The 208,399-nt window shown below is 39.4% G+C and overlaps 4 protein-coding genes and 1 long non-coding RNA gene across 8 annotated transcripts; 3 read left to right on the top strand and 2 right to left on the bottom strand.

Moving 5' to 3' along the window:
• Nucleotides 1-29,809: 29,809 nt before the first annotated feature.
• CNRIP1 (cannabinoid receptor interacting protein 1) lies at nucleotides 29,810-49,702 on the bottom strand. Its single transcript, XM_010979910.3, has 3 exons — nucleotides 49,426-49,702; nucleotides 47,176-47,326; nucleotides 29,810-30,855 (listed from the first exon to the last, which is right to left on the bottom strand). The coding sequence occupies exons 1-3, from the start codon at nucleotides 49,602-49,604 to the stop codon at nucleotides 30,691-30,693; spliced, it is 495 nt and encodes a 164-aa protein (XP_010978212.1). The 5' UTR covers nucleotides 49,605-49,702; the 3' UTR covers nucleotides 29,810-30,690.
• Nucleotides 32,023-35,387, top strand: LOC105088926 (uncharacterized). Its single transcript, XR_837128.3, has 2 exons — nucleotides 32,023-32,086; nucleotides 35,266-35,387. It is a non-coding gene; the product is annotated as an uncharacterized LOC105088926 (long non-coding RNA).
• A 29,661-nt stretch (nucleotides 49,703-79,363) lies between the features above and the next one.
• On the top strand, nucleotides 79,364-106,147 carry PLEK (pleckstrin). Its single transcript, XM_010979908.3, has 9 exons — nucleotides 79,364-79,522; nucleotides 88,981-89,136; nucleotides 89,359-89,540; nucleotides 90,874-90,965; nucleotides 94,665-94,849; nucleotides 96,209-96,313; nucleotides 101,653-101,736; nucleotides 102,974-103,043; nucleotides 104,458-106,147. The coding sequence occupies exons 1-9, from the start codon at nucleotides 79,481-79,483 to the stop codon at nucleotides 104,592-104,594; spliced, it is 1,053 nt and encodes a 350-aa protein (XP_010978210.2). The 5' UTR covers nucleotides 79,364-79,480; the 3' UTR covers nucleotides 104,595-106,147.
• A 17,744-nt stretch (nucleotides 106,148-123,891) lies between these two features.
• Nucleotides 123,892-134,643, bottom strand: FBXO48 (F-box protein 48). 2 transcript variants are annotated; one of them, XM_010979906.3, is made up of 5 exons: nucleotides 134,564-134,643; nucleotides 134,196-134,402; nucleotides 133,709-133,832; nucleotides 132,836-133,177; nucleotides 123,892-132,376 (listed from the first exon to the last, which is right to left on the bottom strand). In XM_010979906.3, exons 4-5 carry the CDS (start codon nucleotides 133,139-133,141, stop codon nucleotides 132,215-132,217), a joined length of 468 nt encoding a protein of 155 aa, XP_010978208.1. In that variant the 5' UTR covers nucleotides 133,142-133,177; nucleotides 133,709-133,832; nucleotides 134,196-134,402; nucleotides 134,564-134,643; the 3' UTR covers nucleotides 123,892-132,214. The 2 variants fall into 2 exon arrangements, with proteins under 2 accessions (XP_010978208.1, XP_010978209.1); XM_010979907.3 differs by lacking the exon at nucleotides 134,196-134,402 and having other exon boundaries at nucleotides 134,564-134,634.
• Nucleotides 134,644-134,889: 246 nt separating this feature from the next.
• APLF (aprataxin and PNKP like factor) lies at nucleotides 134,890-203,309 on the top strand. Of its 3 annotated transcripts, none has more exons than XR_010384166.1 (11): nucleotides 134,890-135,186; nucleotides 148,165-148,236; nucleotides 154,555-154,727; nucleotides 158,904-159,048; nucleotides 159,378-159,510; nucleotides 166,940-167,124; nucleotides 174,467-174,828; nucleotides 180,258-180,383; nucleotides 186,751-189,152; nucleotides 191,303-191,349; nucleotides 200,163-200,250. XR_010384166.1 is itself a non-coding variant. In XM_010979904.3 (11 exons), exons 1-11 carry the CDS (start codon nucleotides 135,091-135,093, stop codon nucleotides 200,363-200,365), a joined length of 1,584 nt encoding a protein of 527 aa, XP_010978206.3. In that variant the 5' UTR covers nucleotides 134,902-135,090; the 3' UTR covers nucleotides 200,366-203,309. The 3 variants fall into 3 exon arrangements, 2 of the variants coding, with proteins under 2 accessions (XP_031323036.2, XP_010978206.3); XM_010979904.3 differs by lacking the exon at nucleotides 186,751-189,152 and adding an exon at nucleotides 194,493-194,534 and having other exon boundaries at nucleotides 134,902-135,186; nucleotides 200,163-203,309; XM_031467176.2 differs by lacking the exon at nucleotides 186,751-189,152 and having other exon boundaries at nucleotides 134,892-135,186; nucleotides 200,163-203,309.
• The last annotated feature ends 5,090 nt before the right edge of the window (nucleotides 203,310-208,399 follow it).

Raw genomic sequence — 208,399 nt, 5'->3', positions numbered from 1 at the left:
AAAAATAGAGAAGTCGGGAGAAGTTTGACTGTTGAGTGAAAAGAGATGAGATTGGATTTTAAAATGCTCAATTTGTGTTGCTGGTGAGATATCCCTGTGGAAGCACCCAAGCAGCAGCTGGAGGTGCGGGGTGGCAAGGAATAGCGATGTGGGGGTCAACTTAAAAAGAGAGATGGAAATTGAAATCTTCAAGTTCCCCCTTACATCATGATAAGAAAAAGAAAGGACCCAGAGATGGTAATAAAGCTACTAAGTGGAAAAGAAAAGAAGGAGAGAAAAGTTTTAAGAAAGATAGAGTAATGTTTCCAGTCCTTTGTAACCATAGGCAGCCTTAGGCTTCGATGTCTCTGCAATTATCTTTAAGAAGTTAGAAGTGTCACAGGAAGTTTTATCATGTGTAGACCTTCAAGATCATTGTGATATCCAGAGATCTGCCTTATTCTTAAAGGCCTGATTACTGGCATTTACTTACACTTAATCTTTAAGAGTGGCAGAAGAAATAAATGACTGTTCCTGTAATTGTTTAAAACATTCCAGTGCAGTATTACCCCCAAAATACCCACTCTTACTCATGATTGTATTGACTAACGTCAATGAGAAATCATGTTTAATTTTATACTCATACGTGGGAAGAAAATACCAATTAAAAAGGAGAAACCATTTAAACCACTGTCAGTAATGTCTGTTCCTTTTTAGTACATGTTTAGGGGAAACATCTACCTCTCCTAGGTAAAACGTGTATGTCCAAGTTCTGGAATCCAGATTTAAGAATATTTTGGAAGAAAGGGTATATATAGCTCAGGGGTAGAGTGTGTGCCTAGCATGCGCAAGGTCCTGGTTCAATCCCCAGTACCTCCATCACAAACAAACAAACAAACAAACCTAATTACCTCCCTCCTTAAAAAACAGAAAAGACTATTTTGTACCTTTTTGCCATTGCAGTAGGCACTAAGGTTGCTCACCATCCTTCCCAGAGTCCTTTTTTGTAGTGAGAAGAAAGCAAGGATGCGGGCTGGCCCCCTGCTCCAGGGTGTGGTGGAGGGAAGGTTCCTTGGCACCTGAGACAGCAGGGAAGTGGCTAGTTCCCGTCTTGCTAAGCAGTGGAGGTATGAGCCAAGGATTCTAAGTTCCATCTTGGAAACTCATTTCTCCATAGAAACCATTTTACAAAGAGTTCTGTAAACAATGGCCTTCCTTACAAAAGCCTACCTAAATTATAATGTAGTTGGAACTCTGCATATTTGCTATTAAAAACATGATAGAAAACAATGCTCTTAAAAATATATGACTTTATGAATTAATGAGTTTGGGGAAAATGTATACCAAGTACTGGATGGAATTTTTTTTAAATTTTGAGCGTAACTACTTTTTAAGTATGAGTTGCATGCAACTTTCCTAATTCCCATAAGGGGATTAATAACATTGAATCTGTTCAAAATAAAATTCTCTATCATTTGCTTTTCAGATGCAACACAGATTAGAAATACTTCTTAATTAGAAAAAGTTCCCCAAAACTATGTGATAAGTTAATTATGTAAGTTATTTCTATATTATATACCGGGCCAAAAAGAAAAGGAGTAACGAGACTTCCTGAGATTTTTCTGGAACCTCGAAAATCCATATCTAATTCCATGTGTTGAAGGAAAAACCCAGTGTTTTTAAAGGCAATGTATTTACGCTCTTTACATGATGAACTTTCTATTTCTGTGCTGGTTATTTTTCCATATGATAAGTACATTAAATTGGGTCACTTGGATGATTATCTGCATGAAGATAACAATTGAAACCATGAGATAGAGGGCAGAAATCAGAAAGCATAGAAGCAATAGGGCCAGACTAAGGGCAGAAACAAAGGTAACACCTACACTCAAGTGGCCAAAAGAGAAAGAAGTCACAGAGAAGATAATGGACTGAGCAGAAGGGCAGGAGACCTAGCAAGGATGCTCAGGGAGCTGAAGGAGACGGGTCCAAGATGAAAGGAGTGGTCCAGCGGTGTGGTCAAGGGGACCAAGACAGGTGGAGTCGTGCAGGCAGTTGGTTTACGTTCATGTATATCCACTGAGATGTCCTAGAGTGTGTCTTGAAATAGTGGTTCTGAATTAGAATTCTTGCTTATTTCTTTGACTCTTGTACATACAAGTGAGAACGAAGAAAAAGCCATTTATTTGAACTTTGATAGTATTTCCATTTTACTAATTCACTGAATGTTTACCTTATAGCATCTGTGTAAACAATACTCACCCAAACATAAGAGAAAATACGATTTAAATGTAAAGCAGATATATTATTGTACTTGAGAAGACCTGTTTGTCATACTTGTTAACTCTTTTATATACTTACACGCTCACAGCATCTGCATATGCTCCATAAGAGTGAGGTCCTAGTTCTGACTCCACCTCTGGCTCCAGTCTTTTTCTGTATGAATTTTGGATACTCATTTAAGACTAAATCTATGCTGTGTAATATGGTAGCCATGAGCCACGGTAGCTGTTTACATTTCAATTAAAATTTAATAAAATTAAAAGTCAGTTTTTCTGTCTCAGTAGCTACATTTCAAGTGCTTGATAGTTGTATACTTCGTGGCTGCCATACTGGCCATCACAAAAAGTTCCATGGGACATCACTCATCTAGGTCCTTTACCTGAAAATATCCCTCACCAACCACTAATACACTGTTTGTTTATTAGGAGGGTGAGCGAATTTCAGACATAACAAGTTAAGTGAAACTAGCTTAGGAGCCCTTGGCGTTTGAACAAACGTGTAATAGACACTCAAAAAAAAAAAAAAAAGACCCAGGAAAGCATATTTGAACAAACAAAACTGTGCTAATGTCAGAAAAAATGCGTTGTGAACATATTAGAGAGAGACTGAAAAGCGAAAAACTTTAAGAATATTGTCAGTACTTTTATCAACAAAAATGCATATATTCTATATTAAAATGTTTAATGTGGCTTTTTCAACATAATAGACGATTTGAAATTTATAAAAATGTTTGGCAACTGCATAGAATTAGTAGTTAATTTACTTTGCTTTCACTAAAGATTTTTATTTTTTACTATAATCTGATTTCTATATTTTACCCACAGCGTTAATACAGATTTCAAGTAGCAATCAGGACACTATAGAGAAGTTTTAAAATACTAAGAGAGTGTGTAAAGGATAAAGTACTAAATCTGTCCTCTCACAAAGATTCCTAGGAGAGCTTTAATAAATAAGGGATCAGGGTTTCAGTTTTATATTCCATCTAAAAATAACATTCCTTACTGCTGAATCAGGACTTTGAGCATGCAACAGACTGAATCCTCTTCTTTGAATCATCGAGTTTTTTTTTATCGGGGAATTTTCAAGGTAGACCTGGGCTTCCAAAGGAAAGGAAATGAGTAAACTGGCAAGAGAAGATTGGTTTGGCATAGAATATCCATTCTTTGACTTACCCCATCTGCTATATGAAAAGGTATCCAAACCAGGACAGGCTGATCCCTAGAAAAAAGAACAATGTTTTGCAGATTATTACCCACAGCTACTAGGAATTAATTGTTTTTGGATGGCAGATCTCCGAGGTCCCCCCTGATTTTTCTTGGGCATAGGGAGGCAATGCAATGTCATTATAGTGCCGTTAAGGCTAATCCACACCCTTGTGGCACAGGAAACCGTAACTGGGGCGTATTGTAGTATGGCGTTTTCTAGATGGGTGTGTGGAGAGTGAGGAGCACTGAGTCTCAATATTACGCATTAGTAACCTGTCCTTTACCTCCATTGTTTCCACTAGAGGGAACTACTCTGAACGGTCCACTTCTGAGCAAGTCTGCTCTCTCTTTTGCCTGACTCTGGACACTGGGTGATGTTTTTAGTGGCATAAATGGAAAAACTTAATTGTAAAGGGCCCGTTGGGGGAGAACTGTTGCATCAGTAATGTGGTTATTATGGAAAATGTTTTACATACAGAAAATTACGGAGAAAGGCAAATCATCTGTAATCGTATCAGCAAGAGATAATCATTATTTATATTTGGATGTGTATCCAAATATTGTATCCAATCTTTCCTCTATGTATATATACCAAAAAAAAATTTATATATATGTAGTATATTTAAATATATATCATATATATATAATTGGGACCTACTGTCTTTAACATACTTTCTACTTAATATTTTGGAACAATTTCCCACATCTGTACATATTCTTCAAGAATTTTTAATTTTTATAAATTCATTAATGCTAATGTATGCCATAATTGATTTAAAGAATCTCCTATCACTTAATTTTGATTTTGGTTGTTTTCAGCTTTTTCTATTACAGACAACAGTGTGTTAAACATCTTAGTAAATCTTTGTGCATATCTCTGTTTTTGTAGGATACATTCATAGTAGTGGAATTATAGAAACAAAAGGTATAAATGTTTTAAAGATTTTCTATAATATATAATTTTACTCTCAAGATAACTCTCAAGGAAGTTTGTATCATTGTAGACTCCGACCAGCGGTGCCCATTTGCCAATAGCTGTACAGACGATGTATTGACATTTTGTTTAAATGTAGGTTTTTTAAAAACTGGTACCTCATCATAATTTGTATTTCTTGGTTTATTGGCACTATTGAACATTTTTCTTAAGTTTTGATCTTTTAACTCAACTGCCAAGAATATATCCCTGTGACGTACCTGTCCATTGCCTGCTTTTCTTAGGGAAATGTGTCATTTTTAGGGATTTATAAAAATATTTTGTATATGAAGAGTATAATCCCCTTAACCTATATTAGGACGCTGTCTCGCAAGCTTGTAGTTTGACTTTTGATTCTGTTTGTGGCATTTTTAAAGATTATTTTCCCATTCTGCACATGGGGGAAAAATAACATATGGATATTTAACCTCTAATGGAAAGGAATATGAAAACAAATAGATATATACGTATGTATAACAGAATCACTTTGCTGTCCACCTGAAACTAACACAACATTGTAAATCAACTATACTTCAGTAAAAAAAAAAAATTCGTACCTTTCATATATAAATCTCCTTCTAGTTAAGTAAGAACTTTTTTCATATTATTAATCTATCTCTCCTATACTGAACATTATAAAATACGTATTCAGTGGTTAGATTGGAAGTTTGCATATCGAGTGAATTACCAACCACTCTTTACTTACAGAATATGGGTTAATTAAGGCTGACTGGACAGTGGCTCCTTACTTACTCTGTTTTCTGTTGAATAGCGAATCCGATTCATTCAAAACTTCATTTGACTTTAAAGATAAGCAAAGCCGATCTGTCAGTCATCCTCAATGAAGAAGAATGGAACGTATGAAAATGTTGCACCAAAGCCACATAGTGAGCTACGCATGCACCTGAATATGAAATCTTCAGAAACTGAAAACAGCTGAAGATATCTCCTGAAAATGTCACATGCTCTAAGGTCAACTGTGTGTGCTATTTTGTTATAATATCTACCAGTTGCACTCATAGCCTGTCCAATGTATATGATAATAAAATGGTTTGTGTGATACACATTGCTTTATGTTTTTTCTCTATCAAGTACGTACACTACTGGAAAATTACATGAAAAGTTGTATCATATTTTTCTTTCTCTCTGTGGTATCCTAAGTAAGTGGCAGAAAATTAAACCAGCCTATTATTTATACATAAAGGTAATTGCAAGGTAGTTTCTCTATGTTTACATTCTATGGACATATGAAAACAATTTGCTTCAACAAAAGTAGCGTTGTAACTAAATATATTGACAAGCCTGAGATCCATACTGGGTGGTTAATTCTCATTCTGATTTTCTGCTGGAATGAGTTCTTCCTTGTGCAATATTCTAAATTAGAAATATCTTAATGAAAAAATAATAATTGACTGGTTATATCAGTTTTCCTTGTAATGATTAAATTTATTATAGAAATTTATTTTTTTCAGGGCAAACTCGTTGGAACCACATTTAAAATTTTCACTAGCGTATTCTCTATAATGCATTTCTTCCAGAAAATGTAAGAATAACCAAAAAGGCATATTTTCTTTCAATGGAATTACTGGGGATTGAACCCAGGACCTCTTCCATGCCACTCACGTGCTCTACCTCTGAGCTATTTCCCTCCCCCTAGGGAGGGACTATTTTAAAGAAATATACTTGTGGACATAAAAGTGTACAACATAATACAAAAGTATTTATGTTGTAAATTAAGAATACTCAATAAATGAAGCATACCTGCATGTTCAGAATTATATCACTAAGATTAATGAATATGCTTTTAAAAATATACAACTTTCTCTTTTGAAAAGAAATTATAAAAATATATGAGATACACAAAATTTAATAACAGGTAGAACTTGTTCTGGAAAATTGGCAAATTGTACTAGTGCTAAAATTCTCAAGGTCACAGCTAGAAATTGCAGTGTAGATACATTTTCTGCATTTTGTCAGAATGGGGAAGTTGTATTTCTAAGAAAATGTTTTAATTAAAAATTGTGTATTTTTGAGTAAGGATGAAATGTTTGGTAACTTTGGTTAGACTTTGGTAAGTTTTCTTCATTGAATTCTATGTGTTCTGTGATTTTTAAAGAAGATTTTCAGGGTATCATAAAAGTTGACTGCATTCTCTTAATCATTCTGAGTGACAAATCTAAGGGAAGAGGTATGTTAACATACAAGCAGATCACCTTTGCCCAGTAGCCGTTGTGTTCCAGGGCCCATCCCACCTTAGACGTGGATTTTGTCAGTGATGATTTCACTTAGTTAGTCTCAATTAGCTTTTTCCACTGTTTTTTCCAAAATAGCTGCTCATACTAGTTCCAAGACACCAGTATAGTCATTAACTACTTCTAAGCAGAGAAGACTCTCTCTTTCAAACTGTCAAAGCATTTTCTACTAGCAGGACCTGTGTCCTTTTTCAGTGTAGTAGCAGTAGCCTTAGAAGCATAGTTTGCCAAGAAACAAAAAGATTTTTGCAAAAAGCAATGGGGGTCAGTGACAGAATGAGGAAACAGTAGAGCCTCTGGTCCAGCATTAACAACTGCATTCAGGTCCAGCCAGAGATGTAATTGTACTCTTTCTGACCATCACTTCTCCTCTCTTGCCCCTACGCTAATCTCAAGTCCTGAGCTTTGAAATCCTCACCCTACTCTCTCTTCCAACCCACACTCAGTCCCTGGGTCCCCTTGTTCCCTTGCTTCCTTTTATGGGATTCTATAAAACACTAAAATTAGCAATCAGAATGGACACACCCAAGAGCCAAAGGATGGTTTTATTTGCAGAAAGCAAGTTACAGAAAGTACTTTAAAATTGATTGCAATGTCTACAATCCTGGGTAAATACTGGGCCATGACCGAACGGAACCTCCTGTCTGTCGTGCAGTTGAATAAATTGCAAAATAAGAGCACAACCCACCACAATATATTTTAATCTGCTATTCATTCCAAAACAATCTTGATGCTATAGGAGAAAGACTTTCTTCTAATTGAGAAGTCCGGAACCCTATAGTTCGTTTTAACCGTGACTGTATCTCTTATTTTTACCTTTTCTGTTATGCAGCAATTCAAGAAAACTCTTCTTATGATATCAGATAGAGAGATTTTACAAAATGAAAACTTTTTGTAGAATAGTTGTCATTTGAAGTTAACTAAATAAGTACACATTGAAGGTCTAATTAGCAATGGATATTTTCAGTGTAGGATAAAGCTTCGTTAACCTGAACACCAGAGAGATGTTGAAATTTGATCATTTGCCTTTAGCAGATGCTTTGAGACAAAGACTGGTGTTTGGAGACCCAGGACAAAGTGATCCTTGTGCTCAGAGGGTGTGTGTTTAAGAATAAGGACTTAATGGAGTTGAGTTCAGGAGAGAAGTTTTAGCAGACTCAGATCAACCCGGGGTTGAAATGTGCATGTTCTTGTGACAGAGTAAATAGGAATCGGACAGGCAGGGGCTATAGGATGTTTAGATAGTAGTGGGTGGAAGGATTAGACACTATAAACACTGAGTTTAAGAACTTTGAACTCCAATAAAGCACGCCAGTACCCAGCGTTGGTGAAGCACTGAGGGATCTGAGCCTGGCTGGCTAGCAGGGCATAAAGAATCATTGGTATTGCTGGAAGAGCATGGGAATGAGTATGAGTAATTTATAAAGACACAATTTTAAATACTTTGAAACTTGTACCATATTTTAAAGTCTTTTCAGTTGACTGAAAATAATCTTGTGGGTCTGAGACAAGTGGAGATTAATTGCTGGGGCTGGAAGTAAAACTCAGGTCTGCATGATTCCAAAACTCAAGATTTTCATCACTTTATTATACTGCTGCTGTTTGAAATACATAATTGTGGTGTGTGTGTGTGTATCCACACTGTATCATTTTTTATGTATTTGATTTTCTTTTTAAGATAAAAATCAGATCATGCTGTTTTGTAGCTGTTTCCCTCATCAGCTCTTGTGTTCATGTAACACACTAGGCTTCTGAGGGCTCTGATAACAATGGTTCCAGCTGCCCAACCATAAGTCTAAGAACTGAATTTAAATAAAAGTCAATCCCCTCCGTGAAGAATGGTCCCAGGAGGCCATACTAAAGCCACCAATGATGTGGGCCTTTAGTCCGTCAGATAGCAAGCCTGGAAGTTGAAATGAGGGGAAAGATTAGCAGTCCAATTTCTCTGACTTTGTGAAAACAGTCAAATCATGGAGACATTTGGGAACACTCATAACCACAGACTCACCAACTTTTTCTCATTTGGAATGTTTTGGGCTATTGTGTAAAAATAACAAAAATATAATCTCCACCATTTTCTCAACTAGTGTTTCTACTCATTACGTAGAAATATGTAACAGTGAATGTCAAAAAAAATTACAACTTGGTTTATACAATAAATAAGTATGTTTCCAAGATACACAGGAAGCAGATAATGTGAAGAAAGTGAATTTTTAAACTCCCTTTTTTCTTTTTAAACCCGACTATGGTTCCAAACATGAAGTGTTCCATATTGCTGTCTTGTTATTATATTTCATGCTTGGAGTCTGTGATTATATAAAGTAAATCAGATCGTGTGTTTTACTAATTTGGAGGTTGGTAAATCAGATCCAGGTCCCTTAAGTTTTGTCCAGTGTTTAGCTCTGCATTTTCCCCAGTTTTTTTCTTTTCCTTTTTGTTTGTTTGTTTGTTTTTTGTTTGTTTTTTAATGAAGGTACTAGGGATTGAACCCAGAACCTTCTGCATGCTCTGCATAGCATTCTTTACCACTGAGCTATATCCCCTCCCCCTCTTCAGAGCTTTTTTTCCTTCCCTCCATGTCCTCCACCATGTGGGCAGAGTAATCACAACAAATGTTGAGGTCCCTGTGCATTAGTAGAGTATAAATATTATTAAAGTGAACTTGAATTTTTTAAACAACTTAAAAAATAAGAAATAGAAAACATGCCTCTCAAGATCACAATCCCTGTTTGGGATGCATTTCCGCATCTCTAACGTGAGGGATTTAGAGCAGATGAAGATTTAAGCATCATTCCTTCCAGCCCTCGGGGTCTGTGCTTCCATTGTTTCTAACAGACCTTGTGGACCTGCCAGAGCAACACCCGGCAAGTTCCAACGGCAGCCTTTGAGAAAAACAAAGAGGCTCCTCTTCATTTCTTGGGCTCAGTGACTATTGCACGTCAGGATTTCATTTCAGTCTGCTGGCTACAGAACTGGGGCCCGTCACTTTCGTTTTATCCAGGATCACGTGGACCAAGGTCAGAAAGAATCGGGCACTCTTATTCAAAATATACACATGAAAATAAATCTACAAGCCAAAGTTAGGGAATATATGAAAAAGTTCTCATGACAAAATGATTATTAAAAGAGGGTGAGGTAAATTTCTTTTTTTTTGATTTTATTTTTTAATTGAAGTGTAGTTGATTTACAGTGTTAGTTTCAGGTGAAATGCAAAGAGGTTCAGTTATACATATACATACATACGTGTTTTTCTAAGATTCTTTTTCATTATAGCTTATTACAAAAAATTGAATACAGTTCCCTGTGCTATACAGTAGGTCCTTGTTGTTTATCTATTTTATATGTAGTAGTGTGTATCTGTTAATCCCAAACTCCTCATTTATCCCTCCTGCCCCACTTTTTGGGAGGGATACATTTCTTATAATAAAGAGATCACCAGTGAAACGTAATCTTTAAAAATTGCATAAAATTTTTAAAACCTTTAAATAAAGAGATCACCAAGTATCCCTTAATCACAAATTTCTTATTAGATTCATGAAAATAAGATGAAACCTCCAAAGACAGCATTCAAAGAAGTCTTTTGCAATTTTCAAAAGATCTGTGTTTCTGTCCTGGTGCAGCTAATAAACTACTTCCAGGGGCTCCTTTAAAGAAGAAAGTCTACTAGTAAATTAGATTCTAATGTTCCAGAAGATTCTTTGGCATAGAATTAATTTACAGTGCCCAAACTGCTAGAAGAATAGGTGATAAATGGGAGAGAAAACGATTTGAAAATGTTTTGAAATAAAGGTCTCCTGAAATAGCATACACAAAAGGAGAATTAGTTAAAGTTTTATGTAATCACTTAAGGCATTTAAAACTTCTGTTGTTTTCCTTCACTCGAGCCTACATAAATTTCTAGGTTTTTTAAAATCTCAGATAATTTATTCTGTATTTATTTTTAACTGTGTTACATTATTATGCAATGAAAAGTCTTCCTGAAGCTTCCATCAGCGACACAAGATGCCGGCACATGCGTGGCACAACACACCATGGTATTGAACTTTATCTACACCATGGAAAATAAATCAAATCCACAACCTAAAAACCAGTCTGGAATCTAACTTCTCTATGGTGGCATTAGGTGTGTTTCCATTCCAGGTAATTGATTAGGTCTAATTACCAAAATAGAAAGCTTCTAACTTGCCAGCAGTCAGTTTTATAACTAGGGCACATCACTGAAAGGTAGCACTGGCATTAAAGCACAGACTCGAGCGTTAATTCACCCACCTTCTGCCTACTAGCCTCATTCTCCTCCTGAACTACACCCCCATGTATTTTTTGCACACAGAGCTCGCTTTGAAGCTGTGAGAGCTTCATGCGTGGGAAATTACGGGAAATCAAAGCTGCCTTATACAAGAGCATATGGTTAGGAGTCTGGGGGATGCTGGAAAAAAAATAATAAACTGCTACATATTAGTAGTCTCCTTCTGGGGAGCTCGTCTGGGTAGGAGACCCTCATATTTTGCATTTCTTGTGCCTAGAGTGTTTAGACTGGTGGCCTCAATCCTGTAGCACCAGGGTTTGTTTTCACACTTACTTCTCCAGGATTTTTTTTTTTAACCTACTTTGACAAGAAAAAAAAAAAAAAAGGAAGCAAAATAAGAAAAAAGGCAGGGGTGGGGAAAAAATAAATCATTACGCAGCTTTGAACCTCCACAGGGAAACAGCAGTACAAACCCACAGATCCAGAATTGTCAAGCAATAGGGCTGTTTGTTTACAAGTCACAGAATCGGTTATGTAACTACCTAAGTTAAGGAAATCAAGTGAGTATTGGAAGGGGAGGGAAGACCAGTATTTTCTGAATTAGTCAAGAGCCTTTGTCTCTGGAATAGAGTCATACAGACTTTGTTTACTTATTTTTAGTGGCTTTATGAATTTCATTTTTGAGTTAATTGTACCAAAAGTACAGTGTTTCTATGTAGATAATGACCCCTCATTCTTTATCATTAATTTTGGGTATCTGAAAGCACTTTCTCACCATAGGAGTTGTTAAAGTATCAGCAAGCATTTATAAGTGAAATTAGAATAGCTTTTTATCTCTGCCCTAGAATTTCTCTGTCTGATTTAGCAGGAGAACATATTATATGACTAATAGATCAGGTCTAATTCCTTTCCACCCCTTGCCCCATAACTTCTTTTTAAAATTTGGTATTTGTTTCTTTTTTTTTTAATTTAAGCTCTAGGACCATATATAGAGTTTATAAAATGAAAACCTTTAAACATATTTCTATGTAAATAATTTTGGGGCAGGATCTGAAAGAGTGTAAAGATTTCAATGCTAAAGAAAAGAAGTTAGAAAATCAAATGATTTAAGTAAGTCATTATATTGGACTCTAAATTTCATAAATACATTACTCTCAACAAAGCTCTTAGATAAAAAAGTTTTATGATCTTTTAAATATCTGTTTATATGTAATACTCTCTAAAACTATGACTTTTTCCCCCTGAAACCTTACAGCCAGAATTTAGTGCTATGAATATAATTAATCAACCTCTGATAGCACGTTGAACTCAAACTACCAAGGTTTCCATCAGCAAGTTTGTGGAACATTGTTTTCTTTCTCATCTAGCTCACTTGTTCTTCAAAGTGGGTAGGTTTAGTGTTACATGTTACTCCCTGGGCAGAATCCTAGGGGAATTGTTGGAGGAGAATTATGTTTTTCACTAGGCAGACAAAAGCTGAATTCAGACCCTCAGGGGACCTTCCCAGAGTGTTTTCTGCTAATGGTGCCAGAGTCCCTGACCCAGAGGGAGCGGCAGAACTGAGATGTGGTACCCAGAGGGCTTCTCAGCTCCTGCACCTGCCACAGTAGACAGTGAGAATAGGGGTTCAGTCCCAGCCAACCTTTCAAGGCAAATGGAGAATGGCTACTATGTTTTTCTTTCATCTGAGTCTTGGCATAGGACAGGATATTTGCTGACTTACATTCTCCCACCTGTTAAAGGTAGGGAGGGTGGGTAGAGCTCAATTGGTAGAGCGCATGATTAGCATGGACAAGGTCATGGCTTCAACCCCCCGTACCTCCTCTAAAAATAAGTAACTGAATAGACCTAATTACCTCCCCCCCCAAAAAATAAATTAAATAAGTTAAAGGTAGTGCTGAATTGATTCATTGCCTAAAGATAAGAGCAGTGCATCTAACTACAATTAAAGACCTATGCTCACTGGTAACATTTCAATAAATATGTGTTCTCAGCCCAGGAGCCTCACTGAGCCTCCATAGCTGGGGGTCTGACACTCACCAGCTTAGAACAGTGATGTGAGTTTGATGAGCGTTCTCCATCCATTGAATTGTCAGTGAATGTTAAACAGGGGAATATGAGTCAAAATGAAAGGTCAAAGATGAACATTTACTTAAGACTGACTTCTCGCAATTGCTATTCAAATTTTTGGGTACTTTGGGACTTTAAGGCCATATCATTCCAATAATAGGCAATGAGGATGATATGCAATTTATGTGGTGGTACATTTTATACATATTGTACATATTGGTTATTAATCACTGTTGAAAGATAGTGATAGTGTGCAGAGTGCCTGTAATTTTTTTTATTATTTTTAACTTGTCTTGCCTGTTGTCCAAAGACATAGGAAAATATATTATTATCATTTAAGTGATAATCGTAATTATAATAATACTTTACCAATAATGCTTTCATTTAAATAATGAGCTTAACCTTTCAAAGCAATCTTAGGTATATGAGCTAATTTATACATCAGGAGAGCTAATTATTCCTTAGATACGTTTCTCTGAGATGTGAAATGGCATCTTGTCTTATTACAAGATGAAGATGGGATGGATTTTAGCCATTTCAAAAATTAAGGATACTTCATTTCTATATGTATATTATACTCCAGTACAAAGTTTAAGGGCTTTGATAATCTAATATGCATTTTGATTTGGTATAAGAAATTGCTAAAACAGAGTAGATTAAGTCAATTCTTAAGAAAGGGTATATGCAGCTTTTTTCCCCTTTAATAAAAATGGGTAAAAAGTGTCTTTTTAAAGTGATTTCAAACTGCCTATTCTTTGAAATAACTTTTAACAGATGATTTGGGAGTGCTCTTGGGCTCTCTGGGGATGGGACTGGAGTTCAGCAGAATATCTTGGTTTAATTTTCAAGTTCAGAGAGAGGGTGGGGACAAAGAAGAGAAGAAATGCATGTCTGTATAGAGCAGGAGAGCTTTAGGCATAACTTCTTGGAGGTGGCTGTTTGAGGTGGTGGAAAGAGAATGGACTGTGGGGTCCAATGGTGAGGGTTTCAATCTCTGCTCTTTTATTTAAGCTCTCAGAGCCTCGGTTTCCTCATCTGTAATACGAGAATGTTGCTTTGTAGATTAGGTACTCAGTACTGTTATCTCAGGCAGGAGACAGCAACCAAATCACCCCTCGGGTTTCCTTTAAGTGCTAGAATTAAATCATCGTAAAATAGATTAACCAATTTCCCTTCAACAGTGAGCAGTTGCAAACATCACCAAAGATGGCAGAATAAGCTATTAAAGTGGCTTTTATTGAAAAAAAAACCTTCTTCCTTTGGCTTTTATCAACTATAAATGAAAGCGGCTCTATTCATAGTCTAAAGCTGGGGAAATAAGCTTTTGTAACATGCTCGTATTTTCACCTCAGGAAAATAATTGTTCCTGGGAAAGCCAAATGTTCCTACGCTTAATCCTACTGTTTGAAGTATAAAGATTTGTTATATTTTTTTTGCCTGAGGTGAAAAACCAAGGACTGTTTTAAAGACTTTAAGTAACCAGCAAGTGCCATGTAAATTCTAAGTGAAGAATCACCTTAGGAAGTTAATGGAGCACATAATAGTAATTAATTTTTACCAACACCCCTGTGGTAAAAGCGTTATTAGCCCTCCTCCCCTTTTAACAGGCAGGGAGAGGAAGATCCCATGAGACCAGGCAACTTACCCTGGGGACGTGTGGAAGAAGTTGCCCAGCCCAGAAACGGAGCCCAGGAGGTTGGACTCAGAGCCCTATGTGTTTACAGCTTGAGAAGAGACTCATTCCTCACATATAAAAACATTCCTGCTTCTCTTTAGATTAATAGAGTTGAGGGAGAGTGGTTTGAGTATCCAATTGAGACTCTCAAAAATGTGAGCAATTTGTTTCCAGGACCTGCAGTCACAAATCACTTGCTGGCACTACTAACACTTCAGACTTCGAGATATAAATTTACTTAGTAAGCTTCAAATAGTTCCTATGCATGGATTAAAAAAAAATGGAACTTAATAAATACAATGACGATCAAAAGCAACAAGGAAAGTAAAAGATTTTCTCCTTAAGCCGGTAAGTGATTGACTTGCTTATTGTGGTTGACATTTACATTTTTGCCTCAACATTGTAACTTGTAAGGTAATCCACAGATTGTTTCACAGTCTCCTTTTCTGTTCCAACCCCTTAGTGTATACTGGGCACGCGATAAAGACTTATTGGCTGAAACACAAATATGCCTCCCAGTTACAGATCGACCGGAGACTAGTACCGAATGTTGTATAACTGGCAACACAATGTATACACAACCACTCACTCAAACATTCAGTTAATAAAGCACATTTACTGGTTTAGCCAAGTAATTTGTGATGAGAAGAATACCAGGAATGAGCCAGAATTAGCCATGGTGACTTCAACTCGGTTAACTTTGGTGAATAAACACTTAGTGCTATTCCTTCTTCAAAAGCTAAAACGCTGACAACCAGGGTCTGATTTATGGTTTTTAAAAACCAGAAAGAGATTGAATGTGTCAAGAGTCAGCATAACATACACTTGTCCAAGTTTCATTTTCCAAAAAATCACTTATTCTAGCCAAGAGTAAATACTTGAGGGTGCTTGGCCATCAAAGTTGGGTAGTATAAAAAATGGAAGTCACCATTACTAGGTAGTTCTTTTTTTTTTTTCCATAATAAACTGCAATGTTGGTTTGTGCAGCATCCATATAACTCTTTTCTGTCGTGTTTCTGCAGTTGCCATGTTTAAAATGACACCTAGACATTGTTGACCATAATATAGAAAAATAGAATCGAATTTAGTCTTATGAGATAGATGTCAACTTCGGGGTACTGCAGTGTGCTTCTGAAAATGAGCCTTGCAAATGTTTTCCACTAGAATATTTATGGCTACAGTAATTTAGGCAGCCATTCCCTCGAGTAGATTATGACATGCCAGTAACTGAAAGATGAGAATAAAGCCTAGTGTCCAGTTGCAACTCGAGAAAGCAATTACAAAAACCACATTACAAATATTTTTTAAAGACACTTTTTTTTTTAGATTGGTACTACATTAAACTGGTCCCCACATTTGGAAAATTGTCTTTGTGACTTTCTCTGACAGACTGCTTTCTTTCCTGTTTGTGGGTTAAAATAAATAACTCCTGAGATTTTGATTTTAGTTTCTCAAACAAGACAAAGCCAGTTAAACTGTTTTCTATTATCTCCTGAGCCAAGAATTGAGGCCAACAGTCATGAAAAAAAACAAAAAACAAAAAACAAAAACCACAAGTTGACATTTTGTGTTTGGTAGGCAAAGAAGGGGGTGAGTTGTTTACAACCTTAAACATAGTTTCAAAAGACATGCAAGTCTTCACCTTCTTATTAGTCAGATCAATTCGCACTCTTTTTTTCTGGCAAAGAATTGACAAATGCCTGTGAAGGCCTTCCTATGCAGAAATAACTGAGTTTAAACACACATTAAATGCCATTCCTGCTATAGATAGCTTTATAGGCAACAAGATCAAAGCTGTTAACACGCATTTTAAGAGCCTCGGCAGACTGATGCTCTTAGACCCATCGCATTTTCGAGACCTTTCTAAATCACAAGTTACATGAAATAGAGTAAAGAACCTAAGGAAAAAAAATTTAGGCAAGATTGTCTCATTGAGCTGTCCCCTTTCCCTCTGGGGCCTATTAAGAACTGCACAAACAAGGCTGCCTCTTATTTCGGCTTCTTTGGTGTTGGTACACACCTCGAGGCAGTGGAGTCAGCCCTCTGGAACTGGCCGTCTCCTGTTGAACGGTTTGTTATTCATATTTCAGTCACTCTTGTTTTCACTTCATGATAGCAGAATATCTGATACCGATCGAGCCAAGGATGATAGATTAGGATGCAAGCGTTTCAGAATAGGATGTTAATTCGGTACCGATATATCTCACTCCCTGGCACAAGCTGTTGGATATCTGGGCAGAAAAAAAAAACTGTTCAGAAACATCTCCTTGCCTCTCTCGCAGGGTTACAATGACTTGCCAGGACAAGAATTAAACAGAGAAGAAAGGAATCCATTTTTAAAGGCACGTCCTTTAGATGACAGATGCAGAAGCCACATGTGTTGGCATTTCATCACTTAGAGTCTTATTCAAGTATCAACATTTATCTGAACACAGAGGAGGATGGAGCCAGTGAGCCGAACTGTGTTTAACTTGGCCTCGCGAAATTCATGCTTGGGAAAATCTTAGGGACACGGAGACTTCTGCGTGCTCACTCATAACACCCATTACCGTTAACAGGGATAACTCCATCTGTTGAAAAGAAAACATGCCCTTTAGAACTGAACTTGGACCTTGGGGATGGAACGCTCTCCCCAGCTAATAGCTGATGGGAATCGCACAGTCTCAAATTTGCTCCCTGCTGACCTGACATCATTGAATTTGGAAAAGCAATCAGGTTCATCCAAGGGTAGCGGAGAAGAAAACTGTTTTGAAAAAAAAAAAAAAGAGATAGGTGATTATAATTCAGACTTTTAAAATTAAGTCACTGAAGTCCCTGCCAATTACACCATGAAAACAAGCTACAGCGCCAAGTTCCTAAGAAGGAGAAGGTGATTGTGGATTTATTCTCGTTTACTATTTTCAACCAACCACAGTTGATTAGTGTTTCTTACAATAATACAATTAGACTCATCTAAAAAAATTCGATGAAGTATTTCAACTTGGGAAACAATAGATATTCCATTTCCAAGGATTCGTGGTAAGGGGAAGCAGATGGTAAAAATTATCCAGACCCACAGAAAATCGCCAACCTTGGGTTAAATTCCATCACTAACTTTCTCGATCCCAGATGTGAACAAGAGGCCAGCTGGTCACGGAAGCCACACAGTACTGAGAAACTGTCGTGGGTGGAACATCTTGGGAGCTGCTGAGGGGAGACAAGAAGTAACCAAAGAGCATAGGTCTTGCCTTTAAAAAGTGTATGACTGAGTCGAAAGGTCAGGACAAAGTATGTGGGTGTTTTCATGCACTTTCTTGCCTTGATTTTTTTCTCTCCTTCGTCAAGGATGGTGAACTATGGGGCTAAGGAGGAAGGAATCGAGGGTCCTCATAACCTACCAAATGGGGTGTAAACAGATCTCTGAACAATCAGAACCCTCAACTATTTTCAGAACAGGATAAGTATTAAGAAGACAAGCTTTGACTCAGCCATAAAAAAGAATGAATAAGGCCATTTACAGCAACATGGATGGACCGAGAGATTATCAAGCTAAGTGAAGTAAGTCAGACAAAGACAAATATCATTTATATGTGGAATCTGAAAAAAAAAATGACACAGATGAACTTATTTACAAAACAGAAAGAGACTCCCAGACACAGAAAACAGATTTATGGTTACCAAAGGGGAAAGTCGGGAGGGATAAATTGGCAGTTTGGGATCAGCAGATACAAACTACTGTATATAAAATAGATGAACGACAAGGTCCTACCATACAGCACAGGAACTGTATTCAATATCTTGTAATAACCTATAATGAAAAAGAACATGAAAAAGAAAAAAAATATAACTGAATCACTATGCTGTACTCCGGAAACTAACATGACATTGTAAATCAACTACACTTCAATTAAGAAAAAGACAAGCTTTGAAAACATATAAACTTGAGCCTGTCACTTGAAACTTTCCAAGTCTCTGTATCCATGTCTGTAAAATGGAACAATAATGCCATCTTACAGGGTAATTGAGGAAATCAAGTGAGATGAACTAGATAACATACTTAGCACAGGGCTTGGCAAATAGCAAGAGCTCAGAGAAATAGTAGTCTTTGTCATTATGAACGTTGGACGGTGGCTAATATTCATTTACTATCTAGCATCGTTTGCAGGGGATGTTCCTGACTTTCCCCTCTGGTATTTATCGGCGGCTCAACTGGCCATGCAGGGAGTGTCAATTACAACTCTGTAACCTTGCTGCTCTTCTTCTTGGGTTTTTCCCAGAGGCCAGCTCAGCACAATGGCCCTGCTGGAGGGATGGGGTGGAGGGTGGCGGTAAGAAGGGAATAAATCACGCCAGGTCTGTTGGGGATTATGACCAGGTACATGGCTTAGCCAAGCCAGAGCCACTGCAGACACCTCTTGGCATGGCACCCTTTGGGACTGAGTAGCTTCTGTGCACCAGGCTGGCCTCCTTGGCGTCCCAAATAGAACACACAAGTATTTCCCCTGCATCCTGCTAGGCTATGCTAGTTCAGGGACTGGGAATCTCAGGCACCAGGTTTTGGAATGAAATATTGTTTTAGCACAAAGAACAACACATGAGTGAGTTCAGACTCTAGGATATGAGAAGAGATTAGCCCTGGCTGAAAAGCGGGAAAGCCTGCCAGCTGTGAAATCACAAATGCTGCGTTATCATGGGATGGAGAGACAGGACAGGTGTAACATCTCTGTCTCCTGCCTACATCAATTGAGGTGATGGAAGGAATGACTCTCCAAGAGAATTAAGGGTAAGCAGGTGGAAAGGAGGGTATGGTCTTGGAATTAGGGAGCCTCAGGTGGAGGGCACCATTACAGAGAAATGTACAATTATTTTTATGCATCTGATTAAAATTTGTCTTGGGAATATCATTGTGAAATGGAGATCTTGAGATGAACAGAATGCATGTGAACCAAACTGTGTACAACTTAGATTGATACAGAGAGATCTTATTTTTACTTGAAAATGGAAATAGAAAATTAAATTAAATAGAAAATCTTATGTCTCACATCCAAAAGGGAATAAATGGGAAGTCTTGGCATCTGGAGCCCTGAGCTGTAATAGTTGGTCAATTCATTTGCTTCACTCTTTGTCATTAGGGAGTTAGACCCACAGGCAGGTGTCACGGACGAACCCAGTCTGTCCTGCCGCTAGTACCATCTAGTGGCAGCCAAGAAGATGTGTAAGCGTCTTTGTAAAAGTTGCTGTAAGAAGTTACAAAAGCATATACATCCATAGAGCTTGTTCTTAAGAATGACTTAAATAAAATGTTTGCTACTTTAGTAAAATGTGCAAGGATTCAGAGTAAATTGTCAAGAGTCCTTCCATTTCCTCTCCTGGCGCCACTCATCTTCTTTTTAATAGTAACCTGCCTTTGCTCTGTATTTCCTCAAATCCCAGCCTCTCTCTGTCTCTCTCCCAATCTATCTCCCTGCACTTAGTTTTTAAAAACATAAAAGGAATCAAACTACATATTATGTGGTGACTTTTTTTCCCACTTACCAGATAGCTTTAAACCTATTGCCTAGCTCAGCAGAAGCTGTCACCTATAGGCAATTTGCTAACAAGCTCAAATGTCAGGTCGGCTTTCAAATTCTGAGCTGGGAGGCTCACATGGGTGTCGAAAGTGTCTTCCCCTGGATGAGGCTCTGGATGCGGACTGGCTGTTTCTCACATCCCCTGCTGAATCTGGACCTACCTCATTTCCTGTCCTGGGCAATGGCCTCTCTACCTCTCCATCCTGTGGCCTAAGCTCCCTCTAGGCCTCCCCCTCCCCAGGATTCTCACAGCCCCTGAACTCCACCCCCAAGCCCTCTCTGCCCCCCGCGTGCCCTTGTCTGGGTTTAGCCTCCTGCCCTCTCATCATTGCAGATGCTTCTCTCCTCCTCTCTCTGCTCCAAACAATGAGGCAGGACACACCTAGCATCCTGTCATTTGATGCTTCAAATATTCCTCCGGCTCCCGTTTTCCATAGAGCAAAGCCTACACCGCTCAGCTTCTATGCCAAGCTGCTCATAGTCAGGTCTACGCCTCTTTCCTCCTCCACTACTCCCTGGGCTCCAGGTGCGCAGAATCCCACCTTCCAGAGTGGACCACACGCCCTCACGGGCCGACTCCCTGTGATACCTTCCCTATGGGTTCAGTGTGCTTTCTCCCAAGCCTCCTGAAGAGATGCTACTTATTTGTCAAGATATCGTCTACAAAACTGCCTTCAACTCCTGCAGCCGCCTCCTCTCTCCTTTCATGGATTTTATATCCCCTTCTGGCACAGCGTTTACCACCTTGAACTGTAACTAACTGGTGAGGAGCCACTTAAATGTTTATCAGAGCGCCCTCACCGTTTCCGCTCCCACAGAGTAGCTGGCACGTGAACGTTTGTTGAAAGAGTCAACGATCGTTAAACGGAAGGACCAGAGTGAATAGCCCTTAGGGCAGTGGTTTCCCAACTTTCCCGCCATAAGGATCACGAAGGTGCTTGTTAAAATGCAGATGCTTTCGATTTCCTCCCAGAGACTCCACCTAATTTGGCAGGTGTGACAAGGTGAAGCTCAGGAATCTACATTTAATAAAAATAATAATTTTTAAATAGTTTTTTTTTGGGGGGGGGAGAATATAATTAGGTCTATTTATTTATTTTTAGAGGAGGGACTGGGGATTGAACCCAGGACCTCCTGCGTGCTAAATATGCACTCTACCACTTGAGCTATACCCTCCCCCCACAAATAATAATTTTAATAAGCATCTCAGATCATTCCAATGGCCCATGAGAGGCCCTCCCCTAGAATGCAAAGCAAATAATCTGGAGAAAAAAAAAAAAGCAAAGAACCTTTGTTCCTCCAGCTGGCATACATTAGAGAATGTGCTTATGCCCATAAGAGGTCCCTTGAGGTGGTTGTTGGTGTTCCTGAGAATAAATAGATACCAGCCTACATTGGAGAAAACCGCAGCGTGGAGAATTCTGGGAAGACATTGAGGAAGCATCAGGCTCCGTGTACCAGGGCTGGACTGTTTCTTTTTCAGAACGATTGTCGTCAACTCCCATCTGTTTGTTTTGTTCGAATAGTCACTATTTAGCCAGGCCCAAGCTGTTTTCATTAATACGTTGCGTTTGCAACAAGCTTTTCCTTGGATGTTCTCCAAACATTTTAACACCTTTAAGCCTGTCTCTCCTCACTCCCAGAGGGAGGGACCAGTACAGGCTCATGCCAGCATTGCTAAGAGCAGCTCCTGGGGCACCAGATGCCGGCAGGAGGGGGAGCGTGGGCTAACTCCCAGCTCCCCATGCTCTGTTCTGCCTCATTTCCCCACCCACCCTGCCAAATGCTCCCTGGTGTCTTCAGCAGGTGGCTCCTACCCCTGCCTTCTAGTCTGCTCAGAGTTTCCCTCCCAAGATAAATGAGCTCCGTGAAGATTCACAGGTTCTAGACAATGCATGACAGCCCAGGACGGCACTGGCCAAATTGAAGACTCTGACAAATAACGGGTGGGCTCTTGCAGAGACTGAGGTGGACACGGGTTAGGCTCTGGTGCAGGGTCAGGGTTTCCAGGCAGCAGATGTCCCCCAGGGGCTCTCCAACCCACGTCCAGGCTCTCCAACCACAGCCAGGTGGATCTGCCTGGAAATGCCCTGACTCCTCAATCGTGTGAATTTCCTTTGAGTGAACCCTGTCTCAACTCCACGGACTGATTTCCTCAGACCCACTGAGGTCAACCCAGTTGAATGAACCCAGATTCTGTTTTAGGTACTTCCCACACCCACATTGGCTAGGTTCTGCCTTATCGGTAACTGCCACCTTGGCACCGTCAGCCTTCAGCCTCAGAACTCCAGCCTCAATGCAGACACACAGAGGATCAGCGGACCATCTGAGGGAAACATTGAACTCTTTGATGGTTTATGAAGAACATTTGACCTGGCAGTTTTCTGGAAGGATTTATATATCTGAAGGAAAGAGGAGAGGGTGGTACTTGGCAATGAGCCCTTGGAAATCTGTTTAGGGGTCCACCCTCTGGAATTTTATCCCCTGATGCCTTGTGGGGATGGACTGGCCGTGACAGCTTGAGTCCTAGCCTCATGGGCCCCTTCGCATTAGTATCTTTAGGTTTTTAGAAGAGTAAACATACCGTAAAATTAACTCTGTGTGTGTGTGTGTGTGTGTGTGTGTGTGGTGCACAGGTCTATGAGTTTTAACACCTGTACAGATTCATGCCAGAACCACCACTATCAGGACACAAAAGAGTTCCATCACTCAGGAAACTCCCTCATGCTGTCCCTTTAAGTATCCACATTTTATTTTAAGGCCTTAATCTCCTGAGCCTTGGTTACCCAACCTCCCTTACTCTAGGAAAAGGTTAAGCTCTATAGAAATGTTAAGAAAGATAACCTGTGTTCCAGTATTTGAAGGAAATTTTCACTCAGGATTGGCTTACTATTACAGGATGAGGACAAATTCTCATGATCCCAAGTTCTCAGTGGGTTCTCAGTGGGTTCTTAGGCTGTCTTCCCAGGCAAGCTGGCTGAGTTATTCCCTCCTGCTCAGACAAGGAAGAGCTGCTTAGCTCAGGAAAAACATCCTTGTCCCCAGCAGGAATCTGATGATTTAAGGTCACATCCAACATATCCATTCTCCTGAGCATAACTCACATCAATTGGAAATCATTAGGCTATAGCCTTGAGAGTTCTGAAAATGAACTGTCAGCGTGGTCATAGTCATTAAATTTCAAGGTGTAATCCTCTAGATTTGGGGAAATAAGACACACACACACACACACACACACACACACACACACACTCCACAACAAAATACAAGCATAAAGAATGAACTGTGAGTAAATCAACATTCCAACTGGGCTTTCAACTGAAAAAAATGAAAAAAAATTGTATTTTAGTTTTTTTTTTTTTTTTTTTTGGTCAGAGAAAGTGACTAATAAAGCCAAAAGAAAAACCAGCTGTTTCAGCTTTGAGAAATTCACAATGCCTGTGTTTCATGGGTTTGTTGAGCTTTTCTGAACATTCAAAAAATATTCTTGTCAAATAACTTCAAAATTTGAAATTCTGCTTCAAGCCATGAGAGAGGTTGCCACTAACACCATTGTTACCTCATGGGCAATGCCTCTCTGAGGACAAAATTTTCAGTGGGAGGAAAATGTTAGCTTCCAAGGCTGTCAGAAATCAAAAGAAATGTGTTGAATTCATTTGGATTTTCATTCTGCCTCTTCCACTTACACTAGCTGTGTGACCCTGAGCAGGCAGCTTAACTAACCTCTCTGAGCTTAATCTCACGTTACAAGGGGAAATCATATATATTTAATGATTTGAATGATGTACGAAGCTTGTGTACCTAGAATATCTGCCAAGTAACAAGCACTAAGTGAATGTGATTTTTGCTTTGCTTTTCCCTATTTAATCCACCCCTCTGCCTCTAAACAGAACCCTATCTAAATTAGCTCACTCAGAGTTTATCTTTTTTTTTTTTTTAAGCCCATGAGAGAAAAAAAGGTGGTTTACTCTTTCTCCTAATTCACCCCAGGGCTTTTAACTTTTCTTGGCAGAAAATGATTTCTTAGAACTTAAAACAATGAATACCAACATAGAACAATTTTTCTTTTTGGAGTAGTTCCATTATAGGGTCCTCCACCGAAACAGAGTAGTTGGCTGGGGTTCCCCAGATGTTGCAAGGGAAGTCTGGATTATGTCGGGGTGATGAACAACCCCCAAATCTCAGTAGTGTTTTACAATAGTCTCTCACTCCCCACCCTTGACCCCCCCCCCCCAAAAGGTGGACTGATGCAGGATGGATGGATGGATAAATAAGTGATAAAGCCATTATAGCAAAATGTTCATTATGAAATCCAGGTGATGGGTATGTGGGGTTTTGCTGTACAGTTCTTTCTCCTGTTCTGTATTTCAACATTTTTCACAATAAACAGTTAGGGGGGAACGTTTATTTCTTACTAATGCTACAGATCCAATGAAGCTAAGGTTCAGCTCCATGCCTTCTCACTCCAGGATGCAGGATGATGGATCATCTTGAAGGTGGCTGGTTGCCATGGCAAAGGGAAAGCAAGCTCCGCTGGGTCTTCCACTGACGGTTGGCTAGTTCAGCCTGGAAGTGACACACATCACCTCTGCTCACATCTCATTGGTCTGAGCTACTCTCACATTGCCCTACCCCCATCCTGAATGTGCAGTCTGGGCACGTGGCTAGACAGGGAAGGGCTGGAAACATCTGGTGAACAGCACAAAATGATTACCTGACATAAATAAACTCCTTTAAAAGGACTTCACACCTTAGTGCCGCCATCATTCATAGCACTGACATGAAAAGACATATTCATTTCAAGCAATGTCAGAAAAGAGACCTCAGATACTTTTTCTTTCTCAGCCACTTTTTTTCTTTCAATATCCTTTAAAAGGAGCAGAGCTAACCCAATAAAAGCTCATATCTTCCAAACTTCTTGCTGGCTGTTTTTTTTTTTTTTTTTTTTTTTTTTTTTCCAGCCAGTCAGCCAACCAGCTAGCTCTTTCTAGAATCTCATCCTTTTTTTATTGAGTCAGCTCATTTTCATGGAGTCAGTCAGAATACATGGAAGCCATCCAGGGGACTTAAGAAAAGCAGAAGTTAGAGGGAGGTTGGTGACACTTTTCAGAAATGGGGTAATAAGAGAAAAGATTTGAATAAACATGACTGCAAAATTATTCTTGACTCAACATTTTTGAGGAGTCAGGAAAGACTTCTCAGCGGAGGTGACATTTAAGTTGGCACTTGGAGGCATTTGCTAGGTAGAAATGGAGCAGGGCATTCCAAGCAGAGGGAACAGGCTGTGCAAGGAAACTGTCCTGGCTCTGAATATCTGAAGGAGAATCAGAAATCCACTGCAGCCTGAGGCGAGAGTGCCTCCCAGGGTTACCGTTCAAGCACGAGATTGGGGCCAAAAATACTGTCCTGTTTTTCTTTTCCTTTTAAAAAATTATTTTGATTTGTGTGTGTATGTGGGGGGGAAGGTAATTAGGTTTATTTAGTTAGTTATTTTAATGGAGGTACTGGGGATTGAACCCAGGACCTCGTGCATGCTAAGCATGTCAACTAACCACTGAGCTACACCCTCCCCTCATCACATTTTTCATTTGTCAGCAGATGGGGAATGGCATACCATCCTTATTAAGAAAAAGAATTGCATTAGTCTTATCTAGTGCTCTAACAGTAGTTTGCACGACTTCAGAGAGAAATTGTCATCTTCAAGTAATTTGCTGTGTAGAGAGTTAGAGGTTTCTAATTGAACACTGAGTTTCTAGAAATTTCACACTTCTATTTACTGACAATAATTTTAAGTTATATATATATATAACACATTCACAGCAATTTTCAAGCATTTGATATACTAGACTGCAAACAAATGAAGGCAAAAGCAGCAGGTTGAAAACACAAACACTGTCAGAGTGTGGGCACATGATGATGTCATTTTAAAGCATATATTTTTTTGTTTTGTTTTTTGTTTGCTTTTTTGGGGGGGAGATAATTAAGTTTATTTATTTATTTATCAGAAGTACTGGGGATTGAACCCAGGACCTTGTGCATGCTAAGCACAGGCTCTACCACTGAGCTATACCCTCCTGTCCTTAAAACATATTTTGTATTTAATTTATTTTATTGAAGTATAGTTGATTTACAATGTTGTGTTAGTTTTTGGTGTACAGCATGCTGATTCAGTTATCCATACATATATTCTTTGTCATTATAGGTTATTATAAGCTATTGAATATAGCTCCCTGTGCTATACAGTAGGACCTTGTTGTTTATCTATTTTATATATAGTAGTTTGTGTCTGTGAATTCCAAACTCCTAATTTATCCATTCCTCTCCCCTCTCCCCCTTGGTAACCATGAGTTTCTTTTCTATGTCTGTGAGTCTCTGTTTTGTAAATAAGTTCATTTGGGTCATTTTTTAAAGATTCCACATAGAAGTCATATCATATGATATTTGTCTTTGTCTGTGAAGTCATTTTAAATAAAATGTGTCAGGGAGAATGTGATGAGAACAGAAGGAAGGGGCTTTGCACGTGACATATTATTTAACCCTAACACACTTTGTGAAGTGGACAGTATTGTCACCATTTCATAAATGAGGAAATGAGGATCACATAGTTTCTTGTAAAATCAGCTGTTTAAACCTGAGCCTTACTTTTCAACATCTGAGACTTAATTTCTCTTCTGGACAGTGGAGATATGACACGCGCTGCCCACCTCACAGAGTTGGGGGGATTAAAAGAAATAACAACTAGAACTTTCGACATTACTCTTGACTTTTACCGGCTTTTAAGTTCTCTGATTTTGTCCTGATGTTTGCATATTATTCAGAACTGGTTCTCCATAAAAGAGACTTGATAAAAGCCTGTTTCTCTTTGCAAAACATTTATTTCTGGTGTATCTACCTCTACAAATTGCCCTCTCTCCCCTAATTATTCTGATTCCAATTTCCTAAGGGCCAGAAACCAACTCACCCTATTAGAACTGTCTCTAAAATACAAGTCATGAGGCCTTGAGAGAAGACCCAAGCCTTGAGTGACTGGACTCTGTGACATCTGCTAGAGAGATCTTCCCTTTTTGGCATGTTTACTGTTCTCAGCTGTGATCCAGATAGTCTAGAGGGCTGGACGAGTGACTTCCCAGTGAGCAAGGTGTCACAAAATCTGAATTCAAGGCATTTCTACTCTTCCACCTGTTCCAAAGTTCTTCAGTCATCATCATAATTAGAAGGGTGGCCTGGTTCCTCAAGCTTCTGGGTAGCCATCCGATGCTTAGAAGTAGAGAGACATGGCTGCAACTTGTATAAAAATAGCCCTTCCAGATGGCTGAGGGGCAAAGTTACAACTCAGCAGCTCGATATAGCTGAGTACTTGAATTTGGGAGTAGGAGGAGAGCTATGTGAGAAGTGGCCAGAGAGACTGGGCTTGGGTCCAATCATAAGTAGAACAGTCGATGCCAGGAGAGATCACTTAACGCAGCAGATTAGCTGTTAAGATTTCCTGTTTATTTCATCTCCATCACCCCTCCTCCCTCCCTTGATCCAACCTTACCTCTTAGCCCTAAGGGACACACACACACACACACACACACACACACACACACACATTAAAAAAAAAAAAGGAATATAGTTTAGGTACAAACTATAAATCTTAACGTGCTTTAGAACCCCACTAGCTGAAGTCCTTGTTTTAGACACAAGCAAACTGAGACACTGAATGATGGTAACCACTTAGACTGACGCAGCGTGTCTCCGGGACTCACCTTCCTGCTCTTCTGTGGGAGAGTGGGTCCAGTTACATGAGCCATATTTCCCCTAGCCTGGTCTTGAGTCATTCTGAACTCAAAAATTAATGCCTCTAGTTAAAACAAGCAAGAAAGCAAACAACAACAATCAATCAATCAATCAAACAAACAAACAAACAAAAACCACAAACCAACCCATGGAAAAATGGCAAAAGCCATGATCTTGCTTCTACTCCTCAGAACAAATACTACAGCTCTGATGGATGAGTCACTAGCTCAAAAGCCCTTCTTTCCCAGATGAAAATATTTACTCATCAGAAGTTTCAAATATATAGGCTAAACTGTGTAGTTCTCGCCTTTTCCGGCCTTCTAATACCTCTGCGTGTCTACTGGATATTCTGGAAGGAAACTTAAGCCTCTGTAGTACATCCATGGCTTTAAATATCTCAGTGTTTAAATAATCAGTCGAGTGTTGGTTTTTAAAACACAATAATTAGGAAGGGATTCACGCTTATGTTTAGCAGCAGTGTGGTAGACACTTATCGTTTTTGAAAAACGAGCAAGTCACGAAGCATACGCCTCTCTTCTGACATCGCTCACGATTAGCCCAAATCCAAGGCATTGCTGTGCCCTGCTGGCTGCACAGCCCCATTGCAGGTAAGTGACTCAGAGGTGCCGAGGGTTTGGTGCCAGCCTTCTAAGTTCATTTCTATAACAAACTGACTCTTTGCAATAGTCCCATTAACCTTGCGCATTCTTACATGGAAGGTTCACAGGCAGCAAATCACAAATCCCTGGGTCACTTTTCCAGCGCAATAGGACTTGTGCTTTCCAAGTGAACATGATGATACTGTTGCAAAGTGGTAAGTTATTTTTCGAGAGAATGTTTCCTTCCCTCTTAGGGAATTCATCTTCAAACTGCCCCGGAATTGGGGCTTTGTGCCAGGTACCTTGCAATAACTGGGAGCAGGCAAGGAGGTTTCCAGCCTGGTGGCTACGCGCTGTTACAGCACCACATCCTCAAGCTTCTCAGCTGCATAGTCAGCTGATAAGGGAGTGGTCAGCCCAGAGGAGGACTGGAGAGAGGTCAGGAACAAGCATTTTTTGATTGCCCACCAAGAGCCTCAGCCTGTGCTTAGCTCTGTTGGAGCTGGATAGAGTACTCCCTGTTTAATTGTCAGAACTGATCTAGGAGTAAGTGTGCTAATTCTACTCCAGGTATATGCCCGTCACCCTGCAGTGCAGACGGAGATCTTGTAACAGAAGAAAAGACCTGACTCTGTATTGGGTCTATCCCTTTAACTCCAACCCTGTGCTCTTTTGTCTGTTCTTAGTCACACTGGTTCTGCACCCTTCATAAAAGAAGGCTGCCCGTAGCCTGAAATAGCCAGGATAGCCCATTCTCGAGGCTCTGGCCTTTAAAGGTCTAAAATTTCCCCTTTCATATAGAGATAAAAAGTTGCAGAACAAAGAGTAACATTTGTCTCATTGGTGGGTTTATAGGAACATTGTGACCAGAGCTAGATGGACAGCTGCAAGAACAAAGGATTCGGGCACCAAAAATTTGCAACAAACAGCCACACACCCTCCCCTTTTAGTATAAAAGAAGCCTGAATTCTAACTCAGGGGATAGGATTCTTTGGGACACAAATCCACCATTCTCTCGGTCTGCTGACTTTCCGAATAAAGTCGCTATTTCTTGCCCCAACACCTCCTCTCGATTTACTGGCCTGTCGTGCGGCACGCGGTAGGAGACTGGATTCAGTCAGAGTCTTAGTGGAGCTGGTCTGGAGCAGAGGTCCACCTGCTAGCCAGATGTTGCCCAAATTAAAGAAGGCAAGTCATGATGATTTTCAATCCCTTTATTAAGAAATATCAAAAGTTGATTACAGTCCCATACACAGTTTTACAAAGTTCACGTGAAGGGGATGTAAGGAGCCATCAGTATGCACATTTGGACACTACAGTCGCTTGCCAGAGAGGTAACCCTGTCGCTTTGGTCACCTTGTTTAACAGTGGTCCACACGGGGCTCTTTCCCACTTCCAGGTCACTGTGCAATACCTTTCGTTACTTCAAAGAGTTTTCATAGTTTATAAATACTTCTTAAATATTTGCCCTTTTATTCTGTCATTATCTTTCCCTGAAAAAGCCGAGCTGTTTATAGAAAGCACACCACTTGAGTCCCACTGACTGCTGTTTACACTTGAGTCCCTTTGACTGCTGTCTGCATCCCATTTTCACAAAGCCTGCTTTGAGAGCTGGAAAGCATCACCAGTTACGTGTTACTGTAGCACACTTGGGATGAAACCCATGCACACTGTTATTATTATTTTTTTTTATTTAACATTTAACAAAAAAGAAGGAATCACTCAACTTGGAAACAGAACACCATGGTCATTCAGTGGCAATGTGAAGTGCCAGACACAGCCTGCCGATTCCACGGAGCTCCTGGCAGGCAGTCACCGGCAGGACCGAGAACAATTGGAGGCAGGAACACCAACGCGGAATACAGAAAGGGAGCCTCTTGGGCAGGGAACATCACGATCTTTTATGTCAGGGACATTGCATCAGAGGAGAATTACACTTGCAAAATAATCGGGGCTAGTAGGTCATTGGCACCCGAGGGGAGATAGCAACGGTGTGGTATGCCTTGGTGAAGGCTTGTGCTGGGTTATCTGAAGGTGGATTTTTGGAGAGATTGTCCAACAGCATCAGGAAGAACCATCTTCAGAGGAAGGACTCCTTGTTCACCCACATGAGGCTGCGGGTCTCATTGGGTTTGCATTCGTACTCAATGACAGAGAAGGGGCTTCCCCACTGGCAGTGATCTCGCTTGTGGTAATTGTAGAACTTGACCTGCCACACGGTCTCGAAGGTCCCTATGTCAGTGAACTGAGGGAAGAGAAAGAAACACGCCACATCAAACCCTCATTCTGCCACGAGCAATAGACAAGAGCTACTGTCCGGGAAAGGGGTGTGTAACGAGATGTGATCACCCCAGGCTTGTGTGGTCTGAAAGCTGGGACCTTGATTTTAATGAACGATCTTCCTTTATTACAAGAAATTTTCCTGAAAAGCTGTCTGTAAACTACATTTTTCTCTATAACATATTATTCCCATCATACACATGGCATTTGCTATCATATTGCCTCGTATAAAAATAACTCCCCCAATTGATCTGTTTCCCAGATTTGATTTCTGGAAGCTGCGCTTGCAGCCTCAGAGGTTCAGAGCCGGCCACAGAAAGGAGACTGGGAAGAGTAGACAGGGAATGGTGTGGAATGATTGTCTGCTGGTGTCTATTTCAAAAACCAGCTGTACAAAATAACGCATGTGCAACATAACTAAACAGGAGATACAACTGCCCACCATCATTCATTTCAATTCCGGAGAAAACTATTGTACTGGACGCATTTGACTGTGAAAGACCTTACTTTAACTTTCAAGCAGTATCGAGTACTTGTAAAGCCAGGAATGCATGCCCATGTCTCAGGCTCCAATTACACATTATCCAAAACCATATTTGAGTGCCTACTCTGTGCCTTTTCCATAGAAAAGTTTGTATAAGGCATGATCTTGCTCTCAAGAAGTATGCATTCTACTTCCAGCAGGTAGGCCCTGCAAACACTGCACAGAATTCTCCAGAGCCATGAGCATGCAGTTCTCATGTAGCCGAGAAGAGGGCACAGAATACCCTAGAGGCCACTGGGCAGGGGCTCAAGCGGCCGGCGGGGTAGCCTGACCCTGCTCCCGCCTCCGGGAGCTATTTAGGGGATCTGGCATCAAACAGCATGATGCCTGTCATTATTTTTCTCCTCTGACCCTCCCCTGTCATGGGAGGGGCCAGGGACTGACTTAGCAGGGTTCTTAGACTTGTCAGGCGCCAGAAGACGTGGCGGCAGGGGAAGGGCAGTGAGCAATAGGAGCCTTATGCTTGTGGCGGCTGCAGAAGGGCAATCAGGTGCTTCCCAGAGAGCTTTCCAAGATGCTCTCAAAATTATATCCTGCACCATTGCCTCATCCTGCTAATCTGATCCCCAGACAAGGTCTGGCTTTCCTTTGGGAAATCTGCTTGACTTGAAACACTGGGTGACATACCTGGAGTCCACAAATCTTCTCCCAGGTAAGAAAACGAAGCATCTCTTTTTAGAGTCATGGCTTAAAGACATGTACATGTACACACAGCTTTATTCACAAAAGCCCCAGACTGGAATCAACCCAAAATTTCATCTTCCACCTGGGGGTAGACACATTTTTGTCTATCTATAGGATAGCTTTTTACTCAACAATAAAGCAGAGCATACTGATTCGGGCAGCAAAAGGATGGATCTCAAAAACATGTTGAGCAGAAGAATCCAGACCCCAGATGACTCCATTTACACAAAAGTCATATATATATATATAATTATGTATATGTATAATTTATAGTGATAGAATATAATCTATGTTGACAGGAGACATCTGTGGTTACCTAGAGCCTGGGGTGGGAGGAGGGCATTGATGATTGATGAAAATGTGCAAAAGGGAGCTTTTTAGGGTGAAACATTGTACATCTTGATTGGGGTTGTGGTTACAAGAGTGTATGTATATGTTTGTCAAAACTCATTGATCAGTGTGCTTAAATGGGTCATTTATTATAACACAAAGTTGATTAAAAAATAGAAATATTGATATTTTTTTTGGCAGGGAAAGGTATGATTAAGTTTATTTGTTTATTTTTAGAGGAGGTACTGGGGAAATATTGATTTTTAATGAGTTACAAGGAAACAGATATTCTAAACACTGCCAGTGGACACTGAATTATACAGCCTTTTGGAAGGAGGATTTGTATCAAGTTAAAGGTATAAATATAATTGTGTCAAGCCATTTCACTTAAAGTTTATTTTAAGAACTACATAGTGTTTGAAGTAGTGAAAAATTGAACACTAAATTTCCACCTTTATGACATTAATTAATTATGGCATATCTACACAATAAAATAGTATGTAGCAATTCTAAATGTAAATATTTAATAAACATTTTCTACTGTTCTATATTGTTACCTGAACTGAGCAGAGTACCAACAAGAATATCTAGTATTAATTCCATTAAAATTATACATGTTAATGCTGATGGAATAAGTTTTTATTTTCTTCTGTGTACTTACTTGTATTTTCAAAATTTAATAATCTAATTTTACTTTTATAGCCAGAAAAAAATGTTAAGCCAAACTGTTAAGTATTTACAAGTATGACCAAATGGTTAATATCCTTAGCATAAAATGTTATATGAATTAATTAATAAGAACTACTAAGGATATTTGGATAAAACTGGAACACAATTCATTAAAAAAAATGGCTAACATCTGGAAAAATATTCAAATGTAATATTATTAGTAATTAAAGAAATAAAAATTTATAGAGATATTATTTACTTATCAACTTAGCAAACATTTCTAAATACTGGAAACAATGTTAGCATCCAACTTGATGAAATTATTATGCAAATGGCGGCTTATCTGTATAATGAATTTATATAACCATTCAACAGGAATTTAGGGTTTATATAACCATTAAACAGGAGTTTCAGGAATTTTGATGAGAGAAAATGATTAGGACAATGTTAACAAGAAAAAGATGGATTAAAATATTTATATACATTATGTGCTCAAATATACAAAATAAGATGTATAGAGAAAAGAAAATGAAAAAAATTAACAATAGATCTCTAAGTAAAGAAATGGAACGCTCTCTTATCTTTTCTACTTAGATTTTCTGCAATAAACATTTACTTTTATCATCAGAAAGAATATTTCGATGGTGAAATGGATTTGTCATCCCTGAAATCTTAACATATATACCCCTCAAATCCTAGGGATTTTATAAATTCTATTAAGGATACACATATGCTAATGAAAATATTACAACTTTGTTTACAGTAGGGTAAGGGTGGTAAGAATAAACTGAAATCTCATTTTACAAATCACCAAGATGACTTCTTATTATTTTTGATTAGCACAAGACATTGTACATTTTAAGTGCAACTGAATTAAATAAAGTTATAGAAATATTCTACAAACACCGGCTAATCTTTGGAGGGAGTAGCTTGAAACCAGGCTGGGTAAGTGGGAGAAACAATGCTGAGGCCTTTTTTGAAATAGATATAAATCAAGTTGGTCATCAAAACAAACAAACAAACAAACAAACATACAAAGATGATTTTGACCACAGGCAAGGAAAAAAAAAACAAAACAAAAAAACCCCAAACCCTGAACCCTTAAGGCACTGCACTTACATTTGAATAACCTTAAAACTAAGGAAGCTTCAATCTGAGAGTTCTCAGGAACACAGGAGAGCAAAATCAGGTCTGTGACGGCAAGTCACAGTTAAGACATGGGACATCTAAGTGCTTTTACTTTGTTTCTCTTTTATTAATGTTGGACCCAAGGTCATGCTATAGTTAATTAACTGCTGCGAGTTAGGCATATATTTTCCTCTCTCCCACACTTTAGTTGTTTCAGCTTCCTATTAGCCTTCTTCCGATTCTTTCTTCTGGAGCTCTATTTCCTGGGCATCTCACTACCTAGCTCAGGAATTCTTCTGCTCTGGCTGAGAACAGATGGGGTCTCCAAAGCTGGCATTTCCTTTGAAGAACAGAAGCAACACACAGCTCTCTCCTCCCTCCCAACCCATCTGTGCCTTCGAAGGGAAATTTACCCAGGCAGGCTCCTTGGGTGATGCAATTATACATAGTATAATTCTGTGCATTTAAAACTCTCTTTTTTTAAAAAATACAATTACTTCCACACGTGTCATTCCATATTGGTCTTGTGACTGGTTTTAACATCTCCATTTTATGGATGTGAGAACTGAGATTCAGAGAGGTTAAGTGACTCACTCTAGGTCTGGACTGTGTGTCCAGCTAATAATAGGGGCAGGGCAGGAACCCAGGTTTCCTAATTCCTATCTAGAAACTAGAATCAATGTACTAAACTGTTTTTTTAAGCAAATGAGCTAAGAGTTGCTGAATGGTTCTTCCTTTTTCTCCCAGAGTGAGAACATATATGGACTGTCATGCGTAGAATGTTTTCGTATAGTACTATGGACTGAATATTTGTATCTCCCCCAAATTCATATGTTGAAGCCTAAAGCCCCAATGTGATGGCATTTGGAAGTGGGGCCTTCCAGAAGTAATTAAAGCATGAGGGTGGAACCCACAGGAATGGGATTAGTGCCCTTGTGAAAATAGTCACAGGAGAACGATGATCGCTCTCTTTCTGTCTCTATCTCTCTGTCTCTCTCTTTCCTTCATGTTGGAACACAGCAAGAAAGCAGCTGTCTGTGAATTAGGAAGAATGCTCGCACCAGACACCAGGTCTGCTGGCACCTTGAACTTGGACATCCAGCGTCCAGAACTGGGAGAAATAAATATCTGTGTGTAAGCCACCTCGTCTATTGAATTCTGAAACTGACACTCTACTAGACAGCTGGACATTTCATTTGTCTTAGTGTTCTTCCAAGTTGCAAGCCTTGGGACATCTTTTACTTCACAGCCAATGTGAAAGAGAACCTCTCAGATTGCAAGGATAGGAGACTCATCTGTTGTCCTCAGCAACAAATGAGGAGTCAGAAGAGCTGGTTTTAAACAATTTCTGTGGTGGTCTTACAATCAGAGGGTTTAGAATCCCCAGAGCCCTTCTGTCCACTCCCCCTGCCACCTAACACCACTGGAGACATGAAATTCACCGAGAATAAGAAATCCATCAACTTAGGAGCACAGAACAAGCTTATTATATTGATAGAAACATGATGTTACTTCATTAGTAAACGAATTTGCAGTGTAAATAGGCATCTGTGACTTTTAGTGTGGTGTGACTTACCAGTTCCTGTTGGGTTCCAAGCCCCTCTATTCCTGTACTGCTTGAAGCTTTACTAGTAAATATATGTTTTCCATTTCTCTTAGCTGAATAGATAGGACTAAAAGTTCTGGGTCTTACAAAGTATGCTTAACTTTATAAGAAACTCAAATTTTTCCCAAATGATTGCACCATTTTACACTCATACCAGCAATATGAGAGTCTCAGTTGTCCTACACCCTTTCCAAAAGTTGGCGTTCCCAGTCCTTTTCATTCTAGCCAGCCTAGTTGTAAGAAGAAGAAAGGCAATAAAGAGCAGAAATCAAGGAAATAGAAGAAAGAAAAACCATAAAGAAGAATCGATGAAACTAAACTCTGTTCTTTTTTAAAAAGTCTTTATAATTGATAAATCCCGGCAAAACTGTGCAGGAAAAAGAAAACAAATGACCAGTATCAGGAATGAGAGAGATGCCATCACTATAGATTCTATATTAGGAACAATGTGGGATTCTCAGGTTAAGAACAACCAATACATTTAAAGAAATGGACACATTCTTTAAAAGACACAAGCTATCACTAGACCTCTGACTACCAAAGACATCAAATTTGTAGTTAAAAAATCTTCCCAGAAAGGAAAATTTCAGGCCCTAGTGGCTTCACTGATAAATTCATATATTTAAGGGAAAAAATACCAATTCTATGTAACAGAGGAGGGAACACTTCTCAATTCATTTTGTGAAGCCATTGTTACCTTAATACCAAAACCTGACAAAGATACTATGAGTAAAGGAAAATTACAGACAAAAATTCCTCACGGATTTATGCATAAAATTTGCTTTTAATTTTATTTGCTTGATATATTAGTTAAGTCAAATCCAGCAATACATAATAAGGATATTACATTGGGACCAAGAGAGGTTTATCCTTAGAACTCAAGGATGGTTTAATATTTGAAAATCCATGTAATTCGCCATATTAACAAAATAAAGTTAAAACACCATACAGTTATATCCATAGATGCAGAAAGCATTTGGCAATTCAATTTCCATCCACAATAAAAACTCTTAGCAAACTAGGAATAGAGGGAAGGTTCTTCAAATTGATTAAGGGGCACCAATAACGGACCTATTGCTAACATCACCATCAATGGTAAGAGACTGAGTCCTTCCTCTATAAGGTTGAAATAACACAAGGATAGAAGCTCTTACTATTTTTGTTCAGCATCGTATTAGAGGTCCCCACCAGTACCTTAAGGCAAGAGGGGAAAAAAGGGAATAAAAACTTTCTATTCACAGGTGAACAACTGTTGGCAGAAAATACTAAGCAATCTAACAAAAAGCTACTAGGATTAACGAGTGAATTTAACAAGTTTGCAGGATCCAAAATCAATGTATAAAAATCACCATGTTTCATAAAGAAATATACTAGCACTGAATGATTAAAACTATTTTTTATTATTTCACCAATTTCGTAGGTGAAATTGGCATTTCATTATCTGTGTATATATTTTTTACTAATAGTGAAATTAAACCATTTTATATACTTATTGATCATTTACATTTCTTCTGTGAATTGCTTCTATGTTTTTTGCTTATTTTTCTATTTCCCACACCCTATAGTTATCTTTTTCTTACCAGTTTCTAAGAATTCTTTTGTTTTTTCATTGGAAAAGGATTTTATTTCGCCACAAGAATGCAAACTGGGATAAACACCATCTCTCCTGACGCAGACGTTACAGCTATTTTTAAGGATTTCTGAGCTTTTCTTGGAGAAGCTGATCATGAAATTTAGCAAGTTTGCAGCCTTAAGTTAAAGATCTTCCCAAGTGACTAGAAAGAAATGACATGAGGGAAGCCTTTTATATTTGGGAGTCATGTGTAAGTCTACCTCTCTCCGCACACACAGTCACACAACAAGCTTATGCACCTCCCTGCCTTATTGCTCCAAACTCCCACCCTCTCTCACAGAAGAGGATCAACAATGGGAATGTCAGGATAAATACCATGATTCAGACAGAATCTCTACCCGGGCTCTCTCCTTGGAGGGACAGAGTGGAGACTTAGTCACATTAAAATACAAGTCAGCACTGCTCTTTGAAGTGGGAGTGGAGAGCTTTTAGAGCTGGGTATCGCTTATTAACTCCCTGTACCAGGGGCTCTGGGAGTATCTGAATAAAGAAATTACTTCCATTAATCTAAATCAGATGGCATTTGACTATTTCCTGAGTTTGGCTTCAGTGGGCGGTAAAGGGCTGGGGACAGGTACTAAGGCACCAGCAGGGTCTGTAGGGGCAGTGGCAAATCGAGGCAACATAGCGTAACAATCTACGTTGCAAATTAGTTTTTCATCCATTGTCATTTGCCTTTTAATTTAAAGTGGCTTTTAAGGGAAATTTAACTTTGTTTGCAGTGTTTAACAGGAATTTTACATTGTATGTAATCAAAGTTTTTCATTTTTACCTCTGGGTTATTTCCATTTCTTTTAGGTTTAGATTAATTCTTTTCATTTTTAATTTTTTTTAAAGTTGACTTTTTATGGATAATCCCATGAGCCATCTGGAATATTTTTTGAAGTATGGTATCAGGAAAGAACAACAGTGATGTTTTCCCCCAAACAGCCAATTATCTCAGCATGATTTATCCAATGATCTAAAAAATCTGAAAAGCTACTTTGAGGCAACTTTACATGCATAAGAAGGTGCTTTGGTATATCTTTAATTCAGCTTCCCTCGCTGGATTCGACTACTTGATTAATCGGATATACTTGGACATTGCCAGCCTTCCTTACGACCGACCGGTGAAAGTGGTTATGCCTGTAATTTATGATACTTAAGCCTGACAAAAGTCATAAAATAGTCTTAAATCATATGTCAGACTTTCATCACTGGCATGAAACTTTCACTTAAAATTCGAGCTGCTGACTTGATCAGGAAACCTTTTCTAATTTCACTGAATAATAATTCTAACTTCAATTGTCATAGAGTCAGCCTATTGCAGATAAAACACAAATGCATGGCCAATGTACAAACCAAAAACTGTGTAATCACTGCTGAAACACTCAACTCTCAATCACCTGCTTCTTCTAGAGTGAAAATTACATTTAAGAACCCGGGCTCTACTGCTGGGACTCATAAAATGCTAAATGCCATCTTAAATCTTTTGTAAAGTGATGTACAGTGTAAACATACAAATCAAGTTTGAATCAGAGGAAAGTTAAGTCACATAAAATCCGAAATTACAGGAAAATCAAAACAGACTGTCAACTCTATGGAAAAATTACCGTTTTCATTATAAAAGAAGAAATCATAGCAGAAAATGAAAAATTTAAATGTAATTATGTTCCTACACAATGGAAAATAAAATAGCTGTAGTGGGAGAAATATGACAGATATGACAGATTTTTTTTTTAATCTTTGTGAGGAGTCTGATTTTTAAAAAAATAACAATTTCCAATAGAAGTACTGACAAAACAAAATTAACATGTGAAAATGTTCATTCTTGTGATAGTGAAAAATAAACTAAAAAGTATTATCTTTAGGGTAATTCTGAATGAAGTCATAATTATAACAAAGCCAGTAAATTTCTTTATTACTAGTAACAGTAAAATGGTATGTACAACTTAAAAAAAAAAAAAAAGACCCTAGTGGGAATAGCCATAAAGATTCAGTTCTTTTGAGCAAATATTTTTATGCAGATTGAGGTAGATATATGCACAAAATTATTCATTACAGCACTTTTTTTTTGATGGGACAACCAGCATATCTAATATCTGGAGAGTAGTCTTATCATTGTGATATATTTGATAGTGATACATCATTACGATATGATAGAGTTTTATGTTACCATTAAAATTATAACAATGAATATGTAGAAACTTGGACAAAATATGTATTAAAACTGATTGCAATTGTAAAATGTATATATATGTGGAGGGTAATCTGAAAATGAACCAAATCAAAATATAGGGGTTACTGGTGCTTTAAAAGTCTGCTCACAATTCTGAACTTGGTTATTTCACAGTTAAAAAAAAAGTTATGCAAATCTCTTGAGATGCTGGGGTGCATTCCCACCCTCCTCGCTGTGTCTGCGACCAACCAAAAAAGATTCCTACATGGATTTGTTGGCCTTCAGTCTTATTTGGTGTGATCCTAAATGACAGTATTTGACAATGTGACTTTCTTCAGCAAATAAGTAGTATCCTGACCCTAAAGGTAAGTTTATAATCTTCATATCATGCTAGAGCTGGAAGTGGTCTTGGTGATCAGATAGTGAAAGTCACTTATGCTGCTTTGAAGAAACAGGCGCTTTGAGTTAAGGTTTGCCTGGGATCTCAGTTAATTACACAGGTCGGAGGCGTCCCGATCTCTTCCTAGCTTCCAGTTCTGATTCTGACATTCTTGGTGCTTTCTCAGGCACCCACACACCACTGATGTTTCCCTTTACGGGGTATGTGAACTCAATAATCCAGGAACTTGCTGCTTAATTGATTGCATTTACCTGGATGTGTCAAGGTTTCCACGTTGTCTGTGAGAGTATGGCACACCTATCCTTTAAAAACTTAAGTTTGGAATACTGGTAACTTAAAAGGGGCACAGGGCAACGATGAAGGCTGGCTGAAAGCATCACCATTCACCACTAGGATGAACATCTGAATTTGCATCAGAGCTGCTGACTTGATCAAAAAAGCTTCTCTGATTTTAACTGTTTTCCTTAGAATCAGCTATTACAGATAAGATACAAACAATACTCAAACAAAAAGTTGTGATCACTGTTGGAACAATCAACTCTCAGTCGTCTGCTTCTTCTAGAGTGGAAATTATACGTAAGAATCTGGGCTGTCCTGCTGAGACTTAGGATTCGTGAGTTATAGTCTAGAGAATCTTTTCCCTACTATATAATCCCAAAGCATCTAGCAACTTAAAGGCTCTCCAACCTTTCAGCAGGTGCCTGGCTGCTAGCAATCTAGACTTAGGGTGAATAATAAAATCTTTCTTTACATGACTAAGTCTAAATCATTCTCACATTAAAAAACAAAAGGAAACCGAACCTATGCTTCAACCCCATTCAAAATAATGTAGAAGTTCTCACGCTACAGATCCAAGTAAGAAGTCTTTAATCAAGCCCTTTCTAAATTGTTTGAGTTAACCTCCCTCCCTAGTGTTCTGTTTATACCTCTAGCAAAAGAAGTATGACTCCACCCTTCTAAGACCAGAAGAAGTTATGGCTCTGGTCCCCTCAAGGCCATGCTGGCTCCAGGCAGAAGGTGAGGAGGTCTCGTCTCCTGCTCTGTGAGCACTCAGAAGAGAGGGTGCATTCATTTATGGTGGCCATCTCTGCACCTGACCCAGTGCTCTGCACAAGTTCAGTGAAAGAATGAACAACTTGAATGAGTTAGCTCATTGGCTCTCTGGGCACTCATTAAAATTCTCATAACTTTAGTACTTGCAGTTCTGCGTTAATATTTCCTTTCAACTCTAATTACATATGCTATTCTTGATACACTAGAATGGAAGGGCACTTTGATATAAAAGAGATTTATTTTTATTCACCAGCCCTTTGTTGGATATGTGATTTGCAGATATTTTCCTAGAAGTCTGAAAATACATTTTAAAATGTGTTTCTGTAGCCATGGATGGTTTCCTCAGAAAAACAACTGAAATGGACTCAGTAAAATCTTCAAAGACCCCCAAAGGCGAAAGTTATGGGCGAAGTTGAAAATTGGAGATACTCCCTCCAAATATCTTTATTTTGGATCCTGACTTTTATGGGGAAATTCTGTCCGACTTTTGAGTTAACAGCTAAGTCCTATGCTAGGTAAATTGTTTCAGAGCACAAACTATGAAAATGTGCCCAATTCATTTCTTAAAGTTATTAACCTTAACAACAAATCTTAAATTGTGAAGACTTCTAATTTGTCCTTTGCCCATCTCTCCTTCCAATCTGCACAATGTTAATAGACTGATTTTAACAACATGCAAATCTTATCACAGTACCAGAAACCAGAAGTCCTACATTGAAATGTCTCTAAAAGGGAGGGTGGGGTGGGTAATGGTGGAGTGGAGTCACTGGGTGAAACTTACGCAGAAAATTATAATATCTGACAAAATAGAAACAAAAACTATTTGAAGCCTTTAAAAAGCAACTAAAAGCAAGGCAGAAACCAGACTGTTACCCTTGAAAGGCCTCAACTACAAAAGATAAGAATTATCTTTGTGGCTTTTTTGCCTCAAGGTACTCCCCAGTTGCTGGAAGTTCAGACAGAAGAAAACAGCAGCTTTATCTGCTAAAAGTGGCAGAAGATAGTGTTCAGGGCCAGCAGAGTAGCTGGCAATTTAGGGGAAAAATCCTGGAAGCAAGAGAGCTGCAAAAAAAGAGGTGAGATCCCAAATCTGACTATAACTCTGCCATAATTCTTGGCTAAATGCATGTATGGGCTGGTGGGAGAAGGCTTTTTCAAGCAGAGAAATCAGTGAAAAGTCTATTCTTGAAAGAGAAAATTATGCTGAATAAGATTTGTAAGTTCACTGTCTTTTTCCTTTTCTTTTCTTTCCTTCTTTTTTTGTCTTGAATACATTCCCAAATCCAAGAAGTTGGAGCCTTACTGGCTTGAATTGTCAAAGCAAAGGGCTCAGGACTGGCAAAGCAGCTGGAAATACAGAGGGACCTCAGGGTGGGTGGATCACAGAATCTCAGTATAAATTGTCCAATTTCTTGGCTGACTCCTAAACTCCACTGGCATAAGGGGACCAGGCTAAAAAGCAGAAATTGGAAGTTGAAAAAAAATTAGCAAAGGTATCAGCTGTTGGAAAGACAGGATTTGTAGTTTGAGTCCAGGAATGTTACTGAATGCTAGAATTTAAAAAGAATAATCCTCATAAGACTAAAAGAAACTAGAATCAATACTATGTTATCTACAATGTTGAGTTTCTAATCAAATATTATCAAACATGTAATAAAACAGGAAAGTGTGACCCACATTCAGGAAAAAAGTCATTCTGTGGTAACTTACTCTAAATAGGGCTAGATGCTGAAATTTATCAGACAACTATTTCAAACCAGACTTTACAAATATGCTTGAAGAAGTAAAGGACACACGGTCTCAGTGAGTGAGCATTGAGGAAGGACATCTCGAGGAAGCTATAAAAAATACAAATAAAAATCCTGGAGCTGAAAAATACAATGATAGAAAAAAATTCAAAAAATAAGCACAAGAGTAGACTGGAAATGGTGAAGAAAAAATTAGTGAGCTTGAGTATATCTCAATAGAAATTATCTAATTTGAAGAACCATAAAAGAAAATCGAACAGGACCATAAAGACCTGTGGGATAATACCAAGCTGTCCAATGTGCGTGATGTTGCAGTACTACAAGAGAAGGAGAGAATAAAGTTGAAAAGAAATTTGAAACAAAATAATGTTAAAAACAACCCAAATTCAGTAAGAACATTAAGTTATAGATTCAAGAAATTCAATGGGCCCCAAGCAGAAACGATTCAAAGAAATGCACACTTGGGTGCATAAAGTCAAACTATTGAAAACCAGAACTGTGCCATATACAAAGGGGACATTTTACTCGTGCTCGCGTGCGCGCGCGCGCGTGTGTGTGTGTAACCTCAATTAAAATATCTTAAGAAAATAAAGAATTAAGATAGGACCAGAAATCAATGAAACAGAAAAATGGGTCAGTGAAGCATATGAAAACAAAGCTAGGTTTTTGAAAAGTCAATAAAATTGATAAATCTCTAGCTAGATCAGTTGGGGGGAAAAGAAAAATAATGAATATCAAGAATGAAAGAGTGACAAGTTTCTACTGATGGCACAGGGAACTATGTTCAATATCTTGTAATAACCTTTAATGAAAAAGTACATGAAAATGAATATATATATATGTATATGCATGGCTGGGACATTGTGCTGTACACCAGAAATTGACACATTCTAACTGACTGTACTTCAATAAAAAGAAAGAAAGAAATAAAAAAGAAGATAATCACCCAGAGAGAATATACAACCTTAGGTTAAGAGCTAATTTAGGAAATGTTGATTCCTATAAAAGATTTAACTTCTTAGGTACTTTTTCCTTACATTGTGTGGCACAGTATATTTAAAAAATACAACTATTACAATTTCCTTCTTCTTTTTTTTAATATTTATTTTTAATTTTTCTTGGTGGGGAGGTAATTAGGTTTATTTATTTATTTATTTATTTATTTTAAATAGAGATATTGGGAATTGAACTCAGGACCTCGTGCATGCTAGACACACACTCTATCACTGAGCTAACCTTCCATCTCCTACAATTTCCTTCTGTATAATGTATATCATCATTTAAACCTTTAGTAAAATACTATACATTGAAAAAAAAAAAAGAATGAAAGAGTGGACACCATTAGAGATCCTAAGACAGCAAAGGATGGTGGAGGATTATTGCCAACAATTTTGTACCAACAAATTTGACGGTTTAATTGAAATAAATAAATGATATCAAAGACAAATTACAAAAATTAACTCAAGAAATAAAACCTGAATAGCCCAATATCAATCAAGGAAGTTGAATTTGTAACTAAAAACTTTTATACAAAGTAAAATGCATACCTTTATTGGTGAATTCTATCCAATATTAAAGAAGAATAATGTTAATTCTATACAAACTCTTCCAGAAGACAGAAGAGTGAACAACTTTGCAAATCACTTTATGCAGCTAGCATTATTATTCAGATACCAAAACTAGACAAAGACATTACAAGAAAAGAAAACCACAGACCATTATTCCTAGGAAAACAGATGTAAAATCCTCAATGAAATGTTTATCAATCAAATCCAGTCATATATACAGAGAATATACCATGACCAAGTGGCATTTATCCCAGTAATTCAAAGCTGTTTTAACACAAAAGAACAATATAATCTACTACAGAATGAAGAAGACATCATATGATCTTCTCAATAGATAAATAAAAAATATTTGAAAACATTTTATGATACATTCATGTTTTTTCTTAAAAACTCTCAGTAAACTCTCAGTAAATTAGGGATAGAAGGGAACTTCCTTAATGTGATAAAAGGCATTTATGAAAAAAACCTACAGCCAGTTAGTGTTGAAAAACTGAATGCTTTCTCCCTAAGACTGAGGGACAAGGATGTCCATTCTTATCATTTCTATTTAGCATCAAACTGGAGGTCCTAGCCATTGCCATGGGGACAGAAATAAAAGGAATATGGATTGGAAAGGAAGAAGAAAAAATTTTTATTTGCAGATGACATTATATTATACGTAGGAAATCTTAGGGATTCTATATATAAAAAAAAAAAACCCAAAACCTATTAGGACTAATGAGTGGGATTACCAAGGCCTCAGGCTTCAAGATGAATATAGGACAAAAAAATCAATTTTATTTCTATGTACTAGTGATAAAAACCACCATTTATAGTAGCATTCAAATATGAAATACTTTGTGATAAATTTAACAAAATATGTATAAAACCTATACAGGGCACACTATAATACATTATAGAGAGAAATTGAAGAAGACCTAAATAGGGAGATGTACCATATTCATGTATCAAAAGACTTAATATTAAAGTGTCAAATCTCTCCAAATTGACCTATACATTTAACACAAAACCATTTAATATTCCAATTTTTGGAGAAATCCACAAGCTCATTCTAAAATCTACATAACAGTGCAAAGAACAGCCAAAATCACTTTGAATAAACACAACTGGAAGATTTAGGCTATCTGACTGAAAGACCACAATATAGATCATGAAATAATATTGGCTCTTCCAATTAAAATTAAATTAAATTAAAAAATTAATTAAAATTAAAAATTAAAAAATTAATTTTTTTCCAAATTAAAAAAAAATTGATATATTAGTAAGTATTGAAAGCAACTAGAATTCTCATACATTGCTGGTAGAAATATGCAATAGTACAACGGTCTGGATATTTCTTACGTGGTGAAACACATGCTTACCATGTGACTTGTCAAATCTCCTCTCAGGTATTTACTCAAGAGACCCGAAAACATACTCACATTAAGACTCTTATTCAAATATTCATAGCAACTTTATTCATAACACCAAAAGCTGAAAACCTCCCAGATGTTCATTTATTGTTGAAGGGATAATTAAACTCTAGTATATCCATACAATGGTATATACTACTCAGTGATCAAAAGACTTAGCTACTTATACAGGTAACAACATGGACAAGTCTCAAGGACATTACGCTAAGTGAAGGAACTCTAGAATAGTTAAAACTAAGTCACTGAGACAAAAAGCTCAGAGTGGGCTAGAATTTGGGGCATCCGTTACAAACAGTAATTTTTCTGGGTGACATAAATGTTCTATGTTTTTATTGGGGTAGTGATTATGCAGTAGTCAAAAGCTATGTAACTGTACACTTTAAATTGGTGCGTTTATGTATTTACATGCAGTTTGTATGTAAATTGCATATCAAGGTTGACTTACAAACCTTCAATGAATTCCTAGAGGCAATAGGATAAATCCAATAAGGGAGGAAGGTACTGTAACATCTAACTTCTACTTACCTCTCCAGCTTAATCTTGAGCCAGTCTCTGCCTCACTCTCTACTCCAGCCATATTGGGCTTCTCTAATTCATTGGAACATGTGATGCTCTCCCCCATCTCTTGACCTTTGTAGCTCCTCTTTCCTCTAGTGGTCCCTCTTCCCTCAACGTATTCTTTAGTTCTTTCTTAAGAAAGCAATCCCCAAAATCTTGGACTAGGATAAGACTTCTGGTATATGCTCCACTCACCACTACTTTTTCAGTATATTTTATATAATAATAATTATTTACTTTATTATTGACACTCATGTATACAGTATGTTTTCCTCCTTTAGAAGCCTCATGAAGCCAAGGATATTTATTTTGTTTACCACTCTTCTCCCAGTACCTGATATATAGGAAATCCTTATATATTTGCAGACAAATCAAGCAAATAAAAAATCAATAAAATGAAAATTTAAAAACCCTTAATGAAATATTAGCATATTGCATGTAGCAATATATTAAAAATGATTAATGACATTAAGTAGGATTTATTTTACATAATAAATGAAGTTTAGTATTTCAAAGTATGTCATATAATTATTCCATTAATATACCAAAAGAGATAAATTATCTCCAGAGATGGGAAAAGGAATTAGATGAAATTCAATCTCCCAGTTAATTGATTGTGCTGGGATATTATGAACAAACATATTCTAATACAAAACCATGAATTAAAATAATGTTTCATAATTTCACAATATTTCATTTTAGAACTTTTCTTAAGGGGAGATAGTGATTATCTTCTTTTCCATGGTTTCCATTCGCCTTGGTACCACATCCCAGCACCCCCAAGCAGTCCTTACCGGCATGGTGATCTGGATGGGTTGCCGTTCTCCACTCTTGGTTGGGGCCACACCTTCTGTGTCGTATGTGCCTGTATATACAATTCTGTCCCCATCAGGTTCTTTAGACTTCAGCTCCAGTGGGACAACCACACCACCAATGGAAATATTCCTGCAATGGACTCGAGTTGATCATATATGGTAGGAATTAGCTTAGGCACCCTGTCCTGGGCTGGACCACAACCCTAGGCAGAAACTCTATAGGGTGTGACTGAAGGAAACACTGTGGTATGGTAGAAAGTTCTGAAAGTTTAGGAGGCTTGAGTTCCCAACTAAGCAGTCATGTGACCCTAGACCAACTATTCAATTTCTCTGGACTGGCATCAGTTTTCTCATCCAGAATACTTGTACAAGGGTGAGTCGGACTCTGTCAGTGGTCTTCCTCTTCAGTTTCTCATCTGTGGCGCTGTTAAAAACTTACTACACCCAGCCTATCTCAAACCCCAGAGATTAGGATTCAGTTGATCTGGGGTGTGGTTTGGGCACTGGTAAATATATTTTAAGATTGCCTAGGAGATTCCAATGTGCAGGTAGGGTTTAGAAACACTAAACTAGTTCTCTAATGATTTTTTTTCTGTTCCAACAATCAGGGGTCCCATGATTCAAGATACTCTTCCTCAAGCCAGCCACACGCCCAAAATTCTCACTAGCATCACTTCTTTGTGTTAGAGTAGTGGTTCTTAAAGTGTCATCCTTGGACCCGCAGAATCAGTATCACCTACCAACCTGCTAGAAAGCAAATTCTTACACTTCACTCTAGAAACTAGCAGTAACTTCACTGTAGTAAACCAGGAACTCTAGGATGAGTCTCAGCCATCTGTGTTTTACTAAAGCCCTCTAGGTGATTCTGACATACATTCAAGTTGGAGAACCACTGGGTTAAGGCATTGAAAAACCTTGATAAAATTAAAGCATAACAAGAAAAAAAAAAAGTCATATCATGAACACAAATTTGTTTTTAGATTAGCCTGAAAAATAGAGAACTGCCCTAAAGAAAATAGAACAGATGACTTGGGAGAAGGGGTTGCCAGGAAAGAAGCCTAGATCATAGCCAGTTGCACAGAACACTAGGAAATATGTGGGTAATAGGTGCATGGAGCTGTCAGAGATGCTGACAAGTAAATGGACCAGGAGAACCAGCAACAGCCCAGGTTTGGTTCTAGGTCCTTGAACTTGGGCCTGGAACCTAGAAGGCCAGCACAAATTCATTGGATTAATGCTTACTGGTGGGCAGAAGCTATAAAAGGTGTCTGGTGGATTCAAAGCCTTCTCCATTGCAACTCCCAAGCTCAGCAAATGGTAGATACAATACATGGTGGTTTATTTCCTCTTTCCACACTAGACCTCACACCACGCTTAGGTGGAAGCTGGGAGGTAAAGGACTCCACCTCTGGAAACTTCCCCATAAGCTACTGCACGCTTCCACACTGACTTTCCAGCCAGAGGGCTGCTGGGTGCATCAAACCGTGGTAGCAGAGAAGAGATAATCCTTGCCACCAATAAATAAATTAAAAAAAAATCCTTTTGTTGTAAAGATGTTGCTAATCGCGGGCACCATCACCAGGCTGAACAGGAGAAAAAGAAAAACACCAGGCAAGGGAAACCGTGAAACTAGGCCCAAGCAGAGGAGGCTGCCTTCTGTCTTGTGGCTGCTCTTCCAGCCGAGGGGTCCCAGCCACTTTAGGGGCAGATGGAGAAGGGGGGAGCATCCCTCAGGGAGCCCCAGTAACCACCCCACTCCACCTTTACACCTCATCCCTCAGCCTTTCTCCCTCCTTCACCCTCGTGGGCAGAACAGGGCGAAAGGCCGGGACTTGGGAGAGGAGGACGGGGACTGCGGTAGGTGAAGCCCGCGGCGAGCTTCTCCCCTTCGCCCTACCCCGGCCTCCCGGGGTCCATGCTGATGGCTGAACAGAAAGGATGAAAAATTTACAATTAAAGCAAAAGCCCCCCGACTCCCTGGTTTCCTGTCGCTGATTTAAACATCCCACCCCGCGATGGGTGGAGGGAAGAGAGAAAAGAGGAAAGAGAAGCGTAAGGCTGAATGGGGTCCAAGGGAGCAAGGAGCTGACCTCATCCCCCTACCCCGCCCAGGACTGCTGAGCGCGAGGCAAGGGGCGCCCGAGAGAGGCTCCGGCTGTCCCGGGGGCCTCGACCCACCCCGCGTGCCCCAAGCGGGGCCGGTCTGCGGCGGCGCGCGCCCGCACTCACTCGACCTGCAGCGTGGTGGGCTTAATCTTCACCTCCACCTTGTAGGAGGACCCCGTGAGCAGCTTGATGGTGCGGTTCTGGCCGAAGCGCTGCCCGTCCACCTTGTAGAAGACCGGGCCGTCGTTGGGCTGGATGCGCAGCGCGATGGAGAGGCGCACGAGGCCCGGCAGGTCCCCCATGACTGAGCGCGGGCGGGCGCGGCGGCTCCGGGGGGTGAGGACGGCGCGGGCTGCGATCGAGCGGCTGGAGCGCGGTGGGCGGAGAGGAAGAGCGGGGAGGGAGAGGGAGGTGGCGGAGCGGAGGCTGCCGCTAGGAGCCCGCGCTGTCGCCGCGGCCAGCCCCGGCTTCCGAGGAGCAGCTCCCAGGGCCGCAGGCCCCCGCCCCCCTCAGCGAGGAAGTGCGCTCCAGAGACAGCTCCGAGGTCCCGAGCGGCCCCATCCCCCTGTTTCCGTGCCGCTCCCTCCGCGAACCAGGGGGCTCGCTCCGGCCCTCAGGCCGCGGGCAGATCAGCGCTGCTGGGGGCGAGAGAGTTAATCCTGTTTACGCAGCGCAATCCCCTTCAGCGGGGGAAGAGGACATTTAGGCTCCTCCTAGAGCGGCGCGGGGCGGGCGGAGGAGAGGATTGGGGGGGAGAGGGTAGGTCCTGGAGTTAAGCCGCACACGCCAACCAGCGAGACCTCGGAATCTGGACACCACCCCGATCGAGCCCCAGCCAGGCGGGAGGAGACCGAGAGGCGAACAGGAGACGGGAAGCAGGGCAGGAAACCGCTAGCCAGTGTTTTTAATTTCAGGAAATACATCTTTCCAAAGCTTAGGGGAAATGGCTGAGGGAAGGCGCAATTCCATCTAATGTGGACTGCGAGCCATACTGGATTAGGAATGTGCATGAGAAAAAGGAAAGTAACCAATATGTATTTAAGGAGCTACACCTTCTTGTGAGTGTGTATTTCCATTATACATAAGCTTGTTTCAAGAATGACACGGTGTAAAGTATCACGTATGTTTACACAGATCTTGTAGGATGAAATATTAACCCTGTAAAAGGCAACTGGCATGGGTCTAAGGCGTAGCTGCTTATCGTGGCCAAGAGGAGGGATCGGTCGAAAGATTATTGGCGGGGCACCCGGAGCGATACGGCAGGGTTTAGATTTGCATATTAAGAGTGATTAGAAAGTCTTTAACGCAGAAGTCGATTGACAGCTCGTGATTTTGGAGGCCGGGGGAGACCAAGGGTGCTGTGGCTCCGCTGGTATGGCTTCAGATAGCAGAGAGTGAGCACCTGCTTCAGCACCACCTAGGTGGATAGTACCAGGGCCAGTGAGCACACCTGCGACACGCAGAAGCGGGTTAGTGGGGATAAACGGGGAGGGTTGGGTCTGTTTGATAGTTTTTGTTCATTCAAGTTAGAACTGCTTTTCTTTAGAAATAGCATCATCTCGAACGTGATTTGTTTTCTACAGTATTCTACAAAAATAAATCAGTTTTAACCCTCATTTCAGAGTTGTTTGCAATACTCCCTACACTATTCCTTGAAGGGTATTCGGTTCTGTAGGGCTCCAGAATTGTGTGTAGTCATTTGTTTCTCAGTCTATTTGACGTTGGATAGATTTGCTGATCACACCACAGTTACTGACGTTAAATCGTATTCCTTCTAAAGACACTGATGTATATTCCTTACATATGGTGTATTTTGGTTCCCCAAGAAGATTCAGATCACCCACCCAATGATGTCTACCATAGTGTCTTCTGCAAAGGGAGCCTTCAAGCATTTGCTAATTTAGCTAAGTTGTTCAGACTTCTCTAGAAGGTAAAGAGTAAGACCGGAGGGAATGGCTTGAAAATGTTCCTGGCAGCAGAAGTAATTTGTGCAGTGATTAAGCCCAGAAGCACTACAATCAAACTTGTTAAAATCCCCACCCTACCACTTTGCCAGGTGTGTGACCTTGGGTAAATTTCATAATCTCTTGGAAATGGTTTTCTCATCTGTAAAATGGGTGGAGGGAAGCAGGTGCTATCTCTTTGGTAGAGTTGTTGTGAGGATCAAATGAGATAATGCATATTCCAGTTCCCGATTCTAATATTAGCAATTATTCTTAAGTGGAAATGCAAATGGTCAGTAAGCATATATAAGGACGTTCACCATCTCTAGCAGAAGAGCCAGAGGATGCAAATTAAATCAGTAACATCGAACTATTTGGCCTATCAGCTTGGCAAAATTTTAAGAGACTTAAAATTCAGTGTTGGTAAAGATGTAGGGAAATCAGTGCTCTTAGAAGTAATCAGATGAATCTATTAAATTAAAATCAAAATCAAATTAAACTACATATATATCTCATCAGAAATCCTACTTTTAAATATGTATCCTTCAGAAGAAGTAAAAGCATAATTACACTGTATATAATTGTAATACAGGTGTTTATTGTAGTGTTGATTGTAAAGATCAAAACCAACCATAAATTGAAGGTTAACCAATAAATGGCTGAAAAAAATTTCTCATATACCCATACTATAGAATTTATGCCACTGTTAAAATAATAAATTATACGTTGTATTGGCAAACATGTATGCTTAAAACTGTTAATGATAAAAGTGGGGTGGTTCCATAGTGGCAAGTTGTGGAAACCCAAGGCCAGGTATTTTTGCTTGTGTTGTTCATTGTTGTACCCCCAGAGTGCACAGAACAGTGTGTGCCACACAGGAGGCACTCCATAAATATTTGTTGAATTGAATTTCTGTCCTTGCTTTAAACATGTCTTTATGTGGTTTTTCTGCATATCTTGAAAAGTAATTGGATCCAAATGATTTATCTGGAACAATGTTAAGAGGAAAAAAATCTAATTGTAAATAATATCTATGGTATGATATTATTTAAAACACATACATTTGTATATGTTTTTATTAGCACTTTTAAAAGAATCAGAGGGTATATAGCACACTTAATGTTGGTTACGCTGGTGGATGGGGACTAGAAAGAAAGTGATACCCTTTTGGAATTGTTTTAAAGTCTTTTTGAAAATGTCATTTTTTCTCAACTTTTTGAACAATCCCACAGTCTAGTCAACTTCCAACTGTGTATTGAAGACAGTGTTGGACATCGAGGAAGATGACTTCACTTTGAGTCCTGGCTCAGCCACTAATTGGTTTTTTATGCAATGCACTTACATCTTTGCATTTCAATTTTCATTATTTGTAAAATGGGAATGAAAATACTCCTTTCTCAGTGTTGTAAGAATTAAATGAGAAAATGGAAAGCATTTGAAAAAATATATTACTTTTCAAATATGAGGTGTTACAAATGCTGGGCAACTTGCATTAGGACTGACCTTTTCAGAACAAGAAAATGCAGCTTCTTAGAATGGAATAAGTAGATGTCAAAGTAACGGGACAATTTCTCATTATTGATACAAATGTGCAAAGGATACAGGTATAGTGTCTAATGGATGTGTTTGTGTCCCAGTTCTGTTGATTACAAGCTGGGTGACCTTGAACCAACCAAGCTACTTAGCCTCTCAGAGCCCTGGTTTTTCTGTTTTTTCAATGGTAATGGTAATATATACAATGCTCATAGAACCAAATGGGATTATATAAAACACACAAGTATCAGTCATATATAGACACTCAGTAAATTGTAGCTATTATTGCTTATGTGACAATATATTTCTACAGTTTTAAGGTGTCTAGCATTATTACCTCAAATTGGTGACCTTAAGTGGCAACCATTATTACCATTCTTTTGGAAACTGGTAAATTAAGCCCAAGTAAATGGTGGGCTTGGCAGAGGAACTGGGCTAACATTTCATGTTCACTGTCCCAGTCTCAGCGCTGAATTCATGTCATAGACTTCAAGAACAATCAGAATTATGACCCGGGGCATAGCAATGTGTGTGTGTGTGTGTGTGTGTGTGTGTGTGTGTGTGTGTGTGTGTGTGTGTAAGGCAATCCTAGCAGACACTTTATTGTGTTTATCATTCAATCTATATTCACGTGCAGTTTAACAACTGCTGGAGCTATTTCATTCTTCTTTTCTTTTCTTTTTTAAATGGGTTTCAATGTGCCAGATTCCTTCCCTTCTCTAGCCTCAGGATGCCTTGGCATCAGAGATTTTTAACTAGATCACTGTACGTTTATGTTAAGACTTCCTCTCCTAGCTTCACTTGCTCGACTTGAAGACAAAGCCATCCTCCTGGACCAGTTCTGAAGAATCTAGGTCCTACCTTAGGCCCAGAGGATCTTGTGGCCATGGCAATGAGCAGCACACCTCCTGTTTGCCTGCTAGATTCTTGAGGGAATATGGTTACCTCCTCCTACAGTCACAGGGCAGACTCTGTCTCAGCGGTGTTGAGCTTAATACTTGCATTTGTTCTGGACCAATTTAGCATAGAAACTGACATCCAAATAAAACTCCTGCTGTTTTTTGCCACAGATGTTATCTGAACAACCAGGACAACAGGACGCACTTTTTCTCCACAGATGTAAATAAATATTCCATTAAAACTAGGTTCCTTGAAGGTGGCTTTCTATTTCTTCTGATATTTTTAAAAATAACATCTTGTTTTAAAATTGTAGTTAAAATATGCATAACAGAAAATTGACTATTTTAATCATTTTGAAGTGTACAGCTCTGCGGCATTAAGTACATTATTGTTGTGCGATCTTTACCAACATCCATCTCCAGAATGTTTTCATCTTCCCTAATTCAAGGTTTTTAACTCAATGAACGCACAGAACAACGGCAGAATGTCTGGTTGTAACACAGCATTATAGGTTGTATCTCATTAGTGAGGGGTTTGTTTAATGCTAAGCATATGATCATAACTAATAGGTGTTGTGACAATTTTTAATGATTTTTTTCACAAATGCAATATTGTTTTTATTTATTTATTTTTATTTTATTTTTTATGTTTGCAATATTGTTCTTTAAATGTACTTTAGCTGAAAACCACCTAATACACCACCAGATAATCGATTATTATAATAATTATTATAATTACTATATTACTACAATATAATTATATATTATATATGTAGTGTATATATCATAATACAATATATGCATTTTTTATAATACATAATACATATATGTATATTTAATGCAGTACATATATTGGTATAATTATTATATTATATGTAGTTTTACATATAATTATTATATTATATTTACATATAATTATTATGTACAATATATACTACATAATAATTACCTATATTCACTTTCTGACATAATTCTCTACTTTTTTTCTTTTTCATATACCTTGTATTTCTTATTCTTTTATTTACACCACAACACCTAGCACAGTTGAATTAGTTGGGATTCATTTGCAACTGGTTGCACATAAAATAACTCAGTTCTAACCAGTTTAGGGAAAGACTATCTGTGCATATAATGTAACAAAAGGAAGAATGGATGAGGCAGTGTACAGTGGAGGGAAAGGCTCAGCTGGACCTCAGGGATAACTGGAACTAGAAATTTTAGAACCAGATACTTGGAGAGAATCATTTCCCCAAATAAGGGGGTGCTGGTTCCCAAAGAAGGACCAGGGAAGGTTCTGGGCAGGCAAAAGGAAAAATAAGAACAAAAATAAGTGACAGAAGGGGATGTGAGCTGAAATGGTCCAAGTCCGGCACCTGAGCTCTGAGCGCAGTGCCTGGCAACCCTGTCATCACTGAAAGCCCGTCTGAAGTTAGTCAAATTTGGCTCCCATGATTCTGTTCAACTTCATAGAAGACATAGTTATGCGGTTTGAAGACCAGATGGGAATTTTTAATGAGCTCTTGTAGTTTATTCTACATTTAGAGGTCCCTGATTAATTAAGAAACAAGTTGAATAAAGGAAGTTAGAACACTGGGTATTTTCCAGTTCCCACCCTTTGGCTCTCTTCCTCATGCACATGTGTGCCCACAGGCTCAGGTGCCTGAAACCCCTTCACATTGAGACAGAATGCAGAGATCCAGTCATTTTCTAAGTGTATAGAAGGTATTTGTGGACAAGAAGAAATTTAAATACCCTGACATCACAAAATACAAGATGTTTTCGTGCTAGTGATGATTGGCCCGGCTCCAAGCTTCTCTCAGGAGCATGTGACTGGCTTAGCAGAGTGATCATTATTTTCTTGCTTTTCCTGCCTAATGTTTTACAAAATGTGATCTCGAACATTCACAAGACCTTTAATACTGATGAGAAAGAAGCAATAAACAGTGGAATAGATTGTTCATTACAAAGGAAAATCAGGGGACTAACTGAAAAACAGAACACAATTCTTAAAAACAAAATTGTCACTCAAAGCACCACATACTGTCTGGAAAGACACTGGAAAGTTAATTGAGAAGAGATAAGGTGTTACTGGGCAGGTTAGGAAGCAGTGAATAAACATTTTTTTTTTCCTTTAGAGGGAAAGATGCAATTAAACCACAAGTTTCAGAAAATCTGACCAGTGTTTTATGGAAAATAATGTGCAGGAAAATACCCCCCTTCTTTTACTAGTTCCACATGTGACACACAGACATTCCAACGGCTGGAGTTAAGTCTCCGTTTCAGGGAGTGTCTTAGCACAGCAGGGTTCATAGACGGGGCACCCAGACAAGGGGTTGGGTTTTGAGTCAGAACAGCAGTATGTGAGGGGTTAGTGTTTGGAGTCCAACAGATCTGGTCTAACACAGGTGCTGTATTAATGATCTATGTCTGTGTAAAAAATTACCCCCGAAACTTAGCAGCTAAAAACAACACACATTGATTATTCTACAGTTCCTGTGGGGTTGGGAGCCTAGGAGGGTAGAGGGTGACTTTGTTGCAGTCTCCCAGCAGGTTGCGTGTGAGCTGTTAGCCGAGGCTGCAGTCATCCGAAGGCTCGATTGGGAGAGGAAGGTCTGCTTCCAAGCTCACTCACATGGGTGTGGTCTGGAGTCCTCGGTTCCTCTCTGACTGTTGGCTGGAGCCTTCAGTTCCTTGCTGCGTGGACCTCACCACACAGCATGGCAGAGATCCGAGAGCGAGTGAGCATGCATCCAAGACAGAAACTGCAGTCTTTACGACCTCATCTTAGGAAGGACATCCCATCACTTCTCCCATATGCTACTGTGATGTGGGAGGGGACTACACATGGCCCTTGAACTGAAAATGATTTTACATTTTGAAATGGTTAGAGAGAAAAAAAGAGTAATTATACTTAATGACTTGAGAAGTACATGATTCAAATTTTAGTGTCCAAAATAAACTTTAACTGGAACACAGCTATACTCATTTATTTAGGTATTGTCTAGAGCTGCTCTCATACTAAAACAGCAGAGTTGAATAATTGCAACCAAGACTGTATGGCCTGCAAATTCTAAAAGATTTACTATTTAGCTTTTTACGTAAAAAGTTGTTATTTGTAATGGTAAAAGAATATAAGGAAATTTTAAAATTGATAATGTCTTAGGGATTAATATTTGTGTAATGACACAGGGATATTATGTTAACTCTTATAGACACCCTGATATTGCTGTGTTCATATATCCAATTCAGATATTTACTGAATAACGTGGTGTACTTTAAAGATAATGGGAGACATTATCAAACACTTCTGTTGTTTGATGAGAGCAAATTCTCCTTATTTCTTGTATTTAACAGATATTTAATCTTTAAATTGTCATCTATTTCATATAGATTTTTAACTTTTTAAATATATAAGTTACAGAAAAATCAGAATATAGTATCAAAATCAGAATATGATATCAAGGGTGGTCAGAATATAATGACAAACAAAACAAAACAAAATGTCTACAGTTCCACTTACCCCATGGAATATAATCATTGGATATTTTAGTGTATGTATTTACACATTAAAGAGACAGCGTGAGCAAAGGAATTGCAGAATTTCCTAGAGCCTTTAGTTTGATACAGTGTATTTTGCATATCCAAAAATATAACGTAGTATGCAATGTTTCCCAAATGTATTTTGGCTGCCAAAACTCTTTCCTCAAAATTAACAGTAATATCACTGAGTGTACTAGCGTTCTATAAATGAGTGTTCCTATAAGTACTAAGAAACACTGCCTTAGATACACATCTGAGGATGTTGCCTTTATGTCTCATTTGCTGAGGGCATAGCAGACTCACATCATCTACCAGTGATTTTTAAAATAAATACAGCCAGCCTTTATTTTGCTTTAATTACATGTAATGCACTTAGGGGGGATTATGGCCTCCTGTCCAGTGTGGACTCCCTCTTCTCTCTCCTCCGGGCCCCCCAGCAACCTTTGGTGGGACAAGGGGCAGGAAGGGCACAGAGGCAGTGGAAAGCCAGTCCTCAGCGATGGGCATCTGGTCAGGAAATCCACCAGAATGAGAGTCAGCCTGGGGCTTCCTTTTCATAGCAGCATAAATTCCTGAACAGTTGGATGTGACCACAAAGACAGGAGAAAAAGCAGATGGCTCCGTGGTCTGAAACACTCCACCATTTTTATCTACACCATTTTTATGGTAACAGAATCACCCCACACTCATTTGCACTGGCTCCCTGGCCCTGCCCCATTCCACACAGTCTTAGTGGGATCGCGGAATGCGGTGTTTCATCCTGGCAGGAAGAAAAGCAGTTTGGAGATGAGTCCTTGAGAGGTTGTCTGTGATTTTCATCGCTGGAGGCTGAAAGCTACCAAGGTTCCTGTGCATCCTGAGACCAGGGCGTTTTACTTGAATCATGGGAGCTTACGAGTATCCTTCTAATAAATACTTTTTATTGTTTAAGTAGCTGAAGGGTAGTAGAATTTGCCACCCCCCATATACGCCACGTTGGCATAACGGTTAACTTGAGCTGAAGGCAACTGAGAAGAGCAGATACAAGAGAAGCTCTCTGCCCTCCCCTATTCGCCTACAAGCAGGACAGATGTAAATTTGTAAAGATGTCCCCCACTCCTCTTTCTATCAGGAAGGTCAGAAGTTAATCACCAAGACTGTGCTAGACCCTTATCAACCCAGAGAAGGCACCAGAGGGATCCACATAACGAACCTTGCTGAAATTAGCCCTTATCTACCATTCATGTCCCCGGACGTTGGTCTTCCCATAATTTGCTGCCCCTAGAAACTCAGTCTTTTTCTTTTGTCCTATTAATTCTCCACAAAATTATTGTTCTCTGCTAACATGCTATATAAGTTTACTGGAGTCTCCCAAGTGTAAATGTGATGCACCTGTTAATAAACCTCTGTTTGTTTTCCCTCGTTAACCTATCTGTTGTCAGTCTAATTTTCAGGGCCCCACTCAAGGCACCTAAGATGTGTAGAAGAAAAAGAAAAATTCCCTGCCCTGCGTAAGTCAGAGTCAGTTTTCCTTTCTGGCAGCCAAATATTAATAACAAAGCTGGGGTGGGGGTGGGGCTGGTATAACCAGGGAAATGTGCATTAAGGTTTCAGAAGTAACAGTTGATTTTTTCTATATTTTTGTGTCTATATATCCTACAATGAATAATGAGTATGTATTACTTTTATAACACAATATGGCAGGATGATCAAACTACTTTTACAAACAGAATCAGAGACAGAGGTGAGACCAGAGGATGCACTGGTTACCACAAGTGAGCTTAGTTTAGATCTGACTTTTTTGGGGGGTTAATGAAAAAAGTTGAGACAGGAAACATATGGGTTATTTAGTCTGATAAAAAGAAGCAAACATATTTTTCTAAAAAGGCAATGTTTTTCCTGGCATTGAATTTAAGGAAAAATTTGGTATGTGTGGGTTCTTGTTTAAGGTATGCTGAGGAATTTAATACATATCTTAAAATGTGTTTTTGCAAAAGACAGAATGTTCTTCAGTTGAGTTTCTTATATTAGTATTCTATAAAACTATGAAACTTACATGACATCTTAATATAGTAAAGACATTTCTGCAAGAGACCAAAATAATAAGATCGAGGTAAGTTTCAGTCTCCAGATATTACCTAATGTAGGTAATACACCCTGTCTCTCTCACCTGCCTCCGAGCCAAACACAGACATTCATTACTCTTCCAAAACAGATCCAAATTCACATTATTTTTTTTTAAAAATGGTCATATTTGTAGTTAGTTTGTGAGTCACATTCCTCACCAAACAGCAAAAACTTAATCAAACTCACCCAGTAGAATTGGTTCCTCTTTCCAGGTACCCCTTTTTCATCTTCCTTTTCCCCGAATTACTACAAGTCCTCTCTGTGGTCTAGATTTAGCTTTTGTCCTCAGCCGAGGACAGTCCAGCTCTTGTCTACTGTATTCAGTAAAACCAAAGCCTGGTTTGGTTAGTGGAATAACTTTTATTGTTCTCAAGCAAGACTGTAATGCCTTACCAACCTACCAAAAAATGTCATCTGAAGGTCTTCTGCTGTTGTCGTGATGGTGGACCAGAGAGTCTCCACTTACAAACCACCTAGAACTTACATAAAACACAATTTTTATTATATTGCTTGTATCACAGCAAAGAGGGAATTTTCCAAAGGAAAAAACAAAATCCCAATGAATCTCATGCCTCTGAGAAGGTAGACTTGAACAGGAGGTGAATGAAAGTACAGTATCCAGCCAGTAATCCAGAAACGAAGCTGTTAGATCAGGGGCGAGATGGAGGTGGGGGGAGGCGGGAAGGGGTGCTCCTGGGACTCCTGATGCTCCAAATACAGGTTAAAAGTGGTTCCAGGTTTGCAGCAGTCCCAGGCTCCTTGTAGATGTGAATAGAAATTGTATCTGGAGGAAGCAGCCTCAATTTGGACCAGAGATTTTTTAAACAGGTGAATTTCAACCAAATGTCAGCTTACAGTCAAAGATCACCAAACCCATGTAGAGAAGAGAAAAGAATGAGATTCCACACAAACAATAAACAACAAATTTAGGCCACCAAGAACTTCAGAAATTAGAGTATCAGACAGGCACTATAAAATAGCCATGAATAAAATGCTTAAAGAAACAAAAGATGAAATCACAATGATGTAGTAGGTCACAAGCGACTGTAAAATAGACCCATGTGGCTATGAAAAAGGATTTAAAACTCAATGAGACCAAGTAGCAGCAATCCATTTCCAAAAAATAATTGGAGAAAGAATCAAATATTCACCAGGAGTAGAATGGATACACTTTGGACAATAGAATATTATACTTCAATAAAAACCAGACTCTGTACAACAATATAAATGTATCTCTCGGTGCTAAACAAAGAAACAAGATCCTCAAGAATACAAATAGGATTGTAATAAAAGTTCTAGTTCTAAACTAGTTCTAAAACAAGCACAATTAAGCTACAATAATCAAAACCGTGTGGTACTGGCATAAAGACAGACGTATAGACAGATGGGATGGAATAGAGAGCCCAGAAATAAACCCTTGCATATATACTCAGATGCTTTTCAGTGGGGCAAAGAACAGTCTTCAACAAATGGTGTTAGGAAAACTGGATATCCACATGCAAAAGAATGAAGTTGGACTCTTAACTGACACAATAAAATATTAACTAAAAATGAGTCAAAGATCTAAATGTAAGATCTAAACTATAGAATCCTTAGAACAAAACCTAGGGGAAAAGCTCTATGGCATTGGATTTGGCAATGACTTCTTGAACATAATACCAAAAGCAGAGGCAGTAAAAGTAAAAATAGGTTAATTGGACTACACCAAAATTAACAGCTTCTCTGTGTGAAAGGGCACGATCAACAGAGTGAAAAGGCAACTCAAGAAATGGGAGAAAATATTTGTAAATCATATACGTGATAAAGGTTCATATTCAAGATATATAAAGAACTTGTACAACTCAACAACAAAAACTCAAATAACTATTAAAAAATGGGCAAATGACTTGAATAAACATTTCTTTAAAGAAGATACAAAAATGACCAAAAAAATATGAAAAGATGCTCAACATCACTTATCATTAGAGAAATGCAAATCAGAAACACAATATCATCTGACACCCAGTATGGTGTTTTAAAAAGAAGGACAGGAAATAACAAGTGTTGGCGAGGATGTGGAGAGATTGGAACCCTGTGGGAATATAAAATGGTTCAGCTGCTTTGGGAAACTGTATGGTGTCTCTTCAAGAAATTAAAATAGAATTAAATTACCATGTGGCCCAGTAATGCTGCTAATGGGTATATACCCAAAAGAACTGAAAGCAGGGACTTGAAGAGATAATTGTACAACCATGTTTGTAGCAGCATTAGTCACCAGAGCCAAAAGGTAAAAAGCAACCCAAATGCCTGTTGATAGATAATTAGACAAGCAAGATGTGATTTATATATACTGTGGAATAACATTTAGCCTTAAAAAGGAAAATTCGGACACATTCCACAACACAGATGACCTTTGAAGGCATTACGGTATGTGAAATACACTAGTCACACAAAAGACAAATATTGTATCACTTCGCTTACTGAGTTATTTAAAGTAGTCAAAATCATATAAACAAAGCATGGAGGTTAGCAAGGGTTGGGGGAAGGAGGGGATGGGAGTTGCTTAATGGGGGTAAAGCTTCAGTTTTGCAAGATGACAAATTCTGGAGCTCTGTTGCACAACGTGTGAATGAAATAGTTAAGATGGACGGTTTTATGTTACTTGTATGTTACCACAATTAAAAATTTCAGAAGACAAAGTTACTATACTGGCTAGAAACACACTTCTACACGTGCATTACAAATGACAAAGGAAAACAAGAAAGTGATGTATCGTGCAGTCAAGGTCACGGTGATTTCTGGGAGAAGGGAGAAGGATATGACCTGGAGGGGCATATGGGGTGTCTAGGCTGCTGGAGATATTTTATTTCTTGACTTGGATGGTGGTTACACAGTATCCACTTTGTAATTTTTCTTTAAACTGTTTATATGCTTTATGTATATATATAAAAATTTTAACTTTTTCTTTAAGATGTGTGTATACATATATACATATATGTGTGTATATATATATACACACAGAGTAGTGCATAAAATATATAAACAGTTCAAAGAAAAATTACAAAATGAATATGTGTGCATATATGTATATGCAGGTACATATGTATATGCATATTATATATACATATATCCATGTATATATATAAGTGTGTTTTTTTTTTCTTTTTCCTGTTGTAACAAATTATAACAAAGTTAGTGGCTTCAAACAATACAAACTTATAATCTTACAGTTTGGAGGTCAAAGTCTAAAATAAGGTGTTGGCAGGACTGCCTTTCTTTCGATGGCTCTGGGAGGGACCCTTCCTTGCCTCATCAAGCTTCTAGAGGCTGCCTGTACTCTTGGCTTGTGTCTGCAACATTCTTCTTCAAAACCATCAGCATAGCATCTTCCCATCTCTCTGCTTCTGTCATTACATTGCCTTTTCCTGATTCTGACCCTCCTGCCTCCCTTTTATAAAGACCCTTGTGATTACATCGGGCATAACTGAATAATTCAGGATACCCTCCCATCCCAAGATCCTTAGTCACATTTACAAAGTTTCTTCTGCCAGGTAAGGTAAGGGTACCAGTCACAGATACCTGGGACTAGGATGTGGGCATCTTTGGGAGGTCATGCTCATCCTACCACAAAGTGGTGAATTTTTCCCCCAGCTTCTGTATTGGCTTTATTTATTACTAAATTCTGAGAGTTCTTCATATATTAAAGATATAATACAGAAGTGTTGTCTGCAAATATTTTCTCCCCATGTATGCCTTGTTTTGTCATTTCCTTAGTGGTGCCTTTTGAGGAGAAGAGTTGTTAATTTTGAAGAGCTCCAATTTATTTTTCTTATGGGTCATGATTTGCTGTCATATCTAAGAAATATTTGCCTAATCTAAGGTCTCACAAATTTTTTCCCTGTTTTTCTTCTGCAAGTTTCCTAGTTTTAGGCTTTACATTTAGAGCTATTGTCCATTTTGAGTTAATTTTTACATAAGGTGTGAGGCATAGGTCTTTTTACATCATTTAAACATTTTTCAGGATTTAAATCTTGAGTGAATGAGACAAAGACTGAAATACAGTGAGAATTCATCAGCTGCAGTGGTGGTCAGTGCTGGGTGTTCTGTGCTGGTAGTAGCCTCTCGGTCATAGCGCTCCTTCCAGAATACCCTTAATTTCTATCTTCAAGCATGACAAGGCAACTAGACTGAAGATAAAAATTGCATTTGTGTTCAACAAAACATAAAAAAGCCCCTAAACACACAAAGCCCCCCAAATAACATCAACAACAAACAAAAACTCCTTCCTTAGAAACCAGTTTGTGATGATAAATATCCTTTTCTCCGCCACATTTTAAAATGTTTTGATAAAAGAGTTTTTTTATTATAGATACTGACCCAGACTAATTTACATTGTACTCTTTGTTCGAGGAGTTATATGAGGAGGCCTGAATGAAACGGTGTAATTTTTATTTAGCCCGATGATATTTAAATAAATAGATTGATGTCTTAGAATATTGCTTGCTTGGTCCGTCTCTTAATGCGGCTCTTTGTTTATGTGTCTATTCTCAGGTTTCTATGATGGAAAGAGATTTCCCCCTTGTTATTATATTCCAATGTTATGCTCTTATTTGGTTGAAATTTGGGAGAGGAGGGAAATGAAATACGAGTTCTTGAAACACCCTGGATCTTTAAATTGAACAATTACTTTTATGTGTACCTTTGCCTTTTTGATATGGTCCATTGTGTTCATTTTATAAGTGATGACTGACCGGTTTACACGGATAATTTCTAGATGAGCGCTCTCAAATGCTGAATGCTACAGGATCGGAGATGGGAGAGCACGGGCCCTGGCACTAGGCAGACGGGGGCTTCAGTCTCCGCTTTGGCTCTGATTAGACTTTAGAGACTTTCTTCCTCTCTCTGAGCCTCAGTTTTCCCTTCTGTAAAATGGAGATAATGATACTTTCCTTGAATGCAAAGACTAGCTGCTTTATAAATGTAGTTATATAGAGGAGGCCGTGGTATAATAGGGAAGAACAAATCTGACTCCATGTTAGATCTGTTCCTCCAGCTCTAACCCTGTGCTCTGTCCCCTGTGCTCTGTCACGCTGGTTCTGCAGCTTTTGCAAAGAATGTTGCCTACAGCCTGAAATAGACAGGATGGCCCATCCTCAACGCTCTGATCTTTAAAGGTGTAACATTATTCTATTCTTATGGAGATAAAAAGTTGCAGAACAGAGAATACCGTTTGTCTTGCTGGAGGTTTTTACAGGAACATCATGACCTGACCTACGTGGACAGCTGCGAGAACAAAGGATCCAGACACCAAGAAGTTTGCAGCAACCAACCACATTCCTTCCCCTTGTAGTATAGAAGGAGCCTGAATTCTGACTCGAGGAAGATGGCTCTCCAGGACATTAGTCTGCCATCCATCTTCTTGGTCTGCTGGCTTTCCGAATAAAGTCATTATTCCTTGCCCCAACACCTCGTCTCCCGATTTATTGATCTGTCCTGAGGCGAGCAGAATGTGTCTGGACTCGATGGCAATGAGGGTTGAGCGGAGACAGAAATCTGGGCTGAATCTGGAGGAATGCATGGGCTGCTTTCTCTGACTTCTGCTTTTCACCAGCTTTTTTGTCTCTGACAACGTAGCAACCGTCCTGCACTGCCTGCCTTGGCTGTTGCCATGGTGATCCAGGTTCTATTTCGCCAGAGTTTGTGATAGGACAGATTGGTTTTGCGATTTGTGAAATCGCACCCTCTAAAATAAGGACCAGGCAGTCATGGCAGCAGGAACAACATGGTGTTGGGTGGAGCTCCTGCCACCTCTCAGTCACACGTGTAAGTGCAGAAACTATTGTCGGCGTGGCTTGGTGCCAGGTCCTGGATACCTGGGTTGATCAGGAGGGGCTGTCGTCTGAACTGATAAGATACAGCAGTTGAAGATGGCCATTAGCTTTTCAGTCTCCCTCTCCTTCAGTTTCTTTTTCACATCGCGTGCCTTCACGTTCTGCCCTTTCTACCATCCAAGGCCTGCCCTCAGATTATTTGTTCTCGCCAAGCTGACATAGTAGAAGTCGTGTTGTGGGCATTAAACATAGAGGGTCTTACCACTGATTTCAGAAAACTTTTTATTATGGAAAATTTCAAACATTACAAAGCAGACAGCACTCATCACCCAACCTCAATGTTATCAGTTCATGACCAATGGTTATCCTGTTGCAAGTCAACCTCACCCATATTTTTGAAGCAAATATCAGCAATCATATCACTTAGTCCTGAAATACTTCAACAGAATCCCTGAAAGATAAGAATTGGAGTGTGTGTGTTGTTATCTATGATCGGAAAGCTTAATACAAACTCCTTAAAACTTGTTATTTTTCAACCAGCATCCCTTCCCTCAAAACCTATGGATGGATATTCAACAACTTCACAGGGAAGAGCAGTATGATTAATTACTTTTGGCTATGTTACTTTGTTTTGCGATTTGTGAAATCTCACTCTCCAACCTTCTGTCCCGGGGGGATCAGTATGATCCTATGTTGCTTCATATCTGCCTGTCTCCTGTCTACCACTCCCAGCTTTGCCCAGGGCCTTTTTTTTTTTTCTCAGTGTGGCACATCCATGTCCCTCAGAGCGTCTAGAACACTATGCTTCTGAAAGCAGACAATGGAGCTATTTCAGTAACGTCTGTTTGATACTTTTCTAGTTCAAAATCGTTGCCTATGATTTACAACATTGATGAATCGTTTACGTGTTTATAAATATGGCAGTGCAGACCAACACCTGTTATCCAAGAAGAATCTCCATCCTCGTGTAAAAAAATCTTGTAACCATCAAATGCAGAAGTGGGATATTCATCTATTGAGGTGTGAATTATCTGTGCATTTGATCAGGGTTAGCCTGTGCAGATGCAAGCAATATTATCTCTTTACACAAGTGATAACGTGCAGTGTCACCCTTGTGTACCCTGCTGTGTTCCACTTAACAATATATTCATTCACCCATTCATTCATCATTTAAATACAATTGATAGCGTTCTCAACGTGTGCCAGGTATCGTTGCACATGCTGGGCGTGCAGCCTGCCTTTTGGTGCTTTGTCCTGTCCCCAGCAGTAGCTCCAGGTTCAGACGGGCAATCCAACCGGCAGGACTCAGTGGGACTGAGTCTGGTGATTAGTTTGCTCTGTATACGGAAACGGGTCATGGAAAGCAGCACGCAAAGCATCTTTGGGCTCATCAGCGATCCAGCAACTCCATGCAGGGAGTGCAAACATAGCTTCCACAAACAAGGTCAGGGTATGTGTGATTCAGCTTGAAACAGAGAATGTGATCCCCTAGTCCCCTGCCTGTCTCCAGTACGTCCCCCCAGGGCTTGAGCGCCCATTCACTGCTTTCTCAGTAAACAAGACAGATGGCAAAAACGTAGTATGTGATAGTGCACATTTATACAAGGAAGAGGGGCTTTGAGAAAGCAAACCCAGGGTCATGTTTTCAAGCAAGCCTGCTGCTTACCTCGTACTCACATGCACACTCTCGAGGGGGGAGACAGACAAAACAAACAGAATGTTGTAAGGACAGTATTGGTAAGTGATGAGCAGTGAGAAGGAAGAAATGGAGAGTGATGGAAGGTACTACTTTATACTTTGATGGGGGAAGTCCTTGTACATTTGTTTTATGCACACAGGTAAGTACATTCATAGGATTTCTGCTCAGGAGCACCCAAAGGATATGTGATTTTTATAATTTTTGATAAATATTGCCAAATTTCCTTCTGTAGAGTTTACTATATGTTGCTTCCAGCCACATACCTATTTCCCCACATCTTCTTCAACACAGGGTGCAATCTAGGTTTTGATCGGAGCCATCTGATGCATAAAGAATAGTGTCTCATTTGCTTTTTTGTGACTCCTTTTATCACAAATGGGTTCATACATTTTCCCGTAAGTTTAAGAATCATTTCAACTCCCTTTCCTGTGAACTGCTCAAGTTCTCTGACCATTTCCTATTGTCTTTATCTTTGTGTGAGTTTTTAGTACATCAAGGGAAAAAGTCTTTTGTCTAGAATATGTAACACATTTATTTTTCAATTTGACTCTTGTCTTTTTGCTTCGTGGTGCTTTTCTCATAGTTTTATTTTTGTTTTTGTTTTTAAACTTTCCTGTAATTTATCAGTGTCTTCCGGCATCACCACTCTGGGATTATAAAACTAATTTTACTCACATTTTCTGATAGAACTTTCCTGATATAATTTTTAATATTTACATTTTCAATCCATCTGGAATTTATTTTGATATAAGGTGTGAGATGCAGAATCTAAATACATCTGTTTTTTTCTATATGGTTATCATCACTTTGATATATTGAATAACAACTTGATATTATTTCAGAGCATATGTATCTGCTCTTAATTGGCCACCTAGAATATACACACTTTAAGCCTTTGCCAAAGACTGACCTCAAATTTTTACTACTCAACTTTTATCTTAAGCACTGAGATGAAAGATAATTTACATGGAAGATTGTTTAAAGGATATTCATCTGCCATTTTATGTGTGTGTGTGTGTTTTCAAGTTTTCTTTCTGGACTAAGACAGAGTTTTATCTGTAACTCCTATTGTTTTAACACCTTTTGGAAGGTGAACACTCACTTCCTTCCGTCAGATTTGTTGAGAGATTTTAACAAATTTCTTTACAAAATCCAAGATTGCATTTATTTCAGGGATATTTTATTCAGTGACTTCTATATAAAAATACACAGTAACTTTTCATGTGCGTATTGGCCACCTATATGTCTTCATTGGAGAAATGTCTGTTTAGCTGTTCTGCCCATTTTTTGATTGGGTTGTTTGTTTTTCTTTGTTATTGAGTTGTCTGAGCTGTTTGTGTATTCTGGAAGTGAAGCCCTTGTCAGTCTCACCATTTGCAAATATTTTCTCCCATTCCGTACGTTGTCTTTTCATTTTGTTTATGGTTTCCTATGCTGTGCAAAAGCTTATAAGTTTAATTAGATCCCATTAATTTGGCTTTTATTTCTGTTGCCTTGGTAGAGTGACCTAGGAAAACATTGCTAGGATTTATGTCAGAGGATGTTTTGCCTATGTTCTCCTCTAGGAGATTTATGGTGCCCTGTCTTATGTTTACATCTTTAAACTATTTTGAGTTTATTTTTGTGTATGGTGTGAGGGAGTGTTCTAACTTCATTGATTTACACGCAGCTGTCTAGCTTTTCCCAGCATCACTTGCCAAAGAGACAGTCTTTTCTCCATTGTATATTAAAGCCTCCTCTGTCAAAGATTAATTGACTGTACCAGCAATCCCACTCTTGGGCATATGTCTGGAGAAAACTCCAATTTGAAAAGATACATGCACCTCAGTGTTCATAGCAGCACTATTTACAATAGCCAAGCCATGGAAGCAACCTAAATATCCATCGACAGATGAATGGATAAAGAAGATGTGGTATATGTATACAATGGAATACTACACAGCCATAAAAAGGAATGAAATAATGCCATTTTCAGCAATGTGGATGAACCTAGAGATTACTATACTAAGTGAAGTAAGTTAGACAGAGAAAGACGAATATCATATGATATCATTTATATGGTGAACCTAAAAAGATGACACAAGTGAACTTATTTACAAAACAGAAACAGATTCACAGACATAGAAAACAAACTTATGTTTACCAAAGGGGAAAAGGTTGGAGGAGGGATAAATTAGGAGTTTGGGATTAGCAGATACAAACGACTATATACAAAATAGAGAAACAACAAGGATCTACTGTACAGCACATGGAACTATATTCAATACCTCATAATGGCCTATAATGAAAAAGAATATGAAGAGGAATATATATATAATTGAATCATTATGCTGCACACTAGAAACTAACACAACATTATAAATCAACTATACGTCAATAAAAAAATACACAGCAAATTTTTTTAAAAATGAAGAGTTGGTGTAGCTTTTTTTCTTATGTTGAAATGGTGGCTCTTTTGGGGGGGTTGATTTGAATTTAATGATGGATTTCTCCTGGCTGCCAAGCGCTAGAGCTTAGAGGGGACTGTATGCCAGGTGTTGTGCGGAGCATGCAGGCTCTGGAATGAGACAGACCTGGATCAGATCTCAGCCCATTGTCCTTACGACCTGAGCTGCCTTGGGCAAGTCATTTAACTTCTCTGTGTTTGCTGCCTCAACTGTACATCAAGGGTAATAATAATAGTTCATTAGATTGGGAGGATTAGATAAGATTAAAATAAATGAAGGATGTAGCACAATGCAAAAACATAGTAAGCATTCAATAAATCTTAGCTCTTCTTCTTATGGATTCATGTTGAACAAAGTGTTAAGGACCATTGCCGTTTTAAAAATGGTTGATGGCATTTGCAAGATAAACACAAGCCTTAGCTGCACTGCAATCTGTCTTTCCCATGAAGATGTGAATTATTTCTCTTTTTTTTAATTGTTGTTAACATCCTAGAAACTGAGGGCCTGAAAAAGATCAAACTATCAACAAACAAACACAAGGCAAATGTGACTGAATCTTATTCATTTCACAGAATTACAAAATCTAGGTGTTGGAAAGGAACTTAGATGTTACCTGGTTTTCCTTCCCAGAGTTATTTGCTAAATAGTTAAACAAATCCAAATTTTAACTTTTTTTCCCTATAAGTGAGACTAAGGTGTCTTCTAAAGAAAAGGGAAGTCGGTCTGAATCAGAATGAAATACATTCATATTATTTCTTAATTGTCAAGTATTTTCAGAATCAAATGATCATCTGATACTTCATTTGCTTTAAATTCTCTTGGGACACAGTTTCCTCCATCTTTTATGGGAGGTTAGCTGCTAGAGGGTGCGAGATCTCACCTTGCCCTTGGCACCCACTCAGGTCTGGTACCCACCACTGTTCTGCGCAGTCAGGCAGTAACATCACTCTGCACCACGGCCACTGCCGCAGAGACGACGTTGTGCTGACCTGGGAATAACAGCTCTGAGCTGATGATGTCAGTAACTTTTAAAATAGCTCATTTAAAAATCTCTTCAGTGACCTCAGCTACACTCAATGCCACTTAGCTCATCTGGACACAGGCAGGAAATATAAGAAGGATGGATGACAACTGGAACTTCAAGCAGCTGTATCTCCAGAAGCCTGTTTTGGGAAAGAACTTGTCTGAACAAGCTGAAGATTGAAGATACCCTTGGCATCCAGTGACCGCGATGCAGATATAGAACTTGTGTATCCCCAGCCGAGCAAGTCTGGGGAAAATCTAGCTACACAAAGACAGTTGCACGTGGTATTTCTTGAGCTCAGCACATACCTTCTGTGATGGGAGCTCTGGCTCCCTTCCCTGGTCCCCTGTGTATTTTGGAAATTCTGCAGGAGATGATTCACGTGGACCCATGGGCAGCCCTATCAGTTACCGTGGGTTTCCCCTGTTGCTGCCACCACAGCAGGTGATGCCTGCCCACGTCTGCTGCATCCCTGCTGCGGATGCATGACGCTGAGGATGCTAATGTCTGGACTGAGAGCATGTCCCCTCTTTGCAGAGCCCAGGTGAGGGGGCTGCTGCCAGCAGAAGTGTGGGTCTGATCCCCTGAAAAAACTGTGCTTAGTCTTCTGGAGCCTTCAGTGTAGCTGAAGCTACACCAACAGCAGAGGGTATTTTGGCATTTGTTAATGCTATTTATCTGTTCATTGGACCCCGAAGCTATACACTAAAATCTCCAGCACTCTATGCCTGTTACTACCGAAATCTTTAGACCTTTATCAAACATGCTCTTTTAAAAATTCGACAATTGACACAACATCGTAAACTGACTATTCTTCAATTTAAAAAAAATTTGACAGTTTATTCCACAGCACCTAGATCATCAGAGAACTCAACACCTTTTCAGACTCATAAAAAAGTTCCAAGTTTGTTGTGCAAAAATTAGCACATAAACGTTCGAACTGGTTCATGTCCTAATTTTTCCACTTATTTCTATCTAATGCCTTTATTTCAGTCTATACATGTTTTATAATTTATTTAACCAACTTTTTATTCTTGCACATTTAGATTTCCTTCTAACTTCTCATTACAGTTGTTCCTTGGTACCCACAGGGGACTGGTTCCAGGACCCTCTCAGATACCAAAATTAGCAGATGGCCAAGTCCCTTATATAAAATGTCATGTCATGTCATGTCATGTCATTTGCATATAACCTATGCATATCTTCCTGTATACTTTAGATCATCTCTAGATTACTTATAACACCTAATACAATATAAATGCTGCTGGTGGGAATGCAGTTTGGTGCAGCCACTGTGGAAAACAGTACGGAGATTCCTCAAAAGACTAGGAATAGACTTACCACATGATCCAGGAATCTCGCTCCTGGGCATATATCCAGAAGGAACCCTACTTCAAAATGACACCTGCATCCCAATGTTCATAGCAGCACTATGTACAATAGCCAAGACATGGAAACAGCCTAAATGTCCATCAACAGATGACTGGATAAAGAAGATGTGGTATATTTATACAATGGAATATTATTCAGCCATAAAAACAGACAACATAACACCATTTGCAGCAATATGGATACTCCTGGAGAATGTCATTCTAAGTGAAGTAAGCCAGAAAGAGAAAGGAAAACACCATATGAGATCACTCATGTTCAGAATCTAAAAAAAAAAACCCCCCAAACCAAAAAACACATAAATACAAAACAGAAACAGACTCATAGCCATAGAATACAAACTTGTGGTTGCCAAGGGGCTGGGGGTGGGAAGTGACACACTGGGATTTCAAAATGTAGAATAGATACACAAGATTGTACTGTGTAGCACAGGGAAATATATACAGGATCTTGTGGTGGCTCACAGCGAAAGAGAATGTGACAATGAATGTATGTATGTTCATGTACAACTGAAAAATTGTGCTCGACACTGGAATTTGACACAACATTGTAAAATGACTATAACTCAATAAAAATGTTAAAAAAGACAATATAAATGCTATGTAAGTGCTCAGCAAAGCGAATTTTACTTTTTGGAAATTTCTGGAAGTTTTTTTTCTGAATATTTTCTTTCTGTGCTTGGTTGAATCCTCAGATTTGGAACCCATAGATTTGGAGGGCCAACTGTACTATATATAAACCATGCAGCAAAGAACATCCTCATGGTTATATTTCCTCCCCACAACTATAGTTCTTCTCAAGGTGTGGGGGATCCTGACTGCTGAGTCAAAGGAGTTGTATATTTTCTTTTGTGGGGGGTAGGGTGGTAATTAGGTTTGTTTGTTTAATTATTAATTAATTAATTAATTATTAATAAAAATACCATATGATATCTCACATGTGTAATCTGAAAAAAAGTGAACTTATTTACAAAACAGAAGCAGACATACAGACATGGAAAACAAACATGATAACCAGTGGGGAAAGGGGAGGGAAGGGGTAAGTTGCGACCATGAGGTTTGCAGATACTAACTACTATATATGAAATAGGAAAACAAGTTTCTTCTGTGTAGTGCAGGGAACTGTATTCAATATCTTGTAGGAACCTATAATGAAAAAGAATATGAAAACATATATATGTATGTATATGTATATGACTGAAACATTATGCTGTATACCAGAAATTGACATAACATTGTCAACTGATTATATATCTCAATAAAAAAAAAAAATAGAAGTCACTTTAGTTTCTGAAAAAAAAAAAAAATGCTACTTTATGTATTTTGTTGCCCAACTTCTCCCAGCTTTGGCCACTGGGACTTCTTTCAGCTGGCGTCTGTGTTCCTTCAACATAACCCATCATGCGGTTTTATTTATTTATTTAGCACTTCCTTAATTTCTGACACTACAAGACACTCCAGGCTCATCCCGTCTATTTCCCGCCCCAATCCTAGAATCATCTCACTCTCCAAAGAGCCCTAGTTCCTTTCACTGGAGATGGCGTAACAAGATCTGGGGCACTGGGTGTATGTCTCAGTCAGTTTAAGCTGCTGTAACAAGCTACTGCAGACTGAGTGATAAACGACAGAAATTTGTTTCTCACAGCTCTGGGGGCTACAGGTCTGATTGGGGTGGAGCATAGTTCGGTTCTGATGAGGGCCTTCTTCCGGGCTGCCGACTGCCATCTCCTCATTGTGTCTCCATGTGTCAGGAGAGCAGAGAGAGAGGAAGCAAGATTTCTGGTGTCTTTTCATTGGGCACTAACCCCATTCATGAGGGCTCCACCCTCATGGCCTCATTACCCCTCAAAGGCCCCATCTCCTAACACCGTCACATAGGGAATTAGAATTGCAACCTAGGAATTTTGGAGCCACGTACGTCTACAGCCTTGTGCCTGTTGCTATTAGAGAGTTGTTGCTCCTGGGCCTTCTCAGCTGACGAAGGAAGGAAATAGACGTGTGGAAATGTTTTCATTGAAGCAACTGGGCGTATGCATGTGCACACTTTTATATTTCTATTATCATTTCCACATGAATTTTGTGTCACGTGTCTGTTGGGAGGAGTTTCTTAGTATGTGTGCTTAGTTACCTATTTTGAGCCGGAGGCCCGTTGGGCAGCAACCAGGTATTCTCTAATGGATTTAAATAAATGAACAACTTAAGGCTTTCCTCTGGTCAGGAGATAATTCTCCGTGGATCTCTTGTGTTTCTCTACAACTTGCAAGTGGAAGCACTATCTTTTCATGGATGTTTGTATAGTGAACAACAGCCTTGGAGGGTAGAGATAGTGTCTCTCTTCAGAGCAAGGGCAAATTTGTATATTGGCCAGTATAGTTGTTACTGAAGTCAACTTGGGGCCGTGCACCCACGTGCAGTAAAGGCAATCTACCACCACTGGGTTGTGGTGAAGGAAAGTGCAGCATTTACTGTAGCGTCAAGCAAGGAGTACGGGCGGGTGGCTAATACTCAAAAGGCCATGATGGCTTTCGGGGAAAGGTTTTAAAAGACAGGGTGAGGGAGAGGGTTGTGGGGTGCGTGATCAGCTCATGGACATTCTTCTGATGGGCTGGTGGTGAGGTTATCAGGAGCGAACATCATCAACCTTCTGGTTCCAACCAGTCTGAGGTCTACATGCTTGTGGTCAGAATGCAGTTAGCTTCTTCCACGTGGTGAGGGTTTCAGTATTGGCAAAACAGCTCAAAGGACATGGTTCAGAATGTTATCTATAGCCCTTGAGGAGGAACTAAATGTCCTTGACTTTGTTTAATGGCTAGACTATGATTATTTTGTCTTGCTTGACTGCCTCCCTGTTTCTGCATTTTCTCACCTCTCTGATTAAATTTTTTCTTTGGAACTCAGGGAACACTGAGGAGGCTAAATTTCTTCTGCAAACAAGAGGCAGGCAGAGGACATGGGGTCCCCCATGGGGTCCTGCTTGGTTACATCATAAGGATAGTATCTCCCAATGAGGCAAAGTTTAAGCAGGTTTGCTTGCAGCGCATGACCAAAAATTTGGATTGCCTAATCTCGGGGATCCTCAGCTGTGGTGCGAACATTCTGCACTTGCAGCATCCTTCTGGACTACTTCATCTTGCCTCACAGCAGTTGAGGCAGGAGGAACAACACAAACGTGAAGCTTATCTCCCCTATTGTGTTGTAACAAAGCCCTTCGTCCCATTGTAAGTTCCGGAAGTCTGGTGTCTTCTGGTAAGTTCCACGAAACTGTGCAGACTGCTTGTTAGTTTGCATGTAGGTAGACCTCAGACTCTTCCCTGGTTTGGACCTGCATTTAGGTTGAGCACGAACAGTATTCTGATATTTCTCAGCCAGACATAAGACCTTTTTGGAGTTACCAATGCTAAAGTATACATTTAAAAAAATTTAAAAAACAAATTAAAACTTGTTTAAAAATAAAATCATGACTCACATATAATATAATGAAAATTTTACTTAGCTCATGATTTGAAGAGGGAACTTGTTAGTGATCACAACTGGTTCAAAGGAGAAGTCAAAGACAAATTAAAGTGGAGTAGAGGAACATTAAAATCAATTTCCAAATGGACAAACAATTTGGCTTTTTCCATGGGGGGTGGGGTAGGGTAGTGGAGTAGCATGGAGTCTATTGAAACTTCATCAGACAGAATTTATTTGCATGTTCATAGACAAGGATTATTTGCATTGGAATCAGTTAGCCACAATTTATAGGGTTGTAAAATAATTCAAATGCAAGGAAAATCATAAAACTACATAGAATAGGATAACCTGGAAAGGTGTGTAAATGATGCATAGTCTTCTACTGGAGATGCACGTAATCCTTTTTTTTTTTTTTTTTTTTAACTAGTTCCAAAGTCTTAAATTTTCCTTACACCAATAAAATGTACTATAGGAATGTTTTCAAGGTATTGACCCGATGTGGGAGAATTAAAAGTAGGAAAGTAGGACAGAAATGGATTTTTAAAAGTAAGCCTACACACATGCACATAAAAAAAGATATTGGAAGAGATCTAATGATTTGATCTGGGAATGGGAGCTGCCAGAGCGGAAGAGCAGTTTTTGCTCAAGACTCTTGTAAGAGAAGGGGGAAGTCCTAATACGTCATTGATTCAGACAGGTCCCTCTACTGACCAGTAGGGGTCGCTAAGCAGGCGCGAGACCCCCCGGCAGGAGGAGGAGGAGCGGAAGTGGCAGCGTCTAACCCACCCATGGTAAGTTGTTTTGGGAAGCTCCTGAGTGGCAAGGCATTTTTACACTGTAAGCATTCAATACATATTTCTTGAAATGAATTCTTCAGAACGCGGGGGATGCTTTTACACTGTCGGCATCCAAGAGTTAAGGTATTTTGGAGTTAGGATTTGTTAAGACCTCTGGTCATATGAAGATAAAGGGAGAAAACATAAATTCGAAGTCACTAGGTTAATTAAACAAAAAGAGATACATTTAGCCGTGAAATTAGACTTGGAAAATCTGTGAACGGTTTCCATTGCCTGTCCAAACACAAACATAGCAAGATACTTGTTTCAATGCGGACATGACAAGTTACCCTTTATTTGATTCTCTTCTGCCCAGTTGCCATCAAATGTTGACTCTTCCACTCTTATCCTCCACAAGTTTCTAATAATTTCTTATTAATTTTGGTGCAGTGAGAAACTGATGGAAAGCCATCTATAATTTTTACACCATCGATTAGCATAAAATACAAAGTGGAGAATAAAGGGCAGTGACTGCTGGTTAGATCCACAGCTGGGAGGAAGGAGGAGCGTGAATCAGGAAGCTCTTAGGAAACCCCAAGAACAGAGTTTCTTCCTGCCCTTGACTTTCCTGGTTCCTTTCATGCCGTCTTTGTACATCTGTTGGTTTTGCCTGCATAGGAACATTTCATTCTTCTACTGTTAATAGCATCTTGGTGGGGAGGGGAGGGTAGAGCTCAGTGGCAGAGCACATGCTTAGCATGCATGAGGTCCTGGGTCCAATCCCCAGTACCTCAGTTAAAAGCAATAAATACATGAATCTAATTATCTCCCCGGCTAAAAAAAAATTTAAAGTTAATTTTAAAAAATAGCACCTTGATTTTTCCCCTTGGGGATGAACGCTTCCCTCGTTGGGCACTACCCTGATGGGGCTGTCAGTTCACATGCTCCCCCTTCGGATGGCTGAGGGGGTAAGCACTAAGCCAAGTGAGGCCAACCAAGAGCCCAGTCCCTGGAAACTCTTGGGAAGCCTGAAAACCACTGGGATTCTTTCAGCTTGGTGTCTCAAAGAGACGGGCCATTAGTTCTTGTTTCCTGGAACCCCACAACTGTCCTAGTTCCTGTTCTTTCAAAGATCTGGGTCTTTCCTTTTTCCTTCAAGTCTGTGAGCCACCCCACACTCTTCTAGTAAATTCCTATTTGCCTAGACAAGCCAGAGTTGGTGTCTATTGGCTGCAGCCAAAGGATACTGACTGATGTAATGCGGGAGCTGAACTAATCAAAAATCTAGTCCTACGTTATGTCTTTAATCTCTGCTGGGCTTATTGAAAAGGACTAGGCATAAAGAAATGGAGATTCCTTGAAAATGAGGCATTGCTAACATATATGGACACGTACTAGGTTCCAGACACTTTTCTAAGCATTTACCTGTATTCTTATTTAATCTTCCGAATGACCCCATTGAATAGATGTCATTACTCCCATTTTACAGGTGAGAAAACTGAGGCACAGATGATTAAATAGCCTGCCCATTTTCACATGACAAGATTAACACTCTCAAAGTCTGTTCTCTAGAACACTAGGTTTTCCAAAGTGTAGCAGTGTCCTGGGGCTGCTCTGGAAAAATACCATAAACTGGGTGACTTAGAACAACAGACATTTATTGTCTCACAGATCTAGAGGGTAGAAGTCAGAAATCAAGGCATTGGCCAGGCCACGCTCTCTATGACTGCTTTAGAAGAGAATTCTAGCCTGCTTCTTCTAGCTGCTGGTATTTGCTGGCAATCCTTGGCATTTTTTGGCATGTAGAGAATTGCTCCAATCTCTGCCTCTGCTGTTACATGGCTGTCTTCTCTCTCTGTGTCTCACTCCTCTTCTTTTTTTAAAAACATAACACAACAGAATCATTGTTCTTTATTCTCTCTAAACCACAATGGAAACAAAAATCAAACAGTAAGATTTTTTTTCTACTATAAACATTTTAATCAAAGTAATACATAAAGAAAATGGCACAGCTATAAAGATACAGCTGGATAAATGATCAGAGTGAACACACATGTGTAATCACCACACAGTTCAGGACCTAGAATGTTTCCAGTATCTCTCCATCACTACCCTCTCCCATCACATCTGATTTTTAATCACTATTCATTTTTTCCTCTCCAAAGGAAAGAGTTTTCCTGACTTACAACCCCATGGGTGATTTTTACTTATTTTTGAATGAAAATAAGTGAGTGATACTGCATATTTTTGTTTCTGTGTATCTTGCTTCTTTCCCTCAGCTGTATATGGAGATTCAGACATATTTTACAAGGGACCATGCTTTTCACTGGTGTATAATATTCCACGGTATGATCATACCCTTCCCTCCTCTTCTTCTAAGGACACTAGTCATATTGGATATTTAAGGACCCACCTACTTCAGTGTAACCTCATCTTAACTGATTACATCTGCAATAACACTATTGCCAAATGAAGTCACATTCTAAGGTACAGAGGGTTAGGACTCTTGTAGGGGGTGGGGGAGGAAACACAATTCAACTCATAACAAGAATGTTCATAGAAACTGCTCAAAAAAGAATTCTGTGGTCAAATAAATTTAGAAAGCACAGGATTAAACACCATTACAATAGGATTCTCAGCTGTAGTATCTTGGGAGGGTCTTTAATTTGTTAATCTGAGAGGGGGGCCACCAAATTGGGGCTGTAGCATACAGTTTGTCGAACATGTTTGAGTGTGGACTTCTTTTCACAGGCCTGCTGTGGGGTTAGCGTTCTGTGTGACATGGATCTCAGGCGCGATGGGAGGCAGTGCCACCCTGGTGGGGACCCTCCCTGCGCTTCTGTTCTATCTCTTACCTGCAATTTCACCTTAAGACAACTGCTTTCTTCTCTGACCATGAGATTCCTTATGTCTAAGATACAGACAACAGTGTACCTTCCCCTGGGGGCTTCTTGTAAGAACTATGTTAAATGAGGTCGGCTGAGAAACACCAAGCAGAATACCTGAGATAGAAGCAGGTGTTCACTTACTAGCTTTTGCCTTTGTTATGCTAACCAGACGGTTCTGAATTTCTTGGCCTTTTCATTAAGTGTTTCTGGGATCTCAGGACTAATTCCTCAGCCAGGGCAATTTCCACCAGTAACGTTTCCTCTTCCTTTTATCATATATTTTTTATTTTTTAATTTTTTAAAGTATAGTTGATTTACAAGATTGCGTTTTATTTTTTGTTTTTATTTTTCATTTTTTCTTCTCTTCAGGAGAATGATTTTTTTTTTAATGGCCATAAAAATTTACCTTGGATAAATATTCAACCCGGTTGTACTTTTAATGTTTCCATCATTAGCAAAGAGTGGGTTGTTTTGCTCTGCAGTTCCTTTTTCTGATCTTCCACCCGGGTGAGGGGAAGAGGGTGTGATCACGCGATCAACAGCCTACGGGAAATTGTGAAAGGGCTGTGGCTCTAGAAAAGCCACCGACATCGGCCCCAGCTCTCAGAGGAGGGCGAGCTTCTGGGACGCCGTGTCTGAGACGGGACCCGGCCGTCTGTTTGTCCATCCGACATGGAGCCGAAGCGGATCAGGGAGGGCTACCTTGTGAAGAAGGTAAGCGAGGTGCCACCTACAGGGGCGTCCCTGGAGGGAGGGTTGGGGACGATTGGGGTCCAGCTTGGCGCTCACTGCCCGCTGAACCTGTTGGGCTGAAACAGGAGCGCATCGCAGCACGTAGAGTGTGAGGTTGGCTGGGAGAAGCCAGCACGTGTTCCACTGCTTTTTGGTTCTTAAAGGTGAACTAATCCAGCTCAGGTGCCAGTACAGCTTGATTTTGTGCGGCTGAGAATTCCAGGCGGCAGGGTCTGGAAGGTGAGGTCCTAGGCAACGTCCCCCATGACTTAGAGCATCCTTTGTAAGAGTCACGCAGGTATGTTATGCTCCAAGACTCAGACTGGTCTGCTAGAGCGGTTACTCCGCGAGACCATTCATTCGCGATTTAAATTCCCCTCCGCCTCTTTTTATTTTATGGAGAGGAGGAAGAAGAAAATGATAAAAGATGAGCTAACATAGTGATACAGTAATTGTATCTTCTTTATCTTTTCTTTATTGGACTGAAATCTCTTCATTCACAGTTCGTAGTCAATTTGTACTGTGTGCCGTTGAGATGGCAGGTAGAGGTACCCTGTTGAAGATTAGAAAACAGACATGCGTTTACTCGTAATCGCTGAGTCTCACTGGCGTGGCATCAGGAAATTGAATTTTGGTAGCACTGCTGGTTTTTCTCCTGACGCCCAGTGAATGTGGTGTCGCTGTGAGACTCACACCAGGGTAGGTTCACATGCCGCTTGTTGGCATCCTGTGGACAACACCTATGTGAACACGTACCCTCACACTGACCCACGTGATGAGCTCAGGGTGTCAGAACTGAGCTAAATTCAGTCCGTTCCTGCAGAGGTTCAGCTTTTTAATTAACTAAGAGTGTCATGGGGCTCTGTTTCAGGCCATTCATGGTTTAACATTTTAGCCTGAATGTCCTACATATGAGGGGGTGAAACAGCACGTATGGCTGCTTGAGTCTGTGTTGATTTACATCTGGAAGGGACCATGGACCGTCTGACCTCATTCCCTCATTTCCAGTAGAGTTAGCTGAGACCCAGAAGCTGGGGGACTGCTCGAGGTCACAAGGCTGTGACCGAGTTGGAACGAGAAACGGACTCCTCAACTCCTGGCACTGAGTCCTGTTGGTACACTGGGATTTCCTTAAAGTAAATTCAGTCTAGGTCAGGGTTTGTAATGTGTCTATGGCTGTGAGAGTTACAGGCAGATGCCGGAGAATAAGTGAGCCCTCAGCTGGTGTTCTCTCTAACTGGCTATATTTTGAAACATTCTTTGGAAAAGACACATGTATACACAGAGATGTATGCAGATTCTTTGCAATAGACATTCATACTTTCTTTGAAAACCAGTAATAATAAATTTTGACATTTCTTCCCTGATCGCTTAGGCTAGTATCCTGAGAAGAGTAGGTGGATGGAAATATTTTCTGCAAAGGTTGCAAAGGTTTTTTTTTCCCCTCAAAAAAAAAAAAAATCCCCAAACAACTTAAGCATCTTATAATGCAAATTGTTGTTGCTAAGTTTGTATACTCATATTTTAAACTCTATAAATTACAAAGAAATTGGAGTCTAAATCTCTAGTAAGTGAGTCTGCCCACTAGAACATGAGGATGGAAGAGTTAGGGTTGTCAAGTGTATGGACTTAAATTAAGAAACAGTTTTTAATTAGTGAGAGTAATTCTCTCAGCTTATGTCCTGTGAATGTCAGTTTAGAAAATGCACCTAGGGAAAAACATATCGAAATTTCATACTGATTTTTCCACAATTTACATTTCCCATAATTTGCATGTCTACAATTTACATCTTTCATAGTTTCTGCATTTCTCTCTGGGACTTTTTGAACACTGGTTGCTATCATATATTAAGGTCCACTAATTTGTTATTTTAAAGAAATGTTTGCTGTAGAAATATTTCCTCTGTCCAAAAAAAAAAAAAAAAAAAAAAAAGAGAAATATTTCCTCTGTCAGCTCCAGAACTACACCTGAAGCCAGAATTTCCCAGTAAGATGTTAAAGTTTTTAACTTATTTAGATGTCGCACTTATTTCAGCTTCTTCCAGGTTAAAAAGTATATGTCAGGACCCTAGCACACAGTAGGTGCCACATAAGTGACAATGATTATTGGTATCAGGGGTGCTGTACACGTCAGTAGGTTGGGAGTCCCCTTCTAGATGCTGATGGGCATATGTCCTGCTTCCTGGGTTGTTTGCCAAGCTAATAGTGAAGAAGGAGCTTGGAGATCTTTCTAACGAGGCTGTGAGATGCCTGGACTGTGGGAATTGATGCTAAACCATAATGGACAATGATATATAAATCTGCCTCCCGGTCACCTTTTCTTCTTAAGCAGTTTAAGATACCTCGAGGGTAATAAAGAATATCTTTCTCCTTATTTTTGTTTTATGAAATATTCTTTTTATTGAAGATAAAGCTATTTGAGGTGGAAAAATACATTAGAATACACTGGTGCAAGCGTTTTGTCAAGTCAGAAATCTTGGGGTCAGCGGTCAATGGCACGGACTATAAAATGTTTCTGCTTTTCTTCTGTGCAAGATAACCATCCACAGTTCACAGTTCAGGTTTCCTTCTTTGCCTCCTGCCTAAGATCTTTAAATAAAGATGATGGTTAAGAGCAGGAGGGGAAAATACATGATTTGGTCATTTTATAGCTTTTTCATTTTAAACAAGATCCAGATTTCCTTGCCTCAAAGTCTTGCCATTTTGACAAAAAAAAAAAAAAAAAAAAAAAAAAAAAAAGTACATAGAGCTTAACATGTAGCAGTTAGCCATTGTATTAACTTCACTTCGTTCAATCTTAACCACCCTGTGCCATTGTATCTTTATTCCCATCTTACAGATGGGAAAACTGAGGCTCAGAGAGAATATGTGACTTGCCCACAGTTCAACAGCTGTAACAGGATGACCTGGGATTCAAACCCAGTCATTCTGAAAGGTGAGCTCCCCAAGCCAGCAGAAGGGCGGTTGGATGAAGTTTGCAGAGCCAGAGTGGGGCCTGGACAAACTGCACTGTGGGCAAGGCTGAGGGTTGTGACCTTGTCAACTTTCCTTTCTCTCTGATAAGGGGATTACTTCCAGCCAGTCAACATAAACATACATTGGAGGTTCTTGAAAACATACTACTGATTTGGATATGTTGATACTCAGAGCTTAAAAACAGAGAGAGGGGCAGGTTCCATGCAAGCAGTCACCTAGACTCTACCAAGTCACATCCCAAACCAGCCTCATTCCGAGAGGTTTACGGGGCCAACCGGCATTTCTGCCACAACCAATCCAGCAAGCACGTTGAGTGGCAGGGCTGCTCCAAGGAGTGTATTAGGGATCTCGGTGGCCGGTGAGGCTGGGAGAAAGCACAGGGATTGGGGTGGTGAGAAAGCGAAGGACAGGGATCTTGGCCAACAAATAAAAAGGCTGCAAAAAGCTGATGCAGAAGATGGAAAGCCTGGGGGGAAACAGAGAGCAGGACTCAGGGGTCCCGGCCCAGCAATTCTGCCACATGGCACCTGTCTTCTGGACACAATGAAATAATAATGCGCCTCGATTTACACCCACTGTTCACTGTCATCACTGATTCACCATCAATGTACGTGGTTCTTGCCCCGCAGCAGGGGCAAATCTGAGCATTTAATGCGTCAGTGCATTTAAAAACTCATGACAACCCTATAAAGTGGGTACAACAATTATCCTCACTTTACAGATAATGAAGTGAGGTACAGAGACGCAAAGGGCCTTGCCTGAGGTCACACAGCTATTAAGTGGCAGAGCTGGACTGGAACCCGCCAGCGTGGCCCCAGTTTCACAAAGAGCCGTGCCTAATCACATTGCACGTGGCCTTCATGGGCTCTCATTGAGGGGACTGTCTTTTCCAAAGCACTGTTGTTGTGATGGGTGGTACCCAGGAGAACCGAACACCAGGATGACTTCACAGCATCGCCTGCAAAACTGTGTCATTCTGTCTGTGTGTGTGGGTACCGTATTTTGAGCACCGACTGCAAGCTGGGCATAGAGATAGGCCCTCTAAGTGTATTATCTCATTTAGTCTTTATGACTATGGGAACTGTATTAGTTTTATTTTACAAATGAAAAGACTAAGGTTTGGAAAAACTAAGGAACTTGCCTAAGGCCACACAGGCCCGAAGAGGCAAAGTTGAGATTTGAACCCAAATCCCTAAAACTCCAGACATCATGCTGGTAAGCACTCTGTGCCATTTCTCCATTGCTTACCTAATATGTTTTTATTGAGGAATTGTCCAAACCGGAAGAGTTTATAGTGAACAGATTCATTTCCTCGTCTTCCAAGTATTTAAACAGGCCCCCGATGGCCATTTCTTGAGGCTGTTACACAGGTGGCGTCATGGATCACGTGGGAAACGTGGATGATGCAATTTACAATGCAGCAGAAATAAGGATCTCATTTCATGCAGCACCAACTTAAAATAACACGTCCCACGAGTGTGGGAGGATGGATGATCATAACTCACGGTTCTGCTTTGCTTTTATATGTAGTTCTAACCATATGTGCGTTCCTTAGAATTCTAGCTGGGAACGTGTGAAAAGGGAAGTTTGGGGCAAAAGAGAAGTGAAGGAAGGTGTCTTCACTTGGTGGGAGGATCCTGGGGGGGTTCGGCACCCCACAACCTAGCTGCCCCTCCCTCAGAGATGAGTCATGGCTTCTTTCTGCGAAGCTGCACACACAAAGGAAGGCTTGTCCCAGTTTGTGTGTTTGTCACACTGGTCTGGAGTCGCTGGTCAAGGGCACTCTCCCCCGGTGGCTTGTGAACCTTTTGACAGCAGAGATGGCTTCTTGTTCATTTTCCTACCCCCTCCCCCAGGCCAGGGTCTGCATGTTGGAGCTGATCTATCATTATTTGTTGTATGAACATATCTCAAAGAAAGAGACTGGCCCAAAAGAGGCTCAGAGAAACCAAAGAATCAGAGCTTCGTATCATAGTAACTTAAAAAAAAAAATTCTAATGGGGTCATTTTTAGCTATTCATGCTAAATGTCCTTGAGGGTTTTTAGGTTTTATTTTGTTTTGTTTTTTTTGCTTGCAGATGAGGCCCAAGGTTTCATATGAGGACAGGGGCGCCTGGAATTAGGAGACTAAAGGAATAATATGGACAGTGGGTGTTTGTAACTGATATGCAGAATCTGAGGAGTGAAAGGAATGTTAGGTATTCTGATAAGTATTGAATCGAACTTCTCCAATGTGGCCTGCATTTCTTTCGCTGACCCATTCCCCAGCATGCTTGGAGACCTCTGGGGTCAGAGAAACTCACTAATTCAACTTTCTTCCTGAAATGATGCAGCAAATTGTTTGAGTTTTTTTTTTCCCCTGAAACTTTCACCTCCTGGGACTTCAAAACAAGCCATGGCAACGTTTCACACCTCTGAACACAGCAGTCATCTGCTCTGCCTGTCCCTTTTTGGGCTAAAACTTACCAGTTCCTTCAATAATTCCCCACCAGAGATGCCATCCTGTCACTCTCTGTTGAACAGGCTCCACTTTATCTGCAGCATCGAGATTCTAGAACATTCTTTAGGTGCACAGAATGACAGGGAAGAGGAAGTATTTATTGAGGGCTTCCTAGGTTCTAGATACTGCCCTAAGCAGCTTTTACATGGATTATTTTATTTAATCTCCCAGTAATCCTAAGAAATAGATAGTAGCATTATTCCCATTTGCCAGGTATAGAAAATGAGGTTTAAAACCTTCCTCAAGGTCACATTGCTGGAATGTGGTAGAGCTGGGGTTTGGGCCATCCAGCTCCAGGGCCCATGGTCACCCACTGGTTATGCTCCGTTTAGAGTCAGAGCATTACTTTCTTCCATTTAGAGTCCATGTTCCTATTTATATAGCCCATGAGTGACGTTAGTTTTTTGACAGCCCACTTTAAACTGCTGACTCATAGAGCTTCTTATTTTCTCCCCCTCCCATACCCATTTCCCCAAATCTTCGCCTAAATATTTTATAAATCTTTTTTATAAAACTTATGAAAGAGTATGACCTTACCTTATTTAATTTGCATTTCTTTGAATGCTATTGAAGATGACTATTGTTCTGTTTGTTAAACCCAGCTATTTCTTCTTTTGAGAATTGCCTCTTTCTATTGTTTGCCCACCTAAAAAAAATTGAGAGGGTTTGTATATTTCTTACAAATATATTTAATCTATAAATATATTTTTAAACTTGTGATTCTCAAGAGTTTGAAAAGTATATTAAGAATATTAACCTTTAATTATACGATAATATATTGTGAATATCCACACATTTTCATTTACTTTTCAGTTGTTCAGGTTTATTTTGTTGTTTTTTGTTTTTTACTGTACAGAAATTCAGTTTTTTAATATGGTCAAACAGCTTGTCCTTTAAGATTTCTTCTTTTGGTGTCAGGCAATGTTCACGCACTAAACTATACCCTTTCCATGAGTATGTACAGTGACTCATTTGGAAACTTTAAATCTGACTCAACATCTAAAACCTGCCCCTTCTGACTGTAATTGTATAGGTTTTGACTTATAATGAAAGAAAGAAGACATATGCTATATATATATATATATATATATATATAAAACCTTTTGAATATGTATGTATATATGTATAATATAAAATGTATCTATTATATATAATCATATTATGATGTGATTTATGACTTAGATATGTTTTATGATTATATATATACACACACATACATATATGAGATTATATATATATATATATAAAATACATAATTATAGCTATGTAGATAGATAGACATGCAGCTAAGTGGCCTAAAAATTGATTTAGATTCCAGAATTACTCACAGTTACATGAGAATCAAAAGGAAGATGGCATCTAAGGGGAAGTGGAAAGAACACACAATTGGGAAGACCTGGATTTTAATCCCAGTTCCACATCACCTGGCCTGGTGTACTAGCCTCAGTCACTTAACTGGTCCCCAGCTTTCTTACTGGTATGATGAGGGTGTTGGTGGTTGCCTGTCAATGCCTTTCTAGCACGGGCACTCGGTGATCGCACTTCCGGGTTGCTCTCGGGTGAACATCAAGAGGGTTAAGGATGGAGATGGGTAGATATAGGGGCAGCAGAGGGGAGATGCTGTCGGGTTACTCTAGTGGGAAGCTAGCGGGTGCAGTGATGGTTGAGAGGAGAGAGATGACCCATCATTCCATCACCAAAACCTAACTAACCACTGCCAAGAAAGTTCCCCTTTATGAGCTACTCAATTTCTCTTGTACTGAGAATCAGCCTCCTCAATGTGCATAATGGCCCTGAATCCCAAATGACACATCCTTCTCCGACTGAGCCAGACCCTGAGGCTACATTTGAATTAGGAAAGCACAGACTCACTTTGAACTGTTGGCTCCGTAGAAGGTTTATTTTAATTGTCCTCAGAAGGAGGGCACTGCTGGCTAACCTCTTCCAATTTATCCCAATTCCAAGGTCAAAATCCCTGAGTGACTATGGCAATTATAAATCTTTGATAGGTCTGAGGTGGAATATAGAATTTTAAATTTGAAAGGCATTTTAACAGTCATTTAGTCCAACTTTTTACACCTAAATATATCTGCGAATATATCTTTTATTACTTTCCAGTATTTAAATTTTTATTAGACTTACCTACATATTACCCTAAAAGCGCATCCCAAATTTTAATATGTAGTAGTTTCATGTGTTGTTCATGTATTTATTAATTTTTCTCAATTATTTTGAAAAATTTCAAACCCACAGAGAAATGGAAAAAAATAGTAAGACTACTTATATACATTTTCCCTGTATTTATCAACTGTTAACACATGGATACATTTGCCTTATCTCTCCCTATCTCTATATTTTTCTTTCTTTTTTTTTTTGGAGTTTGAGGCAGAGTATTTTAAAATAAATATATGTACATATTTTTATGCTGAGATATCTGAGAATAAGGTTCACCCCTCATGCCTAAATTCATCAAGATATATCTTCTAAGAATTAGAACATTCTCTACTGTTTTCCAAATTGGATGTACCCGTTTGCATTCCTGCCAGTCACGTATGGAAGTTCCAGTTACCATCCTTGCCAAGTCTTGCTTTCCTCAATCTTTTAAGTTTTTAGATTCTCTAGTGAGTGGGGAAAGGTATTTCATTGTGGTTTTAATCTGCATTTCCCCAATGAATAATGATGTTGAACACCTTTTCAGAGCCTTTTTGGATATCCTCTTTAATGAAATGCCTCTTCCAGTCTTTCGCTGTTTTAAAGAACAGATTGTATTTTTTCTTATTGATTTGCGGGAGCTCTTTATTTTCTGAATTTCTCTCAGATAGACATTTGATTGAAATTATTTCATGTGTTGGCATAATGTCTGACCTTGCCCATTTTTCTAAAAATGGAAATAACCCACTGTTGGCATGGATAGTTATTCCATTTGTATAGAAAAGAGATAGTGTGTTTTAATTTAAAAAAAATTTTTTTTAGTAGCTAAGAGAAAGGAAACGCTTGGACAAGCAAAATGACAGTCCCACGAGTATTTATCTTCTTTGTGTAAATAGTCTTCCTTTTGGGCAACTGGACCTTTATATAGAGGCTCTTTGTATTTTCAGATAAGCTTCAGGATCTTCTGGGAACTGGCTGATAATTCTATTTTGTAGTAGTCATGACAGTGTGACATCGTGGATTCAAAGAGGAGAAGGAAAGAACCCTATTCTCTTCCTCTTCCAAAGCCCTCTCAAAGTATAGACAAGAAAGAGACTTGTCTACTCCTTCCTTGATGTGGTCAGAATGGTTATCTGTTGCTAAAGGAGGAGTTGGCATTAACCCAAACTGAAAATTAATTAAGTAAGGATTTTCCTAAAGGCCACGTTGACACGATGACATCACTCCAGCATTCTGCAAGTGTTTTTCATACCTCTTACACAAGGCTGTATTCTCAGTTTCTTCCTGACATTTGTATTCAGATAAAATCTGATTAGAGCAAAGGATGGAAGTAACTGCAGCTAGCCACGTGTGGCCTCCACACCCATGGTGGACATTATTGATGGTGGACATTGTTGATGGTGGACACTAGCTACTGATGGTGGCCCTTTTCCAGAAAGTCCAACTTCAGGCATTAGCTACTATTCAGTCTGAGTTGGCACTTGAGGGAGAACCTATTTGAACTGAAGGCAATGGGTAGGGTTGGGGACAGAAAATAAGCTACAGAATGTCAGCCTGAAATGCACAAGGAGAGTTCCCTTGGTAACGGCCCATGAGATGTGTATACATTGCATCCTAAATCTATTTGTTTTAAGTTCCAACAGAATGTCATTCCCTTCATCCCTTGAAGGCTTCTCTTCTAGCAGCCTGGTCACACAAATGTGGGTCACCTGCGTCCACGCTGGCCAAAGCTCGGCTATTCACCAAGTCCTGTGCCATCCATAGAAGAGCTTTAGAAAACATTGTTACTCAGCTCTTTTCATTTTCATGACAGGGGAGCGTGTTCAACACCTGGAAAGCCATGTGGGTTGTGTTGTTAGAAGATGGAATTGAATTCTATAAGAAGAAAAGTGACAACAGCCCCAAAGGAATGATTCCCCTGAAAGGAAGCACTCTGACGAGCCCTTGCCAGGACTTTGGCAAAAGGATGGTGAGTTGATGTCCCAACGAACACCTTGAGCCCATGCAGAGCCTACACAAGAGTGATGCTCCCTGGGCCGGTCCCTCTCCCCACCACTTACCTCCACCCTGGCCATTTGGGTCTCTCTTGGCCGAGCATGTCCAGAATGTGGTTGACTCAACTGCCGTGCTTCCTAAGGCAGCTCGGCGCCTTGAAAGGAGTCAGTCCTAATGGGATGTCTTTTGATTTCAGTTTGTGTTTAAGATCACTACGACCAAACAGCAGGACCACTTCTTCCAGGCAGCCTTCCTGGAGGAGAGAGATGCCTGGGTTCGGGACATCAAGAAGGCCATTAAATGCATTGAAGGAGGCCAGAAGTTTGCTAGGAGATCCACCAGGAGGTCCATTCGACTGCCAGAAACCATTGACTTAGGGTGAATTTCTGTGTTTGCTTCCCTTCACCCCCTCTCCTCCCATCCGCTTGAGGAAATGTCACAACATATCCCACTCTAAACCTTGCCTTAGTCACCTCGGAAGGCTGTATCCACCCTTCCCCATCCTTAGTGCTGTTGCTTGATGTACTAAGATGTTTATCTGAGTATGGAGGAGAGATCATGTCTTCTCCAAGTCCCAGCAGCTGAGGATTGGAGGCTAATGGAGATTAAATACCCTCATTTTGAATAATCTTGGCAGAGATAAAGGGGAGGGGGGGCGGAGAGAGAGACAGAGAGAGGTGAGAGAGGGAGAGAGAGACAGAAACAGAGACAGTAAGAGAAAATGCATCATTCCATTTATGAAGTAGCCATAATAAGTTCATCTTAAAAGACAGCTTCAGGATCTATAGGTAGGAAAAGTCAGGAGCTATGTGTCCAGGTAGGGAAGGTTTCAAGTTCAAGTTCATGTATTCAGCAAGGGTGAACACCCATCCTGGGCAGAAGCCATTTGTGCCCTGACCTAGTTTAATGGCCTCTGATGATAACTGGCCTGGAATTGCAGGTGATAAGTTGTTGCCTCAAAGTTGTTATCACATGAGCCCCTTTCCCTAGGAGTCTCTTTACTTTTTGCTAGTTTTTGCTTTTATGGGGAACATACCCTGAAACAGGAGCCATGCCAGGAGGAATTCCATGTTGGCTACTTAAAGTGTCCAACCAGAACTCTGTTTACATAATGTGGGAGGCGGGGAGTCCCTAGAAGGGGACTGAAGAAAGCTCTCTGCAAGCTTAACACAGGACTGGGCAGGTCACAGGAGTTTGATGAAGTTTGTGCATCGAGCTTGGCGAGAATGAGCACTTTCTCTCATCAAGGATGCTTTTTGGTAAAGACCCAAGAGGAGGCACCTACTCTGGGTGGGGTGGTCAAGTGACCACATTCTGTTTTGTTGCTTGAAGTGTCCTCTTGAAGGACACTTAAGGAACTGGCACATGAGGACTGAGGGACCTTAAAGATCAAGAATATGTATAGAAAATCGGCTGGAGAACCTTTAATGCTTGGCGCCTAACTGGGACAACTCCCCATCTCAGGCACTAGGCGTTAAATCAACAGAGTTGAATGAATTTGAGACATTAAGTAGCTTCCTAGTACATTTTGCTGAATGCTGTGCAGGCCACAGATGTGTGCAGGTATGAACTCTACCCTTTAACTACTTATGATCTAGTGGAGAGATTAGGCTCAGGGGTCACCTGGGGAGGGGAAACCTTGTGCTCACACCTGGAGCGGACTGGCCGTTCTGGAATGTTCCTGCTTATCCATCTGTTTTTGTCTGTGCAGTGCCTTGTATTTGTCCATGAAAGACACCGAGAAAGGGGTGAAAGAATTGAACCTGGAGAAAGACAAGAAGATTTTTAATCACTGCTTCACGGGTAAACGGCCCTGCGGCGTGAACGGGGGCGGCTGGGGCAGGCAGTGTGGGGTTCTTGCTTGGCCTCAGGGGTGGGTGGGGGACGTGGAGTGTGGTCGGAGGGTGGGGTCATGGAACACAGACAGGTGAACATGATAATTGAACTTCCTTAGCATGGAAAGAGAAAGAAAGGTAGGGAAAAAAAAAAAGAAAAAACTTGGTTGTTCAAGATAAAATTTCTGAAGTTCCAGCTGCATCAGTCAAAGAGTCATTCCCCCTCCCGCCCCAATAAATGACGGTACATTGAAATAGACACAGGGTTGAATAAGATGATAACGCAGGCATCAAGATACACACTGTAAGGTCTAAGTGACAATGTTAGGGATGTCTGAGGCTGCACAGGGTCAGGCATGATGTGCTGTGAGTTTAGGTAGGTGATGTAGGGTTTACAGACATGTTCTTTGGAGCCAGACTGCCTTGGTTCAAATCCCATCTCTGCAACTTACTAGCTGTAAAACCACAGGCCAATAACTTAGGCTTTCTGTGCTTCACTCTCCTTGTCTATCAAATGGGGACAATCATAGTGCACCTACTTTAAAGCTTGCTGTAACTGTAATGTGCTTAGAACAGTGCCTGGCACAAGCTACGTACTATGTGGTGCAAGTTCTCAGTATGGTTATTATGATTAAGAAGTCACATGTCTGCACAGACGATCAATTCTGTGAGGTCAGGAAAGAGAGAGAACTCAGGGGTAGTCGAGATGCGTAAAGGTGGTGCCTAAATTTTACCTTGAAAGATGGGTAGAATTTCACTTAGTATTTGTGGGAAGGAATTCTGATCAGGAGGCTGAGCAGAGGATGGTGAGGACAAAGTTATGGGGCTGGGATTTCTACAATATTCATTATGGAAAGAAAATGACCAGCCTGGTAGGGTTGAAAGTTCAGTAGGGGTGAAAATGGGACATACAGTTCGGGACCAGGTTGTCAGACGTCAGACATGGCTGACCTATGGTGATAGGAGAGGTCAAGGGAGGAATACTCTGAGAAGATGCAACAGACACAGAACCCGAAGGGATGCCCAATCAACAGGTAATTCACCAAAATGGTAGAAGTCAAGCTCAGGAAAGTGGCGGGATACAGGGTGTGACCTGGACAGAGCAGGGTGGTATCCCAGGGGAATTCACCCTCAGCCAAGGCAGCAGCCCATTAACATCGGAGAACTCAGGGCTGAGATTTGGGATCAGGATACCATGCTGTGGACCGTGCAAGGGAAACCAACAAGAGCACACAGGGCCCAAACTCTAGCAGGACTGAGGCCACCAAGACAGAGCCTCTGGAAAAGGAAACAAGGGGGAGGCTCTGCTGTCGATCTGGGCACAAGGTCCAGGTGAGTCTTACTTCCCATGAAACCTGTTACTGAGTCCTGAGTGTTGGACTTGAACTTCTTAAGTCCTTTCCATTGAAGGTCAGAGTGGGCTCTAGAAATTCAGGTGGAGTTGAGCTTTGGTGTAGGAGTCAGGCCATCTCAGCAGAGAGACAAATTTGTGGCAGAGACTGGGACTCAGGCATGTGAAGGAGGACCTTGAGTGTCAGGTGACAGGGAGACTAGACTGAACTTGTCTTTCAAGCTGCCAGCACGCCCAGCTGAACAAATATGGAATGTAGGGTTAGAACACTTAAGTGACGGTCCATTGCAGGTGTAACTCAGGCCAAAGATCACAAACCCTCTGAGTCTTGATTTTCTCATTCTTGACGGAGACATATAATTCCTGCCCTACGTCCTTTACAGGGCCACCACAAGGATTTAAAGCTGAACTGCAGTATAATTAGTTTATCCTTCTAGAGAAAGGACAGTGGGCAAAGCCTTTCATATATGAAATTCATGGAAGGTGCACTCGTCAGCCCCTTTCATCCTTGTTTCAAGGATGGCTTACCCTACTGCTCTTGCTTTGAAGACCTGGGACCTGTTATGTTGTCTCCCTGGTTGGCTACATTTGTGCAGAATATTTGTAATACAAAGCTTCATTGTAGCCTGCTAACAATCCAGTTGATGGGTCAATGTCCTTTTATTCTCCTTGCACTCCTCTCTGATTGAATGACTTCTCAAGGCTCCTGCTAGCCCCTGCAAAGATGTGACATTTAGTGCAAGGGATGTCACCCATTTTTAACTTAGGACATAAACACGTACGAGCATGTTGTTTTCTGCTTAAAAACTTGCAATGGCTCCCCACTGCCAAATTTCTCAATGTGCCATCAAAGCTCTCCCCCCTCACCCTGTGTCTTCCTCTCTCTCTGGCCTTCTTTTGCCTTCTCTCCACCAACTCCTCCCTCCACCTCCCAGTGGGATGACTTCATTCCTGCGTGTAACTGTTCATGCTGCTGTTGCCTCAGCTCCTGCTGGTTCCTGTCAGCCCCGGCCTGAGTAGGTGCTTGGCAAACATCTACTCAGTGTCACTTCCTCTGTGAATCTTTTCCTGATGAGTTATGCATAGTACCCTTCCCCCTGCCCACCGCCTCCACCCCTTCCTGCAGATTTGACCCAGCAGCCCCACTGCACTGACCCACAACAAAACACCCGTGAACAACACTTAACTTATCCCCCAGATCTACTTTTAGCTTCTCGGGGGGGGGAGCCCCCTCACACTCATGGCAGTACTTAGCACTTAGCAGATGCTCAATAGTTAATGGGATAAATGAGGGGGCTAGTAAAAACGATTTCTTTTTTAAATATATTTTTATTGAAGTATAGTCAGTTTACAGTGTTGTGCCAATTTCTGGTGTACAGCACAGTGCTTCAGTCATATAGGAACATACACATACTCGTTTTCATATTCTTTTTCACCATAAGTTACTACAAGATATTGAATATAGTTCCCTGTGCTATATAGTATGAACTTGTTATTTATCTATTTTATATATGGTAGTCAGTATCTGCAAATCTCAAACTCCCAATTTATCCCTTCCCAGCCCGTTTCCCCTCCCCGGTAACCATGAGTTTGTTTACTATATCTGTCAGTCTATTTCTGTTTTGTAAATAAGTTTGTTTGTCTTTTTTTTTTTTTTTTAAGATTCCACATATAATCTATATCTTGTGGCATTTTTGTTTCTCTTTTTGGCTTTCTTCACTTAGAATGACATTCTTCAGGTCCATCCATGTTGCTGCAAATGGCATTATTTTGTTATTTTTTATGGTACTGCTAACAACTATTTCTTTATGCATGCCTTACTCCTTAAGGAGCATGTAGATGGTTTGTTTGTTTGTTTGTTTGTTTGTTTGTTTGTTTCTTTCTTTCTTTCTCTCTCTCTCTCCCTTTCTTTCTCTCGCTCTTCCTTCTTTCCTTCCTTTGTCTTTCTTTCTTTCTTTCTTTCTTTTTCTTTCTTTCTTTCTTTCTTTCTTTCTTTCTTTCTTTCTTTCTTTCTTTCTTTCTTTCTTTCTTTCTTTCTTCCTTCCTTCCTTCCTTCCTTCCTTCCTTCCTTCCTTCCTTCCTTCCTTTCTTCCTTCCTTTCTTCCTTCCTTCCTTTCTTCCTTCCTTTCTTTCTTCCACATGGTTCCTTTTCTTTCCAGGTATCTATCTCACTGATTCCATTTTTCCTTCTTGGAATAGCAGGGAAGATGAGACAAATCAGATACTTGGGTGCTGTGAAGCTGTCTCCAAGGGTGACTGTCAGTGACTTGTCCTTTGGTTCAGAGAGTTAACCTTCCCTCTGACGGTCCTTTCCAGGTAACTGTGTCATTGACTGGCTACTTTCCAACAAGTCTGTTCGGAATCGCCAAGAAGGCCTCATGATCGCCTCCTCCCTGCTCAACGAAGGGTACCTGCAGCCCGCTGGGGACCTCTCCAAGAACGCTGTGGACGGAATTGCTGAGAACCCTTTCCTCGACAACCCCGACGCCTTCTACTACTTTGTAAGTGAGGGAGCCACCTGTCCACTCCTCCTGGGATGGGGGCTGCCTCGGGCAGGTTCTAGGTTGATTTCAGTTCATATCTGCATTGCAAAAAAAAAAAAAAAAAAAAATAGAGCTTAGCCCTACAGAGTTGTTCCATGTCCTTGACCTGACAGTTGTCCCCTTCTACAATGCCTGTCACATCCATTGAGTCCATTCAGAGGAAAATATTATTTACTTGAACGGTTTTCTTTATTTACTTAAAAGATGCCATATCTATTCTTATTCTAAGCAATAATTCATTTATAAAAATGTATTAGGCCCTAGTGCATGGCAGGCACTCACCAAGACAAAGGGGATACAGTAGTGGAAAAAAAAATAACAGGCAAAAATGAAGGCCCTCTGAGAGCTTCCTTTCTGGAGGGAGGTGTGCAAAATCACAATGTGCTAGCTGTGTGTTTCCACATAGACATTAAAGCACGTGACTCCATACAAAACGTGTCCCTCTGCGCTCCCTCCTCCAGCCCTCTTGCGTCCCGCTGGTGGCACGCTTTACGCAGACTGGGAAACGCGATTTTATAGAATATGCACCTAATCTTGGGTTAACATGAGAAATCCGGCCACAGTGGATCTCTAGGGGAATTTTTGGCAGTTCTGATTCTATTTGAGGTCAGAGCACAAAAGTAAGGAAGCTACTTACAAAACTGAAGTGAATGTCCCTAAGAGAGTTTCACTTCACTTTGGGGGAAGTTCCCCGGTCAGAATTTCTTTTTTTCAGAATTTTGATCTGGTTATTTCTGACTATTTAAATGTGGGATTCTAAAAACACCCAGCACAGCGACTCCTCTTCCTCTGTGCAGTTCATTGCTCTCTTCGAGTTGAGCAAGTCCCAGTCCCCTCCTGCCCTCAGAAGAGGCGGCCAGGCACATGATCTTGGTCGTGTCAGAGTGAAGGAGCTGAGGGGCCGAGGTCGTCCCAGAGACTGGGCTGTGCAGTGTCGTACAAGCTAGCCAGCTTCTGCTCTCACAGTTGTGGCCATGAGGTCCCAAGAGAAGGAAGGCTTTGAAGGAAGATAAGTGCTGAGCTGGACTTTAAGTAAGGCTCGGAGACCAAGAAAATGAAAGGATATTGACAAGATTGCGCTGGAATGGAGACAAGAGAGCCTCTAACAGCAAGAAACAAGCCTCTAGAAATATGAAAAGAGGGGAGGGGAAGCGAACTACCCAAAGACAACTGTCAAATTGTGGTTGGGGTATGAACCACAGAGGGAAGGAGAAGGCACCTGCCCCAGTGCCTGGAGGGGAGGGAGAGGTGCAGCTTGTTTAAAGAGCCATGTGTCTAAGACTGGGAAAGTAAACTTGCTGTTTGGTTTCCCAATAGCCAGACAGTGGGTTCTTCTGTGAAGAGAATTCCAGTGATGATGATGTGATTCTAAAAGAAGAATTCAGAGGGGTCATTATCAAGCAGGGATGTTTACTCAAACAGGTGAGTGACACCATTGTTTCCTTCTAGCCTTTCTCCTTTCCCAGGTCCCTTTTGTTTCTAAATTACCAGACGGTATTTTGTTTGGCCAATAGTCAACCAGAAAATGAAACTCACTGAGTGAAAACGAGACACATAGCTAAGGAGGTGATCACCACGGCATCAGGTCAGGAGAACAGAGGCAGGCAAGGCGGGGAGCACCTCTCGATACAGGGAAACACCTCTTTTATCAATTCATGGGAAAATACATGTTTCAGTGAAAATGCTGACCTTTTCACGAGCTGGAGGATATCAACTGGTGAAGAGATGCCATCCAAAAGATGGAGATGTTTCATAGTAAAAGTGTTTCCACCAGCCTAGCCCTACTTCACAAAGTAACCAGGAAACAAGCCACATCCAAAAGAGGAACACCATAAACCGCTGACAGCCAGGAAGTACCATTCCAGACTGTGGGAAGGTCATGGTGAGACCAAATTCAGGCCAACTATGCAAGAGCAGCAGCCGACAAAGGTCAAATCCAGCCAGAAGGCATGGATTCAGTCCTGGGGGGGAGTCATCACTAGGTATCCACGGGTACCAGCCACTGTTGGTCTGGCAGGCAGGGGCTGGGGTGAGCTGAAGAGCTCTGTAAGTTACCAGGCACCAACGCACAGGATGCCAAGAGACAAGACAACACAAGGGCTGGGGCTGAGTGAGGAAGCTGGGGCCAGCTCCTTGCAGAGGAAGAAGTAACAGGGGAACACGGGGATTTTCAGGGTGAAACAGCTGCTGCTTGCATATGTTGTCATAGAAGCCAAAGCTGCTTTCTAAGGCCAAGGTCTTGCTTCGTGGCTGTGCTGTGCGTGGTCATAAAGGCACTGCTCAGTATACAACAGAGAGAGTCTGGTTGCTGTTAGGAGATTTCTGTGCATTGTCTAAAGGTCCCATGGGACTGAGAGATTTGACTTGTCATACGACTCTGAACTTCCAGGGTGAAGAGGGAAGACCCAAGGTTGAGCATGTACTTGCATTTAAAAAGGAGGACTTGGGGTTAATTGAGATTAAGTATAGATACGGGGCGGTGGGGCATTAGGGCGGAAAACTTACCGTAATATCAGGTATTTTGAGAGAACAGTGTCCTAAGAAACAATCCTGCAAGGGTTTAGAAGAATTCACAGACTATTCTAATAACTCTTATGACAAGGTGCCCACCGACTAAATTAAAGGCCAAGCAACTATGATGAGTTTGCCCATCACGTGCTTCCTCTTCGGCTCTGGCAGACGTTCCAATGTTCCTAGCTCTTTGACTACAGGTGCTGAAAGGTGGCTGTTAAGGCAGAAGTAACTTGGGAGGGCATTGCATCTTTTCCTTATTTTGTTGATTCCATCTATAATTCTAGATTGGTATCTGCTATTAGTGACTTTGCTTGATGCTCTGACAAGGCTTAGGTTAGGGTAGAACCCTGAGAAAACTGAACATGAAGGTTGAAAAGGGGGTAGACAAAGTCCAGGCTGGACTGGAGTCACGTCTGGGCAAAGGACCTAATGGAGATGCTGATGGTCAAAAGTCGGATGAGGTAATGGGTGTGAGTGTGGGTTGAGGATAATGGGGGCTAGAAGCAGGCGTACTTCCTTTTTATCCTTTGCCTTCCCTTGCGTGGCCTTTGACGGGCACAGTTTAGCCTTACCTAGCCCATTGGTGCATATTTTAATCCAAGCAGGGTCTGTTAAAATTGCATCCCAGGCCAGTTAAATCGGTCTCTGGATTTTACGGATCCCGAAGAGATTCTGATGTCTGGTCAAGGCTAAGAACCACAGAGTTAACCTTTTTCTTAAATGTTAATTTATCCTGTTATCAAAATACCACTCTGTAAATTGTCATGTTTATAAGCCTCCTTTTAACACGAGGAAAACGGAAATCTTTGTGTATTGAGGAATTTTGTTCTTTTTCAATTTTCTCCCCCCTGATTTTGCAGGGAGGGAAAGGGAACAAAAACCTCTTTGACTTGAATTGACAGCCCCCTTTAATGTTTCCCATCTCTTATCTCAGTGGTTTATAACTCTGGTTCATATCAGAATCACCCAAGAAATTTTCAAAAATCTCCTTTTTAAGTACCACAAAACTAAAGCACCTCGTGTCTACTGCTGGGAGTCAGCCAGGGTTAACCCGTGTAGAAAGCTCATCTCAAAAAAGGACACCTGTGCTCCATGCCTCACAGGTGGGAAGCAGCTGCATCCAACTGGAGGTCAGTCCCCGCTCTCTCCACTAGTTCTCCCCACTCCTCCCATCCCAGAGGAAATAATTCTATTTGGGGCTGTAGCAAGTTTGAGGATGAATGATATTGGGTTATAGTCAATATAATTATTTTTTTCTGTAATTCATTCTGCTATGATGCTGAATGAAATATCTAGTTCCTCTACCACGTGTACTTTCTCTGATGAGGAGGGACACTGTGTTATGTGTGTTTTTCTTGTATCTGCTGCAGAGTTCGGCATCCTTGGTGGGTCTGTAATAGGCAGTAAACATTTGTCGAGTGAATTGAATTGAATATATGTACAGTTGTTTCTCAGTATCTGCAGGGCATTGGTTCCAGGACCTGCCACGGATACTGAAATCTGTGGATGCTCAAGTCCCTTACAGAAAATGGCGTCGTGCATAGATGACTTGACAATTCTGGAAAACCCCAAGCATGTGTGCATTCCTTAAAATGCCTCAGGAAATACTCAATGAAAGATAGCTCTTCAGTGCATCACTTTGTGATGCCAGTGAGGGCTTAAAGGTGATATGGCGGTTGGCCAGGGTCGGCTGATTTCACATCCACCAGTCCTTTCCTCTTCCATTGACACATGAGAACTTGATATTCACCTAGTGATTGCATAAAAGAACACAATTTGTGTGTCAGTAGATCAGGAGGAAATGGGGTGGGGCAGAAACCTTAGTGTCCTCATCCTATGGGCGACATCAGCTAAGGCAAAGAGCAGAAACTCATAATAAGAATTTTAGAAGTTGATGCTTTACAGAAGCCATTCTGGATATGATATTGCAGCTAGAAATATTCTCTGTTCTCCCATATGACTCTGTAGGGTTCCTGGTTCTACCCTTCAGGCAAGTAAAAGGTTCTTTGGAGATGAGCTCCTTGACCAAATGCTCTGCCAAATAACTTAGATCCATTCTTTTTTTTTAATTTTTAAAATTTTTATTGAAGTTTAGTTACTCTACAATGTTTTATTAGTTTCAGGTATACAACACAGTGATTCTTTAATGTACACACGCATATATATATTCTTTTTCATATTCTTTTTTCCTATAGGTTATTACCATTGAATATAGCTCCCTGTGCTATACAGTAGGATCTTGTTGTTTATCATTTTATATATAGTAGTTTCTACTGCTAATCCCAAACTCTAAATTTATCTCTCCCCACCCACCTTCCCCTTTGGTAACTGTGGGTTATGTGGTAACTCTGTCTGTGAGTCTTTTTCTGTTTGGTAAAAGTTCATTTGTCTTTGTCTGATTTATTTCACTTGGTATAATCTCTAGGTCCATCCATGTTGCTGCAAATGGCATTATTTTATTCTTTTTTATGGCTGAGTAGTATTCTATTGTGTGTGTGTGTGTGTGTGTGTGTGTGTGTGTATCATTTGTCTGTCAATAGACATTGAGGTTGCTTCCATGTCTTGACGATTGTAAATAGTGCTGCTATGAACATGGGGTGCATGCATCTTTTCGAATTAGAATTTTCTTCTTTTCTGGATATATGCTGAGGAGTGGGATTGCTGGATCATAGAGTAAATCTATTTTTAGTTTTTTAAGGAGCTTCCGTATTGTTTTCCATAGTGGTTGCACCAAGTTACATTCCTACCAAGAGTGACGGAGAACTTACACCCATTCTTTTTTTAAGATTAATTAATTTTGTTTTTAATTGAAGTACAGTCAATTACAGTGTGTCAATTTCTGATTAGATCTATTCTTGAAAGCTCTTTTTAAGTTCCTCTGACCTGGCATTAGGAAGGAGAGAGTTTGCTAAAATCACAAACATTTCATTGCTTTCTCTACAAGCACAATGAAGACTTTTGGAAAATTTGTGTATGTGTGTCTCTCAATGAGTGTTGCTTCAGACTTAACAAATAATCTTCAGATTGGCAAGATAGAAATTACATATTTTCTAATCTAATTTTGGGGGCTTCTGGGTTATTTAAGCCTTTTGAATTTACTGTGGGAAATCATAGAATCAGGTTTAACATAACATTTTTAAAAAACTGCTATAAGCTAGTTAAAATAACTGGGCAATTCAAAGCAATTACAAACAGATGTGAGGTGGCTCCCTTGTGCTGGGCACAGTGCTGGGTATCGGAGGAACAAAGATACATAAGACACAGATCTTGCCTGAAGACCCACAGTATAGACAATGTCGTGTTTCATTCTACGGGGAAGGGCCACGTCCTGTTCTCTTTCATTATGTCTGTCACAACCACTGTGGCTTCCCATTTCCATTGTTGCATTCTATTGTTAGTCCCGAATAATTTTATGCTGAGATTGTTGCAATCATTTCTTAACAACCTCCTTTCTATCTTCTTATCTTTCCCCCTGGCTTATCTTTAACTTAGCCAGCTGGTCCATCCTGTAGGTTGTCCCCCATGTTAATCTTCGTAAAAATGTCCTTGTAACCTTTTCGCTTCCAACTCAAAAGCCATCAGTGACAACAGCCCCCATGTTTTGTTTCTCCTAAGTCTCTTCCCACTTTTCCAGCCTTGCCTCTGCTGTTCCTCATGAACCTTGCCTTCTAGCCTGACTGGTCTGACTCGTCAGCATCTGAATGTCCTTGTTTATTCCCACTGCTGCTTTTTTCTTGTCGATGGTCTGTCTCCCCACTCACCTCTTTCTCTCCCATCCTGTGTGTCCCATGTGGGTAGGTGGGGCTCTTCTTGACATCCCAAACCCACCCACTTCATTTAAATCCTTTGAAACCCATTATCTGCACACATGATTTGATTTGGACTTTTGCTATTTTATATTTCCACACAGCTTATAAACTCTTTGAAGATCAGAGCCATGTCTTAAATCTCTTTATAGCCCCCACATTATCTAACATAGTAAATTGTACAGGTGACTAGCTTCTATCAGGCTCAAGCCGTGAGACGATCTTAGAAATCATTTAATCCGTAATTTAACAACATTCAAATTGTTCACTGGCTCCAGTGCTGTCTCTGACAAAGACCTGGGCTGTGGTCTGGTTTCTCCTGAAGTTAGTATTTCATTCTTTTTCTTTTTTCAATTCAACGAAACTTATTTGTAGGTACTCTGAGTACAGAGTAATGCTGAAAACTCATCATTCCTTTTTCTGTGTTGATCCTGGACACAGGGGCATAGGAGGAAGAACTGGAAAGTGAGGAAGTTCGTTCTGAGAGAAGACCCTGCGTACCTACACTACTACGACCCTGCTGGGGTGAGATGCTGTGGGCGATAACTCTGTTCCCCCAGAAGCTTCCGCTGCATCTGTTCACTGGGCTCCCCAGCCCTCTTTCTGCTCTGTTGACAGTCCTTCCCTCTTCACCCACTCCCTTCTTTTCCTCCCACCCTCCTCTACCTTTTCTTACCCCCTCTTATTTCAGAGATCTGAGATCTTTGGCTTGGAGGCCAGCAGAACCTCAGGGAGGGAAGAAGATGTCACTCTATAATCATTTATTTGGTCAACTCAACATAATTTTTAACATACATATATATTTTTTCAGATTCTTTTCCATTATACATTATTAAAAGAAACTGAATATAATTCTCTGTGCTAAACAATAAGTCTTATTGCTTATCTATTTTATGTGCAATAATGTGTGTCTTTAATCTCAAACTCCTTATTTATCCCTCCCCTGCCTTTTCCCTCCGTGGTAACCATAGTTTGTTTTCTGTGTCTGTGGTCTGTTTTTGGTTTGTAGATAAGATTTGTATCATTTTTTTTTAGATTCCACATATAAGCAATATCATATGATATTCATCTTTCTCTGACTTACTTCACTCAGTATGATAATCTCTAGGCCCATCCATGTTGCTGCAAATGGCAATATTTCATTCTTTTTTAACATAATTTTTTTTGTTTGCTCCATTTGGATATTTTCAGAGGAACTCAACCAGTCCAACACTTGGATTTGGTTTAAGACACAAAAAAGTGGTAATTCCTCTTCTAGGCCAACTTGGATGAGACCATTGCTTGAGTCCAGCCTTTTGGGCTGTTGATTATTCAGAAGAGGGCTTTTCCCAGTAAAATGAAGCCCGTGGGTCTGAGCTGGGTCCTCAGCCTCTGCTTGCAGTGCAGGCTCTTTGATTCCCTCCCGTGATGTTTTACTGTGACGTCAGTTGCGTGGGGCCAAGGGGCTCTGGAAACACACGGCTCTCCTCTCACAGGACGTGGTGATTCAGCCTTACCACCTCCCCTGCCCCTTTTCTCCAGATCTGAAGCATAGACTGACTTGTGTCTCCTTATCCAGCTTCCACCCCGCCTGCCCTGTCCCCCAGGGGAAGTGGCTAGTGGAGAATCCGGAAGGGATTTCCTTTTGTCTCCTTCTGCTCTTATCTATTTGAGAGCCCTCGGTCTATCCCAGAGTGAGTCTGTGTGGCTTTGCACCAGCAGGACAAGGTATACCCATTCATTGTACTTTGGAACCATGCTGAAGGACTCCTCTCTCCTCCAGGGGGAAGATCCCTTGGGAGCGATTCACTTGAGAGGCTGTGTGGTGACCTCCGTGGAGAGCAACCCAGATGGTAAGAATGACTTTTTGTGGGAGGGAGGTGTGTCTACGCAGGCTCCCTCCCCACACCTGGTCGTTCTGAGCCGACAGCACTCCCTCCCTCCCTTGCTGACTCAGGCATGAATGAATTTACTGTCTGAAAACTTTGGAGAGACCCAGACTCCTTGTCTCCCAACTGCTGCCCTGGATCTCTGGGCCCCAGGGAGCTGGAGTGGTTGTGCGGGCACCTCTGGATGAATCCTTGAGCAATGCTGAGTCCATCATCTCAGAGCCAGCTTAGATGGAGAGACTTGTTACCTGTGGACGCCTGTGACTGAGCCCTGGCAGTCCTTCAAAGGGCCTTTATGTATCCAGACCAGGACCCCCCCCCCCCAACAAAAGGGACGTTTGTGCAGTTAGGCAGCGTAGGGGGTGGGAAGTACTCCTGGGTTCTAGTTAGAGCTATGCTAGTTAGTTAGTGGTATGACCTTGGGTGAGTTCCTTAACTCCTCTGGGTTTTAGTTCCTCCTCTGAGAGTGATGGAGTCTTACCAGATGACCTCTGGGTCCTGATCATAAGTCTGTGATTCAGTGATGGAGTAACCATGTCAGTGTAGACTTGACTTCTCAGGTGCAGGGATGAGTGTGTCAGTGGGAGGAGGTGGTTCAGACATCTGGACCCTGGCTTTGCCTTGTCATTTGGGGTTTGTGATGTTATAGAGGTTGACAGGGAAACACCACAGCTGCAAACCCCAAGAGTTTTACTATGCCCTGATCCGCCCACCCCCTTCTCCCTGAAGAGTTATCTTTGGTGTCAGGGTGGGTAGAGTGCTGTTTTTTGATCTGGGATGGGTGTTTTAAGTCTTGTCACAATATTGGCCAGTTTGCTGCCTTCTGATCTTTCAGCAGAGACTCTCACTTAGCCCTCGATAAACAAACAAACAAACAAACAAACAACAACCAGTTCAGGTTATACTGGTGGGACTGGTAGTGTACCTGTTTTTTTGATTGTTTGTTTCTTGTTTCACTTTTTTTTAAAAACTCTGTAAAGGTAAGCCCTTGGTTTATATTATGAGCAGAGGAAAGGTATTCACTACACACTGTTGTAAGATACTCATTAAACAGCATTTGTACACAAAAGTGAGAATTTTAGTTTGCTTATAAACTATAAAAGAAAACGCTTCTCCTTGAGTGTTTTACTTATTTCTTAAACACACACACACACACACACATACACAATCATGCTTTGTACCTGTCTATATAAATACTATATATAAAATCATGCAATGAACATATATGATCGCACAATGATGGTAAGTTTGAAAGGCACGTATTTAATTTTCTTAGAACACTCAAAAAAATGGGGATTTCATTACTTGCAGAAGGGGGGTGGGCTAGGTGGCCTTTTGGGTACCCATGTGCACGGTCATTCACTTTCTGTCTCGCCAGGCAAGAAGAATGAAGAAGAGAACCTCTTTGAGATCATCACGGCTGATGAAATTCACTATCTCTTGCAAGCGGCCACCCCCAAGGAGCGTACCGAGTGGATCAAAGCCATCCAGGTGGCCTCCCGGACCAGGAAGTGAGGATGCATCTGCAGCTCGACACCCCCATCCCAAGGGGACCACACGGATAAGCTTGGTCCAGGACCTGCGGCCACTTCTAGGATAGATCAATGAGAAAGGGCCCAGGGGTGGGACATTGTCATCCCTGGGGGTCCTGAATGTTACTAACCACATGCCACGTGATGTTCACCTGCACCAACCACATTGCTCACTGAAGGCTCTCGGCCACTCTCCACGTCGCCCAAGCAGATGTGACAAGCTGTGCGGCCTGGGGACATCGCTTACTCTGCCCAGGTCTCAGGTTCCTCCTCTGGAAAACAAAGGAGATGGACTAGGAGAGCCCTGAGGTCCTCCCTAGCACCAGAACCCAAAGCCCTGTGCTTCTAATACCCATGGCAGTGCAGCCGGAGTCCCTCCGTGACCCAGTCTTGGTCTTCAGAACCTGAAACAACTCCTCCCTTTAAGCTGTTTGCCCATCTATCCTAAGAGCATGAGGTACAAACCTCTTTGGTTCCCTTTGGCTGCCTTTCCTTGCTCTTGGCCACAAGATCATGTTTCAGCTCAGTGAAGAAGAACTCTCTTCTTCCTTCTTTGCCCTACCCAGAAACTCCCTGAAAGCCAGTCCCTCAGGGGTGGCTTCTAGCTTGAAGCCTTGTGACTATAGCCTGGAAAGTTTTGTCTTCTGAGACGGGGACTGGTGGAAACCAGAAGTAGCCAAGGGTGCCAGTCAGGAACGTTCCATGCCTACTGGAGGCTGGTCTGACAAGCGGCTGTCTTTGTCCCTTTCCAGAGCATTGCTCTGTCATGTATTCTGATTAGGAGTGGGAACCCCAAGTCTGCAAGACTCTGTTTCATTCTAGCGTTTACAGAAAAAAGCAGTCAGGTGGGTTTTCCCTACGGAGTCTCTCCATGGGTGAGGGGGCTGGGCCGACGTGTCCCCCCAGCTCCAGCAGGTGGGAGGGGCTGGATCACAGGCCAGCTGATTGGATGATGGGTTTATACAAAGACAGCACTGAAAGGACTTAATGCGTGGAGGTGGCCGTCACACTGTGCCGTGCCTTCAGTTCTCCAGTTAACGATATTGTGGGCGTGCCTGAGCTTTAAACCCAAACTGTCCCAGCTCCTGCTTGGCCTCCGAGGGGCCTCACGAGCCCATTATCAACCAGAGGGATCTGATCTACACTCAAACTGTGTACCTGTTTCCAATTTTTGACCCTGTCCACTAGTGATTCGAATCCAGACTTGAGAAAGAAACCAGGTATGAGCGTGAAGGTGTATTTTCCAACTTCAGATTTTTAATTCGACGGACCTAGTGAGGAAAAGAAAGTAGAAACCTCTCCCTGACTTTGTTGGCTCCTGCCTTTCCCTCCCCCAATCACATACAGCGTCCTTGAGGCTGTTCCTACTCCCAGGTTGTTTTCTCAGTGGCTGAGAGGTAAAAGACTACCTTTTCCCTGATTCTTTAGTGACCTGTCTTAGAACGTGCACAGTAGTTTGCCTACATACAAGGTTAAAAGTATTTATTAACATAGAGCCCACTTTATGTTTTGAAATAAATCTTACCGTGTATGGTGTCTTCTTCGTGTGATGACTCTGATGTTTTTCCTGCTGTTAGTGACTTTCCTTTTCTACAACCTACTTCCACTTGCTGAGGATAAAACCATCTCTCATCTCGCGAGTCATGTCAACGACTTTATGACTTTTTTAAAAAACGATGTGTATTCTGTTGTAACAATTCTACCTAATAAAACTGAAAACTGAAAAACCAAACCAAACCAACACCAAATTGTATTCTAGGGAACAAGAATATGAGGAAAATAAAGATGAGGCTTAGGGAATAGGAAGCTATATGCGCAGCATATCTTCCTACTCCCTAACCTTTTATCACTAACTTTTAATTTATGAGACCTTGATTATAATGTTTAGGCAAGCAAAAGAATCCATAAATGGCTGTTATTTGTTAAGACTGCAGAAAACGATTTACATTAGGGGAAAATAAGTTTCTAACTGAAAGGCCGCTAAGTATGGTTGAGCAGGGTGTGCACTGTTCATCTCCAGGGGGCACTATTCTCACTGTAGTCCAGGTGATTGTCACTCTTTGGGATTTGTATTACTTACACAGTCTTCACCACAGTGTACACAACTTGTACACAGTTCCAAGCATCATTATGGCTTCGTAACCGGGGCAATCAATTCTTCCCAGTGGAACGAAGGTGTCACTTACCAAAGCGGATGTTTAGAATCTAGGGATAGACATTACATCTGAACCTCTCTGGCTTAGAAATCATGCTCAGGCCCTTTCAGCATAGTAATAAGCAAAGTCACAAGGGGCTGAGCCCCAGAGTGACAGACACTGTCCTCAGTGGTGTGGATGACGGAATGTAGAACTGTCAGTCCCATTTGAAGGACATGAGAAGCTGGAAAAAAAGACTGCTTGGAATTTACCCAGGATTCCAATTTAGAGTGGGGAGAAAAACAAAAACTGTAAAAGAATCATTTGTGGGAGAATGAGGAGAGTATATATAAAGGGGGGAAATGGCTTCTTGCATCATGTGACCGACAGCAAGTCAGGAAAATAAAGCATTAAATCTGAAAAATCTAACACCCTTTTGGTTAAAAAAAAAAAAAATAGAAGGAGGACGAGAAAGGTGAGAACCTTACACTCAGGTGGAGACCACAGTACTAATTTAAGGAAAGTTGCTAAGTGTCTCTTGTAGACACACACAGACACAGACCCACATACAGTGGCTAAAATCCTACCAATGGGAGATGGCTTTCAAAAACAGAATGGGGAACTTGCTTAGATTAAAATAACAACCAGTTTCCCAGTGCTAGTTGGTGGACATTAGAGAAAGCTAAATAAAGCATCCACGTAAGTTCCAGTGGATTTTAGGTGAGGCCTACTATGGACACGCCCTCCTCCACCCCTAACGGCCACCCCATGTCACCCTTAGGGCAAAAAGAAAACCACAAAAGGACTTATTTAAAATTTCAGGTTCCACTTCATGTTCTACTCTGAATAAGGAGTTTCAGACCTGCTTAGGGTGCTGCTTCCATGTTCATTGCAGCATTATTTACAATAACCAAGATATGGAAGCAACGTAAGTGTCCATCAATGGATGAATGGATAAAGAAGATGGGACACACACACACACACACACACCTGAAATACTACTCAGTCATAAAAAAGAATGAAATCTTGGCATTTGTGACAACATGGATAGACATTGAAGGTATTAGGCTGATTGAAATAAGTCAGAGATAGACCAATATAGTATGATTTCACTTATATGTGGGATCTAAAAAACAAATGAAAAAAACGAACAAGCAAAATAAAACAAAAAACAAACTCTTACATACAGAGATCAGATTCATGGTTACCAGAGGGGAAGAGGGTAGGGGGAAGGGGGAAACGGGGGAAGGGGGAAACGGGGGAAGGGGGTCAGCTGTGTGGTCATGGATGGTAACTAGTCTTGTGGTGACGGTCACTCTGTAAAGCAGAGAGAGGCTGACCTATAAGCTGCATGCCTGAAACTTAGAAAAACAAAACAAAATAAAACTCCATAGCGTGAATTAGGAGACGGCACAGAGGAAAAGGTGGAGGGAAAAGGAAGTGAGAAGAAGCTTGGTAACAAAAATAAACTCCACTTCCAATGATGGCCCTCAGTGATTTTGGCTCAGCTTCAGGGCAAAAGGAAGGTAAATTAAGATTTTACTGGAGGAGAGAAATCAGGGTGGGAGGAGAGTGTTTATGATGCCACATTTGCTACTGGACTTGGTTAGAGTCGCATTAAGTTTCGGAGGAAAGATGCACAAGAGTGTTTCTGGGGAGGCTGGGTGATACGGCCCATCTGTCACTTACTATGTTTGCAACACATCTGAGTATTGGCTTCTTTGTCCCTAAAATGAGAATCAGAATGTCCATCTCTTAGGATTGTTGTAGCACTCGAAAAATACCTGTCAGTCCCCTGGCCCGTGTGGGCACTCAACAGATCCTAGTTTCCTTTCTTCTGACCCCTAAAATTAGCCTTGCCGATTAGAAGTCCCGATCACGCACTGACACCACAACACTTCGGATCCAGACTAACTAAGGACAAAAATCCCTCCTCCCCTCAAGAAGGTGGAGCTGGGATGAAAATCAGGGACTATGATCCCTAACCCTGCCCTCCACAATGATTATTTCTCCCATTCATTTTTACACCCTGTATAACCAACTTGCCAGAGTTATTCAGCACAGCTGATCGCCTGAGTCTGCCCTCTCTCCCTTTGAGAGCGTACTACCTATAGCTTGATAAATCCTCACTTTACTTTCTTGACCTCCGTGTCTCTGAATTCTTTCTGTGATGAGACAAGAACCTAACCACCGGCTGCGAAGGCTCTGTAGCAATGGCTTTGAACTTTTGGTCTGTGTCAGAACAGCCTTTGGAATCCCTTCCCTGAACATAAGCTTGAGCCTCAAAGTCAGGGATTCTGACTTCATCACTGGGCAGAGGGGCCTGTAGATTTGCACTTCTACATTTTGTTTTTAATCAGATGGGTAATTTTAATCAACAGTAAAGTTAAAAACTAAAAACTAAAAACTACCAATAAACTGTGTGAATCCCCACCGCCTCTAGTGTAGACATTGAATTAATAGCCATGCTTAAAGGCCTTTCAAGAACTGGCCCCCACTTGCCTTCCTAACTGATTTGTCCCTTGCCCCCTGACCACTCCAGACATCTGCCCTCTCCCTGGTCCTTGGGAGACCGGGACACTTCTGAAGCCTCCTCCTGCTCATGCATCCCCAAGTTCTAGAACCCTCTCGATTCCCTGTCTCTTTGGCTCCCTCATTCTTATTCCTCCTTGGCCCAGCTTAATGCCTTGGCTCCCCGTTTCTCTTGTACGTCGCTCCACGTCCGTGGCAGACCTTATCCCTCTGAACTTCTCCATCATCAATCTGCAGCAAGCATTTATGAATAATCATATACCGTGTTGGTTGAAGCTGTCCACCATGATTCCTGTTTTAGGGTTTGTGTTCTTTGGGGTCAGAAAAATATCTGTATATACAATTCTTTCAATCCTTCTTAACACCTAGCTCAGCGGTTGTGTGTAGCAGGTGCCCTAGAAATAGCTGTTGGTGGGGTAATGTGAATGAGGTAATTATTAGTCACGGTCAGGAGGCTCCTTCCACACCGACTGGAGCTTTGGGGGACCACCGTGGCTGTCATAGCAAACACTTCCTGTCTGCTCCCACCATGCTAAGTACTTTGCAGACGTGAACTCAGTTAATGTTCATAACAACCCAAGGAGATTTATAGCATATTATTCTCATTTTGTGGATGAGGAAATTGTGGCACAGAGAAGGAAAGGGACTTGTCCAAGGACACACAGCTAGGAATTTTCAGCGCTGAAGGTCTAGCTGGGTCTGGCTGGCTCCAGAGTTCATGCTTTTAACTACTACTTTTAACTTTCCCTTCATAATAAGAGCCGGAGTTTAATGAGCTCAGACTTTAAGTGCCAGGAACTTTGCTACGTACCACACAAGATTTTCACCTAATTTGTACAACAGTTAATGCAAGGCTTCTGCATCCACACTTGACAATGAAGAATATGAGGTTAATCAAAATAACCTAAGAGCCCCAAGCCCACTACTTAAGGACATTCAAACCCAGGTCAGCCTGGCTTCTAAATCCAAGTGCTTAAGCGCCCTGCTCTGTCGTAGATACCGCTGGTTCTAGCCACCTTTTGGCTGGCTCTCTTGTTGCCATGGGAACACCCCCGCTTGCTACACCCACCGCGCATGCTTATCAGCTTCCGCAGCACTTCCGGCTAGGCCACGGCCAACTCCCAGGCCCTTCTTTACCTAAAAGGAAACCTCTGTTGTCAGATATAGCTTTGCAAATAACTCTGCCCTGCCGTGCTCATATTGGTTTTGAGGCTTCTGAATATATATATATATATATATATATATATACACTTGTGCCTTTGTGTGTGTATTTAAACTTTTTTAACCTAACTGTACTGATATCACTGGGTGCATGCAAAGGAAAAAAAACAACAACAACACTATGTGGTCAAAAGTCGTGTTTTGTTAATAATAAGAAAACAAAACCTAATGAAAAGGTGGGCCATTTTACCGAAGAAGAGGTATGGGTGGCTGATTAAGCACGTGAAAAGATGCTCAATATCATAAGTCATCAGGGAAACGCAAATTAAAACTGTGATGAGATGCGAGTGCTTGCCTAGTAGAATGGCCAAAATTACAAAGACTGACCACCCCAAGTGTCAAAAAAGTGCGAAGGAAGTGAAACTCTCCTACGCTGCTGATGGGAAAGCAAAATAGTTACAACCACTCTGGAGAACAATTTGACAGTTTCTAAAAAAAGTTTAATGTGTACCAGCCAGCCCACTCGTGGACAGATACTTAAGAGAAATGAAAACATATGTCTATACAAAACGCATACCTGAATGTTCATAGAAGCTTTGCCTGTAACAGCCATAAAATGGAAACAACCCAAATACACAATAAAAGGTTAATAGAGAGACAAATTGTGTATATTCATACAAAGGATTATTATAAAAATAAATGAACTACTGATACATGCAACACAGATGAATCTCAAAATAAGTATGCTGAGTGGAAAAAGTCAGACAAACAAGAATACATACTGTATTATTATGAAATTCTAGAAAATGTAAACGAATCTATAGTGACAGAAAACAGATCAGGGGTTGCCTGGGGCTGGAGAGGAGGCAGGATTTGGGGGAGCAGGTAGGAATTTCAAAGGACTGGACATTTTTGAGAGTGATGGATGTGTCCATTTACCTTGATTGTGGTGATGGTTTTGCAGGCATATACTTACGTCAAAGCTCATCAAGTTGTATGCTTTAAACATATGCAGCCTTTTGTATGTCAGTTATATCTCAATAAAGCCATGCTTTGCACATAGGAGGCTTTGTATTTGGGGTCTGGCAGACACAAGTGCCCTGTAGCATGGGTAGCTGCTCATGACTTTCTTGGCTGGGACTCCCTGCTCTCAGCACTCCCGAGGGGCTAGTCCAGAAGTCACCAGGATTTAAAGCACTGTCCCTTGTCTCCTTCCATAGTGGGCCGAGGAGCACCTGAGAGTAAAATGTGGATACCCAGAGTGCTTTGGGAATGTTCAGGATAACCCAGAGTTCTTGCTCTTTGAATATTAAACAGGCAGCTTCTTAATATCAAATCTTTAGCTTGACAACCTTCTTAAAGTTGCAAGGCCAGGCCCCTGTCTTCCTAAGGAGTGTGATGAAGCTATGTGAGATTCTCTTTGCTGAGTGAGGAGTCTGCATTACTGGAGGCAATGATAGCCTTCTGGTCTTCAGCTATCATTGCCCAAGGCAGGAGAAGGAAATGGGGAAGCTCTTCTCTCTCTCTATTTTTTTTTTTTTTTTTTGGTGGATCTCACAGGTATGTTTACTCATACATGAGGGCAGTGGCATGTCTACAAGTCAACAAGACGCCCCACGTTCCCATCCAACACAGCCAGACCGACGTTCCATCCACGTAAAGCTAGCTAATGGTGAACATGAGCAGGCGCAGGACTGGAAGCTTTCAAGATTTTACTTCTTTTATCAGCACTCCTGATTTTTTAAACAATGGAGCCCATCAACCCCATCCCCACCCAACTCTCCTGGTAACATTCTTAATAAGGTTTCAAAGCATCTCGACGCAGGATCAGCAGCTCAGGTGGCCCCAACCCACAACCAACAGGAAGCTCTTCTCTTAAACACTCCATCCCTCTTCCTCCCCCATCTCTCACATTGATCTCCTGCCTTGTGACTTGCCTCTTTATCTTTAAACTGGAATATAGAAGAAAGTTCCTGTTATTTGGGAGTTTTGATCAGTGGGGTTTTGTTCAGCCAAATGCTTCCTGTAATTCTGATAATCAAATTTCCCTCTGAATGGCGGCTCAGAGGAAATAGATTGTCTGATGTACGCGAATCAGTGAAGCTGAACAAGCTTCCCAAGAAAGGCCACGATGACAGAAAAGTAGTGCGTTTGCTGGTGAGCTCGCATGAAGATTTAAGCGTTGTCGGCTTCACGTTCAGACAAGGAAGACTGTCATTCTTCCTCACAGGGCACTTCTGATGCGAGATCAACCCACTGAAGTCAAACAATTTTAAATGATTCTGAATTCTTCCACCCCCACTGCAGAAGGGGGTTTTGTCTCATAGTCAGGAGGGAGATCAAATGCCACACCTACTTCATCAGTTCCTAACTGACCCCTCTGAGCCTTGAATCTGCATCAGAATATGGAGAGACTGGCACCTATGTTGCAGCACTGAGGTAAGGATAAAATAAAATCACAGAAGTGAAATGACTGACGCTGGCATGGAGGTCAATATACAGTAGTTTAACAAGGTGGTAAAATGAGATTCTTTCTGTCTCTGTTCAGCTAATGTCCTTAAAAGGTCCAGAACAAATAGTAGATGACAGGTACTCTCATATCAAAACTTGCTAAAGGAGAACAAAAGCCAGATGTGTGAACCTTGGCTCTTCTCCTGTCTGGGGGAATCTAAGAAAGAAGAACTTGGAGAGATCAGTTGGAAATTAAGGAGGTTGTTTCGTTGGGGAAAAGACTTGTAATGCAGTGGAATTTTCCTTTCCACTCCGTGGGGGTGGGGGGAGGGTACTTCCCTTCACCCCAAGCAGACCTTCAAGGGCTTCAAGAAGACTCTGACCTTGACCTGTATCCAGTGGACCTGGAAGATGATCACTTGATTGGTGATCAAAAGAACAGCCTGGTTAGTGGAAAAGATGATACATCTAGATAGGAAAATACTAAACCTAAAGTCCTGGGTAGGAGTCACTGCCCAGTAGCAGTTGGGGATGTACAGGAGTGGAGCGAAGAAGAAGGGTCAAAGTGGAGTTTGAGGTTTTGGAGTCACGAGCTTGTCTGTGGGTATTTGAAGCTGTGGTAATGAGAGAGGATGCCCAGGGAGAACAAGAGCCCACGTATTCATCCACTCATGTGTTCACTATTTACTGTGCACCCATGATGTGGGAACTGAAGAAACGTGAGCTCAACCTGGGTAAGTGTATACATTAAAGACAAACAAGAGTGTAAACTCTTCTTTTAAGACACTTGATTGCACAGGGAAATAGATACATAGCTGATAGAGATGGGATAGAAAACCAAGAGAACACTTTTCAATGGTGAGAGAGACTTTATGGAGCTGGAAATGTAGTTGAATTTCACCTACACTTGAAAAAGAAAGTTTCCTTGTCAATGAAAGAAATATAACAAAAATTTCAGTTGATTACATAACAATGTTAAAATTTGCAGAGATTTTGATAATCTTTATTAATGATTATAATGGACAGTTCATTCACTTTTACTATCTGATTCTTCTGCTCTGTGAATAATGGACTTAGAAGATTTCTGCTTCAAAAGAAATGTTGAGGAAAGTCTAGAAGACTGGCTAAAGACTCTGTACTGAATGAATAACTAAAGAATCTGGGGTTTTCCTTTTTCCTCGGAGGCAATGGGGAGCCATTCGTTCAAGGGATGGAGGTAGCTTGGAGGAAGGTGACTCATGGGCTAGGAAATCAGTTAGTGGACTCTGGTGGCTCACCTGCATGGGATGTATCAGAGGGTAGGTAGTAAAAATAATGATAAACACAATCATGTCAAAGCAAGAATCCACAGATGGCACTGTCTGAATAAGATGGTGAGAGTTAAGAGGTACTCAGAGAGGACTGTAGTAATTTCATCCTCTGAGAAGAACAGTTCCTTAATCGAGAAAAGAAAATCGTAGCATGAGGGCGTGTTCGGGACATGAGTTTGTTGTAAGGAGAGAGAGTGGAGATTGAGGATCTGCAGTCCTAGGAGACAGATGTGATCACCAGAGGAGGATGCGTAGAATTAAGAAATTAACACAACTCTATGTTGACAAGCAGGACGACCCGTGGATGGAGATCAGGAGCCGGAAGAGGGGCCAGCAAAGGGGTTGGCAAGACACGGTCTACAGAAGCTTAGAAACAAGTGTGATTCCGCAAGAAAAGGGAAGTGGGCAGCGGTGTCACAGGCATGGTGGGTGAGAAGGCTGAGGCTTCATGTAGGCTGCTGGGTTTGGTCATGAGAGCTAGCAGTGACCTTCAAGGGAGAATTTTCAGAAGGACGGTGAGGTGAAAAGTCACAGCACAGAGAAAACGGTGAGGGTAAGTAAGTAAAAAGAACAAGCAGTGGTTGCGGACGATTCACTCTAAAAGCATGTCATGGTGAATTACAGAGAACTGCTTTGTAGCTTCCAGGAGTAATAGGACCTCAGATGGTAACTCAGAGTAACTCACTCATTTATTTGCTCAACGGGCCCATGTTAGTTCATTAGTGCTTGTTCTTTCCTAGGTGATTAAGGCAGCACGATCCCCACTGCCAGGGAGCTTGCGATCTAGTGTGCAGGGACGGTCCGTAAACAATCGAGACAACTTCAGACACTGAATGTGCTACTGATGAAAGTAAACAGGCACGAAATAAGCACCTTCTGGCCTGTGGAAAGAGAAAGTGCATAGATCCCAGGGCAGGACTGAACGCCGCGTCATCAAGGAACACAAAGAAGGCCAGTGTGTCCGGGGCTTGATAAACTAGGGGGAAAGTGATAGGAGACATCAGAGAGACAGGGAAGGAGCTTGGGTTTCATTCTAAGGGTGAGAGGACATCATTGATGGATTTTAGAGAAGTGACGTGATTCACCATTTGTGGATTTTAGAGAAGTGACAACTTTCAAATTCTCTTTGGCTGCTTCATGAAGAATGGACCACAGGAGGCATGTATTAACGCTCGGAAACATGGGAAGTTGCTGAATCATTCAGGCCAAGAGTAAGACTTGCAAGGACCAGACTAGTAGCACTGAAGATGGAGAGAAAGGGTCGGATTTGGGACGTGTTTTGGCGGTAGAACGATCAATCAAGACCTGCTGAATGATGCTGGGTTACGGGAGAAAGACAAAGGAAGGCTGACTGCGAGGTGTTTGACCTGACTGACTGGACAAACGGTGGAAACGTTTACTGATGTGGGAAGACCGGGGGAGGCACAGATGTGGGATGTGGTAGGTCAGTAGCGTCAGGGGTTGATTTTGCTCATATGTTTCATGTTCTGAGTCATCCACGTAGAGGTGGGGTTTGGAGGACTGGTCAGAACAAAGTGAGAGATTTTTCTCTTAGTGGGGAACTCAGTGTTTGTGGACTGAGAGTAGGAATACGCTGGAGAGGAGAAGAAAGGAGGAAGTGAGGAGAGTTTTGGAGGAGGCGGTGAAAGATTGGATCACTGGCCCAGACAGAGCATGTCATGGAAAGCAGGAGGGGTACTACTGATGTGAAAAAGGAAATTGAGACAGTTGTAGAAACAGAGTTCTTTAGAGGTTGAGAGGAAGAAAGAGGGTGGAGTTTATGCTGCCTGCCCTCTGACATCTCTCTAAAGCAAGAGAGGAAGGCACCTGCCAAGGATTTAAGTGAGAGGCAGATCTAGAACACCCAAGAAAGAGGGTCCCCTGGGGGCTGAGATTCAGACCTAGTTGGGGAGGCTGTTGCCCTGGTTCACTGGATGGTGGAGAAGTCATTCAGGTGCCCTACTGGTGGAACTTACTGGAAATCTACTCTCCAGGGTGCTGGGGAAAGCTATCGACAGGGAAATCTCAGAGGAGGGATTCTGCTGGAAAATGGGTGGTACTAGAGGAAGACACTGGCCAACAGGTACCGCTGATCACCATGCACTTAGGAGCCTGGTGCTGGAGAGAGGGTGCACGTTGCAGACCCTGCAGAGAGAGCACACTGGGACCTTAAGCTTGAAATACTCAAGATTCAAATTCAAGGCTGTTTTCCTGCCTCCTCCTTAAGGTGATACCTGCTTGTGTGAGGGGAGTGCGGTGTTTATAGCACCAAGGCAGTTGGGAAAAGATATTTGGTTGGAATGAATTTTTTAAAAAGCTTTTCCTGTATTTCAGAAAATGTCTTTCTAAATCTTACCCTTATATTTCCCTACTGTCTTGTTAACTTTGATGTGAACTCCATCTAGTCCCGCAGCTTTGATTTAACTGAACATAAAATTTCTTTCCTCTCCTAGTAAAACTGAGCACTCGCTAATGAAAACGTTGTCTTTCATAACTGTTATCTCTAAAATGGGTATCAAATGCCTAGTTTGGGACTAAACACTGAACACGGTTTCCTTTTTTTTGTAGCTGGGTTCTGCTCCCCGCTCTGGAGAGGCTAAGGGAGTAATAAAAATGGCCCAGAATAAAAAGTGCTTCTGTTAATATTTCAAATGATTATCCTGCATAAGTTACTCTCATAGACACTACGTTGCATGATAGAAACCAGCCTGCAAAGAATATATATTGCATGATTATATTTATGTAAAGTTTAAGAAGATCAGGCAAAATTGATGCTCGTATAAGTAAGAGTATTGATTACTTTTAGAGTTGTAGTGTATAATCTGAGAAATTGCAGGAGAGAATCTTATAGAATGCTGGAATGTTCCATAACTGGGTGTATTAATATGGGGAAGACAAATTTATGATCTGTACACTTAAGATTAATGTGCTTTTTGAATTTAATTGTGTTGTCTTTCAATAAAAATTTATTGTAGTAGTTTCCTTTTACTGTTGTAATAAATTACCACAAATTTAGTGGCTTAAAATAGCACAGATTTATTATCTAATCATTCTGGAGGTTAGAAGTCCAAAATGGGCCTCTCTGGGCTCGAATCGGGGCGTCTACAGAGCAGTCACTGTTCCTTCCTGGAGGCTCTGGGGGTGGGGGACAACCATGTTTTGTTTTGTTTTGCCTTTTGGAGCTCCGGAAGCTTCCCACATTCTTTGGCTCAGAAACCCTTTGCGTTTTCAAAGCCAGCAATGGCTCGGTTGATGCCATCTCTCTGGTTCCGACTCTTCTGCCTCGCTCATCCCTGTTTAGCACCCCTGTGAATGTATCCAGCCCACCTGAATAATCCGGTACAATCTCTCTATTTTAAAGTCAGTGGATTAACACCTTCATTTCCTCTCACTACATAGCCTAATATACAGGTTCCAGGGAATAGAATCTGCACGTCTTTGAGGGGGCCGTTATCCTGTCTACCACAATTATTATTCTATTATAGTTTCTTACCTTGTAGTGAAAGTTTTCAAGATAAAGTCCCAATCAAAAAATTTTTTTATATTATTCACCATAAAAATTTGATCCCACTGAGACAGGACTGAAGGGGGCAGGGCACAACCATTGAAGGAATGACACAGCCATTGAGGAAGGACAAACTGGTTAGAACCAAGATGGCAGGAGATTCGACTTCCAGCGGACCTTAAGCCTCACGGGACACCCTCAGGCGCCATGACAGTTCCTAGGCTGACCATAAAAGGTCAAAAAGTAGGTGCGGCCCAGTTCCTGGTAATTCCCAACCATTCCCCAAAATGGTTGGAAAAATCCTGCTGCTTGAAGCATAGGAAATTACTGAGCGCATGAGAACTAACAGCCCCCAGCCTCATGGTTGTCCTGTCTCTTGCCTTCGGAGGTGGCCTGCACTCTGTCTACTGAGTGTGTATCTCTCTAAATAAACTTGCTTTCACTCTGCTATGCCTCGCTCTTGAATTCTATCCCGTGCAAGGCAAGAACCGATTCTCCAGCAACATCATTTTCCAGGGGTGCTCTTTGAGGGCTCAGGTGCTCATAATGCACCTCGTGACGAGCCAGTCTCCTGTCCTGGCCATTCTTTGAAATCAAATAGAGAAAATTCAGCTGTAAAAGGATAAAAAAAACCCAGGTTTCTGTGGGGAAAAAAACAGCAAAATGCACTTGAGAAAGAAAAAAATTAATCAGCTGTGACTTCCATCTCGAGAAAACCAAGGTCAATACATCCTTCAAACAGTTTTATTTTCCTTTTGATGGAGAAGGACCTTTCCAGGAGCAACACAAACAGGCAGCCTCCTTGACCTTGACCAACCTGGAAGGCTGGCTGTGTCGTTAGAGTGGAGGGGGGGGGGGCCTTTGCTTTCCGGGAGTTCTGCCCTTCGGCTGTGACGCCATTCCCCTGGTCAGACAGCCCAACAAATACCCTCAGGGGCAATGATCCAGTCTACCCTGCGCATTTTTCAAATTTTTAGGCAATACTTATAAAAGAGCATATTTTCTAGGCAAGACAAGGCACACAATTAACGTGGCTTATACTGCTTTTAATTTTAAACAAGGTCGATGGTAAGTCCTCACTCTCTTAACTGCCACATAGATTCTCTGAAGTCCCGACGGGGAAGCACTGCCGACTACGATGCTGGAGGTGATGGCACTAAACAACCTGGTAGTTTTGTAATCCTGTATAATTTGTAGGTTAGAAAACCAACTGGAAGTTTGACCGCAAATAAGGCAGTAGGCTGAAGGCTGAAAAAATCCCAAGCTTGGATTTGACTGGGAAAAAAAAAAAGCTTAGGGTATAAAGATGGAAACTTTAGAATAGAGAGTCTAGTACTGATTTTTCAAAGCATGTCACTGTGAAATTTAAGAACATCAGAGAAGAAAAGAAATAAAAATAGGGCACATGTAAGGAACTAGGAGTAAGGATGCTATTAGTCTCCTCAACAGCAATATTGAAACTGGGTACCAGAGACTAGGAAAGACTACAGTATAGTTCTTACCAGAACGCTCTGAGATGGATATTTACATCTTGTTAGATAAAAGGGTGGGTGTGGGGATGTTTGCAAGACATTTGCCTTGTTGATTCTAAAAATATGTTCTGTAGTCAAAGTTGAGGTTTTCATCCTTCTTGGCAGATTAATAATTATGCTGTATCTAGTTACTGTGAAAATACCCTGGCCAGTTGCTTTTCTTTCATTTCATTTATTTAATTAATACCCATTCAAAATATTTATTGAATAACCACTAAGTGCCGGGGACTGTTTCAGCTGCTGATCTCATTGAGTTTATATTCTCGTTAAATAGATAAAATTATAATATAGTGATAGTTCTTACATACAAAGTTAGCTACCAGGAAAGAAGAGTTGGGGGTGAGAGGCTAAGGGTGCTCTTTTAGTGAAAGGAGTTGGGGAAATTCTCTCTGATAAGATAGCATTGGAGCAGAGACCTAAAGGAAGAGATTGAGCCATGCTGATATCTGGGGGAAAAGCATTCTAGACAGATAACAGCAAGTGCAAAGGCCCTGAGGTGGGAGTATGCTTGAGGAACATCAAGGATGCCTGTAGGGCAAAGCAGGAGTGGGAGGTGGGAGAGAAAAAGATCCTGAAGATAAGATCAAAGCAGCAGTGGAGTCCTGGTCATATAGGATCATTTTTGGAAATACTACAAATAAATACAAATTTTCATGCAATGTGTCCTCTAAGTGCGCAGGCATTTTTTCAACTCTTGAGCAATAATATTTCCAATTAGATTTATACATGCAATAAATCATACCTGTCAATTTCTTAGACACAAAAATGACCCCTACATTATTAAACCAATGGTCCCTGTCATCCTATTATTTGACCTAGTGGTATGTGGAGTCATTGATGCCTAGTGCCTTTTTAAAGCCTTTCACTTTATTTCCTAGTTTTCCCTCTACTTCACTTCTCAGTCCCCTTTGCTGGCTCCTCTTCATCTTCTTCATCTCTGAATAATGGAGTTTCTCAGGGCTCTCAGGGCTTGGACATTTTCTTCATCTACTTAATCCTGTGCTGTGAACAGTCCAAAAATTTCTAATATAATCTGATCAAAATGATTATGCTCCTGTGATGGTTAGTGTTAATGCTGGGCTTGTTACAAAACTTAAATTCAGAGGCAGAACATGATCCATACAAATGTTCATGACAGAGTCACCAAGAATACTCTGTCCTTGAAATAAAAGACGGGAAACACTACGGATGCCTCACGATGAACTCAACATGGCCCCATTACTTAATACCCAGACAGTCGTATACGCTGCTTAATAAATCAGCTGCACAATGTGGCTGCAGCAATTAAATGACTTAGTTCTGCAAAATGTTGAAGAGATTGCTTGACGTGTAGAACAAAACAAAACAGCAAACTTCTTTTATGCTATTAAAAAAAGAAAGCCTAGGTTGGGGGGGGGTAGCTCAGTGGTAGAGCACATGCTTAGCATGCACGGGGTCCTGGGTTCAATCCTCAGTACCTCCTCTAAAAATAAATAAATAAATAAACGAATTACCCGCCCCCCCCAAAAAAAAGGTAATAAAAGATACTTATAAAAAAACTTTCCTAGGCCTTAAAAAAAAAAAAAAAAGAAAAAGAATGCCTGCCTTAAATAACCAGCAAGTTTGGATCAAAGACTTGGCCATTTGGTTGACATTTCAGCTTATCACACTGAACATGATCCTGTGTGGGGATTCATAAATGGTGACATAAACATATTACACAATCTACTTATTCCTGGAGAAATCTTTCTTGAGGAAACTCGATTAGCAAATAATAATCTGACCCACTTTGCTTCACTGAAGTCAGTCTCCAAAAATAGGAATCATGGTATGAAGTATAACTGTGAAGCTAAGAACTAAGTTTCAAAAAGTTCTCTGATTTCAGACGTGGTGAAAATGAACTGAGACTATTCTTTTTACCATCTAACTGAATATTCATGGAATGAAAAACTGCTACCAAGGGGAAGTTACTAAATTGCAGTTCAACAAAAGCATAAAAAAGAAATGAAGAGATGCCAGAAGAGCAGAATTTTATAATTATCTTTAGAGTGGTTAGTCTAGATATGAAAACCATGGGGCAAAGATTGTATCTGCATTCGGAAATACCTGTGTTTGTAATCAGCAGATTTCAGTATGAATAAAACTAAGCACCTCTCTCTTACTTAAAAGATTTAAGGCTAATTTCTGCGAACTGGAACAAGAACTGCAAACCTGACAGTGACATCTTAGGGAGGAAGGAAATGCGTGAGATTTTTAGTTCCAGACTAAAGGCGCAACCAATTAAAAAAGGAAAATGTAATTTAACAGAGGTGATATTGAGAGAAAAGTAATATTGTGCCTTTCCTGGTATATGACCATCTCCCTGGTTAGACTTGGGGGTGATTTTGATCTGTTACAGAGGCAATGTGAGAGTAAGAAAAGGGTACTATTCCTTTGTTTGCCATTCTTTGAGATTTACAGCAAGACAGTAGGCTTGAAATCTAGTTCATGGTGAGAGAGAGAGGGTTTAAGTTTTCTGAAGACCTGAGCACTGAGACCACGGAGTGTGTAAGCCCAGGAAAGACGGGACTCCTGCTGGAGTGGCCAGATGGTGAGGCCAGGATGTGGGAAGCGCTGGTGGTCATGAAAGCCGCACATTCTGGTTGTGGGATTGTGGGGAAAGGCGGAGAGAAAGAATCAGGAGGGACTGAAGAAGTGTGTTGTGAATGTCCATCTTTGGGCCTTGGTGTGGAGAGTGGGAAGAGGCAGGTAAACTGAAGGGAGGATGGCTTTTCCTGCTTCCACTTGGAGATTCTGGAAGAGACTCCTATGTGGAGGCTCCGTGGCAAACCGGTCACCCAGCACAGCCGAGAGAGCTGCTGGGCAAGGCCGAGGAGGAGGCAGCTCTGGCACAGACACAAGCCTTTCTTGGCTCCATGTTGAGAGCCAGTGGGCTTGCCATCACCACGTTGAAATGAGGACTTTTAGGCAGTTGGGTGCGGAACCCACTCTGGACACCACAGGCCAGGAAAGCTTAGCTGAGGAATGACAGTAAGTGATCAGCTTGGCCCAGTTTGCTTAGGGCTTCCTTGGTTTTCAAGCTAAAGGTCCTGCATCCCTAGAATCCCTTCAGGCCTGGGCAAACCTGGAAGGCTGGCCACCCTGCCTGAAGGACGAGAAAGAGCCTGCTTTGCAAAGAGTAGGAAACAAGCACCCTGGAAGAAGGAATCGCATGTGCAAAGGCTCTGGGGTGGGCCAGAGCTCGGTGTGGTCAGGAAAGGGTCAGGTGAGGAGGAGGAGAGAGGCAGGGACCAGGTCAGCAGGGGGGGAGGCTCTGGGAAAGAGTTCTGATTCATCTGAGGTATGATGGAAAGATAGATATTGACAGGTTTTGCACAGGGGACGACATAATTTGATTTATTCACAAATCACTTTGGCTTCTATGATCTCATGGGGTTTTGGTTTGAGCAGCTGATACCTGATATGTTGCAAGAGGGAAAATTGGAGGAAGAAGAGGTCCTTCCTGCCTAAATCTCAGCCCCTTATGTAGACGAGCTATGTATGGCACAGACCCTAGATTTTAGAATACGGAATAGAATAGATCTTAGAACTCTTTCTAAAGAGCAGTCATTCCAGCATCTCAAATATGCTTTTTACATAAGCAGGAAGTGAAGGAGTTGTCATTTCTGAGTTTCTGGTACAACCCAGTTAACATCTATTTTTGGAGAAGAACACTGACTAAGACAGATGATCTGCCAGGCAGAGCCAGGGAAGCAAGCGGAGAGCCGGCTAGAAGGAGGAGCGCACCCCACATTTCTGTCTGTGGTGTGGCTCTCACCACAGCTGGGTTACTCTTAGACCCATAAATCTTGCCTGTCGTTACAGTTCGGGAGTTAAAAACAGATTTAAAAAAGTTACTATGGACACAAGAGAAAACAGTTAAAAAGAAAAACATGTGAACAGAAATTTAAGTTAAGAGAATAAAAAAGGAACTATAAATAAGAGGTCTGAGCCCAGAATGACTCAGAAAATTAAAGTAATACAGTTGATTAAAAATTTAAAAAAATAAAATAAAAAAGAGGGATGAAAATGGACAGAACTAAAATGTTAAACACAGATTAAGGATAACAATTAGGGCTAAATAAAAAAGAATATAAAAAGGCTAAAATACATACTGTAAAGTCAAGAATAGAAATGGTGAAAAGTTAAAATTCTAGAGCCCAAGGTTTAGAAGGATAAAATCATGACAAAGCCAAAAGAAGCTAAAAGATAAATGCAGAGAACAAAAACAGAGGTGACAAAAGACCAAAGGAAGAAATGTGCAAAATCAAAATGTTAAAACTTGTTAACATGTAACTCCAAATCCCCAAGTATTTATGGAACGAAGGTCTGGAAAAATACGTTCCCGTTACCTAAAAAGAGACAAACGCTGACAAGTGACATGCGTTACCAGAGTGACCTCTGGGCTGAAGTAGCCCCCAGGGGTTGGGGTCTTCAGCAAGCTTCTTGAGGGCAGGGGTGGTCTACTGCCAGGCTCTGTGATTCTGCAAATGCCCCTTTAACGCCAGCAGCAGGCAGGCAGCCTAGACTGTTACTACTAACTAGTGTTAGTGATATTTCTATTACCCTAAACCTGCTCCTGTTTGCAACTGCACAAAAGTGTACAATACAGAAAACACCAGAAAGACAACATTCCTTGAGTATCAATCAATGTATTTTTTTTTAAATTGAAGTATAGTTGATTTACAATGTTGTTTTAGTTTCTGGCATACAGCATAGTGAATATGCAACAATTCTCAACAAAATATTAGCAAACCAAATCCAACAATGCATAAAGAAAGGATCATATACTACAGTCAAGTTGGATTTATCCAGGGTCACAAGGATGGTTCAATACACACAAGTCAATGTGATACACCACATCAACCAAAGGCAGGACAAAAACCACATGTTCATCTCAATAGATGCAGAAAAAGCATTTGATAAAATTCAATACCCACTCATGATAAAAACTTTTATCAAAGTGGGTATAGAGGGAACATATCTCTTTAAATATCTGTCCATTAAACTTGAGTGGTGACTTTTGTATCACCAATATACTGTGCTCTCGGCAGGTTCAGGAAAGGAGTCATATGGAGTCAAAACTAAGTCATATTGAGATACAATTTTACATTGTACTTGGGAATATTTTGCTTTCCATTCTGAGATGTAGATACTGTATACATAATAAAGTGTGTAATTCAGAAGATAAATTTCAAAGCTTACACATGACAGGTGTGTTTTCAAATGAAACGGAATCTTGCATGTGAATTTTGATTACCTTGCTCGACTTCCCAAGGTCCCTGGCTCACTCTTTCTGCCTAAGAGAGTTTCAAAGGGAAAGGATAAAACATGATTCTAGAAGTGTCTTGACTCCTGGCTGAATTCCTTTTCTAGTCTTTTCATATAAGGGAGCAGAATTTATTCACAATGTTAGTAAAAGGCTGAGAAATTTCTTTACCTTTAAAGACTGTTAAACCATAAATGTCTAATTTTAAGCTTTTGGAACCAACTTCAGAGCTTGCATTTCATTACCTCAGTACAATAGACTCACAACTACAGCCCAACCTCAAAGGACTGCAGAATCAGCGGAGGCACGGAGCTGAAGATGTGGAGAACAAACCCATGGAAAATGAAACAATACCCCCATGGAAAAACATCTGCACAGAATAATGACGTGGACTTTTTTTTTTTTTTTTCTGGACCAAAAAAAACATTGAATTCAGATGTTTTTAATTGTGCCTTTGGCGATTAAGGTGGAAACCCACTGGGCGGTCAGGGCAGGACTGGAGGGCGGTATAAAGTGAAAATCTCTTCATTGGAGAGGATTATATTTTCTGACATCTTAACTTTTTTGCTGTAGAATCTGTTTATTATTTTTGGATTATATCCTATATTCTCTTCCAGGAAAGACTCCACTCGACTCTCAGTCCAACCAACCCTTTCACCTGGGATGGGCAGGGCTAGTTTCAGTTCTGTCATTTGTAATTAAAAGGGTTTAGACAAATTCTGATGTCTGAAATTTTCCAGTCAGTTAACAAAGTTGAAATGAACTGTTTCCTCTCTGGCTCAAGTTCTTTGTCTAAGTTTCCATAGGAATAGCGCTCCCTCTGCTGGCAGCCGGTTAGCATTCACCAGGTCTCAGGAACTGTGTGGCAGAAAGTTTGAGTCAGACCCAGGGTCAGAGTCTCTATCCCCCATGTAAAAGCTATGTCATACCATTTAAGTTACTTTGCTTTTTTTGAGCCTTCATGTGTGCATCTTTAAAACAGTGATGGCAAAAACTACTTTTCAAGACTTTTATGGGTAAATGGCCACATAAAATGTACTTAATTCATGAAAGATATTATTATTGTATAATAGATAATTATAGATAAGAAAGATGCTTGTTCATCAAGTTTTTCAAAGTTGCAGCATATGATCTTCAATATTGTTGGTTTTCTGGGTCTGAGAAAATACACGTGTTATGTCAACCGAAGAAACCATTGTTATAGTGTGTAGAAGAGTAACATAGTATTTGTAAAGTTCTTAAACATTCTCAGGTGAGAAATGCACAACTTAATTTATAGATTTAAAGTCCCTTAATAAATTTCATTACGCATTCCTAATAAAAAGTATTAGATAAAATAGAAATTAATGGATATTCCCTTAACGTGATTATATATACACAAATTATAGATACAGATTTAGATATATAATAGAAAGAGGAAATGTTATGATGGAGAAATACTGGAAGCATTACCACTAAGGTAAGGAACAAGGCAAAGATGTTCACTGTTTAACATCATGCTGGATGCATTAGTCAGTGTACTCATTCAAGGAAACAATACGGACATAAAATATTGGGGTTAAAAAAGTAAAACTGCATTTGCAAGTCCTGTGGTAATACATCTGGAAACCCCAGGGGAATCAATAATAACACTAATATGAACAAAAGAATTCAATAAGTTAGCAAGCAACAAATGTACAATGTCCAAAAATTAATGCTGTGTCTGTATGTGTGTGTGTGTATTTGTGATGGTAACCTATTAGAAGATAAACGAGGGGGAAATCTCACTTCCAATAATAGCATAGAAGATAAAAATACTTGAAAAATAAACTTAAAAAGAAATGTACAAAACCCATATGAGGAATAACGTAAAATATTCCTGCAAGAAAAATTCCTTGGTCTGCGGTAAGATAATTTGACATCCTAAGTATGTAACTTATCCCTAATTTAACACTACTTTCATAAAATTTCAACAAGTGTTTTTCTTGAAGCTAGACAAGATTCTGAAGTTTGCATGGAAAAATGAACATACATGCATATATAGGAAAATATATTAAACACTAATATATTAATTTAAATATTAAATATGAAATACTATTATATTCTCTATAACCAAAACAGTATGGCATGAATAGATGGATAGATTTGGAACATAACTGAAAATTCAGAAATAGGACCAAGTAGACCTTATTAATGGGTAAAGTGGCATCTCAACTGACTGGGTTAAAGACAGACTTGTTAGAAAACAGTGTCAGGACAACCGCACAGTTATTTGAAAAAAAAAATCATTTGGGATCCGTAACATACATCATACTCCAGGACAAACTCCAAATGGAAAAGTGAACTAAAAACATACTAGAAAAAAAAAAAAACCCCAAGTTAATTTATTTATAGTCTTGCTGTGGGAAACCCTTTTATAATAAGCTCATCATCCAGATGCGATAATGAAAAACATCAACAAAGTTGACTACGTTAATAAGAAGAAGTTTTGGGAAAAAAGCCACTTCAAGCAAGATCAAAAGACAAGTGACAAACTGGGAGAAATATAATTGCCACATACAATAGACAAAGAGCTAACTTCTATTTACAAAGCATTCAAAACTTGAGAAAAGCAAAGACTTTAAAATACAGGTGCCTTTAAACGTATGAACCTAATTCATGACAAGAGAAATGCAAATGAAATCTACAATGAGGATGTTATCTCAACTTTCTTGTATGTTTGAAAACGTTCAAAATAAATCATTGCCAAAAAGCTACATTAAGATATTTCTCACTAACAGATTGGCAAGCATTCAAAAGCTCGAAATCATACTCTTCTGTGATCAATTGAGTGGCATTTGGATCTGAGCTGAGTATTAAGATAATATACAATTGTATGAAAGTTAAATTTCTTGGGTATGATTATGGGGTTGTGGTTGTATTAGAGTGGGTGTATGTCCTGAGGAAATACATGCTGTGGTTATTTATGAGTAAAATACCATGAGGCCTGAAAACCTAGTTTGAAATACTTCAGCTCAACAAAAGTGGTGTGTGTGTGTTTATTATAGAGCGATTGTGTATCAGAGATATGTGGCAATGCGTGGAGGCATTTTTGTGTCACTATTTGGGAAGGGGGACTCCTGGCATCTAATGACTAGAGGCCAAAGATGCTATTAAACATCCCGCAAGTACAGGACAGCCCCTTAAACAACCCAAAATGTCAACAGTGCCAAGGTCTAGAAACCTGCTATACAGAAAGCAAATGTGGCTAAAGTTAACAATTGGATCATCTGGGCTGATTGTATCATTAAATTATTCTTTCAACTTTCTGTATGTTTGAAAATTTTCAAGACAAAACATTTAGGGAAAAGGTAAATTTTAAAAATATATCATAAAAGAAATCTAGGAGAGAAAAAAGAAGCTGAACTGACAAAACAATAGGCCACACAGGAAAAAACAATGCTAAAAAGTCTTTAAAAATTATTATAATTAACTTATAAGAATAAAGAAAAAAACAAAATCCTGCCTAGGCTTCTTACTGGCGATAAAAAACACAGACACTGCATTGAGTTAAGAAATTTTCAAATGTGACTTTTAGAAAGCTTCTTCTATGATTTTATGTATTTCCCACAAGGCTTTCACTGTGTGATACTCAAATAGATAATTTTGTCATATTAAAACTAAATCAAAATGAGCAAACTGGGAAACCAGCAGTCAGTTTCTTCCCTGCAGAGCTCAGAAGACCCGTAGCTGTAAAACAGGCCTCAGAAAATGGTTATGAAAATTTTTTTCCTCGACAAGTTAGTGTTTACGGTAACAGGGCATAATTGGTGTGGTTTGCAAACCTCTAGTTTTATTTTATTTTATCATCCATTCTGCCCTGACTGGCAGGGACTAGGGAGGTGTTGGAAAATGTGAAAAGGGCTTACTAAAAATGTGGGGTTATTTATAGTATGGTTGAATATAAAAATATTATATATCTATCTATAATATATAGAGAGCTTTTGTTTGGGGGGGTATAGCTCAGTGGTAGAGCGCGTGCTTAGCATGCACAAGGTCCTGGGTCAATCCCCAGTACCTCCATCAAAATAAACAAAGAAAGAAACAAACTTGATTACCCCACCTCCTCTGCCAAAAAATAAACAACAACAAAAAAATGCTGAGCTTTTGTCAGAACTGATTTGCATCCTTGCTTTGTACTCTGACCTTTTTCGGTCTTATTCAGTCTCTACCATTCTTACTCTTTCTTCCTTTTCCTGCCTTGTTTTACCGTGTAGAGGAACAATAGAATGGGTGATTTTTTTTTTTTTTCTGGTAACACTTCCCACTGTACTTTTCATCCCCAATAAGTCGCCCTCCACCTGTGAAGACAGGCATCCAGAGCTTTGTGGGGAGGGTGGATCCAGCTAAGAAGAAAGGAATTAGCTGCTTTGAATTTCAGAAGACTTAAAAAAAAATCATTCAGTTTAATTACTGTTTATCCAGAGGTAGTTTGTCCGTCTTCTTTGACTGCTTTCATTGTTCTCTTTGTCTTTACTTTTCAACAGATTAACTCTGATTAACCATTGGTTAAACTTAAATAGGGATTGTAAATTAGATGATATTAGTGAATTAATATAAAACATTTTAGATGAGAAATATTGTCTATAGGAGAGTGTACTTACTCTTAGGAGATGAAAGCTGAAGTATTTAGGGGTGAAGTGTCATGTCTGCAACTTATTTTCAAATGCTTCAGCAAAAACAAATAATAAAATGTGGAAACGTTAACCACTGGTGTATTTAGGTGAAGGGTATACGTAAGAGTTTTTTTGTCATATATTTTTACTTTTCTGTGGGTTTGAAATTTTTCAAAATGGAAGGTTGAAGAACAGTCTTGGCTCTTTTGTTTGAGTTACTCATTCTCATAGAAGTTTTTAATTCGTTCAAAATAAAAATTTAATAAGCACCTACTGTGTATTACATACTTTTATAGGTGCTGGGGAGGAGGGTTGAACTTGATACATGAGATCATTCTCTTAACTATCAGTTTCCTCAGGCATAAAATGGGTATGGAGTAATAGTACCCCCCACATAAGCACAAGGCTTGGGGCAGAGTAGGCATTCAATAAATGTTGGCTATTGTAATTAATCAACTTTGTTCATTGCTGATCTAAGTTCATCCATTTGATGGTTTTGGTCTTTCAACTCTAAATAAAAATGTGTGATTGTCAATCTTATGGATGATTCTTCCCAAGCCATTTCTTAGTGTTACTCCTCAACTTATTTTTATTACTATTACTAGGGCATTTGAAGTTTTGGAAAGAAGATATCATATCAAGTCAAAGCAAAGATGAAAATTAGCGGTTAGGGGTGTATTTTTCAAATTAGGCTTGTATACATGACAATTCTAAGGTAAATTTTTATTGATGATTATCCTGGTCTAAGATTGTTATAAACTAGAGGCAACTAGAGAAAGATTCCTAAATTAAAAAAAAAAAAAAACAAAACAAAACCAAAAAACTAGATCTTGAGCTGGTCAAGTATTTTTTAAAAATCGGAAATTCCTTAATCCTCTGTCCCCAATAAACTTGTCTCTTTTTACAAACTGGGTGCACATGACATTTTATCTCTGAGTAAAAACACCCCTTCCTTCCTTCCATTCTGTTCCACCTGCACATGTTCTCAGATGCCAATGGCTTGGTCTGATAAATGTACAGTTCATTCTAAGCCCATTCCATAAAAGGTATCCAAAATTTTCCCTTTACTATAGACTGTGATCATAGCTTATAACTTAGCTTATAAAGAATTGTTTTCATAGTATAGAACTAAAAAAACCTAAAGATTAGTCATATAACAAAATAATGTTTAAAACTGATTGGGGGTGACCCAATAATTAAAAATAATAAGTGATATTTCTGGGTTAAGTTTATTTTCAAGTGTTTATTCAAAAAATTTAAAAAATGTTTACTTTCCTGTTTTTCTCTCACAGCTTTGGAGAAGATGAGAATAATTCACATATCAGCATTCATATCAAGCTTCTCATATATTTTATGGATTGTACATTGCATTTCAATACAATCTTGTCCACTAACAATATGATAAATTATTTTTATTATACATTCTGGGTAGGATTAAAATAAATAATAAAGAAATAATTTAATACATCTTTATGGAATACCTACTGTGTTCCATGTTTGGAAATACAAAAATAAATAAATGGTCCCTGCCATTAAAAAGCTCACAGTCATTGCTTCTCGGCCTTTTGGCTAAGATCAAGTGTAAAAAGCTCATAGTCTAAAAGGGGAGACAGACAAACAGAACAGACAATTTAAGGTAGTATGACAGTGCTGAGAACGGTATGCACAAAGAACTATGGGAAACTTAAGAGGGTCGGGGTCACTTAATTGAGGACTGTAGAAGTTAAGGATGGTTTCCAGGTCAAGATGATGAGTTTTACAAATGAGTTTGCCAAGAAAAGAATCAATGATGGGTGAGAGGAAGACCGTTCCCACGGCGGGATTACAGGACAATCTTAGAGAGTGGACTGCCCGATGTTCAAGGCGCCTTCCAACTCTACGAAGACAGCAGGCGACAATCAAGCATCGCCTACTTGACCCAACAAAAGGAGTTTGTACAGTGTGGGGCATCCTTCTGATATTTGCCTATTCGTTAAACCCTGGTTTCCTGGACTCCTATTTTTCATGCTGTCGAGCACAATTTAAGGAGAAAAACCCATAATGACTACAATGTTTTGTAAACACTTTTAACTACGGTGCTGGCCACAGATTCAAAATGAACAATCGGGTACAGTGAGTACTATATCACCTAGTTTTAAGAAAAAGAGAAAAAAAGTTAAAGGTTCTTACAAAGCAATAAACTTCAACAAAGTCAAGTATGTAGGTTTCTCTAAAATAATATTTTTCTTTCTTTTGAGAGTGGAGGGAAAAAGGAGTTGAAGTCCTTTGTCGTGGTTATGCACCAGTAGTACACTAGATGGCGCTCTAAGGCTGTTAGAAAGATGGTACGTTTTACCAAGAAAAATTGGTTGGAGGCCTAGATGGCAGTTAAGTGCTCTGGAAACTCTCCATATATTTTCAGCCCTGAGAACAATTCCAGGTTTGTAGGCAAGTAATGGGGAATCTTAATCTCAAGTTTTAGCCCTCTGGTCAGATTAATTTTAAACTAAACCACAAGTTTAACACATTTTTAAAATGGTTTCAATGTTTTGACAGTTCAATTCGATTCCCTAGAAATGAAAACTTTAAAGTTACTGAAATATAAATTTACTATACATTTAAACACAGTGCTATTAATTTCATTTAGGGAGTCTTCCCATGAACCTAGTTATGTCTACTAATTATAAATCTCTAAGTCAGTTTCTTCAAATGGCTTCCTGAATTTTCAAATTATCATTAAGTAAAAAGCACCAATCGAATTGTCTTGTCATTAATGCATTGCAACCGACTAACACAAATACATGAAATAGTACATTCTGAAATCACTCTATTAGTACAGTTTAAATAATATTTCATGATTTTTTCACATTACAGTTAAACCAGAAACATTTTTTTGCTAAAGCATGCAATAAAAACAAAGCTTTATTTTTATATTTTCTACTTAGTTTTCTTTTAAATGCTAAGTAGTAAAAAGGCAAACCAAAAAATGGACGGTTAAAGATATACCTTTTACAACCTCAAGAGTCATTTTACTTTTAAACTCTCAAAGTTAGGAGATCTGTGTGTGATTTTTCTGCTTATCTTTCCATTTCTGCTTCTAAAATTTCCCCCCATGTGTCCGCATCCATCGGGTACATGATTTTTTCTGGTAGGCTAACAGGAGAACATATGTTGCTGTATCTGCCACTTAGCCAGTCATGTTTCACTTTACTCTTCTGGTAATTCCTCAGGAGTATTACCTGAAAGAGGTAAACCAGCATTGTCAAAGAACCTAGTAGGTGGTTGGTGGGTGAGTTTGTCTGAAACTAGAGAATGTGACTGACAGGGCTGAAAAGATTACATATTGACATTGATATACACATATACCAGTAAGTGTGTGTGTGTCTGTGCATGTATCACGGAGTGAGCCAGAGTTTGGTGGGGGTCTGGATAAGGTGGAGTGAAATGAAGCAGCCACTTCCCTTGTGGTTAACAGAGGTGCATGCCTAAATTTAGGATTTTAAAAAATGTAAAAGGATGGACGAGAGAGCATGTGACTTGCAGGAAAAGAATTATAATTCAACTTTAACCCCCAAAGCCAACACACTCTGTACGTCACTCTGTATGCGATGCTCCCTCCTCCGAGCAGAGGGTGGAGTGGGCTCAAAACTGCCACCACGTTGTCAAAAAACACTGCAGACGACAAGGATGAAACTTACCCTCCAAGGATAACCACTTTCTACATCATCATCGATCTCTCTTTGGCACACGGCTCTCAGAGTCAGGCAATGAGGTTTCCATAAGGAGTTGTTGTTTCTTATTACATGATTCCAGCTCCTGCAAGTCATCGAAGCCCTGCACAAACTCTGGACGTCCAGCTGACTGAAAATTTTAAAAGTAACTTCTGGAGGCAGCAGATCCACAAAGTTATTCTGACTCTCTTTTTTTCCCTTCTCAGTATCCACAGAGTTCGATTCTATGTTAGAAACTCTTGAATTGTTGTTCCTCTTGGAGTTTTTCTTCATAGCTTGATGTTTTAGTAAATTATCGTCATATGTAGCCTAAAAGGCAAAGATTAAAAACACTCACTCTCTTTAGATCAGACTCTAGATCCTATCTGGAATGTAGAAGAGGTTGAGGTCTGGGTTATAATGACATGAAGTCTCCAATAGTCATTAGTTGTAAGATTAATATTTTAGAAACGGCTTCTTCAACATACATATATATGCATGCATACATGCATAGTTAATTATAATCTAAGTTAATCATAAACTAAGATAACAGTCACGAGGCCAATAAGTAACAGTGACTAAGAACTATAAATAATGTTTATAACTCAGCTAGATATAGTATGTGACTAAAGCTTTAAGTTCAGTTTCAGCTAATTTACCGAAGGTACATTCTGAAATGAGTTGAAAGAATGGAGCTATTTTTGCATGTGAAGACAGTTCTGTTTACTTAAAATCAGTTGATTCCATTTTGCACTTCTTTTTATAACGAGGGGTGGTGGTGCAGGAGGGGTTTCAGAAACAGCTAAATACTTATTTCAGCTGAGCTAGTGACAAATCCCCCTTTCCAGGTGTGCTACTCACCTATATGTTTCTGGACTTGCCAAGACCACAGACGCTTCCATTCATTTGGTTGTTTGTGATCCAAGTTAGTTACGGTGGTTAGAATTTTAATGACTGTGTTCAACAGAGAACTTCCCCTTGACAGCTTGGGGAAGTAAGAAAGCAAACTGGTAAAATCAAGTTTTTGCCACCAGCTCCGTCCCCACCCCCCCACCCCACCCCCAGCAATACAAACCAAAGCCAAACTACTCTATTCTTGAAAATAGTAGTTACTGTGCATTTAAATGCACATTTGTACTTCTCCCAGGAGCTCAGTGGGAATAAAGTGTGTGCTCCCGCTAGTCATTCCACAGGAGGCAGATGAAGGCTTTTTAATTGAACACTCGGGGGTGACTTGGTGAGGTTCCCAAAATCCCACTAGGCATTTTTCTTCTTCCAGGTCCAGTTTTGCCTGGATGCCTAGAAAGCTATCCCCTTCTTCTTTATGGACCAAACTTTGCTGAATTACCTCTCTATGTGGGTGAGCGCTCACCCCTGTTTCAGGTGTCACACAAAGAGAGGGATCTTCGGATCCCGAGCCGACGCCCGGCTCTCGGGGAGCCCCCACCCCATGTAGACCGCGCAGGTCGGAAGGAACGGCCCCACGTCCCATCTGAGCCACTCTCCTGGCGTGCCCCGCGCTGGCGGCAGCTGCTGGAGTCCAGGGAACACTGCACTGACAGGTAAACAACGGAAACAACCGTCAGCACCGACTGTCACCGCAGCTCCCGACTGTCACCGCAGCTCCCGGCCGCCGAGGGAGGCTGCGCCAACGCCAGGGCCGCGCCCCGAAGCACGACCGCCATACGTCAGCCGGAAGGGAAGACCCTCCCCTACCTACTGGGCCGCAGCGACCACTCCTTCCGCGATTTAAATTCGCCGAATTCGAATCCTTCCCCGTAGTCCCTCAAGTCCCGCCCACTCTAGCTCCGCCTTGCCGACTCGATTTCGCACAGGCGCAGAGAGGAGCGCGCGTTGCCTCTTGGGACAGGTAGTTTTCTAAGGGCGTCTCAGTTCAGCAACCCTGCGGAAGTGGGGCGCGCCGAACTACAAGGTCCGGCGTCCTCCGAGCCGTGTGGGCGGCGAGAACGGCTGGGGGTGTTTAACCGGGGCTTTTAAACAATAGTTTGGAGGCGGCGTGAAGTAGGAACCCCCGAGTGCGTCACTGGTCCGGGTGGAGGGGCGGGACTCGGTACCCAGCGCGGGGGCACGAGCTGCTCGCGGACGGGACACACCAGGGCGCAGGCTTTGTTCCCTCTCCCCCTGTGTTTTCCCGGGGCCTGCGTAGGCCCCTCGGCTGTCCATGGAAGGCGGAAGCGGCTGCGGGGTCTGTCTCCTTGCGAAGGGGTCTCATTCTCGCCGCCATGTCCGGGGGCTTCGAGCTGCAGCCGCAGGACGGCGGCCCCCGGGTGGCCCTGGTGCCTGGGGAGACGGTGATCGGCCGCGGGCCGCTGCTGGGAGTAAGTGTGGCAGGGCTTGGCCGGCCCCGGAGGCCCGACTCCGGGTCCTCGCCCTATTCCCCATCACGCCCGCCCCGCCAGTGTGGATTTTAGAAGTTTGGGGGGGTAGCACTTTTTTTTCAGCTACTTTTCATCAACTCGCAGACATTTCCTTCTGTGGCCTTTGGAAAGCACTGACTTGGGTTACCATCGTAATCTGGTCCACGGGTCGGCCAACTGTGGCTCTGGGTCCAAATCCAGCTGTTTTTTTATGGCCCCCACATACTAAGAATGGTTCTCAAATTTTAAAATGTAAAATGTAAACAAATTTAAAACAAAACCTGTATTAGTCTTTCAGGGAGAATAATTGCACTAAGGATAGTGCTTCTTGGCTTGATAAGCCAACAATGTTTACAGTACTATTTGTCCCTTTACAGGAAAAGTTTGCCAACCTGTGATCTTAGCTTTTCTAGAAGAATTTCTCTTAAGCTTTTGGCCTCTTTTTGAGCTGCGTGGGCCTGACTTTTACTGTACTAGCCTTTTTCAGTAATATCAATGGCTAACCCTTGTGTAGTGTGTAGTGCTCCAGGCAGTGATCTCAGGACTTCACCTGTTAACCAATTTCTTCAATCCTTTCAAAACCCTTTGAGTTAGGTGCTCTTGTCCTCATTTTTCAGATGAGAAAATTGAGCTATAGATTGGGTTTTTAAAGGGCACGCAGAAGCTTTTGGACATAGAGTGCCACGAGGCTCTGTTTCTTTGGGATGTTGAGGAGTTAGAGAACTTGCGTGCTATCTTCTGGAATTTTGTAGGTCTCTCCCAAAATGCATATATATTGTTTTCTTAACGTTCAGCATATCTTGTTTAGTGCCCACTTTGTGCAGCAGGTTGTGCAGACCCTAGCACTGTGGGGCAGACAGATGGAAGAGGCTTGGGTCTCCCTTGCCCTCTGGTTTTCTCTTGAACTGTCCCGCCAAACCTGTGTCAGGGAGCTAATACCACGGAGGAAGGAGTGTGGACTGTTACCCTGGTTAACCGCTAGTGCCTAAATGGATTCATTGCTGTTAGTCTTAGGATCCTTCTCCAGGCAGGAAAAGGAGGACTGATGGTTTGAGGTTGTGAAGGGGAAGTCAGTTCTAAAGGGGGATGTGTGTGTACATATATGTGTTAAGGTTACCAAGAAAGTTTGCTGTTTTTTGGTTTTTTTTACTGGACAAATAGTTACTTAAATGTTTAAATAACATTGTTTTCTCCATAGTTTATTAACCTATACAGACTTCTGAAGGAACTGCCTGGGAGTTTCCCTTCCTCCCTCTTCTTCCCTCCTCTTCCTTCCTTCTTTTCCTTCCTTCCTCCCCCCCCCCCCCATTTCTCTGTCTGTCTGTATCTGAATTAAAAACTTAGTGGAGATTCATCTAGAATCTTATGTCTGGTGACTGATGAATTTTGGTTTCCAAAACAAAGTGTATCACCAACAGAGTGTGCTGTGCATGGTTTGAATGGTGGATGAATTTTAGGCTTATGTTTTAACAGGTTGCAAACCCCCTCATTACTTGCTGCTTGATCTTCGTGTTATTGGCCTGCTAATGTGTGACAAGCCTGTTTGGTTTCTGTTTTTAAAAATGGTAACGGGTCAGGATTTTGCTTTTCCTTTTTGAATAGTCATTCAGTGATGAGACTCTGGCTAGGTTTGGCAGATACGAGAAGTGGTTTTGAATGTGTTGAAGGAAAACTTTGAAGAATCAGCAAACCACCTTGGGTTTTTTTAAGATTTTGGAGCTGACAGGTGTTTCTTCTCTGCCGTAGTTTAAACTCTACATGAGCGCTGCTGCTGCTTCAAACAACAGCAATTCCAGTGAGGGTTTTTCTTTCTTTCTCTCTCTCTCTTTTTTTTTTTTTTTTTTTGTAGTGTGAGAGCAAAGACTTAGTTCTGAGTGGGAAAACTCTAGTAGTTCATTGTAAATTTCATATCCATCTAAAGTGATTTATAATAATAAGGATGATTTTTGAACATAACAAGCTGTGTCTTTTGGAGACAAGTTTCACAAAGCTTCATGGTCACACAAGCATAAAGGTTTATAATTCCAACGTGTAAAACATTCTTTGTGGTAAAACAGTCTGACAGTGAGGATATCTTCATGTCATTACACTGGCAGGAAAACCCTTATGGATGACCGTTGTAGGTTACAGAGCACAGGGAAATTTCATTTCCTTGTGCTGTTTGAGTTCGCGTGAATCAGCGAAACCAAGGTGTTTGTTTTCTGAGTTGTACTTGTCTCATGATCACCAATTAAAGGTTTTACAGCAGGATGCATTATCCTGGGTGAAAACAGCCAATCCCCAAAGTTACATATATGATTTCACTTACCTATTATTAAAATGACAAAATTATAAACATAGAGAGCAGATTAGGGATTGCCAGGGGTTCAGGAGGTGAAGGGAGCAGGAGGGAATCTGGTATGGCTGTAAAACAGCAGTGAGGGATTTGCTTTGTGTCTTGAGTACATCAGTATCAGTATACGGTTGTGACACTGCTGTAGTTTTGCAGGATGTTACCGCTGGGGGAAACAGTAAATGGTACAAGAGCTCTTTCTGTAACATATCTTTTAACCACAAATCTACAACTATCTTAAGTAAAAAATTTAGTTAAGAAAAAGGTTTTACAGCATCTCAACAGCATACCATTAGGCCCAATTATTTGCTTTAATGGTTTTTCTTTAATTAAATCTGATTGTACTCTTAGATGAAAACTACTCTTTCTGATTTCAAATTTTCCTTATTCTGTTTTGATAACAGGGATAATAGGACACATTTCTTTATGATCAGGCTTCTTTCTGAGGGTCTAGGATAGCACCAGGTGTCCAGTGAGATTTCTAACGGCAGATGTGATTGAATCTACTGCTTTAGTTAAACAGAGAGGAGGCCCCCAGTCGGGGATGGGGGTAGTCCTGGGCTCTGGTGTAGACCCTTCACCTGGCTTCAGTTCACACATCTAAGACTGCTGGGTGTCCCACTAAGTGTATATGATGTAACCCCGCCCCCACCCCTCCGGGTTACGGGCCTGGTAACCGTGCCCTGTTCCTGCTTGTTGCCAGAGGCCACCGGCTATCCTGGAATGCTAGGCCTACCTAGGCTGGCAAGGTTTGTCCCTAGGGTTATGCCAAACACTCCCAGCTGCTGGGTTTTTAACCCCTCCTTCGAGCCTAGTACAATGCCTGGCACATAATAGGCCTTCAACACATGATCTCTTTCTGATCTGCGTCTCAGCCTCACTCATAAAGCGCCTACCTGAAACTTAGATGTGAAAAGGATAGCGTAGAGTTTGGAAGTGAATATAAATATTAAGAGGCAGGGCTACCTGCTACAGCTTAAGGAGCAGCATTTGTGATGGATTGTCTTAACAGTTTTCCTATTTTGTTGACTAGTAAATTCAGAAAGTAGTTAATGGTAACTTATGATGAAAAAGAATACTGTAACCTCTGATCTTTAAAAGGTCACGTGAGAAGTTTTGTTTCCATACCATGAGCCAAACAGAAGGATGTGACGTGGTACAGAGAGGTGGAGGAAGGAACCCACCATTCAGATGAAGGGTCGGATGGCTTCGTGACCTCAGGGACATACGGCGCTGACTTTGAAGTGTTTGGACAGTTAGAATTTTAGTGGGTGGGGGACGGGGGGTGGCACGGGGAGGGCCCGTCAGGCTAAATGAATGTGTACTTTAAGGCTCCAAGATTAGAAAGTGTGTGGCATATTGGATGATTGGTCAAGTGCTGAGTAGACTTGAGGGATGATCGTATTAAATCAGTGATTCTGTTAAACTTTTACAGACGTTGCTTTCACATTATGGACCAGTTTGTTTTCTTTCTTGCTTTTTTTCTTTCTTTCTTTTCTTCCATTCTTTCTTTTCTTCCTTGCTTCCTTTCCTCCTTTCTGTTTCTTTCCTCCTTTCTTTCTGTTTCTTTCTTTTTTCCTTCCTTCCTTCCTTGGCTTTATTTTACTAGGTTTACAGCAGAATGGAGCAGAAAATACAGAGTTCCCATGTACCCTCTGCCCCCTCCCCTCTCAGCCTCCCCCACGTCAACATCTGGTACCACAGCAGTATATCTGATGAACCTGTATTGAAGTGTCATTATCACCCGAAGCCCACAGTTTACAGTAGGGTTCACGCTTGGTGTACATTCTGCGGGTTTGGACAAATGTGTAATGACATGTATCCACCACTGTAGTCACAGAATAGTTTCACTGCCCTGAAAATCCTCTGTGCTCCTCTGTCTGTTCATCTTCCCTTCCCCTCCCAACCCCTGGCAACTACTGAACATTTTTACCATCTTTCTACCATAGTTTTACCTTTTCCAGAATATCATACAGTTGGAATCATGCCATGTGTATATGTAGACTTTTTAGATTGGCTTCTTTCACTTACTAATATGTATTCAAGTTTCTTCCATGGCTTTTCATGGCTTTTTTAGTGGTGAGTAATGTTCCATTGTCTGGATGTTCCACAGTTATCTGCCTACTGAAGGGTATCTAGGTTACTTCCACATTTTGGCAATTATGAATAAAGCTGTTATAAACATCTGTGTGCAAGTTTTTGTGTGAACATCAGCTTTCAGTTCTTTTGGGTAAATATTAGTGCAGTTGCTGGATAGTATGGTGGGAGTGTGTTTAGTTTTGACAGAAGCTGCCAACTCTTTTCCAAAGCAGCTGTACCATTGTGCATTCCCACCATCAGTGGGTGAGAGTTCCTTTTGTTCCACATCCTTGTCAGCATTTGGATTTTGGCCATTCTAATAGGTGTGCAGTGAGTTATTTTTCATACATACTTATTTATTTCAAAATCAACATCTCCAAATTATCGTCTCCCACGTGCTACTCAGTGTTAATACGCCATCTTCTCACATGCCTCCAGACCTCTGTCTCAGCTCCCTTCTCTGGTAATAAGATTCTGTAGGTAATTTCGGAGTATCTGTATTTTTAAAACCTCTAAATATAGTTCTGTTTAGAAACCAGATTTGGCATGGAATAGGTCTTTGAGAAACGTTTGCCAAACTGAACCAAATAAGTACTTAGAAACCTCAATTTACCAAAGTCCCAAGTGGGGATTTAGACCCAGTTTTATCTTACTAAGCTGTGCTTCTGTTGTTACTCACTGTGTTGCCTCTATCATAATAATTATGGAGATGATGATCACATTTGTACCGCATTCACTGTGTAAGCAGGACCGCAGTCCAGACAGGTTGAGTTGAAATTTCATTGGAAACAAGTCAGCACAAAATTCGATCATATTGCCTAACAATTCAGCCACATTGAATTAGGAGCTCAGAAAGCATCAGATCTTACTTTGAAAAGTTTAAATGATCCATATTTATCAGTATTATGGATTACACAGGCGCTTGTGAGGTAGCCTGAAACCCGAACTGCTATTTACACGGTTTCTCATACGTGAAAGTCAGTTCACAAGTTTCAAAGGCCGTGTCCAGTATATTAGTAACCTTTGAAAGAGAGATTATTCATGAGCTGGAGTCTGCCCTGAGAGCCTCTGGCCAAACTCGAGTCCATTTCCTTAGACGTGTCGTTTCTGAATATCAGAAGTTGGACCTTGGTGCGTTCCACGTGCAGTGATGTCAAACACCTTGTGCCAGTCAGCTTGGCTCTTTAAATTAGATTCCCTTATCACCTCACGTTACAGCCATCTCAGCGTTGACAGCTGGACCCTGGAGTGGATGCTGGACCCGATACTGAGAAACACCTTAGATAAGAAAATTTTATCGTTTGTCAACTCTCTTCAATTTAGGTCTTCCTTTTAGATTTTAGTTACTTGCCACACCTACAAAATAAATTCTAGGAAAGAATTTTATGCCAATTATGCCTGAAGTAGTTTTCGTGTTTCTTTAGGCGTATGTATTATCTCATAATACAGGCTGAAATCCCATACCATTTTGATTTTCTGTTTTTCTCTACCATGGAAGTTTGACTTTGTTGTTGATAGAGCAAACCAGGCAATCTTGTGTGGAAGCACTGTAAATTATAAAGTATTGTACAAGGAAATTTTTTATCATCTTAGCCCTTGGTTTGTTATGTAGTTTATACTAAGAAAAACAAACAAATTTTGCCTCTTCTCTATTCTTCCTTTTATAGGAATCAGGCTAAATGGGAACACTGAATTCATGAGATGTATTATATTCTGTCTATGATAATGAGAAATTTTTCTAGGAAAGCATTGGCAGAAAAATTAACTGATGTTGGTTTTTCATTCAGTGTTACATACGGGCAAAAATGAAATGAAAGGTACCGTTCTCTTCTGTTTCAGGGTCCAGTAGCTTTTCTGCTTTTACTTTTTTCAGGTTAATTTTTTTATTTTTAGAATTTTGGAAATATTAAACAAATAGGTCAGAGACCTTGATTCAAGACATCTAAGCATTTCTGCTGGTAGCATAAGAAAATCTTCATTTCGTTTGACTTCTATAAATGCCACAAATAAATATTTGGCAGACAAATCACAAACAGTTCTATTGTGTTTTCATGTCTTCTGCCACAAACTTCACATCTTAAATATGTACGTCATGATACACGAAATATCTAATTCAAAGCGAGAAGATCAGAGATAAGGGATCCACATTGTATCAGCACAAAAGTGGTACAGAAACAGAGAGCCCTGTCCCCAGTCAAGAAACAGTAGGAAGAATTTTTTCCATAGTATCTGAAGAAAAATTGCTGTCATTTTAGCTATTGCTAACAAAGACCAGAAGTGATTTCAGCATCGTTCTTCAGTCTGTGTGGCCTCCAGGATCTCTCTTCTAAGCTCCTGCTGTATGCTGTGCGGTTCTTTTAATATTAACTGTTCTTGAACGCTCAATTTTCTGTTTCCTGATAGTCCTTCTGTGACTGACCGAGCATAAGTGAATTTGCCATCAGTTGTCCAGTATTAATATAACCATTGCTCGAGTAATGTGTGCTGGTCATAAAAGCTTTGGCTGCACGGAACAGCAACATGACTGACAGCAGCTTAATCAAATTGATTTTTTTTTTTCCTCTAACAGAACCTCAGGGATAGTCAGTCCAGGACAGGGGTAACTACTCAAGACCTGGGCTTTCCTGTGTTCCTGTTCTCATAAGGTGGCCGCTGTATCTTGAAGTGTCGCATTTAAGCAGGAAAAAAAGGAGGAAGGTAGCGGGGAAAGGCGCATGCCAGTTGAACTTGTTCCTTTTTATCAGGAAGACTGTAATCTTCTCGGAAGCGCCACTGTGCTTTAAAATGTAGTTTTGTTGTTTTGCTGGGTATGGTGAGGCCTGCGGGCTGGGAGATGATCATTGAAAAGATAACTTATTACTCACAGTTTGCAGAAGAGAGCAGGACAGCCACACCAGGCCCTGTTGGTGGAAGGCAGAAGGCAGAGAGCTAGGGGACTGCAGGAAAGCCTTTATTGTGGTTTTCTTGGGAAGGAATGGACAAGGCAGGGGGCACAGGTGTAGGGGCCACCCCTAGTTTTCTGATCCAGGTAAAGCCCTGATGGGGTGTGGCTTTGGATGGGTCCCTTTGCGTGTGAAAGGTTCACTTGCAGGTGAGTCATTTCTTATCTGAGAATCTGGTAACCCTGGGAGGGGTGGTACTTCCCCAGTCAGCAAATTCTTAGATATCAAAACATCAGATACAGAAACTAGAAAAAGCCCTCGGTACACACCCTTTCGTATATCCTTGGCTGGAAATGTGCCTCAGTCACCCACAGCTAAGACGAATTCTGGGCTGGGTGTATTGTTACCCTTGAAAAATTGGAAATAATATTAGTCTGAAAGAAGAAATGAATAGATACTGATTAAGCAATTGGTAGCCTCTGGTACACAGTGTCATTTGTGAAGAATTAGCATCTGGAAGGGATAAGTGTAGTGTAAATCATGAATTACAAGTTCAAAACGCCTGCGGAGGCCAGGTATGCAATAAAGAGTGAAATGGGCTATGTGGAAGATTGTAGGGAGTGCTGGGGACTGTGGAGAAAAGGAGGGTACGGATACTCCTCAGAGTAACAGTTTAAAAAAGATACTGTGTGATTTATAGTGTGTTGACTACAGTTTGGGGTGCTTAGTCTAAATCAAAGACTTTTTTTTTTTTTAAAAGAAAAGCACATAACTAAACAGATGCTATTAAAAATTAAAAATTTCACTGGAATGGCTATAAATTGAATCACACTTCAATTATCGTATTTAGCAATCACGTACACTACATTTTCGATTTCCTGATGATGACTCTTTTAGTACCAACGAAAAATGTACCAACATTTTTGAAATTTTAGCTATTTTTCCTTCAGCTTTTTCTTCAAAAGATTTCAGACCTGCAGAAAAGTTGAAAGACTGTACAACGAACACCTATGTGCCCTTAACTTAGATCCATTAAGGGTTAACTTTTTGCCACATTTACTTTCTTTTTCTCTCTCTTTCTCTCTCCCCCTTTCTCCTGAACCTATTTGGAAGTACATTCATGCTTTGTGGTGCTTCTTCCCTATGTCAGCACACATCACCTAAAGACAAGACTATTTCTACATAAATTATGTGTGTAAACTGCATAAAATTATACCTGAGAAATTTATAATTGTGCATCAATTTTAGTATTTCATATTCAGTTTTACCCAACTTTTCAAATAATGCTCTTTTCAGCATTAAAAAATTTTAGAATCCAATCATATATTATCTTCAATCTAGAACTGTCTTCCATGGCATTAATGCTTTTAGGAGGCCCGGCCAGCTGTTTCATAGAATGGCCACAATTTCGATTTGTCTGGTGGTTTCCACATAATTAGATTCAGGTTAAACACTTTGGGCAAGAACATTCCCTTTATTAGTGACGTGAACTCAGCAGCAGGTCAGGAGGCGCAGCTCGCTCTTGGTTTGTCCTGTTGTTGGCGTTGTAAGTGTGATCTCTTGGGGAAAGTGGTGTCTCCTCCAGTGAAGGCACGTTCTCTTGTGAGTAATCTGTGGGTGATGCTCTGAGACTTCAAGAATATTCTGCTTCCCATCAAGCCTTCACCTGAAAATTAACATCCGTTGATCCTTTACCGAGTCCGTGATTACACTGGTAGTTACAAACTTGTCATTTACTGGCTCCATCATCTTCTTCTGTATTAGCTGTCATTCTTTTATAAAGAAAGGCCTTTCCTCCCAGCCCTAACCCCAGCCCCTTTCTGGAGTTCAGTATGAACTCGGATTCTTTGTGTATGGACTATTATATTCCATTATTATCATCATTCATGTTGATGCCCAAATTGTTTCCAGGTTTGCTGGACCTCTGAACTTCTCGATGTGAGATGCATTTGCAGCATTTCCCACTCTGTGGTTTCCGCTCCCTCTCTTCTCTCTTCCTCCCAATTGCCACCTGACTTCTGTTCCAGCATAGGTCCCGAAGCTTTATCTGCATTTCCCCTCTTCTGTATAAACTAAAGTTAGTGGTAATCTATCTCCTAGTTGTGCTTTAGATGTGAAATATAGGTGGCTTTATTTGCCCTCTTTGTTGATCTCTAATTTTTTGGAGGCTATGTGGTGTGATTAGGGTTAAATGGCTACAGTTATTCACTGGGACACTGGAATTCCTCTATTTTAACTATTTTTATGACTTCCTAAGAAGTGAAGTGCCTGACTTTCAAATGAAGTTTTCATTTAAACCTGGTGACTCTCATATGATCCAGCAATCCGAATCCTCGGCATATATGCGGAGGAAACTCTAATTTGAAAAGATACATGCTCCCAGTATTCACAGCAGCACTATTTACAATAACCAAGACATAGAAGCAACCTCAATGTCCACTGACAGGTGACTGGATAAATAAGATGTGATATATATATCGTTGTATATATGTGTGTGTATACATACACACACACACATACACACACACAATGGAAAACTACTCAGCCATAAAAAAGAATGAAATAATGCCATTTGTAGTAACATGGATGGACCTAGAGATTATCATACTAAGTGAAGTCAGCCAGAAAGAGAAAGAAAAATACCATGTGATATCACTTATATGTGGAATCTAAAAAAAAAAAAAATGACACAAATGAACTTATCTACAAAATAGAAACAGACTCACAGACATAGAAAACAAACTTCTGGCTACCGGGAGGAGAGGGAGAGGGGAGGGGTAAATTGGGAGTTGGTAATTAGTAAGTTAACTCAGGTAGGCCTGCAGTACCTTTGGAGGGATGTTATGCCCTTCATTCTCCTCCCAGTAGCCTCTAGCCTGTGTACTTCTTTGAGTCCTTAAGTTGCGTTGCGTTGCTTTGCTGTGGCCTTCCTCCACTTGCAGAGCAACATCATTGTCGGTGCCCTGCCTACTAAACCCTACGCACTTTATTGTCTGCTGTGAGCAGAGAGCTGGGAATTCAGATAACTCATCTTGCTAGACTTGGGTGTGACATGAGAGTAAACAGGACCACATGAAAGCCTGAAGTCCTCTTAGAACTACTTTATTTATAGCTTGAGTTTTCTCAGAGTGTCTACTGGCTTATTAAATCAGTCAGTGTTTTTAGGATGTTCTAAAGCTGATACAATAGCTGATGGTAAATCATCTAAAAAACGATGTTTTGCATAATGATAGTGAGGGAGGCAGTACAGTTAAGAGCGAAGATGTCTCTAGAATCACGTTCGTTGGGTTCCAATCCTAGTCCTGCTGCTTTTTGGTTTTCTCACTTGAAGTAGTTGCTTAACCTCTCTGCACTTCCATTTCTCACCTGCAAAATGAAGCTAGTAGTGTCTCCCACAGAGTTTGTGAAGATTAAAAAAGATATATGTGATAAATATAGAACAGTGCCTTGGTCTTCATAAATAATTGCTATTACAGTTAGTATATTAATAAGAACGTATGGTTATTTACTCTGGGCAGGAAGCAGTGATCACTTTTTCGTAAAGTGGATCATTCGATCTTCTACGATCTGTTTGTGATCTTATCACCCCTGCCACCCATCCTGAAATTAAAATAAGTTTTAATGATAATTTGTTAAACCTTTAATCTTTCCATTGAAAAAGCACAAATTATTATTGTGCAGCTTACTCATTATATAGAGGAATGGTTTAAAAAGGACAGTTACAGTTAAATGTCTGAGTGCTGTTAATTTCAAAGACTCTTTAAAACACTTTTGGGTAGTTTAGAAATGCATAGTTTGTGATGAAATTACACTGTTGTAGAAACATGTGTCCACTGGAGGTCACCCTGCACTTTTATATCATTGCTTCCTGCAAAAATATGGCTTGAAAAAGAAAGAAACCCAAGCTGGACTATTACGAGAGCCATCATTATATGTCATGGTTTTATGTTTGACAATTTGTTACTCCATTGGTTAGGAAATCAATTTGTATTGTTGAAGTTAACAATGAGATATTATTACCCACGTTATAAATAGAAGCTTCTTACCCCCTGCCACAGAGCGATTTGCAATTCTTGAAACTACTTCTGAATGATTACCTGTAGGTGGAGAGTAATATATGCAACATTTCTCATGTATTTATTTTTGTTAATAAGTATGGATTTGGAGCACTGCCTACCCAAAGAGTCATCTGCACATGCAACTTAAATTCTCTGGACTTTCAACTTCCGGATGTGTAGGATGTGAATAATAGCTCTGACAGTATTATGGTGATGCTCGACATTTAAGTGCAAGTTCTATGCAAATGATAAAATCTATGTGAATCGTAAAGTGCATTATCAGATAACTGCTGTTTTGGGCCCATTAAGGCACATTACTGGAAAAATATAGGAACCTCCAAATTTCTGTCTTCTCTTTTCTGATAGAATAGGTTCCTAGTTGTATTTCATTTTTTGAAATATCCATTGTGGCCAGTAGTGGGTATATTTAAAATAGGTTACCTTTAAGATACTTTATTTTAGAAAATGTTCTAAAAGTTAACTATAGCTGTGTGAAATATTCACGTATGTGGAATTTATTCCCCTGGGATGCTTGATGTTACTATTTTTATATAGTCACAGCCTTAAGTGTGGAATTGCTGTCTGGTTAAAAAAATGAGTACTGATTCCTGTAAGTTTCATATTTTTGTAAGGTTTTGCTGAACTAATGGGTTTAATTGAATTTAGGCATTGCTATAGTCTGCTTTTACTGATAATTTTGGTCCTGATGTGGATAAGGTCAGAGATGAAGTGATAGATATTCAGGTGACCAAGAGATAAGCCAGATAATTGTGGTGTTAAGTAAAGCTGGTGATTAAAATGTTTTCATTACATATCAGCCACAAATTACAACAGTGATCTTAAGTATTGTGTTAATAGCTGTGCAGGGAAGGCTTGATTGGCAGTTTCAACATTTATAAAGTGTAAGCAATTGTTAAACTTTGCTCTGCAGAAGTGATTGTGGGCGTTAAGTAGAACACTTGGCTCAGAACAGGAAGCAAATAAATATTAAAAAAATTTCTTCACTGTCAGTGCTTGGTGTTCACTGCTCCCCCCTCCTGCCTTGCTGTGCTCTCTGCTGCTGATGGCCCTCAGCTCAAATGCAGGTCTGCCTGACCTGGGTCTGCCTGACCCCAAAGCTGGTAGTCATTCCTCTCCCATTTACCAGACTGCTGCTTTTTAAGACCTCTTGTCATTGTAACAAATTTATATTTCCTGTGTTTGAAATGTTTACTGATAAGTACATATTTATATAGTTTTTTTTTTTCAGATTTTATGAATTTTATTGATAAGCATCCCCACTAAATGTCTGTCTTGAATGGAAACTATCAAGAAAGGTTCTGGGATCTGTTAGATTCCAAGCTTGAGTCACTGTTCTGCCATTTATTCTTCTGTGACTTTGGGCAGGTCCCTTAATCTCTGAGTTGTCTCATTATTTGTTTGGTGAGGACAGTCATTTCAATATACAGTTGTTGAATGAATCATAGATTTCATATCTAGTCTACTTATTTCAGAAACATTGCTGTGTTTTTTGTTGTTGTTACTGTCATTGTTCTTATTTTTTAGGGAAGTGGCTGTGTTTGAAATTTTTACTTTTTTCCCCCTGTAGATAACAGACAAGAGAGTGTCCAGAAGACATGCCATTCTTGAGGTGGTGGGTGGTCAGCTTCGAATCAAACCGGTAAATATGTTATTAATAATTTACTTTAACTCTTTCTTTCTCACCTGATTGGAGCTCCTGATTAGAGGGGCTTATTTTAAAGATTATGGAAACAGGGAATTAATTTCAGGGTATATTTTTCTTATTGCCAAAAGATAATTGGGAGTTAAAGGTCTAACCTATTTAAACCACCACCTTTTTTCCCCCATAGGGTGGTGCTACATTTATATGCTTAGAGTTTTCATCAAAGGTGACTACCAGTTCATGTACACATTATGATTTTGTTTATGAGTGCTTATTACAAGTAAGATTCTGTAAGAAAGTCCGTAACTGTAATGATTGGGTTTTAGGCGGTGGGGTAGCAACCAGAGTCACTTAAATATTATAGGTTTACTTTAATAGATTTCTATGCCTAGAGTATTTTCCAAATTGGCTTATTAATAAAAATACTAATTGGAGTTGTGTCTATACTTGGATGAAAAATATTCAGATGTATTTGGAACTTCTCTGACTATTTAAAAGAGTGTTGATAATATAAAGTAAGTATTCTCAAAGGTGATTTTGTTAGTGGAAAATTCTCTCTTTGAGTTAAACTTTATCCATTATGAAGTGGGTCAGATTTCTGAATGGGAGTTTAACAATGTTCAATCAAAGAAGACACCTTTTAGAAAACATTCTTTACCTTTTCTTGGTCTTTCATTAGACTGTACTTATGTACAGTCAACAGGTGACTTTTGAGCACCAAACTGTGGTAGATGCGAAATTAAAAGAGCAATTCTAGAAATTAGAGCAAAAACTCCTCATTAGATTATAGATATAAAACTAAAATTTGGGATGATAAAGTTTATTTATATAAATTATACTTTTGTTTATATTTTTAAAAATATTACTTAATATACACATGGGAAAAATGTAAACATTTTTACCCTATTCTTGGTATCATTATTATTATTTTATATTTTTTTTATTGAAGTATCATCAGCTTACAATGTTGTGTCATTGGTACCATTATTTCTGACATCTTAGAATGTCTAATTCTGCATAGGCAGCAAGTTGTTGAATGAGAATTAGAACTCAGATTCTTTTTTTCATCATATTTTCCAGGTTAGGATTCTTTGGCCATTTGGTGTTCTCTTCTTTTAAAAAGTTCTTGAAATTCAGACTAATCGTTGCTTTATCTTTGTAGGAAGTTTTAGTGCTTTCAGTTGAATAGACTTTCAGAACTGAAAGCAATCTTAAGTTCAAGCTTAAATATGTGGGGATCTGATTTGGACCAGGGCTGGCATTACCTGTCAGTGGAGAAGAGGACTTTTTTATCAGTAAACTGTACTAGGACAGTTTGTTGTTCGGGCAGGAAAAAAAAAAATTAGACCCCCTACCTCACACCATACTCAAAAGTCAATTCCAGGTAGATTAAATGTGAAAATCAAAACTATAAAATTTAGGAAAAAACCTTTATGACCTTAGAGTAGGGAAAGGTTTTTAATTAAGATATAGAAAGCAGAAACTGTAAAAGAAAAGATTGGAAAACAGCCAGTTACAACTGTATGACCCAGGAATCCTGCTCCTGAGCATATATCCAGAAGGAACCCTACTTCAGGATGACACCTGCACCCCAATGTTCATAGCAGCACTATTTACAATAGCCAAGACATAGGGACAGCCTAAATATCCATCAATGGATGACTGGATAAAGAAGATGTGATATATTTATACAATGGAATACTACTCAGCCATAAGAACCGACAACATAACGCCATTTGCAGCAACATGGATGCTCCTGGAGAATGTCATTCTAAGTGAAGTAAGCCAGAAAGAGGAAGAAAAATACCATATGAGATCGCTCATGTGTGGAATCTAAACAAAAACAAAAACAAACAAAGCATAAACACAAAACAGAAACAGATTCACAGACATAGAATAGAAACTTGTGGTTGCCAAGGGGGCAGAGGGTGGGAAGGGATAGACAGGATTTCAAAATTGTAGAACAGGTAAACAAGATTATACCGTATAGCACAGGGAAATATATACAGGATCTTATGGTAGCTCACAGAGAAAAAAATGTGACAATGAGTATATATATATATGTTCATGTATAACTGAAAAATTGTGCTCTATGCTGGAATTTGACACAACATTGTAAAATGATTATAAATCAATAAAAAACCAGCCAGTTACATTGAAATTAAGAACCGTTGCTTGTCAAAAGACAGTCTAATGAAAATGAAAAGTACAATAGGGAGAAGATATTTAAAACACAATTAACTGACAAAGGAATGATACTCAAAGTTCATAGCAAATGCCTTCAATCAGTGAGAAAAAGATAATCCAGTAGAAAAATGGGCTGAAGACATTAGTGGCACATCGCAGAAGTGGAAACCCGTGGTTACTAAACATGAAAAGCAGATTCTCAGCCTCCTTATTAAATGGAGAAATAAATGAAACCACAGTGAGATATCATTCCACACTCAACAGATGAGCAAAAATGGAAAGTCTAACAACTTCAAGTGTTGGTGAGGATATAGCACAAGTGGAGTATTATAAACTATGGGTGAGAGTTTAAATGGCACAGCCACTCTGGAAAATAGTGTGACGTTAGTTCCTAAAGATGAAGGCTCGTATTCCATCCAAGTCAGACCTCACACACACACAGGTACCAACAGCTGTGTACAAGAGCCTGGAGAGCAGAATTGTTTATGTGACGGCAAAACACTGGAAGCAAGGTAAATTTCCATCAACGGTGAAATTGATAAATGTACTGGGATATATTCATTTAATGAAATGTAGTACAACAGTGAGGATACATTACAGTGAAAGCTGAAAAAACATGGTTTGAAATCAGGAACATAGCACTGAATGATGAGAGCAAGCATTGGAAGAATATATATAGTATGGCTCCATTTTTATAAGATTACAAATCCTACGAAATAAACAATATATTCAAGATCATAAACATAGGTGGTAAAACCATAAAGAAAATCAAAGAAGTAATTAAACACAAAAATCAGAATAATTACGTCTGAGGGAACTGAGAAGAGAATGGATAGGAAAAGACACAGGGAGCATCAAAACTAATGGTAATATTCTTAAACTGGGTGGTGAACCTGCGCATAATATCTTACATGTATTATGTCTCTAAAACATTATTATGGAACACTCACATCATGAAAAAGATGTAAAGACTAGTACGATGTACTGCAGTTATTTCTGTAATTCCGAACGACCAAACACTGTGAGACACGAAAAAGTTTATTTTAAAAAGGAAATGTGCAGCTCTAGTACTAGAATTTGATTGTTCTTCTAGAAAAATATGTAATTGGGTTTTGAATTTTATTCCAAGAATTATTATATTCGCATTATATTAGTTGAAGGAAAGCTGCTTCTTGGACTTAGTGATATATGTGTAAATTCTCTGCTTTATATAATGCTTGGTCTCTTGTTTATATCAATATAGTTTCAATAAAATGTCTGTCCCCTTGAAATAGACTTATTTATTTAGTCAACTACTTCTTGTAGCTGTGCCTTCCAGGTGCAATTTAGAGAAATTTAGAGAGATTCTCAAACTACCTTTGTTAATAGAAGTGTAAGATCAGAAATTATGAGTATGGAGAAAAAAAAAAAAAGAATGGGCCTGGGAAAAACCACAGATACAAAAAGCAGAATGGTGGTTGCCAGAGGGAAGGATTTTGGGGGCTGGGCAAAATGGGAAAGGGGCGGGTCAAGAGGTATTAACATCCAGTTACAAAATAAATAAATCATGGGGATGTAATGTCCAGCATGATGACTACAGTCAGTAATATCATACAACAGACTTGAAAGTTGCCAAGAGAGTAAATCCTGAAAGTTAACGTTGTATGGTGATGGTCATTAGACTTACTGTGGTGATCATTTCAAGGTGTATATAAATATTGAATCATTCTGTTGTACACCTGAGACCAATATAAAATTATATGTCAATTATACCTCAATAAAAAAAAATTTAAGTAAAATAAAAAAAATAATGAGTACGAGATGGACAAATGACGTCTAGGTTATTCATTTTATTTATAATGTACGATAAATATCATTTATTCCCTATTCCCTAGTCAATCAGAAATTATTTGATCCCTTAGCTAAAGCAAGCTATATATACAATTGTAATAAAGTGTTGAGACAGAAGCTTTAGTTTAAAAAGCTATGTAAAATTATATAAATGAATATAGCAAATATTTTGTTACAGTGATCCCTTCTGTATGCTGCATACTTTGTTTAAGTGATTAGATATTTTTCTTGTTTCCCTCAAATTAGGGATCCAACCAAATAAAAAAGTAGCTTTGACAATGATAGATGAATGCAATTAGGGCAGTAACTAATTTGTATTTTTAAATTGGATGAATTTGTCTTTCTTCCTTCTGATATTTCCCTTTAGAAAAGGCTCTGGCTCTTACCAGTTCTTGGAAATAGTGCATGAGCAGATAATGTTAGCTCACAAGGAGATGATGTTAGCTTTTTTATGTGTCATTTAAATTTAATCTACAGTCTGGTATCAGCAGGGAGAAAATGCATTATAAAGGCAAAACGATGATATTCTCTGTAAATGACTATCGCCAGTAGTTAGTTATGTCCTCAGGGTGAATTCATAGCTGTTAACGCTTTTATTTCATTTTAATAAAAACTTACTCTTTGGTTTTTGGTTGATTGAGGGGGTAGTTCTATAAATACATGTAAGTTGCAAAAGTTTTTTTTTTTTTGACTATTTGGTGTTGATTCTCAAAATATGCATCTTTGGGTGACTGTAGTTTTTCTATTGCACAATAAAATTTCTGAGTTGTGATTGTTTTTCTTCCCTTGAAATTATGAATGCACTTGTAAACTAGCTATAAAATACTAAAATAGCTTTTCCACAACTCATTTGGTTAAAATTTTTTTTCCAAATTAAAAAAAAAGCACTGAAAAGAAGAGAAGCTCTCTCTTTTTTTTTTTTTTTGGTACATATCAATCTTTCTTTAATATTTAATGATAACTCCAAGAGAAAGCTATAGAAGATTGATATGTATTTTAGTTCCATTTCTTCAGGGATAATGGTATCCTTTGCACCACTTCTAAGAACATCGCATAATCTAAGTTCACATCTATAATCCCATGGATATGTGAAAAAATATGTGGGTACTTCAGACGTGCCTCTCATATTGGTAGCTTGTGTCTTTTATTCACTGTGGGTTTGAGTTTGCCAGGATTTTTTCTGCCCGTGTCTGCTTTTAGAATCAAAGTTAAACTAACGTCCTTGAAGGAATCAGAGCCTTCCATCTTTTCTGGTTTGGGGAAGAGTTTGAATATTAAGAAAAATCTTTAAATCCATTTGAGTCTGGTTTTGGGAAGGATTAGATTTTAGTTATTGATTATATTTTTAAAATATAGGTATAATTCAATCTCCTTTTATAATATTTTTTAAACAGATCACACATACATGTAAATATACGTGCTTTTTTCTAAAGTCAGTTTGGTTCATATTCTTTAAGATAATTGTCAATTTTGGCCATATCTACAAATACATTGGTATAAAGTATTTATAGTATTCTATTATTTTTCCAAAGTTTTGTTTCATGTCTACTTAATCATTGTTCCATTTCTTTGGAGATGGCCAGTTTCAGCTCTAGTTAGAATTTTTAAGGTACCTTTCAGTAGATCTTAGTTATGGAGGCAACCCTCTTTATCTTTGCTAACATGAAGTAATCATTGGAAACATAATTCAAGATAGTGGCCATTGTAATAGTTTTGACATCGAGACATGTTTACCTCTTGCAATTTGAATATGGGTGGTGATCTTCATAGTGGGAGTTTCATTCAAACAAAACAAAGAAATTCCTCTGTGAGGACTGGAAAAAAAAAAAGCTGTGTTGTTTGCCTGAGAGATTTGATCAAAATTCTCCTTCTCATAGTTTCTCATTTCTTAATCATAGTAAGAAATTATTAGGGGAAACTGAGCAGAAAAGAAGCTTGCCAGTTTCAAGGGATTAGTGAATTTGGGGGGACTCAGTTTCTGGACTGAGAATTCTTCATGTTTCTCTTCCCAATGTCCTGTCATCTGTCTTAAGCAAAAAAGAAGTATCTTTTAACCAGTTAATTGATAACTTTGCTTTCTCCTTTGATTCCTGGAGAAATGGGGGGTATAGTAAAGCTATTTTTCTTTCTTACATGTAGATATTAATTATGGTACTTATAAGTGCTGGATTTATTAGACTTTTAAGTCCAAGTTTATACTTAAAATTGTTTTGATACTAAAATTTTATATCAGTTCATTTTAGTTTTATTTTTGTCATAATTTTGAGTTATAACATCACTTCTTTTTTTTTTTGATAGATACACACAAATCCATGTTTTTATCAGTCTTCTGAGAAGGGCCAGCTCTTACCATTGAAGACAAACCTATGGCGCTGGTTGAATCCTGGAGATAGTTTTTCTCTATTAGTTGACAAATACATTTTCCGTGTTTTATCTACACATTCTGAAACAGAAATGGAATGTACTTTAAGGTAGGATTGCCTGATGAGATGAGATTAAGTAATGGGATTTGTAATCTAATTCCTCAGTCATGGACAAATGCTTGAGTAGAAACCATTCTAGAATTCAACTCTGTTGGTGACATAGGACTTCCGTGATGTGTGTATGTGCGTGTGTTTCTAGAAAACATTTGATTTTGGAAACTTGTACCTCAATAGTAATACGTTCCTGTTTGTTGTATCTTTTACCATTGTACTTAGAGTGTATTTTCAATAATAAGAGGATAGTTAATTTGAAACTGGCTACATTTTCTTAATCTTTTTCTTAGCTTTTAAAATTTTCTTAAGGTATTAACTTCTGCTTAGGCTACAGTTGTATAACTCTTCTTTCTTATAAGAATAACAGAAAATACAGAATAGGGAAACTGATGAAATGGGGTATTGTAATAAATATCTGGTGTGAAATTGAAATTAATATACTAGTTTTATTGAGGCAGTCATTAGCAGATTGTTTGCCTTTGTTTTAGCTTTTAAATTATAGAATACTTAAACTGAACCTATAGAAGTAGATGGACAAAATTAATATAGAGTTTGTTCTTTGATTGCACTGTATTAAATTAAAAATCCATAGAAATACAATATCTAGGAGTATCTTTAAGTGCTTTGAAATTAAACAACACATACCTAAGGAACCCATGGGACCAAGAGAAATCACAAGGGCAATTAGAAAATATTTTGAACAGAATAATACTGAAAACACAACAAAAACATTTATGAGCTACATCTAAAGTAGTCCTTTGAGGGAAATTTATATAAAATGCCTATATTAGGAGAGAAGAAAGCTGTACAACTAATGCTTTGTGCTTCTGCTTTAAGAAGATAGACCAAAAAGAGTAAATTAATCCAAAATAGAAAAAAGGAAGTAGTAAGAATAAGACTAGAAATGAATGAAACAGAAAATTAATACCAAAGAAAATCAACAAAACCAAAAGTTGGTTTTTGAAAAGACTAACAAAATTCATAAAACTTCTGTAAGTCTTACCAAGAAAAAAAGCTAGAAGACACAAATGATCACTATCAGGAGTGAGAGATGGGAGGTCAGCACTGAGCCTGCAGACCTTAAGAGAATAACAAAGAAATATTTAAAACTTTATGCCAGTAAAATTGACAGGCTAAATGAATGGATTCGTTCCTGGAAAAACACAGTCAACTAAAACCGATACAGGAAGAAATAGAAAATCTGATGAATCCTATGTCCATTAAAGAAATTGAGTTCACAATTTAAGAATTTCCCACAAGAACTTCACTAGTGAATTCTCTTAAACTCATAAGGAAGAAATAATACCAATATTATACTTTTTCTCTAAAGTAGAAGAGGATATACTTCCCCACTTGTTTATGACACTTCCATAACCCTGATACTAAAATCACACAAGAACATTGTAAGAAAAGCAAATACAGATCCAAATTCTTCGTAACAAAATATTTACAAGTCAAATCCAGCAATTTGTATAAAGGATTTTATTTTATTTTGTTATATTTTATTTTATTTTATTTTTGTGTAAAGGATTTTAATACACTATGACCAAGTGGAATTTTTCTGAGAAATGCAAGATGGATTTATCATATAAAAATCAATCAATGCAATTAGTTGTAACAGATGAAAGAACTGTCATTTCAGTTAGATGTATTAAAAATGACTCTGACAAAAATTAAATATCTGTTCATGATAAATTACAAACAAGATTTATAGAAAACTAGTAAAAGCAGGGAATTTCCTTCCTATAAAAAGTACTTAATAATGAAGTATTAGAATTTCTCTCCCTGAGACTGGGAACAAAACAAAGACATCCATTTGCACAACTTCTGTTCAACATTTACTGGAGGTCCTAGCCAGTCCAGTAAAGCAGGAAAAAGAAATAAAGTACATAATGTTGGAAAGAAAGAAATAAAACTGTCTTTATTTGCAGATGACATGATTGTCTATTTAGGAAATCCTAAGGAATCTACCAATGAAGCAAGGCACAAAACGGTACCTACTGTGCATGGAGGTACAAGACTCTTTCTGCCAGTTTCCAGTCAGTTTTCAGTGAGGATTGTCCACATGTAGATATGTTTTTGATGCGTCTGTTGGGGAAGTTGAGCTCCATGTCCTCCTACTCTGCCATCTTGATTGACTTCCATATTCTGTGTCTTGATAAGTGTGTAGGTTACATGCATGTATGCATTTGTCAAAACTGATCAAACTGTGCACCTCAGATCTTTGCTTTCCAGAATATATAAATTATATCTAAATTTGTAAATGTGCTTTATGGCAGTTTTAAGGACCCTGATACCACTATAAATTTTTTTTTCCCAACCAGTTGTGAATCTAAGAAACAGGTTTGAACAACAAAATAACAGTACAAAAACTGGTCGTTTCTTGAGGATTCCATTTTTCTCATGTCAGTATGCTTTTTGTTTAGTATTTAGACTGTGTAATGAAACCCATTCATAACCAACTCAGTGGGAGCATATGTGTGGTCTGTATACACCAGCCCTAGTTTGTTCATTTTTCACTCTTTTCTGTATGTTTCCATGAAATTGTTCTGCTAGAATTACCAAAACTCATACTTGTTTGAGAAGTCAAGGTAAGAGAAAACCAAAAAAAAAAAAAAAAAAATTTATATTTTAGTTCATTAAATTATGACATGCTTCATATAGAAGGACTAACATTAATTTTGTCTTGCATTCCTGTTGCCTCTCCATTGGTGGGTGCTTAGCAGGCACTGATTTCTTGAATACGTGACTTTGAATATTGTAAAACGTTTTATCTGAATTTCATTGCTGATGAGGAAGTACATTGTCTCTCTAGAGAGGCTATTTTCTTTAAGACACTGATGAGGAAAGTAAGTAAATCTTGAAAATACATTTTCAAGTCTGAATCCCCAGTGCCTGGAACAGTGTCTGACATACACTAGGTGTTTCAAAAAAACATTTATTGAATGAACGAAAACTGTGGTGTTGCACAGAGGTTTAGTAAGTTATTCTCTTTTGGCTGATTTCTGCCATGAATTCAAGTCTGCCTTTGGAGGAGGTTATTCCTGTAAGATGCACTAAATCAGACAAAACAAGCCATTAATTCTCTTCTCAGCTAGACAAATTTTTAACATCTTGTATCTTCAATATTTTAAAATTTACTTTTACTTGAGGAACAGTTTACACATAGTAAAGTCTACCCCGGGTAAATGTGTAATTCAGTGCACTTTGACAAATGTGTATGGTCATGTCAGTGCCACCACAGTGAGATATAGAACATTTTCCTTTCCCCAGAAAGTTCCCTGCTGCTGCTTTGTGGTCATTCCCCTCCTCTACCCCCAGCTTCTGGCAGCCACTGATCTGATTTCTGTCCTTGAAGCTTCGCCTGTTCAGACTGTCATCTAAATGGAATCACATGGTATATGTACATTTTGTGTCTGGCTTCTTTCACTTTGCAAACTGCCTTTGAGATTCATCCAAGTTGTTGTACTTGGATCAATGATAGTAGTTTTTTCCTTTTTATTTCCGAGTAGTATTCATATCTACATCTTAAAAATTTCAAAAATAAGTCTGTTCGGTCATCGCTAGGCAGACATGAGGAATAATGATCCATCAACTCTGCACGATCTTACCACACTTTGCTGCGAGGAGGAGGTAATCGGTTCCACTGGTATGTCCCTCATGTGACCTTGGATGCTCTTGTGTCAGAACGTTTAGCTTTCAGTTGGACTACAAGTTTGGGGGAGATTTCACGAATGGCGGTACTGGCCAGAACCCCAGTAGCAGCTATGTGTGAACTTGACCTCAAGATTTTCTTTTTTCTTTTCTTCAGGAGCCTAATGGGTAGTGATCTGAACTTTTATGGATTATCTGGACAAACACTAAATAAGTAAACAGCTCTTCAGCCTTGACAGAGGTGGCTACTGCCCACTGTATAAGTAGCTGTGGTTTCTAGGCCCATGATTTGGAAAGATTGATGTCTTTTATGGTGATGCAGTGGGTAGACGACGAAGACCACGTTGTAGTCTGTAGATCTTATTCTAGCACGTTGTAATCTGCTTTTTTGTCTTGCTAAGTCTGGGAAAGTGGTGTAACTCACGAGCTAGATGTACTCGGGAGAATGCCGTGGTAGACAATAGAAGTGGTTTGAGTTTAAATGATTACTAAATGAATTTCAGTTTTACTTTATAGGAACAGTCAAATGCTTGATGAAGATGATGCATTGAATGAGACACCAAAATCTTCCTCAGTTGACTTGCCTGTTGAGACAACTGGTGACCCACAGCTGGAAAGCAGCACAGAAATAGCAGAGACCCAGCCCACCGCAAACAGTGTGGTGAGAAATTTAAGGTCTCATCCATTTAAAATTTGCTCTTAGGTAATCTGAGGAGAGAAAAGACAGCCGCTGTTAGACGTAGCATGACAGTCTTGCTAGCATTGATCTGCTTTTGCTGTTTTGAAGTTAAGCTCTAGAGAATATCGCCTAGACCAACACTTCAGCTAATAGAGATATTGAATTTCTCTCTTGGAGAAATTTGACTAACTCAGTCCACGGTTGCAGATGGATTTGTTTTTTAATGGCAGTTTCCTGCAAAGTAAATAACGTTACAGTTCCATTAAGGATGCGGGCTCTTTTTAGCAGTTAATATATAGATGTCTTTTTAGTCCCTCCTAGGTGAATGCAGAGGCATGAGTAAGCAACAGCCAAACCCTGCCCAGAGGAGAAGAATCCTTCCAGCCTGGATGTTAACAGAAGATCTAAGTGAGCAAAACCTTTCAGCGCCAGTCAGCAGTGGAGGTGGGTTTTGCTTCAAGACAACATTAAGCAGAATTCGAAAGCTTTTCTGAACAAATAATGGAGATAGAATAGTGATTGCGTAAGTCTATAACTTAAGCTAACATTTTTTTTTAGATGTATCCATGAAGTCTAACTTAAAACATAAGCTATTTTATGCCACCTATCAAACACCATTCTGCTAATTATTTTTTGATTTAACAAGTACTGTTAATCTTATATGCTGGACTTATTAACATACATTTTCAAACTAACTTGTTGGATCACGTCTGAGATAAAAGACAAGCTCAGTAAGAGTGTTTAAATTTTATTTAATTAAATATAAAAGTGCCAAGAACACAATGTTAAGTGTCGAAGGAGTCCAATAAGATGAGACCAGTGTCCTAGCATATAGCTCACTGTCATGGCAGATACTGCAATGACTTACGTCATCTGCTGGGTGTTCCCATTAAGCCAAGATTATTAAAAGTTTTACTAGTTGTTTTTTTCAGTCATCTTCGGTTTAGTATCTGTTGGCTGCTTGTTTTTCCTTTATCTGGGTCACGTTTTCCTGGTTATTCTACTGGATGGATGTTATGAATGACAGCGTGTAGAGGCTTTGATTTTATGTTCCTCTGAATACGTATTTTTATTCCAACAGGCAGTTACGTTGGCGTAATAGGAAATTTTCTTACTGGTTTCTTAATGGGCATTTAATTCAGGCCCTGAACTCTCTTTCTCCTGTGTGTACAGCAGCTGCAGTCCCCGCCTGGTTCTTCCAGCCTCCAGCTGCTGCTCTTCCTCCGGGTTCCTGGGGTTTCCCCCGTGCACGTGAAGTTTAGCAACTAGCCAAGGATTTGGGTCAATTTTACATGTAGATTTTGGTTCTTGTTCCTCTAAACCTTTCTTCCTTCTGGGATTTTGTCTTTAACTTTCTATCTGCTCCATGAGCTTCAGACTCTGTCCCCTGACCAGTTAAGCCAATAAGGCTGCAGCTTTCTGTCCCCTGTGAATTGAGGTTTGCCCTCAGGAGAAACACCACAAATTCACAAACCTCACAGGCCGTAGTTAATTTTTCAAGGTCAGACTCTTTATTTCTGCCTTTTTGGTTACTCTCCAGTGCCTTCAAATACTTGTTGTTTTTTTTAATATTTTGTCCAAAATTTATAATGGCTTTGTTTGGGATGATTCACTCAATCAAGCTACTCTGCCATTTTACTTTGGACATTATCTTTTATCAGTTAACAGCACAATTGTATAAATATTTCAGTTGAATGTTATGATTCTTATCACTTCTCATACTCAGCATAGTGATCATAGAAGTCTTCTAAAGTTTTTGATCAAATATGTTGTGTACAGAATATTCCTTATTTAATGCTAGTTTTGATTATAGTAGGATCAGAGCGATCTTGTGGGAAAAATAGGTTATGTATTATGTGTTGAGGGAGATGCTATTTAATCTGGAGAATTTTCATATCTAAATCTAAGATTTCCTGGCACGAGTTGTATTCCAGGACAGTGGTTTTCAATCTCCTATCACCCATCATTACATATATAATATATTCTTACCGGTAACATTTCTCATTAAGTGTGGTGCTCCTCAATTTGCAGGAATGGATTGGAGAACGGGGGATGGTAGTGGAGAAGGGGCAGGTACTTTCCCTCAGCAGAACATTTTCTCTAATATAGAAGGAGTAACTATTTGACCAAAAATTAGACCAGTGTGAACTGACTCCTTACAAATTCTTTTCTTTCGGAGTTGTTTTGTGCTGCAACTGCTTCTTGACTTCCGCTGTTATGTTATTTATAATAGTCCAAAATATGTTTGCTTCAGATTATAAATATAGCCTTTAACTTTCACTTGATAGATGCACCATATAAAATAAGAAGCACTTTTTTGGGCACTTTGCCTTGAAAATGCAAATGAGAATAATGTGACATTGATTTGGACAGGAACACTGTATAGTTCACAATGTACTTAAAATATTAAAGCTTCAAGAGAAAATAAAAAAGCCTTTGCATTCAGTCATATAGTCTTATATTTTAGACTTTGGGGAAACACTTGTAAGAACAAAGTTAGGTTACTTAACTCCTTTAAAGACAGGAAGACTTAGAAGTAAAGGGCAGTTTAGTGCTTGAATCCAGCTAGTTAAAGGTTGGAATAATTTGACTTCTTCTGTGTAGTTTTTATTATTATTGTTATTGTTTTGTTTTTTAAGTAATGTATCATCCAGGTCAATAGACCAATGCTAGTGATTTTTAAAAATCAATTTCCCGGATGCACTGTAGGCTCATTTAGATGTAGGATAGTTTCTTATGTCTTTTACAGCGTTAGTACTATACTGTGTTCATGGATCTTTATTTAAACCATCTTGATATTTTGGAACCTTCTGTATCATTAAGCACAGGACATGTAATAATGTTAATTGATGTTAAATGACCTGTCTAAGATCATAAATGCCAGAGCTGTAATTGAGAACAGCTCTGCTTGACTCTTTCTAAAGCTCGTGCCCCGAACCATATCACTATATGGCCACCTAAATATATGTTCTGGGAGTTTGGTTTTGGTTCTGTTTCTTATTTTATTAATATGCCCTTGCCCTCCTGGATCTTTTCTCATTGTAACTGTTGGCTTAGTTCTTGTATGTATTTGACTGTTGGTGTGATCAGTCTATCCTTTCTGTTTTTCAGCCAGTATTGTTCTAGTTTATTTATTTCTCTGGGTCCCCAGATACTAGCCCTTGGATGTTATCATGAATTTCTTAGGCTTGGGCTAAAATTTTTTTCGTCTCTGTAGTGATCGATAAGTGAATATATTTGGGCAAAGGCTATTAGAACCTTCCCTCTCTTTGCTTCCACTTATCTGTGTTCTCTCAGCCTTCTGGGCCCCAGGACGAGTTACAACTCCTAGTGTATGGCGCGCTTGCTAGACTGAAAAAAGAGCTCTTACATTTTCACGGGTATCATGGTACCCTTTAGTACTCCTTTCCCCATCTTCTAACCCTCCAACATGAAGTCATGAAAAGTGACACATGCTGATAAAGACTGAAGTAGTAAGTAGTCCCCAAACCATTTGGTTTGCATTTAATTTTGTACTCTGAATATTTTCTGTATGACAACTCGGTACAGATTATAAATACTTAACTGACATTGTTTAATCTAATTATGGTTCAGAGTTTACCTAAAGTGCTAGTTATTCTATGTATTTATTTTCAGCAACTTGCTCAGTGATCTAATTAACTCTATTTTTTTTTTTGCCTCTTGGATTTTCTAGCTGTATAATCGTATCTACAGAGTTGTGATAATTTTGGCTCTTCAGATCTATCTAGTGCTTTTTAAAACATTTTTTATTTTATTTTGTAAGTAGATCCTATAAATTCTAAATAAAAATGGATAAAACTGGCATCTATATTTTATTCCGGATTTTAACAGAAATTCTGTTAGTGTTTCAGCATTTGATATGATTAGGATTCGATTCTGATACTCTTACTGTATTTAGAGTGATTGATTGATTGATTGATCAATTGAGGAATAACTGTTGACTACTTTGAAAAAATTTTTGGTGTAGAAACAGTCCTGCATTTTCATGTATTAACGTAACTACTGGTGTTGGTAGATTTCCTAACGTACCATGCTTGTGTTCCTGGAATAAGTTGATTTTATCATGGTGGCTTATTATTTTTGTGCTTGGCTAGATTTGCTAATATTTAGTTTAGGACACTTATGTCTATATTCATAAGTGTGGTTAGTATTTTTCTCCGTGTGTGCCGTCCATATCAGATTTTGGCGTTAAAACTATGTCAGCACTGTATAAAGTGAATTAGAAGACTTCCCATACATGTTCAAGGGCAGCGTGAATAACAGAAATATCTGTTTCTTTGTTGAATTTTACTTTATCGCAATCTGGGCCTGGTGCCTACTTTTAGTAGTTGGTAGTTCTGGCATAGGAATAGGTAAGTTCTATCAGTGAAAAAGAATGAAACAGATTAGAATAACATACATTTAATGTATAAAAAATTATCAGTTCAAATTGCTGGGGAAAGGATATATTATTATTAAATACGATGTTGGGAAAATCAGCTTTGCATTTGAAAGAAAATAATAATAGAGCAATGCTCATAACATATTCATAAATAAACTTCTATTACGTTAATAACCAATGTAAAAATTGAAACTGTTAAGGCATTTGAAGACACTATGAAGAAATATTTTTATTACTTCTGGAAGACTTTCTTAAGATGATGGGGAACCTTGAACTGTAAGGAAAAACTTGACAGATGTACTTAAAGATGAAAAAAAATTTTTATGCAAAAGACACTGTAAACAAAGTCAGAGGCAGATAGCAGACTGACAAACAATATACTGGGATATATTATTTGTCGTGGCTATGAAATAGAAGATTTTTAATAATTGTCTACTTAGTAATATAAAAGAAAGTAGAACTCAGTAGAAATTTTGGGTATTGTATATTATATACCACAGAAGAATAAATATAAATAGCCAATAAATATAGGACTATTATCAGATAGGAACATGTAAATTAAAACAACCAGATATTAGTTTTTATTCATTAAACTCTTCAAAATCTAAGCAATTGATAATATCCAGTACTGACAGAAATAGGTATCATCAAACATGGCTGGTGGAACTGTAAGTTGGTATAGCCTTTTAAAGTTATTTGCCAAAAATCTGTTAAATCTTTAAATATACAACACATTTTGATCCAGAAATTACAATTCTAGATATTTATCCCACAGAAATAGTAACATGTATACTTTTAGCCCTGTGTGTGTTTATGCATTTGTAGATATATTTGCTTAAACTTAGGAAAAAGTTAAGAAGGATACACATCAAATTTGTTTGTTTGTTTTTTGTTTTTTTTAATTGATGTATAGTCAGTTACAATGTGTCAATTTCTGGCATACAGCATAATGTCCCAGTCATGCATATATATACATATATTCATGTTCATTTTCTTTCTTATTAAAGGTTATTACAAGACATTGAATGTAGTTCCCTGTGCTATACAGAAGAAATCTGTTTTTTAGCCATTTTTATATATAGTGGTTAACCTTTGCAAATCTCAAACTCCCCGATTTATCCCTTTCCATCCCCTTTCTTCCGGTAACCGTGAAATTGTTTACTATGCGTGCAAGTCTGTTTCATCACATTGCTAATGTAACTGTTAGGAGTGGTTTCTTTGGAGGACAAGATTGCATGGATGTGATTTTAGCGACGTCTATGCATGTAGTTGAGCTAGCATTCATATAGTACTGGTGTGGTAGCTCATGCAAATAAATGCAATTCAAATGTAATTGCTGGAAATAAAGTGATTTGTTCTAATAGCTAATTTTTTTTCTACTTCTGTTATTTAACTGTACTTATCTTGGATTTAGAAAAATATTTTATATGCCAGATATAAAGATTTTTCTGAGCCAGTTATTTATTTTATATATACTTTGTGAAGAGCATTTTAACAATATCAAAATGCCTTATGCAAAGAGAAATTAACTGGTCCCCAGAACGAATATTTGTAGTAGATAATTTGGAATTTTAAAGAATTTAATATTTTAAATATATATATATTTAATTTTAGAATTTTATATACATGTGTGACACTTGGAATGTGGTAAACTGCCATTTGGGTAAAAGCTGTGTCTTATTTAACTTACAGTTTTTTAGGTCTTAGCTTAATAAGCAATATCATAGTTGATTATTTTCCTTGGTTCAGCTAACTCATAACTGTTGTAGCATTTGGTCATTTGCTTCACCAAGCTGTACAGTCAGCCCTTTTTAGTCTTATTTCTGACAGTTTCTAAGATGATATGAAATATTTCCTAATCTATACTTAAAATGAAGTTTTAAGTAAGTGAGGCCAAGTTTAGTTATTAGATAGTTTATTCATAAGTTCCCTTTAATAATACATTATTTTTAGATCGGTTCAGTGATTTTCTTCCTGTTTAATAATATGGACAGTGTTCTATTAGTATTTCTTTACTGAACTTAATAAAGGAGTATGATTTCAGGCCATTTGAATATCCTTTAGAACAGCTCTGAGCCAATTACAGCCCATAAGCCAAATTCAGCACACTGCCTGCTTCTATAAAGAACATTTTATTGGAGCACAGCCATTCTCATCCATGTATGTATTGTCTGTGGCTGCTTTCACACCACAAAGGCAGAGTTGGGTAGTTGTGACAAATATTATGTGGCCCACAGTGCTTAAAATACTTAGTCTGACTTTTTACAGAAAAAGTTTGCTAACCCTGGCTTTAGAGCATTAGGATGGTGACTACGGATGGCCTTACATACCTGTATCCAGGCATCCAGGCTCTCAGGGGGATCTGCGGACAGTTTCTGTTTGTGCTCACAGTTCATTTACTCAGGCATATTCATTGAGCACGAGTTTTATGTTAGGCTCAGCTCTAGATACTGGAGGCACAAGTTGGGAACAGTGAACAAGGCACAGAAAGTCTCTGCCCTTATGAGGTAGGGGAAAAAGACAACTAACCATGAAGATTTTTCTCTTAAAATAAGTACATCTTTTTTCTTTTCTGATTAGAAATTTGTTCATGAATTTGTTAACAAAATATGATACTGACCTAATTGTCCCCACTATGTTGAACCTTACGTATATGGGATGTAGTGCCCATTGTTAAGACTTGCTTTCTGTTTTTAATTTTGTTTTGTTTTTTAACACCTTTATTGTGGTATGATTCCTGTACAGTAAATCACACATATTTCAGATGCACAGTTTGGTGAATTTTAGTAGATGTCTACACCCATGAAACCACCACCACAATCAAGAGGGCTAACATTTCCAAGAGACTTGTCTTTATCAGTAAATTTTATAGATTGCTCTCCCTTTCTGGTTATTTTGGGTTCTCAATCTATATCTAAGATAACTGAAGTTGCATTCCTCACTGTGGATGTTTGGGGCTCAATGGATATGTAAAACTCGTTGGGTCGCTATGTGTCAGGTTCTCTGTTAGAGAAATTCAGTGTTAAAATTAAAAAGAACATACATGATAGCTAAGATGCATGTGGCGCTCTGATAGTTTATATATATCTCACCTCATTTACTTCTCCTGATAACTCCATGAGTTATGATTGTAACTCCCTTTTTCTAGATGATGAAGCCAAAGTTCAGAGAGGTGAGATGAAACTGTTAAAGGATGGGGCCTGCCCACGTCAGCATCTTGGCCTGGGTGACTCCCGGGCAGGAGCTCTTGGCCGTGGTGCTGCTTAGTACTTTTTGAGATTTGCAAATGTGCATTTTCAGGTTGGCCTTAATATAAATAGAACTTTAGTTTTCCTCATCCCTTTTTCTTTCCTTCCATCTTTTCTTTTCTTCTTCCTTTTGTTTTTGGTTCAGATTATTGACATTTAAACGTACAGGAGATAATTTTTTTCTTTTTTTTTTTTTATGTGTATATACTTGTATATGTGTCAGATAATAACGTAATCCAGGAAAGTGGAAAAGAAGGAATCTGCAAAGATAAAACCCAAGTAAACATAACACAGCAAGGAAGAAAGCTATCTATTTCATCAGGAAATTCAGAAGGTACATCAGCAGAAGAAGACGCAGGGAAAAAGTGTAAAAATGCTGGTCAGGAAGAGTCTGTCATCCCATCCAAGGTAAGTTTTAAAAATTCGTTACTTGATTGTTTATTTTCTTCATCAAGTGTTCTAGTTAGAAATAATTATATGCTGTATACGTGAAGGAGAAAACCAAAACTGCTTTTTATTATTGAGTTTATCAAAATAAAAACTAGCCCGGGTGGTTTTTTTTTTTTTTTTTTTTTTTTATATATAGTATTTGCATTGTAGAAAATAAGGCTATTTAATTTAGAAATTTTCAGACTGGAAAAGGGCGGAAACCACCTGACTCCAGTCATAATTTGGTATCTCCATTTTGAAAACCTGGTTTCTTCTATTCTATTGGCCATTCTCAGACTGCCTGTCACTACCTTTTTCTTGATACGTATGAAGAGAAGAACTGATGGGTAGTTCCTGACAGCCTTTTGCAGGATTGCTTCTGGGCTAACTTGCGGTGTTTGTAAATCTTTTCTTTGCTATGGTTTGATTGACTTGAGCATTCTTCGATACTGGGTACTTAAAGCAAGTAAATTCCATTTATTGGGTGCATTGAGAGAGAGAGAGAGAGAAGGTTAAAAAGAGAGAGAGGGAGAGATGGCCCTTGGGTGAAAGATCAAGTGTTCTTCATTTCAGGAGAGGGGTGACTTTAGATGACAGTTTTCATGATCCTTGTAAACCTATGGCTAAGCTCTGTGGGTCCCCAGCTTTTTAATCTCAGCGAGAGCCAGAGGAGTAGGATTGGTTTTAGAATAGGATGCACTGGATTGATTGAAATGCCAGCAGCTGGCCCAGAGAGTCAGTCCTTTTACAGTACTCCTCTCACTCCTGCCTCCTGTCCATTTAGGGAAGATTCTGCTTCCTTTCTTCCAGCTAGAGAAGTGGGGTCTAGTCACGATACACTCAGCTCCTTTGCTTACTTATGGAGTCAAGTTTAATAAATGAAAACAAAATGTATTCTGACTCATATATGTTGGCCATAAAAACTTAAGATAAAATTGTTTTATATAACTTTGAGCCCTAATATCTTCTACCCTCTAAACATATTGCTGACTTAAAGCAAATAGACTTCCAGATATTTCTCCAGCAAAGATGTGTTTATTTGGGATCAGCAGAGAATTGCAATTCCGAGTCTGCAGTCATGGGTGAGCCACGTGCAAGTTCCTCATGGCAAGGGAAGGAAAATGCTTTTATAGAGGGGAAAAGGAAGTTGGGAGGGCGGTAGTAGAGTCCATGATTTTTCATTGGCTGAGTTTTTGCCAGGAAAGAAGAGGAGTCTTTCTTCTTCCTGTTGTGCTCTGCTGTCATCACAGAGCATGAGAGCTCTGCCTTCTTGTCTCTTGACTATTTAATTGAGGTTTCTGTTTATTAATTTTTTACATTTCCCCCTTTTGATCAAGGTCATTCTCTGAAAGCATTGCTGATCAAGAGTCATGTTTTCTTGTTTTAGTGGCTTTGTACCTTCATGCCAGGAGGGACCTTTCCTGGGTATGGTGTCTCACATTGGTGGGAAAGTGCACAGATTGGAAACTTATTGTAGTCACATTCAAGTCTGAGGAGGGGTAGGAGGAAGAACTTTCAGGCATTTTTTAGTCTAAAGTCTGTATGTTATCAAGACTGTAGAGATTAGAGAGCATCTGAAGTGTTATGTCATCATCAAAGGTTTGGCAGACAAACTTCCAATGGGCCTGGTCTGGATATCTTGGGAAAGCTGTGTCATCAGATATCATCTGCGTCAGTTATGGGACATCTTTACTTTCAGGTCATCAGATGATATGCAGGTCCAGTCAGGGTTTGGTGCATTTTTTAGTGTGTCACATGAATCCAAGAGTCTATTCCTTAGAGTTTGGTAGCACAAGGGTTGGTTAGCCGTACCTGATAGGGGCCTTTCTAGCAAGGTTGAAGAGAATTCTTCTGGAGGTGTTTTCCAATAGACGAAATATCCGGGTTGCCAGATGTGACGTTTCAGTTCATCATCTCCTGAGAATATACTGTGAAAAGATTGTTCTAGTCAAAACGTGGTTATTTTTAATGAAGGAATTAGGCCTTTGCAATATTGAAGTGTCTCTTCCTTTATCGCTTGTGAGTCAAAAGAGGCAAGAGCCAAGTGCACTGAGCATCCTGTGAGTGTCTTAAAGGGTGAGAGCTTATGCATTCCAAAAGGGGCGGATCTGAGATTTAGAAAGGTCAATGGCAATGCATTTGGCCGAGGTGTTTGGAGGGCCTTAACAAATTTTGCCAATTGAGTTATAATAACACCATTAGTGCATTCAGCTAAACCAGAAGACTGAGGGTGGTAAGCACAGTGAACGTGTTGTAAAACTGGCCAGGCAGCATAGACTTGTTGGCGTGCTCAGTCAATAAAATGTGTTCCTTGATCACCGTGAAGTTTGAGAGGTGTTCCTCAGGTAGGGATAATCTTTTCTAAAAGGACTTTAACACAGAAGCAGCAGCAGCCTGTCTGCAAGGGAAGCCTATTTGTATGTAAAAACATACAGACCACTAATAAAACATACTTATATCCATGAGACAGAACAAGTTATATGAAATCCATCTGCCAGCCCTTGAGTGGTGCGTTAGGCCGTTTAAATTGGGAGCAGTACAAACAGGCTTCCCTGGCTTGTATTTGGGACAAGTAGGGCAAGTGAGGTAGACACCTTTGGTGGCCTTGTTAATGTTTCCCCATCAATATCGATTCAGGAATGCTATCATTTTGTCAGTAGACCAGTGCTATAGTGCACGTATTGTGGTGAGGAGAGGGGAGTTTAGAGTCTCCAGTCAGGCTTGGTTGTAATTTGGTCCAGACCAGAGCTTTCTCTTTTTATCTAACCAACGGGTTTTGAATTTGCAATCTTGTTTTTCATTTTCTGAGGCCAGTTGTTGGGCTTCTCTAGCCAGTTTTTCTAAGTTATCATTTGGGAAAACGTCCCTTTGGACCGTGGCAGTGGTGTGGCTGCTGTTGGCCCCTTTAAGGGCAGAGCGTTCCCTGCAGAAATGTCAGCAAGGTGATTTCCCTTAGCTTCCAGAGAGTCAAGTTGGGAATGCCCCGGGATCTTAATAATAGCTACAGTGGTAGGTAAAAGTATTGTATCCAGTAATTCCTGAACATAAGGACCATTTAAAATTTTATTTCTGTGGGAAGTAAGGGAGCCATGTTGCTTCCACAACATTCCGAACTCATGAACTATTCTGAAAACATATGTACCATCAGTATCAATATTGACAGGTTTGCCCTTGGCTAAGGAACAAGCCCGTGTGACAGCATATAATTTAGCCTGTCGGACCAAAGCAGCCAAGGTGAAGATGTGCCCTCAGCAATGTCAAGGGCAGTTGCAATAACACACCCAGCACAGTGTTTGCCACCGTCACCTTTTAAATAGTGAATCATCAGTGAGCCATGAGAAGTCAGGGTTGCCAAGAGGTGTTTCCTGTAAATCATCATGAGGAGTCAGGAGGTGATTAGCACAGTGCTAAGCAGTCTTAAGCGACTTCTTTGGTGACAGAAGGGAGAGGAGGGTAGCAGGGTTAAGGTGATTACAGCATGAGAGAATTAGGTGAGGAGCTCTTAACAGAAGGACTTCATAGGTGAGGCAGCTGGCCGAGAAATGTTGAGTATGATGGAAGTTCAGGGGGGCTTCTACTGCATGAGGCGCAAAAATCGCTAAGGAGGATCCCACAGTTTTCTTGGTCGCCTTAACGAGAAGCGCAGTAGCCATAATGGCTTTAAGGTAAGCAGGCGATCCCTGTGTCACAGGGCCAGTTGCTGCCTGTCATACACTGTGGGTTGATGGTGGTCCCCATGGTTTTGGGTAAGCACCCCAAGGGCATTCCCTTCCTTTTCATGTACAAAAAGGAAAAAAGAGAAGCTGTTAATAATTGGGGTCCCCAAGGGCAGGTGGATTCGTCAAACTCAACTTTAAGGCCATAAAGGCTATGTTGTTTGATTCTTCCCGTGAAGGTGGGGACACAGTTGTTGCAGTTTGGTAAAGCATACAGAGGTTGGCCCACGAGAGAGAGAAGCCTGGAATTCCATGTTGGCAGTAACCAACTAGCCCGAGAAAACCTTGCCGTGGCACTTGGTTCTGGGCTCGGGGAAACTTAGGGCACCGTGAAGTATCATCACGGAATACATCTGGGTCTACGTGTAGCTTTTGTTCTGATACCAGATGCCCTAAATGTCGAACCTGGGTTTGGGCAAACTGCAGTTTTCCTTTGGTGACCTTATGTCCCTTTAAAGCTAAAAGCTTTAGCAAGTGGATGCTGTCTTCCTGTGAGGGGGGCTTGAGAAGGAGAGCGAAGAAGGAAACCATCCACGTAGTACAACAAAGTAGAACCTCTAGGGAACTTCCTTTGCAGAGGCATTAAATTAGGTCAATATTTAAGAAGCAAACTGCAGGACTTGTTGCTTAGATCTGCGGAAAAATGAAAGAAAGAAGTGAAAGTTAGACTTTGAAAGTTCTGGCTAGAATGAGTGGATAGGTTATGTTGGCTAAAACTATGATACAGAGGGAGGACTTCAATTTTGGCGTTTTGAGTTTGAGGAAGAAATGTCTAGCTAGTGGTTGAATATCTGAGTTTGAAGCTCAAGAGTGGAGTTGGGGCCGGAGTTTTGGATTTCTCAGTCCTTACCGTGTGGGTCCTAATGGCATTGATGCAGGGCTCTTAAGGCAACTTAGTAGCACAGTCAGTCTTTCCAAGGGCAGCTTGGAAACAACGAATTACGTCACTGAACTTGTATTAGGGGGATCTTTTTTATCCTCTCCTTCGTAGTATATTAGAACTTCAGGTGGTTGAGGGACAGGGGAGGGCTTGTTGGGGCGTTCACAGGGGATTTTAATCGCCTTGATAGTACATTCTGGCCACCTTCAAGCACCAAGGTCACCTTATACCAGCTCCATGCTCCTCCATCCCCTGAGGTGTCTTGCATGTATTTTACAAAATGTAAGGGATCTGGCCTCTTCTGTCATGATCTCTAGCCTCCCACACTTCATTCTTCCTGTTTTCATCTAATCTAGGGCATAAACAGTGTGGGTGCTGCAAACTACAGAGCTTCTGCCTCCCCCTACTTCTTCCAAGTACAGAGCATCCTGCATCTTTCCTCTTCCCTCATTTGCCAGTTCAGTGACTTGCTGTGGCTCATGAGCTTCGTAACTGGCACAGTACAAATTTATGTCTCAGCAAACTTACAAATTACTGCATGGAATGGATTTTTGGGACTGTTTATAAATAATTGAAACCACAAATGTTAAATTCTTGAATGCCAAGGGTCTACTGAATATCAATATTTCATAGAGTTCCATAAAGAACATTATGAATTCCAGCTTTTGTACCTCTTAAAATATATTAACCCCTGACCCGTAGTGTTGATATCTGTGGCTTGATTACTCTTTTCTCTTTTGGAATAAACTGACCTATTAAACATATTCCTTGTAAAGATACTTAAAAAGAAAAACAGAACAAACAACCAAATCCTCCTTTACATTTCATGGAAGTAGAGGAGGTTGAAATATGATGCTCTACATTTCATTTCTTTTATTTCATTCCTTTGGTTTTTCATTTTTAAATGGTAGTATAGTAGATGCTTGTTGTAAAAAGTTAGAATATTCAGATGCATATGGGGTAAAAAGTGAGAATCCTGATTTGCCTCATCCTTCAGTCCCATTGCCTTACTGATGTTTTGGTTTGCATCTTAAATCTTCTCATTTGGATTTCCACAAGTAAATACTCACATAGATATATAGGGATTTTTTTTTAAGCTAGATGAAATCATAGTATATGTTGTTTAATTTTAAAAATCCTTAGATATACATAGATCTTCCTCATGCTTTTCAGCCTCTGCATAGTGTTTCACGGTAGGAATGTATTCTGCTTTACTTAACTATTTCCCTAGGTGTGCCCTTTTTTCCCTTTAATAAATGTGACAGGACACTGAGTGGGCTGTTTTCACCCCATTGTCCCAAAACTGTTGTTGAGGCCCAAAGCTGGGGGCTTACATTAATTGGTATAAGTATCTTATATTTGAAAGGAGCCCCCAGCAGTGAGTCCAGACCTTTCCCCGCGGGGCTGATTGAAAGGTATGAGACATACTCACATTCCCACCCCCGGGCTTTATGCAGAGAGAACCGAGAGCCCAGAAGGTTTTAACACTGGGGATAGTGCTGTGCTTGTGGGAAGAAGTTAAAGAGACTCTAAGAGAATTTATTGTGGAGTTTCGAGATGCCAACAGGAGCAAGAGACTGACATTTTATCGGACAACTTAGCCAGTGGATTTGCTGACCTACCCCATTGCTTCCTCTACAGGGGAAAAGACAGTTGGTGCGAGTTGACCCAGTGGGGGACCGCCAGGTGGGGAGGCGGGTCGGGATTGCTCTGTTCCCACCCCACAGTTCCAGTTCCTGGCGTGTGTTAGTTGGTCCCGTAGCAAAGGGAGGTGGGATCGGGGTGCAGCTGAGCAGCTTGGGAGAAAAGAATGTGTATGTTAGAAGGATGTGGCATGAATGCCACCAGCTGAGGGCCAGCTCCAAGAGGTAGCCACGTGATTGCTTTTCCCCTAGGTTATCTGTTACTCTGCAAGAGCCATGATTAGACCTAGGTTCTTTCTGCCAGGTCTTTTGTCAGTTTGGATGACATTTTCAAGTTGCATACTGTGTTTCTTAAAAAAGAAAAAACTTACCAAAACATCTAAGTAATTAGTTGAAAAGAAGTCATGCTAAAAATAATATCTTCTCAAGAAATTTGAGCTATTGGATATTAAATAATAGTAAAACCAGCTATTTTCCAGAAGACAGCCAGCGTACATGAGTTCTTAGTTACATGTAGGGGTGAACATTGACGTATATCTGGTATGTTGTCATCACATGCTAGAAATTGTTGCTGGGAGGACTGGGGTTTATCTGAGCAATGTTTCCGCTCCACGGGAAGGATGGATAATTAAGAGGTTATTTTTAATAGGATGAGACCAGGCTTATTCTTTGTACTGGTAATAAGTATGCATTAAAAAGTTTTTGCAGTGCTAATGAGAATATTTACTTGACTCGGAATACTTTTAATTGGTTAAACTGAAACTGTTGTTTATACTACTTCAGAGGAATCATGTTTATTTTCTAAGTCTGTCATAGCTTCATGCAAATTTTCCTGTGAGGGAGGAGCATTTAGCTATAGGGAAAAAATCATGATTATATTTAAAGGGTAGAAATAAAGTATTACAGTAACATAAAAAATTGTAAGGACAGTGCATGGTATTTTTAATAACTTTCAAATGTGAATCTTAAAGTTTTAAAATATGTATATTGCATGAATCTTGTAGTTTCATGCTTTTATGCTAAAATTTACATATTTCTTTTGAAACTCGCTTTATTATTTATTTTTCCAACTTGTCTGATAGGAAGTGCCACAGTCATGTTCTGCAACCACGTTACATAGCACAGAAGTGAGTAACGTGAAAACTGGTACACAGAGAAACAAAATCCCAACAGAGGAGCTTGGTAAGGCTTCTGAGCATAAACTCATCACTAAAGGAACACGAAATAAAGATGACGAGACGAGGAGCTGTTCTGAGAGCCGTTCGAGTGCCCAGGGCAAGTCCTTCCGTGATGGGTCTCAAAGATCTCATCCTCAGTCCAGCTCTGGTCCCTGCAGTCCTGAAACTTCGCACACAAAAGCAGAGGCAACCGATGCAGTTCCACATGGCTCTGAGGAACACAAGGTCAAGCGGACATCCTGCATGTATGGGGCAAACTGCTACAGGTAAAATGAAATCACAGGTAGCATATAGTTCTGTTATTTCAACAGTAGGTAACTATGTAGGTGTAAACTGTGAGTGTTAAAAGCCTAGTAAAGCCCACTGGCCTCAAGGCTAGGAGTGTCACCATGTTTCTGCTGGTTTGCACTTTGTCAGCATGCATTCTAGCGAGCCTGCTGGAGGCTTTTAAAATATGGTGTGGAATTATGGGTGTTTCGTATGTTGATATACTGTGCAATGCGAAGATCTGAACTGGGGAATCCAGGCTTGAAAACAGAATCACTCAGTCCTGAATACCTGCTTATTTAATGTCTTATGTAGCTGCTAGAAAGATGGCTTCATACACAGTCATTGTATGCAGTATCACTGCCAAGAGAATTGTAGGTTGTGTTTGAGCATCTTATTACTCCGGTGCATTTTCCTTTATGTTTTTCTAGTGGTGCTTTTGCATCTCCGTGATATCTTCTCAGACAACCGGGTTGATGGGTTACCCCTGTACTGAACTTCATTTGATTACATTGCACCGTATTTTCTAATTTCGTATTCTCTCTCTAAAATGCAGTGCCATGGTAACACTTGAATAACCATATTTTTCCATTTCAACAGCTGTAATGTATGCATTTATTCCCAACTTTGTCTGTTTGCAAGGGCTTTATCTCCACGTGTAGAACACAATGTAGAAAGTTGTGGAATGGAAGTGTATAAACTTTCTGTTACTTTGGGGTTTTGAAAAATCCCGCTTGGTGGTTGTCTTACTTAGTTCACTAGAGCTGCCATAACAAAACGCCACAGCCCGGGTGGTTTAACAACTGGAGTTTCTTATCTCACGGTTGTAGCAGCTGGGAGCCTAGGATCAGGGCGTCGGCAGATTTGGCTTCTCCTGCGGCCCTGGCTGTCTGTCTCCTTGGCTTGCGGACGGCGCCTTCTCGTTGTGTCCCCGTGTGGCCTTTTCTCTGTGCATGCAGCCCTCGTGTGTCCTCCTCATCTTACAGGGACACCAGTCACTTTGGATTAAGGCTCTCCCTTTAGGACCTTGTTTAATCTGAATTATCTCTTTAAAGGCCCTGTCTCCAAATATAGTCACAGGAGGGGTTAGGGCTTCAATGTATAAATTGACGGGGGAGGGGGGACACAATTTAGTCCATAACAGTGTTCAGCCCTGGCATTTGTCTTTATTAAATGTTTTATCAGGTTCATAATGACTTCATTCGTATTTTATGATGATAATACATGTTACTCCTTCATAGCTTATGAATAGTTATTTTACTTTTTTCACTAATTTTGATATACATATTTAATACCTGGGAAATATTTGCCACTGAAATCTTGAAAACAAAAGGTTTATGTTTGTAACAAAGGGAAAAAAGTAGCCTGTATTGAGTTCTTGGTATCTATGTACATACATCATAACAATCATTTACATGTGTCTTTTCTCCAGCCTCAGTGACACTGCATTAGCTCATGCCATGGTCTCTCCAGGACAGGTGAATAACCTCCCAAGTCTCTACCCTTTCCTTCAAGTTCATAGTACTTCCTCATTGTTGCCTGAGTGATCTGGCTAAGAATATAAAAACAAAGATAAAAAAGAAGAGAAGAAAGACCAAAAAAAACCCCAACCTGACAATATTACCCTCCCGTGCGGAATGTTTCAATATCTGACGGCTGGGTTTCTTAGCCTAATGCAGAAGGCCCCGAACTCCCAGTTAATTGTTTGGCTGCACCGTGCCGTCAGGCTGTTGTATGTCCTTTGGACAAACTGTCTCCTTTTTCTCACTCCCGCCCTGCTTCAAGACCCTGCTCACATTCAACTCCTTTCAGACATGCCCATTCTTCCCCAAACTGCTCATCACCTAATCTATGCAACTTTTTGCCTCATACAGTTTCTAATATTTGATATTAGATCTAATATTTAATATCTGATCATTGATCTCTAATGATTTATTTGTATGTTCTGCCTTGTTATAGAAAATTATTCCTCAAGAGTAGTCATAGTCTGTCCCTTGTTGTCATGCTGTTGACTCCCAAGTCTGTGTCTCCAGTGCAGATTTCTGTACTGAATTCTAGATCCAGGTAATCAGCACTTGTCTCACAGGCACTTCAAATGCAACCTGTCTAAAGCAGTCACGTCTTATTTCGATCCTGTGTGAAACAAAATAACAACAAAATAGCATTTAACTTTGTAGAAACTTCTGCTTCCAGAAAACTCTTTGAAAGATGTACTCTTTTGGGCTCATATAGTTTTTCTGTTTAATCGCATATGGTTCCATTAGTAAACTGATTTTAAACATGGGACAGAAGTTGAAACGTCTCTTTTTAGCATATAAGAAATTTATACCTTTATTAAAACTTGTAGCTTTTATCAACATAAGGTCGTATAAATTATCTGAGTTAATAGTATATACAATACGGCTTTCATCTCTGATAAAGGTGAAGTGTCTCATTGAGGATCAAACCTCCCTCTGAAAACAGCTAGCAAAGCTGAACGCCCATGTTTGAGAACATCAGAGGCAGCCAGGACCTTGAGGCTCGTTTCCCCCTTGTGACATTTGCTGATACTTCAGTATTTCAGGCGAGAGCTCTGAGGACAGGCAGAGCTTTGGGCAGTCTCATGGAGCTTTGGCAAGAAAAACGGAGTTCAGTATTTCTAAGTAGGAGGGGCCTCGTTTGGGAGTATACACAGTCGGGAGGGAAAATAGCATAATAAAATTGAATATTGATTATATAAAGCAGTAATAACTTCCATATAAAATTTTTGTGAAATTAACATATATGGAAATAGCCCAGAAGTGGTTGGAGATTAAAGCAAGTCAGTTTTGACTACTCTAGTTACATTATGTAAGTTGGAAAAATACAGTACTTGTTATTTAGTGACTGACTTATTTTACTTGTTCGGTCCTCAAGGTTCATCCATATTGTAGCGTGTGTCAGAATTTCCTTCCTCTTTAAGGCTGAATAATACTCCATTATATGTGTATATCATGTTTTGTTTATCCATTCTTCTGTCAGTGGACATTTGAGTTGCTTCCATCTCTTGGCTATGGTGAATATTGCTGCTGTGAACACAAATAACTCTCTGAGATCCTGCTTTCAATTATTTTGGGTATATGCCCCGAAGTAGAATTGCTGGGTCGTATGTTAATTCCTAATTTTTTGAGGAACCATCATACTGTTTTCCATAATAGCCATGGTACTATTTTATATTTCTGCCAGCAAAACACAAGGGTTACAGTCTCTCCACATCTTTGTCAACACTTGTTATTTTCTGGTTTTTTTTTTTTTTTTTAGTGGCCATTTTAATAGGTGTGAGGTATGATAACATCACTACATTTTTTACTTTCATTTCCCTAAAGATTAGTGATGTTGAACATCTTTCCATATGCTTCTTGACCATTCTTCTTTGGAGAAATGTCTATTCAAGTTCTTTGCCCGTTCTTGAATTGAGTTATTTTTTCGTCATTGAGTTGTGAGAGTTCTTTATATATTCTGGATATTAACCCTTCATTAGGTACATGATTGCAAATATTTTCCTCCTATTCTGTAGGCTGCCCTTTCACTTTGTTAATTGTGTCCTTAGATGCACAAAAAATTTTAATTCTGTAGTCCAGCTTGTCTGTTTTTACATTTCTTGCCTTTGCATTTAGCAAGAAGCCTTTACAAATGCAACGTCATGGCACTTTCTCCCTGTTTTCTTCTGAAAGTCTTATAATTTAGGTCTTAGTTTAGGTTTTTGATACATTTTGAATTAATTTTGTAATGGGGTGTAAGGGAAGGTTCCAGCTTCATTCTTTTGCATGTGAATATCCAGTTTTCTCAACACCATTTGTTGAAAAGACAGTTCTTTTCTTTTGGAACAGTTTTGGCACCTTTGTTGAAAATCATTTGACCATATAAGCAAGAATTTATTTCTGGGCTGTCTGTTCTCTTCCGTGTTGTCTATATGCCTGTTTCTGTGTCAGTACCATACTGTTTTGATAGCTGTAGTTTTGTAATAAATTTTGAAATAAGGAAGTATGAAACCTTTTAATGGAAATTAAGCCCGTGTATGTCTTTCACCTCCTTAATTAAGTTTATTTCCTAAATGTTTTATTTTTAAATGTTATTGTAGATTGAATTGTTTTCTTAATTTCCTTTTGGAATTGTTCATTGTAAGTGTATAGAAACCTCACTGGTTTTTGAGTGTCGATTTTTGTATCCTACAACTTTGGTGAATTTATTTTTTCAACAGTACACCAAAAGTGGAATGTTCATGGCAGTATTATTTATAAAATCAATACCTAGAATGAATCCAAAAGTCTATTAATAGTCAAATGGACAAATAAATTATAGCAGTTTCATACAATGGAGTGTTACGCAGTAATAAAATTGTTACATGCAACAATATGGAATAATCATACCAGCATAAAAAGAAGTACATACTATCTATTTCCATTTTAATTCAGGAACAGACAAAACTGATATTGTTGTTTTATAACATTGCTTCTCAAAGTATGGTTCAGAGACTCCTGTGGTCCTGGTCCCAAGATGCTTTTAGGAAATCTATTGGGCCAAAGCCATTTTCATAACAATATTTACTATATGTGTGTCTTTTTCATACTGATTTTCTCACTCACAAGTTACAGTAGAATTTCTCAGTGGCTGCATGGTCTGTGTTAACGATTAAATGCAGAAGCAGGCATGAGAATCCAGATGTCCTCTATAAAGCCAGACATTAAAGAAATTTCCAAAGTATAAGACAATGTCTCCATGAATTTTTTTTTCAACATAGGTATTTACTTTAAGATGTGCTATTTGTGATAATATGTAAGGGGTTTATTGTTATTTTAAAATAAATATTTTAAAACTTTCTCCCTTTTCGTTTCTAATAGGGTAAATAATGCACATAAATAAAAATTTTCTGGAGTTTTAATAATGTTTTCCCAAAGACCAAAAAGTTTGAGAAATACTGTTTCAGATGACAGGATAGGGTTACCTTTTGGTAGCAAAATGGGTTTAGTGATTAGAAGGGGATATACAGGGCTTTTAGAATGTTGATAATGTTCTGTTTTTTATGTTGACTGAGGGCGTGTAGGTGTGTTCACTTTGAAACTATGTATGCTTATAATATTTATATTATATATGTTTATATTTATTTTATATATCCCATATATCCTATTGTATATATAGCCTATATAAAATACTGCTTTCAAATTGTTCATTGACATTCATGGCCTACCCCATGTCACCAGAAATTTGCTCCCATGAGAGTTCTGTACTGACTGGATGTCATGAGCTTTGTTTTTAACAATGTGGCATGTTGGTTCACATTCTGGAATAATCAGATGTGTTATTGTTTGGTTTCCTGCTATATCCTATTAATTATCTTTTCTAGTATATCTAGAAATCTAGTCTGTCCTATTAATTATTTATTCTGACAGCATATTTGTCCCTGTCATAGGAAGAATCCTGTCCATTTTCAGCACTTCAGTCACCCGGGCGATGGTGACTATGGAGGTGTGCACGTCACGTGTCAAGATGAGGCTGATGGCCGACCCGAGTGTCCCTATGGAGCATCTTGTTATAGGTATGGAAACCTGACCTGTTTGGCTGGCCTCCTTTTCTGCTTCATCTCTGTTACTTATTCAGGAGAAACCGCAGGCAAGCTTTTCATCTCAAGCCTTTAACTTTTAGTTTTTAAACTTCCATAGATAATAGGTTTTCATTTTGTTAATAAATAGGATTATAATTCTTTTTAGATAGTTCTAAATTGTTGAAGTTATTAACCTTATAAATGCCTGAAACTGTTCCTCATTTCCAACTTTCTAAAATGCAAATCAGATCATTTAAAAGCTGTCAGTGCTACCCCATTATACAGTCTATCCAGACTCCTCAGTGTGACATAAATCAAGTCTGGATGTTATGTCTGCCTCCCTCGACTCCTGCCATTCCACCGCTCCTGCCAACACATGACACTCAATCCTTAAAGAAGACAGTGCCTCCCCTCTCTCCTTCCATAGCACCTTGTGCCCGTGCGTGTGATGCACAGTGGAATTTATCTCATGAGATTGTGTTTGGTTCTTTCCTGGATTGGCTTCCCCTCCAGACAGTAAGTTTCTTAACAGTGAGGACTCTTTTATCAGCAACTTTATGTTTAAAGAGTGAATGAGTGCTTAGTCCAATTATATTTAATATAATTACCGACATATTTGAGTTCAGTTTTGTCTTTTTTGCTGTTTGTTTTCTATTTGTCCCGCATAGTCTTTGTTCCTTTATTCTTCTTTTCCTTTTGGATTCTTTTATTCTTTGTTTTTCATTCTGTCTTTTTATCCTTCACTAATTTTTTCACTAGTTGCACTAGGTTTTAATAGGCATCGCTGACGGATTACACTCTACCTTACTCAGCTAGTGTCTATTTCCTCAAATAGCGCTCCTCCAATTGGTCCGATCTCATCCTTAGCCCACAGTAAGCATTGTCAGAGGCCTCTAGGGAAGAAAAGAGCCAGTAATTGCCGGCTTGCCTAGGAAAGACTTTTTCCTCTGTGGAATTTTAGATGATATAAAATTCTCATTGCTCCCGCAATTCTCTCATAAAAAGAATTTTTACAATTCATGAGATTTTTTTTCCGCCTAGTTGTTAGAACAAGAGTAATGGGCTGGTGTGACATCCTGTACCCTTTTCAGAATCAAAATCCCAATATGCCTATTCTTGAGGAGAATAAAAACAAAATATAAAGTGTTCCTAAAAATAATGATGTCAAAAGTTGCTGCTTTATTTCATTAATCTCTTTAAAGTAGGGTGCAGTATGGAGTAGCCAGGAGAAATTACTCGAAGTCCAGTGACTCACATCAACTAGCAGAAACTTCGAATCTATACCTAAGTATATTTATGGGTACATGTATTGTATTTTTCTTTTATATCTGTTGAGTTGCTTGGTGTCCTGTTTCTATTTGGAGATTAAGTCTTAAGGCTTTTTTGCCCCCCTCATTAATTGTAATTGCAGTTCAGGGAAACTCTTGGAGAACGTTAGATATGATCGCTTTCTCTGACTACTGCTTTAGAAATAAGGGAATGGAAACTAAGAAAGATTAAATTAATTGCCTAAGACTCCAAAGCTAGGGAGATCAGAACCAAGTGTCTTCCCTCCTCCAGTCCAGCATTTCTCTGTGGCATGGCCTGATTCCACCGTTGTTAGTCATGGCTGCTAAAGTATTAATAGTGGTTATCTTTTTGGCCCAATGACAAAACAATATTTTGGAGTTTGAGAGAAACTCAGTGGGGAGGGTATAGCTCAGTGGTAGAGTGTGGGCTTAGCCTGCAGAAGGTCCTGGGTTCAATCCCCAGTACCTCCATTATAAACCTAAGTACCACCCCCACCCCCACAAAAAGAATTTAAAAATTAAAAAAAATTTTTTTAACTAAAAAATAATTTAAAACCCTGATAAGTAACTTTGATTGAAGAAATCATGAATTTTTCAGATCAACAAGATAATTGAAACCCTGATTGCAGAAGCATGATATATATTTTTGAACCCTTTTTTTGTCATATTATCATTTTTAGTTAGGCGAAAAACATGATCTAGTAGATTTATTTTGTATCATGTAAACTGATATTATATTATGATCAGTTTACTCATTAACAGTCTTAATTTGCAAGAATAAAATTTTTTTTAGCCGTATACTGTTTAATGCTGTTAAAAAATGATTTAAATAAGACAGTTTGGGTGACACGAACTAACTTTAACACTGCATGAAGCAGTCAGTCTCCATTCGGGGAACTGCAACGTGGGGCAGAAGGCAGGAAGCTATTATAGGATGAAGAATAAAGAATGAGGAAGAGAAAAACAGAAAATATATGATTGGCTGGGGACACATAGTCAGCCTTGTGTGGGATGAGAAGGAACAAGAAAATAGAGCCCAGAGTTGGCTTGGGCTTTGGGGATTGGCAGACTGGATGCACTGTGTCTCTGGCCAAGCAGAGCATTTACAGGGGCCTGAAAGTCATCTAAGTTTCAGTTTGCTGACTTGGTGGCCCAGGCAGGAGCAGCTCCATCTTGGGCCTAGATGTTTATTTCAGCAGTGTTAGAATGTAAGCCTGCTGTATCAGAAGATAGAATGTTCTAATTGAGCTTGCCTATTTCATGTAAATGTATGCCAGATTTTTCCAGTAGCCACAGAAGAAAAATTTTGAAACCTTGCTGATCATAAAATAACCCACAAAATCAGCCAGAAATTACTGTATTTAAAAAAGTAAAAAGATATGCTCAAAAAATAGAGTCATGATAAGCCTTTATTCCACGATGATTGACACATTTGGAATGGAGATGAAATTCATGAGCTAAAATGAAAGATCTTTGTCTACTTTTTATCTTTAAAAATTTGTCTTCACAAAACAAGATAAGAATTATTCTCTCAAGTGAAATACTACATTGGCTTTTAATTTGTTTACTTACCAGTCTTAATTTCTAATCCCTTAAATGTGTGTTTTCTCTTTCTAATAAGTCTAGGTGATCTCAAATGTTATATAATGCATTAAATAATCTCAGTCTTATACTGCATCAGCTACCTAAATTTGTATTTTTATATTTATATATTTATGTATTGTATTCACAAGTATTGTCACCTATGGATAATATTTTTATCACTGTAGGGCAAATATAAAAACATGACACTGTACATACATGCATATACTTAATTTTCAGAAATTTCATCCAGGGAGTAAAATAGAAAAACAGATATGGTTCACATATTAATAAATATATTCTAGGGTAAGAATAAAGATTCTCATAGCCCAGGTAATATAATATATAGAAGGCTGATGTTGGGAAAAGGATCTTTAATTATTAAAGTTTTTTCTAGACTATGGGCATTATTAGTATTTTCTCTTGACATTATACTCCCCCAAAAAAAATCTAACAAAATTAAATCAACTTGGAAAAAAATGATAATTTGAAAGAACTGGTTGATGTCATTTTCGGTATCTTGCCCATTTAGCTGATTTTTTTCCTTTTGTGCTGTACACTGCAGTCTGTCAGAGGACTCACTCAGTTTAATGCATTTGATTAGCTTACGGTACTTGTCCAAATGAGAACGTTAGATACTTAATGTCCAGGATAACCCAGTGATGGCAGCGCCTGCCTCTGACTCATTCACTTCCTCTGGTGCATAATAGGGTTTGATGCAATGCATTACTCCTGTTCTTGTTTATTAAATTAAGCACTAATCTTAGAATATACATATACATTAAAATGAATGGAATCCATCTTCAACCAGCTTAGTGTAAAAATGTAAAGGCAAGCTCACATACATTGCCTTAGATTTACAAAACTTTCGGCAGGCATATATTATACAAATGAAAACGTTGGTGCCTTCATGTTTGTCAGAAGCCAATGCCCTACATTTTTTTTTTTTTTTAACTATAATGCCTTCTAAGAGGGATGACATCAGGAAACGTATCAGTCATCAACTAATAAGTGCTCTCATTATAATGAATCTGCGGTATAATCTGTATATTGTGGAAGAACATAGTGTTTTTGCCACAAGCGTAATTCATTTTTAAAAACATATATTTGATGGTAAAATTATTATCTTTTATTATTTACTAACCCAGATGTATAGCTGTGATCTAAAATTTTTTGCTATCTCCTCTTTTATTTTTGAAAAGTGTCCCAAGCTATTTCAGCATTATCTTAATTGGTCATATATATGCAGACATACAGATGGGTGTTTAGTGTAAGTTCATATTACATTATTTGAGGCAAAATAAATAGGTTTTAATAGAGAAACTCTAGTTGCCTGGTGGTTAAGATTCCTGGAATCAGTCATGTGGGGTTATTGATAATTTTATTTGTAGTTAAGAATAATCAGAGTTGATAGATCTTAATCCATTTCTATACGATCTGCATATGGAGGAAGTAACTCATCATCGCTGGCCATGCTTACAGTTTTTTAACCATGTGTAAGAATGCAATCTTAGAAGACGGTATCTTAGAGTAAGTGTTACTTGCTATACAGTTTTAGATGAGATTTGGCTCTAATTTTTTAAAACTTCATTTAGAAATAGTGGTAACAACATTGCTGCCTGACATGTAATGTCAGGCAGCCTTGTTAAAACATGCTGGAGTGTCTTCTCTGGTTTTGTTTTTCTTTCTCCATTATTTGAATATGCATTCATTTTCATAATAATACATTTGTTTTTCTTTGTTGTATTTAGTGTTAATTGCACACGTATAAGAATTTTCGGAATTATTCTGGCATAGATGATAAATTGTAACGATTTTCAATGAACAGAATGACTCCTTTCTCTTATTTTATGCTGGTTTAATCTTTCAGTATTTAATAGAGGCCATATTTCTTAATTTTCCTTTTTCTCCTAAATTTGAGACTTAGATATTTGATAACAAATGATTCATGTTTTTGCTTTAGGTTTTTAAAATAACTGTTGAATTTCAAAAGTGCACGATAAATTATTTGGGAATAAAAACAAAAATATAGTATGATTGTTCTTTGCACAAACATTGAACATCTGAGATGCTAATCAGTATTATAGAAGCTGGTGTAAAACGGTACTTTTGGTTCATTTAAAATTTTGAGAGGTGAGTTTTGGTATTAGGTTATGAAATTTTTTGGAAGTAAGCAAAAATAAAAATTACTCTGTTCTTGTCACTGCCTAGTTAATCTTCAGGTAGCTCTTCGTGATGGAGAGATAATGAGTTTTTAAATCAGCAGGCTTAGGTTCTAGTTAGGGTTATGCCAATTCTGTAGCAAAACTTTGCATGTCATCTGGTTTTCCTGGGCTTCAGTTCCTCATGGAAACAGGAAGGTTGGCTCACGTGTGCGCTGGGGGCCTCCCCTCAAAAGAGCGGACATCTAGAACAGAGAGCAGTGTAGTCGTGTTCATATGGTCACATCAGTTACATTCGTATCTTCTCTTCCTTAGCCTTCTTTGCTGTCTCCTCTGTTTTCCCGCTGGTAATTATTCCTAGGCCACAGGGCTCTCAGTTCTCTGATCCTTTTCCTTCTCTCTTCTGTACTTGCTCCCTAGGTGAACTAATTCACTTTAATGGCTCCAGACTCATATGTTCAGATACCTTCACTTGGTTGTAAAATAGGTAGTTCAGATGTACCGCACCTGAAACAGGACTCTCGACTTTATCAGGAAAACTGCTTTCCCGTGTTCTCCCCCTTTGTAAATGACTTTACTGTTCACATAGGGTTTAGGTCCCAAACCAAGAAGCACCCTTGATTCTTCTCTTTGCTTCACATCACTCATTCAGTCCATCAGCAGTTTTTGCCATAAAATGTGTTAGGGACCTGGCTGCTTCTTACTTCTGCTACTGCCATCATCTTGGTCATCGTCTCTTACCCGGTGTACTGCAGTAGCTTCTTCACTGATATCCTTGTTTCTTCTCTTGCCCTTTAATAGTTCATTTTCCATGCAGTTTTTGAAAAATAAGTCATATTTTGTTGATTTCTTACACAAAATCTTCCAATAGCATCCCACAAAACTCATTCCCATGACTTACAAGTTCTTCTCTGACTTCACTTCCTACTATCTTCCTTCTCACCCATTCCTCTTGATCTGTACAAATCTTTGTATGTTTTTCCAAATACCCTAGCTTCTTCCCCCCTCAGTGCCTTAGCAAATTTGAAGACATTTTCTATTTTATCTTCTTGGAGCGTTCTTCCTTCAGGTACGTATTTGTTATTCATAGATCTATATCATTAAAATCAGAAGTATTTCGGAAGTTGTATATTTTAAAATATAACAGCTCACAAAAATTTGATGTGGTTATGGATGTATACCTCTGTTTAGAACCCAAAGATTTAAAAAAAAACAAAACAAAACAGGATTTTGAGGCCTGCTGAGTTACAGAAAATGACCATTTGTGTAAAAGGTTGATGTAAATCCTTTGTGAATGAACTCTGAGTAAGTATTTCCATTCATTTTTAGGAAAAAGTCCTGGATGGAATTTGACATCGTCCTTGAAAGTTATTTCAGATGTTCATATGTCCCCAAAGATCTGTACAGGATTGCCACTTCGCCTTAACCCAGGGTTATATGAAAAAGACATTCTTGCCTTGTTGCAAAATAACTGATTTTTGAAAATGGGATACGCATAGGCAAATGTTAGAAAATATTCTGTAAATATGTGATGTGTGATTGGGGGAATATTCAGCTATAATAACTGTGTGTATTATTGAAGGAAAGATTCAGCTACTTGGTATTAATTGGCAGTTACTTTTACCGGCACGTAGAGATTTTAGTCATTGTTGGCTATCTTGAAGTAAAATTGATTTCTGTTTCTATAAAAGTAGCTGACGCCTATAAAATGCTTAATGGGCTGCAAATGTTTATACACATCACTTCACTTAATGCTTAGAACAACCCTGTGTGGGGTAGGCAGTACTACACCTGCTTTACAGATGAGGAAGTGGAGGCTTGGCCATAGGACGCGCCCTGCATTAACCAGTAGAGGGCATGGTTTGAATTCAGACTCAGTTCTTCTGATCTTGAAACCTAAGCCTTCCACAGCAGAATGTGGGTGATCTAAAGTTTAACAAACCAGGTGAGAACAGGTCCAGGTCGCAGTGGCCTCTGTCTCTTAAGCGTCTGTGAAGGACTCACTATGTTCCTAGTTGACCAGGGTGAGTGACTGACTAGAGCTGAGTGTAGCCTGTAATGCTGAGTAGTCAGTATCTCAGGAACCTGACTGCAGGAGAGTCCGCTTAAGATGATCGTCAGATTTTCATTGTTTCCTGGGGAAGTAATATGAATTGTTAATGGCAGGAAATTCTAACGTATTTTGTGTATTTAGGTTTATGTAAGAAGATTCAGTGAGTACTTTATTAACTTTATAGGTGTGAGTGCAAAGCAATTTCAGCACATTGACATTCTTCTCACCCTAATGAGAATGGGCATTTGGCTTATATCCAATAAGAAAACTGCCTTTCAAAGGACAGACTTCTCAAAACATCAGAATTCATGGATTACAATTTACTAAAAATAAAAAAATTAAATATTAACATTAAACTAAGAAAACTCACCAGTCTAGAAATTATTAAAAACTGCTTTTTTTTTGTACGCTAACCAATGGGAATTTTAAATTTTGATTTGTATTGTGAATGATTCTTGCAAGTTCTTTCCAACAGCCATTTTCTTAAGAAATGACAGTAAAGGTAGCAAAAAACAAGTGTCTTTTTTTCCCGTTAAATAGGGAAATAGAAAATATTTCATCGTTTCGGAAACTCACGTAAAAGCTTAATTTAAAAAACTTTTTTGTAGGAAAAAAGTTGATTATATTCTTGTAGATAGATAATTTATGACAAATATAGTTGAATGCCACCTTGTGAAAGATATGCATAAGTGCTGTAAAAGATATTAAAAAGTATAAGAAAAATCCATGGCTTCCAGCAGCTCATTTGACAGATGACAGAAATAATACACACACACAGACACACACACACACACACACACTTGTGTTGGACATTTAGGTGATAGTATAAGAAATTATGTGGTAAGTACCAAATGGTAGATATAGACAATATGTTCCAGACATATTTCTCAGTAGTTACCAGAATTGCCTTCCTGAGGAAGGTATGATTTAAACTTAGACAAGCAGCGTAGAGTTAGAAGAATATTCTTGGCAAAAAGGCTATGAGCAAGGACCTATCAATGGCAAAGACTCAAAAGCTATTTTTCCATAGTAGAAATGAAGGATTGGGCTGCAAATAAAGGTGAGGACTGAGATTATGGGGGCCTTGAAGGAGAGGAAAATTTAAGGAATTTAGCATTCAGAGTTCTTAATTTTCTTAAATTTTTTTACATTTAAAATGCTGGGTAAAAGAAACATGTCTAAAATCTGGTTTTGCTGTGAGTATGTGCTGTTGCCTTTGATGATATATTTTTGTTTCCGCTTTGGCTCATTTTCTTATTGATGCCTGTGTAGTCTGTGAGTTATAGTATCAAGAAAGAATAAAGTATATTTGAAAATACCCCAAAACAGGAAACTTTCAAACCTGTCCTGGTATTTTCTTCTTCATTTTCAATGAAATAACTAGCAAAATCTTTACTGACATTAATTATTAATTGGAAATTTCGTCTCTTAAGTTAAACGTGGAAAAGCACCAACTCAGCTGGTTTCTTCTGGTCTACACTGCAGGCTTGCAGCTGTCTTTAATGAAAATAGCGAGTTCTCTTAGAAACGGATGGAAACTATTAGCAGAACCGCAAAGAAACAACTTTTGCCCTGTAAGGCAGATGACACTCTGCACGTGGAGCTGGAAATCTCTTCCTTTTCTGAGTACAGAATTTCATAAGACGTATTTCTGCTCTTCTTTTTGGAATATACCGGTGTAAGGCTTTTCCCCTATTCATTTACTCTGAAATGACTTGCCCTTTCCTCGGTAGTATGGGAGGTTAGGTTGTGCAGATTGGGTATGTAAGCACCCCAGGGCATGCGTTCCAAGATAACAGGGATTGGGGAACTACCTTCGGCAACTTTAAGGTGGAACCGGTACCCCCACCCCCGCCCTGTTTTCTGATGCTGTGCCTTCATTTGGCCTTTTAAAGAACTGAATCTCCTTTTCAGTCTTTCTAGCCCGATAACTGATGCCAGCAGCCTTTTAACCGGCATTTGGTCCGCAAGTGTACTTGTCCCTGTCAGCCCCCTTGGTTCCCTTCCTGTGCTTGTTTTTCAGGCCTGACGTTTAGTTACTTGAAAGTTTCTAAAGCAGTATTTGAGGGAGGCTCTAGTAGCAAACGATTAAGTCCATGTTGAACTTTCCAATAATCCTGCTCTGTTAAGGGCAAAACAGAAAAAGACAGAACTGCTTGGTGTCTGAAGCAAACATGCCTTAACAAGAAGGAGAAAAAGCCTTTAAAAATGATTGTGGGTAGAGGGGGACATGTGTAGAGTGTTAGCACTTGAAGAATCTTGATGAAGATGTATGGGATTTTTGTGTACTAAACTTGCCACTCTTCAGTGGTTTGAAATTTTTTCAGGATAAAAAGTTACCACTGTATTTTACCACAATAAAAAAAAAAAGATTTTAAAAAGACTACAGAAAGTAATCTCAAACAGTTAGCATTTTTTTCCAGATTACTGATGAAAAATACCTTTGATATTAATGTCCCTCATTTTTCTGTTCCACCTCCCCTGATGTCCAGTATTAACTGTACTTTGATAAAGACTGAATTACACAAGTCAGTAACCTGTGCCACTGTGTTCAGTAAGGGAAGATCTCCCCACAAAGCATCATTTGCATCTCTCTTCATCACATTTAAGCTGCCCAGTTTCTTTCTTTTCCATCAAAAGTTCCAATTTGGGTTAATTACCCCAAACACACAATCTTTTGGTGAATCTTTTTTCCACTTTTAAAAACTGTTGACTTATGACCCCAGTTAACTGTGTGCTTGCACTCTTATATGGTGTTTATTGCTCATATTGCGGGAAAAGTTACCCCAAAAGAAGAGATCTTAACCAATAAGAAATGTCGCTGACACCTGACACAGAGCCTGGCATGTAATAAGTACCCCCTGCGTGTTTCTTGGACCGCTGATGATGAGTCAATGGCTAACATTAATTACTTACCACCTACTGCACCCTTAGACTAAGGACTTACTGTGCATTTTGTTATCCTCACAACAGCTTCATATGAACCGTACACCGTGGCGCTTATCTATTGTCGACATTCCCCAGCTCTCCTTTGTCATTCCCCTAAGAGAAAGGTACCCACCAAGTGGATCATGATCAACCAGTTAGAGCTTTGGGGTTTTGCTGCCTGGGTAGTTTTGCATTATCTAGAGAATGTCTTGTATATACAGTGTACCCAAATATTTGTTTAATAAAATAGTAGGTGGGGTCATCAGTGCATATAATCAAAAGTAGATTCAAACAGTAGTGTCTGTCTGACTTTGCTGTATGTTATATAACTTTCTCAATGCAAACTGACCTGTTTTCTCCTAATAATTGGTTGATAATCTTTGGAGAGACATGACATGTGCTTTTGTCTTTGGATTCAAGAAGAGCCTTAAAAAATATCCTTTAGGCATTACACACACACACACACTTGCTATTTTGTGTTATGTATTTTATATACTAATGCACATTGTATTTTATGTATGTGACATATGACATTGACATTTTAGAAATACAGTATGTTAGATTTGTGTCATACTGCCTTTCTGTAGAATGTAAGTCATGAGGGAAGAATTTTGTCCGGTTCACCACTCTGTCTTTGCATCTAGAAATATGCCTGGCCTGGAGTTGGCACCCAATAAATGTTGTAATTAAAAAGCTGATGCTTTGTACAGCGTGGTGACTATGGTTAACAACAACAGTAACAAAGTAAATGCTTTTCAATAAGAGGCTTATTGTTAATTTTATTTGTAGATTAGTGAGTACTATAGTTTAATTTAAATAGCCTTATTCATTTTTAGTGATTGTCAAACTAGACCTTATATTTCCTTTCTTTCTTTTTTTCTTTTTTCTTTTTTTTTTTAGGAAGAATCCCCAGCACAAGATAGAATATAGACATAGTACACTTCCAGGTAAGAAATTTTACTTCAGGAAACCCAGAATGGAACCTTTAAATGATTCTCCTGTTAAACCTAGATACAGTTTGCAGTTATTGTGATTTTTTTTTCTCTGTGCTTCTGTGGATTTGTTGAACTGCTGATTTTAATGATTTTCTTCAATTTAAAAAAATGGTTAATTTGTATATGCATGTTTACTGCAATCATTGTCTAACGATGTATGTTTGCCTTTGCATCTGTTATGATTCTTTGGTTTGCACGTACCTTAAAACAAAATCTCAAACTGGCCTAAGTGATACAGAGGCTTTATTGACTTCTATAACTGAAAAGTCCAGAAGTCGGACTAGATTTAGACAAGATTTATTGCTTTGGTTCATTAATAATGTCATCAATTTCACCAACAACCCAATGTCCTTCCCATCATTCTGTCTTTAGAGGGGTGACTTTTATCCTAAGACTTGCTCCTCTCCCCACGAAGGGACTATACGCATCCTTATTCAGTTGGGGTGATAAGCACCTGTGTTTACATCTAAAGAGAGAGAAAGAGAGGGCAGCAAATTTTGACTCACTATTCCCAGGAAATATCATGAAATTCACTTAAAAAAAAAAAAAGCTGGTTTAGATCACATTCTTATTCTTGATGAATCACTATGACCACTGATTAGTTTGTACCACCCTTGGAAGCAGGGTACAGTCACTTTCTTCAGAACCACAGGGATCCCTAATAGAAACTAAAGTTTTGCAGGATGGAGAAGGGGTGTTAAGACACCAGAGGAGCAATTATTGAATGTCCATCAGTCCAGTTTACATCAGTCTGTTTTACCTTGTATTCCCCTGCTTCTAAATGCTGATATTTTTTCCCTTTAACAAATCCTGGCTTCTTCATGTCATTTATAGTGTAGAGGCCAATTCAGCACCCAGTATGTCTGCCCACAGAGTGAGAGGATAAATACGTACTGATCCAGGCTATGCCCACAGGCCTTGTATGTGTATAAACACAGCCAACTCATAACCAAGTGATAAAAACAATCAGTGTCACCATAAGGGACATTTGCTATTTCTTATTGAAACACACTCCAGTGCTTTAATACTCCAGACACGAATATAATCATTTTATCTGAGCTAAGATGGTATGGAGGTTAAATGTAATACTTTCTTTACTAAGGCTGTATCTAAAGCTATAGCATTTATGGTTGTTAAATGATCTTTATTTCAAACAGTAACTTAATGTATTATATTAAACTTGATTTTATTGACAAATTCTAGCATTGTTTTATGAAAGATCCTTTGATATATTTGTATATCTTTACAGAACTAGGAACCATTTTTCCCAAAAACCATCGATATACATCATATGGCATAGTTAATTTTAAAGTATCTGAATTTCCTTTGAAAAGTCTTTGAATTATCACTGAAGTATTTTCTGGATAAAGGGCATATTTTTAAAACAATGTTTTTAAGAAAAGCTTTTTATTTCATTGGAAAGACAATTTTTGAAAAAAAATATATGATATTTTAAAGTAACAGTCTAACCTTATATTTTTAATGTACTTTCAAGAATAATGTAATATAGACACAGTAGCTTTCCCTACTCTAAAACCTACAAATTAAAGTGTCTGGAGTATTTCAAATATTAAATGTTGAGGTCTCATTATATTTCTTAATTTGGAGATACCTGACACAGAATTCTAACATACTTGTTTTTCTTATTTCCCAAATCCTGAAAGTTCAACATTACCCAAGATCTTAATCTCATTTATGTAACGATCCATTTACTGATACACTCATTTATTCATTTATTATATGTCTTGCATGTGAGCAAAGTTACAGATGTAACAGAAGAGCCAGCCCCGGCTCTACATGCTTGTGGTGAGATGCTCTAAAATCTTGGTGGAAAGGGAAGGAGCACTCTCTGCTGGGGTTTTTCAGGGTAGACTTGATGGGGGAATCTTAAATTAAACTGGTCTTTAAGGTGGTAGGATTTCAGTCGTCTTTGTTTCTTAGCTCTGGGGGAGTGGGTGTAGAACATCCCAGACAAAGTGAGTAACAGGGCAGTCAAGGCCATTGAGGAAATAGTAAGTTGTGTTTGGAGTTAGCAGGTGGATCAGTTTAACTGACAGGGAGAATCTCTGTAGTTACTGTGAATGGTACTAGAGAAGGATGTATTGAGGTCAGATCATAGAAGCTCTTGAAAGCTAGTCCAGTGTTGTACGTACGTGGACAAATAGCGATATAATGGTGAGCAGGTATTTTACCAAAATGAAACTGGTGATGTTGTGCAGTCTGAAATAGAGAGGAGACTAGTGAGGCAGTTGAATAAAGGACCAGAATGAGGCCACCATGAGAATGGAAAGGAAGGACTGGTTACACGAGAGATTTTGATGGAAGACTCCACAGGATTTGCCAATTGATTGGCTGTGGTGTGGGGGATGGGATACGGTAGAGGAACTAGGAATGGCTCAGAATTATGGTATAAATTATCAGGAGACTGGAGATGGTAATAGAGATCAGGAGGAAGAACCAGGTAGTTATGGGGTTTTTAAAGTTTAAACATGTTAAATTTGAGGTGGGGGTGTCATAACTACATAATGAAACAATAAAAGTTAATATAGACCCATATACAGTACCAAATACTGTAGAATGTTACAATATAAAACATCTACATTAAACTTATTATTCCACTTCTGATTTGTAGCATTCCTGAAACACTTGACTGTATAAAGAAAGTTCTTCCACACATGTAGCAGTGTGTGCAGTGTATTCCAATTTTTGTAGGTTTGACTGCTGTCATCTGTTAAGTTTCTTGCATATCTAATTGGTTTAAAATTTCACTAACTTTCCACACTTTTTTCAGAGTGCTGCAGCATTGACACAAAATACTGAACACAAAAGTGACCAATGCCAGGACAATTGTATTTTGTACTTCCTTAGCTGCCTTACCTGTTGACAGCATTTGAAAGAAGCTGTCATCAGCATGTTATCACCTGATTATTGGATCATTCTTTCTGACTTTTATTATTATGTGATATCCATGATTTTAGGTGGTCAGTACCACTCGTGGATGAAAATTCAGAATGCTCTACGGATAGCTGTTTTAATATTTCTCTAGTTCTGCAATTGTATGCATACATGTGCTTATGTATACTTTTTTTTTTCAGAAGTAGAAGCCAAAAGATCTAGAAAGAAATCTATTAAGGAAGGTTAGTGGTACTTAAATGAAATTTAAGTGTGGGGAAAGCGGAGAGATTTTGGAACATGAAAAAGGCTAACACAATGGTGTTTTTAAAAAGAAAAAAAGATTTCATGTATAAAAAAGTGAATCAGACCTGCACAAACTGCTTTCCCAGAGTTAAAATGTGAATACCCAAATAGTAGCTTGGTACATTAGAAAGATGAGTGTTTAGTAGTAAAATGAGGCATTAAAAAATGTTTATTCTTGTAATATGTTTTAAGTTTTTATCTTTAGAAATTTGGGGCTAAAGTGTTTTTTTTTTTTCACTTAAATGAAAATTGACATCCTAATTAGTCCTAAGGTTTACTGGAGGAGAAAGGAAAGTAAAACCTGAAGAATTACCGATGTTAAACTGTAAGTCTGCTGTGAGGCATCTGTTTTCTTAGATCCTGTTACCAGAAAACTATTTGGAGAAAATCAGCAATTTGGAAACATTTTTTTTTTCAAGTAAAAGTCTTCCAGCCTGCTTGTGACACAGTATACCCTTCATTAGCTCCACAGACTTGGTTCTGGGGATGAGAATTGGCAGTGACATTCTAAATTGTCAAGGAAATGTTAGATACAAATTTCAGAGTTGTCATTCTGATATCACAGATTCCTCTGCGTAAATAGAAAAGTCAGAAATCAGCACGTCCTAATGCCGATAGTTAATAGCATGTTCCTTCAAACTTGTTAAAGAGTTTGTTGCTTTTTCGAAAGGTTGTTTCTTTCATTGTTATGGGAATGATGGGTATAGGTTATCTGTCAGTTTTTAAAAATAAGTGACAGCTTTTTTCTCTTGTGCTGCTTTCAAGTAGTCAAGTTGTCAATCTGTCCCTTCATTTCATATTACTTTACGGATGTGTAGAGAAAATGATGATTCCTGCTTTGGCCATCGAATTAGGATTTTGGAGTCAGAAAAGATCTTTGAGGTCATTTAATCAGCATCCTTGGATTCACAGATAAAAAGACAAATTCCATTAAGTGCCTAGTTCATTGTCATGGCTTGTTTATAACACAGATCTTTATACTTCTGCCCTCCTGGTCTATCTCTTTTCCTCAAACCATGCTATTTTTTAAAGAGACTTCTTGTTGGGCGAGGGGATGGAACACCCCATAAAAACAGCAGTAAATAGCAGCTAGAAACTTAAAAGAAACCTAGGTGAAGACAGAGGGGAAAAAAGCGTTCCTTCCAAGCACACCTTGATTTGGAAGAAACAAGCTCACTTCTCATTTCTCAGACATGCTCAACAATTACATTTATTTTTTTAAAAAATTGAAGTTTAACAATTATGTTTCCAATGAGCTAGTCGCAGTATAAGAAAATGCTATGTGTAGGTATAGACTTACTTTTTTTCAAAACTGGCTTTTAAACGTTTTAATTCTGTGGAAATCTGTTGGAAGTCACAACTTCCAATAAAACTACAAGAATTTTATCTTTTGCTATTGACTGAAAAATTAAACAACTGCTACTTCACCTCCCGTTATGATTTTTGTGCCCCTGTGAGCTTTTCCCTAACCGTGGCGTTCTCTCCAGCACTGGGCTCTTGGCTCGGGGTCTTCTATTACGTGGCTCCTCGTATCTGAGCCGCCTGGTTCTCTAGCTAACAAGCTCCCTTGTCTGAGAGGCTTTCTTTGAAATTTTTGTATAACAAAACAGTATTATTTATAGCAAGGTTTACGTGAACTTTACTGGTTTCATCACTTTAAATCCAGATATTCAGATACCATGCTTCAGCTTGTCCGGAGAATACATACATGGGTGTTTTTTTCTTGCTTTCTGTGAATCCCTTTTGCGTAAAAGCTTACTAATTGTTATGGCAAAGACAGACGTTTTATTCCTAGGTTAGGTGCTAGTCATATTTATTTCAGAACCCTGCTTCCGGAAATTATTCCCACAATTCAGGAAATCATGTACTAATTCAGATCAACAAGTACGCTGATTCAGAGCACTTTCCAAGTAAGTAAAGTTTCATTATCTCTGTGGCCCAGTTTCATACACTGTTATTTCTCTAAAAATACCTTCAGGACTTAAAAAAAAAAAAAAAAATAGGAACTCCCATCTAGATGGCATTTGTAATGTGGAATATTTTAAGTCACTACTTACATTTGCAACAAGAGAGTCTATTTAATTGATTCCACAGAGATAATCACATGTCAGCATTTAAAATCCTGTTAGGAAATGTGAACGTTGCGCCACTAACAAGGGACATAGTGCTGGGTTCGAGCGCTGACTTCGCCCTTGTCACAACTTTGGCTTTTCAGATGCTTTCACTTAAAGCACGTGGTACCCGTTCATGTGAAGTCAAGGGGATGAAATTTGACCACCAGCTCCATTGTTATGTAGGGTTTTTTTTTCAGAATCTGAACCTCCTATTAAAAGAACATGAATGGGATGCTTATGTAAGCATCAAATGTAATGATGATTTGATAGATAAAAACAAATTTTTAAGGAAACAAATGGAATTCTTCTGACTAACATGTCCTTATTGCTTCAACAAATAAGCCTGCTCAATAAATTGCTAAGGATTTGCAGGCTTCATTAAGGCTTAAAGTGCCTTCAGTTAGCAGGGTTTACATAAAAGTCTTTAATGTAACTCATCGCATTAACAGGCAGGCTAGTCGTTAAAAGTGTAGGTTATAATTAGAAGGGTTTCTGTAAACTAAAGGTGTTCAGCAGTTGATTTGCAACTGGTTCATTTGTTCGTCCATTCATATCTTCAACAAATATATGTATGTTAATTGCTGTATGTGTGTTAGGCACTGTTGTGGGAGCTGAGGCTACAATAGAAACAAAACCCTGCTCTTGTAGAATTTCACAAAGATGGACGGTGCACATGTTAACAACTGTATGATGTCATGCAGTGATGACTGCTAAGAAGGAAAATAAAGCTGTGTGGGAGGATAGCATGGCGAGGGTGTGTCTGGGGGGTGGGAGGCTGGTGCCATTCCAGCTAGGACAGTAAAGGAAGGACTCTGATAATTTGACATTAGAGCAGAAGGCTGAAGGAGAGAGCAAGCCTGGTGAGTCTGTGAGGGAAGAGCATACCAGCCGGTGGGAATGGTGCTCCTAAAGCCCTGGAGATGACCCTGCTTGGACTACTCAAGGAGCAGCAAAGAGAGGGTAGAAGTGGAACAGTGGAAGTGAAGAGTGGCAGATGAGGTCAGAAGAGCTAGCAGTGAGCCGGCTGTGTAGGGTCTTAGAGGCCAAGAGCTACAAGGAAGGCCTCCAGATCTTAATCAGACGGAGACGAAAAGCTATTGGAAAGTTTTCTGGCTTCTTTGTGTAGGACGGACAAAGAGTGGAAGCAGGGAACCCAGTTAGGAAGATACTAGAATAGACCAGGAAGAAGACGATGGGGCTGGGACTAGGGTTACTGGAGTGGATGTGGTGAGACGTGGTGGCTATATGTTGATGGTGGAGCCAGTAGGACCTCTTGACATATTAAATAATAGGTTTCCAGTGGGGGATGTTCAAGGATGACTCCAAGGTTTCTTGCCAAAACAACTAGAAGCTTGGAAGGCTAGAGGAGTCATATATTCATGAGACAATGACCAGATCTGGGTGAAGCACCTCAAGAACGGTGTTACAGGAATGTTACGCTTCAGATGCCTGTCAGTCATCCAAGCAGAGATAATATACAGACAGTAAAATACAGTGAGTGTGAAATTTAGGCAATGGTCAGAGCGTATGATACAAATTTGGGAATTTAGGATATAAGACTAGATGGACTCATCGAAGGAATATATTAGAGAAGAGGTCCCAGCCTGAAATTTGGGCAGTCCGAAATTTAGAGGTTAGGAGGATGAGAAAGATTCAGCAAAGGAGATGGAGAAGGAACAGAGTAGGAGAACCTGTAGTTGCTTCAGCTTTATATATATATATGCATTTCTTATAAATGTGCTAAGATAATTTCTGAATCTGAAAGGAAGCTCTATTGAGATGCCATTGGCTGTATATGTGAGACACTTCCAAGAGCAAAATGGACGGGAACAGAAATCCTGATGTTCTTTCCTGCTCGTTCCCTTCTCCGTCAGCAAACTGTCCTCTAAATGATTTTTAAATGTATTCTATCATAAAAGTTATATGGGGAATCGAGATTAACTGGACGTAAACCATGCCCTCAAGATACAGGAGATGAGACATGTATCCAAGTAAATACAGTGCCAAGCTTCCCTTTAGGAACTGGTATGCTGCTTATGCTAATGAGAATTGTGCAAATTACTACTCAGCCTTTTTAGTCTTGGCCTCCAAGAAACTCAGGGAGAAATCTGATGCTTGGTTTATACTAATTCTGTTAAAAATTGGGGTTGTGTGCTGCTCTTTTTGTTACTTTCTGCTTTTATTTGTATTTTTAATTATCTCATTATTACTGTTAACGAGCTACTCAAATGCTCTTGGAATGAGTAGTGATATTAACGAAAATATAAATGTCTGGGCTGTGGGAGGTAAGAGGACGGATAAATTACTTCCTTTGTCATCATTCTCATTTTTTTCACATCACATTTCTGGACTGTCATCTAAATCATACCTATCCATTACATATGAACATTTTAGAAAGAAGTTAGCTAAAGTATATACAAAAATTACAGACATTTTTAACCCATAATTTGCTGTTCATCATAGGGGTTGTCCTCTGCCACTCAGAAGATTTCCAGATAGAATCTTCCTCCTTGTTAACAAATGCCCCACATCATCCTTGAGTCTCTCTTGGCCTTATTTTAAACCATCTCTGTTGCTCGCTGTGGAAAGAAAATAAAAGAGAGTGGGATGAAGGAAGACATGAATTTTGCAACAGAATTCTAGTATTATAATATTACTTAGAAATCCATAAATTCTAATGGCTGTTATCATAGTAATCCTCGTCTTATTGAAGCATGAACTGTAAGAGCTATAAAACTTCCCAAAGTATGTAAACCAGTATCTCCTCATTTGATCACAACCCTGATGTGTCAGTCTGATTGTGTTAGGTTTGCTGCAATAACAAACAATACCCAAATTTTAGCGCTTTACAAGAAATGGATGTATTTCTCCTTCATGTTACACGCATGTGGCTGTGGCCCTGCCCCATGTGTTTCCTCATCCTGAAATCCAGGCTAGAGGAGCAGCTCCATCTGGGACACGCTGTTCTCGTGGCGGAGGGGAAGTGGCAGGAGTAGAACCACAGAAAGGCTCTTTAAGCATCTCCGTGGAAGTAGCACTCACTACTTCCACTCACTTTTCTTTGGCCAAGTCTAGTATCAGTGGGGTAGGTAACAAGGATCACATCACAAGGAGGGACGGTGAAGAACTGGGACAGAAATACATCCTGCCCCTTGGGAAGAATATGATTGTGATATTATTAAAGAGCCATTATTATGAATCTCAGAGGACCTTTTAGTCCCGGGAGCCTCGTGGTAGGAACAGTTAGGATTAAGCAAATGTTTTAAAAAAAAAAAAAGGTTAGAATTTTGGCAGATGATAATTTTAGCCCCCTTTCTAGAAATTTGTAGTGGTTAGCTATGTATTAAGTACAATTAGTTCTTCTTGGCGGAGAAAGATAATTTACAGTTAGGTGTTTCTGATCCTGGGTTGAGTGGGGCTTGATGGTCTGTGTACTGGACACCTGTGTTTCAGTGAGAAGCATTTCAGATGAAGACGATAACGTTGGGCAACCCAGTGAGTACCCCCTGGATGACAGTTTTCTAGATGATGAGGAAGAGGAATACGAGCCAACAGATGAAGATTCCGACTGGGAGCCAGGAAAGGAAGACCTGGAGAAGGAAGACATGGAAGAGCTTTTGAAAGAAGCACAAAAGTTTATGAAAAGAAAAAAGTAACTCTTCTCTGAGATAATATATGGCTCATATTTACTCTTCCCGTATGGAAAAATAATGCAGGAACTAAGGAAACACTTAAGCAATAATTATTTTCTTTCTTTTTATAGATATGACTCTACTATTGATTCTCTGTAAATGAAACATGGAAATGTCAACCTGCAGTGTAGTGGATGGAATTTGCTATGTTATTTTGCTTTTTCATTCCTATTTAAAGCATCTAGAAATAGTAAGCTGCCAGAGAATTAAAGAGAAATAATTGATATTTTTCATGTACTTCGTGTGTCGGTAATAAAAAGTAAAAGCTATGGGTTGCACAAAACTTTGGCCTTTTTCCCAAAGATTCTGTCTTTGAGTAGAATGCTGTGCAGGTGTAACCAGGCAAATGACGTAACTGGTGGGAAAGCGTGCTTCGTTCATTCCTGCTGAAGTAATTCTTCAAGGAGAAGCAGGCTGGAAGAAATAACAGCCATCATATAATGGCAGTTATTTTTTCTAGTACCCTGGATGTGAGCTTTGCCATTTCATTTACTACTTTGATTCTTTGAAACTTGGGAAAATTATCAAATGGATACTGAAAATAGATTCAACTAGACTATAGAAATGTCCAACCTGCAGGGAATGCTCAAGTCTGTGGTTTACTGTGCGTCTGAGTTGAAAGGTAGAAAAACTCAAAGAATTTGGCCATTTCTTTTTCATACTGAAGGCCCACCTGGTTATTTTAACTCTCAATATGCTGTCTTTACATTAAGAATATAGAAATTATTTTTGACTATAATTTTCTCAAATGGCATTCATTCTTTTATAGTCAGATGAAAGTAGTAAGTTGTCTGCCAGCACTCAAGATTCTGGCCTCTTATTTCAAGAAGAGACCCTTTCACATTTATGAAGTGTATCTCTATTCTTAAAATACCATAGAGCATGTAATACTTTTCATTTTCGGTGACTTAGGATCTTTGAAATACAGTTTAGAATCTTTAAATTAAACAGTTGGGGATGTGTATACAGAGAAGCAGGTTTAGTACTGAAATCATAATTCACTGAACCAAAAAGCTTCCTTGTTGAACACTGATACCTTTTATTCTAAGAGAACCTAAAAATTTATATCTTAAAAGAGGAAGACAGATTTATAATTGTTTTCTTAGTGTTTTTAAATGTTTTCAGGTAATTGCATAAAATTAAAATTTACTTACACTACAGCAAGGAGAAGATAAATATTTCTCTAGACCATTATTATCTATTATTCTGACTTAGTCTCTTGTTATTTAGGAACTAATTTTCTTCTCCTAAGGCCCTTTTATCTTGGGGGCTTGACAAACCTGTGAAAAAAATTCTTTAAACTTATCCTCATTCCTGCACTAACTTAATCTTTAAAGTGTTCCTTGACCTACTCATAGATGTATCCCAAAGGAATTAAAAGATGTGTGTTCACCAAAAAACCTCAGACACAATGTCCTCAGAAGCATTCTTCACAATAGTCAAAGGTAGAAACACCTAAATGTCCATCAGCTGATGAATGGATAAACAAAACATGGTCTGTCTCTATAAGGGAATAGTTTTCAGCCATAGAAAAAGAACTAAAGTCTTGAAACATACCGCAGTGTGGAAAAACCCTGGAAACATTACGCTAAGTGAAAGAAACCAGATACGAAAGGCCATGTGTTGAATCAGCTCATTTATATAAAATACCCCAAATTAACAAATCCGTTGAGACAGAAATTAGATTGGTGGTTGCCAGGGTCTGGGGGAGTGGAGGGGATAGAAGGTGACTACTAATAGATAATTTCTTTATAAATTGATAAAAAATATTCTAAATTAGTGGCGATGGTCACAAAACTGTCAGTAAGCTAAACCCCACTGAACTGTACACTTTCTCAGCGTAGGTTTTATGGTATGTGGATTATGTATCTCAATAAGGCTGTTATAAAAAAAAAAAAATACAAAAGGTGAGAATTGTCTTTCAGAAAGAAAAAGCAGCATTCAATATCAATACGTTCTTCTTGGAAGTAGAGGAATGTGATAGCACACGGTAGCTGTTTTTTAAGGAGAGTTTGCTGCGCCTTCATAATCGTCCTGAAGTCACTTTTGAGTATAACCAATGTATAAATATGTAACTTAATTGTAATGAAAATTTGCCACTTGTAACTGGACTGTGTTTAAATCTGTGATTTTCAAACTAGAGGGAAAACTCGTGAGATTGTGGGCTCAGAAGCAATGTTAACCGAAACTTGATTCTTTGATTGCTGTCCTGACCAGTGGAGAAGAGCCAACTCTCCTTATCCTGGTATTTGTGGAATTTAAACTCTATCTCAGTCTCTTCCATCAAGCTAAAAATGATCAATTTTTCACCTACATGTTTAATTCTAAAAGCAAATATTTTTGTTGACTTGGAGGGGAAGTGGGTTTTCAGGGACCTTGGGAGGCTGGAGACGTGAGGATGTTTTGGTGACGCGTGGGCACTGATTCTGCTTTTCCCCCAGGTCGAGGACAGCCTTGTTGACTCTGTGAGTTTCTAGTACTGGACAGTCCTAGTGGTTGTGAACATTCGTTGTAATCAAAGCGAATAGATTATGAGCATAATTTTTCCAGAGTGGTGATCTAAAGCTGAGACTAAATGGATAGTGGATTTCTTCTGATTAACCTGTGCAGAGCTCAGAGTCACCAACACACCCCATGGAGGGAGAAACCACACACGAGGTGCTACATTCAGCCCTGCTCTGGGAGACCACCTCGTTCCCATTCCGTTCCCCTTCTTGAGCAGGAATCTATAAGTGTGTGTGTGCGGTAGTGGTGGTGGGGGGTTCTTCCTGCCAATCTGCAAACCTAACTTACGAAGCTGTTCCTCTATAATAGGTATTGAAAGAAAATGATAAAGAGTAATTATTGCTGAGTTCATTACTGGCCAGCCTGATACAATGTACATAATAAACTTCATTATCATAAACAACCACAGTTGTGCTGTCTTGCGCCCAAGACCCTGTGTGAGGTGCTGGTGAGTCAAAGAAGAATAAGATGGAGTTTCTGTTTTCTATGTGCTTTCAGTCTATTTGGGAAGATAGGCTATTTCTTCATTCAGTAACGGTGAGAAAACAAGAAAGAAAAGGACCTGGGGTCTACAGTCAAAGAGCTCGCAGGCAATGAGGCAGGAACGCAAAGAACGAAATGGGTAGAAAGGAAACAGTCTAAGAAGGGGATGCTGGAGCGTGCTGTAAATGTCCTGTCTTGCTGCGTATTGACATACAATCTCAGTCTTGAGGAAGAGCCTTTTCTGATTCAGCTGCAAGCTGAACTAGTAGATTTCTTCATGCAACACAGTTTTTACTCGAAGGAATGACTGGCAGACCTACTGTGGTTATTTCAAACTTGAGTATGTGACGGTATGTGACAACCTTGAGTATTCCTCCAAAATGAACTAAGCCTGTATTGTTTTTTTTCCCCAAGAAAAACAACCAACAGTATATGTTGTAATTGTAAAAACTGAGCTTTCAAACAAAAATTAGAATTTTGGGGTTGAGGGTGTAGCTCAAGTGGTAGAGGGCATGCTTAGCATGCATAAGGTCCTGGGTTCAACCCCCAGTACCTCCTCTAAAAATAAACAAACTCAATTACCCTCCACCTGCCAAAATAAGATAATTAAATAATACAATAGTAAATAAATAAAGTATTTTTTAAATTAGAGTTTTGGAAAACTGGTATCTGTCACTGAGAGCTTCCCAAAACTTTTAAAACTGATGCTACTGTTGATATAATACAATGAAATGTATCAACATTTGGAAGATCTACAAAACTGAGCAAGTTGGCATTTTCCAAATGACCAATGTATGTTATAAAGTCAGGCATGGGTTAAAGATTTATTCAAAGTGTAAGATAGACCAATGAAACTTGGTGATTCAGAGTCTGTTAAATTCATTAATGTGGTTTCAGATTACACGTTGCACCTAACCTTTCAGAAGCTGCTATCTATTTTTGGTGATATATCAAAAATAATATTCACAATTATCTGAAAAGCCTATTAAAATACTCCTTCCTTTTCCAACTACATATCTGGGTAAGGCCTAATTTTCTCTATATATTTCAAGCAAATGACATCTGAGAGCAGATACGAGAATTCAGCTGTCTTCTATTAAGCGAGGCATTAAAGAAATCTACAAAAATGTGAAACAATGCCACTCATATCATTCAATTAATTATTTTTTATAAAATACATTATCTATGTTAATATGTAGTAGGTTTATTATTTTAAAATGCATTAGCAAATAAATATTTAAAATTTCTCAATTGTAATTTCCAAAATGGTACATATATTTAGATCTGACCCTCATAAACAAAAGCTCTTTGGGGTCATCAAAAATTTTTAAGAGTTAAAGAAGTCCTAAGCCTCAAAATTTTGAGAAGCACTCAATTAGATCACTGTGCCATTCGATTAGGCTAGTTATGGGTCAGGGAGGGTAAACTCCAAAATCTCCGTGTTCTGACACAGGGAAAGTTTCCTTCTCCCAAGATTTTCTGTTAGGTGACTAGGGCGCTGTCTTCCAGGTGGCAATTCAGCATTCCAGGCTTTCAGAAGCTCAGAAATCTCGTATCATGGTTGCACCACTGGGATGTGAGAACTTAATAATCCTGACTGCAAGAGAAATAGAGAAAGTGGAGGGTTGTACCCTGAAACTTAAATGCTTCAGGCTGGAAGTGACACTCATACTCACAGCCCATTGGCCAGAAGTAGTCACATGGCCTCGCCCATTGAAAAGGACCCGGGAAGTACAGTTTTGTAGCCCAGAAAAGATGAGAACCAGACACAGTGAATGAACACTAGTAATGTCTACAGTCACTAAAGGGGTGAGTGATAAATAGGGAGAGGATAGATGAGGACGAGATCTGGGGTGTAACCATTTAAGGAGTAGGAGTAGAAAGAAGACTCTTTAAAGGAGTTAGAGGGAGAAGAGGGGTGCCAGGGGCCTGCTGTGTTGCAGACGCTAAAAGTAGAGCGAGTGTTAAAAGAGAAAGTAGCCGACATTGTCGGTTGCTACAGAATGGTTACAAGCCCGAGAACTGAGATTGCATTTGCCTTCCTACTTCGTGGAGATAATTGAAGTTCTGAGAACTTGCACAGACTTGCACCTGTGTCTACCCATCTCCCAGCTACTCCCGTATTGTCTGTTGTCTTTCCCGATAGAACAGTTGAATTACCTGTGTTCCTATTTAAAGCCAACCCCTGAGACTCAGTCACCTCTTCCGTGCTTATGGGTATCATACTGGTAATTCTTCCCTTTGGATCCCGCCTCATCCGTTTCTGCCCAAATACTGAACCATTCCCATCACTATATAAAGAATATTTCTTCCATCCTAAAGAACAAATGAGTATCTTCCCTCGACTTCACTTTTCCCCACAGCGTTACTACTCTCACTTCTCTTCTCCCCTTAACAGCAAAATTCGTCTAGAGTGTTATCTATCCTTGCTGTCACCAGTGCCTCTCCTCCTTGGAAACTCATTGAAATCCAGCTTTCCTTACCACCTCTCCACTGAAACTGCGTTGATCAAGGGCATCAGTGATCACTGTGCTAAATCCTGTGATCAGTTCTCAGCTCTCATTCTTCTTGACCTTTCTGCAACATTTGAAATAATATGTCACTCCTGCCTCCTTGAAACACTTCCTTGACTTGACTGCTAGGAAGTTAGAACACCTTGAGTTTTCTCTCCTTGACTCCCAGTATCCACTGCTGGATGTTTCATTTGTCCATGAGTTCTTAATGTTAAGAGTACCTTGAAGCAGAGTCCTTGGTCTTCATGTTCCTATTTACATTGCTTTGTTTGGCGATTTTATGCAATCTTGTGGCTTTTTAATATGTGCAGATAACTCCTAAATTTGTATCTCAAGCCCTGAGCTCTTCCCTAAGTTCCAGACCCACCCAGTTGTCCCCTTGGCATCTCTACTTAAGTGTGTGATAGACATCTCAAACTTCACACGTTCAGTACTGAATTCTAATTGCCCTCCTCACTCCCCGCAAACCGTCCTCTCCTGATCAGTCTACACAACTTGATATGCTTGACCTTCCACTTTCTCCCACACGCCGCAAAATCTCGATGGTTCTACTTTCAGAATTTATCCAGAATCTGCTAAATACTGAGCTATACCTACCCCGATCTCTTCTTTTTTGAAAGAGAAATTTGTTCTTCCAAAACTGAGATTAAGCAAACTGTCCAGCACCCTTGATTACTTGCCGGAGAAGTTTGCCTGCCTTTGATAGTGCTGTCTAAGTGCTGACTGACAGGAGAGAAAATTGTGTTGCTTGGTGTGTCTAATTAATAGCCACAGATCAATCTGCCTGTTTTCTTCCTGGATATAACACTTGTTATTTCTGATTAATGGTTGACATCTCAAGATGGCATAAATCATCTCTGCCTAATAGTAACCATGTCACCTGATAAAAAGGTGACCCTTTTAAGACTTAGCAGGTTTACGAGTCTGTGAAATAAATAAAAGTCTGGAATTAGCAGTCTGGGTATTTATGTACATCTTCCCTAATCAAAGAGACATGTTTGTTCCCCCAAACTTTTTTCTTCCAAACTGGCAGCCTATCTAGAGTCCCCCTAAACCAGAAAGATCACAGGCAGTCACCTGAGAGGTTTGGTTTTAACAAAAGAGCTATTGGCCGTAACAGAATGACAGTGTAAAGTTAATGAAGTTCCCACATCTTCACTCCACACACCATCACCATCACACCAATGACAGCCACCCTCAGTTCATTGTTAAAGAATGTTTGACATTTCCTTAGTGGAGCTGCCCACTGGTGATGACCCGCTGTCTCTGAGAACATGCCCAGGAGTGGCTCCGGGGGCCACATCCCGGCTCCGTGATCCTGCCTCTGACCTCAGCCACTGATGCAGTGTGAGCCCAGACCCTGCCCGGTCCATTAGCTGCTCCTCCCAGGGGATTTGTGCTGGATGAGGACAGAGAGGAGGAGTTGGAGCTGGGGTACTGGGACACTGTGGCCATCTGGAGAGCGGGTCCCCAGACCTTTGATTGAACTACACGGAATTTTTCTTTTTAATTTCCCTTAAGCTAGCTAGAATTGAGGTCTGCTGCCTCCAGCAAAAAGAAAAAAAAAAAAACTTATTACCCTAAAGTGTACATTCTGATTAAGGTGTGTAATCAACATTACAGTCTTCATTTAATTAAAGGAATTTTAGTCGCTAATTGTTATGATCTTTTCCTTTCCTGTTTTCTCCAAAAGTCAGAAGTAACGAAGGAGGCAGACTGAGGTAGAAATGTTGAAAAGTTACGGTTTGTCTTCTAAAATGTCTGATGCAATGCTTTACCGTGAACTTCTTGGCATTTTGTCTTGTGATAAGTCTCAAAGTTTATTGTTATACAGACGCTATTTCAGTGCTTTCTAAGCTCAAATATACGTAAGGATTTCTTAAAGGAAAAAAATTCTTGCAGATCTTCAGTGCACCGACATTTATTTAGCTTTAAACTACTGCAGTTAGAAGTGACTAATTCATAATGAAACATGAAATAAATACAACTTTATGAGTACACAGCGATACTACTGTTACTACTATTAATAATAAATATTTTTCACAAAGTAAAGGAAGGGAAAAAACTCATTCTCACTAACTTCCTACTCTGGAAATTAAATGGAATATTTATCCTGCCTTTGGGGAGGAACTGTATTTCATTCCCAGTGGATGAGGACAATCTCTTCTTTATAATAGAATGCCAGCTAATGAATGGAGGAGGAATGGGAAAACTAGGAAATCACCATTTTCTAACCTCCAGTGTAACCACTGATTCAGGCAAGGACCATCACACATCCTGGGAAGTATCATCATCCTGAAGGTAATTTACAAAGGAGAAAACGTAACTTTGCAGTGGAGAGATCAGGTGTCACTCACCAACATGACCTTACGTGCTTCCTGAAAAATGTTCTTGACCAGAATGTTTTACTGACTCTAATTAAGCCTTTGAACCTAACTCCCAGGATACAGAAAATATACTGGATGGAGGAACATGGTAAATGACACCACAATAAAAT

Source organism: Camelus dromedarius, chromosome 15 (genome assembly GCF_036321535.1).
Source record: "Camelus dromedarius isolate mCamDro1 chromosome 15, mCamDro1.pat, whole genome shotgun sequence".
NCBI lineage: Eukaryota > Metazoa > Chordata > Mammalia > Artiodactyla > Camelidae > Camelus > Camelus dromedarius.
Note: the sequence above shows the minus strand (reverse complement) of the source record. Positions and strands in the feature narration are given on the sequence as shown.

What these genes read in the sequence shown, in the direction of transcription:
- CNRIP1 (XM_010979910.3), bottom strand. Translation starts at nt 49,604, where the DNA reads ATGGGGGACCTGCCGGGCCTCGTGCGCCTCTCCATCGCGCTGCGCATC. An exon ending in CCCACCACGCTGCAGGTCGA is followed by an intron (nt 47,327 to 49,425) that starts GTGAGTGCGGGC and finishes AGTCCATTGCAG; the next exon opens with GAATATTTCCATTGGTGGTG. An exon ending in CCATCCAGATCACCATGCCG is followed by an intron (nt 30,856 to 47,175) that starts GTAAGGACTGCT and finishes CTCTTCCCTCAG; the next exon opens with TTCACTGACATAGGGACCTT.
- APLF (XM_010979904.3), top strand. Translation starts at nt 135,091, where the DNA reads ATGTCCGGGGGCTTCGAGCTGCAGCCGCAGGACGGCGGCCCCCGGGTG. An exon ending in GCCGCGGGCCGCTGCTGGGA is followed by an intron (nt 135,187 to 148,164) that starts GTAAGTGTGGCA and finishes TTCCCCCTGTAG; the next exon opens with ATAACAGACAAGAGAGTGTC. An exon ending in TAGACATAGTACACTTCCAG is followed by an intron (nt 191,350 to 194,492) that starts GTAAGAAATTTT and finishes TTTTTTTTTCAG; the next exon opens with AAGTAGAAGCCAAAAGATCT.
- PLEK (XM_010979908.3), top strand. Translation starts at nt 79,481, where the DNA reads ATGGAGCCGAAGCGGATCAGGGAGGGCTACCTTGTGAAGAAG. An exon ending in AGGACTTTGGCAAAAGGATG is followed by an intron (nt 89,137 to 89,358) that starts GTGAGTTGATGT and finishes TTTTGATTTCAG; the next exon opens with TTTGTGTTTAAGATCACTAC. An exon ending in CCAGAAACCATTGACTTAGG is followed by an intron (nt 89,541 to 90,873) that starts GTGAATTTCTGT and finishes TTGTCTGTGCAG; the next exon opens with TGCCTTGTATTTGTCCATGA.
- FBXO48 (XM_010979906.3), bottom strand. Translation starts at nt 133,141, where the DNA reads ATGAAGAAAAACTCCAAGAGGAACAACAATTCAAGAGTTTCTAACATA. An exon ending in AAAGTGGTTATCCTTGGAGG is followed by an intron (nt 132,377 to 132,835) that starts GTAAGTTTCATC and finishes TACCTCTTTCAG; the next exon opens with GTAATACTCCTGAGGAATTA.